Below are 259273 nucleotides of genomic sequence, written 5' to 3'. Positions count from 1 at the left end.
AACATAATTCTACAGATGGAGAATAGCTTCGTATTGCCAGGGGTTCAGATGGGGGAGGTGAGCGGAATGGGAGTAGCAATAAAGGAATAACCTGAGGGAAACTTTTGGAGATGGTAGAACTCAGTGTCTTGATTGCAGTGGTGGTTACACAAAGCTGCACATGTGATAGCTTTGCACAGAGCTCCCCCCGCCCCCCGACACACACACAAATGAGTGCATGTAAAACTGATGAAATCTGAATACAGTCTACGTATTGTACATTTCCTGATTTTAATTTTGTCCTAAGTTGTACAACTTCCTGTGACTCTATAATTATTTCAGAATTTAAAGTTTTTATATACTAACATAATATTGTGAATCACAAAATTCTTCAACTAAAAGAATTTTTTTCTAGTTAAAAAAAAGATTGTTTTCTAAAAACACCAGTTAGCATTTCTGACTTGCAACTTTGTTTTTTTTCTTTATGTACTCCCTCTCTTTTAAATACTGCTTCTTGCACCATGATTTGTGAGAACTTTGAGGCAATTAAAATATATCTAGAGGCTTCAAAGTGAAAGTGAAGTCGCTCAGTCATGTCCGACTCTTTGCGACCCTGTGGACTGTAGTCCACCAGGCTCCTCCGTCCATGGGATTCTCCAAGCAAGAATACTGGAGTGGGTTGCCATTTCCTTCTCCAGGGCCAGGGATCAAACCCAGGTCTCCTGCAATGCAGGCAGGCGCTTTAACCTCTGAGCCACCAGGGAAACCCAGAGGCTTCAAAGGTGCCTTTAAAGTTGTAATCCTTTTGTTATTGTTTCGTGGTGGTAACAGTGGAAGTCGATTTCTTTCTTTTTTTATTTCTTTTAGAGGCCCAACGCCAATCCCCTCCTTTCCTTTCTTGCTGGTTAGTGAAATCATTATCGCCTTCCTTCTTGGTAAGCTCTTCTGAAAATGTTGGCCGAAGTGTTTTCTGATGATCCTGGAAGATGATTAGAGAGTGTCCAGAGATGTAAATTAGTCAGTGACATACATGCTGAACTTTCCTTTTGTCACTTCCCCCAAAGGTTTATTGGACAATCATATTCTTCAATTAGCTTAACTTTAATAGCAGGCTGGGCTCCTTACTTGTGGTTAATTAACCATCACAAACTTCTGTTATTTCTTGACCTCATCACAAGGACAACTGGAGAACTGTCTTGTCCATTCAGGCCGCTGTAACAAAATACTCAGACTGAATATCTGAGACTGGGTGACTCAGAAACAACAGACATTGATTTCTCACAGTTCTGGGGGCTGGAAGTCCAAGATCAAGACGCTGGCAGATTCAGTGTTTGGTGAGAACCCATTTCCCAGTTCCTAGATGATCATCTGCTTCTGTGGCCTCATTTGACATGAGGGGCTTGGGAGCTCTCTGGGCTCTCCTTTATTATAAGGACACTAATCCCATTCACTGTGGCTCTGCCCTCATGACCTCATCACCTCCCAAAGGCCACACCTCCTAATTTCATCACCTTGGGAATTGGGATTTCAATATTAGGAAGAACATTTCTCCCAGGTCCTCCAGGGACTCCACAGGGGTTGGATGGTGAAGCAGAGAGAAAAGAAAGGCAAGTCCCCTCAGGGAAACTATTTCTTGAGAAAGATCTGGGAGTCTGTGTCTATAGGGGTGGTGTCAGGCCTCTTCTTGTTCTGCTTCCACGTTCCCTGCCGTTGGCCGTTGGGCCTTGGGTCTGCACTGCTTATATCTTCGCCATGCCCTTGGGGACCCAAGAGAAACCAGCTATCACAGTCCAGTTAACAAGTACCTTTGTCACTTCTGAGTCCCTCTTCTGTGCAAGACTCCTTGGCGGTGCTGACCATAGGGTTTATGCCACACAGGTTTTTTTTTTTAATATTTTTAAAAGTTTTTTTTTAATTTATTTATTTTTAATTGAAGGATAATTGCTTTACAGTGTTGGTTTCATTCCTGTTAAAGATCTTTTTTGACATGGACCATTTTTTAAGTCTTTATTGAATTTGTTATAATAATGCTTCTGTTTTATGTTTTGGTTTTTTTGGCCATGAGGCAGGTGGGATCTTAGTTCCCTGACCAAGGATCCAACCTGTACCTCCTGCATCAGAAGGCTTTACTACCGGACCACCAGGGAAGTCCTCGCACAGGATTTTGAACAAAGCCTTCCAACACACAACAAAGATGTGTTACATCCTCTGAGATCAAACCAGTAAAAGATCAGAAATATTTGGTCTTAATATACAGGGCGTCCATAAACTCTGGAAACAAAGATGCTTTTTTTTACCTGGTGATGTCCTGATGACATTCTATATTTTTGCCCCTGTCCATTCTGGATGACTACCCTGTATAGTTAGCTAGGGTGTGACTCAGTTACACCATGAATGGAGCTGTTTTCAGTCCGGCTATTTATAGTATCTCTGTGGGTTACCTGACTCCAAGCTACTCAGTTTCAGGACTTCTAACTTATAGATTCATTCATTAGGCAGACATTTTTGAGTACCATCTGTGTTTCCTGACAGCATTCCAGGGAGAAGGAAGAAAGCAATTCCCGTTGATTATCTACCCTGTGGGGGACACTGACCCCTGGACAAATTCTTTGTGTCTTATCAGCTCCATCAACATAATTAACATGTTCCTTCTTCTGAGAGGAGGGAATTGGTGAAACTGGAATCTCTCCGTCAGCTCAATGACTGTGTTGTTCTGACTGCCTTCATGTGTGTAATTGTTCAGCGTTGAGTCTACCAGCCTCATCATCATCAACAACAACAATCCTGTGAAAACTCAGCAAGAAAACGACTGCTCTGCTAAAGTCGTTTCGCAGGCAGAGTGCCCAGATTGTCTTTCTTTACTGAGTTCTTTAAGCCAGTCTCTGAAAAACACCTGTACTGTGTTCTATGTCTCCAGAAGGACCCAGTTCTTAGAAAGAGATCCTGGAGAAACATGATTTTAACTAAGAGCAGTGAATTGATAGCAACCGGAAGCTGTTTTTCCAATCAGTTCTGGAACATTGGCCCAGAGTTACTTCCCGGGTTCCACCAGAATGCTACCAGTAGCTAATGTTACCTTTATTCATTCAAGAGGCTCATGATTGTTATTACTTATTTTCCTTAATTGTAATCACAAAACTTCCAATCTAGCAAAGGGGGCCCACAAGTAAGATCCAAGAAGAAACTAATTCAGGTCTAGAAGCTGAGGTATAGGGACTTCCCTGGTGGTCCAGTGGCTAAGACTTTGCATTCCCAATGCAGGGGGCCTGGGTTCAATCCCTGGTTAGGGAACTAGATCCCACATGCTCTTTTTTTTTTTTTTTTTTCCACATGCTCTTAACTAAAGATCCCACATTCTGAAACTAAGACCCAGTGCTGCCAAATAAATATTTTTTAAAAAAAGAAAAGAAAAATGCATATCTTAAAAAAAATTTTTTTAAATAAAAGCTGAAGTATAAATGCTGGGGAGATTCTTGATGTTCCCTTGTGCTGAGCATGCAGAAGGATGAGTCAGCACATCCTCATGGGAGTAGACAGTAGTTTGGAACTGAAATTTTGGTGCACTTAGGAAACTGGGGCTTAATCTGGGTGCTAGTTATGTACTGTTATATAAAAGACACCCCAGGGACTTCCCTGGCAGTCCAGTGGTTAAGACTCTATTCTTCCAGTGCAGGAGGCATGGGTTCAATATCTGGTTGGGAGATTAAGATCCTGCATGCCACTCAGTGTGGCCAAAAATAAATAAATAAAATAACCCTATGGACCATAGTCTGCCAGGCTCCTCTGTCCATGGGATTCTCCAGGCAAGAATACCAGGGTGAGTTGCCATGCCCTCCTTCAGGGGATCTTCCCAACCCGGGGATCAAACCCTAGTCTCAGGCATCTCCTGCTTTGGCAGGCGGGTTCTTTACCACTAGCCACACAGTTGAGGGATGATAAAAAAGGCTCAGCTGTGCGGTGCTTCTTTGAGGTTCTCAGTTTGGTTGAAGTCAAATGGTGCACAAGGCTGGACTTATCTGAATCTTCTTCACTCTTGTCTGGCCCCTGGGTTGGAGTGGCTGGAAAGCAACTGTGGTCTTCCTTACAGCATGGCAGTCTCCAAGGACTTGCGCTTCTTGAAGCAAGCATGGCAGCCAAAGCACGTGTTCCAAGAGACCCAGGTGGTAGCTGCAAGACTCCTTAGAACCTAGCCTCAGAAGTCACACAGTGTCATTCCTCACTCTTCTGTTAGCCAAAAAACAAGTTCCAGAGTCAGTCAGGGTCCAGGAGCATGAATACCAGTCCTTTGTAGAACCATGGAGCAGGCATGAGGAGGTTTCAAACACCAGTATTAAAGCAGGACTTATATGTGAGTATGTGAGTGGTGGGATACACATGGTGCCTTGCATGCCTTTCCCAACACCAGGTACAGAACCCAAGCTCCCAGGCCATTCTGCAGGCCAGGACACTGGCAGACCCAAGCTTTCTTTACCTTCACCATTCTTTTTGCTCACCACTGTCTGTCACCATGCCAAGCAAGGTAATTCCACCTCAGACTATCTTTTTTCACTTTTGTCCTCCTTCACCTTTTCCCCAGAGCTTCTTTCCAACTAGTACATAGTTAGTTCAATAATCTCTCTGCCTCTTTTAATTCCGTGTACTAGCCCAAGCCCCACCTAACCATGGCTGATGTTAAACCAGGGAGCTTTTAGGGCTGTGGTTGTATTGAAAAAAGGCCATACATTGTGAACTAAAATTAGACCAAAAGTACCAATGACTTCAAGTCCTTAAACTCTTTGAAAGTATTCAAAAGTACCTATTTAAATCTTCCTAAAAGTTAATGGCTTCTTTTCTACTTTCTATTAAGTGTGTTTTGGTGTTTTTTTTTTTTAAGTACTAGTGATGTGGATGAATAAAACCTGTCTTATTTTCTGTTCTGAAATTGTTTTTCCTTTGTTTCTTTAAAAATTATTTTTGTAAAATGACAGTTTGTTTCTTACTAAGTTTTAATTATAAGATACGGGTATTTCAGCCATAATATAACATATATAGAATTTTGAGGTCTAGCCTAGAAATCTGACGACCATTTTAAACATTACTGTTTTCCTCTGGGAAAAAGCATTCCAAGCTTGAAACCACAAACTTCGGCATGGCATTTTGTGGACACGCCCCATTTGTTTCTGACTTCTGCCTATTCATCCTCTTCTTTCCATGGAGATATATCATGAACTTGGATTTGGTTGTATTACATTAAGAAACTGAAAAGCAAAGTCGATGGGGGAAGTTTCAAAATATTCTGTGTCTTCATGCCATGCTGTAACCATCTGTGGAAATCTTTAGCCTTACTGTAAAACCAGAGAAATGCAGGCATTTCCCTTTAGGAACAATTTTCCATTTAAACAAACTGCTGGAATCCAGTGGTTAAGACTCTGCGCTTCCACTGCAGGGAATGCGGGTTCCATTCCACATCCCACATGCCCCACAAGGCGGCCAAAAAACACCACCAAAAACTGATGGTTGACATTGCTGGCCAGTTTTACAACAGTACTGTCTGAGCTGGTGACTCTGGGGTCACTTTCCACATTTATCTGCTTTCCCTCAGCTGTGCCTTTCAAGCTGCTGGTACCGAAAGATTGAGAAGACAGTGGGAACAGTTGTAACAGCAGAACTAAAAGCAAAATCCTTCCAACGGGTCCTAACACAAAGTTCTTCATACATTAGTATTCTGGTAAACAGACTAATGACTTACAGCCCTCTAGCTAGACAAAAATGTGGATTTTCAACAAATGTTATTATTTCACAAAGAGAATCACCCTGGGCAATCCAAGAGAAATTAGAAATAGGATTTCAGCTAGCCACAATTTTCTGGAATCCCAGCATGTCTGTTCCATAAAATAAGAAATGCCTTTATGCAGATGTTTGTTAATTATGGATGGTTTTTTATTTAGACATGCTCATTTTTTCCCTTGAATTATTAAATTATCGGGGCATGCCAGAGGGACTTTGGGATAAGCCATAATTTGTTTATAATTTAAGTATTGTTGACTTACAATATTGTATTAGATTCAGGTATACAGCAAATACACAGAACTATACAAAAAGACCTTCACGACCCAGATAATCACGATGGTGTGATCACTCACCTAGAGCCAGACATCCTGGAATGTGAAGTCAGGTGGGCCTTAGAAAACATCACTGCGAACAAAGCTAGTGGAAGTGATGGAATTCCAGGTGAGCTATTTCAAATCCTGAAAGATGATGCTGTGAAAGTGCTGCACTCAATATGCCAGCACATTTGGAAAACTCAGCAGTGGCCACAGGACTGGAAAAGGTCAGTTTTCATTCCAACCCCAAAGAAAGGCAATGCCAAAGAATGCTCAAACTACTGCACAATTGCACTCATCTCACACGCTAGTAAAGTAATGCTCAAAATTCTCCAAGCCAGGCTTCAGCAATACTTGAACCGTGAACTCCCAGATGTTCAAGATGGTTTTAGAAGAGGCAGAGGAACCAGAGATCAAATTGCCAACATCTGCTGGATCATCGAAAAAGCAAGAGAGTTCCAGAAAAACATCTATTTCTGCTTTATTGACTATGACAGAGCCTTTGACTGTGTGGATCACAATAAACTGTGGGAAATTCTGAAAGAGATGGGAATATCAGACCACCTTACCTGCCTCCTGAGAAATCTGTATGCAGGTCAGGAAGCAACAGTTAGAACTGGACATGGAACAACAGACTGGTTCCAAATAGGAAAAGGAGTACGTCAAGGCTGTATATTGTCACCCTGCTTATTTTAACTTCTATGCAGAGTACATCGTGCAAAATGCTGGGCTGGATGAAGCACAAGCTGGAATTAAGAGTGCCAGGAGAAATATCAGTAACCTTAGATATGCAGATGACACCACCCTTATGGCAGAAATCGAAGAAGAACTAAAGAACCTCTTGATGAAAGTGAAAGAGGAGAGTGAAAAAGTTGGCTTAAAGCTCAACATTCAGAAAACTAAGATCATGGCATCTGGTCCCATCACTTCATGGGAAATAGATGGGGAAACAGTGGCTGACTTTATTTTTTGGGGCTCCAAAATCACTGCAGATGGTGACTGCAGCCATGAAATTAAAAGACGCTTACTCCTTGGAAGAATAGTTATAACCAACCTAGATAGCATATTGAAAAGCAGAGACATTACTTTGCCAACAAAGGTCCGTCTAGTCAAGGCTATGCTTTTTCCACTGGTCATATATGCATGTGAGAGTTGGACTGTGAAGAAAGCTGAGCGCTGAAGAATTGATGCTTTTGAAGTGTGGTGTTGGAGAAGACTCTTGAGAGTCCCTTGGATTGCAAGGAGATCCAACCAGTCCATTCTGAAGGAGATCAGCCCTGGGATTTCTTTGGAAGGAGTGATGCTAAAGCTGAAACTCCAATACTTTGGCCACCTCATGCGAAGAGTTGAGTCATTGGAAAAGACTCTGATGCTGGGAGGGATTGGGGGCAGGAGGAGAAGGGGAGGACAGAAGATGAGATGGCTGGATGGCATCACTAACTCGATGGACGTGAGTCTGAGTGAACTCTGGGAGTTCATGATGGACAGGGCGGCCTGGAGTACTGCGATTCATGGGGTCGCAAAGAGTCGGACACGACTGAGCAACTGAACTGAACTGAACCTATGTGTACGGGTTTATTTCTGGATAAGCCATAATTCTTAAACTTTAACAAGACATAGAAATTTTGACTTAAGCCAGGGATGAGAGGAGGGAATCTTTTTCTTTTATGGCCACACCAAGTGGCATGCGGGATCTTAGTTCCCCAACCAGGGATCGAATTCGTGCACCCTCCATTGGAAACTCAGAGTCCTAATCCCTGGAGCACCAGGGAGTAAGAGGAGGGAATCTTTTTAAAGAGACACCAAATATTTATTTGTCACCACTCAATCTCATGAACTCTAATCACTGCCTGAAAATTAATCTGTCACCATGTCAGGTCTCGTAAACAGGTAAAGAAAAGCAGAGTCATCTTCTATTGAATAGCACCTGTCAGAGAGTTGCCAAAACTCTGGAAAGACTTCTCAGGCAATGTTAACTGTGCAATCCACAGCTAGAGCACAGACCAGCTTCCACAAGAGATGCCAATATGACCTGAGATGTAATATTTCAAATTGCAAATATCCTCTTACTGTGGAAGAATAAATTGCAGTCAACCTTTATGGACAGCAGTTTTGTCAATATTAAAGTCCTTAAATAAAAGCATTTATACCCTTTCGTTTAGAAATTCCACTTCTAGAATTGCATTAAAATAAATCAAAAATGTATTTTGAAAATGTATGTAAGAAGATGTTTATCACAATATTATTTATAACAGCAAAGACAAGCAAAAGAAACCAATGTGAAAAAATAGGGCACCCAAAGGACTGAGTACTCTGAAGTCATTTAAGTCATTAAAGTTCTAGAAAAATCTTTAATGTCCATAATACTTTAAGTAGAAAGAAGCAGGTCATAAAGGAGCATCTTGTCCAGATTTTGAGGGATGTGTATACATTTTTTTGGCTGTGCTGAGTGGCTTGTGTGATCTTAGTTCCCTGACCAGGGATCGAACTGGGGCTCTTGGCAGTGAGAGCGTGGAGCTCCAATCACTGGACTGCCAGGGAATTCCCAAAAGTAATTTTAGAGTCTGTGTGCCCATCTTATTTTCCAATTTTACAGTGCACATATGAGTTACATATATAATATAATCAGGAATAAACATATTCTAACAAAATAGTGGTTCTGTAAGCCCCCTTTGTTCTCCTTCTCTGAACTTTTCATTTGTGTCCCAAACCCCCTTGCAAATCTGAGGAAAATTGTACATTTTCTCCCCAGAAGTGTAAATACCCATCATCAGACTTCACCAAACATTTCTGGGGATTTAGCACCTACAGGTTGATAGGTCCCAAGTTAAGAACTGTCCACCCAGAGTCTGAGTGGCTTCCACCTTGTGGATTTAGTCACTCCAGTGGTGCCGGGGTCTCCTTTGGCACTCCAAGAGCATGGACATGCCCATCAGCCTCTGTGGATTCATGGACCCAAGCAGGTCCTTTGAAGGTGCCCTAGCCTCTCAGGGCAACATCAACAACGGAGAGGTGTGAGTGGAGAAGATCACAGTGTTCAGGATCTCGCCTGTGAAACCAGGGTGCTAAGAGTACAGCACGCAGGCCACTCGTGTGGCTTCCTAATGAGCCCTGGTCACTTGATGGTCCTAGGCGACTGGGGACTATGTACTCCGATGACTGCTATTTACATGCAGCCAGCATGATCCTGAGTCTCTGAAAATTAATAGCAAGGTGTCATCGTTGAGAAACCTGACTCCATGAAAGAATAAAATGATGAGAGCAGAAAGTTATGACACTGGAAAAGCACAGTCACCGGGTTTCTGTCAGAAGTGAAGAGGGACATAGAGCTTCAAGCCACAATCTCACTGGACTTCAGAGGAAGATCACACACGTGGGCCTCACACACAGGCATAGGCTGAGGCTGAGGAAGCCTGTTAAGGCTGGTTTCTGCAGACTTGGAGTCAGAGCCCTTCGGAAAGCCTCCGAGGTGGCTAGCCTGCAATGATTCCATCCACCAAGACCACAAATACATGAGGCAGAGCTAAGTGGGAGGGCATAACGATGATGATGCCCTGCTGTGGGCTTGTTAATCTGAGGAGCCTGCAGGCATCCGAGTGGAAATGACCAGCGGGCATTAGGAAATAGGGAGCGGGAGCCACTGAGTAGCCAGATGACGTGGCTGCTAAAACAAGCATAGTATTAGGCTGCATTTATAGCTGCGTAGTATTTAGGCAGAGGCTGTTTGCCAGTCAGATCTTAGGTGGAGTGCGCCTCATTGTATCACTAGCAGTGGGGAGGGAGTGGGCATAGTTTCAGACTGACGTTAGTAACCCAGCTCAGAACAGGTCTGGGTGTGGTGGGGGATGGGGGGTGAGCAGGATGGTAGAACTGGAAGTTGTGGTATACACACTATGAAAAACTAGATGTCATTGCTTTCCGGAAAAGGAACTCTAGGTTGAATGCTTAGTGGGGTAACCGATATGAAAATGGAACCCTCTACAGAGACACCAAGTGACAGTAACTGTGAACTTACAGAGTGAGGTTCCAAATTGGCATATGTCATCATATACAGATTTACAAAAGAAATGGTTCCTGGACTCTGGGGGTCAAGGAAAGGAAAGGTCTGAGAGTGGGAAGTAGAAAATAGATGAAGAGATTTGAGGTAGAGGTAGATAGTAGTTGTCATGTCTGAGACCCCACCGACCCCCTAAAAATGAGAGTTTATATGGGGAAGGATGTATGTGGGAGGTGATGCCTTTTAACCCAAAGCCTAATAAGGTGTCCCTCTGAGCTGGTGTCCTCACTCCCTCTTGAAAGCAGAGCCTGAGAAAAGGGCTTTGCGTAGTTTTTTTGTGTGTGTGTATGTGGAATTGGCCCAAGGGCTTCCTTTGTAGCTCAGGTGGTAAAGAATCTACCTACAATGTAGGAGACCTGGGTTCGATCCCCGGGTCAAGAAAATCCCCTGGAGAAGGGCATGGCAACCCACTCCAGTGTTCTTGCCTGGAGAATCCCATGGACAGAGGAGCCTGGTGGGCTACAGCCCATGGTGTCACAAAGAGTCAGACACAACTGAGCCACTGACACTTCCCACTGCCCCAAGGAACAGGAATGAAGGACAGGGAAGAGTGAAACAGGGAAGAAGGGAACGCCAATCCAAGTTCATCATTATTGTAGGGAACTGGGGTCTCATATCACTGGGGACTTCCTGAGGAGCCACGTAAAAAGTGCCTCAGGAACGTCTGTCTGAGTGATGGAAAAAGACAGTATTTCTAAAATTTTTATTCAGGCTCCAAGCCTGAATAGATTGAGGGTTGCACTTAGGGTATTTGCACACATATAGAATGTCACGTGTAGAATGTTGGGTTCCCCCGGCCTCCACCCAGCCACAAAGAAGCCCAGGCCCCAGTGAGAGGTGCTAGTTCAGCAGGGGGACATGCTGCTGCCGGGGCCCCAGGAACTGTGTCAGCTCCATACCTGAGAAAGCTAAAGCAGGCTGGAGACTGGGGTCTCTTCCCACCCTGGACATCTAAAGGGCAAATGACAGGCTCACTGCCTCAGTGACTAAGACAGGAGAGCACTGCCATGTTGGATCAGCCTATACTGTGTTGGGAGAAAGGTTGTCTGGGTATTTCCTTGGCCCTGAAAGGAGACAGCGTCCTTACGGGATGTCTCAGACTACCCAAGAGGACTTCTGGGGTGGGGAGTAAGGAGACCTCTACTTAGAGAGAAGCTGGGAGGTACTGCCATTGCAATGCCCATGAACACTCTTGAGGAAGAGAGAATCAGTTCTAGATACCTGCCAGGCCCAGAGAGAGAACCAGATCAAGAGACACCACTCCTTCCCCTACTCCACCCTCCCCTGAGGAGCTGGAGGTGCGGAAGGGAAGGGGAAGTGCAAGATGGAGAAAGAGAAAGGGAAGTCAGTCACACAGACTTGCTGCTGGACAGTTTCAATTGGAAGCAGGCCTGAGCTGGGGGAGGGGAGAAGTTATGAAGAGTATCTTGGGCTGGATATTCTAATTATGGAAGAAGAGAGGCTGTATTTGTTACTTTGAAGGACTCAAAGGCTCTATGTTACCTGAGACTGAGCTGAAAAGTAATGGGGTCCATTGAAATATTTATCTAGTAATGGCATTTATTTATTCAGTGTGTTTGTCCGGATTCTCCAGAGGAACAGAACTGATAGGATGTGGGTATATATAGAGAGAGAAAGGGATTTATTATAAGGAATCAGCTCATGCTATTGTGGAGCCTGACAAGTCCCAAGGTCTTGAGTCGACAAGCTGGAGACCCATAGAGCTGATAACGTAGTCCAGGCCAAGTGACAGCAGTCTCAAGACCAAGGAAGAGCCGATGTTTCAGTTCCAGTCTGCAGGCAGGAAAAAAATAATGTACCAGTTCAAAGACAGTCAGGTGGGAGGCATTCAGGCCTTCAACTGATTGGAACAGGCCCACCCACATGCAGGAGGGCAATTTGCTTGGTCTACGGATTCAAATGTTAACCTCATTCCAAAACACCCTCACAGGGGATTTCCCTGGTGGTCCAATGGTTAGGATTTGGTGCTTTCACTCACAGGGCCCAGGTTCGATCCCTGGTTGGGGAACAAAGATCCTAGAAGCTGTGCAGCATGGCTGAAAAAACAAAAAATCCCAAAGCACCCTCAGACACACTCAGAGTAATGTTTGATCAAATATCTGGTCCCCTGTGGTCCAGTCAAGTTGACATATAAAATAAACCATCACATTCAGGAGATACAGTTTAAAATTGTATTTATTTGGCTCCAATGAGTCTTAGTTGCAGCACTCAGGATCTTCAACCTTCTTTGCAGCATGTAGACTCTTAGTTGCAGCATGTGGGATCTAATTCCCAGACCAGGGATATCAAACCCGGGCCCCCTGCATCGGGAGTTTGGAGTCTTAGCCGCTGTGTCAGCAGGGAAGTCCCCACTGAATGGGTTTTTTTAAGTGACTCAATAAAAGTAATGTTTTCATTATATGCAAGTCAAGCATAGACAGCATGCCAGTTACACCCTAGCTCAGGACTTCCTATGGGGCCTACTGAACCTGACTCTGATCCTTGGCTACCCTGCCCCCTTCAACCTTCCTCCTCTGTCTTGAGACATTGTTAGTAGCTTCCTGGCTTTCAGTTTTGGGCTCCATCCTCTGAACTGCAGGCAGCACCCCATAGTTATAACCCTAAGGAACTCACTGTTACATGTGGTCTTGTGCGTGAGTGCTCAGTCGTGGTGTGTGCTTAGTTGCTTCAGCCTGACTCTTTGCGACTCCATGGACTGTAACCCACCAGGCTCCTCTGTCCATGGGGATTCTCCAGGCAAGAATACTGGAGTGGGTTGCCACGCCCTCCTCCAGGGGATCTTCCCGACCCAGGGATCGAACCCAGGTCTCCCGCATTGCAGGCGGATTCTTTACCAGCTGAGCCACCAGGGAAGCCCAAGAATACTGGAGTGGGTAGCCTATCCCTTCTCCAGGGGATATTCCTGACCCAGGAATCGAACCAGGGTCTCTTGCATTGCAGGCGGATTCTTTACCAGCTGAGCTACCAGGGAAGCCCCTCCATTATGACAGATGGAAGCAAAGTAGAATGGGTTGAGAGGAGCGTGCCTGGGATGGCCCAGAAATGCACATTGTGTCTTGACTCTATTGCCATGAATTGGATTGAATGCTGGTGAGGCCACCCTGGGGGTGAGGGGACAGGCCAATACAGTAAATCCCCTACCTTCGAATGAGTTCTGTTTCAAGAGCCAGCTCGTAAGTCCAATTTGTTCATTAAGTCCAACAAAGTTAGCCTAGGCGCCCAACTAACACAATCAGCTATATATAGGACTGTACTGTAATAGGTTTATAATACTTTTCACACAAGTAATACATAAAATAAAACATTTTTTATTCTTACAGTGCAGTACCTTGAAAAGTACCGTAGTATGGTACAACAGCTGGCATATAGGTGCTGGCATCGAGTGAACAGGCAAGAAGAGTTACTGACTGGAGTAGGGAGAGGAGGTGGGAGATGGTAGAGCTGAAGAATCATCAGCAACAGGAGATGGAGGGCAAGCTGCAGTTTCACTCATGCCTGACATCATTGGACATGCAAATGCACATTGGCATCTTTGAAAGTTTGCAACTTGAAGGTTCATATGTAGGGACTTACTGTACCTCCTAGAAACAGTGGCTCTTCTTCAGCCAAGAGCCAGCCTAACTCCCACCCTTCCTTGTGCCTCTTGCTGGCTCGCTTCTCCCTTCTGGTGTGTGTTAGTTGCTCAGTCATATCCGACTCTTTTTAACCCCATGGACTGTACCCCGCCAGGCTCCTCTGTCCATGGGATTTCCCAGGCAAGAATACCAGAGTGGGTTGCCATTTCCTTCTCTAATCTGCAGAATTTTCTTCCTACAACCTCTCCACTCCTCATCATCCCAGCTTCTCTTTTCTTTCTCTCCTTTGCCAAGTAGCTGATAGCCTACCTGCAGGGAACTTGCTGTGGACCATCCTTGATCCATCTCCTCTTCCTGGTGGGTTCCCTGGATTCAGTTCTATGTTAAATGTGATGCGACAAGGAAGCCAGCTGGACATATCTATGCATATGTTTTCATTTTATTTATTTATTGCTAATACATTATTCATTTTATTGAGGTATAGTTGATTTATAATATATTAATTTCAGGTGTACAGCATAGCGATTCAGCATTTTCACAGATTATACTCCCTTGAAAGTTATTACAAGGTAATATTGAAACTTATCATTCTCTGTGCTATACAACATATCCTTGTTGCTTATCTATTTTATACATAGTAGTTTGTATCTCTCTCTTTTGCTGCACAGGGTTTTAGTCACAGCACGTGGGATCTAGTTCCCTGACCAGGGATCCAATCCAGGCCCCTCGCATTGGGAACTCAGAATCTTAGCCACTGGACCACAGAGAAAATTCCCAGTAGCTTGTATCTCTTAATCCCATATCCCTAATTTGTCCCTCCCATCCTTCCTCTCCTCTTTGATAACCACAAGTTTGTTTTTTATATCTATGAGTCTGTTTCTGTTTTGTTTTATGTTCATTTGTATTATTTTTAAAAGCTATGTGTAAGTGCTATAATATTTGTCTTTCTCTGTATGACTTATTTCACGAAGCATAATATTCTCTAGGTCCATCCATGTTGGTGCAAATGCAGGATTTCATTTTCATTTTAAAAGGCTGAAAATTTTTTTATGAAAAATGTCAACATATACACAAGCAGAGAAAATACGCTAATAAAATCCTTTGTACTCAATCACTCAGTTTTAAAAATTATCAGTTCACAGCCAATCTTATATCTTCCATAGTTTTGCATACTTCCCCACTCCCAGAACACTTTGAAGCAAATGCCAGACATCATATCATTTTATCTACAGATTTCTCAATATGTATCTCTAAGATCTAAGCAGTTTTATTTCCCCCCAAGCAGTTTTATAAAAGAATATAATTACAATTCAATGAATACTCCCCATAACAATAATTACTCCATTATTATCAATTATCTTATTCACATTTCCCCAATTGTCTTAATACGATTTTAATAGTTTGTTTGAATTGAGATGCAAATAAATCCATACATTTCATTTGGCTAGTATGTTTCTTAAGTCTGTTAATCTATAGGTTTACTCTCTATTCTTTTTTTTTCTCGTAATTTTTTGTTATTGTTGAAAAAAAAATAAGAGTTTCCCATAACCTGAACATTGCTTAGTGCATCCTTATGGTATGATTTCATGTGTTCCTCTGTCCTCTGTATTCCCTGTAAATTGGTAGTTAGAGCTAGGCCAGTGCTGTCCAATAGAATATTTTGCAGCTACAGAAAATTTCTATATCTGCATTATCCAATATGGTAGCCACTAGCCACATGCAAATTTTGAGTTCCTGAGATGTGGCCAGTGTGACTGAGGAACTGGATTTGTAGTTTTATGTAGTTTTATGTTCATTTAAATATAGATGGGGTTGCAGTGAATTGGAAGATTGAGATTGATACATATACATTACTATATATAAAATAGATAACTAATAAGGACTGTATAGCACAGGGCACTCAGTACTCTGTAATGGCCTACATGGGAAAATAAACTAAAAAAGAGTGGATATATGTATATGTATAACTAATTAACTTTGCTGTACACCTGAAACCAACAAGATTGTAAATCAACTATTGTTTTTCAGTTGCTAAGTCATGTCCAACTCTTTGTAACCTCATGGACTGTAGCATACCAGGCTCCTGTCCTCCACTATCTCCTAGAGTTTGCTCAGATTTATATCTATTGAGTCAGTGATGCTATCTAACCATCTTATCCTCTGCCTCCCCTTTCTCCTTTTGCCTTCAATCTTTTTCAGCATCAGGGTCTTTTCCAGTGAGTCAGCTCTTTGCATCATATGACTAAAATATTGGAGCTTCAGCTTCAGTAACAGTCCTTCCAATGAATATTCAGGGTTGATTTCCTTAGGATTGACTGGTTTGATCTCCTTGCTATCCAAGGGACTCTCAAGAGTCTTCTTCAGCACCGCAATTTGAAAACATCACTTCTTTAGCCCAATTAAAATATAGGTAGCCACATGTGGCTATTGACTACTCTAGTGGACAATGCAGATCTAGAGGCTTGATCAGAGTCAGTTTTATTATCAAAACTACTTCAAATACTTCCATCATCCACCACTGTATTTAGAACAAATTTATTTCTTTTTGTAGTCAGTCCACCCTAGCTGTGTCTAAGCCTTTTATGCATGTCCCAACAGTCCACAGTGTGGCACTGTGGGTCTGATCTCTTCTGAGGAGCCCACCAGCACCATGGACACAATTGGCTAGGACCCAGCTACACAGCAGTTTTTCCCTTCCTGTTTTGCTTGACTCTATTATGTTTCTTTTACAAAGCTTATAAAATCATGGAATTAGAATATTTCTTCATTTTACAGGTAAAGAAAATAGAACAGGGAGAGGAATAGGCTGCTTCTCAAAGCTGTGCTCCCCTCCTCAGTGAAGAGCCCTTCCTGAGAACCCCTTTGAAAGTGGGAGGGAGGGATGCAAAAGGTTATACAGCTAGTCAATGGCAGAACAGAGATAGCACTTAATTCTGTCTTCTGATGCCCACCCCAAGAGTTCTTTCAACACCAAATTCCATAATAGATTTGCTGATGCTGAACCATCCTTGCATTCCTGCAATAACTCCACTTGGCCATGTGTTTTAACATCTTATACACTGCTGATGAAAAGTTGGGAAGTCATAATAACACAAACAAGAGGTATATTATGTGCTAATCTGTAAAAGTGCTGCTGTGGAGAAGAACAGCAGGTGCCATTGGACATGGGGAGAGTTGGACTAGTTGGGAAAGCCAAGTAGGGACTAGCTAGGCATGGGGAACACAGAGATAGTTTCAGGCAAAGAACCTGGTAAAAGATTAAGGATATAGAAGGAGAGAGGGCACAGCTTCTGTATACAAACTAGGTTGGGGTGAGAGAGAGAATCAATGGTATTGACGATATTCTTTCATGGAAGAATATATTTATATATAAGAATACATTCTTGTGGAAACAACCCAAATACCATCAGTGGATAAATGGATAAACAAAAATGTGATATAGTCATATAATAGAATATCATTTAGCTTGGAACTTCCCTGATGGTCCAGTGGCTGAGACATCCTGCTCCCAATGCAGGGGGCCTGGGTTACATCCCTGGTCAGGGAAGTAGGTCCCACATGCTGCAACTAAAGAACCCATGTGCCACAACTGAGATCTGGTGCAGCCAAATAAAATAAATAAATAAAAATTCTTAAAAAGAATATCATTCAGCCTTAAAAAGGAAGGACATTCATACAACATGCATGAAACTTGAAGATGTCCTACTAAGTGAAATAAGCCAGGCACAAAAGGACAAATATTGTATGATTCCAATTATATGAGGTATCTAGAGTAGCCAGACTTATAAGACAGAAATTAGAAATGGTGGTTGCTAGGGGCTAGGGGAAAGAGGAAGTGGGGAGTTAGTGTTTTAAATGGTATAAAGTTTCAGCTTGGGAAGATGAAAAAGTTCTGGAAATGGATGGTGATGATGGTTGCACGACAATGTGAATGTACTTAATGCCTCTCAACTTTTAATATTTCATCAGTTCATTTCAGTTCAGTCACTCAGTCATGTCCAGCTCTTTGTGACCCCATGGCCTGCATGCAGCATGCCAGGCCTCCCTGTCCATCACCAAGTCCCGGAGTTTACTCAAACTCATGTCCATCGAGTCGGTGATGCCATCCAACCATCTCATCCTCTGTTGTCCCCTTCTCCTCCTGCTATTTCATACGTATACATTTTTAAATGTAACATATATTTTAGCACAATAAAAATTAAATAAAAACAAAATACATACATTCTTATATATGAGAATATATGTATATCTCCCGAGGAATATAAACCAGGGTGAGCAGGTGTTGTTTCTGGAGGGTGGCATGTGTTTTCAGTTACTCAGTCATGTCTGACTCTGCAATCCCATGGACTGTAATTCGCCAGGCTGCTCTGTCCATAGAATTCTCCAAGCAAGAATACTTGAATGGGTTGCCATTTCCTCCGCCAAAGGATCTTCCTGACCCAGGGATTGAACACGCATCTCCTGCATCTCCTATGTAGTGAATTCTTTACCACTGCTCCACTTGGGAAGCCGTCTGGAAGGTGGAAGCACAGAGAATATTCTATATTATATTGGGTTGGCCACAAAGTTCATTTGGGTTTTGTCATGCCATCTTATAGAAAAACCCAAATGAACTTTTTGGCTAACACAATATATTTTCATATTGTTTGAATGTCTTCCAAGGAGCATGTAATTTTTAATCACCAGATAATTAAAGATGAAAAAGCTCTAACAGAGGAGGACGTAATATGATGGATGACCATGAAAAGAGCATGTCACGGGACTCTGGCTGAAAGTCATCTCAGGAGAGGGTTTTCCTTTTTTGGAAGAGGGAGGGGTCCACTTTTGCTTAAATCCCTGTGAATGACTGGGAAAGAGGCACACAGACAAAAGGTTAGGGCTCTGGAGGAAGCTGACCTCCAGGAAGTCCTGCTTGAGCAAAAGGGACTTGTCAGCAGAGCAAATGCATACCCTCAACCTGGGCCCTGGCCAGGGGTCTGAGGTGGTTAAGTATATAGGAGCTGAGAGACCCACAAGCAGAGGCCCCAAGACCCGGGCATCTGGCTAGAGAGCCTAGGCCAGGCCTCAGGGGCTGCACAGCAGCCTCTCCACCCAGCAGAGACAGGCTCATACAGACATTCTCTGTGGCCAGCCTGCCCTGTGGGAGAAGCTGGCACAATCCAGGGGGCTGGGAGGGAACTGGCACTTGAAATGTTTGTTCCTCCGCTCTGCTCCCAGGTTGCTAGGGTGAAATTCATAAACACACTGACTGGCTTCGTTGCTGATTAATGAGCTTCAGCTTTATGTCTGACAATGCTTGGACTTGAACCAAGTGGCTCCCAGCTCCTTTTAACAGAAATTCCAAGCCTTGTTCTTCTCCCCCAGCCCCATGCTCCCCAGCATAGTCCAAAGGGATAACTGGTCCTTCCTTCTCCACCGAGGGCCGCAAACCCTCAACTCCTCTCTCATTTGCTTATTCAGTTCAGTCAGTTCAGTCGCTCAGTCGTGTCCGACTCTTTGAGACCCCATGGATTGCAGCACGCCAGGCTTCCCTGTCTATCACCAACTCCCAAAGCTTGCTCAAACTCATGTCCATCGACTTGGTGATACCATCCAACCATCTCATCATCTGTCATCCCCTTCTCCTCCTGCCTTCAATCTTTCCCAGCATCAGGGTCTTTCCCAGTGAGTCAGCTCTTCATACCAGGCGGCCAAAGTACTGGAGCTTCAGCTTCAACATCAGTCCTTCCAATAAATATTCAGGGTTGATTTCCTTTAGAATTGACTGGTTTGATCTCCTTGAGGTCCAAGGGACTCTTAAGAGTCTTCTCCAACACCACAGTTCAAAAGCATCAATTTGCGTATTAGGTCCCTCCTAATTCAGAGACTGGCTGAGTGGCCGTGCCCCCTCATGCGGCTGACAGAGCACTTGTGCCCTTGAACTCATCCTTCTCATCCATGTCTGAGACCTTTCATGATTTCCCTACTCTTATGTATTCTCTCTTGAACCAGATTTCATCTTCACAGGCTGTTCATGTGATTCATATTTCCCTTGTCCTTGAAAAAACAAAACCCAGTTGTGGCTTGTAGCACAGCCTCTGTCCCAGCCCATACCACATCTCTCTCCCCTCTCCTTCCAGCCTCCAAACCACTGCAAGCCATTGTCTAGGCCCAGGGCACCTCCTGTGTGTTTTGAATTCTTTTTTAAAAGACAGTTTTTATTAAAGTATCCTTTACATATAATCAAAGAACCAATTTTAGTGTATATTTTGATGAGTTTACAAATGTATACACATGTGTAACCACTATCACAATCAAGGTATAAAAGATTTTATTACCCTGAAAATTGTGTCCTTCTCAGGCAACTACTGGTCCTCTTTTCTGTCATTCTAGATTAGATTTGTGTTTCTAAACTTCCACATAATAAAAAAAATAACAAAAAAAAAAGAAAAAAAAATTAAACAAAAAATAAAAATAAACCAAAAAAAAGAAAAAAAAAATAAACTTCCACATAAGCGGAATCATACAGTATGTACCCTTTTGCATCTTGCTCTGTTTGCTCAGCATGTTTTTTGAGAGTCATCCATGTTGTTGCATGTCAGCAGTGAATTCCTTTTAATTGATGAGTAGTATTCCATTACATAGAAGTACCATAATTTGTTTATCCATGTAGATGTACCATAATTTGTTTATCCATTTACCTGTTGAAGGATATTTGTGCTAGCTCCAATCTTTTAAAAGATATTATGAATAGAGCTGCCATGAACTTGTATCCAAATCTTTTTTTTTTTTTTTAGTTGCAGCATGTGAAATGTGGGATCTAGTTCCCTGACCAGGGATGGAACCCAGGCCCCGTGCATTGGGAGCTTGGTTCCTTAACCACTGGACCACCAGGGACCTCCCTGTTTTCATTTATTTTGGGTAAATATCAAAGAGTAAAATGGCTGAGTCATATGGTAATTTTATGTTTATGTTGATAGTTGTTGTTTAGTAGCTAAGTTGTATCCGACTCTTCTGGGACCCCGTGGACTATAGCCTGCCAGGCTCCTCTGTCCATGGGATTTCCCAGGCAAGAATACTGGAGCGGGTTGCCATTTCTTTCTCTAGGGGATCTTCCCCACCCAGGGATAGAACTTGTGTCTCCTGTATTGCAGGTGGATTCTTTACCGCTGAGCCACCAGGGAGGCCCCCTTATGTTGATTAGGAAGTATCAAACATTTTCCAGAGTTTCTGTAGCATTTGACATTCCCACCAGCAGTGTATGAGAATTCCAGTTCCTCTACATCTTGGTCAGCACTTGGTATTGTCAATCTTTAATTTTAGCCATTCTAACCATTGTGTGATAGCACTCTGCTTTCTTTTAGATTTTTATCATGAAGTATTTTCAGCATTTGAAACATTAAGAGAGATTAATATAATGAATACCATCGACCCAGCACCTAGCTTTGTCAGACGTTAGCATTTTATCATAATTGCCTCTGATCTAATTTATTTTTATCCAGAGAATCTACTGAGAATTCCATGTACAGCACAATCACAGGTCTACATTATGTTTGAGGAGCGGAGAAGGCAATGGCACCCCACTCCAGTACTTTTGCTTGGAAAATCCGATGGATGGAGGAGCCTGGTAGGCTGCAGTCCATGGGGTCGCTAAGAGTCGGACACGACTGAGCGACTTCACTTTCACTTTTCACTTTCACGCATTGGAGAAGGAAATGGCAACCCACTCCAGTGTTCTTGCCTGGAGAATCCCAGGGATGGGGGAGCCTGGTGGGCTGCCGTCTATGGGGTCACACAGAGTCGGACACGACTGAAATGACTTAGCATAGCATAGCATGTTTGAGGAGAGAATTTAGTTTTGACCTTATAAATAGTTTTATTAAGCCAACCATTGACAACAAATTGCAGTAAATTTAATTGACTATCAATATCAATACTTGTTTTTAAATAATTATTTAATCTTGATAAACATTTTTCCAAATGAGCACTTTTTTTTAAAATCAGAAAGTTCAGTGTATAAAGCATGAAGTGGTGAAGCATCTTCTTTTTAAACAGCTTCCTTAAGATCTAATTTACATACAGACCAGTCACCAATTTTTAAAACCATTTTTAATAATTATATTCATTTATTTTGGCTGTACTGAATCTTCATTGCTGCATGGGCTTTTCTCTGGTTGCAGAGAACGGGGGCTATTCTAGTTGTGGTGTGTGGGCTTCTCACTGTGGTGACTTCTCTCGTTGTGGAGCACAGGCTCTAGGCCACGTGGGCTTCACTAGTTGTGGCACGTGGGCTCAGTGTTTGCAGCTCCTGGGCTCTGGAGCACAGGCTCAATAGTGGTGGTACACGGTCTTAGTTGCTCCGAGGCATGTGGGATCTTGCTGCAGCAGGAATCGAAGTGTATCTCCTGCATTGGCAGGCAGATTCTTTACCACTGAGCCACCAGGGAAGCCCTCATTTTTATTTTTTAACTTTTTTTTTTTTGGCTGCATCACACAGTTTTCGGGATCTTAGTTCCCCAACCAGGGATTGAACCCAGGCCCCTGGCAGTGGAAGCGTGGAATCCTAACCATTGGGCCACTAGGGAATTGCCTCACCCATTTAAAGTGTACAATTCAATGCTTTTTAGTATGTTTACAGAGAGGTGTAACTATGATCCCTCTGAGTTCTATTTTCATAAATTTGTTGAAAATTGGACACTTTAAATAAATAATATGACAACTATGGAAATCATAGTCTCCCCCATTCCAATGTTAGTTATTGTTGCTGCTGTTTATTCTTATTGTTTCTGAACTAATTCTGTAAAATGTATTCTTTTTTATGAGTGGCCGATGAAGTCTGCTCATCAGCTTAGTGGTCAGCTAGTGAATGGCCAGAGATGTCCTTAAGTGTCTGGAACCAATAAGTCTCTCAGTCACTGCTGGAGGGCTTTGTGTATATGTTGTTCAGTGCTCAGTCAGGCAGTTGACAACTCTGCCATAGCCTTCACTTCCTATTGGCACTGAGCCTCAAGCTCAGTCAGAACTGAGAGAAGAGGACTTTCTCAGGTCTCTCCTAGGCACGTGCACATCCCTATGCACGCAGGTGGCCTTCCAGATTCCCAGGTGTATGTTGGAACTTTTCAAAGGCCTCCTCTATGGACATCTCCTTCTCAGCTCCTCCTCCTCTGTCATCCCTCTCTGTTGGCAGGATCTCCAGTTTAATTAGGACTTTTTATATTATAGAAAACAGTTTTTCCTCAGGGAGGTCAACTGTAGGTCCCATGTGTGGAAACCAGGGATACAGGCCACAGGACCTCTTCAGGCCACTAAAGGCAGAAAGGAGCCAGGGCAGCAGAAGCCTGAGACTCTTCCAGGCCACCCTCTCATCACATATCCCAGGCTCTTGGGCAATCTGCTGTCTTCTCTCCCTGATGATCACATTCTCTGCTTACTCATTCATCCTTTCTGTTCCCTCATAACCTCTGCTGACTCAGGGCCTACCCACATCATGACCTTTTAGCTTCTGCTCCCACTATTATCCGATGAGTTCCTCAGCATGTCCTAGTTTTAATCACCAAGTGAGAGGAAATCTTGTCTGGGCTTGTGGATTTATTTGTCTCAGGTTAAGTGCTCACGCTCATCTGACTGGCCTTTGAAAGTGGGTGGAGTCAGGTGTTTCATTGAAAAACACCTTCCAGGGGGCCGTGGAACAGTCTCACTCAGAAGATGGTGAGGACTGGCAGACATCACAACTGACATCCTAGGACTCTCAAGTGCCAAGGCAGAGCGTAATGATTAAGAGCGCAGTGTCTGAAGCTAAGCTGCCTCAATTTGCATTCCAGCTCCTCCACTTCCCGGTTATGTGTCCTTAAGCAAGTTAACTTCTTGGAGCCTCAGTTTTCTTACCTGTAAAACGGGAATGGTGGTAATACTCATACCTAGTACAGGAGGATTAAATGAATTAGTGCGTGTAAAGCACTTAGAATAATGTCAGATGTATAATATGTACTCAATTAATGCTAGAAATCATTATCCAGCCACTAAATGAAGAAACTGCAGACTCACTTTTCCCTCTCTTTCTATCTCCCACTCCCAACATCACATTCTATCTGTTTTATAACCAGGTTCCCTTAAGGTTCCATCTGGACTGCCTCACTGTTTCTCTTTAAGAACCTGGCAGGCACCTCCCAAGTAGTGTCCTTGCTTTCGAATCTTCCCATTGTAGTTCCATCTTCTCACTGCCTCCAGAATTATTTTCTAAAAGACACAACTGGTCATGATACTTTCCTTCTTGAAAAAACTCCAGTAGCCTCTGATGCCTACAAATTACAATTTAAGTTCCTTAGCATTCCCAGGTTTGTCTCAACTGATCCCTCTCAGCAGGATGAAGTACTGAATTAGTCTTTTATATGCTCTTGGGCATGCCAGCCAGGCCTGTGTAGCTCCTTGCCTTAGGGCCTCTGAAGGGTCAAAACTGAGCTGCTCGCACTGTTTACAACAGCCAAGACATGGAAGTAAACTAAATGTTCATGGACTGATGAATGGATAAATAAGACGTGGTGTATATATATACAGTGGAATAGTACTCAGCCATCAAAATACTGAGATAATTCTATTTACAACAACATGGATGGACCTAGAGATTAACTAAGTGAACTAAGTCAGACAAATATATGATATAATACATGTGGAATCTAAAAAAATGCTACAAATGAACTTATTTACAAAACAGAAACAGACTCACAGGCATAGAAAACAAACTTATGGTTAACCAGAGGGGAAATGTACAGGGAGGGATAAATTAGGAGATTGGGATTAACATATACACACTGCTATATATAAAATACCGGAGATGGCAATGGCACCCCACTCCAGTACTCTTGCCTGGAAAATCCCATGGATGGAGGAGCCTGGTAGGCTGCAGTCCATGGGGTCGCTAGGAGTCGGACACGACTGAGCGACTTCACTTTCACTTCTCACTTTCATGCATTGGAGAAGGAAATGGCAACCCACTCCAGTGTTCTTGCCTGGAGAATCCCAGGGACAGGGGAGCCTGGTGGGCTGCCGTCTATGGGGTTGCACAGAGTCGGACACGACTGAAGCGACTTAGCAGCAGCAGCATATATAAAATACACAACAAGGTCCTAGTGCATAATACTATATTAAATACCCTGTGATAAACCATAATGGAAAAGAACATGAAAAAGAATATGTATATGTATAACTGAATCACTTTGGTTTTTTTTTTTGAATCACTTTGTTATACACCAGAAACTAACACAACATTGTAAACCAACTATACTTCAATCAAAACAAAATGAAGCAAAACAAAACAAAACTGAGCTGTTCAAGGCAAGTCCTCTTTACAGTCTTTGGAGAAAACCTGGGTTGATGGAAGAGGTCCTTCGGGCTGACAAGAGAGTAATAGGAGGGAGAAGCATTCATCCCAGTGGGCAGGAAGGGGCACTGGCAGCTAATGCTTAAGGAACTCAAACTCCCACATGGCTTTCAGGGAAGGGTTTTTAAAGTAACATTTGGGGTGAGGGTTGTAGCTTGTGAACTTCCTTCTAATTGGTTGGTGGTGAGGTAACAGGGTGGTGTTTCAGGACACTTTAAAAAAATTTTTATTGGATATAATTGATTTACAATGTTGTGTTAGTTTCAGGTGTACAGCAAACTGAATCAGTTATGCATATATCCATTCTTTTTTAGATTCTTTCCCCATGAAATTCCCAGGCAATTACAGAGTATCAAGTAGTGTTCAATAACAAGCATACAGGTCCTCGTTAGTTATCTATTTCACATATGGTAGCATGTATATGTCAATCCCAATCTTCCAATTTATCCCTCCCCCAGGTAACCATAAATTTATTTTCTACATCTGTAACTCTATTTCTGTTTTGTATATAAGTTCTTTTGCACCCTTTTTTTAGATTCCACATATAAGTGATGCCATATATTTGTCTTTTTCTAACTTACTTCACTCAGTATGACAATCTGTAGATCCATACATGTTGCCGCAATTGGCATTATTTCATTCTTTTTTATGGCTGAGCAATATTCAGTTGTATATATGTACCACATCTTCATCCACTCATCTGTTGATGGACATTTAGTTTGCTTCCATGTCTTGGCTATTGTAAATCGTGCTGCTATGAACATGGGGGTGCATGCACCTTTTTGAGTTAGAGTTTTCATCTTTTCCAGATATATGCCCAGGAGTGAGATTGCTGGATCATATAGTAGCTCTATTTTCAGTTTTTTAAGGAACCTCCATACCGTGTCAGGAGAAGGCAATGGCACCCCACTCCAGTACTTTTGCCTGGAAAATCCCATGGATGGAGGAGCCTGGTGGGCTACAGTCCGTGGGGTCGCTGAGAGTCCGACACGACTGAGCGACTTCACTTTCACTTTTCACTCTCATGCATTGGAGAAGGAAATGGCAACCCACTCCAGTGTTCTTGGCTGGAGAATCCCAGGGACGGGGGAGCCTGGTGGGAAGCCTCTATGGGGTCACACAGAGGCGGACACGACTGAAGTGACTTAGCAGCAGCAGCATACTGTGTCAGGAAATTTAATCATCAACCTTCTAGTTCCAACCAGTCTGGAGTCTACCTGCTTATGGTTGGCATGTGGTTGCCATCCTCTATCTGGGTGGGGGTCTTAGTTTCTATAGAACAACTAAAAGGTATGTGTCAGATTGTTATGTCTATTCTGAGAGGAGGAACCAGGACTCCGTTTCATTGCTCAGTTGTTTAAGCTATCATTACTTTTCTTGCTTAACTGCTTTCCCTTTGTTTCTGAGTTCCCTCAGTTCCCTAATTAGTAAGTGATTGAGTCTGCTCTTTGGAACTCACAGAAGGCCTAGGAGATTAAAGCTTTTTCTCTACAAACAAGAAATGGGAAATACGGAGGGGCTTCTGTACCTGGGAGGACCCTACAGGGTTCTGCTTGGTTTTACACCGATGTTTTCCCTGAGACTACCACTCTAGTGAACATGGCTGTGGCCCAGATTTCTCGGCAGAAAGCTCAGACCATTACCTCTTATGCAGAATGGAGGGTGGGGCTGGCTGCAAAAGGTGAGTGTTGATGTCTCCAAGCCCAGAGATCTCCCCTTCACAAAGCTTCCTCTATTGTCTCTGGGATTAGCTCTGCTTCTCAAGCCACACCACCTCGTTAGGGAGCAGCCAAGGCTGAGGTTTGTTCTAGAACCTGGGATCGCCCTGGGGGTGGAAAACTTGCTATGGCAGTAACCATACTTCTTGTCCTCCTTTGTAGCACCAGTGATTTTCAAGGTGAGCTTCTGGGCCCACCGGCAGCAGCAGGACCTGGGAACTTGTTAGAAATGCAAATTCAGAAACTCCGAGGGAGGGGCCCAGAACTCTGTGCTTTAATGAGCTCTCCAGGGTAATGGGATGCAGCTTGAGTGTGAGAACTTGCTAAACTCTTTTAAGTCTTTCCCGGGATTTGATTAGAGTGCATCTTTCCTCCCCACTAAGTAACTCAGCTGGGGTGGGTGTTGACCTGAGCAGCTTCTGCAGAGGCTGGAGGAGCCTCTGGGATCAACTCTTTTTGATTTGGGAGCATTGAGGGGTGAGGGACCTTAGGTAACTGGGTAGATGGAGACAGACTTATAAGCACCATAAAAAAATAAAGTTCTCCTGTGGCCCACCTGAATGTGAGATCACAAACACAGCTTTTTTGTTATCTTTTTTAACCTCAGGTGCAGAGGGTCAAATTAATAACACTCCTCTGTGGTATATCAACAACAACGATTGCATAAGACCTGTCGCGCGCGCACGCGCGTGTGTGTGTGTGTGTGTGTGTGTGTGTGTATGTATTTCCTTCCCCACTTCTATCCCCCATAGACAATCATTTTAATGTATATCTTTTCTTTTATATAGGCTCTCACAAAATGGGTACTGGTATTTTCCATGAATGTATTTTTGGTTTTAATGTAAATTGTATAGCCATGTAACAGACATATGGAAAACGCGCACATCATAAGTGCACAGCTGGATGAATGTCCATAAAATGAGTACAGCTGTGTAACTAGGTCCCAGCCCAAAAAAGACAACATGATGAGTGTTCCAGAAGCTCCTCTCCAAGGGCAATTTGTCCAGACTTCTAACAGCATCAATTAGGGTTCCTGTTTTTGCAATTGAGATGAATGGCACCTGTATGCATATATTTTGAAATTACATCAATGGTATTGTGTTCTATAATTCACCCTGTTTCTTTTTTCACTAAGTTTTTCAGAAGCGTTCCTGGTACTATGTGTACATATAATCCTTTGCTTCTAATCTCTGCATGCTAGCTCTTTGCCATCACCTCTAGAGCAGGTTTTAGGTTTTTCTGTGGGCGTGGTCCTCTTGTTTAGCTCCTCTTCACACCTGTGGTAACAGCCTCCAAGATGGCCTCCAGTGATCGCTGCTTCCTGGTGTTCATGCCTTTGTGTAAGCCCTCCTGTTGAGTGTGGGTTGGACTTAATGAGTAGAATAAGGCAGGAATGATGATGGGTGACCAGGAGAGTAGGTCATAAAAGGCAGGGTGGCTCATCTCTCAATCTCTCTCTCTCTTCCCCTCATCCCTCGGGCTGCGGGAACGCTTGTCCGGAGCAGCCCCATAGAGAGGCCCACGTGTCAAGGCACTGAGGCCTCTTGCCAACAGCCACATGAATGAGGTCAGAAGCAGATCCTGTAGGCCCAGTCAAGTCTTGGGAGACTACAGCCCTGGCTGCCAGCTTGACGGTAGCCTTCCCCATAAGCCCCCCTGAGCATCCAGATTCCTGACCCTCAGAAGACATGTGTGGAACTGTTCATTGTTTTAACCCGCCACGTTTGGGAGTAACTTGTTACACAGCCATTTATAACCATTATCTCTCCCATCACAGTGTCGTGGTTCACAGCTGAACTCTGAAACTAGGCTGTCTGGGCTTAACTCCTGGTTAGGCTACTTCAAGGCTGTGTGACTTTGAGCACGTGACTTAATCTTTCGGTGCCTCAGCTTCCTCAGTTATAAAAATGGGGGACACTACTGTTACCTGCTTCCTCGGGTCATGAGGATTAAATACATACATAAAAAGGGCTTAGCCAGGTGCCTGGCATGTAATTAGCAGTTGGTAAATGTTGATTGCTGCTGCTGTTATGATTCTGGCTGATGGGAGAAGGTTGCAGAGACTGAAGAGGAGTTGAGGGAAACACTACCACAGCACCACGATCATGACTTCCAGAGAAGTAAGGGTGGGATGAGTCTTTGCCAGTCCTCCTGAAACAGGTCCCTGTGGTTTTGCCTCCAGGCAGAGCATGGCCAAGCTCTGTATATTGCAGGTGGGACCATCCTGCCCAGGTGAGGAGAGGCAGCCCTTAGGATGGCTCCATGGATGCCCATTCTTGAGTGAAGCGGCCATGATTCTGAGCACGCATCCTTGGGTTTTAAAATCCCTGCTCCGGAAGATGAAGTCAGAGAATGCTTTAGAAAGGTTGGACTTTGACATATACACAGTATTATATATAAAATGGGCATCCCTCGTGGCTCAGTGGTAAAGAATCTGCCTGCCAATGCAGGAGACTCGAGTTCAATCCCTGGGTCGGGAAGATCCCCTGGAGAAGGGAATGGCAACCACTCCAGTATTCTTGCCTGGAAAATCCCATGGACAGAGGAGCCTGGCAGGCTACAGTCCATGGGGTTACAAAGAATCAGACGCTACTGAGCGTGCACACACACACACATATATAAAATAGATAGTAAGGACCTACTGTATAGCACAGGGAACTCTCCCCAGTACTCTGTAATGACCTACATGGGAAAACAACCTAAAAAAGAGCAGATATATGCATAACTGATTCACTTTGCTGTATACCTGAAACTAATACAATGTTATAAATATAGTCCAATAAAAAAAATTTTTTTTTAAGTTTGGACTGTGGCTGAAACTGGAAACACTGGGATTTCTAGTTTCCAGTATGCAGGAAGTATGAGTTTTCCTTTTCCCAAAGGAAAAACATTTGTTTCCATTTTATTTGTAAGCCTGACATAAGCTTTTTTCCCTCAACCGGAAGGTATTATGGACTGTGTACTAAAGGAGAGAAGGGTTAGGAAAATGTAAGCAGCAAACTTTTACCACAAAAGTAAGATGAATTACTAAGTGAGAGAAACCAATCCAAAAAGCCATATATACTGCACAATTCCAACTATATGATATTCTGGAAAACACAAAGCTACGGACACAGTGAGAGGATTAGCAGTTGCTGGAGGTGGGGGAGGGATGAGCAGGAGGAGCACAGAGGATTTTTAGGGCAGTGGCACTATCCTTTAGGGCTTTCCCGATGGCTCAAGCGGTAAAGAACTCGCCTGCCAATGCAGGAGACACAGGAGACTCGGGTTTGATCCCTTGGAGTAGGAATGGCAACCCACTTCAGTGTTCTTGCTTGGGAAATGCCACGGACAAAGGAGCTTGGCCGGCTACAGTCCCTGGGGTTGTAAAGAGTCGGACATGACTGAGCACACACTAGAACCCTAAAATGGTGGATACAGGTTATTATACGTTTATCTGAACCCACACAACACCAAGAGTGAACCGTAATGTAAACTCTGGACTTCGGGTGACGATGGTGTGTCAGTGCAGGTTCATCAGCTGGAACAAACAGCACTCTAGGGGAGATGTTGATAATGGAGGAGGCTCTGTGTCGGGGGGGAGGGCAGGAGTTAATATTAGAAATCGCTGCACCTTCCTCTCAATTTTGCTGAGAACCTAAAACTGCTCTAAAAAAAAAAAATTTAAGTAAAATGAGAAAGCTTGAATTTGAGGGCATTTTATTTAGAATTCTGAATACAAGTAACGGAAGTTTCAAGCTTCCTGAACCTCCGAAGGTGATAGGTCATAGGTGTCTGGTGAAATAGAAGACAAGATATTTTTGTTCTGGAAAATGAGAGAAGGCAGCAGTTGGGGCTCGGAAGGCAGCAGGGAGTTCAAGCAGAATTCCTGTGGCCTGTCCCTCTCTACGCCAGCATGTCTTTATATTCTCTCTCTTTTTCTCTCGCCCCGCCTCAGCCTTTTGTTCTTTCACACAGCTCCCCTCCTCAAGCTCACAGCCTCCCACAATCCCCTACTTACACAGAACGCTTTCTGGCTCTTCATAAACACTGTTTTCTTTTTCTCCACCCCAATCCTAAATTCCTGGGCAAGGGGACGCTGGTGGTCCAGTCCCTTGGGGCGGGTGTTTGCTCCCTGCCCCAGAAGCTCGACCCGCGGGCTGGGGGTGGGGGGCACCTTACAAAGGAAGCTGCCTGGAGCCCATCCCTGCAAAACAACAACGAATAAGGGTTCCCGGAGGTGTGCAGGGGCTGCGGACTTTTAGCTGGGCCGAGTTCTGTGACCTGTGACAGTCCTCTCCCCAGAAGCTGATCATGTTTGCTGCTGGCAGAACTCTGCCCCACTTTTTCCCTTTTGATTTAAGGCCGGTTCAGGGGCTCGGATTTGGAGCGACTCTTTACCGCCAGCTCGCCTTAATTCGTCCTTCTTATATAACCAAATGGCAACCGAGAGGATATTTGGATTCCGCTTGCTTTTTCTGTTGTTGTTGCAGTAGTTTATTTATTAGTGTGCAAAAAAAAAATTAAAAGGAAGAAATTAAATATCCCTGTTTATGTTCTAGTGCGCAGGTCTGTGTGCTTGTATGTTTGCAGCCTGGCAGGGGGAAGGGGGACGCAGGGCCCCCGGGGAGGGGGCTGGACGGAGGGTGTCAGCATCTTCCGCTGCGGAGGCGACGGGCCAATGCAATTCATTCCTCTTCCTCCCTCCCTCCCCCCACCGACTCTCCACCTTCCTCCCCCCTCCTCCGCGGGTTCCGGGCGTCTTTGGAAGGAAAGGGCTTGCTGAGAGAGTGGTTTCGAGGCTAGAGAATCGCCATCAGTCATTCTTTAAGGAAGCAGGGACGGGATCAACAGGGCGGTCGCAAGACGCCCCACCTCCCGGACTGCCGGGCGCCCAGCTGCGCTCCTTCACTTCGGGGCTGCCCGCAGGCGTTACAGTCTAGAATCTGAGCCCGGGGATGCCGGGGTTCCCGGAGAGCGTGAGTCAGAGGGGCAGAATCCTGGAGAGCTCCAGAGTGACCTTTAGCTCCAGGGTGGCTCGCCTGTCCCTTGCAAGGATGGAGGGCTGAAATTCAGGCTGGTCCGCCTTTTCCAGCCGCTTTCAGCCCCAGTCTCACCCTCCCCCGGAGCCCGAGCCCGTGCTGTCGAGCAGGGCAGGCGGGCCTGGGTACAGTCTTGACCTGATGCGACAGGAAGGAGGAAAGGAAGGCAGAGCGGGCTGCCGCAAGCCGAACTTCCTCATCGTCTACTCATACTCCGGGCTGCAGGGTTGGGGGCTCCTGCCCCGCTGAGTCCTGCTGCTGGGGCCCCAGCTGCCTTAGGAGCTGGTTTCTCATCCTTGGTGATCTCATGACACACCCAGAAATTTTATGTAATATCTCTATGACATTCAGGGGTGAACTGGAGAGTCAAAATGTGGCCTGCTGGGGGGAAAAGTGTATTTCGTTCTGTGTATTATGTAATCATGTAAAAAAAATTAAATGTGTTGAATATCAAGTATGCATATATATTTTAAGGGAACTCCCTGGCGATCCAGTGATTAAGACTCACCTCTTCCAAAGCAGGGGTGCTGGGAACTAAGAACCCACATGCCCAGTGATATAGCTAAAAAACAAAAATAGACATATACATTTAAAAAATATATTTATTTAGCTGCACTGGGTCTTAGTTGCAACATGTGGGATCTTTAATTGCGGCATTGGGGGTCTAGTTCCCTCACCAGGGATGGACCCCCGGCCCCCTGCATTGGTAGCATGGAATCTTAGCCACTGGAACACCAGAGAAGAGCCACATTTTTCCAATGAAATCTTTCCAACCCTCCCTTTTATTTTTTACTTTTTACTATGGAAAATTTCAAATATATACAAAAATAGATGAGTAGATAATGAATCCCCAGCTTCAGTAATTATCAAGGAAAGGCCAATTTTGTTTCCTCTCTACCCCCACCCACTTCCTCTGCCTATTATGGTTTTTCATTTTGTAATAATAAATTGAACTCCAGTTTTAATTACCTTTTCCTGTGTAATAAGCCACCCCAAGGGATAGTGGCCCAAAACAGTAATAGTTTATGATGTGTTATGATTGTGCTGGTTGGTTGGGTACTTCCTCTTGCCAGTTTTGACTGGACTCACTCAAGAGAGAGAATCAGCTGAGCTGGAAGATTCCAGATAGCCTGACTCAAATATCTGGCTATGGATTAGGGCTCCTCGGGTCTCCATGGCTTTTTATGTTCTAGTCGGCTAAGTGGACTCCGTTATATGGCAACCAGAACTTTCTGAGACAATCAAGGTAGAAGCCTCAAGCTTCCTGAACTGACTGTGGGAGTCACAAGTCACTTCCATCTACTGCTATTGGCCAAAGCAGGTTACAAGGCCAGTCCAGACTCTGGGGTAGGACGGTGAAGAAATAGACTCACCCTTGGATGGAAGGAATGCAGGGCAGGGATACACTGCAAAATGAATACTAGCATGCAAGGGATTGTAGCTGTTAACCAGTCTAGTACACAGTTTTTATCAACATATGAGGTTTTATGCTTGTACTGCATGCATGCTCAGTCACTAAGTCATGTCCGACTCTTTGTGACCCCATGGACTATACCCACCAGGCTCCTCAGTCCATGGGATTCTCCAGGCAAGAATCCTGGGGTAGGCAGCCATTTCCTCCTCTAGAAGGAAATTTTCTTCCCCGACCCAGCGATAGAACCCATGTCTCCTGCATCTCCTGCATTGGCAGGTGGCTTCTTTACCACTGAGTCACCAGAGAAGCCCATAGATATATATATACACGTATATAAGTATACATGACCTTTTCCATTATGGTTTATTACAGGATATTGAATATAGTTCTTCTCCAATTCACCACTGACACTCTCATTCATCACCTGTGGAAATGCAAAATGATACCGCCACTTTGGAAAATCATTTGGTGGTTTCTTAGAAAACTAAACATATACTTAGCATATGATCCACTACTTGTGCTTCTTGATATTTACCCAAAGGAATTGAAAACTTATGTCCACGCAAAAACATGCACACAGATGTTTATAGCTGCTTGATTCATACTTGCCAAAATTTGGAAGCAACCAAGATGTCCTTCAATAGGTGAATGGATAAACTCTGGTATATCTCAACAATGGAACGTGATTCAATACAGAAAAGAAGTGAGCTGTCAGAAAAAGTCATGGAGGAAGCTTAAATGTATATTAGTAAGTGACCGAAGCCCATCTGAAAAGGTACATACTGTTTGATTCCAACTATATGACACTCTGGAAAAGGCACAACCATGGAGACAGTAAAAAGGTCAGTGGTTGCCAGGAACTGGGGGAAAGGGGGATGAATACGAAGAGCACAGAGGATTTTTGAGGCAGTAAAAAGAAATGGTCTTGTAATAACTAAAATACTAAATGAATAAATGGTAGCATTAAAAAAAAAGTCTATTAAGAAACAGGGCTGAAAATGGATGTGGTGATGGTTGTACAACATGAATGTATTTTTTTTTTTTTGCCACACCATTCAGCATGTAAGAGTTTAGTTCTCTGAAAGTGAAAGTATTAGTCGCTCAGTCGTGTCTGACTCTCTCTGACCCCCATGGACTGTAGCATACCAGGTTCCTCTGTCCATGGGATTTCCCAGGCAAGAATATTGGAGTGAGCTGCCATTCCCTTTTCCAGGGGGTCTTCCAGACCCAGGGATTGAACCCAGATCTCCTGCATTGCAGGCAGATTCTTTACCATCTGAGTCACCAGGGAAGTTCCACAATATGAATGTATTTAATGCCACTGAACTGTACACCCCAAAATGGCTCAAATGGTCAATTTTATGCTGTGGATATTTTACCAAAATAAATTTTTTAAGTACATCTTTACCCCAATAATTTGAAATGCCATATACTTTGTCATATACTAAATTGCCAAATATATTTGAGTCTCTTTCTAGACTTTCTCTAATCTATTCCACTGGTTTCTTTTCTATTCATGTACCAATATTACATTGTTTTCATTCTAAAGGCTTCATAGTATTTTTAATATATGTTGGGAAAAAATCATGAAATTTATGCCAACAAATTTGACAACTTAGGTGAAATGGAAAAAGTCCTTGAAAGACATAAACTATTGAAGCTCAATAAGAAATAGGTAACCTGTTTAGCCTTACATTGATTAAAGATATTGAATTTATTGAAAATATTTCTACAAAGAAAATTCCAGGCCCAACTGGCTTCATGGGAGTATTCCAATAAATATTTAAAGACAAAATGAGTCAATTCTCCACAAACTCTTCCAGGAAATTAAAGAGGAGAGACTATTTTCCAAATCATTCATGAGGTGGTCAGCATTACTCTATACCAAAATCAAACAAAAATTTTTTATAAGAAAACTATATACCAATGTACTTCAGAAACACTAATGCAAAAGTTCTTAACAAAATTTGAGCAAATCAAATTCAATAATATATAATAAGAAAAATACATAATATCTGAGTGGGTTTTATCCTAGGAATGCAAGATTAGTTCAATATTCAAAAATTAATCAGTGTAATTCACTATATCAATGATGAGAAAAACCATATGATCATGAATATGAGATAAATATCTCTCACATCTTCTTTATATATAATAGATTACATCTCAGCCATACAAAAGATGAAATCTTGCCATTTACAAAACATGGATGGATCTTGAGGGTATTATGCTAAGTGAAATGTCAGAAGAAAGACAAATATTGTATGATTTCACTCATATGTGGAATATTAAAAAAATAAATGAACAAACCAAATGAAACAAAAAACAAATATATAGATACAGAGTGCAGAGTAGTGGCTATCTGTATGGCTGGTAGCATAACTGACGCCATCTTGGGCTCTTGCAATTTCTCCCATCTTTTCACTGACCCTACCCAGTCTGTACTATGTAGTGAATCACTTATCTGTCTTCAAGGGTTTTGTAGTTAATAGAGGTTGTTTCATAGTCATCAGGATCTGGTAGGCTCTATGCTTTCTTAGTCCCCAAACAATGATGAAAACCCTTTGTGACATATTCCCAGTGCCCACATGACTAGCTTGCTGCTGCTGCTGCTGCTAAATTGCTTCAGTTGTGTCTGACTCTGTGCGACCCCACAGACGGCAGCCCACCAGGCTCCCCCGTCCAGGCAAGAACACTGGAGTGGGTTGCCATTTCCTTCTCCAATGCATGAAAGTGAAAAGTGAAAGTGAAGTTGCTCAGTCGTGTCTGACTCTTAGCGACCCCATGGACTGCAGCCTACCAGGCTCCTCTGTCCATGGGATTTTCCAGGCAAGAGTGGGGTGCCATTGCCTTCTCTGCATGACTAGCTTACCCATTCGTAAATCTTAATTTAGGAATGCACGGCCTGTTTTCAAGTATCTGTACCCCTACCCTAGATTAACTATAAAATTGTCCCAATGCCCCTCACTGGTGCAAAGTGCAGCTGCCAACTTGATTATATGGAGCTGCTTGCCTAATCTTTTGGTCTCAAGATGACTTCTCAGTTTCATGGGCACTTTTTGTTCCCTCAGTCCCCCAATATTACCAGAGGAAGGGGGACAAGTTGGGTACAGGGGATCAACTGTATGTTGATGGATGAAAACTAAATTTTTGGTGGTGAGCATGTTCTAGTGTATAAAGAAGTAGAAATACGGGAATTCCCTGGTGGTCCAGTGGTTACGACTCCTCGCTTTCACTGTCAAGGGCCCAGGTTCAATCCCTGATAGGGCAACTAAGATCCTGCAAGCTGAAATAGAAATATAATGTTGTACACATGAAACTTATACAAAAGAATGTTACTTCAATTAAAAAAATTTTAGAAAAAGAAAAAAATGGCTGCCATTATTATCTTCTTTGTACTTGCATCCCTGTTCAATGCAGAGTAGCTGCTCCTATCAAGAACTGCAGCCCTTGAACCTGAGCTGGCCTTGGGACTTGCTCTGACCAATTGAATACAAAGTGTTATTCCTGGTCCAGGCCTATCTCAAAAGGCTGTGAGCATTTTTTTGCTGTTTCAGCTTACTCTTTTGCAACTCAGCTACCTCCCTGTGAACAAACCCAGGCTAGCCTTGGGAGATGTGAGACCGCACGGAAGAAAAACAATCTAACTAGCTGAGGCTATCTCAGACCAGCCTGTCCCCAGCCAACCTGGCAGTTGATGTCACAGACGTGGGCATGAGCCAAGTGCATCAGTGGGACTTAGCCCAGATTGCCAGTCTGCTAAATCCAGAGTTGGTACTTTAAGGTAGGGGTCCCCAACCTCTGGGATCTCATGCCAGATGATCTGAGGTGGAGCTGATGTAATAATAATAGAAATAAAGTGCACAATAAATGTAATGCACTTGAATCATCCTGAAACCACCTCTCCACCCCCTGGTCCATGAAAAAATTATTTTACATGAAACCCATCCCTCATACCATAAAGGCTAAGGACCACTGCCTTAAGGCACCAAGCTTTGTGGTTGGTTGGTTGGTTTGTAGCAAAAGCTCACTGACTCAGTATGACAAAGGACTTTTTTGATGAGGAGCCTAACCCTCTCGGATGCTGGCTTCCTTAAAGTTGGAGAGTTTGAGGGACACTGTTTGGTAAAGTAACCAAGCAGGACCCTATGGGGGCCTTCCCAGGACAGACACCTCCCCTGACCCATGTCCTCCACCTGCCTCTTGTCTGTAGGAAAACTTTAGCCTTCTAGCCCTTCCCTGGGTTCCAAAGAATGTAATCAGAGTTGTGAGAAAATGCAGAAAGACAACAGTCAAGCAGGACAAAATACTGATAGTTTAGCCCTTAAACAAAGTCAGGGACCTTTAGTTCCTCCTCAAAGGCTAGAGATAATATTCTGAGCCAAACCGTTTGAGCTGTTTTGCAGAGACCGAAACCCCCACCAGATGGAAGAAGTTAACTGTCTGCTGGCCACAAGCACATAGGCCCCAGACCAGGAGGAACCAGGTGGTTGATGATGTTGACTTTTGATTATCTCATCACCAATCCATCAGAAGAATGTCCACCAGCTGATCACATACCCAGCAACCCTCTCTCTCATCTTTAAAAACCTTCCTCTGAAAGCCGTCAGAGAGTTGGGTCTTTTGACCCTTAAGTACTGCCTAGGCTCCTCGCTGGAAGCCCTGAGACAGATGGTGCACTTTCTTTCCCTACAACCGGGTGTCAGTAGATGGGCTTTACTGTGCCAGAGAGTGGATCCAAGTTTGGTTCGGTAACCCTAAGGGTTAGGGGAAAACTTTTGGACATGGCCGTTCCCTTCAATAACGCTGAAGAAGTCTTCCCTGGTGGCTCAGTGGTAAAGAATCCTCCTGCCTAATGCAGGAAGCACTGGTTTGATCCCTGATCCAGGAAGATCCCACATGCTGCGGAGCAACAAAACCCATGCGCCGCAACTACTGAGCCTGTGCTGTAGAGCGCGGGAGCTGCAACTATTGAGCCCCAATATGCTAAAGCCCGTGCTCCACAGCAGAAGAAGCCACTGCAATGAGAAGCCCGCGTGGCAACAAAGACCCAGCACAGTCAAAAATAAAGAAAGAAAATTATATAAAATAATGCTGAAGAAACCTAGGCTTTCTTGGAGGTCATGTTTCCAGCCGTAATTGTTCTTGGACCTCAGACCCCAGTATGAAGGAGATATGGATGAATCAGCACCAGGCTGAGGATTTCAGTGTACTGATGGTGGGGCATAGGGAAAGGAAGGGGTGGAGAGCCACTGGCTCCCCCATGGGCCTCCAGAATCTTTTGCAGCCAGCCCTGCAAAAACAACTCCCTGCCCGCCCCCCTTCGCCCCTCCGCCCCAGGAAGGCTGGCAGGCCCACCCAGCTTCACCTGGTGGGAGGTTCACACAGGAGATTGTTATTCAGAGCTGGGTTTCACATCTTCTGGCATTCCATGCTAGCCTAGTTTTTAATAAAAACAACCCTATTTTGGTGCCTTAAACCTATTTTTCACCATCTGGCATACCCTTGTGCCTCTTATGTTTCTTCTTCTAGTACAGCCTGACAGGAAAAAACCAACAGTGGGACTAGAAGCTCTCCACCAAAGAGGATACATTGTTGTACATTCGAATGGATAAGGCACCTTTCTGTAAGTTGTAGCGGCTTAGTTCTGAGCAACAGACTTTCAAAAAAAAAAAAAAAATCCTCTTTCTACAGATGTCAATAGGACAAGATGAAAGAAGTTTACCTCATGAAACATTAAGGTAAAACATGAATGTTTTGTTTTGTTTTGCATAACAGATGATGACAATCCTAAAATACCCAAAAGACTAAGGAGGAAGAAAACTTACCCCTTCTGTCTGAGGGAATGGTGACAGAATGGCCCCAAGCTGTCCTCTGCAGTTTCTTTGGGGGATGACACTAAAGGAATGGAAGGCTCTGGGGGAACCAACAGCTAAAAGTAGCTTAATGAGTGAAAGTCATTCTCACTTGATCAAGCTTTTAGTAAGTCTGTGATTTTGTGATTCCCTGAATTTTCTAGAGTCAAAGTCAGCTGTTGGACTTAATGTTCACCAGCACCTTTTTACTGATAAGAGAGCTACTTCAAAGCACACAAATGTGTCTAGAAAACAGCTCATGTGCCTCTCTTTACTTAATGAGCCTATAGTTCCTGATTCTCAAGTATGTGATGAATGGTGTTGTGTGGGTGTTCATTTGAGGCAGCTCCAGGTTTTGTGAGTTATTGAAGATTATATAACTTGGTGGGGGGGATTAAAAAAGAACAGAAAATTAGGAATACAGAATTAGTTAGGAAAGGAATGTTCTTTAGAATCAGAAAGAATACACAATACATAACATTTTAAAAGCTGAGAAATACTTCAAATCTCACATAATTCAGAAAACTGACATAAAGTTTTGTTAACTGCCTGACAAACTCCTATAACACATTTTTCCCCCCTACAATTTTTGGCTGCAGATGCTTTGCCTGCCTTTTCATATGACAACAATCTTGTAATATCATTTTCTAGCAAGAGGATAGAAAAATAATTCATGCTGATTTTCTTTTAGTTTGGTAGATGGAAATTTGTTTTTCATTGATAGTTTAGAAGTTTCAGCTTTGCAATTTGTTATTAATGCTGTGTACATTTTTAGGACCACTGTCAAATTTCGGGAAACCTCTGTCAAGTTTCTTTCCTATAAAAGCTGTACATTTTCTGGGCAAATCAGGGTCTCATATTCAGAGACCCATCTTGCTCTGAAATGACAATACTCAGTCAACTTGATGTCAGTGTCTTGTAAAGATCTATTATGAGATTTGTGTTATTTTTGTCAGTGTCAGTATTTTGATCAAGTCGGCAAGAAACTTAATTTTCCTCCAGTGTGTTCATATACATCACTTCTTCTCATTAAGTATATTATTAATCTCCAAACCCATATATTGCCTCTATTCAAATTTTCTCTTTCTCTTTTGGTATGATCTGAAAAAAATTTGTTACAATTTACTTCTCCATGCCAGAATTGTTTCTGTTGGTTACATATGGACATATTTGAAAATATTTTATAGAGGGAGTTTGCAATTGTATTCACTGCATTATTGATGATAACTCGAAACAGGAAAAACTTCCGTTTTGAGCTGCTCATAAATTTAGGCATTTGATGATTGGAAGAATTTTCCAAATACCAGCTTCCGGCTCTGTACATTTCAAACCCTGTTTCTCCTCCTCCTCCTCCCACATCCCAGCTGCTCTAGTGCTCAGTGTCATGATGGCAGGTGGGCAGTGGGATTATTCCTGGAAGTCATTCCTACCCCAGGATGGCCAGTAATAACTATCTATGTAAACAGTTCCCATTAAGGCCACAGTAAAATGTACCCCCAACTCAACTTGCTCTCAGGCAGCTTCTAATGCTTCAGGACCCGAGGGGAAGTGTGACAGAGTCAGGGTGAGGAGAGAGCCATCTTTACCTATTACGATTCAATACAGATCTTAACTAATTTGCAGTTCATTCCTGCAAATGGTACCAACACATAGGACCAGGTGGATCCATTTCTGGCCGCGCCCCCAACCCCCACCCCTACCCCCTCCAAGAGTCCTCTGCTAATGAGGGGCTCTGCCGCTTAAGCTCTGTGTAGGTACCAGCCTGTGAGGGGTTTTTGTTGTTGCTTTGAATTGACAAAAGCGGCAGCAGAATACCAAAGGGCCGACTCCGGAAGCCTTGGATTTGTGTCTCTCTGTGACCTTGAACGGGTTGTTCCCCTCTCCGTCCGCCTCGGTTCCCCCATTTCCCAGCCTACCACGCGCGAAGGGCCTCCTTGCGCCCACCCGGTCCCGGTCCCCTGCCGTGTCAGCACGCGGCCGCTAGAGGGCACCATAGGCCCGTCTCAGAGCTGGGGAGGCCAGGCGACTGGGCCCGGTTGCCAAGGCGACGGCGGCGGCCGTCTAGCCCCTGCTGGCTCAGCTCCGCCTTCTTAGATGCTTTACGCAACCAATCACGAATCGTGCTCCATGGGAAACGTCGGCTCCCACGGAAAGCTGGTAAAGTGGGCAGGGCCTCGCGCAGACTCCGTTTGGCTTTGAATGGCCGCTCGCGATACGACAGGAGCTTTAGAGAATAGGCGGGTTCCGTGACGGGCAAAGTGCTGTGATCCCTGCCGTGGCCCTCCCTGCCACCAGGGGGCTTTGTCACCCCTCAGGCTCATTTCACTCACAGGACACTCCTTGATTTGAGGTGTCTGGGACGGGGAGGGGCTGATCTGTAAGAGATCTGTGACGGACTGGACCACCAATGAGAGAGCAAGGCTCCCGGCCTCCTAGGCGGCTGCTCTTCCGGCTCCGGTCCTGGAGGGCCTGTGTTGGTGGCACTGCCCTGGGCTAGGTGGTAGGGTCTGATGGCGTCCGCAGAGCCATTTGGAGGTCAGGTCATGCACCCGCAGAGGAGCCCATCCTGCCGTGTGGCCCTTTTGCAGGGTGATGGGCATTGCTCAACGAAAGGTCGCAAGAGATTTTGTCTTTCATCCCTGGGCCTGAGGCATGCGAGGGGGCTCTGAGCCCCCCTCCCATGTCTGGGTAGAAAGGGTCGGGGTGAGGAGGCAGAAGCAAAGGATGTAGGTGAGAAAATCGATCTGCCTAACACAACAGTTGTCTGTCCCCACGAGTGAACCCTGGGATAGCCCTGGTCCATGGTGATGTGGAATTCCTTTGTGGCTTAGTGCAGGGCTCAATTTAAATCGATACTTATTTATCGATTTAATAGAGGGGAGGGGGAGGATAGATGGCAGAAAGGGTCAGCCAAACAAAGAGGGTACAGGAGGTTGTGCAAGGAACCAGTGCATACCCAGCAGTGGGAGTAGGGGTGTGTGTAAGAGCTCCTTGTAACCACAAGGGGGTGGAGTGGAGGCGAAGCCTATGTAGTGTGTGTGTGTGTTAAAATACACATAACATAAAAGTCACCATTTTAACAATTTGGGTGGTGTTTTTTTTTTTTTTTGCCCACTCTCTATGGCTGCAGGATCTTAGTTCCCCAACTAGGGATTGAACCCTGGCCCTCAGCAGTGAATGTGCAGTCTTAACCACTGGACTGCCAGGGAATTCCCAACAATTTTTAAAGTATACAATTCAGTAGCATTTAATACATTCACAGTGTTGTGCAACTATCAACATTGTCTAGTTCCAAACATTTTCATCACCCCAAAAGGAAACCCTCACCCGTTAGCAGTCACTCCCTATCCCTTCCCAGCCCCTGGCAACTACTAATCTAATCTGTGAATTTGCCAGTGCTGGGCATTTCGTGTAGATGGAATCATACAATGTACGGTCTTAGCGTCTGGCTTCTTTGACTCAGCATGATATTTCCAAAGTTCATCTACGTTATAGCAGGTATTTAGTACTTAATTCCTTTTTATGGCCAAATAATATCCTGTTGTGCAGATAGACCACATTTTGTGAATCCATTTAGCTGTTGATGAGCACTTGCAGTTTTTGCCTTTTGGTGACTGGGAACGGAAGCACATGTACAATTACATCTGCGTCTTCCTGTCCTCTGTGGGCCTCTCTGGGTGCAGCTCTCTCTGAATGTTGGGCCGTGAGCAGGTCTTCTGGCATCTACCCCCCCTCCTCCCTGACCCCAGCCCAGGGAAACTGTGTGTGGTCTGGGGGAGCTTGGACTCGTCAGTCACCACCTCAAACAGAGAGGGTTCACTGGAGTTATTTTGTTTCCTCTCAGGGGCTAGGCCTTTACAACTCAGACACCAGAATCTGCTTCTTTTTCTGTTCTCTGCTAATATCAATACATCCATAAAGCAGAGAATAAGACTGGTCTGGTTGCTGCCACAATGAAAGGGTGGAAGAGCTAGGGACAAAGGAAAAATACTAAAAGGTGGGAGGACATGGGGTAACAAAGGAGTCAGTTCGAAAATACAACCCCGCATACTTTCATTTTTACTTACTCTCTTGATAACATGTACACGTGATTGGAGGGTGGGACATGGGGGTCACAGCCCAGGAAAATGCAGATGGGAAGTCAGGAGGGGCTCTCTTCTGCTGCAGCAGGGTCAGTGTGCCCAGACCCTGATATGAAGCAGGAAGAGGGGAGGCTGCATGTGTATGTGGAGCAGGGGGGCAACCCCACCTGGACAAGTAGAACCAGGGAGTCCTTTGCCAAGTGAGATGGGTAAATTGTGATCACCGGTCCTGGAAAAGGTTGCCAATGGGCCTCTGTAGGGGGACTCTCTCCCCAAATCCACAAAGTACACACGCAGAGAATCCTCCCTAGGCTTGTGAATCAGCAAACAAACCGTGTCAATCTAGGATTTTAATGGCCTAGGATCCTTTGATGTATCAGGTCCTCTTTTTTTTTTTTTTTAAAGTTGCTCAGTCTTATCCAACTCTTTTGCCACCCTATGGACTATAGCCACGAGGCTTCTCTGTCCATGGGATTTCCCAGGCAAGAATACCGGCGTGGGTTGCCATGCCCTCCTTCAGGGGATCTTCCTGTCCCAGGGATTAAACCTTATTTGTCAGGTGGGTTCTTTACCACAAGCACCACCTGGGTTTGCAAGATTCTGAATCAGCTGTTCCACTGAACACAAGCAGCCCCACTAACTCACTGCAGTTGGGATTCAGCGTTTACTGAGATGTCCTGGATGAGCTGCTCTCAGATTCCCAGGTTTCACTTATTTTTATTTTAAAGGAGACCAACATCCCATGGACAGAGGAGCCTGGCAGGCTACGGTCCACAGGATCAAAAAGAATTGGACAGGACTTGGCACACAGCACAACAGTGGTTTGCCAACTTTTTTTCTTCTTTAGATCCTTCTTTGTTGTCGTTTAAATGGAAGTAAGCACTTCTCTGGTGGTTCAGTGGTTAAGATTCCCTGTTTCCAATGTAGGAGGCATGTGTTCGATCCCTGGTTGGGGAACTAAGATCCCACATGCTGTGCAGCATGGTAAAAATTTTTTCAGTTAAAATATTAAAAAAAAAAAAAAACAAATAGAAGTATAGTTGATTTATAGTGTTGTTAGTTTCTGGTATAGTCTTCCCTGGTGGCTCAGACAGTAAACGCTCTGCCTGCAATGCAGGAGACCCAGGGTTTAATCCCTGGGTTGCGAAGATCCCCTGGAGAAGGAAATGGGAACTCGCGCCAGTATTCTTGCTTGGAGAATTCTATGGACAGAGGAGCCTGATAGGCTGTAGTTCATGGGGTCGCAAAGAGTCAGACACGACTGAGCACCTAACACTTCTTTTTGGTATATAGCAAAGTGATTCTGTTACATATATGTATATATGTATTTCTTTTTCAGATTCTTTTCCGTTATAATTCATTATAAGACACTATATATAGTTCCCTATGCTATATAGTAGGACCTTGTTGTTTATTTTATATATAATGGTGCATATATATTAATCCCAAAATTTCTAATTTATCCCTATTTCCTCATCCCCTCTTTGGTAACCATAAAGTTTGTTTTCGATGACTGTGGGTAGGTTTTGTAAATAAGTCCACGTGTATCATTTTTGAGAGTCCACATATAAGTGATATGTGGTATTTGTCTTTCTCTAACTTCCTTCACTTAGTTTGATCTCTAGGTCCATGCCTGTTGCTGCAAATGGCTTTATTTCATTCTTTTATATGCTGAGTAATATTCCATTGTATATATGAACCGTATCTTTATCTGTTCATCTGTCGATGGACATTCTGGTTGTTTTCGTGTCTTGGCTTTTGTAAATAGTGCTGTAATGAACATTGGGGTACATGAATCTTTTCAAATTAGTTTTCTCCAGATATTTGTGCAGGAGTGGGGTTGCTGGATCATATGGTAACTCTGTTTCTAGTTTTTTAGGGAACCTCTGTGTTTTCCATAGTGCCTGCACCAATTTATATTCCCACCAACGGTGTAGGAGGGTTCCCCTTTCTTCAAACCCTCTCCAGCATTTATTATTTCTAGACTGTTTAATGATGGCCATTCTGACCAGTGTGAGGTGATACCTCGTAGTTTTGATTTGCATTTCTCTCATTTGCACTTCTAATTAGAAGTGTTGATTAACATCTAATAAAAAACATGGTGAACATCTTTTCATATGCTTATAGGCCATCTGTATGTCTTCTCTGGAGAAAGAACGAGCCTTCTGCCCATTTTTTGTTTGAGATGTTTGTTTTTTTGTTATTAAGTTGTATGAGCTATTTGTATATTTTGAAAATTAAGCCCATGTTGCTCAAATTGTTTGCAAATATTTTCTCCTAGTCTGTCGGTTGCCTTTTTGTTTTTCTTATGGTTTCCTTTGCTGTGCAAAAGCTGATGAGTTTATGTAGGTCCCATTTGTTTATTTTTGCTTTTATTTCTATTATCTTGGGAGGAGACTGACCTAAGAAAACATCACTACAATTTATGTCAGGGAATGTTTTACCCATGTGCTCTTATATGAGTTTTATGGTGTTGTGTCTTATGTTTAAATCTTTAAGCTGTAAGTTATCTGCATATAATGACAATTTTACTCTTCCCTTTCAATTTAGACAACTTTTATTTCTTTTTCTTATCTGATACTGTGTCTAGGACTTGCGATACTATGTTGAATAGAAGAGATGAGAGTGGACATCCTTGTCTTGTTCCAGAATTTAGCAGTAAGGCCTTTAGCTTTTAACTGTTGAGTATTATGTTGGCTGTAGGTTTGTCATAAACAGCTTTTATTATGTTGAAATATATTCCCTCTATTCCCACTTTGATGAGACTTTTTCTCATGAATGGGTGTTGAATTTATCAAATGCTTTTTCTGCCTCATTGAGATGGTCATGTGGTTTTTGTCTTTCCTTCTGTTGATATGGTGTTTGACAAGATTGGGTTACATGTGTTGAAACATCCTTTTGACCCTGGGATGAATCCAACTTGATCATGGTGTATGATCTTTTCTGTATATTGTTGGATTTGATTTGCTAATATTTTGCTGAGAACTTTTGCATCTATATTTATCAAAGATATTGCCCTGTAGTTTTCTTTTTTGGTAGTGTCTGTCTAGTTTTGGTATCAGGGTGATGGTGGCTTCATAGAATAACTGGGAGTACTCTCTCCTCTTCAGTCTTTTGGAAGAATTTGAGAAGAATCAGTATAAGTTCCTCCTGTGTTTGGTAGAATTCCCTGATGAAGCCATCTATCTGGTCCTGGACTTTGTTTGCAGGGAGGTGTTTTTTTTTTTTTAATTAATACAAATTCTATTTCACATCTAGGGATCTGTTCAAATTTATCTAATTCTTCTTGATTCATTTTTGGTGGGCTGTCAGTTTCTAGAAACTTGTCCATTTCTCTAGGTTGTTGAATTTGTTGGCATATAATTGTTCATTGTATTCTATTTTTTTAAAATGTCTGCAGTATCTGTTATTATTTCTCCTCTTTTATTTCTTATTTTGTTTATTTGGTTCCTCTTTTCTACTTGGTGAGCCTGGCCAGAGATTTGTCAGTTTTGCTTACCCTTTCAAAAAATAGCTGTTAGTTTTATTGATGTTCTTTTTCTATTATTTTTGTAATTTCTATTTTATTTATTTTCTCTCTGCTCTTTATTATTTTCTTCCTTCTGCTGACTTTAGGTTTTGTTTGTTCTTTTTTTCCAATTCTTTTAGGTTGTAAGTAGGGAGTTTATCTGAGATTTTTCTTGTTCTTTGAGGAAGGCCTATATTGCTGTGAACCTCCCTCTTAAGACTGCTTTTGCTGCATCCCATGGATTTTGTATGATTCTGTTTTCATTGTCATTTGTTTCAAGATATAATTAAATTTTCTCTATGATTTCATTGTTGACCCATTGTTTTTTTAGAGCATGTTATTTAGTCTCAATGTAATCGTTTTTTCCTTCTTTCTATGGTTGATTTCTACTTTCATACTGTTGTAGGAAGGGGGAGGCCCCCCTACAGGGCCCCAAAAGCGGGCTCTTGTCTAACATTCGGAAAAGAATTGTCCGAGAAGACACGTGCTGACAAAGCAAGAGATTTATTGGGAAAGGGCACCGGGGTGGAGAGCAGTAGGGTAAGGGAACCCAGGAGAACAGCTCTGCTGCGTGGCTTGCAATGTCGGGTTTTATGGTGATGGGATTAGTTTCCGGGTGGTCTTTGACCAATCATTCTAATTCAGAGTCTTTCCTGGTGGCGCATGCATCTCTCAGCCAAGATGGATGCTAGCGAGATGGATTCTGGGAAGTGGACGGACACGTGGTGTCTCCTTTAGACCTTTCCCGAACTCTTCCGGTTGGTGGTGGCTTATTAGTTCTGTATTCCTTATCAGGATCTCCTGTCATAAAACAACTCATGCAAGTGGTTACTATGGTGCCTGGCCAGGGTGGGTGGTTTCAATCAGTGTGCTTCCCCTAACAATACCACTGTGATCAGAAAAGATCCCTGAAATAATTTCTATTCTCTTAAATTTGTTGATGCTTGTTTTGTGTCCTACTATTCTAAAGAATGTTCCATGTGTAATTGTAAAGAATGTGTATTCTGGTATTTTTGTTTTTTTCTGGCTTCATTCACTTTATTTTTCTCATATAAAATTATGTGGTGGCTACAGCTAGAGCCTGGGTCCTCTGCATAGAGACTCTGGTGTGGGTCTTTACAAAATGGTCAGTGAATTCCTGATACGGAGACTTGGTGAACGCTGTCTCTTTCCAGAGATCAGGGGTGAGATAACTGTAGGTCTTGGAAATGGCATCAAAAGTAGCCTTGGCGAAAATTCCAGGGTGGTGGTGCAGCCCCTGGCAGAGGTGTAACAATCATCAGTGCCAGCCATCATCAGGAGCTTCTTGGGCACAGGGGCTGAGATGATGCCAGTACCCCTGGGAGCAGGGATGAGGCACACCAGCACAGAGCCACACCGTCCAGTCACCTTGCAATGGGCGGTGTGGGACTTGCCAATCTTATTTTCCTAGTACGCTCGTCACATGGGGATGATAGCTTGGCCAGGATGATGGTCCCACGGATGGCAGTGGCTACTGCCTTAGAGCACTTGACATCCGAACCGACATGTCCGTTGTAATCCCTGATGGCAACAAATGCCTTGAACCTGGTCTGCTGACCAGCATGGTCTGTTTTTGCATGGGCATAATCTGGAGAAGGCAATGGCACCCCACTCCAGTACTCTTGCCTGGAAAATCCCATGGATGGGGGAGCCTGGTAGGCTGCAGTCCATGGGGTCGCTAAGAGTCAGACACGACTGAGCGACTCCACTTTCACTTTTCACTTTTCACTTTCATGCATCGGAGAAGGAAATGGCAACCCACTCCAGTGTTCTTGGCTGGAGAATCCCAGGGACGGGGGAGCCTGGTGGGCTGCCGTCTATGGGGTGACACAGAGTCGGACACGACTGAAGCGACTTAGCAGCAGCAGCAATCTTTAAAACCTCGTCCTTGAGGGACGCTCCCAGGAAAAAGTCAATGATGTCATATTCTTTGATGGGCAGAGAGAAGAGAGAGATTTCCTCCAGGGACTTGATCTTCATGTCCTTGACCAGGCAGCCCAGCTTGGTAACCGGGAGCCACACCTTGTCCTTGGCCTTGCCTCCGTGAGCTCTGTGGTCTCTGCCCTATCCCTGATCCCGGCTGTGACCCAAGCCCAGGACCCCCCTGCTGAAGCCACCTTGGAAGCCACCAGGGCCTCCCATTCCAGGGCCCCCGGGGCCTCTAGGCCTTCTCAAAGCACCAGCATCATCCGCCATTTGGTGTTCTTATGAAGAACCGTATTCTGGTATTTTGAGGCTGTAATGTCCTGAAAATATCAATTATGTCTCTCTATTTTATTGTGGAATTTAGGATCTCTGTTGCCTTACCATTTTGTTTTGTTTTGGTCTGAAAGATCTGTCAATGATGTCAGTGGGGTGTTAATGTTTCTTAGTATTATTGTATTCCTGTCGATTTCTCCCTTTATGTCTACTAGTAAGTTTTATGTATTTAGGTGTTCCTATATTGAGTTCTGGTAAAGACTGAGGGCACGAAGAGAGAGGGGTGACAGAGGATGAGATGGTTGTGTGGCATCACCGACTCAATGGACATGAGTTTGAGCAAACTCTGGGAGATAGTGAAGGACAGAGAAGCCTGGCGTGCTGCAGTCCATGGGGTCAAAAAGAGTCGGACACGACTGAGCACATGACTGAGCAACTGAACAACAGCAACAACCAATACTCAGTGCGTATATGTTAATGAGTATAGCATTCTCTTCTTGTACTCATCTTTTATCATTGTATAGTGTTCTTCTTTATCCTTCTTTATGGCCTTTTTTAAAAGTCTGTTTTGTCTGATATGAGTATTGTTACCCCTACTTTCTTGTCATTTCCATTTTCGTGAGATAGCCTTTTTCATCGCCTCACTTTCAATCTATGTGTGCCTTTTGCCCTAAAATGGGTCTCTTGTAGGCAACATATTGTAGGCTCTTGTTTTCTTACCCAGTCTGCCACTCTGTGTCTTTTTTTAAATTATTTTTTCTTGGAGTATTGTTGTTTTACAGTGTTGTATTAGTTTCTGCTATGCAGCACAGTGAATCAGTTATATGTACACAGATGAAAGTTTGCTGCTATGAGCCATGAATGACACCAGGATTCGTGGCCTCTGGAGGAGAGGAATTCAATCCAGGGCCAGAGACAAGGCTTGATCGCTCAGAGCTTTTTGTATAATAAAGTTTTATTGAAGTATAAAAGAGATAGAGAAAGCTGACACAGACATCAAAAGGGGACAGAAAGAGTGCCTCCTTGCTAGTTTTTAGCAAGGAGTTATATACCCATTCAGTTCAGTTCAGTCGCTCAGTCGTGTCCGACTCTTTCTGAACCCATGAATCACAGCACGCCAGGCCTCCCTGTCCGTCACCAACTCCTGGAGTTCACTCAGACTCACGTCCATCGAGTCAGTGATGCCATCCAGCCATCTCATCCTCTGTCGTCCCCTTCTCCTCCTGCCCCCAATCCCTCCCAGCATCAGAGTCTTTTCCAATGAGTCAACTCTTCGCATGAGGTGGCCAAAGTACTGGAGCTTCAGCTTTAGCATCATTCCCTCCAAAGAACACCCAGGGCTGATCTCCTTTAGAATGGACTGGTTGGATCTCCTTGCAGTCCAAGGGACTCTCAAGAGTCTTCTCCAACACCACACTTCAAAAGCATCAATTCTTCAGCGCTCAGCTTTCTTCACAGTCCAACTCTCACATCCATACATGACCACTGGAAAAACCATAGCCTTGACTAGACGGACCTTTGTTGGCAAAGTAATGTCTCTGCTTTTCAATATGCTATCTAGGTTGGTCATAACTTTTCTTCCAAGGAGTAAGCATCTTTTAATTTCATGGCTGCAGTCACCATCTGCAGTGATTTTGGAGCCCCCAAAAATAAAGTCTGACACTGTTTCCATCTATTTCCCATGAAGTGATGGGACCAGATGCCATGATCTTCATTTTCTGAATGTTGAGCTTTAAGCCAACTTTTTCACTCTCCTCTTTCACTTTCATCAAGAGGCTCTTTAGTTCTTCTTCACTTTCTGCCATAAGGGTGGTGTCATCTGCATATGTGAGGTTATTGAGATTTCTCCCGGCAGTCTTGATTCCAGCCTGTGTTTCTTCCAGTCCAGCATTTCTCATGATGTACTCTGCATATAAGTTAAATAAACAGTGTGACAATATACAGCCTTGACGAACTCCTTTTCCTATTTGGAACCAGTCTGTTGTTCCATGTCCAGTTCTAACTGTTGCTTCCTGACCTGCATATAGGTTTCTCAAGAGGCAGGTCAGGGGGTCTGGTATTCCCATCTCTCTCAGAATTTTCCAGTTTATTGTGATCCACACAGTCAAAGGCTTTGGCATCGTCAGTAAAGCAGAAATAGATGTTTTTCTGGAACTCTCTTGCTTTTTCCGTGATCCAGCTATTAGCAAGCTGCTAATTAGAGAAAGGAAATGCCTCAAAACTGAGAGAGTTGCACCAGGCCCCTCACCCACAACATGCATCTTGAGATAGCATTGGCACAAGGTAAGTCATCCTGGCCATAAAACAATTGACATGAATCTTGAAGAAAGGCAGATTTCCAAGCAAATACATAGTTCATTAACATACCTTAAAGATATTTCCATAAGAAAAACACAATGGTTAGCTCAAGGTTTGAGATTAGTTAACCAGGTGTCGCCATGACAACATAGGATTGGAAGTGAAAAGAAAAAAAAAGTCTGCCATTTGCTGCTTGGGGACCTCTGGCCTCCCTACCGAGGCTATTAACACTCTCACATATATCCACTCATTTTTAGATTGCCTTCCCATTTGCACTGTATGTCTTGATTGGTGCATTTAGTTCATTGACATTTAAGGTAATTATTGATTGATAATGTATTTATTGCCATTAAAACCTTTTTTTCCAGTTGACCTTATATTTCTTCTTCCTTTCTTTTTGTTTTTCCTTTTGTGGTTTGATGGTCTTCTTTTGTAGTTCTTTTTTGAGAATCTATTATGCTTGAGTTATCTTCTTTTTGGTTTTTGTGTATCTATCATGTTTTTGATTTGTTGTTGTTCAGTCGCTCAGTTGTGTCTGACTCTTTGTGACCCCATGGACGCCAGGCTTCCCTGTTCTTCACCATCTGCTGCAGCTTGCTCAAACTTTATGTCCATAGAGTTGGTGATGCCATCCAACCATCTCATCCTCTGTCATCTCCTCCTCCTCCTGCCTTCAATTTTTCCCAGCATCAGGGTCTTTTGTAATGAGTCGGCTCTTCATATCAGGTGGCCAGGGTGTTGGAGCTTTACCATCAGTCCTTCCAATGAATATTCAGGATAGATTTCATTTAGGATTGACTGGTTTGATCTCCTTGCAATCCAAGAGACTCTCAAGAGTCTTCTCCAATACCACACTTCAAAAGCATCAATTCTTCAGCACTCAGCCTTCTTCACAGTCCAACTCTCACATCCATACATGACTACTGGAAAAACCATAGCCTTGACTAGACTGACCTTTGTTGGCAAAGTAATGTCTCTGCTTTTCAATATGCTATCTAGGTTGGTCATAGCTTTTCTTTCAAGGAGCAAGCATCTTTTAATTTCATGGCTGCAGTCACCATCTGCAGTGATTTTGGAGCCCAGAAAAATAAAATCTGTCACTGTTTTGTTTCCTATCTATTTGAAATGAAGTGATAGGACCAGATGCCATGATCTTAGTTTTTTGAATATTGAGTTTTAAGCCAGCTTTTTCACTCTCCTCTTTCACCTTCATCAAGAGGCTCCTTAGTTCCTCTCCAATTTCTGCCATGAGTGTGGTGTCATCTGCATATCTGAGGTCATTGATATTTCTCCTGGCAATCTTGATTCCATCTTGTGCTTCATCCAGCCCCACATTTCCCATGATGTATTCTGCATATAGGTTAAATAAGCAGGGTGACAATATACAGCCTTGACATACTCCTTTCCCAGTTTGGAACCAGTCTGTTGTTCCATGTCCAGTTCTAACTGTTGCTTCTTGAACTGCATACAGTTTTCTCAGGAGGCTGGTAATGTTAGGGGATTGAAACCGCCCACCCTGGCCAGGCACCATAGTAACCATCTGCATGAGATGTTTTAGCACAGGAGGTCCTGGTAAGGAACAGGGAACTAATAAGTCTCTACCAACTGGAACAGTTCGGGAAAGGTCAAAAGGAGAAACCACATGTCCTACCACCTCCCAGCATCCTTCTCTCTGGCATCCATCTTGGCTGAACAAGGCGTGCACCACCGTGAAGGACTCTGAGTCAGAATGACTGGCTAAAGACAACCCAGGAACTAATCCCATCCCCATAAAACCCGAGACTGCGAGCCACATGGCAGAGCAGTTCTCCTGGGTTCCCTTACCCTACTGCTCTCCACCCGGGTGCCCTTTCCCAATAAAATCTCTTGCTTTGTCAGCACGTGTGTCTCCTCAAACAATTCATTTCCAAGTGTTATACAAGAGCCCAGTTTCGGGCCCTGGAAGAGGTCCCCCTTCCTGCAACAGTAAGGTGGTCTGGTATTACTATCTCTTTAAGAATTTTCCATAGTTTGTTGTGATCCACACAGTCATAGGCTTTAACATAGTCAGTGAAGCAGAAGTAGATGTTTTTTCTGAAATTCTCATTTTTTTTCTATGATCCAACGGATGTTGCCAATTTGATCTCTGGTTCCTCTGCCTTTTCTAAACCCACCTTGTGCGTCTGGGATTTCTTGGTTCACGTACTGTTGAAGCCTAGCCTGAAGAATTTTGAGCCTAGCTTGGAGAATTTTGATTTGTGGTTACCCTGATTTTCAAGTATGTTAACCCAGTACTGTATCTACATGCTTTAGACCGGTAGTCATATAGGCTGAAGCACATTCTTTAGAAAAAACTACAGAACTTGCCTGGTTAAGAATCTGTCTACCAATGCAGGGAACATGGATTCGATCCCTGGTCTGGGAAGATCCCACATGCGGAGGAGCAACAAAGCCAGCGTGCCACAACTACTGAAAGCCTGTGCTCTGCAACGAGAGAAGGCACTGAATGGGGATCCTGTGCAGCGTAACTAGAGAAAGCCTGCGAACAGCAGCAGAGACCCAGCGCAGCCAAATGAATTACGTACAAAAAAAATCTACAATTTTTTATTCCGCTTCCCCACATTTTATGATTTTGATGTCCTCTTTTACATCTTCATGTTCATCTTTTTGCTGTTCTTTGGAGTTATAATTGAATTCACAAAATCTTGGTTAGTGGAAACACTGAGTCCTAACCACTGGACCACCAGGGAATTCCCTGTACTCACTTATTTAAGTGATTTACTTTCCAATTGTTATTTTCTCTTACAGATTCTTGCTGCTTTTCTGTTTCGAGTAGACCTTTCAATATTTCTTTTAGGATTGGTTTAGTATTGCTGCAGTCTTTTAGTTTTTATTTCTCTGAGAAATTCTTTGTCTCTCCTTCCATTTTAAATGATTATCTTGCTGAGTAGAGTATCCTAGGTTGCAGGTTTTTCCCTTTCAGGATTTTGAATATTTCTTGCCACTCTTTTTTGGCTTGCCACTTTTCTGTAGAGAAATCAGCTGATAGCCTTATGGGGGTTCCCTTGTAACTAACTTTTTTTTTTTCTTACTGACTTTAGAATCCTCTCTTTAACTTTTGCCATTTTAATTACATCTTAGTGTAGGTCTGTTTGGGTTCATCTTGTTTGGGATCCTCTGTACTTCCTGTACCTGGGTGTCTATTTTCTTCTTTAGGAAATTTTCCACCATAATTTCTTCATATACATTTTGATCCCTATTTCTCTTTCTTCTCCTTCTGGGAACCCTGTTATGAGTGGGTAGGCTCACTTTATATAATCTGATAGGTCTCATATACATTGCTTTCATTTTCCTGTCCACTGTTCTGCTTGGGCAGTTTCTAGTATTCTATCTTCCAGATCATTTATTATTTTTCTGCATTATTAAAGTTGCTATTTATTGCCTTTAGCTCAGCTTTCATCTTAACACATGAGTTTTCTAATTTTTTTTTTAAACATTCTCCTTTTATTTATTTTTCTTTCAGCCGTGGCTTGTAGCATGTGGGATCTTAGTTCCCCAACTGAGGATCGAACCTGTGCCCCCTCCAATGGAAGCACAGAGTCTTAACCACTGGACTGCCAGGGAAGTCCTGAGTTTTCTAATTTTAATTGTCTCCTCTTTATACTTTCTAATTCCTTGTTATAGTGATCTGTACTTCTATTGATAGCCTTTTGTAATTCCTTCAGTATTTTTGTAACTTCTTTTTTGAACTGAAGATCTAGTAGACTGGAGAGGTTGGTTTCATTGTTTGTTCTTTCAGGGGATTTTTCTTACTCTTAATTGGGAGTGAGTGCTTCCTCTGCTTCTTGATTTTACTTATATTTGTCTGACTATGAATATAGGAGAAACAGTTATTTAGTGTCTTCTTGGAGGTGTTTGTCAACCTTGTGCTATACCATTTAGAGAATGAAACACACATACACACAAAGCCACCTCATCATATAAGGATGGAGATTTAAATTTCAAAGATCCATCTATATAAAATAGATAACTGACAAGGACCTACTCTGTAACACAGGGGACTATACTCAATATTTTGTAATAACCTATAATGGAAGAGAATGTAAAATATATATATATACTTCAATAAAAATTTAAATAATACTAAGAAAAGATCCAAAGATCCTATAATCTTATAGGGCAGTCTTTTATTTTTCATTTACTTATTTTTATAATTTTATTTACTTATTTTTGGCTGTGCTGGGTCTTTGTTGCTACCGAGGCTCTTCTCTGGTTGCAGTGCACAGCTTCTCATTTTGGTGGCTTCTCTTGTTACAGAGCACAGGCCCTAGAATGCACGGGCTTCCGTACTTGTGGTGCACGGATTTAGTTGCCTCATGGCATGTGGGATCTTCCAGACCAGGGATCGAACCTGAGTCTCCTATATGGACAGGCAGATTCTTGACCACTGAGCCACCGGGGAAGCTTATAAGGCAGTCTTTTAAATGAGACATCCAATGTTATGAAAATCTTACTATGTTGTACTTATTTCTCTCATTTTTCCTTAATTTGACCAGACAAATGTTCAGAATATGAGATTTGGGGACCAGTCCAGGGTTTAGGGCTTCCCTGGTAGCTCAGATGGTAAAGAATCCACCTGCAGTGCGGGAGACCTGGGTTCAGTCCCTGGGTGGGGAAGACCCCCTGGAGAGGGAAATGACAACCCACTCCAGTATTCTTGTCTGGAGAATTTCATGGACACAGGAGCCTGGCAGGCTGTAGTCCATGGAGTTGCAAAGAGTTGGACACAACTGAGCGACTAAACATTTTCACTAGGGTTTAGAAACTTATTCACTGCTCCCCTACCAGGGCCCCTGGAATCTTCTAATCTGGTTGTCTTGTTTCCTTCTTCAATTAGTATTCCCAATTTGGTTTTTAAGCTTATTTATTTATTTATTTTCATTTTATTGCCCTGGAGGAGGGCACGGCAACCCACTCCAATGTTCTTGCTTGGGAAATCCCATGGACAGAGGAGCCTGGTGGGTTACAGTCCGTGGGTTTGCAAAGAGCCGGACACGACTGAAGTCCATCAGTCCATGGGATTGCAGAGTCAGACATGATTTAGCGACTGAACAACAACTTCATATATATGAAGTTCATTTATAAACATTTATATGATTAAAAAATCATATATAAACTTCATTTATATATATGTTTCCCGGGTGGCGCTAGTGGTAAAGAACTCGCCTGCCAATGCAGATGCAGATGAGAGTTTGATTCCTGGGTCAGGAAGATCCCCTGGAGGGAGGGCACGGCAACCCACTCCAGTATTCTTGCTTGGAAAATCTCATGGACAGAGGAGCCTGGTGGGCTACAGTCCATGGGCTTGCAAAGAGCCGGACATGACTGAAGCGACTGAGCACAGCACAGCACGTAGTTTTATAATGTTGTGTTGGTTTCAGGTATATAGTGAAATGGTTCAGTTGTACATATATACAATATATATATGTATTCTTTTTCAGATTCTTTTCCCATATAGGTTATTACAGAACATTGAGTAGAGTTCCTTGTGCTCTGTAGTAGGTCCTTGTTGGTTATCTGTTTTATATATAGTAGTGTGTATATGTTAATCCCAGTCTCCTAATTGATGCCATGTTTCCCCTTTGGTTAACCATAAACTTATTTTTGAAGTCTGTAAGTCTGTTTCTGTTTTGTAAATAAGTTCATTTGTATCTTTTTTCTTAGATTCCATATAAGTGATACTATTTTTGTCTTTATCTGACTGACTTAGTATGAGAGTCTCTAGGTCCATCCATGTTGCTGCAAGTTGGCATCAGTTTGTTCATTTTTTTGTAGCTGAGTAATATTCTATTGTATATATGTACTATGTCTTTTTTTGTGGGGAGGGCTGCTCCCTCAGCAGTGAGAATGTGTTGTCCTAACCACTTGACCGCCAGGGAATTCCCTGTACCGTGTCTTTTTTTTTAAAATCAATTCCTATGTTGATGGATAGTCAAGTTGCTTCCATATCTTGACATTTATTGTAAATAGTGCTGTTATGAACATTGGGGTGCATGTATCTTTTCCGATTAGTTTTTTCTAGATATTTACCCAGGTGTGTGATTGCTGGATCATATGGTAGTTCTTTTTTTTTTATTTTTTAAAAATTGTATTAATTTTTTTTTTTTTGCTGTGCTTGATCCTCATTGCTGTGCAGGCTTTTCTCTAGTCACGGTGAGCTGGGGTTACTCTCTAGTTGCAGTGCACAGACTTTTCATTGCCATGGCTTCTCTTGTTGCTGAGCACAGGCACTAGGATATGAGGGTTCAGTACTTGTGGTTCCTGGGCTCTAGAGCACAGGCCCCATAGCTCTGGTGCATGGGCTTAGTTGCTTCTTGGAATGTGGTGTCTTCCCAGATCAGGGATCAAACCTGTGTCTCCTGCATTGGCAGGAGGACTCTTTACCACTGGGCCACCAGGGATGGCGCCGGTAGTTCTCGTTTTAGTTTTTAAAGGAACCTCCATGGTGTTCTCTATAGTAGCTTTGCCAATTTACATTCCCACCAACAGTGTTGGAGACTTCCCTTTTCTCCACACCCTCTCCAGCATTTATTGTTTGTAGATTTTTAAAGGATTGTCATTCTGACTGGTTTGAGGTGATACCCCATTACAGTTTTGATTCACGTTTCTCCAATAATTAGTGATGTTAAGCATCTTTTCGTGTGTATATTGGCCATCTCTATGTCTTCTTTGGAGAAATGTCTATTTAGATTGCCCACTTTTTGGGTTTTTTTTTTATATAGAGTTGTATGTTGCTATTTGTCTATATTGGAGATTAATCCCTTGTCAGTTGCTTCATTTACAAATATTTTTCTCTCATTTTGTGGGTTGTGTTTTAATTTTTTAAGATTTTCTTTGTTGTGCAAAAGCTTTTAAGTTTAATTAGGTCCCATTTGTTTATTTTCATTACTCTTAGAGGTGGATTCAAAAAGATGTTCCTGTGATTTATGTCACAAAGTGTTGTGCCTGTGTTTGCTTCTAAGACTTTTATAGTATCTAGTCTTACATTTAGGCCTTTAATCCATTTTGACTTTAGTTTTATATATGGTGTAGCGAATGTTCTAATTTCATTTTTTTACATGTAACTGTCTAGTTTTTCTAGCACCATTTATTGAAGAGACTGTCTTTCCTGCTTTGTATATTCTTGCCTCCTTTGTCATAGATTGACCATGGGTTCATGGGTGTATTTCTGGGCTTTCTATCCTGCTCTGTTGATCTATATTTCTGCTTTTGTTTCAGTACCGTACTCTTTTGATTACTGTAGCTTTGTAATATAGCCTGAAGTCAAGGAGCCTGATTCCTCCAGCTCCATTTTTCTTTCTTAGGATTTCTTCAGCTATTCAAGGTCTTTTGTGTTTCCATACAAATTAAAAAATGTTTTGTTCTCAGTTCAGTTCAGTCGCTCAGTCGTGTCCGACTCTTTGCGACCTCATGAACCGCAGCATGCCAAGCCTCCCTGTCCATCACCAACTCCTGGAGTCCACCCAAACCCATGTCCATTGAGTCGGTGATGCCATCCTCTGTCATCCCCTTCTCCTCCTGCCCTCAATCTTTCCCAGCATCAGTGTCTTTTCAAATGAGTCAGCTCTTTGCATCAGGTGGCCAAAGTATTGGAGTTTCAGCTTCAACATCCATCCTACCAATGAACACCCAGGACTGATCTCCTTTAGGATGGACTGGATGGATCTCCTTGCAGTCCAGGGGACTCTCAAGAGTCTTCTCCAACACCACAGTTCAAAAGCATCAATTCTTCAGCGCTCAGCTTTCTTTATAGTTCAACTTTCACATCCATACATGACCACTGGAAAAACCATAGCCTTGACTAGATGGGACCTTTGTTGACAAGGTAATGTCTGCTGTTTAATATGCTGTCTAGGTTGGTCATAACTGTCCTTCCAAGGAGGAAGCGTCTTTTCATTTCATGGCTGCAGTCACCATCTGCAGTGATTTTGGAGCCCAGAAAAATAAAGTCAGCTACTGTTTCCCCATCTATTTGCCATGAAGTGATGGGACCAGATACCATGATCTTAGTTTTGTTCTAGTTCTGTGAAAAATGCCATTGGTAATTTGATAGAGATTGCATTGAATCTGTACATTGCCTTGGTATTTCCAGTTTACTCTTTTTTTCAAATTGAAGTATGGATGATTTCTAGTTTGCTTAAACTGTATTGAGGAATAATTGCCAAATATAATTGTATGTATTTAAAGTGTACAACGGGGGACTTTCCTGGCAGTCCAGTGGTTAGGACTCTGCACTTCCACTGCAGGAGGCATATGTTCCATTTCTTGGTCTAGGAACTAAGATCCTGCAAGCCATGCGATGCAGCCAAAAGTTAAAAATAGAATAAAGTGTACAATGTGATTTATTGACATGCATACACATAGAATGATTACCAAGATCAAGATAATTAACACACCCATCACCTGACATAGTTAACATAGTTAACTCTGTGTGTGTGTGTGTGGAGAGAATGCTTACGATCTATTCTTGCCAACTTTCAAGTATCAAATACCTTTTTATTAACTACCGTCAGCATGCTATTCATTACAGCCTCAGAACTTATTCTTCTTGTAGATGCAAATTTGTACCCTTTGACCTATAGCACCCCATGCTAATTAGAAAGCATACTGCTCAAATCAGAACCTCTGATAGCTTCTAGAAGTGTATTAGTGGTGAGCAACCTTTATCCGCTCCCCCCAACCTCCCGCAGCCTTCCTCAAGAGACAATTTCAGGGAAAGAAAATGATGCTTATAGGCTGCCTGTATTTGCATTGCAAATGAAAATAGCTTTGAATCCTGTGGGGGAAATATGTATTTTCTTCCAGGGGAGCTTGCCTGTGCAATCAAGTAGATTTATTCTAATGAGCAACCGATGCCATTTGCCAGTTACTAAAATGTTAATATCGGCAGAATTGAAAACTAGTCACATAGAGGCAGTTTTCTAATTTTTTATCCTAAAATTAGTTGACAGGCTGAAGGTGGAGATAAATAGAAGAGCATAAAACCATTTATTACAAGCAGTAGGCTTCATCTCGCTCTCTTTGATACATCAGTTAGACTTGTTTTGATGCACTACAGGAAACCAGCTTATTAAGAATTCTGCTTGTTGGTAATACATTGCAAACTGTACATTTCAGTCAGAACTCAAATGGTTTCCAAGGTGCAGTCATAAAGGCTAGTGCTCAAAATAGCTGCTGCCCCCAGGGAGTGAGGGCTTCCTAAGAGGCCCTTAAGGGAGCCCAGAGTGAATTTACTGGAATCGCTGGTAAATTGGAGGCTTTAAATCGCTGGTAAATTTGGAGGCTTTAAAAAAATATTACAAATGTAAGTCCTTATGTGTTACCAGGCAGATCTTGACACACAGGTCCTAACTCAAAGTACTATGTGATTGACACTTGTATTTACTAAATCATTCGCGTCCTAGTTGATTAGAACTATGATAACAAAGAATTTGATTCCTTTGATGCTGAGGCTGCTGAGTTAACATCTGGAGTTGAAGGGCCCAGATTGGAACCCCTGAGAAAGCACTGTTATCTATTTAGCCATCACTCTGTTCTGGCCACTAGTGCAGAGAGACTTACAGAAAGGACCAGGGGCGGGTAAGGTGGTTAGCAAGATGGCACATACGGGCACTTAATGATACAGCAGAGGAGGAACAGACATAGGGTACAAAACTTGGAGAAATCACACGATCTGGGAGACGCTTCAAAATTCACTTCCTCATGTTCGTTGTTTTAGGCGAGAATGTTCCTTACCATAGCAAGACTAAATATATTGTCTGCCAGGCCTTAATTCTCAAATTGGTTTTCATTGTTAAAAAATGACGTAGAAAATGCTGAGTGGCATTCTCTCCGAAGTCTGCGGCATTGCAGAGCCCGTTTATTAGAAGCCATGAAAGCTACAGAAGTTCTCGTCTTATTTTCTGCATTTCTAGTTTTATGCAATTTCATTCGATTTTTCTGCCTTGGTAATAAATTTAGAAAGGAGAAGGAAAAGAACACAGTTACAAATACAATACTTACGGACTTTCCTGGTGGTCCGCTGGTTAAGAATCTGCCTGCCAATGCAGGCGACACAGGTTCGGTCATTGGTCTGATCCCACATGCCACGGAGCAACTAAGCCCATGCGCTACAACTACTGAAGCTCAGTGCCCTAGAGGCTGTGTTCCACAGCCAGAGAAGGCTGCATGCTGCAGCTAGAGAGTGGTCCCCACTCACAGCAACAAAGACCCAGCACAGGCAAAAATAAAAATATTAAAAATAGATACATAACACTTCTTACCATTTGAAAGTGAAAGGCACTCAGTCGTGTCTGATTCTTTGTGACCCCATGGGCTGTACAGTCCATGGAATTCTCCAGGCCAGAATACTGGAGTGGGTAGCTGTTCTCTTCTACAGGGATTTTCCCTGTATTTTCCAGGGATGGAACCTAGGTCTCCCTCATTGCAGGCAGATTCAGTTACAATGTGCTCGCTAATAATTAATAGTAACTTTAATCCCTGCAGTACAGCTTTTCTAATTGAAATACATTTGATGGGTAACATTATGCAAATTTAAAACAATTTTTTCCTTTGTTTCCTTTGAAGATAGTGTGACTTGTTTCTGGACAAAAACATCTTCAATATTCTCTCCTCTGGGAATGTAACATTAATCACGGGGTGGGGGGTAGAATTGATCAACAAATAGTATCAGGCACAGTCAGGAAGAGGAGAAGGGGCGACAGCAGATGAGATGGTTGGATGGCATCATTGACTCAATGGACATGAGTTTGAGCAAACTCAGGGAGAGACTGAAGGACAGGGAAGCCTGACGTGCTGCAGTCCATGGGGTCGCAAAGAGCTGGACACGACTTGGTGACTGAACAATAACAACAGGAAATGCTAGCTATCTCTTCAAAGAGATAAAACCATGTATTTTGGTTCCCAGTCCCACAGATGAAACATTTCATTATTAAATGCTGATGGAGTCCAGTCAAGTCACCACGCAGGAGCCCCAGCCATCAGCACCATCCATAACTGTGGGGTAGTTTTACAAAGCTACCTCCTGTTTGCTTTATTCATTTGACCAATAGTTTAATACAAAGAAAACAATTTCTCATTTTTCTCTGAGCAACCCCAGAAAAAGTCATTTAAGCTTTTTGAGCTGAAATTTCTTCCTCTATATGCATGATAACTCATATGATGCTGAGGATTAGGGCTGTCCTGCTTTCTGGGAATGAAATAATCCAATCTTTTCATGTTGTCCTATTCTGTAGAAAAAAGCAAATAAATATAATGTGATCTCGTGATAGCAAATCAATAAGGAAAAATCCCCACTGGGTTTTTCCAAAGCGAACACAGAGGAAAGCTAACCACTATTGGTCATTTATGAATATCGTCCCCCAAGCATTACCAGGAATCACTTGAACTACATGGGCCAATGTTCCAGAAGATCCTTTGTGCTAATTTCGGCAACAAAGCCAAATTTAAACAGAAAAGTACCCCCTCAACGTTGCCACACCCCTACATTTTCTTGCTTTTCTTTCAAAAGGAGGGGCGCCTGAGCAACAACAGAGTGCACTACATTTCTTTCTCTGAAGCAAATCACACGTTTCCAAAACATCTTGGCTAAAAATAAATTAAGTTGTGTTTCTTTCCGAGATGGAAATTGCTTTTGGCTGCTCACCCAGCCATACTTTTCTGCTAAACTCTGGGCTTTGTTTTTGATTTTCATGAAAGCAGGTTTATAAACACCAGAGGCAAAATGCAGCAACTAGAACAGATGGTTAAAGTGCTACTTCATTTGTCATTATCGGTTTGGGGAATACTGCAGAGTCGGGCTGCTGGGCTTACAGGCGTTCAGCTAGAGGAATTGTCTTGGGCAGAATCAAAGCCCCTTGTTGCAAAGCTGGGGCTCAGTATTTTCCTTTCCTGAAAGGAACAGGTGACAAACCATTCTCTTCTTGCCCATGGGGCTTTTCCCCCAGGTGAAGAAAAATGAGGTGGCTAGAAATCTTGTCTTTTCAAATGGGGGAAGGCAATGTTGATGAAAATAATCAATAAACAGTCTATAATGGGAATAGGAAAGAGTTTTATTTGAGCCAAACTGAAGATTATAGTGTGAGAGACAGCCTCTCAGATGACTCTGAGAAAGTGCTCTAGAGAAGCTTGGTTTTCAGCGCAGTTATATTAATATAGCTCATCAGAACGAAGAACATTAAACAAGTCAGGGATACATTCCTGCAGGGTCTGAAAATACAGATCAGCACATACAGAGCGAGTCAGTATGGCCTTGGCATCTGAGAAGGGAGTCTTATTGAAGGAGCACCACCATCGGTGTCCCAGGAAGGGGAGCATTTAATCTTTATATTATTATTTTTATCTTACTTAATTTTTACTTTTTGTCTGCCACACAGCATGTGGGATCTTGGTTCCCCTACCAGGGATCGAACCCGGGCCCCCTGCATTGGAAGCATGGAGTCTTAACCATTGGACATCCCAGGAAGTCCATAATCTTTATTTTTTAACATGAACTTTCTTACTTCTGGTCAATGCACCCTTTTCTTCAATAATTAAAGCAGATATACAATATATGTTTCATAGGCCACACACAGGCTGTTTACTTAGCATGAAATTCGAGTTAGATTATGTCTAAGCCAGAACGACTAGATTATGTCTAAGCCAGAATGACTTCTCCATACCTCAATACCTGAAACCCTCTTCCATCAGCAGTCATGTCATATCCCACGGCCTTACAGTTGGTGGGTAAAACCATTTCTAACCCAGAATCCCTTTGCCACTTTTGACCTTTGACACCTTTGCCTACAAGATACTACACTACGGTTGTTTTGTTCACACACTGCATTGTCAACGTTCCTGAATTTACTAAATCCGTTTTTTTTTTCCTTGGGGTTCTTTAGGGAAGATTCTCCCTGCTCCTTCTCTAGAGAAACCCAGTGAGGTGCCCGGGGGTGAGTTGCTGTGGCTCCTGCATGGGCCGCCTGGCAGCAGACTGGGCACCACCACAAACAGTGCCCGAGGGACACTCGCTGAGTCCAGACCACGATGGCTTCCAAAATGGAGGAGGGGGACGGGGCTGAGGATGGGGTGGGGGGACTCGGGGGCTTTATTGGAACACTTGATGTTTTTAATGAAAATAATACTTGAAGCAAATATACCAGTAATAGGTACCTGGGTGTGTGTCTACTTGTCTATAGTTTTAAAGTTTGGCAACCTCCCTCCCTTTTTTTTTTTTTTTTAAAGACCAACAGTGCACTCTGGAAATGGTTTTCAAACCTGACTGCAGTTATATGTGGAACTTTAAAAAATGTTTCAGATTCCTGGGCCTGCTATGCCTATACTCAGTTTTCAGGGGTGGGACCCAGAAATGAGGGTCCTTTAAAAAGCTCCCCAGATGTTTCTCATTCAGCCAGTCCAGCATTGGCCCTTAGACCAGCTTTGAAGCACCACTACCTTGCAAAGGTCATTCAGTTGATACTTATAAGTATTATAATACTTACATGCATGTGTTAGGTCTTTTCAGCTGTGTCCAACTCTTTGTGACCCTATGGACTGCAGCCCACCAGGCCCCTCTGTTCATAGGATTCTCCAGGCAAGAATACTGGAGTGGGTTTGCTTGCCCTCCTCCAGGGGATCTTCCTGACCCAGGGATCAAACGTGCATCTCTTAGTCTCCTGCACTGGCAGGAAGGTTCTTTACCGCTAGCGCCGCCTGGGAAACCCACAGTACTTATAATCCTATGTATAACCCCAAATTGTGTTAACTTACGCTACGGGGTGGTTGTTTTTTAGTGTGTATCTATCATTGGGTCCTTTTAATCTAACTGTAATAACCTAAATTGTTGGTCTTGCTGGAGTAACAAAAGGGTCTCTTTTTAGTCTCTTTGTGAAAACTAGGTCAAAACTCATTTGATGACACACAGATCCTTGTGCAGTTTTAAAGCCAAACTTTTAAACTTTAATAGGTTAGATTTTAGATTACAACACGGTCTATAAATGGCCTTTCAATATACATGAAATTTCCTTTTCAATCTGGAACTTTAATTCTGCCAGGTTTAGGGCAGTTCAGCTTGACAATAGCATCTTTCCCCCAGTATGATTGGATATTATAGAATTGTATACAACATTTCTTTTGCTTGTCCTCGTGTTTAGCTTTAAGTTTCTTTTCCCAGGCTCACTCAGAAATTTTTTAGTTTTATTAATTAATTTTTATTTATTTATTTTTTGGCTGCAGATAGTGAGACCTTAGTTCCCTGACTAGGGATCGAACCCAGGCCTTCAGTCATGGAAGCATGGAATTCTGACCACTGGACTACTAGGGAATTCTGCCATGTTCACTCAAAATGATTGTTTTAAAGGTAACGAGTTTAAGTCCACATATGTGGACTCACATTTACATGTGCACAAAGTCACTTGTTGACACTTTTGCCCCAGTGGCACACGTGACATCCCTCCCTTTTGCTCAGTCTGTGCTCAGCGGCTCAGTCTTGTCCGACTTTTGTGACCCTGTGGACTGTAGCCCGCCAGGCTCCTCTGTCCAGGGGGATTCTCCAGGCAAGAATACTGGAGTGGGTTGCCGTTTCCTCTTCTAGGGGATCTTCCCAACCCAAGGATCGAACCCAAGTCTCTTGCGTCTCCTGCATTGGCAGGCAGATTCTCCACCACTACGCCACCTTCACCACTATCCCCATCCTCCATGAGGAACAAAACAAGGAAGTGCAATTCAATAGCTCTCTCTGCTATTTGGCAGCAGCTTGGTCGAGGTGGCTAAACCTAATAAATCAAAACCAGGACAATTCTATAACTATGTGTGGCTTGCTAGCAAGCATATTTTATGGTTTGTTTTCTTCACAACAGCTAAGACTAGGCTGGGTTTTTCTCTTTTCTTTAAAAAATTTAAGATTGATCCTCTAACAGGTGAGAAGCACTTCCATGTTTGAAGGGCCTCCAGCCCTGGCTGTCCAGAATGTGTTTGGGACTGTGAGTGTGAGGCTGGCCCGCTTTGGGCTGGGCGGGTTCTTAGCCCAACCTTGCAGGGATCATCGTGTATTTCTTCAGCACCTGTCATGATCGTGTCCTACATCCATATTCCTGGGATACCTGTCATGTGTCCAACAACATCTTACATACATTTCAGTAGGTAGCGAAAACTGAGAAGATTCCCTTCTTCTCAGTGTAAAATTCTCCTATTCTCTGACTTGTTTGCAACTTCACTGGTGTGGACAGGCTTATTATAAGAGCAGAACTGGAGACCTAGTGACCAGCTGTGCTCATGTGAGGTGTCCCTGCTCGTTTTGTCTGGCTCCAGACCTTTCCTAGGGGCCACTGCAGCCCTTGCTGGTTCCTTGATTTCATAACATTGGAAAAAGGGAAGCAAGTTCAAGTCTACAGGAACATTAGAACAGCAGAGAGTTTTTGTTTGTTTGTTGGACTGTACCATGTGGCATGTGGGATCTTAGTTCCCCTGCAGTAGAAGTGCAGTCTTAATCATTGGACCATCAGGGAAGTCCCTTGATCATTTTCAGTGCAAACTAATTCAAGCAAATACAAAGAAATAAGGGCTTCCCAGGTGGCGCTAGTGGTAAGGAACCTGCCTGCCAATGCAGGAGATGTAAGAGATGCGGGTTTGATCCCTGGGTTGGGAAGAGCCCCTGGAGGAGGGCATGGCAGCCCACTCCAGTTTTCTTGCCTGGAGAATCACCATGGATGGGGGTCTGGCGGGCTACAGTCCATGGGGTCACAAAGAGTCAAACAGGACTGAAGTGACTTAGCAGGCAGTGACAAAGAAAGTGGCCAGAGTTGGACAACATAATATTCCTTAAATGTGTGTATGTTCAAAATCTGAATATTAAAGGAAAAGTAAATATGAACAAGCAACTCAAAAGCCAACAATGTAAACAAACCACTTTGGGCTGTGTCCACCTATCCAGGTAACCAAGCTCAACGTAGGATTTTATTTACAGGAATCCTAAACTTAGTTTTTCGATTTTAATGCAAAACTGAAAGGTTTGACTGGTTGCCTTTCTTTAAACTTGAAGGTTGCAATGACTATAAAGAAAGCTGGCTTTTCTTATAAAAGGCACAAGCAAGTACATCTGAAAACCCCAGCAAGGACATGCTGACCCTAGCATTTCTCTGGAGAGAATGCAAATGACTTTATACTCAAGATTAATGACTGCATTTGATGACCAGAGACCACAGCTTATGAGGGATGTAAGGCTTGTCAAAGTATAAGGTTTTTCAACACTCACTACATTCTACTCTGGCCTGCACTCCTTCCAAAACAGTATATTGGAAGCTTTTCCCTGTAAGAATGGAGTGTCTGCTCATCTCAGTGTAAGAAGCCTACTTCAAGTGTCTGATGCTGAGTGGATCAGTGCTAAACAAAAACCCAACATCTGATTTATCTACCACTTACGTTACTAGTTACAGTTAACTAATCCAAGCTTCAGTAAATCAGAAAGGCAAATCTGTTCATATTTTACTGCAAATCTGAAGTTTTTTTTAAAATGGATTTGGCTGTGCTGGGTCTCTGTTGCTCCGCGGGCTTTGTTCTAGTTGCCGCGAGTGGGGGCTACTCTCTATTGGGGTGTGTGGGGCTCTCATTATGGTGGCTTCTCTTCTTGTTGAGGAGTATGGGCTCTAGAGCACAGGTTCAGTAATTGTGCTGCGTGGACTTTTTGTGGTCTCCAGGCATGTGGAATCTTCTTGGACCAGGGATCAAACCCGTGTCTCCTACACTGGCAGGCAGGTTATTTTACCAGTGAGCCACCAGGGAAGCCCGCAAATCTCAATTTTTGGTTTTTGGCTTTTAATTAAAAATCTCAACCTTGGGGCAATAGAGAAGGCTAACTACAACCCAAGAGCTTGGGATTTACATCTGACTCAGTAACTTTAGCTTTTAAATCTCTTTAGTGTAATACATTCATGGTCTTAGCCTCTGACCTAGTCAGACTTCCTAAGGAAGATATGGTTAACAGCCTTGTAGGAATCCACATTAGGGCCATTTTACTAAGAAAGGATTTATACTAAGTGCTTAAGACATTCTGAAAGTAGATGACTGGAAGAACTACTAGACTACTGATGAATAGTTTTCAGTAGTAATAACCTTCTAGACACGCAGCCTGAAAAAGCTGTTTCCCTATTCACCCAACAGAACACACTAATTTACATCAAGAACCCTTCAGGGGCACATCCTATACATAGAGACCTTTGGGAAAAGGATTACGAAGGGTTAACCTCTATTTCCTTGGTGCCCGGAGACACTATTCCTTGTGCATAGTAAGACACTGCCAGCCTTCACAATGTTAACACTTCCTTCTCAGTCCCACTTAAGTGCACCAGATTATCTACTTCTGGATTCCAAAGAAGATGCACCCAGTGTTTTAATGGGTGGGGAAGAACTAGACGGCAACTCAAAGAATACACATCGAATCCTCATGTGAGCCCCCCGCCCCCAGGACTTGCGGAAAAACATTCCAGTGTCCAAAGCATCTGTTTTGAATAGTTTTACATCTATACAATTGAAAAGAAATAGGAAATGAGTAGACTTCAATTTTGTAGGGTGGTCCCCACTGGGCTCCCTCTGGGGCAGGACGTGGTGAAGGGAAGGTGAGGCTGGGGCAGCTGGTGTTTGACTGTCATTTATGTGGAAAAAGCCCACCACAATGAAAAACTTCTATTTTTAGATAAATGCTGATGGAGCAAAATGAGACGACCTTGTTTTCAGATGACAAAGCATTCCCATTTTACTCTTGAGCTGTGTACATTTCAGTGGAATGTCTTTAAAAATCAACTGATTTTATGTGGGTCTGTAATTTGTTTTGTGGAGGAAAGTTTTTAGTATAGTTTAAGAACATTTCCCTTGAGAATTTAGGTCCTAAAGCAAATGAATTATTAATAAAGCCTTTGCTATCACCCTAACTTTAAACTTTGAGGTAGAAATACTATCCATTTTCTACCTACCTGTAAATCATCAGATTATAATGAAGCAGTTCAAAATATTGGTGGCCATATACATTTTCATCGTTAGATGTGTTCATGTGTCTAAAAATACTTAAAAGTCAAACGGCTTAATCCAACTAGTTTTCCAAACTGCAGAATACTAGATTTATTCATCTTCTGGTTCTCATTTTTAAAAAACAAAGTTTGATGAAAATTAGGGCTATGTCTCTTTCTTTAGCAGTAATGCTTGCAGAAACTCAATTTAAGGGAAGTACCAACAGGTTTCTATGGAAGTCATATTTCTTTGGAACATGGCAACAAAGAATTGCTTTTCAGATACTAGAAAGCAGAGCAGATGGAATTTGTTAGACAACTGAATTTTCACTTCTATTAACACATCATGAGAAACGCTGGGCTGGAAAAAGCACAAGCTGGAAATCATGATTGACGGGAGAAATATCAATAACCTCAGATATGCAGATGACACCACCCTTATGGCAGAAAGTGAAGAGGAACTAAAAAGCCTCCTGATGAAAGTGAGAGTGAAAAGTTGGCTTAAAGCTCAACATTCAGGAAAACTAAGATTATGGCATCTGGTCCCATCACTTCATAGGAAATATATGGGCAAACAGTGGAAACAGTGTCAGACTTTATTTTTTGGGGCTCCAAAATCACTGCAGATGGTGATTGCAGCCATGAAATAAAAAGACACTTACTCCTCGGAAGGAAAGTTATGACCAACCTAGATAGCATATTCAAAAGCACAGACATTACTTTGCCAACAAAGGTCTGTCTAGTCAAGGCTATGGTTTTTCCTGTGGTCATGTATGGATGTGAGAGTTGGACTGTGAAGAAGGCTGAGCGCCGAAGAATTGATGCTTTTGAACTGTGGTGTTGGAGAAGACTCTTGAGAGTCCCTTGGACTGCGAGGAGATCCAAACAGTTTATCCTAAAGGAGATCAGTCCTTGGGTGTTCACTGGAAGGACTGATGCTGAAGCTGAAACTCCAGTACTTTGGCCACCTCATGCGAAGAGCTGACTCATTGGAAAACACCCTGATGCTGGGAGGGATTGGGGGCAGGAGAAGGGGACGACAGGGGATGAGATGGCTGGATGGCATCACCGACTTGATGGACATGAGTTTGGGTGAACTCCAGGAGTTGGTGATGGACAGGGAGGCCTGGTGTGCTGCGATTCATGGGGTCGCAGAGAGTCGGACATGACTGAACACCCCTCAAATATGTGACCTGCTTTATTGCTGATTTAAGTGAACTTTGAAACCAAGTGTTTGACCAATCTTGGTTTTAGAATGAAGGGTTGTCAATAGACCACAATCTCGTTTGAAAGGCTTAGATGTGAAGATACAAATTAAGGGCTGCATCCCTCTACTTACAAACATTTTCCTTTTAAAGTTCCCTTCAGATCAATTACACCTCTAATTTACCTTCCATTTAGAAAATCTTATTTTAATAAATAAAAGGGGAAACCGAAATTTAATTTATAAAGTTTTATTTTTGTATATGTGCTAAATCTTAGGAACTGTGGACAATCTTCAGTCTGTTGGCTTGTAAAAGGCTGAGAAGTATGTGATCTGGGTGGTGAGATTTCCTTTTAGGAATCTGGATTTCAAAATGCAAAAAAATTTTTTCACTCATTTGCAAGTTTAAAACATGGTGCACCTTTCCCCCTTTTTTCTTAGACCTATAAATTCGGAGGAAAAGTGCTACATTTCTGCAGACGTAAAATAATCTAAAATAATCGTAAATACAATCGGCAGCAAGTTAATACATTTAGCACTTCTGTAGTGATTTACCACACCCAAAACCTTATTTTCAAACACTAAACACTCACATAGGCGCAGGCCCTATTTTAGTTGAGCCCCACTAGGAAACCAGTACTGAACGTTTGTTTTAAAATCAGTAACACAAAAACTGGAGGGGAGAGGAGCAGTGTTTACTTTCTCGGCAGTATGTAATACCTTCAAACTAGAGACCAAAATTGGGCACTTACGAAAAGGCAATTTTTAAAAATCCAGTTATAATTCTAAATAAGGCAGGATATATCCACCAAAATTAACCACAAGATTCAGCAAAGTAAGAATTCCAGCTGGAAAAATAAGAAAAAATGGAACTATTTTGGAGTAGTCATCTGAGTATTCACAGACTTGCTTTCATTTATAAATGTAATTCAAATAAAAAAGGCTCCTCATCTTTTTAACCCACTACTAGGGTTAAATACTTAAATTGTTATCATTCACTAATAAAAGTTAATCATGAAAAAAATATAAAACATTTTCATAATTCTAAATTTGTACACATAACAGCTGAAAGACAAGGCTGGGAAATTATCATTGAGAGAAAAATCAATGAAGACAAAAATCCCAAATACGAGGATGTTCTTATTTCTGCCTCGACAATGCTGAACATGAAAATTTGGTTGGTAGAGGGCTTAGAAACAGCAGCAGTATGGTTTTCGCCAAGTTGTGCACTGAAATACTTAGATCCAATAGGGCAAAGCCCTTGTTCACAGAGATTAACGATGCAAATAGCTTCAGTCTTTATGTTAACAGATTCTACTGTCTCCTAAAAAGTAACCATGCCATTTAGAATTTTCGGGGGTACTTCTCTGAAAGGAAGACTAGTGATTCTGCAACAAACATTTAAAGTGGGAAATATATATATGGCTCAAGAAATCAGTTGAGGGAGAATTAAATAATCTGTAGGCACTTTGAAGACTTGAAGTTTAAAATGTGCCATTTGTGTTCAGAAAAAGACCTCAAAATCACTGCTATGTTGCTCTTACAATAACATGCATCTTAAAATTTTCAGTTATACATTAATGCTTGCTTAAGAGTTAGAGAAAATAATTTGCACAAACAAACAAAAGTAACTCTTTCCATTCACTTTCCCTAGATCCTGATCACAGCACAGACCACTCTTCCTCAAGTGGAGGGGGAAAGGATTCACAAGCCCTCAAAGCAGCCAAGGTGGGATCTCCCTCCAAGGAGAAAAATTCACAGCCTTTTAAAATGTCAAGTTTTCACATCTAGAAGTCATTCGTTTTTAAATTAAGTATATTACATACTTTTGTTAAGGACCAGAACACACACAAATCAGCTCAGATGGTGTAATTTATGATAGCAAGTTGTTCAAATAAATTTAACCTGTTTTTGCTCACTGTTAAGGAGACTTGGAATTGAGGAACTTCTAAATTCAGGTTACCAATTGGAACTGCAGATGGTGTGTATGACTTTGGCTCACACTTAAACTCATATGTAATATACTTAAGGTAAAAACAGGCTCTATCCGGTGTCAATTTTCCTAATGTTACAGAAAACCTAGAAGCACAGGTTGACTACAGAGTACTTACTGCAAATAAGATATCCAAAGCTTTATCTTAAATACCTGCCCCCTTTAATCACAAAATAACAAATTCTCAATTTTGTTTCTGCTTTGTTCAATTCCAACTATAGCCTTTTTGACAAAACATTTGCCTATTAACTGAATTGTAAAAAATACAACCAAGCTTGTGCTCATTAAATATACATGTATATAAAAAACATACAAAAAGTACAAGATTGATTATGTTAGGAAACTTTTACAGTGTCAACATCCTGTTTTTGTCTTAAATCTTCAGTCAAGGGCCAAAGGTCAAATCTTTCTGTGCACAAAAACTCAATGTGACTGAACTCCTGAATTCAGGGTCATGTCTAGGTGTGCTATGCACAGAATTAACCTTAATATGCAGTCCTTAAAAAAAAAAAAAGTAACAACAACAAAAAACCCCCAAACACACCACAGGACAAAAAGTTCTTCTTAAATCAAATTCTATTTGTGAATTCAGCAAAATAATTTCTATAAAATAAAACAGCAAAATATTTAAATAGAATAGGGTGGACTGTATCTGTTTGCAGGGGTATTTGGTTTTTAGACAGGTTCCAAAAAATTACACACATTCAAGTTACCAATTCTCTTTTAAATACAGTATTAACTGATGAATTTATCATCTTAAATGTTTATTCTGATATTGATACCTCAATTATATTAACCAGTTTTCTTTTCAATTAGACCCTGCTTCAAACATGAAAATTTTTGGAATAATGGAGAAGGAGCTAGGACAACTCTTGCTTTCAAGTGAACTGTGACTGAGCGGCAGCTCAGCCAACATCTTGGTGCAATGGTATTCCAAGTACTGTGGGTTTCTGATGACCTCCGCTTCACTGGGATCCAGCAGAAGGCAAGTTTTAGAAGGTTCTCCTAGTAAGCTCTACAAAAGAAACAAAACAAGCACACCAAATACAGTCTTCTATTATGCTCCGAGCATCCTGGCATAGCAAATTTTTGCATATTTGTTTTAATCTTTTAAAATTCCCATTACTGACACTTAAAGTTTCTTTATCCCACCCAGAGATTGAATTGTCAAACATTAAGATGTAAGCAACATATGTGTAACTGAAATCCACCTGTTTATCACACTTCTCCCCGTTTTTATATTTTATATTCTAGGTGTAAGGAAAAGCTCTGAGCAATACAGCTGTCACACTGGGACAACTGCTGTCATTATGGTAATTTTTTCCTCATTGGCTACACTAACCTGGTGTGAAGCCATGCTAAATGTTACAGCATAACTATAGCTTCAAAGTGATTAACCTAACATCAGAATAAAAAGGCAATGAAAAAGACCTAGAAACAATGTTACATCACCAATTTTCCACATCAACCAAATAATTTAAAGGTTACCAGCCTTACATTGCTCATAATAAAACTGACTCCAGTGGCCAAGAATGAACATGAAACTATTGGTGTGGCTGACATGGACGGGCTCTGGTTTGTTGCTGTTGGTTTATTTTTTGTTTTTGTAAAGGAGTTGATCCAACTGCCGTCAGGCAGGCAACACTGGTTGAGAGTGCAATGGGTATAACAAGAAAATTAATTTTTGTAGGTTTTGTAGATCTGTGAGTCTCATCAAGAAAAAAGTCTTGCTTAAGAATTAACAGTCAGACATTAATATACTATATACACCTTTGCCATTTACACATTAGCATCAGGCCATTTATTACAAAACACTATACACTTTCCACTGCAGGCGAGTTATATATTGACAGCAAATTTCTGCAGATAAGACAGTGAATAAACTTTCCACTCCATATTGATTAGGAATAGTTTTTTCTAGTTTTAAATATTAGCCAGACACAGAAAAAGGTTGGACTGTAAGGCCTGGGTGCAGTCTTGATGGAACCAGCTAGTCGTGTGCATTTCACTGATCCTTCGTCTGGGGCGGGGACACTTCTTCACTGCCTTCGTAATTTTCTTGTGCTCGCTGGCCAGTTCTCTGAGGGTTGTTCATGTGATGTGCTGCTGGGCCTGTATACGGCTGTCCATGCACATGGTTATTCTGGGCGGGGAGACAAGATCTGCATGTTAAACTTAATATAGTGAACTTCAACTTTAAAGACCACAGGCTGAAGCTTGTGGAAATGTAAACATTTCTTTTTATTCCTGGGACTTAACAAGTAAATATGCTTGGGCTAATGATGAAAAACACTGGTTTGAAACAAAAAAAGATAGCCTCAAAGCCCCAAGTAAGAGCAGCGTAGGTGTAATTCTTCGGCCAAGGCGATTTAAAGTGCCCCAAATTATTCACATTCAAGTCTGACAAATAAGGGATAACAGCCCATTATTGGTTGCCGTTAAAAAAAAAAAAAAAAATCACAAAAGTGCCAGAACACATCCACTCTCACTCTAAGCACCTTGAAACTTCTATACGAGAAATCTGACTAAATGGTCATATGAGATCTGCGTAAGCAACAACCTTCAACACAGAATGATGATAATGAAAACAAAACAACATTGAAGATAATGGATTAATCAGACATGATTAAGCATGAGCTGTCTCAGGGCTGAGGGAAGTAATTCTTCTCCTGCTGGATTTGGGTCCTTAATGTTTTAAACTCCTGAACTCTCATTTTTCTGTACATTCCCACCACCCAAGCCAAGAAGATTTTAGCTTTCACTTTCTGTAATTTCTATTAGGAAAATAAATATCTTGAATGTGCATTTTCTAATTAGCCAGCATGCTTCCACCTCTACTATGAACTGTAAGAATGCTTAAACAATGGTTCTGAAAGCATGGTTCCTAGACCAGCAGCAGCATCCCCTGGGAATTCTTAGAAAAGTAGATTTTTCTGCTCCCACCTCCTAGACCTATCGAATCAGAAACTCTGGGGTGCCCCCTCCCTCAACAGCCCACCAGGGGATTCCAATGCTTGTTCCAGAATCACTGCCACAAAAGATCAAAATGCGTCACACCTGGGACTTAGACACGTTCTCATTTAGGAAGTTTCTTCATCTAAATTTAGTTATTGATCTTCTAAAAAAATTCATGGAAATCTGTCAAATCCCTGACTTTTTTCCAATAAGTTTTTACTGTCATTGAAGTCTTGATTATGCTATGTAAGCAAACAGTTCTTCTTTCATTGCTATATCCAGGGTCTTCCTTCACTGCCATATTTCATGTCTCTACTCGTAGACCTGGCCTATTAGGAAATGTCATCTTAATCCATTATAGTAAATATTATCATTTTATATTGATACAAATAATCATAGTTTTTACTAACTTCATCTACTAAGTACAAGAGGGGTGCATATATTTGACCAGGAAACACCACAGGGGAAGCTCAAACATATCACACTGTGACCCCATGCCAACCATTCCTCTTGATCATGCCCCCAAAGCTGGTCTAGATTATCCCCCTGTTACTTTACAGTGGCAACAGAAAACTTAGCCATCCTATAAATAATGCGTAAAAATTCTAGGGGATAAAAACACAAACTAAGCCTGATACCTGCTGATACTGAGATCCAGGTGAGTGGGGGTATAACGGGGCATCTTCAGGTGGAGGTGACTCATGCTCATCTGGGGCATCTTGGTCATCTGGTTCCTGATTTTAAATATTTACAAATAAAGAATTATGTAGGCAAATTCCATTTTTTTTGGTTTGAAATAAAATCTTTAAAAAACCAACCCACTGACAAATTTTATTATAGATAAAATAACTGAAAGAAACCTGATTTGGCTTCTCTCAGAAATACTAGATTCAGGCAATCTCCCCAAAATTTCTTTAAAAGATTCCCTCATTAAGACCACATATAGTATACATATTAATGCAAACAAAATTCCACATAATTCTTCCCCCATTATCATTAATAAACACTGGCCCTATAAAGTAAAAAATTACTTTGCTTTCTTCCATTTCTATCTGCTGCACACTGGTGGCTTTTTTTACCTCCTCTGGACAGAGTTCACAAGCTTTTGCAAGTGTCATCCTAGCACTATGTGATCTCTCCAAGAAATAACCATTTGATGTTTCATTGCTTTGCACTGGAGGAGACCAATTGTTGTAAGTGTATTGAGGATTGCCAGTGTATGGTCGTCTTTCAAGTTCATCCCCAAGCCATTCCACTGCCCAGGTCCACTTCCTTTTAAGATCTCCATTTCCCTTCAAAAGAAAATAAAGCTATGTATGTAAAAAGGTTTTGCAATGTTTTTCAAAGTTAACTTGAAATGACAACTCCAAATTCTTGTAATTCTCATCTTTTAAAACAGAATCCTTAGATTCAGGTTTCTATGCAATTATACACACACAGAGGTTTCTACACAATCATACACACACACACACACACACACAGAGAAAAAACCCTCACCTGTAGAATCTGGTAAGCAACAGGACAATTGCTAAAGAGCGCTACCATACATTTTATACACTGGTATGCTCTTTTTTGATAGTGATTCTTAGAGCGCTGGATTGTGTCAAACAGCCCATCTCGGTCATCTGGGATTCCTTTAAGTGCGTTGTGAATTCTGAAAGGGAACGACATAAATTAAAACTTCTAAAATCAAATAGCAGCTAACATTTACTAAGTGCCTACTATGGGCCATTCAATAAAGGTCTTTGATGTAGTCATGTGATCTATTATTTGAACATGTAAGAAAAAAAGAGGTTAAAAGGCTTGCACCCAAGGTCATATGGCTGCCTAGAACCAACTTATTTCTGATCCAAAACGACAAATATTGTATGATTTCTTATACGAGGAATTATTGTATGATTACTTATACGAGGTATTCAAAATAGGCAAAAGTTAGAGAAAGCAAGAATGGGTACAGAGTTTCAGTTTGGGATGATGAAAAAGTTCTGGGGATGGACAGCAGTGATGGTAACACAACACTGTACACTTAAAAATGGTTAAAACAGTAAATCTTGTTATGAATACTTCCAGTTTTTCAAAAGATATTTTAAAAATTACCTGCCTACAAGTCTACTCTGAGCTATATATAAAAAGAGAATTGAAAAACAGGTGTTTTTTTGAAAATACAAAATGTGTACATGAATGTTCACAACAGAATTATTCACAACAGCCAAAAGGTGGAAACCCAAATATCCACCAACAAGTGAACAAATATAGAAAATGTAATGTATCCATACAACAGAATATTATTCAGTCATGAAGAGGGATGAATTATAGATATGTACTCTAACATGGATGCATTTGAAAACTATGCTAAGTGAAAGAAGCCAGATACAAAAGAACATATTGTATGATTCCGATCACATGAGATGAACGGAATATCCAAGTCCTGGGTATTTGCCCATGGATAGACAAATCTAGAGAGACAGAAGCAGACGAGTGGGTGTCGGGGGTGGGGGCAGGAGGACTAGGAAGTGACTGCTTAAGTGGGTTTGGATTTTCCTTCCACAGTGATGAAAATGAATGGAATTAGACAGTGGTAATGGTTGCACAGCACTAAATATACTAAAAGTCACTGAACTCCATATTTCAAAATGGTTAAAATAGTGAATTAAAAAACAAATAGTGAATTTTATCTCAATAAAGAAATCAAACATGTAAAATATCATGTATGAAACGAGATGCCAGTCCAGGTTCGATGCACAATACTGGATGCTTGGGGCTAGTGCACTGGGACGACCCAGAGGGATGGTATGGGGAGGGAGGAGGGAGGAGGGTTCAGGATGGGGAACACATGTATACCTGTGGCGGATTCAGTTTGATATTTGGCAAAACTAATACAATTATGTAAAGTTTAAAAATAAAATTAATTAAAAAAAAGTTTTGCAAGATTGGAAAAAATAAAATAAAATGAATTCATAATTAAGTATTAAAAAAAATAAAATAAATCTTACCTGTATAGTCAGTAATTTAAAAAAACCTTTTATACACTGTACATTTTACTTAATAGAATGTTTCAAATCAAAAGGCAAGTTTTGTTTTTTTGTATTACATGCATTCATAAAACTTATTTTGTTTGGAAATAACTTTGTAATTTTGCAAAGTTAAACAATCTCAGGCCACACAGTCAACCATGTAGAGGCTTCCTGCTATTTAACTGGAAACACTGCAGTGTATTTTCTGTTTTTACCTTCAGTTTTTTCAAGTGATAATGAATCAACTGCTTTAAAAAATACCATTTTTATCAATATTACCTTTGCCTCCCTTGTTCCTCAATGCCTAACAGTGCCAAGCCCATGGGAGATGCTCCATAGATACACAGTTTACCGAAAGACTAAAAGCCCACTATGAGAAATTTATTTTCAAGCTTGCTGCCAGGGAATCATAACAACAATCTTATTACACAAAAAAACAAATTCCCATGTTTAAACCAGCACATGTGCCTATAGTGTTATTACTGATTCTAATTAGGGCTAAGATATGGCTAACTGGTTTAAAGCTATACATGTTTATAGTATTTTCAAAAGAAAATAGTGAAAACTTAAGATTCCATTTCAACTGACTCATAAGTTTTAACTCCTCTGGTCATACTGAGAAGGGTACTGGTAGTGTTCAAAATAAACGGCTACAGTTTTGGAACTATTAAATTTTGTGTTTAATGGAAAACTGATTTCTGGTTTAATTCAATTTTTATAATATTAACTGTTTGAAATCTATGATTGTTAATTTTGGTGAATAATTTGAAAATATTATTTCATGATTTCTGGCATTTGCAATCCGCACTAACACTCAAGACTTTAATTTCTCTTTAAGCATTTTGTTGTTACAGAACTTGTTTTCAGGTTTGTTTTAGTTATAGTGACAGAGAGGAAGCAGTCTACTATACAAAATCTTAATTGTTTCCCAACAAATTCTTCAATATATATTAAACAAGATTTCTTTAAACAGAACACATTTTAAAAAAGGTTATGTATTGATTGGTTGAAAAAAAATGTGCCCAGAGGCTTGCACGAGCCTAACTGCGTATCCCCCGGGGAGCAACGGCCTAGTAGCACTTGCTCAGTGCTCACACCGACTTTCAGATCATTAACTACAACGAATACTGGGACCCGCCTATACTTCTTTACCGAAGGGACTCTCACATAATTCTAAAACTAACGTAATCCAATCCTAAAATAACTCTAGAGCATCACTGATGAAATGGAAACATTTACCAAAAAATTCCTCCAAATATAAAACAACGCCAACTGAAAGAAAAAGGTTAGTATATTAAGTATGCAACTTGGGCAATGAGAGGAAAAAAAAAAATGAAGTTGTGAGGGAACCATTTTATTCATCCTTAAGTTTTACAATAAAACATTTATTAGACTTCCAAGAGGTTAAAAATAATAAATGTGCTGTTAATTTCACTTACTCTAAGAACTGGGCAAGAAACAAAAAAAGGGTAGCTACCTGTGAGTCTGCCAGGAGTCCTCAATCAGCAAGATCTGCAGAAGCAGATCCAAGTAGGGCCGGAGTTCATAAGTGTAGGAATATGCCACCTAAGAACAGGTAAAACGTGGTAAAGAACTTATTTAAAGCAGCAACACTGGTGATCACTTTGTAATGTGTAATGTATAAAAACATCAAACCACTATGTTGCACACCTAAAACTAGTATACTTGTATACTTACAAAGATAATAAAAATAAAATAACAAGTTATAGAGACGTATGAATGTATATTTTCCTTTAACCTGCCAGAGAAGTTCACTGAGGACAGTAGATGAGAACTGAGGATTCTCCCAGCAGCAAAAACGAAGCAATTTGACGGTTTCCTCTGAGTTGCTGCAGTCCTCAATGATTTTCTTCACATAACTTGTCCTCACAAATAAAATGTCTGCCACGTTCTGCTGAATTGGCATTATAGGTTGTGATAAATTAGGATCACCAAAAGGATTGGGAAGAGGAGGGTTACCTAGAATACAGATTTGTCATCAATGAAAAACTAATCAGCTTCTCCACAAGAATATCCAGCTTTCACTACAGAAAATAGCTTTATCATTTTTTTTTAAAGAAAAAAATAATATAGATCATTTCCCAAGTACAAAGAAAGTAATATGAAGCATTATAATGATCAGATATATCAAGATGATAAAACATAAAAGTTAAATACCAATACTGGTATTTTCTTATTTAAAAGTTAGTTCTTAAACTACTTCATAAACAAGATGCCAACCTCAGCAGCAAGTAGATAGAAAGATTCCCTTAAGCATGTGAAAACCATGCAGGACTCAAAATATAAAATATTCCAAAGCATGGACTTTCACAGATTCTTGTTTTATACTGAAACTTCTTCAGAATCACTTTAAATATTTATGGTCAGTAGTACTTTAAAACCAATGTAAAGAATGGAGTATTTGACTTTACCATTGATTGAAGACTGCATTCTTGATGAGACATTGCAACAGCGGATTAGCTGTGACACTACCGAGTATAATTTGCCTAATTCAGCATACTGATACTTGATTGGAGGACCCGGACCTTCGTCTAAAGACACAAGCATAAAGGTAGCAGGTACACTCAATTTCAGAAGCTGTGTCTTCTCTGCCACACCTACAGTACAGAAGGGAGAAGCAGGAAGAGAGGGGAAGAATTATATGAAAGAACTGGGATGGAAGGGCTTCATAATAAAGTAGTTATTTTTTCTACAACCTTTATGATCAGAAGATTACTTTTACTTGGCATTCAGAGTATTATTAAAAAATAATAATACAAAAAATAATTATTAAAACAATTAAAAGAACCAAAAATCTAATTGGAGTTAAATATTAAATGGTTAAACAGTGACTATGACATTGCAATCCTCGGGACACTTCTATGGCCTGGGGAGTCTCAGGGACCAGCCTAGACGGCAATCCTAAATGAACGCCGAAAATGGAGAAATCAGAATTCTCTTATAAATTGCCTTTCTTCTTTCTTCTAAGCCAAGCTTCTTGAAAGACGCCTAACCTCGTTCCCTCTACTTTCTCGTTGGCCTGCTCTTCAACCCATGCTTACCTGGCTTCTGCCCCTCTTTCTGGTTTAAAGTTAAGGGAATAGTTCTCAAATTGTAACTATTTCACCCTTTCTTGGGTTCCTCTCATTTTCTTTCTACCTCTTCTTGTTCTTATTTGAGTCCTCCTCCTGTCTCTTAAAAAGTGATGGTCCTCCAAGTTCCCATGTCAGGCTATCTCCTTACACTGTATGCCTTCCCTGGATGATCAAACCCATTCTAATGGCTTCAAGTTCCAGCTATTTTTATTCAGCTGATTCAAAAATATTTCCAAATAGATCCTGTTCTACCAGACACCTCTATTTGGGTGTCACAAAGACTCAAATTCCCTGTCCATGTTCTTCCTGTGTCTGCCCTGCTCAGTACATGGCACTACTACCTGGTCAGTTTAGCAAGCTGGAATTCTGGGCATCATTCTTAACATCTCTCCCACATTACCCTTCCCTGAATATCCAATCACCAAATCCTACTGGCCTTACATCTAATGAAAAGCACCAGAATTTGTCTACTTGTATTCCCCTCACTGTCAATTTCTCAGTATAAGCCACATTTCTGTCAACAGGTGGTCTAGGATTAAAAAATCCTCTAGTCTTACTTTCCCTGTAATCCATTTCACACTGCAGCCAGGATGATCTTTCTAGAAGCCACGTCTATTCAAAATTCTATAATGGATCATCAATGCCCTCAGGATAAAGTCCAGAATCTCTCAAGGCTTGACAGAATAGCACAATTAGAGAATTCTGCTCACCGCTCCTGCCATCCCCATATTACATCAATTCTAGTCAGATTGAATAACCTTTCATTTCTTCCATGAGCCGTGCTGAATTTACTTCCAAGTCTCTGCACCCACTGTTCACTCTGCATGGAAAAATTCAACCAATTCCTACAATCACTTTCTCCATTAAGTCCCACACACTCCCCAAATCTGGTCAGGTACCCCTACTGATGTACTTCTACAGCATGCTGTATTTTCCTCATTATTGTCACATATTTTATGGCAAGTACCCTTTGATTTGCTTCTATACCCCATTAGAAAGTAACAGTCTTATTTACTGCCATGTTCCAAGAAGTATAATAAATACAAGTCCACAATCCCTATTTGAAATCCCTAGATTCAAACAGCTCTTTTCATCAATATAAACAAGTTCACTCATAAAATGTGTTTGAAAATCTGGCCTGAACTGACAAGAGCTATTACAGTCTTCCATCCAAGCCCTCTCAATGTGAATATTCATATGTATGATTACAAAGTGCTGTCCTGGACACTGCTCCAGGGATGTTACATAATTCATGGCATATGCACTATTTTACCTTTCTTAAACCCGAACACTTCTGAACCCCAAAGCCTATTGGTCCTAAGGATTTTGCATTAAAGTTTATAGACCTGTATTTGCTTTCAGCAGAGAAACTTTAGATTTCATTATGGGCAAATGATGAATGCTTTTTTAGACAGGGAATACCTAAAAAAGGGAGTTGAACAGAGTATAATTTTTATAAATACCTAAGATTTGGCACATCTAAATGTGAAGTACAGATTCCCCTTATGCTTGTTTGTGTAATAAATATTCTTTTCAACTGCAAATATGCAAGTATCTTTAGTATGGGGAGGTAAGGGAAAAGACGACAAATACAAAGTAGAATGCTGCTGTGTTAAAGGGTTATGGATCATTGGTGGGTTAGTAAGTGACACACATAAAACCTGGAATGACAGTCATGTTTGGGTTTAGAATTTAACATAAATAACAGGCAATTTAAGTGAATATTTATATTATCCTCAACTTTTAATTTCATTTACTTCAACAAAACTTAAGTATAGACTAAATCCTTCACCCAACCATGGTGAATATTACACAATCATCTGGGACCTTTTGAAAATGTGGATTCCTTGTGTTAGTTCTGAGAATTCTTATTCCGTTGGTTTGGGATGGGGCCTAGGAATCAGTATTTTCAAAAAACCAGGTCTAGCACCACTGCTTTAGGAGATAAAAATATGATTAAGATACAGATTCTGACCTGTGTCTGAGCAGAGATAAGACACATGCATAAATAAAGTACAAGGTAAAAAGTGTAGCAAAAAGTTTCAGATAAAATTCATAGTAGGTTTTATGAAACACTTTCTGTTTTAGACCAGGTTATATTTCATCACTTGACTTCAATGATTTCATTGCTTAATACGTTAAAGCAGAATTATGAAAACTTAAATTCTTACCTAAATTGGCATACATTACGAACAGGTTGAAATACTGCTGTAAATGACGCCCATGCTCTGAAACTTCTCTTCTCAGCAGATTTAATACTGCTCTTAGTAAGTGATCACTCAGGCTTAAGTTGTCATAAGCCTGTAAAAGATGAAAACATTGGTTGTTTTCCAGCAACAAGATGCAGGTACGATATAATTCTCTTTGCATAAAAACGGAAGACGCACATAGACATGTTAAATATAGGCAGAAATTTCTGGAAGGACTGATCACACAAGGAACTATTAAAAAGGGTTGCTTTTTTAGGAAAGGGGATGAATTAAAACTCATGTATAACAGTAAGTGTATAACTAAGCCACTGAATGTAACTGAATTAACAGAAAATTCTGTTAAGTTTTAAAGAGCCAATAGTCACTATTCATTGCTGGGAAGTACTTTTTAATGGAACTCATAGACATTGAGGCATCAGATCACATGGTTATTACATGCTCATGCACATTTATTAGGTAAACATCTCAAACAGATGCACATATGTGTGGCTTCAGCTTCCAGGAAACAGAATTCATGTGTAAGCATTTAATCATTAGAAGTAAACTGGGCAATTACCTGACTAGAAGGTCCTGGAGATGCAAAAGGCGATGGACATGGCCCATCTTGCAAGGAAAAATGTGCAATAAAAACTATCAGTTTTGCAAATGCACCTCTCACTTCTGCACTAGGGCACTCCAGAAGGTATTCAGAGAAGCGATTTGAAACATTAAAAAGGACATTATGAGCAAACCAAAATCGTACATTCTTGCTGTGACGAAGGAGAATACATAATGCATCATACCTAAGACAAAACAAACAAAATCCTAGGTTCAATGACAAAAACGATAACCCCCATTCTCTTAACATCTTACTATTAGAATAGTTAAGTAAATATTGTTAAATCAAGGTATGATATAAATGGTCTCTAAACTTCCGCAATTAGAAACAAATTCCGCAATTAGAAACAAATTCATTTTAAGTTTCTACCTTTTTAACCTATGGCTGAATGTAATCTAGGGAAGCTAAAATGTAATCATTTTGTGATTAGATAACCTTTAAGTATCATCCTGTAATGTTTTGTACACAAAAGTCAAAGATATGATACACTATAACAGAAGCCAGCTCCTGAGTAATAAAGGGCCACATTTAATCTCAGCAATTACTTAAATATGATTTCTTTCACTATTGCTACCAAGATTTTTTAAATTCTGCATTCCAAATCTGAAACAAGATTATTAGGGCTTGGAAAAAATAAAGCAGTATATTAAAGAACCAAACTAAATGCCAGTAATAATAGGAATGAAAATCCAAAACAATGTACCAATCACTGGCGGAGCCACGGACTATTTTCTTGGTGTGAAATCCTGTGGTAAAGAGGAACCTAGCGGCAAGCTGAATACTAATCATTGTGATTTCTTCTGCTTCAGGCAACAGGTGATCTTGCCCTATAAATAAAGTGCAGATTAAAAAATAGTCAAATTTGTATGCCCAAGCCCCGTTTTCATACAAATCTGCATTACCTACAATTTTCCAAGCCCCAACTATGTTAAAACCCCTGAGGCTGCTTATGAAATAATTCTGTTCATTAAAGCAAACTTCAACTAGTGCTTGAGTAAATAAACACAAATTGTTATAACAAACAAAAGCTCCTCTGTCTCTAAATACCCAGATAATATATAATGCTCAAAGGTAACAGTCATCTGAAACAGGACTTGAAAACAATCAGAAAGAAAGAAAACAAGCATGTTGATGCCTGCCAAGAAATCCTGCAAGAAGAGGTATGCTTTGTTACTAAGAAGCTAAATTCTTGATGCTTACCTGGAGGAGGATTTAAGTAAACACCATTACATGTAAGCAGTTTTTTCATAAACTGAAAATATTCCATACTGTATTGCATTCGGTTATGCATGAATTGCACGTTCTGTTTCCGTACACTTCTCTCAATGGCTGATGGCATAATAATCTGATGGGGTCTTGCGGTGATAGCAAGCTCTGATATGTATCGTATCAATTCATCACCCTGGTCTATTGTGTCCAATCGTTCATAAAAAAGTATATAAGCATTCCACCACCTTTTCTGGCGCCTGTATGACATGCGCTTCATCATGTGATCGAATACTTCTCCCATGTACTCTCCACCGAAACACTGGTTTTTCATTTCTTCATCGTCATCCATTTTACATTCAGTTACATCTCCATCATCAAATTTGTACCAACGGTTTCTCTCACCATCTCCTCCATTCCTTTGAATGATGTAAGAATAGTAATGTCCTCCGCTTGCTTGACCGCTGTGTACAAGCACCCCGACAAGTCTGTATTTCGTGCTTCCTGCTGTCTCACTGTCAGACTGCTCATTCTGTTGTATCAACTGACTCTCTGGGTTTACATTATCTCCTTCCAGCTTTGCAACACCTGCAACTGTGTACGGTTCCATGTCCAGCTCACGAGGAAATTCAAAATAATCATTAAACTTGATTGCACATTCTCTTTCCCAATCATAGTCGAATCGTTTTAGTTGGATAGCAAGAACAGGAGGCAATTTTTTAATAAGCAAGCGCTTTACAGTATCAACCTAAAATGAACAGAACAAATTACTAGATGTTCTTATAATCCACTGCAAAAAAACACCAAACTTTAAAACTCTATTATTAAATTCTCAACACTCATCTGAAATTTTAAGTGTTAACATAACGTGATAGTGAACATAATCAGAGCAGTTCTGTCAGTTTATAGTTTATGTTAACTGAAACAAGTCATACAGAAGGTACTCTGATGCCACTTGCTACCAACTGCAAAAATTAGTGATTTACTCGCTGCCTGATTTCTATGTTGGCAGTATTACCTAACCATTATTAACCTGTTTGCTATTGTTATTTTAATGAAGGTGTAATTTGCTGTGAGCCAACTACAGAAATATAATAATAGCAGCCAATATTTATTGGGCAGTTAGGTGCCACATTATATGCTAAATGCTGCCCCAGTAGTAACATGTATAATCCTCACAACCCTCTCAAGCAGGTACTACTGAACCTTAAGCATGAGAATGAGGAGCAGTTGAGAGATTTAAGTAACCTGCCTCAAGGCTTAGAGCTTGAGTGGCAGGGGTATGACTTTACAGATCATCTCAATCTCTAGATTTTAAAACCTCTCCAAGTGTTATGTGAAGTCAAAATAATACAGGTGACTTAGAGGTAAGAGGGCTTGGGAGCCCAGAAAGATACTATTAAATGCCCACAGACAAAAACCAATACCAGGTGAGTCACAAAAAAATTGATCCAAGTGGTTTTAAAAAACAGGTGGTAGAAGAAATCTTATGTGGCTACATAAAGCAATTAACAGTTAGGTTTCAGCGAACTTCTCGGTCTTGGCTAGTAACTCTGGATGTGAGAGGAGCAATGTTTTCCTCTATGAGCTCTGTAGCTTTGCGGAGCTCAAGCAGTCTGGTCAGATATGGATGAAAGGTGCCTGTGTACGTCAGACAAGAGATTGTGGTATTAAGCTATTGCGACCTCTAAAGTGATTCACTCTTATCTTTACCTGCTTCCCCTAGCCCTTTCTGGTACTAGCTTCTCTTTACCTGACAAACCCTTTAAGTCCGTTATCTTAACTACCTCTCTGTTACCACTGTTAACAAAGCAGGGCAGGGAATAAAGAGGGCAAATTTTGAGAACAAATGAAAACAATCATTCTTCCAAACCCATTATATGTAACCATCATTATTTTAAACAAAACTGGGCAATCCATACCTTTTTATTGCATTTTTCACAATGATAAGCATTTGCACCTTCTAATAAATCTCCTTTGACATATTGTTCCAAAGAATCAAGAAGATTTTGGTGATTTCTAATGTCTACATTCAAAGTCGTAAAAGATTCTTCACACTCGTATCTAAAGATATTATTTAAGAAATGATCAAAGAGAATTTATTCCTTAATTTTCTAAACATCTTAATTATGGGCTCAATGTAAACCACTTTTGCAATATTTATAATAGAACACAAAAGCCATCAAGTTAAAAAATGTACTCATAAATGACAGTTACCATTTACAGGCCATTTATCCTCTGCTGGCCACTACATTAGATTGTTTACACACTATACATAACAGGTTCTTTGTCTTCACAACAAATATTTTCTATGACCATCTCCGCATCAGAGATGAGGGAAGTGGGGTTCAGAATGTGAAGATTACCAGGAAAAATGGTGTTCTGAAGCTAGATCTGTCTGGCTTCACAGCTCCATCTCTATATAGTCTACCATGCTCCTTCCGCCATCATCTGTTTAGATTATAATGAGCTAAATTTCTAAATGTTTCTCCTCTTCTATAATGGAAACATTACTAAAGCACAAGTTGAACATACAAATGAACATGGGCTAAGCAATCTGAATAGGAGCCAGAATCCCACCTTTTGGCAATATTCTACCAAAGGAATTTTCAGATTTGTGAAGAGACATATTTATAAATTTAGAACATAGGATGTGAGAACTTCACTCTCAACCATTAAATTAATTCACTGAACAAATATATGCTGTGCCTACCATGTATAAAACACTGTGGGATAGTCAGTGTTTAAGATGGTCCCTCGTATTAAGGGCTTTTCAATTTAGTTAATGAAAAAGGCATTTATAAGTGACATGAATGGAATATGAAGTATTAAGCAAATTGTTATGATAACTAGGGAAGAGCCCATGGATGAGAAAAAAGAAGTCCAATTTTATGATTTCAGGTAAAAAATTGGTCATTCGAAAAATGAGAAGTCAGCAAAGTTTCTCTGTATGTGAAAGGCCAGAGAGTAAATATCACCAGTTTTTTGGGGCCTTGAGGTCCTTATAGCAACTACTCAACTCTGTTGTTACAGTGAGAGCAGTCAGACAGTTGGTAAAGGAGGGGGTATGTGCCAATAAAACTTTACAAAAACAGATGCAGGGCTGGACTTGACCTATGGTCCACAGTTTGTTAACTGTTATTCTAGATAAATACCCTAAAACAGACTGTCACAGGACTCTCATTTATGTAACCTTCTAGCATGGAACAGGACTAGTTTAGTTGTGGAGTAGGTATTTGAACTTCAGGAATTTTACTTAAGATTATATGTTCTCTGGACATTTTCACTTAGCAAAGAAAACCAGTAATTTCCCAATAATTTTGAAAACTGTCTATAAGAAACCAAGAAAAACTGACCAAAACAGCCAGAAAAAATTTTTTAAATCAGTATAAAATCAAGAGGTTAAAACGACAATTTTATGGTCTACCTAATAATGCACAAAGTCTTTCAAAAGAAGCAAAAGTTGCCCCCTCTGTGTAAACAATTTTATGGCCTCATTCAGAATGAATAGCTTAACATTTATATATAATATTACCACTCCCTCAATCATTTCCAAAATGAAATGATTCTAAAATGGTTCAAAAATGAAGCACCCCCCACTAACTATATACACACAACCTATGACTATACATAATGCTCTTTTGTTCCTGTTGTTCAGTTGCTAAGTTGTGTCCTTGTAGAAAATACTGCCTTACTGTGATATTTTGGTGAGAAGGGACTTCAATAACTAACATTAATTAATTGATGACATATAAGAGAAGTTCCAAAGTAAAACTTCCATAAAGTAGTCATAAATGTGTATCTATCAGTAGTAAACTTTAATAGTTATTTTAACTATTTTCAATAAGAGTTCTTAATCAACTTCCCTTTTAAGAAAAAAAAAAAACCCCAAACAAATGTTTATATTTTTTGCTATAAATGCTTTGTGTGGGAAACATACCTTAAAGACAATGACAGTAATCAATGCTATTTTCAAAGAGTCAGCATTTCATTTGTATAGGAAATAGTGCCCCACACTTGTCATCTTCTAAACTTAACATATTTACAATATTATTAACTATTTTAAGATAAAGGAAAAATTCATTAGTAATACCTGTATATGCAAAATGCCATGTATTTTCTTAGGCATGATCATACATAAGGACATATAAGAGTATAAAATAGTAAGAGCTTAGGTGGAGTTAAAGGAACCAAGTATTATTTGACAAAACCAAACAAACAGATCCACAAAGTTCATGTAACTTTTCTGTTGTTAAACTTCATTGTAATAAAATGAGAAGACAAACAATCAACCTCCTCCAATAGTAAGGTACGCACAATATATAATTCATCCCATCTCATGTATTTAATTAAGTGGTAGCATTACCACTTCACTTTTTTACGTAATTAATAATAAACAGTACAACATACATATAAAGTATGCAATTAGTACTCACCTATGTGGGCAGCCTTGGCAAATCTTCTGATCCGCAAAGGAACCTCCTAAGACTTTACTTAGCATAGCTGGATGTCCTAAGGCTTTCAAAGCTTCATCTAAACTATCCACCAATGAATTAAAAAATTCTAAAGCATCATGTTGTTCACGAAGATTAACAGGCTCACCCCAAAGCCTAAGAAATGAATGGAGTAAAATATGTAACGTGTGACAGTCCCAGAACAATAAATACAATATATTTTTCAGGGAAAAAGCAATACAACCTAAAAAACACATATAAACTGAGATTTTACTCCTCAATTACATGAGGAAGTAGGAAAAAAACAAATGCTCTTTATGTATTGATTGTTGAGTAGGAGAAAGTAAGATTCACAGGAAAAGTGGTACTTTACTAGGAAAGAAATACCACAAAACTACAAAGAAAAACTACATGGTGATGTTACTATATGCTTCTCATTGCACTGCATTCAGAGGTATTTCTTCTTGCCAACAAAGTTTAACCTGAATCTAATCATGGGGAAAAAATTACACAAATCAATAAAGCACCATACATCATGACAAATTAGGGAGATTAATTTAGAGATGACTGAAGAGCTAATAACCAAATTCTTGTGATTCTTTCTAGGATACCAGTCTGAAATTGGGGGGAAAAAATTACAAAGACTATTTTGGGGAAATTGGAATATATACTGATGACATTACTGAATACTGTATTTCATGCATATGATAATTGTATTAAATATTATGTAGGCAAATGTCCTTATTCTTAGAGGATACACTTTGAGGCATATGAGGGGGACCAAGAGTAATACCTCCAACTATCAACTAGTTTAGAAAAAACAAAAACCAAAACTCAAGTACACCCACAAGCAAATATGGCAAAATGTTAACAACTGGTAAATCAGGGTGAAGAATATGCATCATAAAGGTGATTCCTATACTACTTTACCTTTTCTGCTGCTGTGAAATTTTTCAACATAAAAAATTAGGGGTGCGAAATGTGGTTAACTCACCCACATGTACTTAAGAGTACATCACAGGTCTAAAGTGTAGATAATCCAAAAGTGCTAGTCTAGACAAATTGAGAGCTCCACTAACAGGGAACAATGAACTCAGAAGCCAAAAAAAGCAAATGTATTACAAGAAGAGTGAGAATTATAACCAAACAACACATTTTAAGACAAAAGTTCAAAAAGTTTAAGAGTAATAATCTGGAAGAGAAAGAACAGAAATGCTAAAAGCCTTATGGCAGAGATGGGACAAGCTAGAGAAAGAAAGAAAACTTGGAATAGTCAGAGGAAGGTGCGAGTTCTGCCAGGTGATGGGACTGCAAGAGTGAAAGCGGAGCTGGGAAAGGGTGGGGGGTGTGCAAGCCAGTAAGTGTGGATTAAATAGGGGGCCTAGTTAGAGCAATCGGTGGAATTTATATGGTGAGTCATACAGAGATCATTGTATTAGAAAGCAGTGGTTTCAAAAGAAATCTAAGTAGTATCCTGGGAGGGAAAAGGGCAGCCACTATGACTGAAGCAGAGAAGGCGGACCAGAGAGGCAGCGTCAGGTGACCCTGGCTCCCCGCTCTCAGCTGTCTGGGAGATACCCTGAAGGGATTCTAAGGAGTAGTATTTAAGGGAATACCCTGCTGGTCCAGTGGTTAGGACCCCATGCTTTCACTGCCAAGGGTCTGGGTTCAATACCTGGTTGGGAAACTAAGATCCTACAAGCTGTCTGGTACAGCCAAAAAAAAGAGAAAGGAGTACTATTTAAAAACAAAAACACTATTATGAAGGATTAGGGTGTTTTCATACATAGTACTACATAGTACAGATACATAGTTGTATAACACTACAGTATTTTAGTACAGTGCATGACACAGAGGTAATAAAAAAAAAGGTGAAATAAATGAGGCCAGAGAAATAAGATCAAGACATAACTGAACAACAACAAATTCCACCCCCCCCCCCAGGTATTTATCACACCTTTCCTATAAAATTGTACATTAGACTAGCCAAAAAGTTGCTATGGGGACGTTTCCTTTACAGATCTACTCTGGCTATTAAATGAAAGAATGATAAACTAGGATGTGACCATTTTGTAGTACTGATTAAACGCTGCATTTAGGCAATGATAATCAATGGGTGTTATCCTAGGAGGCAGACAGACATTATATACTTCTCCTCACTGAGCTCACTGTTATCACCTATGAGGTAGGCCTTGTCTATCCACTCCAAGAAAAAAATAACAGCGGAACCTGATCGAGCCTCTAGCTCTCTCTACCTATTTATATGACATGTAGGGAACTGAGGAAAACAAAGCACCACAGGGATCTCAATAAAATCCAAATGGGAAAATGTATGGAGTGAACTACTTACTTGTTTTTTATCCCCAACAAGTAACTACAAGGGTGAAAAAAGAAGAGACTACAGAGACATATCAACACCTGCAGCATATGGACTTCATTTGGGTCATGATTTCAAAAAATTAAGTAAAAAAAAAAATTATGAGGTCATTGGGTAAAACCAAACATTGACAAGGATATTAAGGAATTTTTAAAGGACACGATAATAGTATCATGGTCACATTAAAAAAAGACATTAGAGATACACACTGAAATATTTATGGGTGAAATTATGCATCTGCTTCTAAAAAGAAGTAGATGGGAATGCAGATTAAACGGCAACGAGTTGACAATTATTGAAGTTGAGTGATGAATACATAAGGGTTCATACTCTTCTCCCTACGTATGTAAATATTATAAGCTTTCAAAATAAAAAATCGTTAACATCTTAAGAGACTAAAGAATGCTGCCTCTTACTAAGACATTTTCTACCTCCTTTGGGGATAATGAGAAAACAAACCCAACTATGAAATAAAGTTTGACTATTACTACTGCTTAAATATTAAACATAAAAGTACTTTCCAGTATAGGTTTTAGAAGTTTAATGTTAGTGTCATGAGACGGTCATAAAGGTTTAAACAATATCCCAATTACTGCTGCTGCTGCTAAGTCGCTTCAGTCATGTCCGACTCTGTGCGACCCCATAGACGGAAGCCCACCAGGCTCCCCTGTCCCTGGGATTCTCCAGGCAGCCATCCATAATTTACCTGAACTGTTTCCAAAATCCTCTGGGCACATAGTACTGTAGTCGAGAAGCAGCTAAATGACCAAAGATGACCTGAAGGTGTCTCAAAACACCAATATTGTACTCTTTTCTGTCTTCTGTTTTACTTAATGCTGGTTTGTCTTCAAATTGTTGAGGGTATCCAAATACATCATCTCTGGGATCAACATTGCTCTGGAAAGCAAAACATATCACTAATGAGCTAATCGAACTTCAAAGTATAGTAAAAATTATGTTGAGACAAATGCTGAATGATCAGTGAACAAATCACTTGTATTTCTATTCATTTCCAAAGCACGTAACGTTCAATTTATAAATTTTAATTTACAGTATCAGAGTTTATCCCCACCCATTTCACGTAAGAGTTGTCATAAGGAATAACTATGTATTTCAGAGGTAGGTGATAGAGCAAAGGACAGTGAGGTAATTAACTCAGGCTGTACTGGTCACAAACGCAGGCTTTGCTACTTATAAGGCTAAGTGACTTTGAGCAATTAAGTGCCTCGTGTAAATGGGTGAACACACTCTTCATGTAGGTGTTCTGAGGAGGATATGAGATAATGTATGCAAACTGCTTAGACTTGTAAACATTCAACACAATGTATATGTTAAGAGAGTAGTACTCTTCAACAAATGGTGCTGGAAAAACTAGATATCCATATGCAAAGGAATGAAGTTGGACTTTCCCCTAATACTATACACAAAAGGTTATTCAATGTGGATCAAAGATTTGCTAAAACTACAAAACTCTTAAAACATAGAGCAAAACCTTCAAGACATTAGATTTGACACTGATTTACTTGATATGATACCAAAAGCACATGCAACGAAAGAACAGAGACATATTGGACCTCAGAAAAATGAAAGAGCTCTGTGCAAAGAAACTGGAATCCTAGGACGCTATTGGTGGAAAATGTAAAATGGTGTAGCCACTGTAGAAAACAGTTCCTAAAGAAAAATAAAACTATCAAATGATCCAGCAATTCCATGCCTGGGTTCAACAACCAAAGAACTGCAAGAAAGATCTTAGAAGAGATATTTGTATACCCATGTTCAGAGCAGCATTATTTGCCAAAAGGTGGAAGCAGGGACTTCCCTGGCGATCCAGTAGTTAAGATACCAAGCTCCCAATGCAGGGGCACAGGTTCCATCCCTGGTTGGGGGACCAAGATCTACAAGCTGAGTGGCAAAAAAAAAAAAAAAAGAAAAGAAAAAAGTAGAAGCAACCCAAGTTCCCACTGATGAATAAATGGATAAACAAAATGTGGTACATACATTCAAAGGAATATTATTCAGCCTTTAAAAGAAAGGAAATTCTGAGACATGCTGTGAAATGGATATTACATTAAGTCAAACAAGCCAGTCACAGAAAAATAAACATGGTACGGATCTACTTTGGTGAGGTACCTAGAACGGTCAAATTCATAGAGATGGAAAGACAATGCTGGCTGTGGAACTGTGTGTGAGACCTAGATGTAGAAATAGAAATGGCCAGTCCCTGCTCAAGAAAAACTTAGTTTAGCAAAGGAAAAAAGCACACAGGCAAAGAAAGCAAACCTGGGGAAGAGTTGAGGCAAGTGTATGTTTCAGAAGCCCTCCCTGTGATTCAACTACTCAAGAGCAAAGAGTTTGGTGACTGAAGAGATGGAATGAGAAAAGAACCATTTAAGACATTTGCTACAGACAGAGCACACTCTGGCTTGTCTCCTCGGCTCTCACCAACACCATGAATGGGAAAAGGTCAAATAAAAACAAAGAGATACAGGGTGAACACAAACATGACCACAGTCTCTTCTTTAAAGAACTATGCCATAGTTAGGTCAACTCTGATCCACCACTATCTAATTTATTCACAGCTTTATTTCTGCATTGGATACTTGGCAGGAGCCTAAATTTTGTCCGAAGTAGAGAGAAGCTTGTTTCCTAAGTAAAACGAGTTATGATCTGGGAGAAAGGCAAAAGCAATCAAAAAGAAAGCATAGGTAATGAAACTGGTATAGTATATAACAGCATAAATGGAGATACATAATTAAAATATCAAACAGGAAAGTAAAAGTGTAATTAAACTATTAAAGATGAAGGTTTTTATCATCATACAAACTCTAAATTAAACCAAACCTCCAAAAGTTAGTACATTAACTGTTGCTTTAAAAATATTAACTATCATAAAAATCAGCTGTAGCTGAAAGTCTCATAGGCAGTGAACACTATGTCGAGGCAGCAGTCTACACTGGGAGGCTCTAGCTTTATTTTCAAATATATGCCAACAGGTCCAACGAAAGTAGCTCTCTAAGAGAGAACAACAGTTATCTAGAATCAGAACTTCGAACACAGAAGACAAAAATGCTAAATAAAATTTACCTCATTGTCCTGCTTCTCATCCCCAGACAAATCATCGTCTACATCACTACCTGTGCCTTCAATTGCAAGAATACCATTCCTAATGGACGGAATCATGTAGAGCTGCTGAATCACAGAGTTCATGTAACAAGTAGCACCAGCGTTTTTCAGCCCGACAAATCCTTTTGGTGGGCGGGGTCCAACAGGTGGTAGATATTCCCACTCGGTAAGTGCTTCACAAGCTGAGAGAAGACAAAAGATTCTTGTAGCGTGAATACAAATATTTTGCCCACTTTATACTTTACCAAGTTGATAAGTTAACATCACCAACAATTCCACTACTTTTACGGCGACCTGAAACAGTGCTCTAAGCACACATTTCAGTCTCAACAAACCTAAGATGTATGGCAACACGCACCTCTGTATACATTCTTACCCAGGGTCTGTGAACTAGAGTTTTAGCTGAGGTTGCTTCTATGGCAGTTTCAGTAGTCTCACAAGACGGCACAAGGCAAAATATTTTCTACATGTTTACTTTTAACTTTATTATAGTTTAGTCATTATGAACTTTAACTTTTTCTACTTTTGTATGTTTTTTTAAAGCACCTTCAAACTCATTCTGGCATGAAGTGTTATATAAAATATATAAATACATTATAGTTTACTCAGTTTTAAATAATCCTAAGATATTACGTGTTCATGGGGTTCTCAAGGCAAGAATACTGAAGTGGTTTGCCATTCCCTTCTCCAGTGGACCACATTCTGTCAGACCTCTCCACCATGCCCGCCCATCTTGGGTGGCCCCACAGGGCATGGCCTGGCGTGCTGCGATTCATGGGGTCGCAAACAGTCGGGCACGACTGAGCGACTGAACTGAACTGAAGATATTACCTGGGTTGATAGCTAGGTTCTGATACCTACCAACTCTTTCATCTTCAGCTAAGCCTCCGTTTCCTTCCTAAGAAGTGTCGTAATAAGAGTAACACTTGCCTTGCCTATAACTACAATGTTATTTTGAGGAGCAAGAGACAGTGGATTTGAGTTCTGTGTGAATTGTAAATCAACGAACATCTCCTTCTACCTAGTATAAACCTGAAAACAATGCAAATATCATCACTGCCTATAAGACCAGTTAAAGAAATTATAGTACACTGAACTGAAAGATATATAGCTAATAAGTGGATTTAGGTAAATATTTATGTGTTGATAGGAAATAGTCAGATATATTAAGGGGAGAACAAAGAACACTGTGCACTACATCACAATGTGTGGTTAAAAAACTAAACAGAACAACATTTTGTGTGCAGATTCTGCATACAGAGATGCTGGGAGGACAGACAGGGACTGAAGATGGTGGTTACAGCTGTTAAAGGGGACTACGGGACTGGAATGGGCAGGAAACAGTTTGCAGAACATACCGTTGTTTGGTACTTGAAATTTTTACTGTGCAAATGAACTCCTTAAAAACAAGTGGCCTTTCTCTTTCTGCCATGTTGCAGCCTATGGAGGAGTGCTGGGAACAGGACTTCTAGAACAAATAGGTCTGGAAGGCTATGATCCAAGGCTCCACTTTTGGTGGCTCTAAGCAGGGTACTGTGAAACCAGAGGGAGCACTTGGATCCTCTTCTGAAAACTGGAGGTGTTTATGCCCAAGATGAAACCGAAATTTGGGCAAGAGATGTGTTCACGTGTACAAAGCAAAGAACAGTGACTCCTGGCACTAAACTGAACAAAACTGTAAGAATCTGGGGAAAAGATAACTTGTGTCTATGGAAATAGTGGCTTGGTTCCTGTGGAATTCTGCTGTATCTCTTGAGGGTTTAAACTTATTGAAAACTAAAGTGTGGAATTATTTAAAAAAACGAAAACAAAAAACCCCCATCCTATTGTATATAGATTTTGATAGGATAACTATCTAATCTTTTAAGCAGTTTAATCAGAATCTCCTACAATATTATTAAAAACATCTTGAAATTCTAAAATACAAGATATCAGAAAATAATGTGACATGTTCTTGAAGACTGCCCATAATCAATTATATTCTTAAGTTTTGGTTTTCTTCTAAAACAGAACAGCCTCCATTGTGGTTTGCTTTCTTATGTCTGTTGTGTCAGTCATTTTGTGTGTGTGTGTGTGTGTGTGTGTGTGTCAGTCATTTTAATATCGTCCTCATCCCCTGAGCTTCAGTTCTGTATCAGTGAGATCTGGAGTCTACAGTCTGTTCCATGGGTTTCATGTGAGCATTAACTGAGGATCAAGGGCACTAGAATGTTATCTTCTCACATCCTAGTCTTTAAAACCAGATTTCTCAGAATTCATTTGAAAATAACATTAAAGAGCTTCTAAGTGAGGGCCTGAAAGGTTTTTCAATGCATGTAATTTGAATTTTTACATTGTTGAACTCTGAAATCTATTGACTATTTATTTCCTCCTGGAAAAGGAAATGGCAACCCACTTTAGTATTCTTGCCTGGAAAATCCCATGGATACAGCAGCCTGGCAGGCTACAGTCCATGGGGTCGCAAAAGTCAGACACGACTTAGCGACTAAACCACCATTTATTACTCTGGAGTCTGGATTTTAGTCCAGATTTGACTGAAGTCAAGTTTTGTTGCTAAATACTTGTACCACTCACAGGAAGACATTTTACAAACATCTGAAAACTTTTCTACATTAAGACTCACTTGTAATGGTGTTAAACTAGTTGCTGAAAGAAAGGAAAACATTGAATTGAAGATATTTACTAAAAGGAAAAGAATTTGAACACATTAGAGAATTACCTGTCATCAGAACTTTGTATTTTAAAATACTTACTAGTTATTGCTGTGCCAATGTAGTACATTTCAGTCAAAGAATCTACTATCTGTTTGAGGTTCCTCACACAGCCAACAGCTAATGCTACAAGTAACTCAAAGCCCGCATTAATGGTAGCTGGTGAACCACAGACTGGAATAGCCTGTTCGGCTGGCAGTTCTCCATTTCTCATATACTGCAGGTAAACATTGGACGCAGGGAAGATGAAATCATCAATTAATTCCTACAAAGTTGAAAAAAGATTATGTATTAGCAATGGTATGTATTTATATTAAAAAATATAGTTATTTATGTGTGCATGTGTTTCTTAAGAAAGAAATCTCTTGGCAGGAAATATTGTTAAATTACTTGTCAGAACACAAGATCTCATTACATTTCCGCTAACTTACTTGGATTTTCTAATAAAAAGATCCCTGCTTCAAAACACTTTCCTACAATTAACAAACAAATCTAATTTGTCAGGCTAAAAACTACGTTAAGTATCGAGAACAAGCTGACTGTAGCACTTCCAATTCACATTAAGTAAATTTACTCTCTTAATCACATGTATACCAAAACTCATTTTGAATTAGAAGAAAATGTCCGAAAGTGGTACTTTTTGTTTCCTTGCATTACCACGTATGTGAAAACACTCATTATAGAAATATGCAGTCTTGGGACTTTCCTGGTGGTCCAGTGGCTAAGACTCCACACTCCAAATACTGGGGGCCAGGTTCTGATCCTTGGTCAGGGAACTAGATCCCACACACCGCCACTAAATACCCTGCCTGCCACAGCTAAGACCCAGTGCAGCCAAATAAATATTAAAAAAGGAAAGAAATATGCACAGCCTTACATAACAGAGGTCTGTCTCATTTTACATAGTCTGATGAAGTGAAAAGTTCAGATTTTCTAAATAGAAAAATTAAATAGTGCTTACTTACACGTACTGAAATTTACGTAAAAATTTTAGAAACGGTACTTAAAACATTACTGTAACCTCTATATTCTTTAAAAGGAGAAAAGAGAAAAGGACAAGATAATACACCAAAGACTAATGATACCATAAATTAACCAGACAGATTTACTAATAAACATTCAGAAGGTTATGATATCCAGCCAAGATGACATAACTTACTTTAATGAGATTAGCACCTCCTTTTTCACAACCAATATGATACTTTTTCTCAGGGGTTTGAAAAGCCAGTAATTCTTTTGTTACCCCAAGATGACCTTCCAAGATCGTCTCTTCAATACCCGTTTCACCTGTTCTCTTAACATCATCCTGCCAAAGAAAAATATCAAATGCCTAAATTATGAAAGGGTGGTAAAGAGGGAAGGAGAAGTCAGAATGAGAGAGAGCTGGACAGAGACAATTCCCTTAAAACTTTTCTATTCTAAGCAATTTTTTTCTCTCCAGAACTTTCAGAAGTAGGCTTCCCAAACTAGGAAGAAATGTTAATCTGAAGAAATATTAATCCGAAGGCTATTAACTACCAATCTCTTTAGAAATAAATTCTTCTACAACTAAGTATCAGATGTTAATAAAGTTAAATGAAGTGCTGGCCTATCACTGATTTTTTGATGAAAACAATTCAAGAATACTTTTCAAAAGATGAAAATTTGCAAATGGGCCTAAGATTCTAAAATAGAAGAAGCTGCATGTCAGTGTTTTGAGTCTTATGTGAAACAAAGCATTTGACAAAACTAGTTATGCATTCATTCAGTGAATCATGAGTTAGGAATATCCAATAACACAGAGTACATTCTTTGGTTCTTTAACCAAAGTGCTCAAAGACTATAAACTATCTAATAATAAAACATTCTATTTATTGATACGATAAACACAGTACTAAATGCAACTTACCCTGATTCTCTTAAGCCAATCAATTTCGTTATTGAGAAGAACTTCTGCATTGGGTATGTTAATATTACTATTGTAGGCATAATTAAGAAGGTGCCTTAAAAGAGTAAAGTAGTCGCCTGAATGTTTAGCTCTCTCTCTGGCTGTGCTCTGAAACAATAAAGTTGAATAATATTAATTTACAAGTCCATCCTCAGAATCCACTTTTTAAAAACCCAGAGTTAACTAGAGTAGATGACTAAGATAGTATGGGCAATTACTAATATTTATTAAATAAATATAGACTGCTCTAACTTTAATATAAGCTAACACCATAAATTCTTGACTGTTCCTTGTGTAAGAATGAATCACAATGATAAGCATATTTTTAAAATGTCTCACCCCCAAAACGGTGAAGAGCAGAGTAATGAAGAAAAGTAGAGGCCTGTGTCCCATGCAACATCTGGTGCACATTAAAAAGAACTGCTCCTGTGCCACCTGGCGAACAGTTCTGAAATAAAAATTTTTCACATTCAATATATTATCTTCATGAAAAAAAGGAAAAAAAAAACAAAAAAACAAAAAAAAAACTTCCAACACTGTCTCTTGGGACGGGGGACGGTGTTAAGGGGTTGGTAAATTCAAAGTAAAAATACAAGAAAGAATATGTAACACCCCTTTAAGCAGCAACATTTCATAGATGAACTTAGGCTGTGTCAAGAACTAAAATGTCAAAATGTCACCAAGGGAGTTTGAGGGATACCCTCTCACACCCTCTTTCTTGGAACAGGCTGGAAATGTTCCTCTAGATACAAGAGTTGTATGGTAAGCCTTATGCATCTTCTGGGCATTCCACAGAATTTTTATCTCAAAGCATATTACCCAGATCAGCAGCATCTGAGAACTTGCTATGTGGTTTCTTAGTTCCCAGCAACCTGTGTTTTAATAAACCCTTCAGGTGATTCTAACATGTGCTAAAGACTGAGGATAACTGTATTACACAATGTTCTATGATTACTCATGGGAAAAACTTCTCTGGTCCCAGTACTGGGAATTTTACCTAAGCACCATGGATCTCTTAAAAAATATGTATCCTATACAGCTATCACTAGAATAAATGCTTTAAGAGGGCAAAGACATCATCCATTTAGTTTACTTCTGTGCCTCCAGAATGAAGAATCATGTCTGGCATGTAACAAGTGCTAAGAACTAGTTACCAGATGTTTAAGTACTGTTGGTTTACAAGATGGAGGTCTGTCTCCATTAGATAGTAAGCTCTTTCAAGGGCAGGGCTTTGCTTCTTTGTTACATGAGTTCCTGGCACTTAAAGCAACTTCTGACATAAGGAAGATGCTCAAAAAGTATCTCCTGACAAAACACTTGTGCATTTCAGACATTACCAACTACATTTTGTGAATAACTGTTTCTGTCAATGTGCTAGCTGATAGACAGCTTAGAACCAGTTTTTTAATTCAATATAAGAAGCTGAAAGTATACATTCTGTGTACTAACCTCCCTCCTGGATATTTTTAAGGTTTCTGAACTCGTACATGGTCCTATAAACCAGAGGGACCTTTAGAAGCTTTGTTGGTTGAGTCTGGTGAAACTCAAATAAATTAACACCCAGAGTACTTAGTTTTGGGGGTAGAGGGTCTTTAACTTTTACAAAGTAAGTGTCATTCATACTGTCCCAGTTTATTTATCTTTTTTGAAGTTAGGTATGCAGCCCAAAGAGCATGAGGGTCTATAAAGAGTTGATGCTTGCCAGTTCCTAATGAACCCTCCCTCACACATGTAGACTTCAGTAACTCATCAAAAGAAACATGTCTTTAATAGGATTTTAAAATAAAATCTGGTTGTCTGTATCCTCACAATTTATTCAATCTGATTATTTCTCACATCTACTATTGCTGTACTTCCAGAGTCTCTCATCTTTTATTTGGACTAATGAAGTAGTCCAAGTGCATTTCCTGCCACTCTGTAACTTATTCTCAACAAAGCAACCAGAATAAACTTAAATGTTAACCCAGGGCACATCATTCCTCTGCTCAAAACCCTTCAATAGGGGCCTTCCCTCACGGTCCAGGTGTTAAGACTCTGTGCTCCCAATGCCGGGGGCACAGGTTTTAATCTCTAGTCAGGGAACTAAGATCCCACACGCCCAGCGGACTGGCCAAAAACAAAATAAAACAAAACAACCCAACCAACCCAAATGGAAAACAAACCCTCCAATGGATACCCATCGCAGGTAAAAGTTAATGTCTTTACAATGATCTATAAAATCCTCACAGGCTGCTTGTTGCCTCTCTGGCCTCACCTCCTATGACTCCCCTGCCTCTGCTGTTCCAGTAATCCTCGTCTCCTCCATATTGTTCCTGCCTTGGGATATTTGCATCTGTTGTTTCTTTCTGCTTAAAGCACACTTCCCCCAAGGCAGGAGGGGGAGGGATAAACATGGAATTTGGGATTAACAGACTACTAAATATATATATATAAAGGACCTACTATATAGCACAGGAAACTATATCCAGTAGCTTGTAATAACCTATGATGGAAAAGAATCTGAAAAAATATATGTATATAACTCAATCACTTTGCTATACATCTGAAAACACTGAAAAGCAGCTATACCTTAATTAAAAAGCAAACATTAAAAAAATATATATTTGGCCACATAACCAAAATATATTTTTCACATAAAACAAAATTTTAAATAAGATATGATGGAGGTGTTAGCTAACCTAAGGCTATGGTGGTAACCATATTGCAAGATACGAGTGTATCAAACCAATACTTTGTACACCTTAAACTTACAGTTATGTTGACATCTCAATAAAGCCAAAGAAAATAAAAAAAATACAATTCAAAATGAAAAACAAAACACAAAAAAATCCCACCCAAAAATCCAACACACTTCCTCCATAGATCACTATGTCACTCTTTTCAGAGCTCTGTTTAAAAGGTCTCCTTCTCAGGGAAGCCTTCTCTGACTATCCTACATAAAACTGAACTCCATTGACCGCACCCCCGCCCTTTATCCCTAATTCCTGCTTTCTCTCAATAGCATTTATTATTATAACATACCATATATTTTCCCATGTCTTCCCTCCACACTCCTCACCTCCCTTTTAGTACAGACTCCAAGAAGGCTGGCATTTTGCCTGTTTTATTTGCTGCTATATCCCTAGTAGCTAAGTTACATATGACAGTAATACTGATTAGAGCTCAAGTTTAAAAAGTTACCTTATGAAGGTCAAGATTAGACTGACATAAGAGGATGGAAAACTGACATTTTCTACAAATTTCATTGACTTGCACAAAAAGAAGCCCAAAGCACAGTCAATGTCATTGATTAAATGCTCTTAAAATGAAAAGCTAGGACTTTATAATTGGTCTTTATTCTTGGTGTATAATGTTAAAGTTCTTACCATAACCACACCTTGTGAATTTCGTACTGACTTAACAACTTCACTAAAAAAACACTTGCCTTCTAGGTATGCAAGAAAGGAAGCCAATGTCGTATTTACTTAAATCCTGTAAACCACATTTTTAAAATGGACTAAAATACATACCTCTTAGGTGAAATTAAATTCTGAAATTATAGAAAAAGTAATTTTACTTTTGAGAATAATGTTGACATTGTGTAGACAAAACCGAACAAATTCAGATCTAAGCAAAAACACAGTTTAATAAAAATTTCCTCAATATTAATGTGCTATAGAGACAATAAACATTTGATTTCCGGGATAAATTCTGCCAACATAAATTAATTCATTTCTGCTTTAAAAATTAAGATCAAATCTCTTACAATTAAAAAGATACTTACTTGCTGTGACAGTGCAATAGTAAATCAATAATGAATGTCTGCCAAGCCTTTTCTTTACTAAGAGTATCTAAGGCTGTTGGAATCAAGGCAAAACATAATGTCATCACTTCCATTGCTTCACAGCAAACCTGTTCATCCTCCAAATCTGGCTCATTGCCTGCATTGGTCTGTAAAATTATAGTCAGGGACAAATTACCTAGAGATGCATTTAAGAAAAATCTCAAACAAGTTCAAGTTAATGCTTAATACATACCTACTCACTTAAACCACCTGGCCTCAGCCTCTTTACCTACAACTCCTAAGACCCTTTTGGAATAGTACAGAAATGGCTATAAATAAGAGGATGAAGTCTAATTCTATTCTTCTGCTACATCCCAAGGAGGGCCGCAGGAGTACACTGAGCATACTACCTGCTTCTTTGCCCTTCAGGCTCCTGGAGACCTTCTGCGTTGTGTACTTCTGCACCAACAACTGTTCTCAAGAATCATTCTGGCACTGCAACCAGACCACTCAACTGACTAGTTCCATCATGCAGCCTGCCTAAAGTGCTATTTTATTCAAAAGTAGTGGTCTCAGACCACTGTTCAGGAAGGATTCGAAGGTTTTCTAAACTAAAATATGCTTCAGTAGGTAGCTAATAAATTCTAACCTGAATTTATCAATAAGCAGTATTTCTAATACATGCTGGCAAAAGAATAGGCATTCAAATATTTGCTAAATGAATAAACACCACCACACCAGACATACTATAGGACGTCAAAACATATCCCAGGCAAATCAGGGTTATGTTGACCATAAAAGGGAAGCTCCTACAATTTAATTTCCCCTTCTATATATGTGGCAGTGGTTATCAAGGGCAGGTATATATAACAGAAAGTCAGAGTCAGGCTCTCTTCTTTAAATAACTTGATTAATCTAATGGGAGATCAAGGATGATACCTAACTGGCTGATATTCTTGACTGCTTTAAAAGAATCAAAAATACTTAATGCCATGGTATCCCAACTGACAGTCACCTAAACTAAAATTTACACAAGACATAAAGATAATGAAAGAAGAATAAAGAGAATAGGAGAAAGCAAATTCAGTATGAAACAATCATATCTGACCATAGTGAGAAGTACAAAAAGATAGTTTAAGAAAAAGCCTTGTGGCACAAATTCGAAGTACTTTATTTTCAAAGTAAAATTTTACTATATCCTCACCTTAACTATAGCTATCAGTTTATTTTCAACCATTAAAATGCAACTGGTTTTACTTTTAAAGATGGCAGATATAATAATTCAACCTCATGTACAATTAAACAGCATTTACTTTAAAGTATTACATTTCTGTGGTAATTCTTACCTTCTCATAAATTTTAGTGATTTCTTCATTTGGGCTAAATACTAGCTGTAATGCCCCACATCCTGATGCCCAGATGATTTTTTGGATAGCTCTAATTACACAAATATCAGGCATATATCTTGAAGCCTGCAAGACAATGAGTAATTAGAACAGTTGATAAAGCATTGGAACGAAATAATCCCTAGAAAAGCAAAAATGCTTCTCTGTAGAGGAAACAGAAATGGCTATGAAGCAGCACCACTGACTTTAGGTTCCCACATTGCCTTTGTCCCATTATTTCGTTTAACAGCAATACCATGAAGTCTGCTATTATTACCTGGCTCTACACTACTTCCAGAAGAATCTGAAAAAGACTACAGACGTGACCTAACCATTCCACTCCTAGTTTTTCACCCAGGAGAAATAAAAACTTAGGTCCACGCAATCACTTGTACAGAATGTTCACAGGAGCTTTATTCAGAGCTAAGAAAGAGACACAATCCAAATGTCCTTCGCCAAGTATGTGGATAAACACCATGTGGAATATTCATAATGGGATATAATACTCAGCAATAAAAAGGAACGGACTAATGATCCACACCACTCAGATAATGCTCAAAGCCATTACTCTGAGTGAAAGAAGCTAGACATAAAAGAACACAAACTGTAAGATTCCACTTGTGTAAAATTCTAGAAAGTGCAAACTACTATACAGTAAGAAAAGATCAGTGGTTATCTGAGGCCAGAGGAAGAAGTGACTGCAAAGGGGCATATAGAGAGAGGGACAGAGATGTTTTGTGTCTTGACTACAGTGGAGGTGAGACACAAACATGTATTTGTTAGATTGTACTTTAAAAGGGTGCTGCTATTCATTGTATATCATGAATTATGTGTGTTCAGTTGCTCAGTTGTGGCCAACTCTTTGGGACCCCATGGACTGTAGCCAACCAGGCTCCTCTATCCGTGGGATTTCCCAGACAAGAACACTGGAGTGGGTTGCCATTTCCTCCTCCAGGGGATCTTCCCAGCCTCGGGATCAAACCCACATCTCTTACATCTCTTGCATTTGCAGGTGGATTTCTTTATTATTATTTTTTTTTTTACCACTGAGCCACCTGGGAAGCCCCTTATTGTACATAAAGGCGATTAAAACCAAAAAGTACCAATATTAACATTAGACACAATTCATGTTAAGGGAACTTTATCTAGACTAACTTGGTGATTTGAGTGGGTGGGTCTAGGAAAAGGAAGCCCCAAAATGTGATAAGGGTTATTTCTACATTAACAGAGGGTCAAAAATGAAAGAAATGAACCTTCCGGAATTTGAGAGCCTTACAAGTTTAACACTAACCTCATCAGATATTTGCTGAGCAAGACGAATTGACACATTTCTAAGCATGCATTCAGACGATGGATTGGGAATGCTCTGAAGGGCACTTTGTAGCACCACTGCTTGATCATGAGTCACTTGGTTGACCTGAAAAAAGTCAAACATTTTAATACTATGTACATACCCAGACTCAATCATTTGCCCCTCATTCATCCCCACTCCCCCAGGATGACATGCCCTCTGTAAATATACTGTAGAACCTATGTGGCTTACACAAAGAGTTCTTTGCATTACCAACAACGTGGGCTTTCTCTTTCCCTTGTGCAGTGGAGGGCCACGTATCCCTCTGCAAATCCCTTTTAGATCAATCTGACTTGTGTCTCTACAACTGCATTCAGCATAACTTAGAGAGGTGAATGAGTGATCAACCCACTGACTCATTCCAATTCTATCTAGAAACTCAGTAAAGTACTCCACATGCGTGCTCCTACGCAGACCCTGCTCCCCATTCACCTGGTCATCAAATTCTTCTTAGAAAAGGAGAAAAACTAAGGAATATCAGTAATAGAATAGAAGCATTAATGTATAAAAGGCACCAGAGCGTCACACTTAAGTTCATAAAGAAAAAATGTTCAAGTCACTAGCCAGGCAATTCTGACTGTTTTACAAGTTCTACCTCCTCTTTATGCTCCAAGTATTTCTACAACAGTATTTAAGACAAGTCTGTTTTACTAATTTTGCCTTTAGTGTCCTGATGACTGTGAGCTCCTTGAGATTAGAAGCTATTATGTACCTTTGTATCCACAGTAGCACATTCTCCGAATAAAAGAGAAAAGTGAAAGAGGGAAACATTTATATTTTGTTTACCTCATTAATAAGCTCCTGTGTCAGGGATTACAATAAAAATGTTTTTATCTTAAGAAGAACACCACTGTTTAAAAATCCTAGTAAGTATGCTACTTTTAATACAGAACAATTTAAGACTTAGGCCACTTTTTTTCATTAGCTTTTTAAATGAAAATTTCTAACATATATGACAATGAAGAGAACAGTATTATCCACTGTGCTGCTTTAACAATTATGAACAAAAGGACCAAAATTATCTTAGCTAACCACTCCCTCTCACTTTCCATCCTCTTCCTACCCCAGGATTATTTTGAAGCAAATCCTAAATACTATATAATATCATTTGTAAATGGCAATTATTTTTGAGAAGGTTCTTTCTTTTAAACATAATCATAAGTATCATTATCACACCTATTATGTTATTATCTCAATTACATGTGATTATTATAACATCACATATATAATCAATATTCTAATCTCCCTAAGACCTAAGCCATTCCTAAAACAGAAAATTTGTATTCCTGAACCTTATGTCTTCTATTGTTAACTTAGAAAACCATCACTTATGAGGCATGTAAAAGAACTCAAATGCATAATTTTAACTTCTCATAAACAGACATTGAATTCTGGCATGTCTTGAGAACCTTTGCTAAAATGGATTAAGAATGCCATCAAGACGAAAATGAGATCAGAATTGGAGGTTAAGCCTGTTAAGGTAGGGAGAGAGGCTGGCAACAAGGTAAATCAGTTACAGGTGACCCCTGAACAGCATGGGTGTTAAGACAGACATTCCATGCAGTTGAAAATCTGCACATAGCTTTACAGTTGGCCCTGGGTATCTGTGGTTCCAATCAATTTAGGATGGTGTAGTACTGCAGTGCTTATCGAACAATCCATGTATAAGCAGACTCGAGCAGTTCAAACCTGTGTTGTACGTGGTCAACTGTACATCTTTTTTATTACCACCTGTGTCTATATGAGGTAGTAAGAGATTCATATGGAGTGTTTCATAGGTTGAAAATAATTGAAAGAGCGACTTCCCTGGTGTCCAGTGGTCAGGACTTTGCCTTTTCACTGTTGAGAGTCCGGGTTCATTCTCTGGTTGGGAAACTAAGATCCCACAAGCTGCTCAGCAAGGCCAAAATAAATAAAATAACTGAAAGACTATCTGGGGTTTCTAGTGGTTCCATACCAATTTTAGGATTATTTGTTCTAGTTCTGTGAAGAACGTCACAAGTATTTTGATAGCAATTGCATTAAATCTGTAGATTGCTTTGGGTATGAACATTTTAACAATATTAATTCTTCCAATCCATGAACACAGCATAACTTTCCATTTCTTCATATCGTATTACAACTTCCTTTTATCAATGTCTTATAATCTTCAGAGTATAGGTCTTTCATTTTCTCGGTTAAATTTATTGCTACATATTTTTTTTTCCCATGTGATTCCTTTCTCGATTTCTCTGATAGTTTCTTATTAGCATATAGAAATGCAACAGATTTCTGTATATCAATCTTGTATCTCACAACTTTACTGAATTCACTTATTCTACTATTTTTTTTTTGGTGGGGCTTTTAAAGTTTTCTAAAAATAGTATCATGTCATCTGCAAACAGGGATTCAACAATTCCAGTCCTGGGTATATACTTGAAGAAAATGAAAACCCTAATTTGGACAGACACATGCACCTCAATGTTCATAATAGCATTATTCACAATTACCAAGATACGGAAGGAAGCAACCCAAGTGTCCATCAACAGATGAATGGATAAAGAAGACGTGGGGTGTTCGGCCATAAAAAGAATGAATGTTTGCCATTTGTGACTACATGGGACGATCATGAGGGTATTATGCTAATAGAGTAAGTTAGAGAAAGACAAATACCGTATATTTTTATGTATATGTGGGATCTGAAAGATAAAACAAACAAGTATAGCTAAACAGAAATAGAACCACAGATACAGAAAACAAACTAGTGGTTACCAGAGTGGAAAGGGGTTGGTTGGAGAAGGGCAAAAAAGGTGAAGGGGATAAGAGGTACAAACTACTAGGTACAGAGTGAGTGAGTTATAAGGGTGTAAGGTATAGCACAGGGATATAGCCAATATTTTATAACCACATGAAGTATGATCTATAAAAACATCAAATCACTATGCTGCACACCTGAAACTAACCTAACAGTGTAAGTCAACTACGTGTCGATAAACATTAACTGAAAGTCAACAGGACTTAAGGGGGCTGGGAAGAACTCTCCGCTCAGAGTACAGTCAGTGAAAAGCATTTGTAATTTTAATACAAATATAATTTAATAGAAGGAAACCAATAAAATGAGGCACTACTGGAAAGGAACTGAAAGCACTTTGAATCAACTCTGAACTCTATACTTAAGAGTTGCTAAGAAGTTTAAATTTAAAAACTGCCATCTATTATTATAAAAAGATTTTTTAAAAGTCTGTATTACCGATGCCATCGGATTCACGCCTTCCACACCCGGCTGACAAGCTTCTGCCACGGCTCGAACGTGACCATAGCCAATGGCAGTTAGCAACAGCTTGGCTATTTTAAGAGCATTGAGGTAGGCACCCCTTCGAGTTTCCATATCTGCATTTGGTAAGAAGTTATTTCTGGTTAGCATGCTCAAGACAAGGGGGAGGCCACCACTTTTCAAGAAGTGAAATTGAAAATCAGAGGAATCATCAGCCAGAAGTGCACCAGCAGGCATTAACAAGGCATAGACTACCTGGAAAAAAGAAAAACTGTATTAAAAGATTTAAAAAAGACAACTTATTTGCCTCATCATCATTAGTTTAAAATTTTCCTGTATTTTTAAATTCTTTCAAAAATACTTCACAAGTTTTCCATGTTCTTCACACTATCATATAAAAGGTCAAATTTAAAGAACATGGGATAAATTCAAAAAGTAAAACAAACCTCTGTTAGGTATAGTACTTGTGAGGCTGAAGGACCAAAGAAAAGTGAGTCAAGAGATGGACTAAGGCTGCTGTCTCCAAGTTTGGCATGGTCTAAACAAATAGCTCTTAATTTTTCTATTGTTGTGCTATCTGTAAGAAAAAAAAAAGAGACATAGTCTAAAATAAAACATAATTCATGCATTCATATTTCATTTTGGATATTCTAAAGACTACTTTAGTATGGAACAGAAATCAATTGAGTTACAGACTCAAACTTCACAAGACATAACGAGATCTGCATTGATTTAAAACAAAGAAAAAGTCACAATCAACCAGGGCTCTTTTATCACTCAACCCAGGTATGAGGGAAGCAGTCTCCTCCTACTCAGAGATCTGAAATCAACATGTCTTCCTCAGACACTAGAGACTGAAAATGGAGAAGGAAATGGCAACCCTCTCCATTATTTTTGCCTAGGAAATCCTATGGACAGAGCCTGGCAGGCTACAATCCATGGAGTCACAAAGAGTGGGACACGACTGAGTGACTGAGCACACAGCAACGGAGACTAAAAAATACAACACATTTCAAAAGTAGCTGAAAATAACAAAATGAAAGTATGACAAGCTCTTCTCTCCAACTTTTCTAATGTTAGCCTCCATGACACCACACATTAACTGGTTTGTTATAATGCAAGAAACTTGGTGGTACCATTAGAAACTGTACCTTAAAAAGTAAACATTAAAAAAAAAAAAAGGGAACAGTACCTCAAAGAAAAAATATTTTTGGGATAATATTAAAAGATGCACTTCACTTAAATCACAGTGAAAAGATACCGTAGAAAAAAATCCCATTATTAGCTACCAAACACTCAAACTTACTTCAGAAAGTAGAAGTACTTTAATTTGCAAGGTAAATGCCCTATGATTTAAATACACTTGGATAAATAAGATTTTCTTTTTTCAGTAAAAGCTTTTTTTTTTTGAAAAGTAAAGATAACTGAAGATTACTATAATTTCCATAGGCTAAACTAATTTTTAGTGGCCCAGAAATATCTTATCAAAAAAATTCAAATTAGTGTCGAAATTGTTGGTTTTCCCTATTCTGAAGAGGGAGTAACATGTAACTAAATGAAATATTGTTTTAATAATATAACATTTGTGAATATCTTCTCCTGTCATTAAATATTCACCCTCTACATCATTTTTAAAGATTAAAATGATACTCTAACAATGGGTATTTTAGGTTTTCTCAAAAAACTTTTTTTAGACAATAAAGATCCAAATTATTCTCTACAAAGAAACCAATTCATACACTATATCTGAAAATATCTTGCTTAGTTTTATAAGTATTCTGAGTGAAGGGCAAAGGGAATAGGAGAAAAGAAACACGGGCTATAAGAAAAGGATGCACTGAATTTTAAGTAAATCATTTAATGTTGGATTATAGTTTATTCATTTGAGGGATCTGAACCAAATCACTAGTGGCCATTTCACCTTTAGCATCTATGAACCTAAATAACTTTAGGTCTTCGATTATGTACATGCTCATTTAACAAAATATGGAAAATAAGAGAAAAATTTAAACTGCCCATAATCCTGGATTTTAGTTTATTTCTTTCTAGTCCTTTGAAGAGATACCTAAGCCTAATTAATTACATGATATAGCAGCATGCTATTAAAAAGTCTAGAAAAATGATGAGCAGTAACACATGGGTTAAGAGTACAAAGTTTAGAGCCCAACTGCATGCATTATCTTAGAACTTCCTCTAAGCTGTGTGTCTCTGGCTAAAAGCAGCAGCGGCAGCAGCATCAACAACAACAACAACAACAACAAAAATCACCCCGTGCCTCAGTTTCCCCATCTTTAAAATACAAATAAAAATAATAATTCCCTCCATAGGAATGTTGTGAGGTTAAGTAACTTAACAAGTGTGAAGATATTAGTTAGACCAAACTCCTGGGAAAAAGAAAGCTCTGAAGAGGAAAAGCAACTCCTCTGCTGATAAAGCAATATACATTTTAACTTCTCTGTATCAGGCAAGAACCTGGTTTCCTGATGTGCATGGGTCACAAGAACTTCTGAGTTTACCTACAGAGGACTGTGTAAGTTCTAAGGTTTAACAGCAAATTATAACGGAGGCGCTTGACTTTAGGCAAAGACTCAGAATAAATAGAAGTCAATTACTAGGAAAAAGCTTCTAATTCCACCTTGGTTTTGTTCCTCCTTTTAAAATATGTGCAAGTGTGCACAAACACTAAATGATTCCTCAAATGTTAGAATGTATAACTACTTCCTCTTCTTTGAGCTCCTGCTTCCTTTCTTAAAGAATGTGTTCATGCACGTGCCCATGTGTGTAACAACCACAGTGACAGAGACTAGGTTAACACTTGCTGAATAATGCTTAAATACCAGTCACTAGGCTAGGGTTTTCCATATACGATCTCATTTAATTCATACAGTTGTATGAAATCATTATTATTGGTCCAGTAAAACTAAGAAAACTTATGGCTAAGGCCATGGAGTAGCAACTTGAAGAAGCAGGATCTGAACTCAAGTCCATTTGAGTCCAAAGCCTATGATTTGTCTACTGTCATACAACCATTACTGGCATTTTCAAAGCTGGCTATTTCTAATTTAGGTACGATACTTGGATTACATAAAATATGACAAAAGCACCCTCCTAAGTTTTCTGCTTGAGCTGCCTGGCAAGAGCTCCCTCTCACCACCTGGTGGCAGTATGCTCCAACCACAAGATCAGGGATTATGAGATGGCCCTTTCAAATATTAAAGTTGAATTTGCATATATCAAGCAACAACTGTGACTCGAATACTAGGTAAGTAAAATAAATTCTAAGCAATACAACAGATAAAGATCAAATTAAATCAAGTCATTAAGAAAAGCTTTATTTAAGAATCTAATTAACATCTGAATTGATTCTATACCATATAACTCAGGATGGGGTAAGAAAGGTCAACATGGTGTCTACTTTAGAAAAAGGAGACAATGGAAACACAAGACAGTTTTAAAATTTATCTAGGCCAATTACTGAACTGCATTTATCAGCAATAAACTTCACTAAAATGAGAATAAATTAAAATACATGAACTCAGAAAGAATAAAGACACTGAAAGGAGTGGAAAGAACGTTAGAGATGTCGGCAAATTATTGAAGGTGTAGAGGGGATGGAAGATATTAATAGCTGGCTTAGCTGAACCCAAGAAGTGCTTTTTGGGGAGAAAGAAAAAGGGTACCTATAAATTAGCACCCCACCAAATTCTAGGAAAGTTAAGGATATGAAAGCAAAACATACTTAGCAGATACAGACAGAGTGACTGAAGTCTGCAAAAGAAGCAACTTTCTACTCTATCTCCCTCCCCAACACACTGATAAAGCTGGGAAGCAGATGTCTCACTAATGCAGAGAATAGAGACAAATATGGAATACAGAAAAACTAAAAAGCAGGATTAGTCAGTATGAGTCCATGTTGGTTTTCTGATATAAATGTGTGTGTATTTAAGTGTGTATTACTTCCTCAGATCAAAGAAAAGGCCTAGGTGACAAGAACACCGCAGTAGTTACGAGCACAATTTAGCTGTTGCATTCTGGTTTCTAGCAGAGTACCCTCCCCCTTGCTAAAAGGAGAAATGCCCGATTCTAGGGCTGGAATAGAGAAAGCACTACCATGAACTTTAAATATCTCGTGCCAGAAAGTAAAAAGTACTTGAAAGATGATAAAACTATATCTAAGCTACATCTAAAAAAGCATTGGGTTCATATAAAAACACAGTGCGTACATCCACTGATCGTGACTGGGACAACTGAGTATCAAAATAAATAATGATTGTAATGGCTATTATGGATAAGGTGGTTAGATAGCATCACCGACTCAATGGACATGAACTTGAGCAAACTCTGGGCGACAGTGGAGGACAGGGAAGCCTGGAGCGCCTGCAGTCTATGGGGTCACAGAGAGTCGGATATGACTCAGCAACTGAGCAACAACAACGTAATGGCTATAACCCGATGGAGAAAATAAGAATCTATGAGTAAATAGTGATCACACATTAATTTACAGGGGAGAAGCAAGGCTCTACTCTATCGTTCTTGGAGTTCTTGAATTGTACTTACAACTTTTCTGTAAGGTAGTAAATGTTTCCAAAAAGTTTTTTTAAACTTTTTAAAGTTGTATAGAATTGAATGATCTGGTCCAATTCTCTCCACCGACTCTTATTTTCAGCTCATAACTGTGTAGAACATTAGGTTTTAGACGAAAACATCTATTAGCGCACAAACACTGAAATGTGTTCATGAAAAACAAAATCCTATGGAAAGGATTCCTTGGAGGAAGATCTTAAAATTTTAACACTAGAACATCTGGGGTCAAGAAGTTAACAGAAGAGCTAGAAAAAGTTAAGGATGCCACCACAAAGCTGAACTACTAATCAAATGTGAACTATTATTCAGATTAGTATTGTTTTGGAAACAAACAAACCAAACCACCTCCCATGTACCCCTTCTGAAATAAATGCATGAAGGTGTGCCTCAGAAAGATAACAGAGTCCCTCAAGAAAGGCTCAAGACATAGGAGCTGATGAACATGAATCTACCATAGGAAGGCTGAAGAAAGAAGTCCCAAAATGGTAACTGCATAACAAACAGCAACCAGATGAGAGGAGGCAAAAGAAAAATTCCAGGACAACAGTGGAGCTGACATATAATACCCATGATAATGGAAAATTATTTTGAGAGATTATTAGAGAATACATGGGAAGAATTAGTGATAGGTGTATAGAAAACCAAGAAAATGAAAAGGGAAAATTAAGCCCTGAAAAAAAAAAGCTGCCATTAATCTAGCAAACTACTTTTCACATACTCTTAAAAACATAAATGCTGAATATGATTTTAAGAAAATACTGGAGGAGGGATTTCCCTACAGGGCCGGTGGTTAAGACTCTGCCCTTTCACTGCAGGGGGCTCGGGTTAGATCAGGGAACTAAGATCCTGCATGTCATGTGGCACAAAAAAAGGAAGAAGGAAAAATGGGAAGAATGTGGAAATAACTTTTCATTTACACAATGGAAAATCAGTAGGTAGGTAGGTAAAACTGACAGTTGCGTGAGGGTATTATTTACAGATAACACACACAGATAATAAAAGCTACAAATTGAAAATGGCTGTTTCCCAGGAATAAAAAAGAAACAATGCTATAGATGACACATGACCCAGAACACAGTCCAAGGGTCAGAAAATGTTTTCTGTCAAGGGCCAGATAGTAAATATTTAAGGCTTTGCAGGCCATATGGTCTCTCCCATAACTGCTGCTATGCTATGACAAAAGCAGTTACAGACAGCATGTACATGAATGAGCAGAGCTTGTACACCAATACCTTTGTTTATGGATATAAAAATTTTAATGTAATATAATTTTCGTAAGTCACAAAATATTCTTTTTGATTCTTTTCTTTAGCAATTAGAACATGTAAAAACCATCCTTAACTCTTGGACTGTTCAAAAAGCAGGCAGTGGGCTGGATTTAGCCAGTGAGCTGAAGTTTGCCAACTCCCATTATTTTCCATCTAGGAACAGAATTTGTTAACAAACCCATTCCTGTCCAACATGTACTTTATCAACACCATAATTATTTACGAAGGAAATTCTTACCTGGTGGCATAAGTTTCATAAGTACTCTTGCTCCATCTCTAAGAGGTGGCATATTTAAGCTGCTACCCAAGTCTGCGACTTGCCAAAGGAAAGAGATGTATCTGGGATTCAGTGACATTATCTAGAATACAAAATACACGGAATGTTATCTGTAAATTACACCTCCACAAAGGGAGAGTCCCCAAATAAATGTGTTTGTTAATCTCCATACTGTTGCTTCTGTCATTTCTATCCTGAAATGGTCGGCCTACACATCTTCTCACCTTTACAAATCCTTCGTAATGTAGACTGAATATATTATCCAAGCCACCTCTAGTACTTTGTGTCTGACAGCTTTTTTACTATTTTGTTAAACTATTCTTATTATTCATACAAGTCAGATTCTGTATAAACAAACGGCTGCCATGCCCCACTAACAGTTAAATTCCTAATCCAACTGATTGAGAGAGCCAACTCTTCTGACACTAGAGCGGCTGGTATTATTAAAATTTTTGTGGGGAGGTAAGGGAGGGAGAAGTTACTTTCTTTAGAAACAAAATTACGTTACTGGCGATCTGAGAAAGACTGTGGGTATTTTCCTACAGAAACAGTTCTGAAGAATTCATTTTTTGTGGCACAAATACAAAATACAGTGCTATTTTTCTCAGTGAACTTACAAATTATAATTGAGTTGTATAATAGGCTAGTTTTATATAAATATAATGGCACTCTATCTATATAAAATGTGGTTTTTAAAATTTCAACCAAGTTACAATCACCTTTCAAAGGATCTATTTGAAAGTTGATGGTTAACAACTATACAGTTATGTACAGTTATTTGATATTTTGCCACAATAAATTTTAAGCTCAAAAAAAAAAAAAAAAAAAAAAAAGAACTATTCTATACACGTTCTTAAATAATCTAGCATAATGCCTTGCATACGATAGTTCAAAACTATCTACTCACCACCCCAGGCAAACAGCTTTCCACTTCTGGATTGGGACCATCACTGTAATGATTACCATGGTTTCCAGGAGACCCAGTTGAGGAATCAGAAGAGCTATCAGGGCTTGAAGGCATATTGGAACTGATCTGTGTAAGTTTGGCTGTAATTAGCTAAAAAATGATATATAAGTTAGTATCAAAGACAAGGAAAAATACACAAAACAGTAGTGATATATACCAATCAAAACAAAAAACTACATGCTATCTTTTCAGAAATATAATTTATAACTATTGTCTAACCTAATCACTTAAATTGTTTTGTTTTTAGAAATCTTTTCCTCTGCTATATTGTAGGTACCATTATGACTGTCTCAGTGTTACAGTAATTCAAACACCTAATACAGTCACACATATAACGGATGCTTCATTAATATTTATTGATTGAAATGCTGACTACTAAATTGAGAGTCCCAGGCTTGATTTTCTTGAAAAATTTGGTAATTATAGATACTTACCGACTTATCTTTTAAGTTTAATTGTCCGATCAATTTTCTATCATCTGCAGGATCTATCAGTTCACCACCCACAAAGAGCTCAATTTTTGTATGAGCTACATTGGCTTTGATACGATTGAGAATACATCGTCGTACTGAACCGATTGTATCATTTGTATGAGACCATACATCCAAGTCATCAACCTGTCTGCCTTGGTTTGGAAATCGAACTATAAAAGAGAGATGTTTACCACGGAAAGCTCTGGGGAAATAAAAAAAGGGAAAACATCATCGTATTCAGCAGACTTTCAATCTTCTTGCTAAGAAAATAAAGCTAGGAATTTAAAATGGAATATTTTCTTACTAAACAAGGAAAAATGAGTTAAAGACATATCATTTTTGTGTGCTATGCTTAGTTGCTCACTCATGTCCGACTCTTTGCAACCCAATGGACTGTAACGTGCCAGGCTCCTCGGTTCGTGGGGATTCTCTAGGAAAGAATACTGGAGTGGGCTGCCATGCTCTCCTCCAGGGGATCTTCCCAACCCAGGGATCAAACCCAGGTCTCCCATGTTGCATGAGGATTCTTTACCATCTGAGCCACGAGGGAAGCCCATATTATTTTTAGGATCTTAAAAACAAGTATTTACTGCTCCTTTTAATTCCAAATATTATAAGTAATCTTCAAAACCCAACAATCATAGTTGTTACTCTTGTACTCAGTTTGTAGGTATCTAGTTATAAGACATTATAAGAGACATGAGTAATATATCACTTATTTTTATGCTATAAAAGCCCAACTAATACCCAAACTCATCCCCTCAATGATACTTATGTTGGCATATTATTTTCTGCAGGTAAGAAGCAAAAAAATAAAAAACATATTCAAGGAGCAATTTAAATAATTTCATGGTTAAAAATAGAACTCTTAAATACTAATGGCTCATATTCAATAAATATTTCTAAATTATACATATTATTTGAAATTACTAAATGGTAAAACCTTAAGAGAAATATTAATAGACCCAAATATGAGTGAATTAGGTAAGGGAAATTTTAAGAGGCACAAATTCTCAGTTACAAAGTAAGAGTCACGGGACAGGTGGTAACTAGGCTTATCATGGTGATCTGTAATGAAATATTCAACCACTATGTTGTATACCAGGAATTAGCATAGTATTGTAGGTCAATTATACCTCAAAATCAAACAAACTCATAGAAAAAGAGATCAGACTTATGATCAGCAGGCAGAGGGAAGGACAGGGAGTGAGGAATTGAATAAAGGTGATTAAAAGGTACAAACTTCCAGTTATAACTAAGTAGTAGAGATGTAATGTTCAACATGATTAACAAAATGCTGTTATATATGAAAGCTGTTAAGAGAATAAATCCTGACACTTCTTAGCACAAAGGAAGAGTCATTTCTTTTCTTTTCTATCTATATGAGATGATGAATGTTCACTAAACTTATTGCAGTAATTTCATGATGTACTAAATTATTATAAACTTATAAAGGCTGTATGTCTATTATATCTCAATAAAATTGGGTGAAAAAAGAAATGTTAGTAATCATTTGAAAATATTTCTTACTGTATTGGCTATCTGTCAAAGCAGCCTATTTTAAGAGTTCTTTCCAATTAACTCTGCAATCAGACTATACTATTATTTTCAAAAGTGGAAACGAATGGTGTCAAAACACCTCAACAGCAAAATATCCCTGGCAACATTTAATGGGCAATAAAATCAATGGCAAAAACAAAAACAAAACACCAAACAAACCCCCCCCCCAGAATAAAAAGAAACTAGACTTAATTTGAATGCCCTAAACAAAAAGCAACAAAAAACAGATCCAGGAAACAAAACAAAAAAGGTCTACTATTAAAAAAAGATTCTGTAAGATACAAACACTGTTCTTAAGCAAGATGCTAAGAACATTTTTTCAAAAATGAAAAACTTCCTTTCCTTCTTCCCGTACATCATCACTTTAAAATCCAATGGCTAGGAGACTGTCAATTAAGTAGCAGCACAGTAGATCAGTTACAAACCTTGACATAGGCAGAATTGTTCTTTCCTCATGATAATCACTATCACATTCATTTATATATTCCCTTAATACAGTTAATACTCGAACCATTCGAACAGCTTCCTGTCTCGCACAATTAATACTGTCTTTGTCACCATCCAAAACACATAAAGTGTCATAGGAGGCTTTCAAACGATCAAAGCAAGACTGAATGAAGTCTTCATGGATCACCACCTACAAATAATGGGCCAAATACAGACAGTTCAAGCTTTATATAATTAAAGATGGGAACAATTAACTTAAAGGTAGATCTCATTTAACCATAATCATATTTAACAAGAGTTTATACTGATAATAAAACACACTGTGGTTGCCAAAGTGGGGAGAGAGGTTAGGGGAGGGAAGGATTGGGATTAGCAGAAATAAACTATTATATATGGAATAGATAAACAACAAAGCCCTACTGTATAGCACAGTAGCATAGCATATTCAATATCCTGTGATAAACCATAATGGAAAAGAATATGAAAAAGACATATTGTATATATGTATAACTGAGTCACTTTGCTGCACAGCAGAAATTAACAAAACATTGTAAATTAACTACACTTCAATAAAACAAAAACAACAACAACAAACACTCATTATGTTTTATCAAAGAAAGCTAAGGTTATTTAAAAGTTAACAAGTATAATCTAGACACACAAAAACTGAATTTCAGGATGAGGTGTTAAAATTGAAAGAAATTCAGCTGAAATCTCCTACTATAATTATACTCAAAATAATCACTTCAAGATAATTTTCAAAACGAGACTCATTTAGACAGCATTTTGTATGAGAGAAATGTGGACTAAATATTTTAGGTATATTTTTATAATATGAGTTAAAATAAAAATTTTCTAGTTGATTCTGAATTAAAGAAAAAATTCTCATTAACAAGAGTTCTTCAATCAGAATTCAAACTTGTGAAAATTTTAATACATGTTAATCCTCACCTGATTGACCTGTAGCCTTGGACCAAGGTTTGTGTATATCTCTTTAAGGAGATCTATAGCTCTGCTGGCAATATCATCATTACTCTGAATCACCACCTAGATTAAAAAAGATTGAAGTGTAAATATCTTTCAAGAAATATTTTAGTTGGCCATTTCCATTCAAACCATACCTTCAGGATTTTTAATACAGCATTCAATAATTTAAAAAGCAAACCTCAAGTCTTTGTATAAATCAAGTTAAGAAAGGAAGACACATTTCACTAAGAATAAAATATGCTGTCATTAGTATCATTTACTCCTGCAATTCAACACCTTGGTAACCAAGCAGTGGGCTTCCCTGGTGCTGGGTTTACTTGCTCAGTTGTGTCTGACCCTTTATGAAACCATGGACTGTAGCCCTCCAGGCTCCTCTATCCATAGGGATTCTCCAGGCAAGAATACTGGAGAGGGTTGCCATGCCTTTCTCCAGGGGATCCTCCCAATGCAGGGATCGAACCCAAGTCACCCGCATTGCAGGCAGATTCTTTACCATCTGAGCCACCAGGGCAGCCCAAGAACACTGGAGTGGGGAGCCTATCCCTTTCTCCAGGGTATCTTCCCAACCCAGGAATTGAACTGGGGTCTCCTGTATTGGCAGGTGAGCCACCAGGGAAGCCCCGCCTGCCAATGCAGGAGACGCAAGTTGGATCCCTGAGTCACAAAGATCCTCTGGAGAAGGAAATGCTAATCCACTCCAGTATTCTTACCTGGGAAATCCCATGGACAGAGGAGCCTAGAGGGCTATGGTCCATGGGGTTGCAAAAGAGTTGGACACGACTCAGTGACTAAACAACAATAACCAAGTAGTGAGATATTAAAGTAGGAATTTAAATTAGTTAAAGGAAATCAAGATAACATGAAATACAGCTTAGCATAAAAGGCTACCCACCCCATCTTTATCATCTAATCATATCAATGGTTTTCAAACTATGTATAGACTCTGTGATGAAGAGTTTTAGGGATGAACCCTATAAAAGGCATGGGAGGGGGAAGGAAGTAAAGCACAGGGAGACTGAGTCGCAAGAAAAAAACACCAACCAGGCTTTCTTTTCTCACTTCAACTAGTTTTACATTTTGAAGTTTTACGTAAACTTTGATTTTAAAAAGCAGTTTCTGCTGTTTAAAAATGTTGAAAACCACTTAAAGTGTGAATAATCAAATACTAAAATAAACAATTCAGTCTGCCTATGGTTTGCAGAAACACATTTCATATCCAGAAAACAATATAAACTGCTGCGAACAGGTCAGATTTTTAAAGATATTTAAAGATAGGACTAATATATTAATAACTACAACATGGATGGAACCTCAGGGCATTATGCTAAGTGAAATAAGTCAGAGAGAGAAGTACTGTATGATCTCACTTATATATAGAATCTAAAAATCAAAGAAACACAAACAAAAAATTGAACTCATAGATAACAAAGAATAGATTGCTGTTTGCCAAATGAGTGAAGGGGCTCAAAGTAACATATAGCGTGGTGCTATATTTAATAATACTGTATTGCATATTTGAAAGAGTGAATGCTAAGGCAATACATTTTTCTTTTTGACCATGCCACACAGCTTGTGGGATCTTAATTCCCTGCCCAGGGACTGAATCCAGGCCATGGCAGTGAAAGCAGAGCTCTAGCCACTGGACCACCAGGGAAGTCCCAAGTAAATCTTAAAAGTTCTCACTACAAGGGAAAAAAAAAAAAACTGTAACAATAGATTGTGATCATTCTGCAATATGTACACATCAAATCATTATGTTGTACACCTGTAACTAACATGGTGTTGTATGTCAGTTATAACTCAACTAAAAAATATATATAATATTGTAAGTTAAAACAGTGCTGATAAAGTATACATTCATAAGCCTTTCTAAATAAAGTCTTCTTTTCTCCTATATTAGCATTAAGTGTATAATAAGCTAAATTAATACTGAAAAGAAATAGAGGTCTACATTAAATTAAAAAGGGGAAGAAAATAATTTTCATGGAGAGGCATGAAAGATTTCTATGGTTAGTGCACTTACATTCTAAACACATCGGGGGCAGACAGATTCTAAGCCAAGAGAAAAGGAGTATCAGTGGCAGAAGGAGGGGAGGTGGAGGGAGAGAGAGATGAAAAAGTCCAAAGACAGATGACATAGTAAGATAAAGATGAACTATCTCTAGCTCCTAGGACAAGCATCAGAGCAGCATATATACATATAATTTATATGTAAAATTGTGATTTCTTACCTATTTGAAAAAACTATATCACATACACAGTTTATCAAGTTCCCACTTCTCACTTACCCTCCAAAGGTAGTCTAATCCAATTAGTTCCAAATCATCCATCATATATGCTCTCCTTTTGGCTACCAGTTTTCCTTCCCGACAATTCACAGCTTTGAAGAATCGTTCAAAACATTTCATCCCATTTTCAGTCAACAAGGATGGATCAAGCTGAAGTACATTGCTTTCAAAGAAGTCCTTATTAATATCAGGATCCAAGTCTGGTTCATCCCCCATCAACTTGGAATACCACTTAAAACAGGCTTCACGATCACAAAGGTAAACTGCATTCTCTGCTAAGCATTTCCATATTTGTTTTGCCTGAGGAGCGCATAGCCACAGTTGGCCATCCTTTAATAAAAATCTTGAAAAACATAAAATTAGCAGTTAGATCTACATAATTTTTATCCTGAAAGGCAATCTATCTGTATATATGGGAAATAATCCACTTATCACAACTATATTTTAACTACAGGTAAAAGGATGTCAGTTCTTATCAGCATCTTAAAATAATTTATTTCGTAATTTTTATCTATTACTAAAAAATACTAGGTATTCATTCATTCAGCAAGCACATATTAAGCATCTACAATGTACCAAGAACTCTGCTACATCACTGGACCTAAACTAGGGGGAAAAAAAAAACAAAACAAAACCAAAACAAACCTTTGTTCTCTGTACACCTGAAAACACCGTAAATCAACTATATTTCAATAAAAACAAAAGGATATACAGTGGGAGAAAAAAAAGATTTGTTCCCTGATTTGATCTCTGAAACCAGACAATTTTGAAAGTATGTTTAATAGGCTATCTGAGTTTTAGCATTCTGCTTATATGGTATCACCGGAGAAAGAGGTATTCTACTTATGTAACTTTCACAGATAAATCATAACACTGAAGAGTTAAAATTCCTTAAATTTTAATATCTGCTGATGATCTGATCTAATAGTCATCACTCAGCACTTGGCCACATTGAACTGAGTAACATACATATGTCTTAAACTTTTTAATGTCAAAATTCAACGGGATGCTTATCAATTATTCAGTGGCATTCTCAGGGGTCTTTCTAGTTTGAGGACTATAGGTTTAGTTAAAGACAATAATGGTGAACTCTGTTTCACCTAGTTTCTTCAGTTAGCTTTCTTTTTCTTTTAGCATTCATCCACCCACCCTGTCTGGCGCGTCTCCGAATGACAGAATGAACATCTCGTTTTATTCTGAAAAACTTCACACAATTTTTAGCTAATCTAAGGGTGCCTCTTTACCCAATTACAGAGTAAGGTGAATGTATTTAAGGTTCCCTTTTCATTTCAAAGCATTTTGAGTTATTAATTCCAGTGTCTTTGACATTTTCATAAGACTGTTAAGCTTAAAGAGGGCTTTCTAGCAGCTGTCCTACCTAACCCTGTCACCCTGTCTAATTTACAGACAGGAAACTGAGGTCCAATGTGATAAAATACAACTGTTTTCATTTTGGGGTTGTGTGTGTGTCTTCTTTTTCTTTTTTTTTTGCTTTCTTTAAGCAAAAATTCCATTTGGAAGGGCACTGTATAAAAAATAAAAGCAGAGCCGCTCCAACTGTTGGGAAGAGGAGGAAAGAAGTGAGAAAGGGGGATAAAACTTCCACTGCTCGTCCAGAAATCTTGGAAGAAGCTCCTCAGAAGCCCTAAGGCTCCAAAGTAGGTTTGAAAAAATCACTTGTCTAATAGAAAGAGCAAAGACTGAAGCTGGATACACCTAGTTGAGTAGTGTAACCAACTATATACCGGGGCTGCATGATTTCAAACATAGCTTTAAGCCATGTGAATCTCAGTTTCCTTATTAATCAAATGGGGATAATACCTATCTCCCTGTGCTGCTATTAGGTTAAAATATAAAGTGAGTAAAGCTCAGTTCCTGTGCCTTCAGAGAACTGATGTAGGTCATACAGATAAGTACTAATAGAGCAGGGACTAAAACAGCTTCTCTGATCCCAAACTTTAATTTAGCAAAAAAGTTTATAACAACTCTTCTGTTCTAGGCAATCTAAAGGATACAACACACACCAATCAATAACAATGTCTTACTATGGCAATGATTCTCAATCTGGGGAGGAAGGTTCTTTCATTCAGATAATTGAAAAACCACACCCACACCCCAACCCCTCTACAACTCACAGAACCATTTTGCTTTAAACAAAGGCCAAATTTCTTTAACTCTGGTGTCTAGACTTTGCCCTCAAGTTAAAATCTGAATGTAACTACTTATGCAAATATTTCCAAGTAAGCACATAATTCAATAACCATAAGCCTATAATTAATGCAGTCCAGGAGAAAATTCCCCAATGTATCAAAATAATACATGCAATAGATTTTCTGAAGCACTGATAATTTGGGCATTTCCCTTAGGGTGCTTATGATCTGAAAATATATGATGGGGGTTTCTGAATTGCAAGAAACCTCTCATCATCAAAAATTTTAAACAATTTTAAATCTATAAGTGTATAATCATTAAAAGCTAATCACTGGAGACGTCGCAGACCCGGGACCCGGAGCAGCTCAGAGGCGGTGAATAATAGCTCTTCAAGTCTGCAATAAAAAATGGCCTCCAATAAAACTACATTGCAAAAAATGGGAAAGAAGCAAAATGGAAAGAGTAAAAAAGTTGAAGAGGCAGAACCTGAAGAATTTGTAGTAGAAAGAGTGCTAGACCGCCGTGTAGTGAACGGGAAAGTGGAGTATTACCTGAAGTGGAAGGGATTTACAGATGCAGACAATACTTGGGAACCTGAAGAAAATTTAGATTGTCCAGAGTTAATTGAAGCATTTCTTAATTCTCAAAAAGCTGGTAAAGAAAAAGATGGAACAAAAAGAAAATCTTTGTCTGACAGTGAATCTGATGATAGCAAATCAAAGAAGAAAAGAGATGCTGCTGAGATGCTGCTGATAAACCGAGAGGTTTTGCCAGAGGTCTTGATCCAGAACGAATAACTGGTGCCACAGACAGCAGTGGAGAATTAATGTTCCTCATGAAATGCAAAGATTCCGATGAGGCAGACTTGGTACTGGCAGAAGAGGCAAATATGAAGTGTCCTCAAATTATAATTGCTTTTTATGAAGAGAGACTAACTTGGCATTCTTGTCCAGAAGATGAGGCTCAACAATTGTTTGCATTGCCTTTTATATATATTTTTATATATATATATAAAATGTGGGTCTTGGTTTTTTGATTTATTAGTGTGAAGAAATAACTACATTCTAATGAAAATCAGGTTTGATTTGTTTGTTTTGAAGTAATATTGGGAAAGTTACATTGGGTTTTTTGGTTTTTTTTTTTTTTTCCATCTGTAGCACTGGTTACTTTGAACAAATAAAAGCTTTCTGTTGACTCCTTCAGTAGGAAATAATTTGATACCATGGTATATTATTTCCTCAGCATTAGAGAACAGTTTTTCTAAATGTTGGAGGAAATCTCCATAATCATTACTCAATCAGAATTTAGAATTTGCATTTAACTTATATATGCCTGAGGACCATTCTAAGTTTTTTATATGTGTATACATAAAAGACATATGTAAATGGTTTGGGAGTTAATTTTTTTATTTTGGTAAATATATTTAAACCACAGCCTTTCATAACCATGGATAAGCCCATGTTCTGGAATTACATCATTTTGAGCAATATAAGAAATAACTTCAACTTAGATTAAAAATTTAAGTCTTAACCTTTCAAATTAAATAATTTTGTAATTAGACACATTAAGGAATTTAAATTCGGTAATTTTTTTAAAGCATCCCTATCAGAATCTGCATATAAATGCAGTTTTATATGCAGAAAACCTGGAAGGAAAATTTTTATCACTATCAACCACCTTCCCAATCAAATGAAAAAAGTAGAAAAATTCTGGTATGTTTTAATATAGCAAAGCAAAACTTAATTAAATGGACACTTGATGATTCCTTTTGGTGAACCATTGTTTTATAAGAAATTGAAGTCTCTGTGCTATATTTAGGAAAGGTTGTGATACATGGGATGTCTCAGATTTGTTTCATGGAAACCTAATCAGATAGTTTTTAAATATTGGCAGTTTACGATCTACAGGAATAAATGAGTGAACAAACTTTTCTAATCTACGCTTGACCTACATGTATTTTCAGACTTGACTCCAATCCATTCCTTACATGAAGGCTCAATTTTCTCAGTATTTTGGGTTACTAGTTCAGCAGAAGCCAAGAAAAACAATAACTTTGTAGTAATCAGAATATTATTCAGCTGTATATTGTTTACTTTATTATAAATACTGGTGAACAGTGGTCAATAAATAGTTTTATATTCCTTAAAAAAAAAAAAAAAAAAAAGCTAATCACTGAGTGTATCAAGCCCTGGACTACATTTAGCTTTGGCTTACAGGAATAAGGGGCTTCTCTGGGGCTCAGCTGGTAAAGCATCTGCCTGCAATGTGGAAGACCTGGATTCAATCCCTGGGTTGGGAAGATCCCCTGGAGAAGGGAGCGGCAACCTACTCCAGCATTATGGCCTGGAGAATTCCATGGAGTTGCAAAGAGTGAGACACAACTGAGCGACTTTCACGCCCTCACTCACTCACTATGGGAATAAATCTCCTTTCTCTATCCCCAACAGAATGTTATTAACACATAATCTCAGGCTGCTTTTGTCAGCCGCTGTTAGCATAAACAAAGCACCAGAGAACTCAAACCACTCTTTTAGGGTACTGGTCCAACAAGACTTTTGTCCCCATTTCCTTAATATGGTTCTCCAGCCGGCTGTGTCAAATATGGAAATTTGTTCTTTAAAGACTAAATATATTCCTAATATAAACAAATATGAAGACCAGAAGTCTATACAAAAGGTTTAAATATGTTCTTTTCAAATACTGCAAAGAAGAAAAGTTGACACTCAGTCAATAATTTAATATTTAATCATGAACACAAAGGGAAATGTCCTGTGACTTTCATATAAGGATTTCCAGATGGGAAAAATCAAAGGTGACAAGAGCCACCTAACAAAGACCTAGCCATACAGCATATCAACTTGACATTCTTTATCTGTGTCTTAGAGCAACACTAATTGTTTAAAACAAACCTAAGGAAGTTAAGCCGTTCTTGAACTTCTTGAACATGACTGTATCTACTTCCCAGCCTCACAGTTTGTGGGTCATAGTCTTCATGGTCTGCAAATTAAGAAAAATTGTGCATTATACACATGGTTACCCATATCATTGCTGACTTTAATCGAAGGAAAACAAGTCGTTAAAAGATCATTAATTCTTTATCATTAAAGGCAATTTGAAATTTACTTATTAGTCATAATTTCTATCCATCTTTTTACCCAACCAAAATAATCGTCCCTTTTTTCTAACCAAAAGAAAATGGTCTGTTAAATGTGTCATCAAAAATAATTCTTCATACAACCCTCTGTCCAATTTTCATATATAATGAAGTAATGTCTGATTACAGCATAAGATTGACCTGAATGGTCTATGAACTGACCACCAAGACAAACTTTTTTCTCTAATTTCCTTTCTGTTACATTGAAATGTCTTCATGGGAAAAAAAAATGTAGTTATAAAAAATTATATTATTAACTTTTATCTACTTTTATCTGGACATTAGAGTAACACAAGATGCTCCTCTATATAATGAAGTTATCATACCGTAATTATCACCACCATGTTGTTATGAAAGAAAGTCTTAGATAAATCTAAGAAAATCTACCCTTCTATCATGAGTATGAGTAGGTACTGGTCACAAGGTCTAGCCTAAATTGGAAATTCTTAAACAAAAAAGTTAAAAGCCAGTAAACCCTTTGATTTTACTTTCATTAGAGTATATCATACAACGGGGGGGGGGGGGGGAAAGAGCCTCGGTGTTTGCAATGGAAGAGCAGAGCAAAAAAAAAAAAAAAAAAAATCATCTTTAAAAGCACCTCCAGTCCTAAAAACATCTTGGAGAGTGTTTTCTGTTTTTGTTTTTTTAATTTATTAGAAAAAGTCATATGATCTGGAAATGTTCAGGTTGATTTGTGACTTAGAGCAGAAGAAAGCTGAAGCAAATGTTCTGAACAAGTGCTGTCAACCTCTCAGGAACAGTGGCATTTCTCCCAGAAAGCTGATGAAAGTTATGGAGGAATAAGAAACTGTGTAATTTCCCCTTAGCATTAATTATTGGTGTTTTCATAGCCTGAACCTTAAGGTACATGTGTGCTGGTGCCAACGAGTTCTAAATGAGTGAGACCCTTAAGAAATAGTAACGGTAATCAATGTCTTCAAAAATAGTGAGGTTTTTTCTCTGAACAAAATCTTGTTCAGAGAAGAAACATTTAAAGATGGAAACATTTACGATGTTTAGAAACATCTTTTGATGCTTTGGTGAAGAAAAGCAGCCCAATGTATTACGACTACCTGCTTTCTACATCTATATATACTGCAATCTACCCAAAGTCCTAAACACATAGTCTACTCCCCCAAAATTCAATTTCATCAGTGCTCAAAGCACTAATTCTCAAGAGGTCTTCTCAAGAAACTGAACAGAATTCTCTTCCACTATGTCAGCAATTTTCTTTTTCAGAGCATCAAAGGATCTGAATAAACAATGGACTACCTCCACCCCCACCAAGGAGTTTACTCACAGCTTTGTTTACTTTGCAGGTTCTTTTTTAGTGGAAGTTTTAATAATTTCAAAATTGAGCTTAAAAAATATTAGAAACCCTCATCACCTTTACCCATATCACCAGCTGTTTACATTTTGCCCTATTTGCTTGATTAGTCATTACATACATGCATGCATGTGTATAATTTTTCTAAACCATTTGAGAGTGAGCTGACAAGTCCCTAAATCCTGCAATGAGTATTTCCGAATAACAAAGACATTATCTTACATAACCACACAATTATCAAATTAACACTGATAAAATAATATTATCTAATCCAAGCCTTCTCAACAGCACATTATTGACATTTGGAGTGGATAATTCTTTGCTGCGGCACTGCCCTGGGAAGTGCAGTGTATCTAGCACTATCCCAGGCCTCTATCTACTAAATTCCAGTGGCGTCCTTGCCCAATCTCCCCCCACCCCAAATTAAGATAACCAAAAAATAACTCCAATTATAATTTTACCAATAATTCCCATTTATGCCTTCTTTTCTCCAAATCCAAGATCGAACACACTGCATTTAGTTGTCGTGCCTTTTAACTCTTCTTTAATCTGGAGAATTCAACATCCTTTCTATTTCTTGACCTTTTATAAAACTATGAGCCAATTTTGTTGCCTGTTGCTTAATGTAGGCTTCTCTGATGCTTTTTTATGATCAGATTCAAGCTAGGTATTTGGCAGAGTACCACAGAAATGACCCTCTGGCCACCTCAAAGAATCACCATCGGGGGAACAGTGTGTGTCACTCTATGGCAGTATTCACATCAACTATGATCACCTGGTGAATGTGGTTTCCACCAGGTTTCTCCACTGTAAAGTTACTATTTTTCTTTTTAATGAATTCGTGGGGAGACACTTTCAGACTATGCAAATAACTAGTCTATCAAATTTACCCACCAGTTTCAGCCTTCTCTCCCTTCTATTTAGGTGGCAGCACTTGAAGAGCCAGGACCCTGAACATATAGAAGAGCTTTGAAAACACCCAGTGAAAGCCAAACAATAATAACAAAACGTCAAGAAGTAAAAAGATCCCTCTCTGCTAAATAGGAATAGAGAGGCCTTCCACTTTGCTACAGATGAGCTTCTGGGCTTATAAAACATAAACAGGATGTCTGTGATTCTCCCTCTAAACATGTAATACTTAAGTATTGGAGAAGGCAATGGCACCCCACTCCAGTACTCTTTTGCCTGGAAAATCCCATGGGTGGAGGAGCCTGGTAGGCTGCAGTCCATGGGGTCGCTAAGAGTCGGACACGACTGAGCGACTTCACTTTCACTTTCATGCACTGGAGAAGGAAATGGCAACGCACTCCAGTGTTCTTGCCTGGAGAATCCCAGGGACGGGGGAGCCTGGTGGGCTGCCGTCTACGGGGTCGCACAGAGTCAGACACGACTGAAGCGACTTAGCAGCAGCAGGAGCCTGATATTATGCTACTGAATAATGTCTCATACCTAATGAGATCCATGCAACACTTTATAGAGGCTAAAAGAAATTTATTTTAGAATTATAGACTTGAAAATTGGTGACTGATGGTATCATCAACCACCAATTTCTAAATGCTGTGAAAAGTCTGTTTTAATAGGAGAATTTTACTAGCTGGAGACTGTTCAGTATTAATCAGAAGAAGTACTATAATAGAGGAAGAAAAGGTATATCAAAGGTTAGGACAAACAGAAGGTATGGTTCCAATAAACTCAGGGGAACATAGCAACAAAAATTCAAGGGCTTACTATGTGCCAGGGATTATTCTAGCATAAATAACTTGTTCAAGGTCATACACCTAATACGTTAGGTCATGTTTCAAATCTAGGCAATCTGTGCAGATTCACAGCTCTTATTTTATGAAGATACAGATAATATAAGAAGGGGAAACTAAAGCCTGAAGATGTTAAGTCCATGCAATTGAGATGAAGCAAAGACTCATGTAGAATTTGACTAAAAGGAGCAGAAAATTCGAGTGAGGCTGAATTGCATGTGTATCATCTCCTGATAGCCTCTACAGTAGGTGTCTCAACCTGTGCCAACGAAATTAAATGAAATACCATATGCAAATAAAGTATGTAAAAATTAGCAATGGAGTCATGTGATTTATATTAAGGCTTCATGGGGGGGGGGGGGGCGCGGGCGGGCAGGAAAGGCCTGCATTAGCTTCTGTTGAGGGCACTGTACCAGAAAGAGGAGGTGACATCATAATGAAGAATCAATTACATTAAACTAAGCTTATACCTCTCTCAGATTTTGTTTGACACATGCAAACATGTCCAAAATGTTGGCTGCATTCATATATTGCCATGATTCTTCTAGCATGCTACTTAGAAGGAACTAAGAAATGAAACAATAAAAGATCACTGCCCGGTGCCTATCAGTTGCCTGATGCTTAGATTGCTTATGCTCAGAGTGGTAAATGGAAGACAGTCAACAAAATCAGCTCAGGTATCTGAGAGCTGCTTCATTTTTCAATTATGTTTACCTGAATTTTATATGGGAATGTATGTATGTACCTGAAGTGTTAAGGAAAATTATCCTTGCAATGTGTAAGAGCCTTTGTTGGAATTTTATTCAACAATGCCAACAATCTAAATCTTCAAATAATAGAGGTATGAGAAATATCCTCATTTTTAATACATATATTGGCTTCTGCAGACTCTTAATATGTTAAAGGAGAGGTATGTTCAATATCCATTATGTTAATTCTACCTCTCTGGTAATATAAAGTTTTCTTTCTGTGGCTATGGGGACCAACTTCAACCTACAAGAAAGTTTGGGGGTTTATTTTGGAGCCTATGAATTTGGTGTAAGACAGAGGAATATGTACCAACAACCCATCTGCACTCTAGCACACACATTCAGACACAACTGTCGTCTGAATTGAAACAGAGCTCCATATATGGCAGGCGCTTAAAAACTGCCTGTTGACACCACAGAAATCACCTGAACACGTTAAAACAAATTCACACTTTGAAATCCAATGTAAAATGTGGACTCTAGTAGTCTCGGATCTCATAAACTTTCAATTAATAAAGTCTGAAGAACTTATGAGAGACAGACTTAGGATTACAAAAGAACTATGGTATTTGGAAGAATAGACTTTAAAAAGATAAAGGTGGTGGTAGGAAGGAAACACAGGATGGAACCAAGTCAGGTACATACCTAGAAAGGTAACAAACAATTGTAGTAGAGGCGGCAGAGCTCCCAGGCAGGGAAGAAAAAGAAATCAATTTAAGAAGGAGAGTAAGAAAGGCAAGCGCTTACTAAAGAGCCTTGAACTGCTGGCCTGGAGTTTAGGGTGTGTAAGATTCAGAAGTAAAAGAAGGTCACAAGCTCATAAAGGAACACAATTTATAAAACCAACTACCTTGCATCTTTAAAAATATATCTGTTGTCACTTCTACGGTAACTGATTAAAAAAAAGCTGGGAAGGGAAACTGCTGTGATTTCCCATAGCTCATGTTAGCTTACAATACATACCTCTAGCATACAGCCTCATGCTTTCCATGTAAGTTGCAAGGTTTTCTGCTACCAAAGTAACTAGGGCATGATTGTGCTGAAGTTGATTGATTAAGTCATGGCGATAGAATACATGGGGACTTCGCTGAGTTTGACTGAAACGAGAAGAACTTAACAATATAATTAGGCAATTAAATGCTGCTGTAATCAAAAGAGCTTATATAATCTAAATTCTTAGCTCCTAATTTAAAAACTTAAAATGGTTTCCTTCGTAACAGAATTAACTTGGCCATTTACTTTAATGATAATATTAAGCAATTTAAAAGAAAACAATCAATGCCTCAAAAATAAGACATTAATTCCATTATTCTTACTTTATACAAAAACTATGCATTAATATTTTCCAATTCACACCATGGGAAAAATCAATGATTGATGTCTTCTTCTATACTATATATAGTAGTACCTAGGTGCTTCTAACTTTACATGATTATCAGAGTTATAAAACAGAAACATTTCTTGTAACATTAGCACTACGAAGATTTATGTTGTAATTGTAGTGGAGATTTAATCAAAGAAAGGGCTTTCATTAAAATTTTATTAGCCAAAGTACAGAATTCTCTCTTATTTCTAGCAAGTATGCCAATGTACTTTCAGTGGCGTGTTTTCTGTCTATTAATGTCATTCCTCATTTCATTTTGTCCCTCTTGCTTTGTTTGCCTTTTCACCAGTATCTATGCTAATCCATTAATTTTTCTTTCTTACAGATGTTATCTTTCCATGATCGGTTCACTCTGAAATAGTTAATGTTTTATTGACTTTGAAATGTCATACTATGTAAGTCTTCACAGTAAAATAAATCTACTGGTTTTTTAAATAGTTAATTTTTAAAGTTAATTTCAAATATTAGATTGCATGTATGTTTAAATGATGAAAGATGACAAGGTACAGTTTGAAAATACTTTTTTTCTGATTTATTTTAGCTAAATTTCTGTTAAATAGCCAACTTTAAATATCTTACATGCCAAACTTTAGTTACTGAAATAATTTGTTCTTGGACTTTCTGGTTATATGAACTGAATAGACAACATGAAGGCGGTATTATCACCTCTATTCTGATACTTATCACTAAATTCTGTCTTCTTCGTCAGTAAAATCAAAGAAGTGGATGTGATAAAGGAATCCTCTTTTGTTTGAATTTAGTGTGTAAGCTTCCTGTCACCCTACTCTAGTTTTCTTAAAACCTGGTTTCACCAAACAATGTTTCTTTTCAGTAAAATATGTAATTAAAAATATTGAAATTTTCTGTTAAGTCTTACCTCAAATTCTGAGGTGCTTCACCAAACAAACTACAAATTTCTCTAATTTGTTTCAGTGCAGGAATCACCCATTTGTCATTTGTACGAAGCTCTTCTATAAAGCGATCTATCCACTGTATCTTCTGTGTGTCACGGTCCTTAAGAAACAATTGCAGTTTTTTATATAGGTCAATACTCAGAAGAATTCTACCTCCAAATTAGTTTGAGAATTACCAAATACAGCTCTTCTTGTAATACCAGCATCATTGCAGTAAAGAATTTAATAATAAAAAAAGCTGCTTTAAACATGCTTTTATTCCACATATACTACCAAAGCTCCTAAATACTATTATAAAAACTCAACATGACATGGATTCAGATATATCTACTGAAAGGTATTAAGCACCCTGACAGAAAGTTTGATTTTAAAAGTTGCCAGGAGGTAGGCATTTAAGCTTTATCCAATGTTTTAAGAGATTCTACCATATAATAAAAATCCAGCAAACATGTAACTCCAATTGCTACTCTGTATGGATTTGTTTTTACCATTGTTAAGAACACAGAAAATTTGTATTTTACCAAGGAAACAATGGTACAGCAACTGAATGAAAAAAATTCACCGAAAATAAAAATAAGGACATCTCCACATACACACAAGGAGAGAGATAGAAACAGTGATAAGCAATTAAAAACTAATGTTATAAAATAAAAACTATCTCCAAATATTTTTACTTCTCATACTTTATTTACTTTACTCCTTCCCTGAGTCCATAGTAATCAGAAATACAGGTTTGTGTACCTAAAAATTTAATAAAATGACTTTTGTGTTTGTGTGTTTAATGAAATAATTTAAACTCGAGGTTCTTATTATTTGATATGCCAAATACTTAATGAACTATCACAAGTATAGTTAAAAAACACCTACACCTGCTTGAACTCTTGGTTTTTCTCTAAATTTCAGTTCATCAGTACAGCAAATAGTTTTAACAAGCAGGAAAATTAGTTTTTCAGGAATATTCGTTTTATCATGAATTAAAAGATACACATGCTACAAGTTAAAATGCAGGGAAGTTGTATGACTTACTTATAGGGAAGGCACTACATGTTTTAGAGTTTAGGAAATTCTATTAATTTTTCTTAACTTCCCTAAGAAGCAAAGAAAACCTAACTTCTCTTACCTCTAAAGGCCATAATTAGCTTTAGTATCTTATGATCTACTTGAAACTGGTATTTAGCACCATACACCTGACATTACCACGACTTTGTAACTTATTTACACTGTCTTTCTACCAAGAAGACTAAAATGTTTTCAGATGATGCAGAAAATTTAAGACATAAGAGACAGAGGAAGGCAGACTTATATGAACCAAGTATGTCAATTCTTAAAGATCACTTCAAAAATAATGTCAGAAAAACCTAGAACTATTCTATATCTAAAAGCCATCCTCATCGTGAAAGAGAAAGGTCACAAAAAGTGAGCAAGACCGCACACCCTTACCTGGGAACAACTATAATCTAGTATTTTTATGTGGGCGCTGAGAGCCAGGTCCATGATGTCTACAGGCACATCATCACTATGGGCCAGATTCCAGAGGAGGTTCAACACTTTGTGTGCCATCACACCATCTTTGTCATCTTCTGCAAGACGACGTATCAGCTCAAGTAACTTTTCTCGCTGCTTTTTACTTGCATTTGTCCAACTGGCCTAGAAAATAAATTTTAAACGATATGGCAACAACACCTATTTATTCATCACTGCTTAAAAGTGTCACTAGATAAACAATATTCATCAGAGAAACAACACAGCTGAGCACAGAATTATTCAACTGGTATTTGAGCAATAAGATGACAGATATAAACTCCAAGAAAAATCAAAAAAATCTCCATTTACAGTTAAATACCATAGATCAGGGTTTCTCAGTCTTGGTATTACCAACATTTTGGACTAGCAAAACTGTTGTGGGGGGCTGTCCTGTGCACTCTAGGAAGTTTAACAGCACCCCTGGCCTCTACCCCACTAGAAGCCAGTAGCAACTCCTGCTTTTATCTGTGACAACCAAAAATACCTTCACCTATTGCCAAGTATCTCTGGGAAGCAGAAGAGCCTCCGGCTGAAAACTAATGCCTTAGATTCAGTCTGTCATTTGTACCTTTAAAATTATATTAAAAGATGTTAAAGACAACTTGATATACAAAAATATTCATAATAAATCAAAAAGCAATGTGCACTGCACACATTAAAAAAAAAAGTCTATAACAAAGTCTGTTATTATCTAAAAAGTTTCTAACTTACAGACATGATACAATGCTATTTCAATTTAGTAGAAGACTGGCCACTCATTTAAAAGTTCTAAAATAGAAAAGAAACAAAACAACCAAAAAACCCTCCCTAAAATACTACTTTTTAAACACCCGGTTTATATAATGGTGTGTGTGTGTGTGTCTGTGTGTATGCTCTAGTGGCACGTAGTGGGTAGAAACCAGGGACGCTGCTAAATAATATGAGGAAAGGTATATGTATAAAGTTGGTAATTGGTGGTTTATTGGAAAATAAACTGAAAGCAACCAAATGGCAAACAGCAGGATAATTAAGTAATTACAGAGGATTCTTTCAATGGAATTATTACACAGACATTAACAATGTGATAAATACAGGATATCTTGAAGTCAACTGGAATGCATACTTCTAATTCCTCCAAACCCCTTAAAATTATGAAAGGAATATGAGAAAGCTGCTAAGAATATGACTAAAATATTAGATTATATTACAATTAAGAATATTTTAAAGAGACCAGCAAGCATAATGTGCCTCCTAAAGGAAGAGCACACCACCACCTATGATATATACAGACTCCCAGGTCCTAGCAACTCAGAATTAATTGGTCTTGGATGGAAGCTAGTAATTGGTATTATTTTTTCTTCAACTGTGAAATACACATCAAGAAAGGTACAAACACACACACTGTAGTACAAATATAAACACCTATGTAACTATTACCCAGGATGAAAATAACAAATGGTAAGCAGCACTCCAGAAGCTAGCTGGGTCTATTTCTGAAGTTTATGTTCTATAAAGGTTTATGAATTCTTGTGTGTCTTCATTCCTTTCTTCAACCTTCTGTTCATTAGACTCATCCTTGTGGTTGAGTTGGTCATTCTCATTGTTATGTTTCATTACATGAACATTCCACCATTTATCCAACTTACATAGCAATTTTTTGCTAATACAAATAATTCTGCTGCAAATGTTGAATGTGTATACTGGTGCACATATGCATCAGTTCCTCTAGAGTATATATTCAGAAGTCAAACTGTCATGAAAATCTTAACCGTTTTCCAGAAACACCAAACTATTTTCCTAAGTGGCTGCAGGAACTTATGTTCCTATCAGCAGTCAGTATAACCTATTTTTAACAAGATACCTTCATGATCTTAGACCAGTTATTAACAGAATACCCCTTTGTGAACACTGCCATAGCGTCTTGTCTTCTTAATCCACAAATTCACTCATCACTTGGCTTTTAAAAACCCAATACTAGTAACTGGAGAGACCACTATACAATATGGCCTTAAAAAGTACATGACAGCACTAATGCAGATATGACAACAGGAGCTCTTGGGCTACACCGTATGAATTACAATTCCACAAAGTCCATGAATTACATTTCCAGCTGGCCTGTGCATATCACCCTAGACTACCAGGACTACCCACAGCAGGTAGTCCTTGCTGTTGACGATGTTTCATTGTAACCAATTATCTTTCCCTTCAGTCCTACAGAACCTATAATAAAAACACAAACTGCGAGGTTTGGAAAGGAATCCAAATTGATCACCTGAGTTTAAAAAAAAAAACAAAAAAAAAAGGTTCTTTATTTATAAGGGCTATTATTATAAAAAGTGCTCATTGAAAGAGAAAACAATGGTAAATTCTGTTACACCAGAAATCATTTAATAATTTCTATTTAAGTATTTACTGGGTAAGAATCATTCATAGATCTAATGAATTAATTCTATTAAAAATGAAACTGTACTACTAAACTACATTAATTATTACCTTAAAGCAATCAAAAAGATGATCAAGTTGCTCAGGAGAAAAATCCCATGCCAATTTCGCCAGTAGATCATGTACATTCTTCACAATGGCTTCATGCTTCCCTGCCTATGGAAAAAACAAACAAAATCAGAGCACACTAAAATCTAAACAGCAATAAGCAGGATATACTGTCTGTGAACACTATTAATTAATACAGTGTTCCCATCTCCATCTAACTGTGTAACCTAAGAAAATTCCTAATGTTTTAAATGTTTTACAACAGCCATCTAAAACCTGCCCACTTGATTTCCTGATATACACGGTTAATGTAGACTTTGCAAACACATGTTCACTTTTAGTACAGTTTACTGAATTTAACATGCCAATTTTAACAATGCAAATAGGAAAATAGTAAGGCACACCAGCGGTATTGTTTCAAAACTGGAACCAAAGTCAAAATTGAATGTTTTCTCAGCTTCTAAAGACTCAATAAGGGCTTCCCTGGTAGGCTCAGTGGTAAAGAATCAGCCTGAAATGCAGTAGACGTGAGTTCAATTCCTGTGTTGGGAAGATGCCCTGGAGAAGGAAATGGCAACCCACTCAAGTATTCTTGCCTGGGAAATCCCATGCAAAGAGGAGCCTGGTGGGCTACAAGTCCATGGGGCTGCAAAAGAGTCGGACACAACTGAGCGACTAAACAACAACAACAAACTCAATAAACAAAGCTTTGTAGTGTAGAACTCATCAATACTTCTCAAGTGCTCCATAAATAGAAAACATGTCATTAAGATAACCAAAGGAATCACACAGTTCCTATTTCTGAAACCAAAGATTACTTACCCTTCTAAAAACTATTAATCCTTTGTATTACAGGTTTTTATAAATAATCTAGTGATTTAACTCTCCTGACACTAGAGTTCTTTAAGTATATGAAGAAATCAATTATAGATGTCTTATACTCTTTCCATAGACATTTCTCATTATTTTACTGTTTGTCTCTTATTTAAAACCTACAAATTGCTGACCTTTACCAAATATATACAGTAGATGACGGACTATTTTTATTTTAAAAATATTACTGGCTATTTCCAAAAGATTCTTGACAGGACTTTCAAACAATGTTAAGTCTTCATTCCATTTCACTACAACTACTTCATTTTCTTTAGTTTTTAGCATGTTTCTTTTTACAAATCAAATAACCACCATCTTAAAGTCCTTACCTGTGCTGCCCAGATATTATCAAGATCTTGTAAGGTCAGGGCTTTTTCTTTGATGACAAAACGAAGAATCTTCTCTAGCTTTTCCACATACTGTGGTTGATGAAGACTATCTCGCAAGACTATGGACAAAATATTGTTCTGCTGTATCCATTCCTAAAAAGAATTCAAAAACTTGTCTCAAAGCTTTCAAAAATATATACATAAAGTATTGCTCACACTTGTAAGCATTAGTAGGAATTTAAAAACTCACAAAATATAATGTACTAATGTTAACACATTTATGTGTTTTGATACAAAATTATGAAAAAAAAAAATCACAACTTCATGGAACTTAATTTTGCACAAACAGAAATGCTTCCATGAATTAAAAATAGTGAATTCATTAAAAAATTTTACTCTAGCATTTACTCAGAAAATTATTGCTTAAATGTAGCAATCACCAATGGTTTAAGTATGGTAGGTATAAGACCCATTTTAGGATTTACATTTTTTATACCAGTTTTTATTTGGATAAAAGGTACTTTTTTATTTTGCTCTTATTTATTATCCAACTACAATATTATTGTTTATCTATTAGCTTGTTTAATCTTAACAATCCTAATGAGGGCTATACTGCCCTATTACAGAAAAATAAACAGGCTCAGTAGTGTTGGAACCAGAAACTGAATCAAGGCTATAGGCTTCCTAAGTCTGAACACTATGCTATATTGCTTGACAGGCATTTATTTAATATTTAAGCCAATAAAAGAAAACTAACTCATGATATAATACAAAATCATAGCCCACACTATATGATTTTATAGTATTCAACTTAATGAGAATAAAAACTATATAGCCCCAAAACATGTTAGAGAAAGAAGTACACTTCTCAGCTAGTAAAGGTCCATTTTTACTTCTAATCTGTTATAGGCATGTATTTTTGAAGAACACAATGAAAATGTGGCAATATCAATTTGCTACAGAAGTTCGTAAACACTTAATGCCATTTTCTGTATTCATCTAGGCTTTGTAGCAGCTCAAGGACCAGAATAAGACCTCAGACCACACTGAGTAGCTCTGTGCTAGACCTCCCACAAGGCGATCAGACAAATAACATACCCCAAACCAGAAGGCTACCACCTGACCCCCTAACACAGGGCCAATATCAAGGCATCCTCCACATACCATACCTTTTCTCACATTCTAATCATTATCTTCTTTTACAGTTCTTTTACAGATGTCTCCTCAGTACTCAGACAGTATGCACTGAGGTTATGCAACCAATATTTAAGGGGCATTCTTATTCATTTTTAAACTGTAAGTATGCAAGCATCTATGGTAAATAAAATTTCCTAAACTTTCAACATCAAAATAATAGAAACGCAAGTACATAAGTGAAGTCCTTACAATTATGATAAAACATTAACTCATGTGTTTCTTATTCCAGTAATTTTACTTCCTAGTTTAAAATCTTTAAGTGGAATTCATCAAACGAATAGGTCACTTCATTCAATAGGTACCAGATACTACCCAATCACCTTTCTTTACTCAATTTCAACTCCTACCCAGCTAATAATTACTTCAGAACGCCTACATTCAGCAGTAAGTTTATCAAAGATGTGCTAAGCTACCCATTATCATCAAATAATTATATATCACCAAAAATACCAAATAATAAACCACGTTACTTACAAAAAGTTCTCAGGATTAACAGTTACAAATTGATCCAAACATCTCCCAAATGCAAAATTTTCTTTAAAATGCTAATATTACTAACTTTAAGTAGAGCTATGGTTTTTGCCTTAGACAGATTCTTATTCATGAAATTAGAATCAAAGGACTTACTGCCATTCGTTCAGCTGTGAGCCATTCTTCCTCCTCAGGGTTACCATGCCGATGGGTGTAGTATGATACACTAGATATCACCTTATTAACCTCATTAAGTGCATTCATTTTTCCATTGAAAGAAGAAATTTGCAATAATCTATAAGAGAATTTAAGTGTTAAATATGATTCTAAAATTCACATAAATTATTTCAAGAGGTAAATATCTTACCTAAGTATCATTTTTAACCTAAATATTTCTAAGTTTTTTACAGTTTCTTCTTGTCCTGGAACTCTTGAAGCTAAATTTTTCAAAGATTTAATAATCATTGAAAGAGCATCATTTTTGGCTTCATTCTTTGCTTCTTTTTTCAGTTCTTCATCAGTTAAGTTTTCTAAAAACTGTGGAACCATTTCTATTACTGGAAGAAAGTACTTTTTCACCGTATGAAGAGTGAGAAACTCATAGCATTGTCCAAATGGTCTGAAACAAGACAGACAGAAATTTCTTTCAATATACAATTTCTTACAATCAACTAGGACTGAACTCAGACTATTTGTTTTTTTTAATCCAAGTTACCAGCTAAAGAAACCATATTTAAAAAAGGAAACTCAATTTTTACTAAGCAATTAAGTAGCAATTTCTAGAATGCACTGAAGATTCATTTTAAAACATAACTTACTTAATAAGGGCTGCAATTATTTGAACATTTAATGCTGATCCATTAATAAAACGATCATGCAAAATCTGGAATCCATTTAAAGTGCCGAATTTGTTGAGAAGATCCACTAGCCAACCCTGTAATACAGTTAATAAAAAAGTTAACTTCCTACTTTTGGAGAGAAAATGCTATCTGAAGTAATTTCTTAAACACGTTGAAAACAGGAAATGCAATAAAGGAAAATAATTATGTAAAATCATCTTTGAAAAAAAGACACAAAATATTGCATGTTGTTCACAGTAATCCTGCCTATGAGAGAAAAGCATAATTGGTAGTACAGATTAGACCATTAGGGCACAGCTGTTTGTTTGTCTCAATATAACTGGTGAACTGGAATTAGAAGCCATGCTTCCATCTCAAAGATCCCATCATGAGAAAACCTTATTATCTGAAGGTCTATTTTTAAAAATTTAAGAGGGTAAAAAGACTTTAAAAAAAGAAAGATTATTTGGTAACCTAAGATACCGTTTGAAATTTATTTTTTGTTGTAGCTGTGAATAACCATAAATACCCTTGAAACACAATAATCTTAAAGCCCAAGAGTGACCTATCCATTAAAAATGAATTCCTGGTATTCTGTTTGTTGCTCTTAATTAGAACATGCTGGATGATGCTTTGTTCTGACTTGTGAATATCCCCAGTTCTCATGTTAGAGGTACCACAATGCAATATAGTATCAATTACCTTTCAACCTCTTCCCTAAGAGACAACAAGTACAATGTAGCTGGGATAGGCAACAGTTTGTGTAGTTAAAAGCACGCCTATAGGTAAAATTCGGAGAAGGCAATGGCATCCCACTCCAGTACCCTTGCCTGGAAAATCCCATGGATGGAGGAGCCTGGTAGGCTGCAGTCCATGGGGTCGCTAAGAGTCGGACACAACTGAGCGACTTCACTTTCACTTTTCACTTTCATGCATTGGAGAAGGAAATGGCAACCCACTCCAGTGTTCTTGCCTGGAGAATCCCAGGGACGGGGGAGCCTGGTGGGCTGCCGTCTATGGGGTCGCACAGAGTCGGACACGACTGAAGCGACTTAGCATAGCATAGCATAGGTAAAATTAAAAACAAGTCAATAGCTTATATAGATAAAAGAATCAAGTGTATTTAAAAAAGAATCAAGTGTATTTAGAACAGCTTTCTATTCCTTGCCTTCTAAAAGGCTACATTTTGGAAGTCCCTAAGGGAAGAAAAACAAAGGGGGGTGGGGGTGGGGAGGAAGGGGCACTTTCTATATTAGGTCTTAAGCAAAAGTCATTTCTACAACTATTTAAAAACAAAAAACAATGTTCAGGACACAGGAAAAATGCCAAGTATTAGATAATGCTTTAAAGAAACACTATGGCAGTTTTGATATGATTTTTATGAGACTCTAAATCAATTAAATTCTCAAATAAATCAACTACCATATTTCTATGTAAGTTCATTATAATATTTTCCTTTTTATTTGGCCTTAAAAGGCTAAATGAAAACAATGAAAAATCTGAGCGTTTAATTCACCAGGTCCCTTCTGGCATTCAGCAATTCAAAGAAAGTACATACTTATTATGTAATGTATTTTTATTTCTCCAGTAACCAGAATGGGACTATTAGGCTGATATACTCAACAGTTATTAAATATATATAGCATATTATATATATGTGCACAAAGTAAAAATCAGTCTAAAGTTAATCTCATATGTTTTTAGTTGCAATGTAGATTTAAGCAATTAGAAATACTCAAAAACTAGTAATACTCAAAAAAAGCTAGGCTTCAAAGAAAGATACATAAAAAAATCTTCAACTCGAAGCCATCCTAAATCAAGTTGTCCCCTCTGAGACTCTTGCAGATTATTGTTGACTATAGAGCAAAAAATTAATTAAAAAAAAAAATACAGGTATATTTTGGAGATTGTCATTATTTAAATACTGATTTACTCAAAAACAAGCCTGAAGCGGCAACAATATGAATCTCAGGACAAATCAGAAAATCTTAGCTCAATATAATCAATATACTTTGATGACTTCCACTTTCAACAGAATAAACCAAATATTTTAAATTCAAATTTTCCTGTTTAAAAAAAAAAATAAGGTCAAATTTAAAAAATGTCTTAAATTCTAAAATTTAAAAACTGTATATGGTTAATTATTTAATATTTATTAGAATATAGTTAGGCACTCATTTTTAAACGTACATTATATTTATGCTGGTATAGAAAATTTACACTGGAGGACTTTTACATTTTTAATTGATATTTGTCAGCTTTGCTATTTTGCTTTCATTTGTATTTTATATTGTTTTATGACACATTAGACAGGCCTCAAAGAAATAATCTACTCCACCCTTACTGAAAAGGAAAAACATGTTCTGTTCCATACTAACCCAAATTATGACTATTTCCCAAGAGACTGGGCAAAAGACAATTGGACTAACTATACAGAGAAAGCCAAAAATATTTTTATATTAAAAAATAATAATAACAATGCAAAAGCTATATGAAATAACTCTACCCCATGCTACCAGGAGGTTAAGATCATTTAAAGTTCTGTAGCAGAGCAGAACAACTGTAACATTTAACTTTGAAAACAACAAATCAACACACTTTTGGCGATCGAGGGTCTGGAGAACGAGCAAAGAGTTCATCTTCAGGCAACTGAACATTTGAGGAAACGGATTCACATGGACGTGTACCATTGTAGATATGGAATTTGCAATGAGGATTTAAGGCCATGGAGAGAAGTTCTAGAAGTGGAAACCAATCTTGGGACAACTTGGCCACACATAGTTCCACCAGGCGATGAGTATTGTTGATAATACACCTCTGTTATATAAAAGGAAGGTAATTAATGAGATAAAGAATTCCGAACAGAAATATCTTCCAATCTTAATTAATTATATTTTAATAATTATCCTTCAGTTGTTCGATACTGATCATCTGAGTTATGTTTATCTTTACTAATATTGGGATCAAATTGATATATCAAAAAAGAAATTAGGGAGGTGAGAGAGAGGTTCAAGAGGGAGGGGACATGTGTACCTATGGCAGAAACCAACACAATATTGTAAAGCAATTATCCTTCAATTAAAAATAAATTTAAAAAAGCAATTAGCATTTACTTTATAAATTATATAGTATCTACTTTCAAGAACCATTTGCAATGGCTTACAAAATGAAGTAGGCACTGCTCTGTGTCCCCAGACAAGATGCACATTACCACTGCTTCCTCCCTGTAATTTTTAAACTGGAGGCAACAACTCTAAAATCTAAGCAATGTAGAAATATCCAAGATGGAGTAGGTTTGCTATCTAAACCTCAATGCAAAAGTCTGGTACTACTCCCAAAGCTTCCATTTCATACTCAAAAACTCACAATTTGTGACCATATTTCCCTATAATAAACAAAAAACAGAAACTTGTAGTAATTACGGTACTTCAATCTAAAAATGCACATTTTTTTTCACTTTTTAAGATCTCTGGAATTTGGTTGTATCATATAATCATACATCATATAAACCTGAGACCACTACTGAATATTGGCTTGTGGTTTAAAATTTCAAGAGATTTTCTCCCCCTCCACCAGGCGCCAAAGTTGAAATGCGCAGGTTTCTTTGGTGTCTCTTTTTGTACGTAAAGTTTACTTCTCTGCATTGACCCTTTGTGTGCCAGATAATAGGTTCCCCATCTTGGGCGTTTTCCTTCCTTAGTGGTACATAAAAGGAGTAAATGGTGCATTTCACAACATGTCATATTTTCAATGAAATATGGTGGCATCTCAAAAATCACAAGGCACTCGAGAAATAAGGAAACAGATTAAACCTATGTTTTCTAACTTGAAAACTCACGTTCTAAATGATCATGCTTCTTCAACAGAAATTATAAAATTTCTCATTTTAAAAAATCCTTTAATTCAAGTAATGATCAAATATGTAACCAAATATATATATATATAAATCATGACTATGTAAGTCAGATTTTTAAAATAAAAGACTCACATGAATCTCAAACTTCCAGCCACTCACTGCCTCGTCTGTAAGGATTTTCGTGAAAGATATTGTTAGCCCATCTCGAAAAAATCGCTGACATGCTTCACTTTTAACATCAAGGCCTAAGAGGAGAGAAAAATTAATGTAAACAAATTATTTCTCTAATTGTCTTACAATGTCCAATTACATGATAAAAAGTAGTAACTGTAAAATATTCAGTAACAGCTAACAATTGCAGACTAGTTTCAGAAAAAAATTCAAAGCATTATCTAAGAGGTCAAAAAAGTAACAGATTGAAAAATAAAAACCACCATCAATGAATTTCAAAAATACTTAACAGTATAAAAGTACATTAAGCCAAGTAATACTAAGATGAACTGAAAATATTTCTAATTATGACAGTGGCCCAACATTAAAAACAAAATGGTTATGAGAACAATGTGATAGGAGATTTAAATACTTTACAGTATTTTATTGACAATAAACTTTAAAACAAAAAAAACAAAAAATGATGTTTCTCAACTATTTTTAAAATCTCATTCTGGTTGTAAATTATCCATTTGACAAATACTATTATATTATTCTAAAGAAGAGCTTCATCAATTAAAGATAAATTTTCATCTTCATTATTAGTCTCTTTTACTGGCTCAACATCTGTTTATGTCTTTAATTCCATCTGATTTCAGAAAGGCAATAGTGCTACATGTCCCCAGTCACACACACAAAATCTTTAACTCTCGACGACAAAATGAAAACCCATTCAATTTGTATATAAAGTATCTGATTTTGGTTGTACAAAAGACATGACATTTAAACCTAGTACTATACTTTAAAAAAATCTGAACCTTGTCTAAAATTAAAATAAACCATGGGTCCTAAAAAAATATGGGGGGGGTGGGAGGGGTAGAGACTGCATGTCCCGTGAATGGCAATGATATTAAATGAAATAACCATTGTGTGTTTTTGCCTATCACTGTACAGTTAGGACTTAAAACATGCCTAAGACAGAAGTCTTCAAAAAATTTGCTGAACGGATGAATAAATGTGTAAATGAACAAAAGAAATTTGAGTAGTAGAAAAACAATGGTAATCTGATAATGCATTTTCATAACTCATTAGATTGGTTTTATAAGATTAATACGGTGTAAAGACACATTCTTTAAATGAAGGCGGGTAATTAAGACAAAGGAAATTTTACCCTTGCTTGGAATGAGACAGACTTAAGTACCAAAGACAATTTTTGTAATAATTAATTTCAACTGATAATGAGAACATATCCATGGCTACCCAATTTCAGAAACTAAAATGTTACTGCTGTTTACTTTAATCTCTAAGCCTTAAAAATATGTACATATTACAATAGTAGCCCTTTGCTAAGAAAATTCAGTTGCACCTTAAGAACCAATCATTGAAAAAAATTAATTCCAAAGTTAAGCTTTTACTTCTAGACAAGAATAAAAACATAGTTTAAAAAAAAACGGGTTATTAAGGAAAAAACCAGTATCTCATCTTTCAAGTCTTTTTTTCTTTTAGAGGAAATTCAAACCTTTCTATGTATTAAAAAATAACACATAAGCTGGACAGTTTAAACATGAATATATACAAATTTCATGTATAACTTCTGAGAGTTCACAAACATCCTTGAAGGTTGTCCAAAGGATATGAACCCTTGCTCCAGGTATAAATCTTAAGCATAGCAAGAAAACTTAGCTAAATGTTCTTATCTAAGAATATACAGAAAAAGTATTCAGGCATGAAGTGAAACTATTTTCTAGTAGGATACATTATATGCAAAGCCTAATACCATTTAAACTTACCTTTTTTACTAAGGTCAATAGCAGCTTCTAAAAGCACTTCTAATTCCCCTTTTGGCAAAACTGGAACCACCCATCGAGGCCTAAGAGTTTTAATAATATAAAAAGATGTTTATTGGTTGAACACTGAAAGAGGCACTATAAATGAGTTACTAATTACAGTTACTTACCTCACCATGAAAATATTAAAATGACACTAAAATATTAAAACCACAAAGTTGGCAGACTATCTGCTTTGTTTGACTAAGTGTCATCTGTTGTCTCTACAAACAAAAAAATTTTTAAGGAACTATCAAGAAAAAAATATAGCAATGAGAGAAGGGGGAATAAATTATTTTAATAACTTAGATATAAAACTACTATAATAATCATATATCACTTAAATGGATATCTACTGTTAGAGTTCATATGAAAGTGCTCATTTACATAAAAAACAAGCATTTTATGTTTCTCTTCCCCACCAGATTTGCTAACATGCAATTTTGTCCTTGAGTGAGCAACCACCAGACAAAAATTGAATAGCAAAATACAACTTTTTGCTATTGTACCTCTGTTATAGAGAATGGTCAGGGACATTACAACTTTATACAATTGTTTGTTTGCTTGACTAATTCATTATATACATTTAATGTGTTCTTTCAAATATATCTCTAAAACCAATGAATTAAATACATATTAATAGGAAAATTAAGATAAATGAAATGAGGAAAACATTTCAGTAATATAGTAAGAATTCCATTATTTCTAGAGAAAGCAGTGCTTATGATAATAAACACAAAGATAACCTGGAAAAATGAAAACCTTATTGCTAGTGGTTAAGTTTTGGTTGGGAGGTGTGTACCTAACAAGGAAATTATAGTGAACCTTACTGACATAATATATTTCTATGTTTAACAATGTGTACTTACATTATATTAGTTATATAATCAGAATGTTTTTAAAAAGTACATTTAGTAAAGCAAGTAAGTCCCTATAAGTGTGTGTCTTCCTTTTCTTTTGAGGGGATGTGTCACACCTCCCTAGGACTCACTTGTTGAGCTTACAGCCTGGTGTAAGACCACAGACCAGTGGGGGTGGGGGGGAGGGTCCCTAACACACTCTTCCCTTATCTTCTTTTTACATATTTTCCTTCCCGTACACACAAGCTTAAACTTTCACTCTCTGAGTCTTATTCCAAATAAAGCGTGGGGGTGGGTGGGGGGTGGAGGTGAATGTTTGTATTATGAATATGAAAAAATGTATATGCTGAACTACTCTTTAGAGATGAAGATCAGGAGAAACAAATGGGTGAGATGCTTAAATGCCTCCAGCTAATCAGTTGACAAGGGGCAGGCTCTGAGGAATTCAATCTCCTTATGACCTGGTTTACCTTAGGGCCATGCAAAAAGTATTCAAGTCATCCAGTAACCCATTCACCAATAAGAAAAAAGGGAAATCACACATATGGTTCTACTTCAGTAATACACCAGCTAGAGTGATCATCATTAATCTTAACACTTTATTGACACTGTTACTTCCTTTCATTTTTAAATCCATTAAGAACCACAGGTTGCAAAATACTTGGCAATGACTAAGATGTTAAGGGTCTTTAAAGAGGCAACATGGTTAACTGTGATATTCTATCCACTCTTGCTCTTTTCTTAGTACTAATCACTATGCTGATTAGTACTATGAAAATATACTATATTTTCATAATATGAAAATACAGTATGAAAATCTTGTTTTCCCTGTGTATGACATACATCAAAAAAACAAGACAAAATCAACTCACCTATTGATCATGTCATCCAACTTTGCCAGGTCAGTATGTGGAAATGCAGGCTCCTCATCTTCAAGCTGTGATGGGGCATCACCTTGACCTTGCTCATCTGGAGGAGTTGCCGGGGAATTTTCATTGGAGGAATCAGGCGATGAGGTCTTAAAGATTAGATATTCCAGATTTAAGTTTCTATAACAAACGTACATCTAATAATTCAAACACCAAAACAGATTGGGGGCAATAATTTAAATTTTTAAAGATATGGTCATTGTAAGTTTATGATGTATCAGGCAGTCTGTGTGCTACTACACATGAACATAAATTCATTTAATCCTCAACAGCCTAAGGAAGTATTCTTCCACTTAATAGATTAAAAAAACAAAACCTCGGACAATACGTAATTAGCCCAAGGTCACACAGCTCCAATTCTGTGGTCAGGATTCAAATCCAGGTCTAATTCTAAAGTCTGAGTTCTTATCTACCATGTGTACTGCTTCTCCACTTACATTTCCCATATATGAGCCGTTCATGATACAAATTACTGCACACATTTTACAGATTAAAAAGTCTCTGACTTCATCTTCAACTAATAAGGCTAACTTTACTCTTCACTGTTGGTGCTTCTTTTTTTCCCCCCTCCATACTTTAGTTGTGCACAGTATTTCTACAACTAAGTGAATGAACTTTTATAACCCTTATTAATTTTGAAAGCAGATAGTATTTTTCTCCTAATTGAAACTAGTCTAAATTTTGAGCTGATTTTTGTGTGTTTGTGTGGAATTTTCTACCCACTGTAGGTTGATGGCCCTTTTAGAGAAGGTCCCATTCCTTATCATTTTATTAGCACTCACTGAACAGATGCGTAAATAAATGCTTGTACTGAAGACAGGTGGATGTACTATATTCTAGTTACAAACTTTATACATGAACTCATAGAGCCAATTTGCAAGAAAACAGCAAATCTTTACTTAAGATGATGAACACTATGTAGGTGCTAAAGGGCTAGTTTCAAGGCAAAAAAACTACACAACAGAATTCAAGTTTTAGAAGCCCAACAGAAATATTTGCATTTTAAGTATGTAACTTAGGAAGTCTGCTTCATTAATTTTTAAAAAGCCTCCCCCATTTCCTCTGGTATATATGTATTATAGATATGCTCACAGAAATTGTAAAGACAAAAATAACAATTAAGATACCCATAATAGTACACCAAAGCACCAGAGACATTTTCAATTATTTCCTGAAATTTTTGTTCTGTGACCCCCACAAATCCTGTCCATATATATGTATAAATTTTCACTAAAATTAGGATAATACTTGCTTGAGTTTGTGTCTTTTTCCATTTAAGTATTTTCCCACATCACTAATAATCTTTTTTAAAGAGCTGATTAATGGCCATATGGACATTGCATTCAATCAATTAAACAAAATTAAGGGACATTTAGCATTCTGCAATTTTTACTGCTAACATAAAATTATACTTTTATATATAAATCTTTTACATAAAAATTTTCAATTTTTCCTTAGGACAGGACCCTGGGAATATAATTAGTACAACAACGGTAAAAATTATTTCTTTTAGGGCTGCTGACATATATATTACCAAATTCCATTCCAGAAAGTCTGCACCCTCCCATAAATATCTCCCAAGAGTGTTCATCTCACAGGGCCTTTCCCAAGGCTGCTTCATTTATCACTGAGCTTTAGTAGAGCTTAAAATTCTCTCCTGTGGGAACCCTTTTAAAAATTACTATATATTAAGTGAAAAATCTGATTGATTTTAGAAATTCCCTTTATGCCATATGAAAAAAATATATTCAAGGTAAGCCATAAGGTGGGCAGTGATTAGTGCTATGGTTGCTTCTTCCAGGTCCATTAAGTGCTAAACCTTTTGAAATAACTAGAATCCTAACATTAAAAAGCAGAGGATAAGAAAGCGAAAAAGGGATACTACAGACGGTTATGAATATATTTGTGGGAATTCCCTGGCGATCCAGTGGTCAGGACTCCGTGCTCTCACTGCCAAGGGCCCAGGTTCAATCCCTGGTTGGGGAACTAAGATCCCACAAGCCACGAGGCCAAAAAAAGGGAAGAATGCAATTTGTTTGTTCCTTTTTAAATTATCATCTCCAAAAATGTAAAGAGCTATTTAAAGTAAGAGGACATAAGGCAGATGCATAATATTAAGTTGAAGATCACAAACCCAAGAGCTCTTAGTATATACCTTAAGATAAGAGTAAGATTTAATTTCTACCTAAAGCCATGCAAACCACAAACACTGGCGAATGATTTAGGAGTCTGTGCATGGTGCAGGTATGAAACAGAAAAGAGAGGGCAATAGACACTGGAAATCCACCCACAAGCTCCTGGTTTAAAAATATAAATCTCTGGCATCTACCACAAACTGACTATGTTTAAAGAAACACGAGTACTGACTAACAAATTTATGACATAGGAAAGACTTAACTGTGTCCAAGACCTGTGACCATATACTTAAGTATTACATGTCCTAAAAGTGGGAACTGGAGAGGAAAAGGAATAAAATTGACATTTATTAAAACCTGACTTGCTCACTTCTCTAAAATGACAGAGGGAGAGGATGAAAGTGGGGGAAGGAGGGAGGGAAAGAGGACGCGCATGAGCGCGCGCACACACGTGCGACTCTTTCCTATCATTCTTGTCAATAGAGAGAATAACCTATAATAGCTAGACAATAAAAAGTTATCCTCAAATGACAGATATAAGTACTCTACAGTAACTTTTGCCTAACACTAACCCATACAGAATTCTACAGAAACATGCACCAACTGTAAGCAAGTTTGTGATTCACGTGCATGCCCCGCAGTGACAAGTTCACCTCTAAGCTCTGTCTGAGCTGCGTTACAAGTTTTAATGTTTGTCTTATTCAGTTTAATATTTCCTGGTATAAAAGTATGTACAATAGAAAGCTGAAAATTAATTCTTTAAACTCCCATTTCAAGAAGTGAGAAAAAGAACGGCAATTCAAATGCAAAAGAAGTAAAAGGGAACATGAAATAAGGGTTAAAAGCATACAAGTAGGAAGGGGGGAGATAGTTAAAGCCAAAAATTGGTTTGAGGGAAGGTTTGATGAAATTGGTAAATCCTTTAGGAAAGGGTAATCAGAAGAGAGAACACAAATTAGCAGTATCAGGGATGAAAAAGGAGATGTTACTACAGATTCTAAGACATTAAAAAGATAAAAAAGGATATTATAAACAGTCTTGCTTCAATAAATTTGACAATCTAGATGCAGTGGACAAATTCCTTGAGAAAATATATTACCAAAAGTCACACACACACACAAATCAGAAAATCCCCCTATTAAAAAAAAATTGGATCTGCAGTTATATCCTTTCCACAAATAAAGCCCCAGGCCAAATTGTTTCAATTTTACTGGTGAAATTATTAATGCAGAAATAACTGAAATCTTACACAAATTCATCCATAGAACAGAAAAAGAATATTACCCTCTGAGTTTTGAGGTCAGCATAAACTCTTGATACCCAAATCTATTTTAAGCTCTAAGAAAATATTATTTCATTTGATCCTATTAATGATCCCATGAAGTAGTTACAGTATTATCTTTTTACAGCAGAAAAACTGAGGCTTAAAAGGTCATATAATTTACCCAGAGTCATAAAGCTAGCATCGCATGGTGCAAAGCTCAAATGTGAACACAAGCAACATGACTTGAGCCCATACGCTCACCACAGGCTACATCAAATGATTTAATGCTTTGTTCTGGAACCGACAAAGGGCTTAACTTTAATGATTACTGATAGAATAAGACACCAGAGGGAAAAAAGGGGCTACATACCCAAGCATCACCACCTATACAGCATTTGAGATTCTTGTTACTGTGTAAGACACACGTTTATTTTTCTTAATAACAGCTTTATGTAACTTCACAAATTATTCAGAATATGCTACTAATTATTCAGAACATGGGATATTTAGTTATTTAGAACATGGGATATCTGTACCCGTAACAGATACACCAACATAGCTTTAACTATTAAACTTCCTACCTGATTCTGTTGGAGGGCGGGCTGAGACTGTCCATCAGGAGCCTGGCCCTGGCTGTCATTCCCTCCTACTGGAGAGCCACGAGTCGTGGCTGTCATACTCGACACAGGGCAGATCTTTGCAATTTTGTCTGCTTATGTAGTTGTCTTGAAAAAAGAAATTATAGTCCACTTATAGAAGGTGAAGTACCAGCATTTGTCAGTCTTAAAAAGCTCCAATTCAAGAATAAACCATCTTGCAGAGACCATTGCATAACCTACAAGTAAAAGAAAAAAAAGCACATTTGTTTTAGACATAAAAAACATTAAGGAATTGTTCAAATTCAGTATTACCAGTGAATCTAGTCAGAAGGTGGCTATATAAAAGAGAGGACAAAGTGAAAAGTTAGTTTCATTAATACTATATTTAAATAAACTGATAATAGTACATCAGTAGTTACATCAAGAAAACATACAAGTACAGCTTCATAATATTTCAGTTTCCTCCTGGGATTCCAAAGACATTATCAAGGTTATTTATTTGGCTGTTATTTCAATTCAATTATGGAGTGGCAAAAACTGTCTTCAATTTGCTAATGCCTTGAATATACACAATCTCACAAACATATTTAAGATATAAACCAAGTAATAAAATCTGATTATTAAAAATATTTCAGGAAGAACTGCACAACTAACATTTATCACTGGTACATGGGTATTAAAATGGTTTCTAAACAAATGTACAAGTGGTTTCAACAGAAACTTTAAAACTTTGGGGGACTTTTTCTTTGGAGAGGATTCAAACTGTATCCTACTCCTCCAATACAACCTGTTTTGTCAAATGACCTTGACGTTTCCCTTTTGGTAAGGTTTTGGCCACAGGCACCCCCAGAGCCACAGCAGGGCTCCAGACCCGAACTGTTTAACAATGGAATTCTTTGCTACCTGAGCAGCAAAGCTGTATACAGGAAGACCACCAAACCCTCAATTCTGTATTCTTGGCTGCAGAGTAAAATCATCCGAGGTGCTTTTAAAAACACTGATGTCTAAACCCCTCTTCAGAATGAATAAATTACAATACTTTGGAGTTAAGCCTAGGCATCAGTACTTTTAAAAATACCTCCCCCATAACTGATTCTAACATGCCCCAAGAATGAGAGCCTCAACTGACTGATTTACAGGTAATTTAGTTTTAAGGAAACCACATTTCCATTTACTCCATGTTTGCCTCAAGCTTAAATATAATCACTTAACCCAGAGATGGGGTTCTAAGAAGATTTCCTTTCACTTATCAAACTGGAATAATAAAAAGTTTAAGACTGATAATATCGAGCACTGGTGAGGCTAAAAACGGAAAAATCTTTAATACGTAAAGTGGAAAAACAAAGGTAACATGGTTGAACAGCCTCTCTCTCACTTTTGCTTTCCTTTTTTATCAACCTACATTACAAAAAAGTTTTATGTGAAGTAGACAATTAAAACGGAGAAGGCAATGGCACCCCACTCCAGTACTCTTGCCTGGAAAATCCCATGGGCGGAGGAGCCTGGTGGGTTGCAGTCCATGGGGTCGCTAAGAGTCGGACACGACTGAGCAACTTCACTTTCACTTTTCACTTTCATGCATTGGAGAAGGAAATGGCAACCCACTCCAGTGTTCTTGCCTGGAGAATCCCAGGGATGGGGGAGCCTGGTGACTGCCGTCTATGGGGTCACAGAGTCGGACACGACTAAAGTGACTTAGCAGCAGCAGCAGCAGACAATTTAAAAAACCCACCTACCATTTTCTTCAGCCATTTTGGGTTGGCTGGCAAATTGTTTAACTATTCTTTTTCTTACCACTCAAAACATCAGCTAACCGATTCAACTTCAATCTTCTCTACTTCAACCCTGCTCCAATCTCTTCCTTTTGATCCCATTACTCACGATCCCCAATGAATAATATCTCAATTGTCACCCCCCTCAATCTTTTCCTGGATGTCTCTTAGCCTATAAATGTGCTTCAATCTTCATTACCAAGATGAAAATTCACCAACTTCCGTCCTTCCCTTTCCCCCCAAATCTTAAAAAGAAGGCCTCTGCTTCCCCCTTCCTTTCTTCCATTGTCTCTCTCATCATCTAGTTGTATCTAAGCTATCAAGACTGTTTTAAGTCTTAGACCTCAGTTGAGGTCTACGGACAGGTTTGAGGATTAACTCCCCCCAAATTACATGCAAATCTTTATAAATACGTACTTTGGAGGGGAAAGAAGGTCTGGTTCACTGATCCATGCTCTACTAATTGACAGCTGATAGTCAAATGACTGTTGCTGTTCACCCTGTCTGTTCTCTTCTCAGAATTAGCCACAACTGGCTGCAACTACTCCCACGTCCATTCCTGAACCTGAGGTTCCTTGGCGTTTACAATCCTGAACTTCGATTTCCTTTCCACTTCTTTTCAAAGGGGAGGGGAGACAATAGTAAGTAGATAGTAGTCACATTAGTGACAAGTACACTTTTTGACGCTGAAACAACAGTGAAAACATCCACTAAACAGTTGACTCTAGGTCAGGAACTGAAGGAAAACTTGGGGGTGGGGGTCTTGAAGAGAATGTTCACAAAAGAGTGCAAGATGGATTCATTAGCGTCAGATGGGTTGTTGTTCAGTCGCTAAGCCATGTCCAACTCTGTGATGCCATGAACTGAAGCGAACTAGGCTTCTCTGTCCTTCACTATCTCCCTGAGTTTGCTCAAAATCGTGTCCACTGAGTCGGTGATGCCATCCAACCATCTCTTTATGTTGCCCCATTCTCCTCTTGCCCTCAATTTTCCCCAGCATCAGGGTCTTTTCCAATGAGTTGGCTCTTTGCAAAAGACAGCTGATGTACTGGAGCTTCAGCTTCAGCATCAGTCCTTCCAATGAATATTCAGGGTTATTTCCTTTAGGATTGACTGGTTTGATCTCCTTGCAGTTCAAGGGACTCTCTAGAGTCTTCTCCAGCACCACAGTTCCAAAGTGTCAATTCTTTGGTGCTCAGCCTTCTTTATGGTCCAACTCTCACATCCATACATGACTACTGGAAAAACCATAGCTTTGACTATATGGACTTTTGCCAGCAAAGTGATGTCTCTGCTTTTTAATATACTGTCTAGATTTGTCATTGCTATTCTTCCAAGGAGCAAGTGTCTTTTAATTTTGTGGCTGCAGTCACCATCCACATTGACTTTGGAACCCAAGAAAATGAAATCTGACACTGTTTCCCCATTTTCCCCTTCTATCATCATACGGTATCCCCCACAAATAAACACCTCCTTCTGAAAGTGAGGAGTCACAATCTTGGGGGGTGGGAAGAAGTCTATTATTTATTCCCAAATGTAGGGCAAGTTGGAAAGGGGGAAACAAATCCTGAGGCACAACAAAATTAAAATGATATTTTTAAGGTACATCCTTACAGTTTACATAGAATGTGGTATTTTCCTGTAAACTAGAAAACCATGGCTCTAAGAAGTGACTTGAACAAAACACAGATAAGTTAATAACTCTAAAGTGAATTTTATTACTTCGTCCATTAAACCAATGCCATCACTCTTCAAAAGGTATTTCCAGGAAGCAAACCCAAGGGTGGATGGATAAACATTTGGTATACACACACAATGGAATAGTATTTAGCGTTAACAAGGAAGAAAATTCTGACTTGGATGTACCTAGAGGACGTAATGCTAAATGAAACAAATCAGTCACAAAGGGGCAAGCGGTCCATGACTCTACTTATATGACGTAACTACACTCAGAGAAGGAAAGTAGAAAGGTGGTTACCAGGGGTTGGAAAAGTGGGGTGACGGGCAATTATTGATCAAGAGGTACAGAGTTGCAGTTTGGGAGACTGAAAAGTTGTGGAGATGGTTGGTGGTGATGGCTGCACAATGTTAATGCACTTAATGCCACTGAACTGTATTCTTAATAATGGTTAAAATCGATTATGAATTTTTCCCACAATAATATATTATATATATATATATATATATATATATATATATATATATATATATATATAAAACGGCTCTCTTGCTTTGTACTCCTTTAACATTAGGACATTAACTTAAAACATCTTAGAATTATATTCTCATGTTGTTTGTTTATGCTCAACATCGTTCCATTCATATGCATCTCAGTAACTCTCCATCTACAGACAAATCAAAAATATCTGGCAAAAAGTCAGAGGACAAATTATTCTAGATAAAAGCATTCTGTGGATAACTAAGGGACTATCCTTTTCAACAAAATAACACTAAGGTAAATGGAAAAGGCAGCAGTCTGAGACCTCTCCCCAAATAAAACACCTTTCTCTCAGACCACGGAACTAAATCATCTTCTCCACATTTCTGTGCTGGGCAGGCACAGTAGGTGTCAGCACAGCATATACTCTGCTCTATTCTGCTATTTTTAACAGTCATCTCTCTACCACCACATAAGAATTGGATACTTTTCCCTTAGTGTGCTAGGTTGAGAGATTAAGAACAGGACACAGGAATGGAACAATTAAAAGTAATTTCTGGATTCAAACATAACTCTTGCTCAAAACCCCACCTCTGCCACTTACAAGCTGCCCTATCTTAAAGTCCAGTAACAAGTACTGTCACTACTTTTCCAGGTCTTTAAAGCAGACAGTGCTACCCACAAAAATGCCATGAAGGGGCTTTCCTCGTGGTCCTGTGGTTAAGACTGCATGCTCCCAAGGCAGGGGACAGAGGTTTGATGCTTGGTTGGGGAACTAAAATCTCACATGCCATGTAGCACAGCAAAAAGAGAAAAAACTCATGAGAATTATTTTGATAAAAGTGTTTCATAAATACCAAACACAGTAATTCTCAAAAATTTTAATTTTCTCTTCCTTTTCTATAGTGTACTGTGTAGAGTTATTGAATATTTGAGCTAAGAATTTGAAAATAATGTATTGAAATATAATGTGGAAAGTCTGAATGGAGGGGGAAAAAAAATCAAAGATATACTACAACTATGTTACCCAAGAATAACACCACTATTTTTTTCCTCCTTTTTCTTTCCTTTTTTTTTGGGGGGGGGCGGTGCTACACCACAGGGCTTTCAAGACTTTAGTTTCCCCACAGGGATCGAACCTGGGTCACTGGCAGTGAGAGTGCCGAGTCCTAACCACTGACAGCCAGGGAATTTCCAACACTGGTAACTTTCTTACCTTTTTTTTTTTTTTAAGTGAAATGTTAGTTGCTCAGTCATGTCCAATTCTTTGCCACCTCATGGACTATAACCCGCCAGGCTCCTCTGTCCATGGGATTTCCCAGGCAAGAATACTGGAATGGCTAGGGGATCTTCCTGACACATGGATCGAACCAGGGTCTCCTGCACTGCAGACAGATTCTTTACCATTCGAACCATCAGGGAATCCCCTGGAACATTGGTACCTTTCTTAATAAATCCCATTCAATTCAAGTGGATGGGATATGAATTGCTATCACACTCCTTTACTTGATTACAAGAAGTACTCTCAAGGTTCTAAAGGAGCTTATCTTCCAAGTCACAGATATTTAGGCATTCATAGCTGAGTTAGACGGAGAAGGCAACGGCACCCCACTCCAGTACTCTTGCCTGGAAAATCCCATGGGCGGAGGAGCCCGGTAGGCTGCATCCATGGGGTCGCTAGAGTTGGACATGACTGAGCGACTTCACTTTCACTTTTCACTTTCCTGCATTGGAGAAGGAAATGGCAACCCACTCCAGTGTTCTTGCCTGGAGAATCCCAGGGACGGGGGAGCCTGGTGGGCTGCCGTCTATGGGGTCGCAGAGTTGGACACGACTGAAGCGACTTAGCAGCAGCAGCAGCAGCAGCTGAGTTAGAACAAACTTTCTACCAAGTCAAAGTCAAAGTATCCTACACAGAACTGAGCAACTCAATAATCATTCAAATCATTTAAAATCTGACACAATAGCCACCACTTCTTGTAGGAGCACTAAAAGTCGACAAATCACAATGCGAAAATTTACTGTACAAAGTAAAGTTTGAAGCTTAACATTTTATTTTAGAAAAACAAGAGTACTGCAAGGGTCATTGTTCTCCCTCCCTTTCATACGAATTTTACCAGAATGCATCTTGGATTTTCAGCAATACAAAATGGCAATATTAGGTGTTTTATCTGGGGAGAGGTCTCAGACTGCTGCCTTTTCCATTTACCTTAGTGTTATTTTGCTGAAAAGGATAGTCCCTTTAGAACCTATAGTATTTTTATATTCAAACTTAGCATCTTCCAAGATGGGAATAGCATCACATTTACCTGGATAAAGCTTAGTTATCCATTATACTAAATAACCTAGAATTCCATAAACATCAACCATTTGTATTTATTTTAAACTTTGTAGGACTCAATTTCTTTTTTTTTTTAATTTTATTTTTAAACTTTACAATATTGTATTAGTTTTGCCATATATCAAAATGAATCCGCCACAGGTATACCTGTGTTCCCCATCCTGAACCTTCCTCCCTCCTCCCTCCTCCCACCCCATACCCTCCCTCTGGGTCGTCCCAGTGCACCAGCCCCAAGCATCCAGTATCGTGCATCGAACCTGGACTGGCGACTCGTTTCATACATGATATTATACATGTTTCAATGCCATTCTCCCAAATCTCCCCACCCTCTCCCTCTCCCACAGCAGCTTTCAAATGGAAGGGCCTTAATACCACAGAAACCCTTAAGACAAAGAATGGTCCTTCTCTACAGGACCTTCTCTACATTCTCCCATCTCTGCTCAAACTTTCCCTACATTCCAGTATCTCTTTTATACAGCACACTGCAAGTCTCTACAATTCCACATATATGATACTACTATACTTAAAGAGTCTTTTCTCTTTCTAAATTTTTCTCTTTTCATCCAAAATATAAAGGACGTTAAAATAAAAACTCAAAGCTTAGTCATTTAAGAAATATATGCTGAGTATCTACAGTGGGCCACATATTGTTTTAAGCATAAAGGAATAAATACATGGCATTACACAGCTGGCAAATCTCTCTGCTCTTGTGGAACTAACATTACACAATGTGTTGAGAGACAAACAAGCAACAATGGCAAGTCCAACAAATTATTTACTGATCACCAAAATGAGTTCATTAGAAACTAATTTGATAGATCATCCTTATATACATCCACGAAATTATCTTGAGAACTTAACCTATTCTGGTTTTATGTATCAAAACCAAAGGGGAAAATTATTCAATTATCTTTCTTCATCTAGTGACTTTCCATGTTTAATTGGCATCTATTACCCTTGTTTTCCTCTTAAAATACTTGACTCAAGCGGTGAGAGACATACCTGTGAAACACAAGCTATACATACCTAGCACTAGACCTTCCTCCTCTGACCGATCACTACAAAATGAAGACCGTAATTACAACTAACTAGACAAACTATTATTTTGCAATTAATACTCTAGTACATAACAGAAAGAAAGAACTTACACGTTGGTTTAAAATTTAACTGCAAAATGTGTAAGTCGTCTCATCTTTATTATAAATCAATATGAAACATCTTTTAAGTACTAAGCTTTATTTCAAAATAACCACTATTTTAGTGTATTGGCTTATTTTAAGCCCAGAGTACTTAGATATTTTTGAATCTTAAACTGGAATTTCTATTGCTATGATAGATTCAACATGTTTAAAAACAAATTTTTTATGCATTGTAGTCTGGAAGAAAAAATATCTTTCTCTACATAGCAGTTCTTCTACAGCATAAGAAATGACACACATGGGGTATTACAGGTTTGACACACGTCCATGGACAGAGAAAAACTGCCAAAACCCTCAAAGTATATGAAACAGAACACAAAATTAAAATAAACAAACGATCAAAAACAAGTATGTACTTTTAATTATCTGTGCAATACCTGGACTTCTGCTTTTTAAAAAATCCCTTCTAAGATAACATTGAAATGTTAAGTGAAAATTATTGGGGGATAATCCCGACTAATTTTTAGATAAACTCATTTGCAAACATTGTCACTGTATTTGTTTTAACTAATTATTTAACTACCTATTATTATTATTTGTGACACACCTCACAATCAATTATATCAATACACCATGATCCATAGCCACTCTAAGTGGGTAAGGCAAAACACGTTTCAGTATTTATACTATCCAAGGATTTTTTATTTTGTGGAGTTGTTGGTTCTATTCCATTCAAAGTTTCTCTGTGGCTCTACAATTCTGTATCCCATTATTTACAATGGGTGTTTTTTTGCCCTACACCAATTATCGATACCAGCTGGATGTCCTACAATTCAACTCAATTCTGACACTATCTCCCGAAAGACAGCTCAAGATTTACTCTCCCCCCACTTCACATATCAGCCATAAATCCAAGTTGTCACCTGTGCTTCTGACCAACAGGCTACAGAATGGAGGCTCCAAAGACTCCCTCCTTGGGTTAATTTGCTAGAGCAGCTCACAGAAATCAAAGAAACATTTTACTTACTACATTATTGGTTTATTTATTGTAAAAGGATATAAGTTAAGGAACAGCCAGATGGTATAGGGCAAGGTATGGAGAAAAGGCATGGAATTTCCATGTCCTCTTTGGGCTCACCACTTGGCCCATATTTCCACGGGTTCACCAAACTGGAAGCTCTCTGAAACCCATCCTTTTGGGGTTTTAGGAAGGCTTCATTACCTAGGCACAACTGATTAAATCACTGGCCATTAAGGACCTCTAAGCCTTTCTCCCCTTCCTTCAGGAAGGGAGAGAGAACACTATTCATAGGGTTGGCTTCCCTGGCAACCAGCCCCCATCCTCAGCGATCTAGGGGCTTTTCAAGTCACTTCATTAACCTAACAACAGACACCTTCCAGATCCTCACCACTTAGAAAATGCCAAGTTCTAAAAGCTCAGTCGCCAGTAACTGGGATAAAGACCATTTCTTATTATCAATCATAGTATCACAGGTCCCCTTCCAGTTCCATCTTAATTTGTACATTACTCTAGACAAGTTATGAGCACTTATGTACGGGGCACAATAGTAGGTCCTTTATTTATGTAACCTCACTTAATCACCAGGATCCCTATTCCATGATTATCAGTCCAATTTAACAAACAGAAGCAGAAGCTAAGAGATTAAGTAACTTCAGTTTGTCCAAGATGGCATTAACATCTTTTTAGATTCTCAAAGCCGTTGGCTCTTCCATTATATACCATGAAGATTCTCTACAGCCCCCAAGATAAAGATATTCTTTTCATATTTGAAGAGGGAGAACTAAGAGCGGGGTGGGGTGGGGCAAGGATGAGACTGATTTTTCTCTTAAAAGTATGGTTACTGTCAGGCCTGTCTGTGCCAATTATGTTTCTCTTTTTCTGGCATTAAAAATGATCACTACTGAATTTTATTAAAATGCAAACCCTAAAATATCATGGCCCTGCTTAAAAAACCCTCAAAGACCCAATGAAGACCAAAATACTTCTCTAATGGTTTAGTATGCTCTAGAACACCCAACTTTGGGCTCATCTTGCAACTACTCTACCCAAAGCTGGTTCTAACTCCAATTCGCCTTCTTGTTGTTCCTTCAAAATGTACTTTCTCATGCTGACTGTGGAGCCTTTGCAAAAGTGGTCTTAGTCTGGCCCACCAAATACTGATTCACCAATCCTCAACTCTCCTCACTCAGAATCCATCAAGTACTCCTCCCAGAGGCTCTCAGAGGAAACTGCATTCTTCTTTCACAGCACCTGTGTATGATCTCGCTCCCTACCAGAACAGAAAAGCTCCACAAGCGGCAATTCCCCGAGGTGAGTGGTTAGGGCTCTGAAAGTCCACTGTAGGGGGCACGGGTTTGATCCCTGGTAGGGGAACGAAGATCCCACATGCCTCAAGGAACAGTTAAAAAAAAAAAACAAAACAAGTCTAAGGGCAGAAGCTGCATGCGCTTTGCTCATCATTGAATTCCAAGAATTCATTGGACCACAATAGGTAAACACTCAAAACAAAAAAAAGAGGGGGTGGTGGTGGTGAACTACAAGTCAAACCCTCTCCCTTTTCAGTTCTAGTAATTCCTTTATGACGTGTCCAACATTATTTTTTCCACTCCCACTCACACCACTCTAGGCTAGACTCCAATTTTAACATCCTGGATGGTCTCCACACTACCAATCTTTTTAGTATATTATTGCTAAATTAATGTCAACATTTTCAGTCTCTGAAACCTTTAGTTTTCAGAGGAAAAAACCTCTCTACTTTTTACATAATACTGTTCAAGATCAATCACAATCAGCCCTAACTTATTTTTCCAAGTCCATCTCTCATTCCTCAATTTCAATACCATCACAGTCAGGTTGACAAGCCTCAGAAAGTGAGGCAGAGTGAAGAGGCAGTCAAGTGGAAGAGCCAGAATTCTAACTGAGGGAGTACAAGTTCCAGGGTGACAGTCTTAACTTCCAGGCCACGCATGAATAATGCTTGAAAATAGGGAGAAAACTACCATTAATCTCACCATATCCACACCTCCAAGATACAGTATCAAAATATTTATGATGCAGAAGCACATTTTATAAAACCGGATTTTTCACCTAATTTATAATTTCCTCATGCTAAGTATTCTTCTATATTCACCTTTAATGGCAGCTGCTGCTAAGTCGCTTCAGTCATGTCCGACTCTGTGCGACCCCATAGACGGCAGGCCACCAGGCTCCCCTGCCCCTGGGATTCTCCAGGCAAGAACACTGGAGTGGGTTGCCATTCCTTCTCCAATGCATGAAAAGTGAAAAGTGAAAGCGAAGTCGCTCAGTCGTGTCCGACTCTTAGCGACCCCATGGACTGCAGCCCACCAGGCTCCTCTGCCCATGGGACTTTCCAGGCAAGAGTACTGGAGTGGGGTGCCATTGCCTTCTCCACTTTAATGGCTACATATCACAAAATATTTTCTTCTAAATCACAACAGCTGTACTCCTAAGAAACATGGCATAATCAAAAATGATGTTATAAAAACAATAGTTCAATGGGAAAATGCCATTTCATGTCCATAACTATAAACCTAAATATCCCTTGGCAATTTTAAAATGCAGCCTTCACTCAAGAGTAAAGGCCTTTCTTTCTGTAGTTCCACCAGCACTGCCATTATCATTATAACAGGACTCATCATTCTTATCACACATTATGATAAAATTATACACAAAACCAGTCAAGGCAGCTATATTAAAGAGTCCCCACCCCTCCAGTGTGATGCTAGTTTTAGATAGCTTCAAATTCGATCAATAACTCAAGCTAATGCAAATGAAGATGTCTAATTAATCTCTGTTAAATCTAAAAACATTACTTAAGCTAAATGTCCGTATTCTATTATCATCACTATTAAACACACACACCATTAATTTTTGTCACTAAATCACCATGTACATCCACTCGTACTTCCTAGAAGTCATCACAACAGAACTGCATCCTTCATTCTAAACTCTGTGGCAACAGAAATTTATTCATTTACAAGTGCTCAGTAAATGGTCCTTTTTATTCAAAACTTCTCCATACTGTATCTGTCAAGCCATATGTACACAATTAGGGTACCAGAGGTTTTTATATAAAAGCTTCAATAAATTCTAGCATCCTTCCGAAAGCATTCTCAAATGTGAATTTTTTAGTGGCTGTAGGCAATGAGTAATAAATTAAAAATGACTTATGGGGGACTTCCCTGGCAGTTCAGTGGTTAAACACCCCCCCATCCTCCTCAACACAGGGGAGACTGACTGGATCCCCGGTTTGGGGACTAAGATCCTTGTATGCTGTAAGTGTGGCAAAAAAAAAAAAAAAAGACTTGTGGAATGATGGCATCAGAAGTTCTGTGGACACTCTCGCCAGTGAAACAACTGTAACTGGTAAAAACCATTAAAAAACTTCTGTAGTCTCTAGAAATGACCCTAAGGGTACACAGCAAATGAATACTAAAGAAAATCTACTCAGTAAAAACAGAGAGTCTGGCATTTTGAGCCAGCTCAGCAGGACAGAAGCCCCATTCCAGGTGGGTACAGAGAGGAACACAGGCTCTCACCCCCAAACTCCCAGTCAACTCCTGCCCCCGCCCACCCCTCCCTCCCCTTAAGAGGAGGAAGATAGCAAGCATTTCTCATCATCCTCAACTCTCAGCTGCAGAGGCTCCCACTGCAGGGAAGAGCTGGGTGGGGAGCCTTTCTTCCATCCAGGTCCCACTTGCAGAGCAGAAGCTCTGACCCCAGGTTCAGCAGGCCAAGAATAACGCGGTCCTAATGACCCTCACTCCATCTCACTCACATGACTGAGGTTCCACACCAGGAGCCTAGAGGCTGCTGCTGCCACTCAACACTACTCATGAAGCAGGGGTACCACTGGCAAGCACCCCGTGAGGCAGGGCCACTGCCCCACCCCGATTCTGAAGCAATGGTGTAAAGGTTTTGTTCAAGGGGAGGAGGAGGCCATAAGGGAGCTCTGAAGTTCTTGCCAAGTGAGCTGACTTTACTTGGAACAGAGTAAAGGCAAGTTCGTGCCCGAAGCACTTGAACACAATGGAGGCTGAGATAATAAGCAATTAAGGGGCTGGCTGTCTGAGGAGGGCAACAAGCTCAACTTTACCAGAGAGAACAAAGGGAAAAAAACAGCAAAGAAGAGCCTCCCTGAGGTCAGAAATAAAAGCATTACGACTACTCACAATCACTGATTTTTAAAACTGTCCAGCCCTACAAACAACAGGTATTCAAACATATACACCCAAAACATTAATGAAAACTTAGGAAGTATTGGAAACATTAATAGTCATAAGTACAATCTATATTTAACTATTTCAAATCAATGATACGAAGAGATGGGGAGGAAAGCGAGAAATTAGGAAAACAGTATGGAATTGGCGTAGAAAAAGAATGAACCAAAAAGGAAATAAGGGAAGCAATGGGGCAGGAGTGACAGTTAACATCTACTGAGCAGATACCGCGCGTCAGGTATCATTGAAAAGTTTTAACCTATTAACCCATTTAATATTCAATCTCAAGAATTAAGTACTCATTATTATCATTTTACAGATGTAAAAAAATGAGGCACATAAAGGTAACCTGACTAAAATGAAATAACTAATGGGGGACAAAGCTAGCAAATTAAATTTCAAATCTAGATACCCTGGTATCAACAGTTTTGCTCATCTCCCCGCTATGCTACAACTGCTATTTCAATTTCAGTGCTGGAGGAGAAAAGACCATAGAGGGGATAAATAGAAGGACTTCACCAATTCTTCCCTGGTGGCTCAGGTGGTAAAGCGTCTGCCTGCAATGCAGGAGACCCAGGTTCGATCCCTGGGTAGGGAAGATCCCCTGGAGGAGGAGATGGCAACCCACTCCAGTACTCTTGCTTGGAAAATTCCATGGACAGAGGAGCTTCGTAGGATACAGTCCATGGGGTCGCAGAGTCGGACACGACTGAGCGACTTCACTTCAATTCTAGCAAGTGTGTTAGTCAACCACTTTTGTTAAAGATCTCAAACTTATTTTGCCAGAAGCAGTGTGGTATACAAAAGCAATTCTCTGGCCAGAAATATATGAACTTAAATTTCTACTCTGGTCCTTAACTGTGTGATCTTGGGCAAAATTCCCAAACCTCTTTGGGACTTAGTCTCCTCACCTGAGGAGGACACAAGGCTATGGTTGTGAGGATTAAATGAGGTAATGATTACCTTTAAATGTCAGAGCTGTCCAGTTAAGCATTAGTTTCCTTTCCTCTCAAGTAACATTTCATTGGAGGGGGGACACTTCAAAGACAACTATTTTGTTAACTAAGTACTGCGGATGGAACATGTCTGAGGGTTTGGGAGTGAAAAACACTTGGTAAATATGAAGTCTGGGGGAAAAAAAAATGATGTGTTCTGTTACAAAACAAGTACAGGCATACCTTGGAGATACAGTGGGTTCAGTTCCAGATCACCACATTAAAACAAATATCACAAAGCAAGTCACATGAATTTTTTGGTTTCCCAGTACACATAAAAATTGTGTTTACAGTATATTGTAGAGCAAATGCCGTTGGAAAAATGGCACCAACAGACTTGCTCGATGGCAGGGTTGCCACAAACCTTCAATTTGCAAAAAAACACATCTGTCAAGAGCATTAAGCAAAACACAATGTAAGGTAGTTTTGAGATTTACCTCACTAGCAAATACCAGTAAACACATCTGAAAATCATATTAGCTCATAAGCAACTTTCCCCTCAATATGCTAATATTTTGTACTAAGTAACGGCAGCTGAATGCAGCCTGAGGATGGGATAAAGGTCTGGACTGGAAAGCCGTCACCCTACATTTTTCTTGGCTCAGTCTAGCCATATGCTGCTCTGTCCTGGAAGTACACATACTGTTCCCTCTAGTCTCTGTGCATTTTAATTTTATTTCAGTCTTGTCCCTAACTCGGTAACCTCCCCATTCCCTATATAGAAGGGTTACCTTAAAAAAAAAAAAAAAAAAACTATATTTACTATACTTTGTCAGGAATTTAGAATCTTTTAAACTGTGCTGTTTATTTTATTGAAATTTTTATAGTTTTTGTTCTAACTACAAAATTATATAGCTTCTGAGTGATCAGTTTGCTCTCAATCCTGCTTTCCCCAGAAGTCGTGTTACTTTGTAGTGCCTGATTTTGCAGAGCATGAGGTTTCTCAGCAATTTCAACATAATAGATACACATGGAACAGATCATATTTAACCTCCAAGCATCTTTTTCTCTCTCAAGGTGGCCAAGACCTTTAGAGATTCCCGAAAAACTTTAATGGAAGAATGAATTTGAAGTGCCATGCAAAGAAGGCACCCAATAAATAGTAATGTTTTAACAAACACTGGTTATTTCTCCCTTGAAATGCTAGTTCGATTATTACGCACACTTGACAATTATGAACCTTCCTGGGCTCCCTATGAATATGATCTCTAGATCAGTCCAGAGGAAAAGTATTCTCCCAACTGTTAACTACCAGGATTCTGTGTTCCTGATATACATATCATAACTGTGCAGGTTGAACTTAATAAAATGAACAGCATCAAAAATGTTAAAGTAGTTGCTTTTATTATTCTGTTAACATTAACACAGAAATCCCATATTTCAAAAATTTGCCCTATTTTTTGAAATGTCTCAAATCAAATCTTACCATCTGTAAGAGAATTCATAGCACAGCATTCCTATGAGAACTTGTGCTGGCTCTAAAGAATATGTTACAATAGGAAAACTAAAGAAACCAGTAACAAGACATCGAAATTATTCAGTGTTACACAGTAAGTAACCTATCTTTTGAGTAAAATAATGAACATGAACTGCCCTTTTAGGTATAAATATATTTTTCACTTATTAAATAGGGAAATAACCTGGTAAATATGGAATTGGAGCTCCAGTTCCAGTCATGTGACGCCAAGCATCAGAGTTCCATCAACAATATACTAAGCTGCCTCAAGTTTGCCAAATTTGGTTCTACCTTAACAGTATTTTAAAAAACTAAATTACTTTCTACTTTAATGCTGCTTAAGTATGTGCATAAATGAAATTAGAATTCAACTCCTTATGCTTACTGCTCTGCTACAAAACAAGTTCACAAACTAAATACAAACAAAACTATTACTGTTACTAATACGTGGCAGATGGCAGCACACCGCTGGCTGTTAGGGCAGAGGCTCCTTTGGGTTTTGCACGCCATCCTACCACCATCGCGCACCATGTGCGAGATACAGCTTTCCCACTTAAATGACTCCATCACTCTGTCTGTGTACATGATTTGCCATGACATCATTCTTCCTTCACATCAACACATCATTTGCGTGTTACGTCTGCTTCTGTTGCTCTCATCTGACAAACCCTACAGTTGAACATTAATACATTAAAAACACAAAGCTAACGCAAGTGCTGAAATGGTGTGGCAGTTCTGGACTATCCATCCAGGTACCCAAAAACACATACACTCATATTTAAGATCATAAAAATGAAAAAGACGTGTTTTAAAAAGAAAATAATTGTTCTAAATTGAGCACAAAAAGGGCACCAAAGAGATACATGTTTTTAAGGTTAGAACCTTGCAGGCCATCAGGGAGAGGTGCTCAAAGACTACTGGGATTTGGAAACTGCTCCAATTGTAGGAAATTCTACCTTTACATTTTCCCTTTAAAGTTCTCAGTTATAACACTGTAAAGCTCACTGCTCTCAGCAAGGTCTCTTTTTTATTGAGTCTAAAGTCTATTTCCCTTGTCACTGACACCTATTGCTTACAGTTATGCCCACTGAAACAAAAGTTAATAATAATCACCACTTTCTAAATTATAATCCTTCAAAATACTGAGATTTATACTGTACATAAACTCAAATCACTTCTCAAAAACAGATACACTTTTCCTTAAATATTCCTTTATTAAACCCTTAAAAAGAGTGCGAGGTCTCAATAAATTTTAGTCCCTAAACAAATCAATCTACTCATAAAAAGCAAGTGAACATCACTGACTTAAAATATTAGACACGGTAACATATCAAATATCACAGAACATATGCCTACTTACCAGTCCACTCTTTGTTAAAAGACAGGTTAAGATAAACAACTCAGAGTTATTCATTAACAGCTCTTACCAATCTTTATCAAAATTAGTTAACACTTTCTTCCCTGGCGGCTCAGACGGTAAAGAATTTGCCTGCAATGCCGGAGACCCAGGTTTGATCCGAGTAGGAAAGGTCCCCTGGGGAAGGAAATGGCTACCTACTCCAGTACTCTGGTGCAGGAAATTGCAGGGACAAAGGAGACTTGTGGGATCTCAAAGAGTCGCCACAACTTGAGGGAGTGACACTTTCACTTAGAAGTTACTAATCCAAGCATGAACATGCTGATCCAACAAATTGAAAAGAGACTTCATTTCATTTAGTCATTTTATACACGGCAGATAAGATTGCCCAAAATTAGCATTTTCAATGTGCATCCAGTAGGTAAGTACTCGTTTTGCCTGAACCTTCACAAGACTAAATCACAAATGTAAAGAATCTGAAAAACCAAGAATTTGAAATTCCTTGTAGTCAATGAGATTATCTTCACTATGTCTGAAGTTATATATAATAAATTTTAAATAAGTCTTAAGATATAATTCAACTGTATTTATTCAGAGTTGTACAGCTATCATCAAAATCAATTTTAGAATATTTATCACCCCAAAAATAAACCCCATACTATTAGTGGCAATCACCCCCATTCCCTCCTGCTTCACCCCTAGCCCCAAGTTAATTGATATTTTTTGTCTTTATAGATGTGCCGGTTCTGAATACCTCTTATAAATGGTGCCATACAACATGGAGTCTTGTGACTGGCTTCCTTCACTCACCATGACTGTTTTCAGGCTCATCCAAGTTTTACCACATATCATTTCTCTTTGCTGTTGAAAAATACTCCATTGTATGGTACACATTTTATTGATGTATTCATTAGTTGGACACTGCATTATTCTGTAATATGGTTTTATACATGTAGACTCCGCTGAGAGATAGAAGAAAAAAGCTATCCTTTCAAGTCTGCATGACTGTGTACAATTAATCCTAAAGGTTCAAAATAACATCCTGCAGTATGCCATGAAGGCTAATATTCAAATCAAAAGAGGAACTTATATAAAGTCACTGAACACGAAAACAACATTAAAAACTTTAAAACATTCTAATTCAATTATGGCCCCTCCCCCACTTAGTGTACTGAGACCTTAAAAAAAAAAAAAAGAGAGGCCAGAGGTTAGCAATATTTTTGACAGATCGCAAATGAAATAAGAAGCAGAAGTGCTAAAAGCAAGGGAACCTCATCTTTAAAATGAGAGGCTGCATGCTAAGGGCCCTTTAGCTACATTTTATGCCTCCATGCTGTGGCAAAAGAAGGCCAAATTAATAACAAGGGGAATGCTAATGGAACTCATTTAGTCAGACATTATACAGTGCAGTGGTTAAAAATATAGAATGAAGACAAACTGCCTCAGTTACTTACTCGGAGTCCAAACTGGACAAGTTCCTTCACATCTGTATCTTGGTTTCCTTATATATAAAATGAGGACAATAGTGCTATGTTTTCAAGTTGCTGTAAGAATATATAGAAATTTTATGCACATATATAGGTGCTACGTGTGTGTGCTCAGTCATGTTCGACTCTGTGTGACCCCATGGACTGTAGCCCGCCAGGATTCTCTGTCCACGGAATTTTCCAGGCAAGAATACTGGAGTGGGTTGCCATCTCCTCCTCCAGGGGATCTAACCAATCCAGTGATCGAACCCTCATCTCCTGTACTGGCAGAAACTGGCAGGCGGACTCTTTACTGCTGAGCCACCAGGGAAGCCCAAGGATGAGTAGCAGGTCAACCCAATAAACGTGTGCGGGACAGAGGAACCTAAGGCAGTCAATGTGACAGCAGTTCAGAGTCACAGAAGACCAGCACCAATTACCAACTAAGGCTGATGGCATGCATAACTGGGCAGCATCCACAACCCTGGTTCTCCCCGTCATCAGATGTAATACAGATGTATTTTTTGGCCATGCCACAGCATGCAGGATTTTAGTTTCCCTGACCAGGGATCAAATCTGTGCCCCGTGCAGTGGAAGCACAGAGTCTTAACCACCAGACCTCCAGGGAAGTCCCTAGATGCAAATTTATAACAAAGAAAATTTGGCCTATACAAAAAGTTCACTGGTGGTAAAACATGCACTCTTATTAAAACAAATCAGTAGTTTTAAGAGTATGCAAGAGTTATCTCTATCCTTGCCTATTCCTTAATGTATGTTTATATAGGTGAAATCTGGTTAAATAAAGGCAGGGTGAAATAAAATATCTATGAAAAAGATAATTTATCTTGGTGATATTACTGAATGTCATTACTCTGTGCCAGACCCTGAAAAGATAGACTAATAAACAGTTTCTGCCCTTAAGGAATTCACTAGTCTAGCTCCCTCCCCGCTAAAGGAACAGACAGCAAGCAAATTCTTTAAAATGTATTTCATAACTGAATTTCACACACACACACACACACAAAAACAATAGCCAACCTGGGCTTCCCTGGTGGCTCAGTGGTAAAGAACCCACCTGCAATGCAGGAGGCTCAGGAGATGCAGGTTTGATCCCTGGGTCCAGAAGATCCCCTGGAGAAGGATATGGCAACCCCACTCCAGTATTGTTGCCTGGGAAATCCCACGGACAGAGGAGCCTGGCGGGCTACAGCCCATGGGGTGGCAAAGAGTCGGCCACGACTGAAGCAACTGTGCACGCACACAAGCTTAGAGACATTTATTGGGATGCACTAAAAATAAAAGTCCTGGACAGTCCTGAACAAACTGAGAATGGAATAAGCTTCCTGGTTTATATCTTTTATGATAACATACTATTTTTTTTTTTTTACATTTTGCCCCCTCTTCGCCCATTTCTCCCATCCTACTCCCTACCTCTAGTAGTCACCAATCTGTTCCCAATACCAGTGAGCTTCAATTCGTTTAAGATTCCACATACAAGATAAATTATAAGTTTTTTGCCTTTCTGACTTATTTCACTTAGCATGTTGCCCACAAAGTCCATCTGTGTTGTCACAAATGACAAAATTCCATTCTTCTTTATGGCCAAGTAGAATCCCATGGCCAGAGGAGCCTGGTGGGCTGCAGTCCATGGGGTCGCTAAGAGTCGGACACGACTGAGCGACTTCACTTTCACTTTTCCCTTTCATGCATTGGAGAATCCCAGGGACGGGGGAGCGTGGTGGCTGCCGTCTATGGGGTCGCAGAGTCGGACACGACAGGCGACTTGACAGCAGCAGCAGTATATACAAACATACCACAATTTCTTTATCCATTTATCTATCAATGGACACTTAAGTTGCTTCCATATTTTGGCTATTGGAAATAACGCTGCGATAAACATGGGGGTGTATACGTCTTTTCAAGCTAGTGTTTCCATATTCTTAGGCAAAATACCAGAAGTAGAACTGATGTATCATGTTGTAGTTCCTATTTGTAATCTGAGGAACCTCCATACCATTTTCCACAGCGGCCGCACCAATGTACACCCCACCAACACTGCACAAACGCTGCCTTTTCTCCACAGCCTCACTAACACTTGTTATTTCTTGTCTTCTCAGTTTATTTCTAAAGTTTATTTTAATTGGAAGTATTCAGTCTCTCAAGTGCAAACATATTTCCAGACATATTCTAAAGCCATAAAATGCACAATTATTTTTTAAATTATCACAGGAATGTTAATCCTCTTTGTCACTACCAGATCAATTACTAGTGTATCTTAAAGAATCTCTTATTTCAGGGAATTCACTGAGCTAGTGACTTTGAGCAGCAAGACCCTTGGCTGTGCTGTATCTTCATTGCTGCGGAGGCTTTCTCTAGTTGTGGTGCACGGGCTTCTCATTGTTGTGGCTTCTCTTGTCGTGGAGTATGGGCTCTAGCGGGTGTGCACTTCAGGAGTTGTGGCTCCTGGGCTCGAGAGCACAAGCTCAATAGTTGTGGTGCACGGGGCTTAGTTACTCCGTGGCATGTGAGATCTTCCCAGGCCAGGGATCGAAGGCATGTCACCTGCATTAGCAGGCAGACTACTTTACTAGTGAGCCATCAGGGAAGCCCTTGCAAGAGACTTAAGTCATTTACTGGCCAAACTTCAATTTTATAGGTAAGAAAGAGTTAAATGGACCAATAAATAGAGTTTAAAAGACCAACAGGCATATGGAAAAAGTTCTAACATCATTAAACACAGGCAAATAGATACCGAAGCCACAATTAGATATTCCTAAATCTCCACCCAAATGGCCAAACTTAAAGGACCAACAATACTAAGTGCTAAGGAAGAGCAGCAACTACACTCATGGTAGGGTTCGAAACTAGTACAAATACTTGAGAAATCTGTTTGGCAGTATTTACTAAAGTTAAACACACATATACCCTACAAGCCAGCAATTTCACTTCTGGGTGTATACCATAGAGACCATCAAAAGACACAGACTGGACTTCCCAGGCGGTCCAATGGTTAAGACCCTGTGCTGCCAATGCAGAGGACACAGGTTTGATCCCTGGTGAGGGAACTAAGATCCCAGATGCTGCGCCACAAGGCCCAAAAATAAAAAGTAAAGCTATATAGCAGGTAAGCCACTCCAAAGATAATATCAAACTTCCCTTGGGAGTCTAAGGCACTGGTTTTCAAAGTGTGGTCCACTAAGAGCCTTTCAGTAGACTGAACAGATCAAAATTGTTTTCACAAATAATATGACATTATTTGCCATTTTCACTGTCGTTCTCTCTGGAGTATACAGTGGAGTTCTTCCAGTCTATATAATGTACAAATTGAAGAAAGTAGTGGACAGAGACTCCATCTTTTTTCTTTTATTAAGTCAGATATGAAATTTTGCAAAAACATTTTTAAAATGTCACTTTTAACTTCTGTTTTGGAAGTTATTTTACATAGAAGTATTATTTATATTAACATGCAATGAGTTTGATTTTCAAACACACAAAAAGTTTTTAAATGTCTCTGTTTTAGTTTCTAATATACTAAGTATCAATGGACAGAACCCCACATAAATAAAAGCTCCTTGGGGTCCTCAATAATTATAAATGGGTCCTGAGACCAGTAAGTTTAAGAATGACTGGCCTACTGATAAACAATAAAAACGATAAGCTTCTTTTGCTACTTAAAAGTGATGAAAAAAACACCAAGGTTTTCAACATTTTCTCTGAAACCATCTGTGCCAGACAAAAATCATTGCTACTATATTTATCTGCATACTTTCTTAAAGCTTAATCTGGACTTCAGATGCAGAGAAGGCAATGGCACCCCACTCCAGTACTCTTGCCTGGAAAATCCCATGGATGGAGGGAGCCTGGTGGGCTGCAGTCCATGGGGTCACTAAGAGTCGGACACGACTGAGCGACTTCACTTTCACTTTTCCTTTTCATGCATTGGAGAAGGAAATGGCAACCCACTCCAGTGTTCTTGCCTGGAGAATCGCAGGGACGGGGGAGCCTGGTGGGCTGCCGTCTATGGGGTCGCACAGAGTCGGACACGACTGAGCGACTTAGCAGCAGCAAGTCTGTAATCCCTAAATTTACAGTACAAGCTGTTGGGCAAGCACAATTAACCCACAGGATACTAAATAAAATAAACCCCTCCACACACACACGGACAACCAAAAACAAGGGAGAGGAAAAATTCAAATTACATTATCTCTCCCTACTTGGGCTTAGGACTATTAACTTTAAAAAAAAAAAAACAAAAAAAAAACCTTTTCCAATGTTCCTTTACTTGAAAATGTCTCTTCTTTAAGACTCCAGTTTTTTCCACATCTCTAGGCATACAGATAAAACTTACTAACTTAAAAAATAAAGTTCCTTAAGTCATCTCTTATCCAACACCTTGGTTTTACAGATAAGTGTAGTGAGGACTCAGAAGGTTAGTTAATTGATTTAACATATGGAGGGGGATACTGGAACTACAACAGCCCTTCTGACTACAAATCCAGTACATTTTCACTGACTACATCATTTTCATTTCAAATATGAAAAGTTTTTTTTAAAACAAAAAACTCTCCAAAATAGGAGTCAGTGGGGTTACTGCAACTATTTAAACAATGACATTATTCATCCATTTTGTGTATCAATCTATTTAAAAAGCTGTAAAATATCACCTATACAAACCATGGAGAGCCTATAGTTAACACTTAACTGGATGCCAGCCAGATTCTAGTCCCCTACATGTTGAGGGAAAGGGTTGCTTTTATATATACATACATATATATGTATATATAAAATACATATTTTATACACATGCATATATGTGTATATATAAAATACACACATATTTTATACATATGTATATATATGAATACATATACATATATAAAATATACATATATATGTGTATACATATATATACATATATAGAGAGGCATGTGCTTTGAGAATCCACTGTTTAAGTAGTAGAGCCACATTGAGAAATAGTCATTCTATAACACAGATTCCTTTCTCCTGATGACCATTCAATAGATCTGAACAGAAAGAAGCTCTCAGTGGAGAGTCGGGGGAAAGAGTTTAAAGGGAAGGTAATAAAGGTTTTTAGCTAAGTACTGTTTTTTAAAGGCTTTCCAGGTGGCGCTAGTGGTAAAGAACCTGTCTCCCAATGCAGGAGAAATAAGAGACACGGGATCAATCCCTGGGTTGGGAAGATCCCCCTGGTGGAGGAAATGGCAACCCACTCCAGTATTCCTGCCTGGAAAATTCCACGGACAGATGAGCCTGGCAGGCTACAGTCCACAGAGCAGCAGAGTCAGACACAACTGAAGCGACTTATCATGCACTCCATTCAGTGATATGGAAGCCAAAGCATCATCTTCATATAAGTGAAGTCTCAGGTACCTCCTTCCTTTACTCCACTCCCCCCAAACCATGCGTGTGTACATGCATGCTCAGTCACTCAGTTGTGTCTGACTCTCTGTGACTCCATGGATTGTAGCCCGCCGGGCTCCTCGGTCCATGGGATTCTCCAGGCAAAAATACTGGAGTGGGTTGCCATTTCCTTCTCCAGGAGATCTTCCTGACCCAGGGATCGAATCCAGGTCTCCTGCATTGCAGGCAAATTCTTTACCGACTGAGCTACGAGGGAGAAAATAAAGACCACTTCCTACTATAGAGAATCAGAAAAAAGTTCATGAAGATGGCTTGTGAGCTAGGTGGCAGGCTAGCCACAAAGGGGAGATAGAGTTCCAAAAGTAAAGCCATGGGTAAAAAGCAAAGACTAGCGCATCCACATCAACTATGGATAGTTTGATTCGGTGGGAGAACAAGAAGTAACCTCGGAAAAGTAGATGGCAATTACATCCAAATGACCTATTTGGGTAAAGCTGACATGGTAAGAGTTTTGAGCTGTATTTGGGAAGAGAGAAGGAAGAGAAATGGAGGTACTTGAAGAACCTCATTTTTGTGGCTGTGTAGATGAACAGAGGGCTCCCCAGGTGGCGCAGTGGTAAAGAATCTGCCTGCCAATGACACAAGAGAAGATCCCTAGATTGGGAAGCTCCCCTGGAGTAGGAAATGGTAACCCACTCCAGTATTCTTGCCTGGAGAATCCCATGGACAGAGGAGCCTGGCGGGCTACAGTCTCTAGGGCTGCAAAGAGTCGGTCATGACTGAGCGACTAAACAGCAACGAGAGATGAACAGAAGCCAAAGAATCTTTCCATTAGTCTCCTTTCACTGACGTGATTCTTCTTCCCACGATGCACTAAGGTAATCCTCGTGTACTGTGCGTGTGTGTTCAGTTGTGTCTGACTCTCTGCGATCCTGCCAAGCTCCTCTGTCCATGGGATTTTCCAGTAGAAGCAATTCAAGATAGCTGACAGGGAGCTCTGATAATGACATTCATTATGAGACAGAGACTCCACTGGGCTTCTCCAAACCTCAGCCCAGACTCACAGTCTCTCTCAGCCCAGTTCAGCATACTTCAAGTTAAAAATTCTCAAGATTTTTGGATAACTATATTGTACACTTAATACTAATACTGTATGTCAATTATATTCAACAACAACAACAAAAATATTTTTGGTAACTGATTGATATCTACGTACAGAGAACACAGTAAACATATATACGTAGGCAGGTTAAATATAAGAAAATGAGACTTTCTGTAGTCATTTCCAAGAGAGTCTGGGCAAACGCTGTATATAGTCAGTACCCTTTCATACATAATGCATTCCCGAAAATGTGACAGAAGTCAAATATTTCAAAGCCAAACAACAGATTCATTCACATGTTTATAGGGGTTTTTCCAACTCTCAGTCAGAGTAAAGGAAAGTATTATAAAATCCCTAATTACACTTCACCTTTCACATATAAGCTTTATTACATACTTGCCGTACTTAATTTCCTATTTTGTTCTCATTATTTCACTCACCACTGAACAAAGTCAACCAACATAACCAATGAGCAGAACCTAATCCAGTAAGGTTAAAGATTCATGTCCCCAGTCAGTTCCTTGCCTCAAAGACATTAGGTTTCAGCCCTCAAGCTGATGCACTTTTGTTTTCCTACTCATTTTATAAAAGGACAAAATACAGTTGAACTTGCAAATTAACACACAAGACAGTGCTGTACAAATATAGCATTAACTGCCGAAATAGAACTGTTCTCAGACAGGCACTACCACCATGCAATAAAAAGACGTTTGCTTCATTTCGGCTAATGGACAGAAGTCTGACTTAAAGAAGGGAGGTTACTTCCCTGGTGGTCCAGTGGTTAAGAATCTATCTTCCAATGCAGGGGGTGGGGGTTCAACCCCTGATCAGCTAATTAAGATTTCACGTAACTCGGGGCAACCAAGCCCACGCACCACAACCAGAGATGCCCTTGTAGCACTAGGAAGAGTCCATGTACCACAGCAAAGACCCGGCGCAGCTCCCCCGCCAAAAAAGAACAAAGAGAAGGGAGGTTAATACATAGTGTATTAAAGTACTGAGTATACAAAAATCTTATGCATCACAGTTAAAGACTAACATGTTTCAATGGTAAAAAGTACAGAAACAGGAAGCAGAGCTCAAAGTTCTTGTACGAAATCCACACTCTATATACATATACATATATACACAATTAGACTACTAACTCTTACCTCCTTTCCCACTCAATAAGATTGAAACCAGGACTGACAACAGTGAAAATAAACATTGAGAAAGTGAGATAGCTTAAGAAAAAAAAAAAAAAACCTTAATTCAAAACAGTCTGGCACCTTTTTAGTGTATATGTGAACCATCCTTAAACTTCAATAGCCACCAAAGAAGAAAAGCAAGAAATACATAAAATAAAACAGGTCAAAAATAGTTAAATTATACTCCTGATGTTACTCCCACTAGCAAAGAACAGAAGGCCCCTAAAAGAGGGATTGAAGAAAAGGCAAGAGAAGTGGGGACGCACACAAAGTGTACCAAGAATCTGGAGTCAGATGAACAGAGGACAGGGGAAAAAAAAGTTTTAAACAGCAGGAAAGTTGGAAAATCATATTAAAATCAATTTCATGATTTTTGAGCAATATTTACCAAAGCAATATCTAAAAAAGGAGCAGCAGCGTGAGGAGGGACCCAAAACAGCGTCTTCTAGGATGAACAAACAGCACACTCTGAAGTCCTGAGGCAGAAGTGGAGGCAGAGGACAGGAGGAAACACGACTTAGTCAGCTGATCATCTGATGAGAACCTTTAAACACACAGCTAATAATAAGGTTGCTTCCACATGACGGAATTATCAGGGGGTGGAGTCTGTGTGTTTTGCTCCTTGCTTTCATTCTCTTATGCTACCCAAACTTTTTAACAGAATAGATAACAGTCGTTTCATAATTAGAAAATTTTAAAAAAGCATATAACATCTTTAGAAAGCTTTCCATCAAATAATAAATTGGTTTTAAGTATTTAAAAGCAAGTTTTGGTGTTCTGAAAAATTCATTTAAACAGAATATTATCCCCTAAGAAATCAAATTAATGAATATTTTGATAACGAACCTTTCCAATTTAGCTTTCCTTTAACATGAGTATCAAACACCACTGTACTGCTTTTAAAATGGTGCTCTTTGTCCCCAGACTCCAGTTCTAAAGGGTTTGTGGAAATTAATTTTTAAACTCCCTCCAACCAGTATGTATAATGGGGACAACTCTGTTTTGTTCACCTTGTGCATCTGTTACCTGGTATATTACGCAACAGGCATTTAACGTGTAATCATTGAATTTAAAGTACAAAGTAAAACAAAATTAAAAATATTCAAAAAGATTAGATAAAGCGATTAACTCGAGGAAAAGTAGGATATGCTCGATTTCACCTCTAAACCAGTTAATTCTCCAAGACTAGTTCCATGCTTGGGAGTTGTTTGAGAATGCATGTTCTCGGGCCCCATTCCATACTTACGGAATTAAACTCTGGAGGCAGGACCCAGCATTGTTTTAACAAGCCCTCCAGGTTTGAGAACCAATGCTCCATACCAGGGCTGCCAAACTACAATCACAGATCAAATCTAGCCTCCTGTTTTTGTACAGCCCACAAACTTTAGAATGGATTTCACACAGGGTCATTATAATTACAATCAACTTGATGGCAGAGCATTCGAACTTTAAACTCCAAATAGGCAAAATACTGTATTGTTAGTCCTCCCCCCCATTCTATGCCTCTTATTAGACCAGAATTACAATTAATTGAACTCAATTATCATTATAGTTTAAATTTTATCAACAAAAAATTTACCTAATAGCTTTAATTTTGCCTCTTAGAATGCAAAGACTACCGTCTATAATATTTACAATCTGGCCCTTTACAAGAAACAGCTTGCTGATCCCTGCTCTGAACTCAGGCAGTGTTATTAAGGAGAGGCCAAATCTTTCTACACTACCTAGGCAGAACATGGGTCCAATACCATATAATTTCTTTATCCAAGTTAAACAGGGTAGACTTACTTAGAAGTTCTAAGTAGCTAGCTGAAAGAAAAGACTAGAACAGAGCGGAAACCAACTACCTAAACTAACAATTCTTAATAATCACCAAAGTCAGTAGGAATGAAATGGACATTAATAAATTGACAGGAAAAAGAGGTTTCCCCTGCTCCTTTTCTTTCTGTTTTCTTCTCTTCCCACTTCATAGGCTCTGTAGCAGAGGATCAGATCCAAGACAACCAGCTCAAAACTGTCCCAAGGAAAACAATTCTTCGGTAACGGTTGGCCAATTAGTCTAAAGTGTTCAAAGTGTACATGATTGATCAGTTACAGAAAAGATAACCAGAAAGGGGCCATAATACAATGATACATCAATTTTGTACAGGCCATTCTAGACATCAGGAGTCAAACATTCCCCCAAATGTTGCCATTCAGGCAGTCAAAGTGATTGTTTACAATTTTGGAGAGAGGTTTCTTTTTGTTTTGGGGGGTTTGTTTGTTCTTGGCCACAAGGTGAGCCATGTGGGATCTTATAGTTCCCCAACGGGACGGAACCCATGCCCCCTGCAGTGGAAGCAGAGTTTTAACCACAGGACCACTAAGGAAGTCCCGGTAAATAATGTTACTCTATGTGTTCTGTAACACACAAAGGTAAAGGACAGAATCTCTGACCTTTTTTATCCATTATTAAGAAAAGATTTTAAGTGTGAATTTTGAATCACTACAAAGGTCACGGAATCCAAAGAATTCAGTAATTAACGTGACTTGTTAGATATGGAAATAGCTTCACATAGAAGCTAGTCTATGCACACTATCTTAGTGAAGTTACTTAGTTTGTTGAGCCATGTGCCACACCTGAAAAACAAGGAGTTTGACTAGGTTGTTCCAGGACTTTCAGGACTGCTCATCATAAAAGGATTATCTGGTCAAGTTAAGTGACTCCAAGTAATAAAGGGGGGGGGGGGGGGGGGCGCCGCAAAGAAATAGAGGAATCATATTAAGAAAATGAACTAAACGTCCAACAAATAATTATTGAAAGTCTATGTGCCAGGCATATGTCAATGACTTAGGACCTTGAATCTGATCAGATAGATGCCACCAACCTAAAAAGAATTTGAACTAATAAAATTAATCAAAGCATCTGAACAAAATAAGTAAGACAAACAAAAAACATACAAGCAGTGCAGAGGTAACTGACAGAGTATCAATACAGAAAAGGAATGGTAAAATAACGGTTGACACCAGAGTTATGTAGTAGTTACTGGCCCAAAATTAAAAGCATCCTAAGTACGGCTATTTCTAAAACCAATACTAAAAGAATACATGTCTGCTGTACTTGACATCTGGGCTCACTGGAGAAGGCTGGCATTCATAGGGAAATTCTATTTAATTTACTTAAAGAGGATAAAAGGTAAAAGGCAAGTTCCACTGGCTTAAACCATAACTAAGCATATTTCTTGCATGCGTGCATGCTCAGTTGCTTCAGTTGTGTCTGACTTTATGTGAACCCATGGACTGCAGCCTGCCAGGCTCCTCTGTTCACGGGATTTCCCATGCAAGAATATGGAGTGGCTTACCATGCCCGCCTCCAGGGGATCTGACCCAGGGATCGAACTCATGTCTCCTGCACTGCAGGCGAATTCTTTACCGCTGAGCCACCAGAGAAGCCCCAGCATATTTCTTATAACAACTTAATTAAGGCCCCTTCTATAAAGCACAATAAGGAATAACAAAATTAGAGCTAGGAAGGACCTTAGAGACCAGCTAGTCCAATGGCCCTCACTTCATATAACAAAAGCTTCCAGACAACAGTAATCTCTAGAACAGTGCCTGGCACATGGTAGATGCCAAATAAATATTTGATGAAAAGAAAACTAATGCCTTAACAGGTATTAATACTGTTAGTATTAAAGCTGAAACTCTAAGACGATGCTCAGTAAGAGATAATGAATAAATATGTGTGTTAACTCAGAATCTCATCTTCCCTTTTTCTAAAAAACATTGCCAAAAAATAACCTAGCTGCTCATCAGAATCATATTCTTAGTTTTTAAATGCCATTTGCTACCTCAAATCTACTCAATTATAATCTCTAGAGAGTAAGACCCAAGCAAATACATTTTGAAAAAGCTGCACAGGTGATTCTGATACACAGCTCAACTAGAAAACTGTTAAGACAGTGACTGTAGAACTGGAAACCCACTAGCTATGAAATGCATATAGAGAGAGTGTGCGTGTGCTGAGGCCCAAAAGACTAGCATAGGCACATTTTAAGAAAAAAATTTATGTAACACATCTCATCTTAACAGTATGCCTTTTCACACCATATTCCTTAAAAGCATATTACATTGATCATTACTTTATATGCAATAGTAATAACTGAACGATAAATTCAAACTCCAATATCAGACCTTTCCTGATATCTTTTTTCCTTATGATGGACCCTACAGCATAGAAAATAGGAAAACCGTGATCATTAATATAACAGATCTGTGACAAATCATGTGACACCTTAAGGATGCTCACAGACTCTGTATTAGCAGCCTTCTCATATAGAATTTAGCACAATGGACCAAGGGAATTAACAGAAACACCAAATAAAGGTGTAATTGCTATTTCATTCATCCCATAAAATTATCAACCAATACTGCAAAAAAAACAAAATAAAACCTTTCATTTTGAAATTTTTGTGAAAATTACACTGATTTTAAACCAAGCTAAATAAAACTCAAGAGTTCTCAAATTGAGATAACAGAAATTCACATGATACTAAATGTTCACTTATGGGATGATTTAAATAAATTGCTGAGAGAGAAATGTCTGATGTTGCATCTTTTAGGAATCTTAAGTTGCCTTACGTTATTTTAGTCATAAACAGATCCACCAACTAAACTATCAACCTGAACGTGTTGGGAAACATATGGAAGGGGAAGGAAGAACCTATTTGCAGCAGAGTTTTAGCATTTCCCTTAGTCAATCAAGATATTTCCCAAATTGCAGACCATTATATTTTTATTAAAATTTTAATCTAAAGCCTCTCTGGTACAGGAAACAAAAGTCCCATTAAAAAAAAAAAAATTGGTGTCATTTTACTAACAAGGCAGAGTAGTCGAAGCACCACTACTTGAACCGGACAGACCTTAGTCCTTTGTTTAATGCAAATAATATTTAAGATCCACATATGGTGTCAAACCAAGTGTTTAACATAGCGCTGGCACATAATTCAACAAATGACAATTGTTGTGATAATAGGAAACAGTTAAGGAAGAAAAAACTTTCTTATTTATCCACTAGAAAGTTCAATAGGAACATGCTACCAGCAATAACAGTGGTTTTTCAACCCTGACAACGTGACAATCACCCACAATCCTTTTAAAAGACACCTCTGCCCAGGGCCCATATCAGACCGATTAATAAGTCTTTGGGAGCGGGACCCAGGCATTAGTTTTTGCTTTCTTTTTAAAAACAGAAAACTTACCTAAGTGATTCTAATGTACAGTCAGGGTTGAGGTCCAACGCATTAAACCTTTGTTAAACATTGTTAGATTCCATGTTAAAATTAGAAGAGAATTTAGCAATAAATACAATACCTTTCAAAGATACAGCTCCTCAAAGAACTACATAGAAACTAAAACCCCATTTTCCAAATTTTGGGGGAAAATATTTCAGGATTCAGAAAACATACCACCACTAAGAAAAATATAATGCAGGCTATCATAAAAGCATTACACTGTTTAAAATTAAAAAAAAAACACACAAAAACACCAACTAGCTCCACAACCACAGAATAAAATTCCCCTACTCCTTTGTAATTGTCCAAAACATTTATGAGAACTAATCTTTAAAACAATTTTTTTAACCTGATATAAAAATTCTGAAAGTACAAAAATTGTTACTTTTAAAATTCTTATGAAACAAACAATAAGCTTATGAAACAATGAGCTAAAAGAAAGAATGCTTGCTGTGCCCAACTAATCAAGAACTTGAGGACCAGGAAATTCATGAGAAAAATCCATTTTCAAAAACGAAGCAGCATTATTAACATCATATCAGAAGAATTATCTTTAAGGAGGTACTCATAAAATATCTCGTCTTCTTGAGAGGTCAGAAAATTTATTTCAAAAGCCTGGGTTAAAAAAAAAAGATTCAAAGTAAATCCTCCTGAAGCATTTTCATTGATAAAACAAGAAAACTATGTAACACCAAGGGATTCCAGTAATTTGATGAAAGGTAACATCTGCCCTTCAAAGCTACTTTCTAAAGAATTTAGATTCTCAGATTCTAGATTCATAGATTCTTGTACGGTTTTTGCTGTTATTTAATCCCTCCAAAAATTTTCTCTCTCAGAAACTACCAAGGTCAGCAAACAAAAGAAACGGCAAGAGAACATTAAGATAACAAGTTAAGAGTTACAAACTGTGTTCTTGCAAAAAATAGAGGGAACAGGGTAGAGGAAAAAAAAAAACACGTATAGTTCAAAAGGATCATTTTTAAATGAGAGAAAACAAAACATAATAGGCAATCAGAAACATTATGAGTCCGCCCTTGGTGTATTAATTCCAAATGTTTCTTTCTCACTCTAATCCAAGCGCTGTTACAAGTATGACAAAGCACATGGGTTATCAAATTGAGAATGTTGACATCTTTGTACATTTAATGCATAAATCTTTCAGAACTATGAAGGCATTTGCTAAAACCAAAATGGCAGCCCACCGAATCAGTACACCAGTAAGATCTAAAGAAGAGTTTGTAGTCTCTATTTTTAAGTTCAAGTGTACGGATTAACAAAGCCAAGCGAGTCACGGTTAAGGAGTCCTTACCATATAATCACTAAGAATGGATAATGCGCTCCAAAAGAGATTAAGTAACTGCTGAAAAGTTTCTTTTAATCAAAGACTCCCGAATTCTTCCTCAAAAGTTACGGTTTACCAATGTTATGCAGATTCAGGGGGACTCGAGGGTTTCCAGGTCAGAGAACGCTGCAAGTCTTTCCCTCTCCTCGAAATGAAGCGTGACTATTTAACCAAGAACGCGCTCAGTTACATTCAAAGACAATCTGGAGAAATTAAACACACCTGTAAACTGCACGACGGAAAACCCAATTAACATTTTAAGTATGGAACTTCCAAATAATAACAAGTTTAATTTAAGCAGATTCTGTTGAAGAGTTTAAAAATCCCCGGGTAAGTTCCAGTCACCCCAGAAGTCCATACAAATACTGCAAAACACGTATACACCTGTTCCATAACTCTTGAATATTTCACAATGAATGAAAAATATACCATTTCTCAAATCCGAAGCCTCACGTCACAAGAATCCGAAGGTTTTATCATTATCCAACTTACACATGCTAGTACTTTTTTTTTTTGCACAAACCGTTAAAAATATAAAGGTGGTGGGTCCAAGCTCGCTGGGAAGCGACTTCTGCATCAAAACATCTTCCGCAGCTTTGGCCCTCCGTAAATGAAGGGGGGCGAGGGAGATGGAGGAGGCCGATAACCCGGCTCCGGCTCCCAGACCCCAAGGCCCAGGAGAAGCTGCGGGTTATCGCGGGAGGGTGGGGGAGAGGTGGACAAGTCGGCGGGCCCGATAGCCAGGCGTAGCCGAGGCCTAGCTCTACGGCTCCAAATCACTCCACCTCAGTAATGGCGTTTGGTGTCAAGTGGAACGAGACCGGGAAGGAGAACGATTGCGAGCCCGCCGAGGGCCGGGCTGCAAGCCCCGAGGTCAGGGGGCGACGAGCCCCCGGCGCCGACCCGGCCGTGGGCTGCGAATGCGGGGGTTGCACGCCGCGCCCGGAGATTCCATCCTCCGACTCGGCCCCAGACAGGACGGGAAGGGGAGGAGGGGGAGGGACGGAGCCGTCAGCCATTTTCCCTTACAGTCCAAAACACACAGACACGCTCCCGGGACGCCGGCTCGGCGTGGAACAGAGCCCCGCGCCCCCACCCGCGCCGCGCGCGCCCGCCCCGCCCGAGGCCCAGGGCCGAGAGCCGGGAAGCCCCCGGCCCGGCCTCCGGCCGCGGCGAGAGGAACCGCGCACACGCACACCCCCTCGCCCTCCTCCCCTCCCCTCCCCTCGATCCAGCTGTTGGCCCCGGAAAAGCGCGTCGTCCTGGCGCTGCTGGCTACTCACCGCACGACACAGGCGTCTTCTCTTAAGAAGCAAGACACGCGGAGGCGACAACCAAGGCTCAGTCCCGGGACAAGGCCGACCCTGGGTGCATCCCAGGCCCAAGGGTGACGGGCGACAAAGTGTGTCGAGAGATCGTAGGCGTAGGGACCGGGGAGCTGCACAGAGGCACCGAAATTCGCTGCTCGCCGCGCCCGCCTTGCAGCAGAGGTGGCCGCGGCCGCCTCCTCCCCCCCCACTCCTCAGCCGGCGGCGGCCCTCTTCCCCCTTCTCGCCTCGGGCTGAGGCTCTTTCTGAGCGCAGACGGGCTCCGGGCTGTGCGTTTCTCCTGCGTCACCTCCTCCTGCTCCTCCTCCCGCAGTGGCGGCTTCACCTTCCACTGGTCGCCGCCTCTGTCCCCGCTCCGGGCCTGCTCGCTCTGCTGCGGCTTGCTCCTAGCACCCGGCGCCCAGCGAAGCACCGGGCGCAGAAGCAGCCGCCTCCCGCTAGGCCTGTGAGCTGAGCGATACGGGGAGGGGCTCCGCGCGGCAGAGGCCCGAATGGGCCGGGTGCAGGGAGGTTGCGGCTCCGGCGGCGGCGGAGACTAGCTTCCGCAGCCGCGGATGCCCGTCCTCTTCAATATGGCGGATCCGGCAAACCAAAAAAAAAAAAAAAAAAAACCGCTCGGCCAGTGGCGGCGGCGGTAGCGGTGGCAGCAGCAGTGGCGGCGGTGGAGGCAGCAGCGCGACGGCGCAGACTCCTACAAGCTCCAGCACCGCCCAGACCCGAGGTTCCCCGCCCCCGCCAAGCCCCGCCCCTCACGGGGCCAGCCCCAGAGCCCTCCTCCTCCTTCTGGCTCAGCTGCTCCTTCTGCTCTCCCTTTTCTCCCCCGTCCAGCCGGGGCGGTCTTCCGCCGGGGAAGAATGGCTCCTGCCTCTGGGAAAGCCGGGCCAGGCGAGAGACGCTTGGAATTCGGGGAGACGGGGTGGGGGAAGGGAGGAAAATGCGGTCAAGATTTTTCAAACAGTACTGTTTCTCCAGGGTTGCACTACGGCCAGGAACTGTTCCATGCCCCTCGCCTCCGGGGCGGTGTGAGGGCAGGACGGGCAGAAGCGGGGGCGGGGCGGCCCGAAAGGATCTGGCATGCCGGAGAAGGAACTGGGATGTCGGGATTGGCAGGGTGCGTGGCCAGGACAGAGTTAACCGTGCAAGCCACAGTCGCGTCGCTCAGAGTTCGACTTGGGCCGCTTGTTTTTGTTCCATTGTGAACCGAGGCCCCGCCGCCGAGTGCCCGGATGATGACGTCACCACCCCCCTTTTCCGGGATTGTGGGGGGAGGGGTAGCGGACCCAGAGACCGCGCGCTGGGCGATCGCCCTCACAGTGGTTGTGGGGGGTGGATCCCAGTGGCACAGCTGACCCTCGTCACGTGTTTCGTGAGCCGGCCAAGCCCACGGGGCGGGTACCTTGCGGGGGCCGTGGTGCGAGGTGCCAAGGGCCAGCCACCTGCTCCTTGCCGATAGGGAGAAGGTGTGGCTATCTCCTGCGGCGGCAGGGGGGAGTTGGGAGTGGGGGCCCTCTCACCAATCTTGGAAGCAGGTGCTCTGAGAAGTTCATTCAGGTGATCGTGCAGCACCTATGCCAGAAAGCATTTGGGCTCCTTCACTGCCTGACCGTGACCTGCCACCCTTTGGAGCCTTAAAACATCAAAGAGAACAGTTAGGTGCCACTGATGGCATAGCGAATGTACCAAGATTAGCCTCATACCAAATCATCAGCACAATTCAGTGTTAGAACCCGGAAGGGCCTTGCGAACCTAAGACATCCATGTCATGGGTTATTTTCTACGTGTTTATATTCCAACGTGAAGCCTATCAGGCTAATCTCAAATAAATGGAGTGCAAGGAAAATACAGCCTGTCTTGAATGCCCAGATGAAGAGAAAAGACATGCAGCTCCTAATTTAAGCAGATACTCTTTGGACGTAAAAAAATGCTGTGGACACCAAATTGTATGCGAAATTATAGCAAAACCCTAAAAAATAAAATTATATTTTGTGTAGAACAGGGTTGGATTTTGTGGCTACAATTAAGTTGCTTTTTAATAAACGGTTGTTAAAATGGAGTCCAAACTAGGATGACACCAGGAGAGCATAATGTTATTAGTACATTAAATTTTGAGGGCTTCCCTGGTGGTCCAGTGGTTAAGAATCTGTCTCCCAATGCAGTGGACACGGGTCCAAGCCCTGATCCGAGAAGACGCCACGTGCTAGGAGGCAACTAAGCCGTAGCCACAACTACTGAGCCTGAGTGCCCTAGAGCCTGTGCTCACTCCAATGAGAAGCCCAGGCAGGGCAACTAGAGAGTAGCCCCCATTTTCTGCTAGTAGAGAAAACCCATGCCCAGCAATGAAGACCTAGTGCAGCGAAAAATAAATATTAAAAATAAGTTTAAACCATTTCCATATACAGTAGTAAACTATAAGTTTTCACTATGAAAATCATCCAATAAGGTGTCCAAGACACAAAATTCATGGGCCTAATAGTTGAAACCACATTTAATCTTATTTTTATAATTATTCCATGAATGGATTGTCTTCCACTAGTGTATGAGCTCCTAAAGAGTAGACTACCATCCACATACACTCTGAAGTGAATGGTTTATTTAATCCTCAGAACCCCATGAGATAGCCAGAAAATTTATTACTATTGATGTTAGATAACAGAAAGGATAAGTGATTTTCACAAGGTCACCAGACAGGATTGGTAAATGTTGAACATAGGTCTTTTACCCCTATCAAAACAGCACCTTTAGGGACTTCCCTGATGACTAAGACTCTGAGCTCACAATGCATGGGGTCTGAGTTTGATCTCTGGTCAGGGAACTAGATCCCACATGTTGCAACTAAGAGTTCGAAAGTTACCACTAAGACCCAGCACAGCCAACTAAATACTTACTTAAAATAAAAAAATTTTTAAATGCACCTTTAAAAGGATGTCACTGATTCTATTCAACATTGTACATGTGGCTCAAACCAGGGAAAGAAAAAGAACTACAAGGCATTCAGGTAAGAAAGGAACAATGTAACTACTATTTGCGGATGACATAATCTTGTATGTAGAAAATCCTGGTGAATCCACTATAAAAAATTATTAAAGGGACTTCCCTGGTGGTCCAGAGGTTAAGAATCCTCTTGCCAATGCAGGGGACATGGGTTCAATCCTTGGTCCAGGGAAGATCTCATGTGCCCCGGAGCAACTAAGTCCATGCGCCATAGCTACTGAGCAAACACTCTAGTGCCTACGAGCTGTAACTGAAGCCCACGCATCCTAGAGCCCATGCGCCGCAACAACAAAGTCACTGCAATGAGAAACCCATACACCACGACTAGAGCAGCCCCCGTTTGCCAAAATCAGAGAGAGCTTGGGTGCAGCAATGAAGACCCGGTGCGGCAAAAAATAAGAGAGCTAATAAATGAGTTTAGCAAAATTGCAGTATATAAGGTCAACATTTTAAAACTCAATTATATTTTTATATGCCAACAATCAACAGTCTGAAAATGAAATTAAGAAAATTCTACTTCCAATAGTATCAAAAAGAATAAAATACTAATGAATGAATTTAAGTAAAGGACAAGATTGGTATACTGAAAACTACAAAACATCATTGAAAAATTAAAGACCAAAGGAAATGGAAAAACAGCCAGTGTTCAACAATTAGAAGATTTAATTGTTAAGATAGGAGTACTCCCCAAATATATCTACAGAGTCAGCCCACTCCTTACCAAAATCCCAGCTGGCTTTTTTGCAATATGCACAATGAAAAGATGCTTAACATCAACTAGACATTAGGGAAATGCAAATCAAAACCATGAGAAGAAGCCATTTCACACCCATTAGGATGACTGTTATCAAAAAGTGGAAAATAACAAGTGTTGGCAAGGATGTGGAGAACTTGGAACTCTTGTACACTGCTGGTGGACAATGTAAAATGACGCAGCCAACATTTGGCAATTTGGAAAAACAGTTTGGCAGTTCCTCAAAGAGCTAAACTTAAATCATATGATCCTGCAATTCCACTCCGAAGTATATGCCCACAAGAATTGAAAGCAGGGACTCAAACAAATACCTGTTCACCCATATTCACATCAGTATTGTTCACAATAGCCAAAATGTGGACACGATTCAGATGTTCATCAACAGATGAGTGGAAAAACAAAATGTGGTATAAACATATAACGGACTACTAGTCAGACTTAAAAAGGAATGACATTTCAATATATGCTACAAATGGATGGACCTTGAAAACATTGTGCTCAGTGAAAGAAGTCAGACATAAAAGATCACATATCATATGATTCCACTTAATGAGGTACCTATAATAAACAAATTCAGAGACAACAGGGCTTCCCTGGTGGCTCAGAAGGTAAAGAATCCATCTACAATGCAGGTTTGCTGCCTGGGTTGGGAAGATCCCCTGGAGAAGGGAATGGCAACCCACTCCAGTATTCTTGCTGAGAGAACTCCCGTGAACAAGAGGAGCCTGGCAAGCTACAGTCCATGGGGTGGCAAAAAGTCGGACACAACTGAGCAACTAAGCACACACATATAGACAACAAGTAGGATAGAGGTTACCTGGGTTGGGGGAAGGAGAGAATGAACAGTAATTGTTTAACAGGTACAGTGTTTGTTTGCAGTGATAAAAAAAGTTCTGGAAATGGAAAGTGGTGGAAGTTGCACAGCACTGTGAATGCACATTAAGCCAATGAATGGTACACATTTTAAAATTTTATGTTATATACATTTTACCAATTTTTTCCTACTTGCAGTGTTGTGCAAGTAGGAAAAAATCAATGTCATATGCTTTAGCCTGAACTACATCCCCATCAGTAGTTCTAGGGGGACTTAGTCCCCCAAGTCAGCAGCAACTCATTCCTTTCTCTGCTCTTTGGAGCTACCCAGTGCACCGTGGCTCCCAGGGTGAGTGTGGCCCGTAAGACTGCCCCCTTTTAACATCTTCCACTTGATTCCCTCGAAGCTCAGTTGGTAAAGAATCTACCTGCAATTCAGGAGACCCAGGTTCGATCCCTGGATTGGGAAGATCCCCTGCAGGGGGAAATGGCAACCCACTCCAGTATTCTTGCCTGGAGAATCTCATGGACAGAGGAGCCTGGCAGGCTACAGTCCATGGGGTCACAAAGAGTCCAATAGGACTGAATGACTGAGCACATCACAAGTTTAAAGAATAGGTTGAATGTCACAGTGCAGCTCCTTAAAGTCCATATTGTCCAGGGCTTCCTTCTTAGGTCTTTTATTTTGGTTTCTCTTTTCTAACACCTGTCCTTTAGGTTTAAAACTAATTTTTTACTTCCTAGTTCTGCCTTTGTAGAGCAAAGCCTTATTATATCACATTTCCTCATAAAATTTCCCAATATACTCTTATTTCCATGATCCCCCAGAAAAGCTTGATAAGTTTACTCATTACTTCCTAGTACACTTTACTTAAAGACTAGACAGAATTTCCTGAACAAATTGTTATTATTTAATATTTTCAGAGCTACACATTTCAAAGTTCTATAGGCAAAGTGTTAAATGCTTCATTCCTGCAGAAGTGTCTTCTAGGTTAATGGCCGAGCTAATATAAAAAAGGAGGGATCTTTGATAATATGTCCCCTGGAGAAGGCTTTGTGATTTGAATGGAATGAAGAAAATCCACAGTGACTGAGTATTTTAACATAAAAATATGAGAACTAAGAATCTGAGGACATGGCCCCATTTCATCTTCCTTCATGACATCAAGCAGAGAATGAAGCCAGGGAGAAAAGGTACAACATCAAAGATCACAGACGATAATATGCTAGTGCTCAAGGATATTCAATTGAATTTTAGACACCAGTGCCTAGAACAGACATGCTTAAAAATAGTCCGTCCATCCTGCTCTGAGAGGATCTCTCTGAAATGGACTTATTCCCAGTCAAGCACTTGGTTACAGTCCAGGTTATTATTTGACTCATTTTACTCTAGAAGTTTTGGTTCTCTTGGGTTTTACTTAAGTTTTGCAGGGTTCTATTTCCTATATTTCACGTAAACCACAGTGCAAAATAATCTGATCCTTTAAATGTGTTTTTACTAGCACAGTCTTGCTATTTCATCTAAGCAAAGAAATACATATTTTCCCACTTGGAGAGTAACAACTGCGTGTCTAGAGAAGCCTGAGTCTTCCTTTCACCAGTTTGTGGCATGGGTGAGCTGCTTGAGCATGACTTCCGGCTGCTAATTAGGCCTCCCTCCTGCCCTTATGCTAGCTCTAATAAACTCAGAGCACCCCAACAGTGGTATAGCAAGGCTCCGTCCACATATCTGTTCAGAAGATTCCAAGTCTTACTTAGCCAAAATATATGCCTCATGATTTAAATGTGGACGTGCCAAGTCAATCTGATCTTCTCAACCATTTTCACAATCAAAATAGCACTGCAGTTACCCTGCCCCCAAGATGCTACTATTTAGTGGCTGTGTGTGCGTGCGTGCTAAGTCACTTCAGTCATGTCTGACTTTTTGCAACCCTATAGACTGTAGTCGACCAGGTTCCTCTGTCCATGGGATTCTTTAGGCAAGAATACTGTAGTAGGTTGCCATGCCCTATTCCAGGGGATCGTCCCAACCCAGGGATTGAACCCATTTCTCTTATGTCACCTGCATTGGCAGGCTGGTTCTGAGGGCCCTGAGAAGCCCTCATTTAGCTGCTACAGGATGCCAAATCATAGTGGAAAGTTCCAAGGCAGGAGAAGCTATTTGCACTCTGCATAGGGGTCAGGCTGAAACCAAGAAGCTGTAGATTGGAAGTCTGGGCCTTAAAACACATTTTTCTGGATAAATGTTATTGATTTTATAATTAGAGCCAAAGGCCAATCCGCAGTCATCCATTAAACCTTTGAGATGCCCAAATGTTAACCAGGTACCCAGAGTATTATGGCCTGCAGGAGTATTTGAGGCCAAGTACCTCCTTGTAGCTCAGTTCGTAAAGAATCTGCCTGCAATGCAGGAGACCTGGGTTCGATTCCTGGGTTGGGAAGATCCCATGGAGAAGGAAATGGCAACCCATTTCAGTATTCTTGCCTGGAGAATCCCATAGACAGAGGAGCCTGGCAGGCTACAGTCCATGGGGCCGCAAGAGTCAGACACGACTTAGCAACTCAACTACCACAGTCTCAAAAATGACAGAATGATCTCTGTTCATTTCCAAGGCAAACCATTCAATATCAAGGTAATCCAAATCTATGCCCCGACCAGTAATGCTGAAGAAGCTGAAGTTGAAGAATTCTATGAAGATCTACAAGACCTTCTAGAACTATCACCCAAAAAAGATGTCCTTCTCATTATAGGGGGCTAGAATGCACAAGTAGGAAGTCAAGAAATACCTGAGTAACAGACAAATTTGGCCTTGGAGTACAGAATGAAGCAGGGCAAAGGCTAACAGAGTTTTGCCAAGAGAATGCACTGGTCATAGCAAACACCCTCTTCCAACAACAAAAGAGAAGACTCTACACATGGATATCACCAGATGGTCAATACCTAAATCAGATGGATTATATTCTTTGCAGCCAAAGATGGAGAAGCTCTATCCGGTCAGCAAAAACAAGACCGGGAGCTGACTGTGGCTCAGATCATGAACTCGTTATTGCCAAATTCAGACTTAAATTGAAGAAAGTAGGGAAAGCCACTAGACCATTCAGGTATGACCTAAATCAAATCCCTTGTGACTAGCAGTGCAAGTGACAAATAAATTCAAGGGATTAGATCTGATAGAGTGCCTGAAGAACTATGGACGGAGGTTTGTGACATTGTACAGGAGGCAGTGATCAAGAGCATCCCCAAGAAAATGAAATGCAAAAGGCAAAATGGTTGTCTGAGGAGGCCTTACAAATAGCTGAGAAAAGAAGAGAAGTGAAAGGCAATGGAGAAAAGAAAAAATATACCCATTTGAATGCAGAGTTCCAAAAAACAGCAAGGAGAGATAAGAAAGCCTTCCTCAGTGATCAATGCAAAGAAATAGAGGAAAACAATAGAATGGGAGAGACTAGAGATCTCTTCAAGAAAATTAGAGATACCAAGGGAACTTTTCATGCAAAAATGGGCACAATAAAGGACAGAAATGGTATGGACCTAACAGAAGCAGAAGATATTAAGAAGAGGTGGCAAGAATACACAGAAGAACTGTACAAAAAAGAGCTTCACGACCCAGATAATCATTATAGTGTGATCACTGACCTAGAGCCAGACATCCTGGAATTCGAAGTCAAGTGGGCCTTAGGAAGCATCACTGCGAACAAAGCTAGTGGAGGTGATGGAATTCCAGTTGAGCTATTTCAAATCCTAAAAGATGATACTGTGAAAGTGCTGCACTCAATATGCCAGGAAATTTGGAAAACTCAGCAGTGGCCACAGGACTGGAAAAGGTCAGTTTTCATTCCTATCCCAAAGAAAGGCAATGCCAAAGAATGCTCAAACTACCGCACAATTGCACTCATCTCACAGGCTACCAACGTAATGCTCAAAATTCTCCAAGCCAGGCTTCAACAGTACATGAACTATGAACTTACAGATGTTCAAGCTGGATTTAGAAGAGGCAGAGGAACCAGAGATCAAATTGCCAACATCTGTTGGATCATAGAAAAAGCAACAGAGTTCCAGAAAAACATCTATTTCTGCTTTATTGACTATGCCAAAGCCTTTGACTGTGTGGATCACAATAAACTGTGGAAAATTCTTAAAGAAATGAGAATACCAGACCTGAGAAATACCTGAGTGATACCAGACCTGAGAAATACCTGAGAAATACCAGACCTGAATACCTCCTGAGAAATCTGTATGCAGGTCAAGAAGCAACAGTTAGAACTGGACATGGAACAACAGCTGCTAAGTCACTTCAGTCGTGTCCGACTCTGTGTGATTCCATAGACAGCAGCCCACCAGGCTCCCCCATCCCTGGGATTCTCCAGGCAAGAACACTGGAGTGGGTTGCCATTTCCCTCCCTGGCCCACCTTCTAAATGTGATTGCTATAATTTTGGTGTATTTTCCACTAATCTCTTAAAATTATATTTTCTGTATTAATTAGTAGTTGTATACACATACCCCCTTTTTAAAAAAAAATAACACTCACTTCAAAGAACATTCAGCAAATATTATTATTCTATTTATTCTATTTATTTTCTGCACCATGCATTTTTCACTTCAAATGTCTGGTAATCTTTCCATATCAAGACTTCTAGAGCTACCTCTGTTTTTTGACTGTATAGTATTCCATTAGGTGGATGCAGCATAATTTGGATGAAAGTGAAAGTCACTCAGTCATGTCTGACTGTTTGCGACCCCATGAACTATACAGTTCATGGAATTCTCCAGGCCAGAATACTGGAGTGGGTAGCCTTTCCCTTCTCCAGGGGCTCTTCCCCACCCAGGAATCGAACCAGGGTCTCCTGCATTGCAGGCGAATTCTTTACCAGCTGAGCTACCAAGGAAGGATAGCCAGTCATTTATCGATGCATCCATTTGGTATGTTTTTAATCTTTTGCTATTATAAGAAAATGCTGAGTTACGGTTTCCCATCCAGCATGTAAGGAGCTTGGAATTCATCACTTCTATCCTCACAAGAAGAAAGGTAAATAGATTGAAAATCAACAACTCCTTTTAAATCTTTACATCAGAAAATTGAGATCTCACAGTTAACTGCCCCTCAAACGGGAGAGACAGGCAATTACAGAAAATTACAGTTTACTAGAGCAGAAGCCTTGGAACCGAAGCCTGCAGCTGGAGCCATTACCTGGATAGGAAAACTTAAATTGTAATCGATAAATCACTGGAGATTCAGTGTGCAAAAATTAGAGAGCTAAAAACGCGAGGTTGGGGGTGGGGGTGTCCCGTCTTAGGAGAGCCCCCATAATTTTCTATGTTTTACCTCTAGGAGTTCCACCATATTTTGTGCAGACTGAAGAAAAATCCCCTCCTACTTCTCAGCAGGGAGAGGGAAAAATAACCTTTGCGAAATATGCCCAGAGTATTCTGTTCTCCTCAACAAAGACCTGCCTTCAAGGGAAACTTTTTTTTTGGTTGTGCTGGGTCTTCTTTGCTGCGCGAACTTTCTCCAGTTGCAGAGTGAGGTGACTGTCTAGTTGTGGTACTTGGGTTTCTCACTGGGGTGACTTTTGTTGTGCAGCACAGGCTCTAGGTGGGTGAGCTCACTGGTTGTGGCACGCAGGCTTAGTTGCCTCACAGCATGAGGAAACTTTCTGGACCAGGAATTGAACCCACGTCCCCTGCATTGGCAGGCAGATTCTTATCCACTGGACCACCAGGGAAGTCCCAAGGGAAACTTCGTAACATTGCTGAACTATTTTGGCTATCCCTAGAGCCTAAAAGATGTGGGCTGGGATGTTGGTCCCTGTAGCCTTTTACAAACAGTAAGAGAAATACTCAACTCCAGTCCCCACTAGCCTTCCTGTTTCACCTACCATGAGAAAGGGGGAAAGGATGAGAAGTACCTGTGAAGGTCATGGTTCAAGGACCCAGGCCCGCAAAAAGACTACGACCTAATCATAAACTATAGAATGCTTCCCCTTCCCCACACATTACCACCACATCACTAAATGGCCATTTACTACAGTTTCCTTTTCCCAGTACATCATGTCCGACTTTTGACCAAAAATTACAAGGCATACCAAAAGACAAAAAGTTTCAAGAGACAGCAAGTATCAGAACTAAACTCAGATACAGAAAAGATGTTAGAATTATCATACAAGGAATTTTTTAAAAATCTGTGATTAATATCCTAAAACTTCTGGTGGGAACAAGGGACAACATGTATGAACAGACAAAGAACGTAAGCAAAGAGTTGGAAACTCTAAGAAAGAATTTAAAAGAATTTCTAGAAATAAAAAACACTATAACAGAAATGAGTGCCTTTGGTGGCTTCATCAGTACAAAGAATAAGTGAGTTGGAATATATGTTAATGGGAACTTCTAAAATTGAAATGTAAAGAGGAAAAAAAGAATGAAAAAGACAGGATAGAATATCCAAGAACTGGAAGAGGAGGCACAATTATAAATGGTATAATGTATACATAATGGGAATAATAAAAGGTGAAGAAAGAGAAAAAGGAAATGAATAAATATTTGAACTAACAATTGCTGAGTATTTTCCAATATTAATGACATCAAACACCAGACATCAAACCACAGATACAGGGAGCTCAGAGAATACCAACCAGGATAAATACCAAAAAATCTATACCTAGGCATAGCATACTGAAACTGTGGAAAGCCAAGGACAAAGAGAAAATCTTAAAAGAAGCCCGAGGAGATAAAGAAACCTTACCTATAGAGGAGCAAAAATAATAATTACATTGGAATTTCCTTCAGAAACCAAGCAAACAAGAAGACAGAAGGTTTGAGTGAAACATTTCTAGTGTTGAAAGAAAAAAAACACCAACCTAGAACTCGGTATCTAGTCAATTATCTTTCAAATGAAGGAGAAATGAACACGTTCTCACACAAAGAAAAATTAAGAGGATTTGTTGCCAGTAGATCTGCTTTTCAAGAAATGTTAAAATAAGTTCTTCAGAAAGAAGAAAAACAATGATACAATTTAGAAACTTGGATCAAAAGAAAGAAAGGACATTAGAAAAGGAATAAGTGGGGGCTTTCCTGGCAGTCCAGTGGTTAGGACTCCAAGCTCTCACTGACATGGGCCTCAGTTTGATCCCTGGTCAGGGAACTAAGATCCCACAAGCCATATGGTATGGCCAAAAAAAAAAAAAAGATAAAAGGAATAAATGAAGATAAAATAAGGTATTAATTTTTCTTATTCTTAATTGATTTAACAGATAAGTTTGTTCAAAATAATAATAGCAACAATGTCAGCAATAATAGCAATACTTAATAAGTGCAATAGCTAATACATAACTGAAATGAATGACAGGAGGTTATAAGGAACAGGAGGGAGGAATCGAAAATACTCCATTATAAGGTATTAGCACTACTCATGAAGTGGTATAGTGTTATTTGAAAGTGAACTGAACTAGTTGTAAATATATATGGCAAACTCCAGGGGAACCACTAAAAATATATATAACCAATATGCTAAGACAGGAGAGAAAATGGAGTCATATACAAAATGTTCAGTTAAAACCAGAGAAGGCAGCACCCTCCATGTTCATTGCAGCATGATTTACAATAGCCAAGACATGGAGACAACCTAAGCGTCCATCAACAGATGAATAAAGAAAATGTGAGATATATACAATGGATAATTCAGCCGTAAAAAAAGGATGATATCTTGGCATCTGCAAAAACATGGATGCCCTTGAGGGCATTATGCTAAGTGAAATAAGTCAGACAGACACAGACAAATACTGTATGCCCTCACTTCTATGTGAAATCTTTAAAAAATAAAATGAAAGCATGCTCATAGATACAGGAACAGATTGGTGGTTGCTAGAGATGGAGGGGGCAGGTGGGCAAAACTGGCGAAGTGCATCAAAAGGTACAAACTTCCAGTTATAAAATAAATAAGTCACGGGGATGAAATGTACAGTATGGTGACTATAGTTTATAATACTGTATTGTAATATTTGAAGGTTGCTGGGAGGGTAGATAGGAAAAGTCCTTATCACAAGAAAAAGATTTTTGCTGTAACCATGTCTGGTGACAGGTGTTAACTAGACTTATTGCAGTGATCATTTTGCAATACATACACATAACAAATCATGTTGAACACCTGAAGCTAATATAATGTGATATACAGTTATATCTCATAAAAAGACAAAAGGCAGAAAAAGAGAAGGCAAACACATACACACAAAACACACACACACACAAACAAGGACAATGATTAGAAAACAGGAATATTAATCCAACTATATCAGTAATCACTTTAAACATCAGTGTTCTGAGTACATCAAATAAAAGACAAAAACTGTCAGAGTAGATTACAAAAAAACAAGCCCCAATCATTGTTGTCTACAAGAAACCCACTTTAAATATAGAGACAAATAAATTGAAACGATAAATTAAAAGTAAAGGGCTAGAGGACTTCCAGTGATTAAGACTCCGCCTTCCAGTGTGGGGGACATAGGTTTGATTCCTGGTTCAGAAATGGAAATCCTACTTGCTGTGTGGTGCGCCAAAAAAAAAAAAAAAAAGGAAGGGATAGAGAAAGATACACCAAGGTAACTCTAGTAAAAAGAAAGCTGGAATAACTGTATTAATTTCCAACAAAATACTTCAGTGAATATCATTGTACACATATTTTTTTCTTATTTAGAAAACAGATTATCTCTTTCTCTAAACTTTTTTGTTTGGTTTGTTTTCCTCTTATACTTAGACATAAAACATATACGGTAACTTGGATAAAAGGCACTAAAGCGTATAGCTTGATGAATTTTTTGCATACATGTATTTTTCATAGGTTCAACAATAATATTATCAAATAGTAATGCACTTCAGCACTGTTCTAAGTGCTTTACATGTATCGATTCCTTTCATTCTCTTACCAAACCTATAACTTAGGTACTGTGCCTGCTAAGTCACTTCAGTCGTGTCCAACTCTTTCTGACCCTATGGAACGTAGCCCACCAGGCTCCTCTGTCCAAGGGATTCCCTAGGCATAGATACTGGAGTGGGTTGCCTTGCTCACTTTACCACTAGCGCCATCTGGGAAGCCCAACTTAGGTACTATTATCATCCTATTTTAGAGATGAGGAAACCATGGCACAGGTGGATTAAGCATTTGGCCTCCCACACAGTCAGGCCACAATGTCTATGCTCTGAATATTTCCATACTATAAAGATAATCACGGAAGTGGCTTAGCACACTGTGTGATGCACAATATTAAGTGCTCTAAATATTATCATCAGGGCTTCCCTGGTGGAAAGTGAAAGTGTTAGTCGCTCAGTTGTGTCCAACGCTTTGCGACTCCAGGGACTGTTGCCCCCCAGGCTCCTCTGTCCATGGAATTCTCCAGGCAAGAATACAGGAGTAGGTTGCCCTTCCTTTCACCAGGAGATCTTCCTGACCCAGGGATCAAAACCAAATCTCCCACATTGCAGGCAGATTCTTTACCATCTGAGCCACCAGTGGTTTAGAATCCGTGTTGCAATGCAGGGGACACCAGTTCGATCCCTGGTCCAGGGAAATCGCACATGCCTCAAGGCAACTAACCCTGTGTGCCACGACTACTGAGCCCATGCTTTAGAGCCTGTGATCTGCAACAAGAGAAGCCACCACTTCAGAGTAGCCCCCTTTCACCTAACCAGAGAAAGCCTGTGAGCATCAACAAAGACCCAGTGCAGCCAAAAAAAAAATTTTTTTTTAATATTATCATTGTTTTTACAACCATTAATAAATACAGTTTCACTGAATCTGAGGTGCTACCAATTGTAAGATACATCATTATTTTAAGTACTACCACCAAGGAAAGATAACACCATCAGTCAAACTGAGTGTTTTGACATACATTCCAATCTCAAAAAGGTGAAAAAATGGACTTTATGGAATGAATGAAATTTGTGCAGTATTATTTGTACATACAGTGCTGCCATTAGTGTTGTCCAATGGCTTTAGATACCATCTAGGGCCTGAGGGCCCTCCTTTGAACTGTAAAACCTGCATATCCAACTGCCTTTTTAATGTCTCCACATGGAAGCTTCACAGGCACCCGAAAGATCACATTGGTCAAAACTGAGTTCTCAATAGTCTTTTACAGTCAATCTATTCTTCCAAATTATTCAAGCCCCAAACCTTGGCATCAACAATTCTGATGTCTCTGCTGCTGCTGCTGCTGCTGCTGCTAAGTCGCTGCAGTCGTGTCCGACTCTGTGCAACCCCATAGACGGCAGCCCACCAGGCTCCCCCATCCCTGGGATTCTCCAGGCAAGAACACTGGAGTGGGTTGCCATTTCCTTCTCCAATGAATGAAAGTGAAAAGTGAAAATGAAGTCGCTCAGTCGTGTCCGACTCTTAGCAACCCCATGGACTGCAGCCTACAAGGCTCCTCCCTCCATGGGATTCTCCAGGCAAGAATACTGGAGTGGGTTGCCATTGCCTTCTCCTCTGATGTCTCTAGCTTCAATATAAACCCAGAATTCAGCCACTTCTCACAACCCTCACACTGCAAATGCACTGTTCCACAGCACCCCTTGACAGAGATGGATAGCTGCTTACCTAATCCAGGTTTTCTGTGTCTTCTTGGGGACGCATTTCCCGAGCCTCTTTTGCGGTTAGGTATGGCCAGGCAATGAAATGATAGCAAAGGAATGTGAGAACAAACTGCATGTGCCACTTTCAGCCTGCCCTTATAAAGAACCTCCCAAGCATACTCCTACATGTTTTTGCCTTGCTACAAGGCAAGCTTGTAGCTTTCCAGTTTGCTACAACGTTTCCAGCTTGCTACAACATTTCCAGCTTGCTACAACGTTTCAGGCTTGCTACAACAGAGGTGGCTCTGTACCTTACGATATGGATGACCTTGGTTGCAGCTGCTGCTGCTAAGTTGCTTCAGATGTGTCCAACTCTGACCTACAAGACCTTTTAGAACTAACATCCCAAAAAGATGTCCTTTTCATTATAGGGGGCTGGAATGCAAAAGTAGGAAGTCAAGAAACACCTGGAGTAACAGGCAAATTTGGCCTTGGAGTACAGAATGAAGCAGGGCAAAGGCTAATAGTTTTGCCAAGAGAACGCACTGGTCATAGCAAATACCCTCTTCCAACAACACAAGAGAAGACTCTACACGTGGACATCACCAGATGGTCAACAGATTGATTATATTCTCTGCAGCCAAAGATGGCGAAGCTCTATACAATCAGCAAAAACAAGACCGGGAGCTGACTGTGGCTCAGATCATGAACTCCTTATTGCCAAATTCAGACTTAAATTGAAGAAAGTGGGGAAAACCACTAGACCGTTCACGTATGACCTAAATTAAATCCCTTATGATTACAGCGGAAGTGAGAAATAGATTTGAGGGTCTAGATCTGATAGATAGAGTGCCTGAGGAACTATGGACGGAGGTTCGTGACATTGTACAGGAAACAAGGATCAAGACCATCCCCATGGAAAAGAAATGCAAAACAGCAAAATGGCTGTCTGAGGTGGCCTTACAAATAGCTGTGAAAAGAAGAGAAGTGAAAAGCAAAGGAGAAAAAGAAAGATATAAGCCTCTGAATGTAGAGTTCCAAAGAATAGCGAGGAGAGGTAAGAAAGCTTGCCTCGGCAATCAATGCAAAGAAATAGAGGAAAACAACAGAATGGGAAAGACTAGAGATCTTTTCAAGAAAATTAGAGATACCAAGGGAACATTTCATGCAAAGATGGGCTCGATAAAGGACAGAAATAGTATGGACCTAACAGAAGCAGAAGATATTAAGAAGAGGTGGCAAGAATACACAGAAGAACTGTACAAAAAAGAGCTTCACAGCCCAGATAATCACGATGGTGTGATCACTCACCTAGAGCCAGACATCCTGGAATGCGAAGTCAAGTGGGCCTTAGGAAGCATCACTGCGAACAAAGCTAGTGGAGGTGATGGAATTCCAGTTGAGCTATTTCACATCCTAAAAGATGATACTGTGAAAGTGCTGCACTCAATATGCCAGGAAATTTGGAAAACTCAGCAGTGGCCACAGGACTAGAAAAGGTCAGTTTTCATTCCTATCCCAAAGAAAGGCAATGCCAAAGAACGCTCAAACTACCTCACAATTGCACTCATCTCACAGGCTACCAACGTAATGCTCAAAATTCCCCAAGCCAGGCTTCAACAGTACATGAACCATAAACTTACAGATGTTCAAGCTGGATTTAGAAAAGGCAGAGGAACCAGAGATCAAATTGCCAACATCCGCTGGATCATTGAAAAGGCAAGAGAGTTCCAGAAAAACATCTATTTCTGCTTTATTGACTATGCCAAAGCCTTTGACTGTGTGGATCACAATAAACTGTGTAAAATTCTGAAAGAGTTGGGAATATCATACCACCTGACCTGCCTCTTGAGAAACCTATATGCAGGTCTGGAAGCAACAGTTAGAACTGGACATGGAACAACAGACTGGTTCCAAATAGGAAAAGGAGCCCGTCAAGGCTGTATATTGTCACCCTGCTTATTTAACTTTTATGCAGAGTACATCATGAGAAACGCTGGGCTGGAAGAAGCACAAGCTGGAATCAAGATTGCCGGGAGAAATATCAATAACCTCAGATATGCAGATGACACCACCCTTATGGCAGAAAGTGAAGAGGAACTCAAAAACCTCTTGAAGAAAGTGAAAGTGGAGAGTGAAAAAGTTGGCTTAAAGCTCAACATTCAGAAAACTAAGATCATGGCATCTGGACCCACCACTTCATGGCAGATAAATGGGGAAACAGTGGAAACAGTGGCAGAATTTATTTTGGGGGGCTCCAAAACCACTGCAGATGATGACTGCAGCCATGAAATTAAAAGACGCTTACTCCTTGGAAGGAAAGTTATGACCAACCTAGACAGCATATTGAAAAATAGAGATATTACTTTGCCAATAAAGGTCCGTCTAGTCAAGGCTATGGTTTTTCCAGTGATCATGTATGGATGTGAGAGTTGGACTGTGAAGAAAGCTGAGTGCCGAAGAATTGATGCTTTTGAACTGTGGTGTTGGAGAAGACTCTTGAGAGTCCCTTGGACTGCAAGGAGATCCAACTGGTCCATCCTAAAGGAGATCAGTCCTGGGTGTTCATTGGAAGGGCTGATGCTGAAGCTGAAACTCCAGTACTTTGGCCACCTCATGCAAAGAGTTGACTCATTGGAAAAGACCCTGATGCTGGGAGGGATTGGAGGCAGGAGGAGAAGGGGACGACAGAGGATGAGATGGCTGGATGGCATCACTGACTTGATGGACATGAGTTTGAGTGAACTCCGGGAGTTGGTGATGGACAGGGAGGCCTGGCATGCTGTGATTCATGGAGTCACAAAGAGTGATTCATGGGGTTGCAAAGAGTCGGACATGACTGAGCCAGTGAACTGAACTGAACTGAATTATACTCCTACATGTTTTTGCCTTGCTACAAGGCAAGCTTGTAGCTTTCCAGCTTGCTACCTTTCCAGCTTGCTACAATGTTTCCAGCTTGCTACAACATTTCCAGCTTGCTACAACATTTCCAGCTTGCTACAACAGAGATGGATGACTCTGTACCTTACTCTATGGATGACCTTGGTTGCAGCTGCTGCTGCTAAGTGGTTTCAGTCGTGTCCAACTCTGTGCGACCCCATAGATAGCAGCCCACCAGGCTCCCCCTTCCCTGGGATTCTCCAGGCAAGAACACTGGAGTGGGTTGCCATTTCCTTCTCCAATGAGTGAAAGTGAAAAGTGAAGATGAAGTCGCTGAGTCATGTCTGACTGGTAGCGACCCCATGGACTGCAACCTACCAGGCTCCTCCGTCCATGGGATTTTCCAGGCAAGAGTACTGGAGTGGGGTGCCATTGCCTTCTGCAATGGAAAGATGGAGAGTTTTACTAAATGGTATGAAAGGCTTGATTAAGGTAACACCTGTATTAAAAAGACGTCAGGGGATATCTCTGGTGGTCCAGTGGTTAAGATTCCAAGCTCCCAATGCAGGAAGCCCAGGTTCAATCTCTGGTCAGGGAAGTAGATTCTGCGTGCCACCTAAAGATCCCACGTGCCGCAACTAAGAGCTGACATGCCACGATGATGATTCTACACGTGACTGAGCCAATGGCTTTAGGGAAAGAGGATAGAAGGAAGTGTTCATAGTGTGTATTGATGGTTACCTGGTGTGTTTAACAAGGTATTTTTCCAAGAAAATGAAAAGCTCAGGCCAGAATTGGCAGATTTAATGACAAAAAGGAAAAGAGGGAAAAAATTGGGGAACACAGGGTTAGAAAAGCTGCCTGCTTTTGAATCCCCAACGACAAGAGAGAAGACTGAAAGAGGCTTTGTGCAACAGAGTGTAAGGGACAAGCTGTATCAGGACACGCTGGTGGCCTTGCACATCTCCATATAGGTCACAGAAGCAGGGCTTGTCGGTAGTCTGACCAGACTTGGCAGAAGGCTCTGTGATTCCTCCTGGAACAAAGGGAGATAAGGACAGGGAGCTGCTGCAAGGCAGTTTCCCCTCACTATCTTGTGGCACACTGCCACAAGGCCATTTCTCACCCATCTCCCTGGTTCTGGGGAGGGCAACCCTTTCTACCCACCCCACTACCCGCCAGGCTACAGCTGCCAACTTCCATGGCTATCTAGAAAACTGCTTGACTGTAGTTTAGAATTGGCCTCCCCCTAGCAAAACGACTTAGCACACTGGTGTTCAGTCATTTGGCTCCTCTTGTTCAGTATGATGCTGTGGGACGAGGGACGTGGGGAGCGGAGACCATGCTGATCTTGCCTGTGTGTCTGTAATATATAATCTATAATGCATTTGGCCTCATTATCTCTCCCCAGCCTAACAGCTGCAATCATGTCAGCCACCAGGCCCCAGCTTAGGGACTGCTTAAGCACTTGACACAAGGCACATTAAGACTCCTCAGGTTAAAAAAAAAGAAAAGACTCCTCAGTTAAACAGAGGGACTCTGCCCTGGAGCAAAAATCAGACTGAGTATGAAATAGATAACCAGCAAGGACCTACTGTATTGCACAGGGAACTATAGTCAATGTTTTATAATAACCTATATGGGAAAGGAGCTTCCCTGGTGGTTCAGTGGTAAAGAATCCACCTGTCAGTGTAGGAGATGAGGGTTCATTCCCCAGGTTGGGAAGATCCCCTGGGGCAGGAAATGGCAACCCACTCCAGTATTCTTAATTGGAAAATCCCCTGGACAGAGGAGCCTGGAGGGCTACAGTCCATGGGGTAGCAAAGAGTCAGACATGACTGAGCACATTCGCATAAGGGAAAAGAATCTGAATATATATATATATATGTGTGTGTGTGTGTGTGTGTGTGTGTGTGTATGTTTAATTGAATCACTTTTCTGTATACCTGAAACTAACACAACATTGTAAATCAACCATACTTCAATAGTAAAAAAAAAAAGAAAAAAAATCAGATTGAGGGTGGTGGTTGGTGTCCATCCTTCTTATCTGAGCCTGTTTTCTGTGACGGCATCAAGGTAGCCACCATTCACTTGAAAAAGGAAAAGCATGGGAAGAAGGAGGTAAAAACACAAAGCAGACTTAACTATATCTAGGAAAGAACTTTGAATATGGTTACAAAACTCAAAACTGCCTAGAAGCAAAAAGATCAGAGGCCTATTCAGGTTTGAGGGAATTGAATCGCCAAAGAAACCAAGAGCCCAGTCTGGAAAAGCCTGGAGGTTTAAAACAACCCTTGGGCAGGAGTGAGCTGGAAAATTGATGTAGTCGCCAATCCCCATCATTGCCTCTGACTCTGTATCCTACTTGTCCTCCTCACTCTGTATTCCAACCAGCTCTGGACCGTTCCTTCAACACGATAAGTATGTCCTCACTTCAGATCCTAGGACTTTGTGTTTCCTCTGCCTGAAAAATATTTTTACAAATATTGACATGGCCAAGTACACCGTGGATCCCAATCCCAGGTATGCTTAGGGATAACTGAAAGAAACCAACTAGCCTTTCTCATGCAGATGCCACTAACATTGAACCCGATGCCCATGGACCTGATGCCACTCCCACAGGCACTGGGTCCAGTGTTAGTTGCATAAAAGAAAGGCTATGGTAAGCTACTCACTCTGCCCCAGGGTCAGGCAAGGACTTCAGTTTAGTTAAGTTCAGTCGCTCAGTCGTGCTCGACTCTTTGCTACCCCATGAACCGCAGCACGCCAGGCCTCCCTGTCCATCACCAACTCCCGGAGTTCACCCAGACTCACGTCCATCGAGTCAGTGATGCCATCCAGCCATCTCATCCTCTGTCGTCCCCTTCTCCTCCTGCCCCCAATCCCTCCCAGCATCAGAGTCTTTTCCAATGAGTCAACTCTTTGCATGAGGTGGCCGAAGTACAACTACCGTAAGTCTCCTACATATGAAACTTTAAGTTTCAAATTTTCACAGATACGAACATTTGTTTGCATGTCAGGGGCTTCACTGGTAGCTCAAACAGTAAAGAATCTGCCCGCAATGCGGGAGACCTGGGTTCAGTTCCTGGGTCAGGAAGATCCCCTCGAGAAGGGCATGGCAACCTACTCCAGTATTTTTGCCTGGAGAAGCCCATGGACAGAGGTGCCTGGCAGACTCTAGTCCATGGTGTTACAAAGAGTCAGACACTACTGAGCAACTAACACTTCTTCGAATGTCAATCATGTAAGTTAGTTCAAGTGTCTGGCGTACATTGTCATATATGTGCATCCTGTACAAGTAGTTGTACTTTTGTGCACTTTATTGCACAGTACTGTAGCCTGGTGGGCTGCCGTCTATGGGGTCACACAGAGTCGGACACGACTGAAGCGACTTAGCAGCAGCAGCAGCAGTATAGAGTACAGTAGTGTGTGCCTTGCTCAGTCACTCAGTCATGTCCAACTCTTTGCAATCCCATGGACTATAGCCCACCAGGCTCCTCTGTCCATGGGATCCTCCAGGCAAGAAGACTGGAGTAGGTTGCCATTCCCTTCTCCAGGGGATCTTTCTGACCCACAGATTAAACCCACATCTTCGGCATCTCCTGCATTGGCAGGCAGGTTCTTTACTTGCTGAGCCACCAATACTGTACTGCAAGATTAAAAATGTTTTATTTTTTGTGTTTGTTTATATATTATTTCATGCAATTATAAGACACTTCCTCCTTGGAAGAAAAGCTATGACCAACCTAGATACCATATTAAAAAGCAGAGACATAAGTTTGCCAACAAAGGTCTGTCTAGTCAAAGCTATGGTTTTTCCAGTAGTCATGTATGGATGTGAGAGTTGGACTATAAAGAAAGCTGAGCACCGAAGAACTGATGCTTTTGAACTGTGGTGTTGGAGAAGACTCTTGAGAGTCCCTTGGACTGCAAGGAGATCAAGCCAGTCCATCCTAAAGGAAATCAGTCCTGAATATTCATTGGAAGGACTGATGCTGAAGCCGAAACTCCAATATTTGGCCATCTGATGTGAAGAAGTGTGTCACTGGAAAAGACCCTGATGCTGGGAAAGATTGAAGGCAGAAGGAGAAGGGGACAACAGAGAATGAGATGGTTGGAGGGCATCATTGACTCAATGGACATGAGTTTGAGTAAGCTCCGGGAGTTGGTGATAGACAGGGAAGCCTGGCATGCTGCAGTCCGTGGAGTGGCAGAGTCGGACACGACTGAGCGACTGAACTGAAGTGATATATCATTTGTGTGAAAAGTATTATAAATCTATTACAGTACAGTACTATATAGCCGATCGTGTTAGTTGAGTACCTAGGCAAAGTTTGTTGGACTTCCCGAACAAATTGGACCTAATGAACGCACTCTCTGAATGGAACTCATTCATATGTAATTACTGTAATTATTTCCAGGAGTTGCTAAGGACTGTCACAGAGGCCCAGGAACAAGCCCATTCCAACAATCTCTATGAGACTCTGTTCTCAGGGGACACCACAGACATTGCTGCCAGCCTGAAGACTCCCCTTTGGTGTCTCTGTGACATTCAAGTTAATCCTGTCCTGGTGGCCCCGTGGACAGTAGAATGCAGACAATGTAGGGTGGCTTGTGGATGGTTGGGGTGAACAGCTAGCTCTCTCTCTCCACTGGGTTATCCTCTACTAAGGGGGCCCAGAGCAGTGCCAGATGGGAAATGAAGGCTAAGACAGCTATAGTGAATCCTATAGTAAGAAGAACATTGGCACCTTCCTAGTACCCTGTCTTTTAGGTGTTCTGAGATCCAATTTTCAATGTATGTTGGGGGCAGGGAGGTTTCCCCAAACAAGCAATTCTCAGACACCAGCAGGGTGTCCAAGAATTCAGCTCAGGTCATATCAATTCTGATACCGTCTACCCAGAGACAGCATCAGATTCCATAGGTTGAAAGTTCAACCTACAAGACTGCCCTCTACCTCACCCCCATTTCAGATGCCAGTCACAAGTCCAGGCTGTGACCCATTCTTCTGACAAACTGGCTATAGATCAGAGATTCCTACCATGTCTTCCTCGGTAACTCAATTCAGACACCAGTCCCAAGTCCAGGTTGTGACCTGTACTTTGGAGCAGTTGGCTTTGTTCTAACAACCCACTCCTTAGGTTCAATTAATTTGCTAGAGCAGCTCAAAGAACTCAAACATTTTACTCACTAGATCACTGGTTCATTATAAAAGGCTACAACTCAGGAAGCCAGAGGGAAGAGATTCATAGAGCAAGGTGGGGGGACAGGACTCCCCTGGGCTCATGCTTCCATGCCCTCCCTGGGCTCACCACTCTTCCCACATCTCCACGTGTTCACCAGCCTGGAAGCTCTCTGAACTCTGTACTTTTAGGTGTTTATGTAGGCTTTGTTACACAGGCAAGATTGACTAAGTCATTGGCCACGGGTGATAGATTCAACTTACATACAGCTCCCCTCTACTCCTCCGATGTGAGGTAGGACTAGAAGTTCCAACCTTCTAATCAACAAGTTGGTCCCCCTGGCAACCAACCCCATTCTAAGGAACAGTCCAAAAGCCACTTCGTTAGCATAACAAAAGACACCTTTGTTGCTCTCTTCACTACGGAAATTCCAAGGATTATCCTTTAGTAACTGCCACAATCGGGGACCAAAGATATATATTTCTTATTATAAGTCAAAATATCCCAGTTCACTCCCTGATCTTCAAATATGGATCCCTTACAGCAAAATAGTCCTAAAAGTCAAAAGATACCGGCCCATGACTAGAATCCCACTCAGTCATTAATAAGTTTCCAACCCAGCATCAGATCCTATGAAAATGTCTCCCAGGGCCAGGTCCACTCAGGTTGTAAGCTTCAATTTGATCTTGTCAGGTTCTAAAAGCAGGAGTGGGGTCAGCAACATGCGGCTTCACCCTTTCAGGTATCTTGCTTTGAGCCTCTTGGGAGATGTTAACATAATATTGGATGTCCCTCATTACCCAACCAATTTATTTATTCATTCCTATTTACCCTCGGCTACCATTTTCCCTTTTCTTTGTCTATATCCAAATTTTCCTACCTTTGGGAGGGACTTTAGGTTCGGCCTTGGCGCTGGTCTAGATGGCAGGCAGCAATACTAGTTAAGCAAGCGCCTCCCCCTGAGTGCTCCTCTAGTCAGATAAGGTTACAGACTCAGAACTAGCAGGCTATCTTTACCTCCAGGCAATATCGCTGCTTTCGCTGTTGATCCCAATTTTGTTACATGCGTGAAGGCACATCCTGCCCCATCAGGCTCTTAGGAATTATGACACAAAGGCTAAAAACACAGTTACAGTTACTTGCTCAGGAACCATCCCTGTTTCCAGCCCTGGTCTTGTGACCCCTGTATCAAGTAGGAAGGAAAAAAAAGCCAAAGTGATGTGGGGAAGAAAAAAATACCAATGCCTTTCACTCCCCCTTTCCCTCAGATCCACCAGAGAAACAGAGAAATCTACCCAGCAAGGAAACCCTTTAGCCCCACTCATATGAGTGTTGAAGGCATGGAAGCTGGCCCTTCATGCTTCTATCCCCTGTTATAGACAACCATTGTTCTAACTGCCCCTTCAGATTCCATCACACTCTGAAGAGGATATATTGCTGTCCATCCTTGGAGATTCCCATGGACAGAGGAGCCTGGCAGGCTACAGTCCGTGGGGTTGCAAAGAGTTGGACATTAACTGAGTGACTTAGCACAAACATACATCCTTCGACATTATGAGCTGGTGAAGTGTGTTCCTTAGTCTGAAGAAATGATGATCAGATGTTCAAATTGGTGCCCTCTCCTGTGTTCAGGTCCTTTCCTAACACCCTGAGAACTGGCATCGACCACCGGGCAAGTAAAGCCCAGGCTGGGCTCAACATTGCTCCTGTCAGGACCCAGGATCCATTTGGAGCCCTGAGCCTCCAGCCTTGGCCTCACTTGGCAGCTACAGTCAAGGTCTTCCCACCAGAATCTGCCACACAGCCCACCGCACCTCCGTCTGTCTCGCTGACAAAACAGCTCTTATTTGGCATCTTGCGTCTCAGAGGGAACAAGAAGACCACGTCCGGATCAGTCCCATCTCTGCAATGCTGCAGCACCCCCATATCCACTCGCTTCATGGGCCTAGGTGGCCACCTCCAGCAAGCGTGGGGATGGATATCTGCTTGTTGATTCCAGTCACCTCCCAAAGCCGGAAGGGGGTTCTCCCAAAGAGCATTGACACATCCTACCTTCATGCCCCCTCCTCAAATTCCCATAGTGATTTCCAAACGGGCATCCCTTTAATAAGCCAGGTTTCCCTTGCCCTCTGCCTGACCATGTGGCCAATGGCCGCTGCCCATGAGTCAGTAAAAACTCAGACACAGGGGCTTTACCACTAATCAATTCTTTCATCACTGCTAGGCAAACACCATGCAACTCAGCCCACTGAGCTAATTTGTTTTCACCTTCTTCGATCGGGGGTGTTCATTTACTGTGGAACTGCTGTCCACAAACCAAGCGGCCCTTTCTCTGTCGGTAGAGAGCTGTTTACAGGGCACTGTTCAAATGACGGTAGAATCCAGCCGCTACTCACACAGTTCTGGAGTCAGTCCTAGGAGAAAAGAGGCTTCCTGCTCCTGACTGTCTCCTTGCTTTCTTCCTCCCAATAACAAAATCCTGTATAACCCATTCCCATATTGTTATGGAACTGTTCTGGGCCCTGCCATTCCCATTAGGGCATTTCTCCAACGTTGTCCTTGACATTATAACCATTTCAGATTTAAGAGCACTTTAAGTCCTTCAGTCATAAGGGTAGCTTCAGTTAATAACGTACAATAACAAGGTAGCAAATAGCCCTCAAATGGGAATTCTCTAGTTACAAGTCCCAGTTGTCACGGGGAGTGCTAACAGGCTCCTGCCCTAAGTCCAAGCTACATTCTATGTCAGGCTATGGCCCAGAGACTTTGTCCCTACTGGTACTCCAGCTTCTATTCCACTGTGTGGACTTAGGCGGTCTTACTGGGTCCCATTTAGCAAGTCCCATTAATGTTGCTTGAGGGGTGGAGTCACGTGTCCTCTGTTTTACAATCCTCAGTGGGAGAAACATTCCCCGGTCAGATAGTATGTCCGTCCCCATGACAGTCAGGTAAGAGAGACACCACCACTTCACAGTAAGCCTATTCCAACATACGGCTTCTCCCACAAAACTTTACCTTAGTACCACCCATTACGGTACTAACTGTAGCCTCCCTTAGGATTTCATCCACAGGTTTGGATTTTACAGCACTAGGTAGGGGAGGTGTTCCCCAGCCAAACATAACAGCCATTCCCACAAAACATTCCGGTAATACCAACACAACTTTTCTACAAAATCCCTGCTTAGACATTTCAACTTTCATGATTCTATCAACCATTCCATTTTTACTTTCTCTCGATTTAGTTGTAACCTAAGTAAGGGCTTCACCAATGGGTTCATGTGATTCTCCTATCAGTGAGTACTGGCAACTTCTCTTCTTCACCCCCTACGCATTTTATCCACTCTAGTGTAAAAGGCTTTAGGTCTTCAGCGAGGGGTCAAGCCTAGGGACCCCAACCCTTTTATCAATCTGTTTTGATTAACAGGCCTAAGCATGACCCCAAGCAATTACTATACTGGTCATGTTTCTCATCGCAAAGTTTGCTTTCCAGCTTTTAATTTCTCCACTAGGGTAAATAGAGCGGACTTGTTTGGGGTCCTTTAATATTGGGAGTCAACCAGGGGTCCTTGTGCCCACCCATCCTTAGGATCCCTTTGTTTTGGTGAGTTGCCTGGCGGTCTACTGGACAGGACTTTTTCACTGCTGTAGCCCAGGCTGAATCCCTGGTCAGAGAATTCCCCCAAACCGCACAGCGTGGCCAAAAGAAATTATTTTAAAAAGGAAACCTTTGTTTTAACCCCACCAATGTCCCATTTTTACTTCATCCTATTTCTTAACAACCATCTAAAGATTTCCACCCTACTGGTACAAGTCCCCAGGGCTCTCTCCATATTCTTCTTTGTTTCATTCCAGTCAATATTCATGTTATCTACCTTATGCCTTAAAAACAGTTTAAAAAGTTCCACCTAGTGGGGAAGAAGAGTTGCCTCTCAGGGTCTTCTCATTGTCTTGTTAATTAACCTGATGTTTTTAATTAGCATCTGTAAGACCCTTGAGGGGAAGCAGAATAGCAAATTATGTTAAGACTTCCTAAACTAGTTTAAAATTTTGTAATAAGGTTATATGTACCTCCCCATCCCCATTCATCCTTTCCCTTCCTAAACTACAAGTTTCTTTGAGCCTGGGCCGTTCTAGCAAATCCCATTTCACTGACACCAACTCTTGAGTTCCCAAACCCAATTTGAACGTGTAGGGTTTTTTTGGTGGGAGCGGAGGTGCTTCCCATACAACACCAATTTTCAGACACCAGTTGGGTGTCCAAGAATTCAACTCAATCCTGACATTATACTTCTGACCAACTGGCTAAGTTCCAAAGATCCCCTCCTGGGATTCAGTTAGTTTGCTAAAACGGCTCAAAGAACTCAGAGAAACGATTTACTTACTAGATCATCGGTTTATTATAAAAGGATATAACTCAGGAACAGCCAGACCGAAAGGATTCTTAGGACAAGGTGTGGGGAAAGGATGAGTCGCGTCCATGTCCTCTCCAGTAGTCCCATTTCCCCCCAGATAAGCACGAGTTCACCAATCCAGAGACTCTCTGAATCCTATAGGTTTGGGTTTTTAAGGAGGCTTCATTACTTAGTCAAGATTGATTCAATCATTGGCCATTGGTGACTCTGGTGACAACCTCCAGCTCTCCTCCCATCCCCTCCCCCGAGGTTAGAAGGTGAGACCGAAAGTTGCAACCCTCTAATCTCAACGTTGATTCCCCTGGCAACCAGCCCCCATCCTTAGGTGCAGCTGGGGAATCACCTTATTCACATCACAAAGACACCTTTGTTGCTCTCTTCGCTTAGGAAATTCCAAGGGTTTTAGGAACTCTGCCAGAAATGAGGATGAAGACCAACTACAGTATGTCTCCTACATAGGAACGTTCAAGTTGTGAACTATCAAAGATGCAAACGTGCGTTTGCACATCCAATCACATAATTGTCATGCACGTGCATCCTCTACAAGTGGTTGTGCTTTTGTGTACCTTACTGTACAGTACTGTATAGAGTCCAGTAGTACAGTATTTTTATTTCAAGCTCAGGATGCCCGGAAGCAAGCGTGAAAGCTGTACTTTGTACTGCTATCAGCCCCTGTATGCCAGCTACTGTACTATAGTACTGTACTTTTCAAGGCACTATACTGTAAGATTAAAAACGTTTTCCTTATTTTTTGTGTTTGTTTTTTATGTATTATTTGTGTAAAAAGTATTACAAACATATTACTGTACAGTAGTATATAGCTTATTGTGTTAGTTGGGTACCTAGGCTAACTTTGTTGGACTTACAAACGATTGGACTTACAAATGCGCTCTTGGAATGGAACTCATTTGTATGTAGGGGATTTACTATATATATTTCTTATTATAAGCTGCAATATCACAGCTTGTACATTAGAACCACATTTTAGAAGACATATTTTTAACATCTAATGCACATTTAAAACTGACCCAGCATTTCTATTGCTCTGTATCTAACCTGGAAAAACACTCCTAAACTGGTACAAAGACACACAGACATGGATATTAATCATAGAATTTTGTTAATTGTGAACATAGATCACAAGCAAAATAAACAATGGCATATGGACATTAGGGAATATTATGCAGCAGTTAAAAAGAAATAGGTGGATCTATGTGTCATAATATGGAATGAATTCCTAGACAAATTGTTTTGTAAATAAAGCAAATTGCAAGAAGACATGTATACGCTGAAATAAAAACCAAAACCTACAAAATAATGCCGTGTATGTTTTATATACATATATATGTAGAAAAACACATGTAAATGATAACTGATAACAGTGATTACCTCTAGGGAGGAAGGAAGCAAAGGGAATCTAGATGGGGAATGGTGACTGAGAGGACTTTTGCCTTATGCTTAATGACTAAGAGTCTTTCAAAGATAATGAATGCTTGTGTAATGAGAAATTAATTTTTCATAAAGAGCATTAGGCTGTGTAGGAAACATTGTCACACCCTGCCCTTGTTCCCTCTCCCTTATCACTTTAGTACGCACTGGCCCAACTTCCAAAGCCAGCTCCTACAGTACTTTGCCTGAGTGTTGTCTCTTGCCACCGGAGCCTGCCCTGCTGCAGGTGTCGACTTTACCTCCCCGTGACTGATCGTAAATGCTGGGTAACGAACCTCCCTGGAAGCAGCCTTCAACCAATGACTGATGGGTGTACCTTTCAGTCAGGGCCCAGTCAGGAGGCAGAAGCCACATTAGTTATTTGAATGGGCAGAATTTCATGTAAAAAGCGTGAAGTAGTCATAAAGTTGTTAAGTATCAATAGATTAACTCAAATGGTGCAGAGAACTGTAAGATATCTTGGAGTAGGAGACAGAAAACTGCTACCACCCCCGCCCCAGGGCTTGAGTACCAGGGAAAGAGAATGGAATTATTACAACTTAGAAGCTTAGAGGAAGGGCTCCGTGGGCTGGGACCCAGACCTCTGAGGAGGGGCTGCTGCTCACCTCATGCTGGTGTTTCTGATGTGGGTTTGACGAGGCTCATTCTGTGAATGTTGGAAAACTGCAAACTGCGATCAGCTGTTGACATGAATGGCGCTGCTGGTTCAGGGGTGAAGAAATGCTCCTGGGTGGGGAGATGCTGAGGGAGGCAGGAAGCTGGCAGGAAGCAACAGGAAGAACAGAAAGGAGTTTAAATTCCTTTATCCTCCTCCAGCCCTGCAGTCTCCCTCTATCAACCCGCTATGGTCAGAATCTGATGGGGAACAGTTGGCAAAGCAGAAATGTGGATGGTCAAATTCCATCCCCAGAATCACAAGGTATAGAAGGGTGAATTGAAGCTCAATAACTGAAGAGCTTCTTAACATACACAAAAATAAAGAAACAAGTTTAACAAGCCCCAGTTTATCTATCATTCAGCTTCAACAGTTATTACCCTTGTGGCTTTCTTGAGTCATTTATTCCTCTCCGTATTTCTCCCCAACAATATTTTAAAGCAAATCGTATAATTTCACCCATAAATACTTAACTATCTACTAGGATACAGACTTTAAGAACACAATACTACCATCACATCTAATAAAATGAACACTAATTCCTTAATATCATCTGTGTTCAAATGATTCTGATAGTCTCAAAAATGGCTTTTTATAGTTGGTTCGTTTCAATCAAGACCCAAACAATGTCCAGATACTGTTTTGATTAATATGTCTCTTAAGTCTCTTTTGGGCTTCCCTTGTAGCTCAGTCAGTAAAGAATCTGCCTGCAGTGCAGGAGACCGGGGTTCAATCCCTGGGTTGGGAATATCCCCTGGAGAAGGAAATGGTGACCCACTCCAGTATCCTTGCCTGGAAAATCTCATGGATACAGGAGCCTGGTGGGCTGCAGTCCATGACTAACATTTAAGTCTCTTTCAATCTATGACTCATCCTTTCCCCTTCCCTTTCCTTTTTATATCATGAATTCACTGAAGAAGTCACATCATTTGTCCTGTGCACAGATGCATATTCAGTCACTCAGTCATGTCTAACTCTTGGCTACTCCATGGACATATATTCTATGAAAGTGAAAAGTGAAAGTCGCTCAGTCATGTCGGACTCTTTGCAACCCCATGGACTATATAGTCCATGGAATTCTCCAGGCCAGAATCCTGGAGTGGGTAGCCTTTCCCTTCTCCAGGGGATCTTCCCAACCCAGGTCTCCCGCATTGCAGGCAGATTCTTTACCAGCTGAGCCACCAGGGAAGCCCCATTTGTTCTATAGAACGTCCCATATTCTCCATTTGTCTGGTTGTACCCTGTTGGTATCATTTAACATGTTCCTCTGTTCTCTTTATTTTTTGTGAGCTGGTAGTTATTTTTTGTGAGCTGGCGGAGAAGGCAATGGCACCCCACTCCAGTACTCTTGCCTGGAAAGTCCCATGGACGGAGGAGCCTGATGGGCTGCAGTCCATGGAGTCGCTGGGAGTCGGACACGACTGAGCGACTTCACTTTCACTTTTCACTTTCATGCACTGGAGAGGGAAATGGCAACCTACTCCAGTGTTCTTGCCTGGAGAATCCCAGGGACAGGGGAACCTGGTGGGCTGCTGTCTATGGGGTCGCACAGAGTCGAACACAACTGAAGCGACTTAGCAGCAGCAGCAGCAGTTATACATGGAGCCGTGTTTAGATTCAAGTTCAATTTCTTGGCAAGGATATTTCATAGGGTGCTGTGTACTTCCTATTACACTACATGGGAAGACATAATGGGAACTTTTTTAAAATTAAGGTAAAATTATTAAATTGAAGTATACTTGCAATAAAATGCATAAAAATTAAATGGATAGCTGGAAAAATATTTATATATGATCCAGTCATGTAGCTACCACTTAGATCAAGATATTAAAGCATTTTCATAACCAAAACTATTCCTTCATGAAATGGTGATTTTCCAATTCTGACATTCTTTCAGAGCTTGAATTATAAGCTGAAAAACTTTCCCATTAATTCTGGATGCTCTGAAACACAGCCGGGCAGAAAAAAAATGTTTAAATTTTTTCCTTTGTCAATTTTATGATTAATAAGTTGGTGTCCAAGCAACCTCCAAAAAGTGAACATTGAGGTTTTACTTATATTTTAGTATCATTGGTGCCTCAGATGGTAAAGAATCTGCCTGCAGTGCAGGAAACCTAGATTCGATCCCTGGGTGGGGAAGACCCTCTGGAGAAGGGCATGGCAACCCACTCCAGTATTCTTACCTGGAGAATTCCATGGACAGAGGTGCCTGGTGGGCTACAGTCCATGGGGTCACATAGAGTTGGACACAATTGAGCCACTAACACACACATTGTTATGAACTCACGGAGTTTTAAAGTATTTGGTGTATAAAAACATATACACTTTTTGGATGCTCAAAGTATCCTATCTTGGGCCAGTGAGAGCCCCTCAAAAAGTTGGCTCCTTAGTCCTTTAATTTGACTCTGGTAGCTCTTAATTTCTAGTAACACAGAACATTCGAGGTTCATCTTTTCTATTTCCAGTCTCAGAATTGAAATTAGCCATTTTCCTAAGGAATTCTGCATGTTTGTTTTAACTTATATTTAGTCATTACAATCTGGGTGGGTATTTATTGCTACTATGTTGTTATTTCTTTTAGGTCTTTCAGTGCACAGAGCTAGAAAGACATATTTTTGGAGAAAGAAAAATAATGAATCTATACCACTATTTCCAATCCAAATTAAAGAGCAAAGAATTTTTACTTCTTTGATTTTGTGTTTGTGTCTCTTTTCTGACTCATATAAAATCTTGGTTCTTAGTGATGTTAACATAATGACTTCTTTGCTTTACTTCTATATAGATAGAATAGTATCAGGGCAGCAATACCAATGTCATTGCTTACAATTAAACAACTGAATGTCATTTAAGATTTATTTGCAGTTCTTTTTGTCCTTAGGATCTAGCACATTAGGGATGTACAGTAAAAAGTACCGTTTGCAAGTCACTTGAAGTAATTATTGTCTGTGTAGTTTTGCCACTGGCTTGATAGTTCATAGTTGATATTTGTTTCCCTTTGTCTTGAATTTTTAAGGACTGCTTTTTTTTTCTTTTTATTTATATTCAGGTTTTTAATTATTTAAATCAATTTTATGGCGCCAACGTGTATTCATGATGTACTGCTGCCTAACAAATTAGACCAAACTTAACAATTCAAAATAACAAATGTTCATTATCTCACAGTTTTGGAAGGTCAGAAACCTAGGATGGCTTAGCTGGATGGTTCTAGCTCAGGGTCTCTCATGAAAAACAGTCTAGATGTCAGCCAGGGCTGCAGTCACTTCAAGGCTAAACTGGGGCTAAATGATCTGCTTCCAAGATGGTTGGTTCACCCATGTGACTGTTGGCAGACCTCAGACCCTCACCCTGTGGGAGTGACCGCTCAACAGGGCAACTGCCTTCCCCCAGAACAAGTGATGCAAAAGAAAAGAAAGAATAAAACGGAAGCTACATTGTCTTTTAGGAACCTAATCTTGGAAGTCACATCATCATTTCTGCCAAATTCTTTTGGCCACACAGACCAATCCTGGCACAATATTAAGGGAACTTTACAAGGATGTGAATACCAGCAGGTGGGGATTTTTGGAGGCCATCTTTTACAAGCTTCCATCTTTGTGCTTTCCACATTCCTTTCCTTTTACTTTACAAAACCACTTTAATTATATCAGTTTTTGTTTTATCTTTCCATTGCTCTGTTTTAAAAAATATCAGGAACTATGTACCTATATTCATACTCTCAAAACATATTCCCTACTATTCAGCTTTTTTGCATCTTGCTTATTTTCATTAGCGTCATCTCCTACTGAATCAGCTAATAGCAACACACAGGGATCTTCATTACTCCATTTTATAGTTTCATTAAACTCCATTATAGGAACTTCACTGGTGGTGCAGGGCTAAAGACTCCATCCACACTCCCAATGCAGGGTGCACAGATTTGATCCCTGGTTGGGAAACTAAGATTCAGGATGTTGCTTTGTGTGGCCTAAAAACAACATCAATAACAACAAAAACTCCATTATATAGATATCTTACTGGTTTCATCATTCATTAATTCTTCTCCAACTTTTGGACATCTAAATTGCTTATAATTTTCATCACTACAGACAATGCTGGAATGGATATCTTTGTGTATACAGGTTTTTCGAGATGTAGGATTATTATATTCAGTTCAGTTCAGTCGCTCAGTCGTGTCCGACTCTTTGCGACCTCATGAATCGCAGCACGCCAGGCCTCCCTGTCCATCACCAACTCCCAGAGTTCACTCAGACTCACGTCCATCGAGTCAGTGATGCCATCCAGCCATCTCATCCTCTGTCGTCCCCTTCTCCTCCTGCTCTCAATCCCTCCCAGCATCAGAGTCTTTTCCAATGAGCCAACTCTCTTCCAAAGAATAACAAGAAGAATTATTATATTAGACTACTACAGATACATATTTATTAAATCAAAAGTATGAACAGTTCTTATGCTCTATTTATGTATTACTAAATTGGTTCAGAAAAGAACTACACTATATTACATTTTCTCTATATTCTAATCTGAATTGAGTAGTCTAATTGTTTTTAATCTATACTATTTTGACAATTGTATCTAGGTATAAATTGCCAACATCCACTGGATCATGGAAAAAGCAAGAGAGTTCCAGAAAAGCATCTATTTCTGCTTTATTGACTATGCCAAACCCTTTGACTGTGTGGATCACAATAAACTGTGGAAAATTCTGAAAGAGATGGAAATACCAGACTATCTGATCTGCCTCTTGAGAAATTTGTATGCAGGTCAGGAAGCAACAGTTAGAACTGGACATGGAACAACAGACTGGTTCCAAATAGGAAAAGGAGTTCGTCAAGGCTGTATATTGTCACCCTGCTTATTTTACTTATATGCAGAGTACATCATGAGAAACGCTGGACTGGAAGAAACACAAGCTGGAATCAAGATTGCTGGGAGAAATATCAATAACCTCAGCTATGCAGATGACACCACCCTTATGGCAGAAAGTGAAGAGGAACTCAAAAGCCTCTTGATGAAAGTGAAAGTGGAGAGTGAAAAAGTTGGCTTAAAGCTCAACGTTCAGAAAACTAAGATCATGGCATCTGGACCCATCACTTCATGGGAAATAGATGGGGAAACAGTGGAAACAGTGTCAGACTTTATTTTTCTGGGCTCCAAAAACACTACAGATGGTGACTGCAGCCATGAAATTAAAAGACGCTTACTCCTTGGAAGGAAACTTATGACCAACCTAGATAGCATATTCAAAAGCAGAGACATTACTTTGCCAACAAAGGTTCGTCTAGTCAAGGCTATGGTTTTTCCTGTGGTCATGTATGGATGTGAGAGTTGGACTGTGAAGAAGGCTGAGTGCCGAAGAATTGATGCTTTTGAGCTGTGGTGTTGGAGAAGACTCTTGAGAGTCCCTTGGACTGCAAGGAGATCCAACCAGTCCATTCTGAAGGTGATCAGCCCTGGGTGTTCTTTGGAAGGAATGATGCTAAAGCTGAAACACCAGTACTTTGGCCACCTCATGCAAAGAGTTGACTCATTGGAAAAGACTCTGATGCTGGGAGGGATTGGGGGCAGGAGGAGAAGGGGACGACAGAGGATGAGATGGCTGGATGGCATCACTGACTCGATGGACATGAGTCTGGGTGAACTCTGGGAGTTGGTGATGGACAGGGAGGCCTGGCGTGCTGCAATTCATGGGATCTCAAAGAGTCGGACACGACTGAGCGACTGATCCAATCCGATATTCTTGTAGTGGCCATGTAATTTCACATCATGCTTTAGTACTGTTAGTTTATTACTTTATATTTCAGGCATAACTCTTATTAATTTACAAACTATAAATATATCAAATATCTTTTTGACTGCTTAAATTTACATTTCTATATCTTTTAAGTGCATGTGGACTTAATATTTTTCTGAGCCAGTAAATACTTAGTACTTACATGCAAGACTATAATGTGTGCAAAAATTATAAAATGCAGCAATGATTATACAAAAGTCATATAAAATGCAATAAAAATTATTCTAGCAATTTTAGTATGATATTCATATATTTAGAGATATTACAATATTCATGTGATTTTTTTTCAGATTTATAGCACTATGGTTTTATTTTTGCTCTAATAATAACTGTTAACCCTTTTTCACTAAGAAAATACAATCTGGAGTTAGAGATCTATTATTCATGAACTAAATATTCAGTAAATGTTTTTAAAACAGCACTGCCATGTTTCCCAATAAGATAGCTATGGCATATGTTTCTAAATTCACAAGTCAATCCTCACTGGAGGAATTAGCAAAATTATTTTTTTCTCCTTTTACCTTGCTGAGTGATATCTTAAAAATCAATTTATAGGTTATACAAATATTCATATGTGTAGTTCTACTGCTGCCACAGTGAATACTATGAATAATTATGAACATATATTTAGGTATTTGTAACACCTAGCCATTTTCCAGAAATGTAACCAGACAATAAGCCCTCTGGGGGTGGAGGCGGGGATGGGTAACATCAAGACCACCTGCAAATCATCAGCCTCACTGTTATTGATAAACAATGTTAGCAAACTGGGTCAAAATGCCCTGAAATTCCTTGGGCCCCAGGTTAAAAGGAAACTGTTAATCACTGTATTTCATGTCTTGACCAGCAAAACAACTCAGTCCAGCTGGAATTAACCCCTAGAGCATGACAATGAAACCCTGATTATATCTCCTTATTTTCCAGAAAGCTACAGTCCAAAGCACATTTTTGTTTTTTAGACCACAGTGAAAACATTAGCAGAAATGGTTAATAAAAATCAAAGCAAAATGCAAATCAAAACTAGGTACTTTAAAAATTCATTTATTTATTTATTTTTCATTGTGCTGGGTCTTCGTTGCTGGGAGGGCTTTTCTCTAGTTGCAGAATCCGGGGCTACTCTCTAGTTGCAATGCGTGGGCTTCTCATTGCAGTGGCTTCTTTTGTTGTGGAGCATGGACTCCAGCTGCATGGATTTCAGTAGTTGCAGCACATGGGCTCAGCAGTTGCGGTTCCCAGGCTCTAGAGAGTGGGCTTGACAGTTGTGGCCCCTGGGTTTAGGTGCTCTGCGGCTGTAGGATATTCCTGGGCCAGGAATCGAACCCATGTCTCCTCCATTGGCAGGTGGATTCTTTGCCACTGAGCCACTGGGAAAGCCCAAACTGGGTACTTTTTAAAGAGTATAAAACTGGGAAAATTAATGAGGATGTTAATATCCAGGGTCAGTAAGGACAGGCTTCTTCATTCACTGCTCAAGTACAATATAAATTTGTTGAGCCTTTCTAGGGTACATCTTGGCAATCTGCATCAAACATTTTTTGAAGGTACATTCCTTCTGCCTAGCAATTACATATACAGCATTTCGTCCTGAAGAAATAAATGAGGATATGGGCAGGGAAAAATTACAAAGACATTTATTATACTACAGTAAAAGTGTTAGTTGCTCAGTCATGTCCAACTCTGCAACCCCATGGACTGTAGCCTGCCAGGCTCCTCTGTCCAAGGGATTCTCCAGGCAAGAAGACTGGAGTGGGTAGCCATTCCCTTTACCAGAGGAATCTTCCTGACCCAGGAATCAAAACTAGGTCTCCTGCATTATAGGCGAATTCTTTACTGTCTGAGCCACCAAGGGAGCCCTATACTACCGTGGATAATCGCAAAAAGCTGGAAACAACCAAATGTCCAGGGAGATCATTTCAATAAGTTATATCTATATGCAATTATTCCAAAATAATTTTGTAGGGGTCTATTTGTGGCAGGCCTTGTTCCTTTTGGGTCTAATATCCTTTCCCCTTCTCTTCTCTGCTAACAGAACCCAGAGATGGTCAGTTAGCAATGAACGTTCACTGCTCGAGGCACAGAATCCTGACAATCCTGTTCCCACTTTTCCATCTTCCCTTGCCCCTAGGGATGGACCTGTGATCCAGTTCTGGCCAATTGAATAGAAGGGGAAGTTTTCTGGGGACTTCTGAGAAATAATGTTGCTTTCCTGATAAAAAGGGCAGATACTATTGATGCCAGCACTCACCTGCTGCAGACGTTCTGTTAAGTCAGACCGACTCCTGTTTATTTAGCAAGGGTCGGTCAGGTTTTCTGCTATTCAGAGTCAAAAGCGTCCATAACCGTGGTGGACCCTGTGATGTGCTGCACAGATACCTCTTCAGGAAGCCCAACTATTGGAAGTACTACAGGCTGACGGCCTCCATCTGTCATCTATCTTGAGGAAGTCAGCTACCTTGCCCAGTGTCACGCCCTCTTCCCAGGGTGGGGGCAGCCCACATCTAACAGCCCAGGAATATCAAGTCCTAGACTTCTTTCTTCCGGAGAAGGCAATGGCACCCCACTCCAGTACTCTTGCTTGGCAAATCCCATGGATGGAGGAGCCTGGAGGGCTGCAGTCCATGGGGTCGCTAAGAGTCGGGCACGACTGAGCGGCTTCACTTTCACTTTTCACTTTAATGCATTGGAGAAGGAAATGGCAACCCACTCCAGTGTTCTTGCCTGGAGAATCCCAGGGACGGGGGAGCCTGGTGGGCTGCTGTCTATGGGGTTGCATAGAGTCGGACATGACTGAAGTGACTTAGTAGTAGTAGCCTTCTTTCTTCAATTAGAGACAGCTTTACGGGCCTTTTAAGCTCCAAAGTTGGAGCCCTTGTTACTCCTGGGCCATTACCTAGCTTGCCCTCCTGTCTGATCCTATGTCACTCCCTTCCCCCGTACATATTGAACCTGAAAGCCCTGCCTAATAAACTTCGTGCACACAAATCTCTGTCTCTGGGTCTGTTTCCTGGGAAACCCCACCCACAACATTACGGACACATTTATTCATATGAAAAGATGTTCAAAATCTATTGCTAAATGACAAAACCACAGGCTGTACAACACTATGCATGATGTCATCTTGTTTTCTTATTATCCAGACTATAAATATGCAGAGAAAAAAAATATCTGGAAAACTTTTTAGGAGATTATATAAGAGAATATCTTGATGATCTTGTAATAGCAGAAAATTTCTCAAGACAAAACATGAAGAAAGGCTTATACATTTGAATGGGCTTCCCTGGTGGCTCAGGTGGTAAAGAATCTGCTTGTAGTGTATAAGACCAGGGCTCGATCCCTGGATTGGGAAGATCCCTAGAAGAAGGGAATGGCTATCCATTCCGGTACTCTTGCCTGGAGAATTCCATGGACGGAGGAGCCTGGTGGGCTCTAGTCCATGGATCGAAAAGAGTTGGACACGACTGACCGACTAATACACTTAAAACTTGTTAATAGAAGGACACTATAAAGAAAGTGAAACCATGATCCACACACTAGGAGATTTATATTTTCAGCATGATAACTGACAAAGGAATAGATCCAGAATATATAAAGAATCAATTAGAAGGAGCGAAACCTAATAGAGAAGAGGACAAAGAATATGAAAAGGCAAGTTACAAAAGAAAAACAATACATGGCCAATAAAAGACTGACTCAGAAACTCACCAACTCTCAGGAAAATGGAAAACATTTTTCACCCATTGGACAGACAAAAGTGAAAAAGACTGATAATGTTCAGTGTTGGCAACAGTGTGGGGAATCAGGCATTGATACAAATATTTAAAAAAACCCAGCCCTATTATACTTGATTTGGCCCAGCTGCTTTGGAGAGGTTTATTTTTTCAACAGCAAAAAAGTCAGTAACATTTGTGCTGATGTAGAATGATCTCCAAGACAAAGTATCAAGTGAATAAAGCAGATTACTCAATGTGTGACTAGTACAATCCATCCCCTTTGTGTTTTAAAAAGATCACTATATATTTCAACCTTTACATTTATGCAAATTCAAAGAAAAAGGATTCACAATAATATCTACCAAACTGTTAATAATAGTGGTTACTTCTGGAAAAGGGCAAAGGTTGAGGTGGAGAAAGGGGGATTTTTACTTTTTACAACATGCTTTTCTGTATTATTTTAATTATTTTCTCAGCATTTTAATACTAAAATTTCAAACATACAGCAAAATTGAATTTTATAGTGAACACTGATATACCCCATCTTGATTTTACCATTAACCTTTTACTAAATTGTTTTATCATACATTTCTTGATCCATCCCTCTATCCATTAATCTATCTCATTTTTAATGTACTTTAAATTGTGGACATCGGTACATGTCCCTCCAAATACTTCAGCAGGCAGATAATTAATTAGAATAGAACATTTGTTTATAGTTTTTTTATATAAAATCTACGTATAATGAGACACAAATTTTAAGAAGACATTGACCGTATTTTGCCAAATGACTAGTGACCTAAACCCCTACCTACCAAGATATAGAGCACTTCCATCATTCATGAAAGTGGAACAGAGAACAAACTGGACTTCATATTGGGTCTATTCCTTTAGCTCTAATCCTTATGCTCTGTTGCCTGTGCTTAGTCACGTTGGCTCTGCACCTTTGCAAAAGAATGAGAGGCAAATCTCATACCTTTAAAGGTATAATACTTCTCCTTTCATGTAACAACAAAAAGTTGCAGAACCAAAATAACCTCCCGAGGGGAGTTTATAGCAACATTGTGACCAGATCTATATGGACAGCTGCTAGAACAAAAGATTCCAACACCAAGAAGTTTTCAAAAACAACCATACTCCCTCCCTTTTTAATATAAAAGAAGTCTGAGTTCTAACTCGGATAAGATAGTTGTTTGGGACAGTTGAGTATCTTCTCAGGCTGCTAGCTTTCCAAATAAAGTTGCTATTTTTTGTCCCAACAACTAATGTCTGAATTTATTGGCCTGTGTACTGCAAGGAGTACAGCACTATGAACTTGGATTCAGTAACAAAAGTTTCCTTATGTTCTTTCCTATCATTCCCCAGCCCTATCTGCCAGAGGCAAACAATGTTTTGACTTTTTCCACTGCAGATGACTTTTGCTCATTCTAAAATTTCATATAAATGAAATCATACAGTATGCATTCTTTTTGTAAGGCTTCTTTCACTCCGTGTCATGCTTTTGAGATTCTTCATGTTGTTGCATGTTCATTCCATCTGAGTAGTATTCCAGTATAAGACTATAGGAAAGCTTGTTTATCCATTCTCCCAGAATCATTGACTGTCCTATTGATATTTCCTCATCTTGGTTGGAGAAGGCAATGGCACCCCACTCCAGTGTTCTTGCCTGGAGAATCCCAGGGACGGGGGAGCCTGGTGGGCTGCTGTCTATGGGGTCGCACAGAGTCGGACACGACTGAAGTGACTTAGCAGCATCTTGGTTATGAATAAAGCTGCTATGAACATTCATATACAAATCTTTGTGTAAGCATATGTTTTCATTTCTTTTGTGTAACTAGCAATGTAATCACTGGTTTTCAGGGTACTAAACATTTGGTTTTATAAGAAACTGCCAGATCTTTTTCTGAAATCATTACACAATTTTGCATTCTCACCAACAGAGCTTGAGAGTTGGAGTTTCTCTACATCCTCATCAACCTTTGGGGTTGTCAGTCATTTTAATTTAACCGCTATAATAGGTGTATAGTGGTATTTCATTGTGACTCTAATTTATATTTAATTGTTAGTGATCTTGATCACTTTTTAGTGTGATAATTGGCCATTTGTTTATTTTCTTTTGAGAAGTAAGTGTTCAAATTTTTTGTCCATTTTAAGTCTAGTTGTTTGTCTTTTTATTACTGAAGTTACAGAGTTCTTTTCATTTTTTGCATAACAATCATTTGCCAGATGTATGTTCTCTCCATATTTCTTTCCCCAGTCTGTAGATTGCATTTCAATATTCCTAATGGTGTCTTTTTAATTTTTTTTTTCCTGGCCACGCTACACGGCTTGAGGGATCTTAGTTCCCTGACTAGGGCTTGAATCCAGGCCCTTGGCAGTGAGCATGTGGAATACTAACCACTGGTCTGTGAGGGAATTCTCTTTAATAGTGTCTTTTGATAGGCAGAGTTTTTGTTTTTTCATTCAATACAAATTTATTTATTCAGTACTTATTTTACAACAGGAACTGTCTAGATAGAGTTTTTTATTTTGATGAAATCTAACTTATCAGTGTTTTCTTTTATGGTATTGATATCTGTGATCTGCTCGCCAACTTAACCTATCCCAAATCATCAAGATATTCTTCTAAGGTTTTCTTTTTAAAATATATGTTTTATATTTTTTAAACACTTCTTGACCTTTTCGTTAAGATCAAGTGTAAAATATTTGTTTTTTGTTTGTTTTTTGGGGGGCCATGTCATGTGGCATGCGGGATTGTAGTTCTCTGACAAGGGATATAACCCAAGCCCCCTGCAGTGGGATGGGAGTCTTAACCACTGCACCACCAGGGAAGTCCTCCTAAAATATACAGTGTTACTACTTACATTTAGGTGTATGACCCATTTCAAATTAATTTTTGTATATGGTGTGACATTCATACCTTTGCATATGGATAGCCAGTTATTATAGCATCATTTGTGACATAAACTTTCCTTTCCCTATTGTGTTGCCTTAGTGTTTTTGTAAAAAAATCAAACAACCATGTAAGTGTGGGTCTATCTCTAGCTCTCTATTCTATTTGTTAATTTATGAGCTATACTCTCTAGATTACTGTAGGTTTACAATAAGGCTTAAAGTTGTGTGGTGTAAGTTCTCAAACTTTGTTCTTCTTTTTCAAATTCTTTGCATCTTCTTGGTCCTTTATATTTCCATACAAAGTTTAGAACTAAGATTTTCAGTATCTACAAAAATAACTGCTAGTGTTTGGATACAGATTGCATTGACTCTTTTGACCAATTCAGGGAGAACTGACAGATTAACAATATTGTCTTCCAATTCATGAACATAATCTATCTCCCCATTTACTTAGTTTTTCTTTAATTTCTCTCAAAATTATTACATAGTGTAGAGACTTTGATATATTAAATTTATTCCTAAGAATTTTGTTTATGATGTTATTATACATGAAATTGGAGAAGGAAATGGCAACCCACTCCAGTATTCTTGCCTTGAGAATTCCGTGGACAGAGGAGCATGGTGGGCTGCTGTCCATGGGGTCTCACAGAGTCGGACACGACTGAAACGGCTTAGCATGCATGCATGTATTGGAGAAGGAAATGGCAACCCATTCCAGTGTTCTTGCCTGGAGAATCCCAGGGATTCCCAGCGACTTAGCAGCAGCAACATACATGAAATTCATTTTAGTTTTAGTTTACAATTGTTTGTTGTTGCTGCTGCTGCTAAGTTGCTTCAGTCGTGTCCGACTCTGTGCGATCCCATAGACGGCAGCCCACCAGGCTCCCGCGTCCCTGGGATTCTCCAGGCAAGAACACTGGAGTGGGTTGCCATTTCCTTCTCCAATATGCATGAAAGTGAAAAGTGAAAGTGAAGTCGCTCAGTTGCGTCCGATTCTTAGCGACCCCATGGACTGCAGCCTACCAGGCTCCTCCGTCCATGGGATTTTCCAGGCCAAGAGTACTGGAGTGGGGTGCCATCGCCTTCTCCAAATTGTTTGTTAGTAGCATATTAAAATACAATTGAGTTTTAAAAAATTAATGTTGTCATCTGTGAATTTAAAAATTAGGTAGTAGTTGTGTATATTCCTTAAGGTTTTCTAAATAAACAATTCTGTCAATTGCAAACAGACATCGCTATGCCTTTTATTTTTCTTCCCTGTTGCACTGGTTGAGGCTTCTAGGATCATGTTGAATAGAAGTGATGAGAATGGAATTCTTACTTTGCCCCTGCTTTTAAGGAGAAAATGTTCAATATTTTACTATAAACTCTAATGTTAGCTATAGGTTTTTTGGTAGGTGCCCTTTATAATTTTGGAGGAGAACAAAAATAGTGAATTTGTAGACATAGTAATCAAAACTATTTAAATTTTTTAAAAATTAAAAAAGCATAAGTGAGATATTTGATCACTTTAAGAGGTCTGGTATGTGATAATTGTGCCCCTGAAAAGGGAGAAGGACAGAAAAAAGTATTTGAAGAAATACTGGACAAAACATTCTAGACTTCATGGAAATTATAAACCCACAGATCCTAGAAATTCAACAAACACAAGACATGAGAAAAAAACTAGTATTCTATACCTGGGGAAAATATCCTTCATAATGTAAAGCAATAAAATGTCATTTTCAGTCACTTGAATGCTGAAAGAATTCATCACCAGCACACAAGCAGTACAAGAAATGTTAAAGGACGTCTGTCAGGCAGAAGGAAAGTGATACCAGATGGAAATCTGGATCTACACAAAGGAATGAAGAGCACCACAGAAAGTCAACTACATAGATAAATATATAAGACTTTTTCTTATTATGTAAATCTCTTTAAAGGACAATTGACTAAACAAAAATAATCAGACTGTATTATGGGATTTGTGACGGATGTGAAAGTTAAGGTTAAGCAACAATTGCTATGGAATATGGAAGAAAAGCTATGACCAACTTAGATAGCATATTAAAAAGCAGAGACCAAAAAAAAAAAAAAAGCAGAGACATTACTTTGCCAACAAAGGTCCGTCTAGTCAAATGGACTAGTCCATCTAGCTATGGTTTTTCCAGTAGTCATGTATGGTTGTGACAGTTGGACTATAAAGAAAGCTAAGCGTGAAGAATTGATGCTTTTAAACTGTGGTGTTGGAGAAGACTTTTGAGAGTCCCTTGGACTGCAAGGAGATCCAACCAGTCCATCCTAAAGGAAATCAACCCTGAATATTCATTGGAAGGACTGATGCTGAAGCTGAAGCTCCAATACTTTGACCACCTGATGTGAAGAGACTCATTAGAAATAAGACCCTGATGCTAGGAAAGATTGAAGGCAGGAGAAGGGGATGACAGAGAATGAGCTGTTTGGATGGCATCACTGACTTGATGGACATGAGTTTGAGCAAGCTCTGGGAGTTGGTGATGGACAGGGAAACCTGGCGTGCTGCAGTCCATGGGGTGACAAAGAGTCAGATACGACTGAACTGAACTGAACGACAGCTTAAAGGCCAAGAGAGAGAAATAGAAGGATCCTATTGTAAGGTTTCTTATACTATAAATGAAGTGTTAAAATGTCACTTAGATGTAGACTGATAAGTTAGATATGTGCACTATAAACCCTAAGACAGCTACTAAAATTTAAAAATATCTGTGATTTATTATCTATTGCTGTATAACAAAGTATCACAAATTTGGCAGCTTAAGACAACATCTGTTGATTAGCTCATAGTTATATAGGTCAGAAGCCAGGCACAGCGTGGCTTAGTTCTCTGATGAGGGTGTCAGAGGCGGAAATCAAATTGTTGGCCAGATAGAGCTCTTGTCTGTCAGTTCTATGGGGAAAAATGCACTTCCAAGTTCTTTTGCTGTTACACTTCAGTTCCCTGTTCGTGTTGAACTGAGGTCTATATTTCCTTGCCAGTTGTCTGCTAGCTGTCCCAGCTCCTGGAGCTTGCCCACCATCTTTGACACATGGCCCCCTCCATCTTGAAGGCAGCAACAACACAATTAAATCTTCTTGGGTTTTGATTCTTTGACTTCCTCTTCTGCTATTAGCTAACAGAGGTGGTAAACCTTTATTATACAAAATACTCAATTAAGATTAAAAAAAAAAAGTTAGTGAAAGAGAAAAAAGCGAACAAAGAGCATGTGGGGTAGACAGAAAACAAATAGCAAGATGTTAGACTCACACCTAATCATCTAAAAAATTACATTACATGTAAATGGTTAAACACCTCGATTAACAGGCAAAACTAGAAGTACTCAGGAAGCTCTTGCCTCAGTAACGGGGAATAATTAGTCCTAGACTGCTCCAGACCAACCTAACAAATATCAGGAAAGCAAGAGTCAAAAGGATAAATCTATATCCACATAGTTGAACTGCATCCCAGACAAAGGTTAAAAATATTTATAGGTATACAGAAATATCTGGCACCTTACAAGGTAAGATTTACAATGTTTAGCATTGAATCAAAGATGACCAGGCTGGGGGGTGGTGTGTAAAAGAAAAAAAAAAAAGATTGCCAGGCATGTAAAGAGGCAGGAAAACGTGCCCTGGGACTAGGTAAAGGCTTTTTAAATACAACACCAAAAGTGCCATTGCTCCCTAAGTGATAAATTGAACTTTATTGAAATGAAAAACTTTTGTCCTTGGAATGACACAAGAGAATGAAAAGACAAGCCACGAACTGGGAAACATATTTATAAAAGATATTTAAGATTTTTTAGTTGTGGCAATTTTTATATATAAAAATTCACCATCTTAACCATTTTAAGTGTACCGTTTAATCAGTGTTAAGTATATTCATGAAATTGTACAACCAATCTCCAGAACTCTATCTTGTAAAACTAAACCTCTATACCCATTAAACTCCCATTCTTCCCTCCTCCAGTCCCTAGTGATCACCATCCTACTTTCTGTCTCTGTGGGTTTGACTACTCTAGGCACTTAATCATATAAGTAGAATCATACAGTACTCATCATTTTGTGACTGGCTTATTCTATGTAGTATAATGTCTTTAAGATTCATCTATGTTGTAGCAACTGTCAGAATTCCCTTCCTTTCTAAAGCTGAATATGTTCCTTTGTATGGATATATCAAATTTTACTGATCTGTTATCTATTGAAGGACACTTGAGTTGCTTTCATCTTTCAGCTACTGTGAATAATGCTGCTGTGAACATAGGTGCACAAATGATCTCTTTAAGTCCCTGCTTTCAATTCTGGAGAGTCTAGACCTAGAAATGGAATTGCTGGGTTATACGGTAATTCTATTTTTAAATACAAAGCATATATTTTATAAGGGATTTGTGTTTAAGAGGTATAAAGAACTCTCAAAACTCAATAGTAAGGAAACAAACAACACAATAAACTTTTAGTAAGTGATTTGAATAGATACTTCACTAAAAAAGATATATGGATGGGAAAATAGCACTTGAAAAGATGCTCAATGTCCGTATTCCCTTTAGGGAAAAGTAAATTAGAACCACAAGAAAACACCACATACTTATTAGAATGGCAAAAGTTAAAAAGACTGACTATACCATGTATTGGCAAGGATGCAGAGGAACTGGGAGTTTCTTAAATTGCTGGTACAAATGTAAAATGGTACAACCACTTTGTAAAATGCCTGGCAGTTTCTTAAGAGTTAAACATACCTATTTTATGATCCAGCTATTCTATCCCTATGTATTTACCTAAGAGAAAAGAAAGAAAAGAAAGCATATATCTATACAAAGACTTGTACACAAATGTTCATAGCAGCTTTATTTGTAATAGCTCCAAATTGCAAACAAACCAGATGTCTATCAACAGGTGTATGGATAAACAAATTGTGATGCAGCTGTAGAATGGAATACTACTCAATAAAACTAAGCAAGGTGAAAAGACAACCTTCAGAATGGGAGAAAATAATAGCAAATGAAACAACTGACAAAGGATTAATTCCAAAATATACAAGCAGCTCATACAACTCAATACCAGAAAAACAAACAACACAATCAAAAAGTGGGGAAAAGACCTAAACAGACATTTCTCCAAAGAAGACATACAGATGGCTAACAAACACATGAAAAGATGCTCAATATCATTCATTGTTAAATAAATGAAAATCAAAACTGCAATGAGATATCACCTCACATGGGTCAGAATGGCTGTCATCAAAGTCTACAAACAATAAATGCTGGAGAGGGTATGGAGAAAAGGGAACCCTTTTACACTGTTGGTGGGAATGTAACTTGATACAGCCACTATGGAAGACAGTATGGAGATTCCTCAAAAAACTAGGAATAAAACCATCATATGACCCAGCAATCCCACTCCAAGGCATATACCCTGAGGAAACCAAAATTGAAAAAGACCCACGTACCCCAGTGTTCATTTCAGCACTACTTACAATAGCTAGAACATGGAAGCAACGTAGATGTCCATCGACAGAAAAATGGATAAAGAGGTTGTGGTACATATACACAATGGAATATTACTCAGCCATAAAAAGGAACACATTTGAGTCAGTTCTAATGAGGTGGATGAACCTAGAGCCTATTATACAGAGTGAAGTAAGTCAGAAAGAGAAAGGTAAATATTGTATACTAACGCATATATATGGAATCTAGAAAGATGGTACCAAAGAATTTATTTGCAGGGCAGCAATGGAGAAACAGACATAGAGAACAGACTTATGGACAAGGGGAGAGGGGAGGAGAGGGTGAGATGTATGGAGAGAGTAACATGGAAACTTACATTAACATATGTAAAATAGACAGCCAATGGGAATTTCCTGTATGTCTCAGGGAACTCAAACAGGAGCTCTGTATCAACCTAGAGGGGTGGGATGGGGAGGAAGATGGGAGGGAGGTTCAAGAGGGAGGGGACATATGTATAGCTATGGCTGATTCATGTTGAGGTTTGACAGAAAACAACAAAATTCTGTAAAGCAATTATCCTTCAGTTAAAAAATAACTAAATTTTTAAAAAAGGGACAAGTTACTGATACATGCAACAACATGGGTGAATTGCAACCTAATTATGTTGTGTGAAAGAAACCAGACAATAATGAGACTATACTGTATATATTCCATTTATATAAAATTCTAAAAAAATGCAAAATAACCTACAGTGACTTAAAGCAGATCAGTGGTCGCTTAGAGCAGCAGTGGATTGGGGAGGGGCTGGAAGGAAGAATTACGAGGGAGCACCAGGAAAATTCTGAGAGTGATAGGTATGTTCACTATATTTCAGTGATCATTTCATGGAGATATAAACACACAGATATATATATATAACTATATATATTTATATTATATATAGAACTATATATATAGTTTTCAAATTGTATAGTTTAAATGTGTATAGGTACAGATTTTTGTGTATCAATTACACCTCAATAAAGACTTGCAAAGAAAAAAAAAAAAAAAAAAAGACTTGCAAAGAAACTCCCGGCCTTGGGTTCACCACTCCCCCAACAACGGATCATTGTTATCTTACATAATCTTGACAGCAGGGAGACAGAAAAATTTTGGCAAGTGCTTGCTTTTTCAAGTTTTTTTTTTAATCCAATATTTCATTTTTTAAGACTGTTCCCCATTCACACATGGATTCTCACATAGTAGAAAGAACCCACCAAATCCACACACAGAGCAGTGGTACAATCATATACTGGCTATGGCTTAACACCAAAAGGCAACCTTTGAGGCTTCTACTTCTGGGAATATGGAGTAAATGTACTTTTCTCTAGACTTTGTATGTACAATAAGCATTGTTGGTGTTGTTGTTTAGTCGCTAAGTCATATCAGACTCTTTGTGACCCCATGGACTGTAGCCCACCAGCTCCTATGTCCGTGGAATTTTCCAGGCAAGACTACTGGAGTGGGTTGCCATTTCCTTCTCCATGGGATCTTTCTGACCCAGGGCTTAAGACCCGTGTCTCCTGCTTTGGCAGGACGTATTCTTTACCACGGAGCCGCCAGGGAAGCCCTAGAGCATGGGAAGACTCTAAGAGGTGGAGAGAAAAAGGCAGACTGGTTAGGAACCTCAGAACCCAAGCAACAGCATGGTGGTAAATTCCTAGAGTTTTCTTTTTGTCTCATCTCCTTGACTGGGTGCTGGAGAAGACCACAGATCAAAAAAAGAAAAAGGATTCTACGAAAAGCCTGCCCTTTCTAGCCAAAAGACTAGGAAAAGGACAACCTAGCGAAACTTTTAGACATTAATCTCTCTACCTCAGGCAAACCCCACAGAACAAAAACTGGGGTCCTACTCTGCCAGCAAAGACCAAGTGGGGACCTCCATCTTTGCCGTACTGTGAGGAAGTGCCCTCAGACCATCCCTTCCCCCCCACCCAAGTGGTATCAGGGAAGGCTGAATGGGAAGGTGGGACTTCTATCCCTTGTTGGGTAGTAAGGAGCCCTGTACCCCTTGACGCCAATGGAAGCCACCAGGAAGCCTGAGCTTTCACAGCTCCGTCACCCTGCAGTAACAAGGTACCCCTCCCCCGCTCTTGGGGGTGGTTTCAAAGGAGATCCAATGCAGGATCAAGACTTTCACCAAGATTCAGAGGTTATGAGGCCACCCCCCCACCACAGCGTCAGTGACGGCAGTCATGAAGCACCTTTACGCTTCCCAGGAAGGGTGGGATCAGTAGAGGCCTATGGAGAGCCTGAACTCCCGTCTCTGTCCAGCAGTAACAAGGAGCACACCCCCACACTTGTCAACAAAGGAGCAACTGGACTTTCACCCTCATCTGGCTGGGCAGTGTCCTCACTTCCTCTGCCTGAGCCACTTCAGAAAAGGTCAGCTAACATACAAGATTTAGATAACATTTGAACTCTTATAACACTGTGCTGCCCTAGATGTGCCGGTTCCAATCAAAAATCGCTGATCATACCAAGAACCAGGAAGGTCTCAATCTGCATGAGAAAAGATAACCAAGATGACAGAATTGTTAGAATGATCTGACAAGGGTTTTAAAGCCGCTGCCAGAAAAATGTTTCAGTGAACAATTGCAAAGAGGCTTGAAAGAAATTTTTAAAAAATCTCAGGGAAGAAATTCAAGATATAAGGAAGAACCAAATGGAAATTTTAGATCTAAGAATTGCAATAACTGAAATGAAAAAATCAATGTATAGACTCAACAGCAGAATATAAAGAACAGAGGAAAGAGAGAATTTGAGGATAGAATAGAAATTACCCAATCTGAACAAAAGAGAGAAAACAGACTAAAAAATAAAAGAAAGAAAAGAAAAAACAAGAACAACACTTCAGTAACATATAAGACTATAAGAAAAAACTAATATTCAGATCATGGGCGTCTCAGAAGGAGAGGAGTAAGAAGGTGGAGCTGAAATAGCATTTGAAGAAATAATGGAAAATTCCCCCAAATTTGGCAAAAGATATAAACCTACAGGGGGGCTTTCCAGTTGGCACTAGTGGTAAAGAACCTGCCTCCCAATGCAGGAGACATAAGGGACACAGGTTTGATCCCTGGGTTGGGACAATCTCCTGGAGGATGTCATGGCAACGTACTCCAGTATTTTTGCCTGGAGAACCCCATAGAACCCTGGCAGGCTACTGTCCATAGGCTCCCAACAGAGTTGGACACGACTAAGTGACTTAGCACTCATGCATGCATAAACCTACAGATTCAAGATACTGAAGCAAACCTCAAACAGGATAAAACTCAAGAAATGCACGCTGCTGCTGAGTCACTTCAGTCGTGTCCGACTCTGTGTGACCCCATAGACGGCAGCCCACCAGGCTCCCCCGTCCCTGGGATTCTCCAGGCAAGAACACTGGAGTGGGTTGCCATTTCCTTCTCCAATGCATGAAAGTGAAAAGTGAAAGTGAAGTCGCTCAGTCATGTCCAACCTTCACGACCCCATGGACTGCAGCCTACCAGGCTCCTCCGTCCATGGGATTTGCCAGGCAAGAGTACTGGAGTGGGGTGCCATTGCCTTCTCCAGAAATGCATGCTAAGGCTCACCATAGTCAAACTTCTGAAAACTAAGACAAAGAAAAGATCTTGAAAGTAGCCAGGAGAAAGGACACTACCTACAGGGGAAAACAGTTTGCGTGATGGATTTCTTCTCATCCAAAACCGTGAAGGATGGAAGAAAATGGCACATTTTTCAAGTGCTGAAAGAAGAGAACTTTCAATGCAGAATTGTATAGCTAGCAAATATATTCTTAGAGAGTGAAGGGGAAATCAAGACATTCTCCGATGACAAAAAAACTAAGAGAATTTGCACTCTTGTGAACGGCTAACAGAAATTCTCTAAATTGAAAGAAAATGATAAAAGAGGAAATCTTGGCCCACCAGAAAGGAAGAACAGCAGAGCAAAATATGGGTAAATACAATAGACTTTCATTCTCTTTATTGAGTTTTTTAAATTATGTTTCATGGTTGAAACAAAAATTATAACACTGGCTTGTGTAGTTCTCTGTGTATATGTGTGCATGTGTGCTAGGTCGCTTCAGTCGTGTCCAACTCCATGTGGCCCTATGGACAACAGCCTGCAAGGCTCCTCTGTCAGTGGGATTCTCCAAGCAAGAGTACTGGAGTGGGTTGCTGCGCCCTGCTCCTCAATGTATGTAGAGGAAAATAATTAAGACAATTATATTATGAATGGGGGAGGGTAAAGAGTCTTAAAAGGAAGTAAAATTTCTGCACTTTTACTCCAACTGGGAAAATGCTGACATCAGTAGACTGGTAAATTATGTATGTATAAAACAGCACAGCCACTAAAAATGCTGTACAAAGAGATACAGCCAGGACATTCCTGGTAGTCCAATGGGTAAGAATCCGCCAGCCAATGCAGGTGACACAGGTTCAATCCCTGCTCCGGGAAGATCTCACAAGCTGTGGAGCAACTAAACCCGTGAAGGTTATGAGGCTCACAACTCCCAAGCCATGCTCTGCAACCAGAAAAGCCACCACAATGAGAAGCCCATGAACTGCAGCTAGAGAGTAGCCCCTGCTTGCTGCAACTGGAGAAAACCCTTGAGCAACAATGACTCAGCACAGCCAAAAAAAAAAAGATGCACCCAAAGAACACTAGAGGTAAATCAAAATGGAATTATAAAAAATGATCAAGCAGCCCACAGGAAGGCAGGAGCAAGGTCATTCTGGTGGCACATGAGAGGCTTCGAGGGTGAGGAGGCTGGGTGCAGAAGTGGTGGTATCTCTGCCTCTACTGTCAGGGTTATTCCAGAACTAACCCAGATTCTTTTGCACAAAGATTGCTAGTCCATCCTACTGCTTTGCAGTGCACTGGAGGTGGGGACAGGGAAAAGAACCTGCCAAGTTCTTCCATGGAGCTTTGCCTTGGGTGTTCCAATTGGTTAGTAAACTGTTTATAGTGGTACTTAAGGAAGGTTCTTTTCCAGGCCAGCAGGCCAAGCTGCCATCACACAAGAAGGGGCTCCTTGCCAAGGCTTGGGCTCAGCTAACCTTCATCACCATAGCGGTTCCCTCCTGGAGCAGGATGATACCTTTGTGTACTGATGGCAAAAGCCAAAAGCATCACTTTGTGGGTGACCTATGCTGCTGGAAAAATGAAATTAAGATATCTTTGAAAAGGGCCTGATGCAACTTTGGCAAGGAGGAGAAACAAACTCTATACATTTGGAGCTCTGCCCTAAATGCTTAAGCAATATTTGGGTTCAAAATCAGCCAACCTTGGCAAACTTTCCCTGGCAGAATATAAAGGCCTATTTGAACAGGCATTTTTAGTCTTTGAACAATTAGAAAGAAAATGAAGACTGAGTTCCAAAGCAGTTCAACTTGCCTTTCATTTTACTGAGGATGTTCTGTATCCTTCCAGGTAGGTGGTAAGGCTCCAAGTCTTGAGGTAGATCATGTCTTAGGACCCTCTGGCCTTGTGTTTCTGGTCTCCCAACTCTGAGTCTTCCAGAAGAATGCCTCTGCAGACTTTCCATTATATAATATATAAATATATTTCCAGATATACCTATAAATATATATTTTATATATAAATATATATATATAGTTGTTTATACTTTTTATACTTAAAAAAAAGTGTTGGGGGCTATTTGTACATTACTCATCATTCATTATTCCAAATGTCATTTTAATCATTTCAACATGAAACCATCTTAATATTCTCAATCACAGAAATGGTAACTTTATTTAAAAAATTTTAAAAATTGAAGTATAGTTGATTTACAATAATATATTAGTGTCAGCTGTACAACATAGTGATTCAGTCTTTTTATAGCAAGAGAATTTCAGAAAAACAGCGGCCTCTGCTTCACTGACTACACTAAAGCCTTTGACTGTGTAAATCACAACAAACTGTGGAAAATTCTTAAAGAGATGGGAATACCAGACTACCTGACCTGCCTCCTGAGAAACCTGGAATGCAGGTCAGGAAGGTCAGGAAGGAACAGTTAGAACCGGACATGGAATGAAGACTGGTTCCAAGTTGGGAAAGGAGTACATCAAGGCTGTATATTGTCACCCTGATTATTTAACTTACACGCAGAGTACATCATGCAAAATGCTGGGCTGGATGAAGCACAAGTTGGAATCAAGATTGCCAGGAGAAATATCAATAACCTCAGATATGTAGATGACACCACACTTATGGTGGAAAGCAAAGAGGAACTAAAGTAACTGAACTGAACTGGCTAGCTTATTCTTTTTTCCTAATGTTAGTTTTAATATTTAAAGTTAACAGTGCTGATAAGAAACAAGGATATAATGCATAACATAGGGAAATATAGCCATTGTTTTGTAATAACTTTAACTTGTTGTTGTTCAGTCGCTCAGTCGTGTCCAACTCTCTGCCACCCCATGGACTGCAGTATACCAGGCTTCCCTGTCCATCACCAACTCCTGGAGCTTGCTCAAACTCATGTCCTTTGAGTCGGTGATGCCATCTGCCTTGAATCCAGTCCCATCACTTCATGGCAAATAGATGGGGAAATAATGGAAACATTGACAGACTTTATTTTCTTGGGCTCCAAAATCGCTGCAGATGATGACTGCAGCCATGAAATTAAAAGATGCTTGCTCCTTGGAAGAAAAGCTATGATCCACCTAGACGGCATATTAAAAATCAGACATCACTTTGCTGACAAAGGTCCGTCTAGTCAAAGCTGTGGTTTTTCCAGTAGTCATGTATGGATTTGAGAGTTGGACCATAAAAAAGGCTGAGTGCTAAAGAATTGATGCTTTTGAACTGTGGTGTTGGAGAAGACTCTTGAGAGTCCCTTGGACTGCAAGGAGATCCAACCAGTCCATTCTAAAGAAAACCAGTCCTGAATATTCATTGGAAGGACTGATGCTGAAGCTGAAACTCCAATACTTTGGCCACCTGATGTGAAGAGCCAACTCATTTGAAAAGACCCTGATGCTGGGAAAGATTGAAGGCAGGAGGAGGAGGGGACGACAGAGGATGAAATGGTTGAATGGCATCACTGACTCAAAGGACATGAGTTTGAGCAAGCTCCAGGAGTTGGTGATGGACAGGGAAGCCTGGTATACTGCAGTCCATGGGGTGGCAGAGAGTTGGACACGACTGAGCGACTGAACAACAACAAGTTAAAGTTATTACAAAACAATGGCTATATTTCCCTATGTTATGCATTATATCCTTGTTTCTTATCAGCACTGTTAACTTTAAATATTAAAACTAACATTAGGAAAAAAGAATAAGCTAGCCAGTTCAGTTCAGTTGCTTTAGTTCCTCTGCTTTCCACTATAAGGGTGGTGTCATCTACATATCTGAGGATATTTATACTTCTCCTGGCAATCTTGATTCCAACTTGTGCTTCATCCAGCCCAGCATTTTGCATGATGTACTACGCATGTAAGTTAAATAAGCAGGGTGACAATAGACAGCCTTGATGTACTCTTTTCCCAATTTGGAACCAGTCTATTGTTTCATGTCCATTTCTAACTGTTGCTTCTTGACCTGCATACAGATTTCTCAGGAGGCTGGTGAGGTGGGTCTGTTATTCCCATCTCTTTAAGAATTTTCCACAGTTTGTTGTGATCCACACAGACAGAGGCTTTAGCGTAGTCAATAAAGCTAGCCAGTGTGCCCTTATGAACAATACATAGGTGCTTAAGTTTAGCTGATTTGTGGAAAATTGCTATCTTCACAATATTAAGTCTTCCAATCTAGGTTTCCATGCATTTCTGTTAACAATATTGGTGGTTTAGTCACTAAGTCATGTTCGACTCTTGAGATCCCATGGACTGTAGCCCGCCAGGCTCCTCTGTCCATGGAATTCTCCAACAAGAATACTGGAGTGGGTTGCCATTTCCTTCTCCAGGGGATCTTCCCAATCCAGAAATTGAACCCGGGTTTCCTGCATTGCAGGGAGATTTTTTACCGACTGAGCTATGAGGGAAGTCCGTCAACAATATTAATAGTATTTTATAACTTTCTCTATAGAGTTCTTGCACAACTCTGATAGATTTACATGTTTAGTGTTTTTGATGCTAATATAAATTATTCCTATTAAGGTGTCATTTCCTAATTACACTTTTTTAAAAGATTTTTTTGATGTGGAGTCTTTATTGAATTTGTTACAATATTGCTTCTGTTTTATGTTTTGGTTTCTTGGCCTCACGGCATGTGGGATCTTAGCTCCCTGACCAGGGATCAAAGCTGCACCCTCTGTACTGGAAGGCGAATCTGAACCACGGGACCGCCAGGGATGTCCCCTAATTATGCTTTTAATGTCATATAAAAACTTGATTGTGTGTTTTGACAATTTCTGCTGCACCTTGCTGACCTTCCAACACACACAACTTTCCATGTACACAATCATGCTACTAACAAATAAGATTGTTTATTTCTATTTGCTAGACACAATGCGCTGGTGGTATAAAGAACCTGTCTGCCAGTGCAGGAGACGTAAGAGACGTGGGTTAGATCCTTGGGTCAGGAAGATCCCCTGGAGGAGGGCACGGCACGACACTCAAGTATTCTTGCCTGGAGAATCCCATGGACAGAGGAGCCTGATGGGCTATAGCCCATTGGGTCGCAAAGAGTCGGACTCGAATGAAACGACGTAAGCACACAGACATGATGCATTCTTATTTATTCTTTTTTGCCTTATTGTCCTAGCTACATTACGATGGCTGTTAAATAGAGTGGACATCCTTGTCTTGTTCCAATTTCGAAGCCTTCAGTATTTCATCACTGTATGATGCTTGCTGTAGGGTTTTAGGAGGTGTCACTTTAAGGAAGCCCATTTCTATTTGGAGTTTTCCAAGAATTTTTTTTTATCATGAATCAATGTTATATTAAATGCTTCTAATGTATTTTGAAATAGTCATGATCTTGCTCCTTTATTTTGTTAATATAGTGAGTAGCATTTACTTTCAAATTGCACACCAATCCTGCATTTCTGAAATAAACATATCCCTTTTCATAAAAATAAAAGGCAACCTTGCCAGCTCTACCCAGACTGCGTCATGATGACTCATAGTGGCAGCCCTCTGGAGCTTTGAATATTTTTGATGTTATGTGCTGGAATTTTGTGGAAAATTCATTCTCTAAGAGGTAATAACCAAATGGGGAAAATCTTTAAAAATATTTACTGGTTTGTTTCTTGTATGTGCGTGTTTGTCTCTCTTTGTTTCTGTGTTTGCTTTAAAACCAGATTCCTAATTATCCATCCCTTTCTTACTAAGGTAAGTTTACCTATTTTGGTAAGGCATTGCTGATTAACAAAATGCTCCAAACTTACTGGCAAAAAAACAACTAGTATTTTATTATAGATGGATCAGGAATTCACAAAGGAAGTGGTGGGGTCCGTTTGTCTCTGTTGTATAAAGTCTGGGGCCTCAGCTGGGAGACTGAAATGTCTGGGGATGAGCTGAACAGCTGGATCAAAGCATGACCGGGAAGACTTCCTTTATGGTGTCTGGTGCCTGGGATAAGATACTCTGGCGTCTGGGCTCAGCTCGGATTGTCTGCCAGAGTGCTTACGTTTGGTTCTCCTTATGGCTTGGGTGCCGACTGCAGGGTAGCTCCAGGTGGCTGGACTGATGACATGGCAGCTCAGGGCTCAGAGAGTATTGTAGTGAGCAAGGTGGAAACTGCATGGCATTGGATGGCTTAGCTCAGGGGTTAGCAAAATTTTCTGTAAAGGGTCGGATAGTAAATAGTTTAGGTGTGTAGGTCGTAAATTCTCTCTTGCCCCTGCTGTTGTAGCATGAAATTGCGATAGACGGTACATAAACAAATAGGCATGGTTGTATTAGAAAAGAGAATCAACTGCATTTATTTCAACCAGTAGCAGTGAAGTTGCTCAGTTGTGTCCAACTCTTTGCGATCCCATGGACTGTAGCCTACCAGGCTCCTCCATCCATGGAATTTTCCAGGCAAGAGTACTGGAGTGGGTTGCCATTTCCTTCTCCAGGGGATCTTCCTGACCCTGGGATCGAACCCAGGTCTCCTGCATTGCAGGTAGACGCTTTACCGTCTGAGCAACCAGGGAAGCCCTAATTTATTTAGGGACACTGAAATTTATTTAGGGACACTGAAATTTGAATTCCATATAATGTTCACATGCTTCTTTTGAGTTTTCTCAACGCTCTAAGAAAAATGTACATTTGTCACTTACTGACTGTACAAAAATTGACAGTGGACCAGATTTGACCCATGGGGGTGAAGTTTGTCAACCTTTAACATAGAGTATTTGTAGCCTTTCATAAAGTTCCCCTGGTCGTCTTTTCAGTCAATGTTAACCTTCACTCATAGTTCCAGGCAACCATCAGCCTGTTCTCTATCAGTATAGATTAGTTTTGCTCATTCTAGAATTTCATGGGAATGGAATCATACAGTATGTCTGGCTTATATTTCTCATCACAATGTTTTGAGATTTATTGGTGTTGTGTGTATAAATTGTTTGTTTTTTAAATTGCTGAATAATATTCCTTCATATGGATATACCATAATATGTCTAACCATTTTTCTATTGATTTTCATATTGTTCCCATTTTTTGGCTACTATGAACAAAGTTGCTATGCACATTTGTGCACAAATCTTTGCATGTTTTCATTTCTTTTGGATTGTATAGTAAGTATATGTTTAACTTTGAATCTTCAAAATTGTTCCCCAAAGCAGCTGTAGCATTTTTATTCCCAATAGCAACGTATGGGAATTATAGTTGCTTCATATTCTTGTCAACTCTTAGCAGTGTTAACCTTTTTAATTTTACCAATCTAGTTGGTGGTATTTTTTTTTTAAGTGGGTGGTTTTAAATTACGTTTTTTCATTACCTAATGATCTTGAACATCTTTTCATGTATTTATCAGCCATGTCTTCTTTCCTAAAGTATCTGTTTAAATTTTTTCCTATATATTGGGGATTTTCTTATTGTTTTTGTTTGTTTGTTTGTTTTTTCAAGAAAAACATTTATTATGCTTATGTTTTGACTTGTTCTGTAGATTCTTTTTTTTTCTTTTTTAATTTTATTTTATTTTTAAACTTTACATAATTGTATTAGTTTTGCCAAATATCAAAATGAATTTTTTTTTTTAATTTATTTATTTATGGCTGGGTCTTTGCTGCTCTGTGTGGGCTTTCTCTAGTTGTGATGAGCAGGGGCTACTTGTTGCAGTGGCATCTCTTGTGTAGAGCACAGGCTCTAAGCTTGGGCTCAGTATTTGTAGCCATGGGCTTAGTTGCCGAAAGGCACGTGGGATCTTCCCACACCAGGAATGGAACCCTTGTCACTTGCATCGGCAGGCGGATTCGTTACCTCTGGACCATCAGGGAAGTCCCTGTCTTATTGTTTTAAGAGTTTTTTATGCATACGAATCTTTCATCAGATATATATATATATATGGAATATTTTCTCTCAGCCAGTCGACTTGTTTTTTAATTTTCATATTATTGATTATCAGTGAACAGTAGTTTTAAATTTTGATGAGGTTCAATGTATTAATTTCTTCTTATCTAGTTCACATTTCTTGGGTCCTATCTAAGAAATTTCTTCTTACACCAAGACCACAAAAATTTTCTCTTATGTTTTCTTATAAAAGTTTTTTATTTTGGGTTTTATATTTAGAACTAAGATCTATTTTGAGCTTATATTTGTGTATGGTGTAAGGCAAGGTAAAGCTACATTTTTTTTTTTTTTTCCAATGTGGATATCCTTTACTAAGTCTTGAAATCAGGTTATATAAATCCTCCAACATTGTTCTTCTTTTTCAAAATTGTTTAGTCTAATCTAGTTATTTTACATTTCCACATAAATTTAGAAGTAGCTTGTCAATTTCTTAAAAAAGAAAACAACACTGGTAGGATTTTTATTTGGATTGCATTGAATCTATTAAATTTGGGGAGAACAGATATCTTAATAATTTTGAATCTTCCAATCTATGAATATGCTATATGTCTCCATTTATTTAGTCTTCTTCAATTTCCTTATGTAGTATTTTGAAGTTTTCAATGTCTAAGTCTTGGATATATTTTTTTTTTAATTTATTTCATGTATTTGGATGGTATCATTGATGATATTTTTAAAATTTCAATTTCCCACTCTTCTTTACTTGTAGATAGACATATAGTTAATTTTTGTATTTTTGTCTCATATGTCTTGAAGACTTGCTAATCTCACCTATTAGTTCTAGTGCTTTTTTTAGATTCCTTAGAATGTTTTATGTACATGATCATGTCATATAAGTTCAGTTTTACCTTTTAATTTCCAATCTGTATGCCATTTATTTCTTTTCCCTGATTTATTGCACTGGCTAGTACAATATTAAGTGTAAATAGTGAAGATCAGTGTTTTGGCCCCATTCCTTGTCTTACTGGGAAAACATTTATTCTTTAACATTAAATATGATGTTAGCTGTAGGTTTCGCATAGACATTCTTTATCAGATTAAGAAAACTGTCTTTTATTCCTAATGTTCTGAATGATTTTATTATGAATGAGTGTTGGATATTGTCAAATGTGGGGGGGTTGTATTGATATGATCATATAATTTTTGGGGGGCTGGACTATGCAGCTTGCTGTATCTTAGTCGCCACCTCAGGGATCCAATCCAGGCCCTGGCAGTGAAGGCACTGAATCCTAACCATTGGACTGGCTGGAAATTCCTATTCAGTTTTTTTTTAGCCTGTTAATATGGTCATTTTATTGGTTGATTTGCAAATGATAAACCAACCTATATTCCTTAGATAAATACCACTTGGTCAAGTGTAGTATCTTTTATATGTTGCTGGATTTGAGTTGCTATTTTATTCAGAATTTTTGTGTCTATGTTTATGAGGAATACTGGTCTGTAGTTTTATTTTCTTTGTTTTGTTTTGGGGGGGCACGTGGGACTTTTGAACTTCGCCGCAGCATGTGGAATCTTTAGTTGTGGCATGTGAACTGCTAGGTGTGGTGTGTGGGATCTCGTTCCCGGACCAAGGATGGAACCCAGGGCCCTGCACTGGGAGTGAGGAGCCTTAGCTGTTGGACCACCAGGGAAGTCCCTGTAGTTTTGTTTTCTTATATCAGGATAATGTTAGTCTCATACAATGAGTTGTAAAGTGTTCCTTTCTCTTCTATTTTCTGAAAAGAGTATAGTTGAATTAGTATTATATCTTTCTTATGTGTTTGGCTGAATTCAGTAAAGCCATTGGGGCCTAGAATATTCTTTCTGGAATGGTTATTTGTGAATTCAGGTTTTGTAATTGACATAGGATTTTTCTTCTTTTCTATTTCTTGTTGACTCCATTTTGGTAATTTTTGTCTTTCAAGGAATTTGTTCATTTCATGTAGTTGTTAAACTTATGGTGTTAAGTCATTATATATAGTCTCCATGATCCATATGATATGTCCTCTTTTATCTCTGATTTTGATAATTTGTGTCTTCTTTCTCTCCTTGATCAGTCTAGCTAGAGGTTTATCAACTTCACTGACATTTTCAAAAAACCAACTTTTTGTTCCATTGATTTTCTTTATTGTTTGTCCATTTTCTAGTTTATTGATTTCTGTTCCTATCTTTACTTTTCCCTTTCTTGCAATCTCTTCAGGTCTAATAAGTTCTTTTTCTAGCTTCCTTTTTAAAAATTGATTATAGTTGATTTTTTTGTTCTAGCTTCTTAAGGTAGAAGCTTAGATCATTAGTTTTAGACATTTCTTCTTTTATAATATAAATATTTAAAGTTATAAAAATTTCCTCGTGATTTCTTTCACTTATGTGTTTTATAGAAGTGTGTGGTTTAATTTCCAAATATTTGGACATTTCCAGATCTTATTGGTTTAATTTAATTCTGTTGTGGTTAAACAGCATGCTCTGTATGATTATAATCTTAAATTTATTGATTTATGGCTCCCCATATGGTCTATTTTGGTGAATGAACCATACACACTTGAAAAGAACATATATTCTGTAGCTGTATGAAGTATTTTAATTTTAATTTAAATATTAAATCTAAATTTAATTAGGTCAAGTTGAATGATTATGTTGTGTTCCTTACTCCTATCAATTTCCTGTCTGCTTTTCTATTTATTTCTATGGGAATTGTTTCCAATAATAAATTTGGCTTTCTCTCCTGTTTTTGCTTCTTGTAGACAGCATACCGGTAGGTCTCACATTTTTATTTTCTTAAACCCTGCCTGCTAATTTTTCTTTTGAATTGAAGCATTTGGACCATTTACATTTAATGTATCAGTATGATTAAATCTAACATTTGCTCTTTGTTTCATATCTTATTCGTCTCTTCTTCACTTTCTTTCCCCTCTTTTCCTGTCTTCTTTTGGATTGGTTGAGTACTTTTGTGTTCCTTTTCATCTCCACTGTTGGCTTACTTTCCATTCTTCTTTGTTTTGAGGTATTTGCTCTAGAGTTTACAAAATGCTTGTTTATCCTATCACAATTTGTTTTCAGATACTATATCATTTCACATATGGTATAAGAACCCTACAACAGTGTTTCCTTTCTCCTCTCCTGGCCTTTGTGTTAATTTCTACATATGTTATAAACCCTACAGTACATCATAATTATTTTTGCTTTATTTATTAATTTTTTTGTACCTAAATGTTTGTGGGCAAGAATTCCTTAGAAGAAATGGAGTAGCCCTCATAGTCAAAAAGGAGTCCAAAATGCAGTACATGGATGCAACCTCAAAAACAACAGAATGATCTCTGTTCATTTCCAAGGCAAACCATTCAATGTCAAGGTAATCCAAGTCTATGCCCCAACCAGTAATGCCAAAGAAGCTGAAGTTGAAGAGTTCTATGAAGACCTACAAGACCTTCTAGAACTAACACCAACAAAAAATGTCCTTTTCATCATAGGGAACTGGAATGCAAAAGTAGGAAGTCAAGAGATATTTGGAATAACAGGCAAATTTGGCCTTGGAGTACAAAATGAAGCAGGGCAAAGGCTAATAGAGCTTTGCCAAGAGAATGCAGTGGTCATAGCAAACACTCTTTTTCAACAACACAAGAGAAGACTCCACAATGGACATCACCAGATGGTCAACACCAAAATCAGATTGATTATATTCTTTGCAGCCAAAGATGGAGAAGCTTTATACAGTCGGAAAAACAAGACTGGGGGCTGACTGTGGCTCAGATCATGAAGTCCTTATTGCAAAATTCAGACTTAAATTGAAGAAAGTAGGGTAAAGCAATAGACTACTCAGATATGACCTAAATAAAATCCCTTATGATTATGCAGTGGAAGTGACAAACAGATTCAACGGATTAGATCTGATAGACAGAGTGCCCAAAGAACTATGGACAGAGGTTTGTGATATTGTACAGGAGGCAGTGATCAGACTATCCCCAAGAAAAAGAAACGCAAAAAGGTAAAATGGTTGTCTGAGGAGGCCTTACAAATAACTGAGAAAAGAAGAGAAGTGAAAGGCAAAGGAGAAAAGGAAAGATATACTCATTTGAATGCAGAGTTCCGAAGAATAGCAAGGAAAGATAAGAAAGCCTTCCTCAGTGATCAATGTAAAGAAATTGAGGAAAACAACAGAATGGGAAAGACTAGAGATCTCTTCAAGAAAATTAGAGATACCAAGGGAACACTTCACGCAAAGATGGACTCAATAAAGGACAGAAATAGTACGGACCTAACAGAAGCAGAAGATATTAAGAAGAGGTGGCAAGAATACACAGAAGAACTGTACAAAAAAGAGCTTCATGACCCAGATAATCATGATGGTGTGATCACTCACCTAGAGCCAGATATCCTGGAATGCGAAGTCAAGTGGGCCTTAAAAAGCATCACTATGAACAAAGCTAGTGGAGGTGATGGAATTCCAGTGGAGCTATTTCAAACCCTAAAAGCTGATGCTGTGAAAGTGCTGCACTCAATATGCCAGCAAATTTGGAAAACTCAGCAGTGGCCACAGGACTGAAAAAGGGCAGTTTTCATTCCAATCCCAAAGAAAGGCAATGCCAAAGAATGCTCAAACTACCGCACAATCTCATCTCACACACTAGCAAAGTAATGCTCAAAATTCTCCAAGCCAGGCTTCAACAATACGTGAACCGTGAACTTTCAAATCTTCAAGCTGGATTTTGAAAAGGCAGAGGAACCAGAGATCAAATTGCCAACATCTGTTGGATCATCTAAAAAGCAAGAGAGTTCTAGAAAAACATCTATTTCTGCTTTATTGATTATCCCAAAGCCTTTGTGTGGATCACAACAAACTGTGGAAAATTCTTCAAGAGATGGGAATACCAGACCACCTGACCCGCCTCCTGAGAAATCTATATGCAGGTCAAGAAGCAACAGTTAGAACTGGACATGGAACAACAGACTGGTTCCAAATTAGGAAAGGAGTACATCAAGGCTACATATTGTTACCCTGGTTATATAACTTATATGCAGAGTACATCGTGCAAAATGCTGGACTGGATGAAGCACAAGCTAGAATTAAGACTGCCAGGAGAAATATCAGTAACCTCAGATATGCAGATGACAGCACCCTTATGGTAGAAAGTGAAGAGGAACTAAAGAGCCTCTTGATGAAAGTGAAAGAGGAGAGTGAAAAAGTTGGCTTAAAGTTCAGCATTCAGAAAACTAAGATCATGGCACCTGGTTGCATCACTTCATGGCAAATAGATGGGGAAACAGTGGAAACATTGACAGACTTTATTTTCTTGGGCTCCAAAATAACTGCAGATGGTGACTGAAGCCATGAAATTAAAAGATGCTTGCTCCTTGGAAGAAAAGCTATGACCAACCTCGACACCATATTGAAAAGCAGAGACGTTACTTTTCCAACAAAGGTCCCTCTAGTCAAAGCTATGGTTTTTCCTGTAGTCATGTATGGATGTGAAAATTGGACCTTAAAGAAGGCTGAGTGCTGATGAATTGATGCTTTTGAAGTGTGGTGTTGGAGAAGACTCTTGAGAGTCCCTTTTACTGCAAGGAGATCCCACCAGTCCATCCTAAAGGAAATCAGTCCTGAATATTCATTAGAAGGACTGATGCTGAAGCTGAAACTCCAATACTTTGGCCACCTGATGTGAAGAGCCAACTCATTAGAAAAGACCCTGATGCTGGGAAAGATTGAAGGCAGGAGGAGAAGGGGACGACAGAGGATGAGATGGTTGAATTGCATCACCGACTTGATGGGCATGAGTTTTAGTAAGCTCTGGGAGTTCATGTTGGACAGGGAAGCCTGGCATGCTGCAATCCAAGTGGTCCCAAAGAGTTGGACACGACTGAGCGACTGAACTGAACTGAAATGTTTAATTTTTTTTAAAAACTTTTTATTTTCTTTTGGTGTATAGGCAATTAATAATATTGTGATAGTTTCAGGTGAACAGTGAAGGGACTCAGTCATACATATATATATACATGTATTCATTCTCTGACAAACCCCCTTCCCATCTAGGCTGCCACATAAAATTGAGTAGAGTTCCATGTGCTATACAGTAGGTTCTGGCTGGTCAAAATATAGTGGTGTGTACATGTCCATCCCCACCTCTTTATCCCTTCCCCTTTTCCTTCCCCCTGGCAATTGTGCTTGTCCTCTGTGAGTCTCTTACTGTTTTGTAAGTAAGTTCATTTGTATCATTCCTTTTTTAGATTCCACATGTAAGAGATGTCATACAGTATTTCTCCTTCTCTGTCTGACTTACTTCAGTCAGTATGACAATCTCTAGACCCATTCATGTTGTATTTTTGCTTTAAATAGTTATTAAGATAATTGGAAAATTAAGAAAAGAACTTGTAATATATTTAACCCCATATATACCATTTCAGCACTCTTCATTCCTTTGTGTAGATCTAAGTTTCTTTCTGGTGTTATATGCTTGGAAGAACTTTTAACATTTCTTGTAATGCATGTGTGCTGGTGCCAAATCCTCTCAGATTTTGTTTGTCTGAAAACTCTTTCATTTACTTTCTTGTTTTTTTTTCACTTTCATTTTTGAAGGAGATATATTTTCTGAGTAGAGAATTCTAAGTCAACATATCTTTTTTATTTTTTAGCTCTGTAAAGATCTTCTATGCCTTTCATAGTTTCTAAAGAAAGGTCTACAGTGATTTTTACATTTGTACATCTGTACATAATGTGCCTTTCTTCTCTGGCTGCTTTTTTTTTTTTAATATAAATTTATTTTAATTGGAGGCTAATTACTTTGGTGTCTGGCTGCTTTTAAGATTCTCTCTGTGTCTAATTTTGAATGATAGAAACAACTTGATTTAACACTTTATGACATTTCCCTGGTGGTTCAGTGGTTAAGAACCTGCCTTGCAATGTAAGAGATGTGAGTTCAATCCCTGACTGGGGAACTAAGATCCCACATGCCAAGGAGCAACTGAGCCCGCATGCTCCTTCTAGAGAATTAGTGTGCCCCAAGGGAAGATTTCGTGTGCCACCACTAAGACCTGATGCGGCCAAAAGAAAAGTTCTTGAAGTGGACAGCTGCCAAGATTTTCTCTTGATCTTTGTTTTCTAAGTTTGATTTGGATGTGTCTTCATGTAGTTTTCTTTGTGTTTATCATGTTTGGGGCTCCTTAAGTATATAGATATGTTTGTTTATAGGATTTTTTTAAGAAAAGAATATTACTTTTAAAAAGATCTTTTTAAGAGCAGTTTTAGGTTAACACTAAAATTGAGAAGAAGATACACAGATTTCCCATATGCCCTCTGTTCCCATGTATGCATAGCCTCTCCCATTATCAACATCATTCATGGGAATGGTACACCTTTTTTTTTTTTAAATGAAGATGAGCATACACTGATTTATTACAATCATCCAAAGTCCATAGTTTACATTAGAGTTCACTCCTGGTGGTGTATATTCAGTGGCTTTGGATACATGTATAATGACATATAGCCACCATTATAATAAATACAAAATATTTTCACTGTCCTAAAAATCTTCTGTGCTCTGTGCTATTCATCCCCATCTCCACTCCGACCCCAGCCCCTGCCTGACAACCATTGATCTTTTCACTATCTCCATGGTATTACCTTTTCCAGAATGTCATATAGTTGTTGTTGCTGTTGTTTAGTCACTAAGTTGTGTCTGTCTCTTTTGCAACCCCATGGACTGTAGCCTGCCAGTCTCCTCTGTCCATGGGATTTCACAGGCAAGAATACTGGAGTGGGTTGCCATTTCCTTCTTCAGGGGATCTTCCTGACCCAGGGATCGAACCAGTGTCTCCTGCTTGGCATGCGGATTCTTTACAACTGGGCCACCAGGGAAGCCCTGCCATATAGTTAGAATCAGGCAATATGTAGCATTCTCAGATTTAACTTAGCAATGCACACTTAAGGTTCCTCCATATCTTCTCATGGGTCGATAACTCATTTCTTCTTAGTATTGAATAATACTGTAGTCCTTTGTCCGGATGTACCACAATTTATTTATTTATTCACCTACTAAAGTTTATCAGATTTTAAAAATCAATTTTGGAAAAAGGTTGGCCCTTACTTCTTCAAATATTTTCATGTTCTTTTTCTTTCTCTTCTCCTGGGATTTCAGTTGTGTATGTGTTAAACTGCTTAATATTTTCCTATAGATCATTGAGGCTCTGTGGGTTGTTTCTTAGCCATTTCCTCTTTATCTGCATTTTGATAGTTTCTATTGCTATGTCTTTAAATCCTCCGGTCTTCTGTGTTGTCTAATCTGCTGTTAATCTCATCTAGTGGAATTGTAAATTTAAGTATTGTGTTTTTCATATCTAGAGTTTCCATTTATCTTCCATTTCTATTTCATTCTGTTTATATTTTCTTTTACTATACTTCCTATTTTTACTTTACTATATGGGGAATACTTACAATAGCTGTTTTATCACTGTTGTCCATTAGCCCTATCATTCTGTAATTCCTCTTTCTGTTTCTATTGACTAATTTTTTCCTTATGGGTCATGTTTTCTATTTCTTTGCATGCTAAGTAATTTCTCATTGGATTTCAGGCATTATGAATTTTACATCGTTGAGTCTTAGAATTTGCCATATTACTTTAGATACTATTGGACTTGTTTTGGCAGATAGTTATTTCATTTGTAGATCAGCTTGATCCCTTCAAGACTTTCTTTTAAGAATTTTTAAGGTTGGGCTAGAATAGCCTTTTCTTTAGGGCTAGATTAGCTATACTCCTAAGGTATGATATTTCTGGGATCAAAGTTTCTCTACTCAGACTGGTAAGAACTTGAAGATCCCTGATCCTGTGTAAACTCTGGAAATTGACTGAATACAACTTTTGGAAGTTCCTTCATCCGAAGTTGTTCTTTGCCCAGCCATATATTGAATAGCATTTCATTCTATATGCTTGGGATATCAATTCAGATTTCTGCAACTCTTAGAAGAATTCTGTCTACTGTATCATGGTACATAACCACAAATCTTATTTTGCAGCTTGGTGTCCTGAACAACATTGAGAATGAAATTGCATATATGTTCTAAATTATTAAGCTCTATTCCAATGGTTTATCCAGTAATAAAGCATTCTGTTTGTTTTGCAGTTTCATTGAAGTCTAATATTCTAAGTATTACTAGACCTAGTTACATAGTATGATGAAAATATGAACACACACATGTAATTGATATCACAATAGATCACTTTATCGGGAAAACTACCTTGAATAATTCAGAATCTCCATTTCACCAATGAGGACACTTGTTAAATTTGTTACTTATGCCCCTTGTTGGAATGGAACAAAGTTTGCAAATACCTAGAGAGCCTGCCTATCTATAGTTCACTGGTGTGTCACGAGCATTTCTCTTTGCCTTCTAAGCTAACTAGCTTTTCAGTCTAAATGATTATGATGCTTTTATTGTAAAGTAAAGAAAAAACGCTGTGGCAGAGGCAGAACCATTTCTTAGTGGCAAGGATGAGGAAGTCAGTTGAAATTACACATTATAAGATATATTGTATATCAATAGATAAGAGATTATCTTAAAGCAAGTGATAATTATATTTTTTTCACATTATCTGTGTAGATGACTCTTTTGGTCACATGTCAGTAAAATTTAGTGATACGTTAAAGATTTTTGCTCTGCATTATGATAATACCATACCTCTGGCACTTTTTTAGGGGAAGGAATTGTAGTTGACTATTTCTAGTCTTGTAATTGATAGAATAAGTACCTGGCTAGACTCATGATTATAAGTGTAAGGACAATTGCTGACTTGTTTGCATGTCTTACTTCAAATTTTACAAATGCATATAGATTCCACTGTGAGGAATGTAGAAAAGATCCCATGGAACATTTTCGGTTCAACAGAATCATTGCTAATGAAATTATAGCTTTGCATTAAACTGTTAAAAATTCAACTAGAAACAATTTAAATTACTTGCTATTTTGCTGAGTGGAGTAGAGGCTTCTCTGAAGTGCATTGTTGATGATTACTATCCCTGGATACTATACCAGATGCTCAATAAATACTTTTCTTCTAAGTTGAAAATAATTAAAACTCTTGAGGAAACATGTTTAATGGTTAATAGCATTAGAGAATATCAGGCTGCTGAAAAAATAGATGTTGCCAAAAAATCAGATCAGTATATTTAATAGCATGAAATCACAATGATCCTTCTGAAATTATGATGTTTTGCTTTAGATTTGAAGTTTGTGTTGTATTTTTTGTTTGTTTTCACCAAAAAGACTGCAGTGATGTAGTGATGATTCTGGAGTAAAAATACCTGGGTTCAAAATTCTGATTCCACTACGTATTATCTATGGGACCTTGAGCAAGTCACATAATCCCTCTATATTTCAGTTTTCTCATCTTAACCTCTATACCTGCACCAGCAGCGTTAACCATCACTTGGGAACTTTTAAAAAGTGCAAATTCTTGGCCCCAGCCTAGGCATACCGCATACCAAATCAGAACATCAGGAAGTGGGGCCCGGCACTCCGCTTTAATGAGCTCTCCCTTCTGATAAACACTAAAGTTTGAGAAGCAGTGTTCTAAGCCCTGTAATACCTTCCGTGGTTTCTACTAATCTCTTGTGATGGTGAGTGATTATAGTTAATCTGTTTCTTGGCATTGTCCTTAAAAGTTGAAATCTTAAGCCTCCATTAAATGTGTCTATTGCCAATGAAAAACTGAGGGATTAGAGATATTTAAACAAAACTTCAATCAGACTAAATTTCAGAGGAAGCACAGAAGACCCTCCAGTAAGGGTCACTTTTTTAACAGTGTAGTTGCTTCAGTGTCCAGCTTGTCTGGTGTTGAGCAATGAGATGAGACAGACCGGGAGGGGACAGGCTGAACCTTGGCCCTTGTATCCTAGTTCCAGGCGCAAAGACAAAATTCGTTCCAGCAGGTCTACCACAGCACGGAAGTCATAATGGTACATTTTATTTGTTGTCCCTGTCAGTCTCTTTAGTATTATTACCATTCTTAGAGTCTGACAGGGAAAAACAAATAAAATGGTAAGCATGGGAGGACCAAACATGGGAACAGAGGAATGAGGTTTCTCAACCAGAGGGCAGAACTTGGTGACCAAGGCTCTAGAGGAAGGCAGTGTTCTGAGACTGAGGCAGGCAGGCCAACAGGGAGTCTATTTAAGGGATATCTGCTAGCAGATGCAAAGGCTTCAGTTCCTGGAACTGGTACTGACAAAAGCCTGGCAGGATGCAGTCCTATGGAGAGCATATTATCAACAGTGAGGGTTGGATATCCAGGATAAGGAAGGTGACCACATGTCGGGAACATGTGCATTCCCTTACTGGTCCTCATGTAAGAGTCAAATAACAGTTGGGTCAACTTGGTGCTGGGGTCTTTTGCCACTTTTTTTTTTTTTGCCACGCTGTGCGGCATGCGGAACTTCCCTGACCAGGGATCCAACCTGTGGTATCTTGCGGTGGAGCCCCGAGCCTTTTAGACCACCAGGGGCATCCTTCTATCACCTCCTTATCCAAGGGGGATGTTTGGTCCTAGGGCTGCAGTCAGTCTGAGCCTGTGTATGGGTCAAAGTGGATGGAGCTGTGGGAAGAGGTGGGCTATCAGCTGGGTCACACATAACAGAGAAGTGACTCTGGTGAAGAAATTTTCCAGCCATCAAGAAGCAAAAGGGTGGCAACATGGCCAAATGGTCAGACTCCACTATCTATAGGCAACTGTGCTTTAAAAGGAAATAGACAAGTACAGATGTATATATTGTCTTTTCAAATATTTAAACATTTTGAATAAGTATTAGATTCACATGGTTCTGCATTTAAAGTGTAAAAGGATCCCTAATGAAAAGTCTTTTTCACATCTCTGCACTCCCCAGACATCTAGCTTTCCTCTCCACAACAATATTTTTTGCTTTTTGTGTGTATATATATCTCTATTTATAATATAGATATATATTTATTTATGTTTACATATTTTCTCTTTGGTGTTTGAATTTGTATATATAATGTTCCCCTTTTCTCTAAGTGGTAGCATACTCTATTCTTCTGTTCCCTACTTTTTTCCATTAACAATATATCTTGAATATATTTCCAAATCACTACAAAGAAGGCTTCCTCATTTGTTTTCACAGATGCATGGTATTCCATAGATGTACTGTAATTTATGTAACTTAGCCTCCCACTGATGGGTATTTAGGTTGTTTTTAAGCCTTGCTCTTTGAAATAATCTTGTACATACATTGTTTTGCATGTGTAAATATTTCTGTAGGATGAATCTCTAGAACTAGAATTGATGGATCAAAAGATGTATGCATTTGTAATTTTGATAAATTTTACAAAATTAACCTCTAGGGTTATACCAGTTTACATTTCCATTAGCAATTTAAGAGAATAACTAGCAGTTATTTGCACTGTGGAAAAAGTTGATGCTATGACTACACAAAAATATTTCATGGAAATAGTTCCTACAAGCATAGGTCCCCAGGTATGGCAGAGTCAAGCTGATTATTCCTTCCATGAAACTGTGGAAAGCTGCCACTTTATTTAGGGAGATTCATTAAGGAAGTAATGTTCATTATTCGAAATGTTAGGCTTCCTGTCTTTTGTAAAGCTGAAATGTGAAACATAATCCCACTACAATAACCAAAATAAAGATGATGCTTTATAGTTTATGAAGTGTTTTTCCACAGTTTTTAAAATGTTCTCTGAACCCAAAATCTAGATTTAAAGTGATATACTAAATTTTAAGAATTTTGCCTCAGAAATACTACAAAAGTCAAAAGAGAACTAGAGCAAGAAGTCACTTGTCAAATTGATACATGCTCCTCATGTCCACAGGCCCAGTTCTGGACTTTAAATAAAATGGTTAGTTTTCTCTCTAGCAGTGTTTGGAACTCTGGGTGGCTCTTGAGTACAAGCCCGTGTATTAAAAATGAATGACAACACAATATTATCATGGCTGATTCCTGCTTTAATCATTCCTGTAAAACCTTTTTGCATTCCAAGACAATGAAAAATGCAAAAAGCTGTTATAAGCAGCTGAGTCAAGATCTAATTCTCCAGTGTGTTTATTTTTATTGAGTAAATTCTACATAACCCATTGGCAAAGGAGATGGGATAACACATTCTGGCAGAAATGAAAATTACTGACAAACAGCTACATGGTGCTAGTTACGAAGGCACGACAAGAATCTTTCTAGGGAATCTTTTATCCACCCAGATAGTGAGCGTAGGTCACATGACCATCTTTGCAGCTTGTGGGAGAGGGACAGAATTTGCTTGTGCACTGCAGCAAGCCTTGAAGAGGTTTATTTTATC

The 259273-nt window shown here is 39.5% G+C and overlaps 1 protein-coding gene, 1 non-coding gene and 2 pseudogenes across 6 annotated transcripts; 2 read left to right on the top strand and 2 right to left on the bottom strand.

The window, feature by feature from the left end:
* Window positions 1-47623: 47623 nt before the first annotated feature.
* LOC113887857 lies at window positions 47624-49209 on the bottom strand (annotated as a pseudogene).
* A 21430-nt stretch (window positions 49210-70639) lies between these two features.
* On the bottom strand, window positions 70640-187570 carry USP9X (ubiquitin specific peptidase 9 X-linked). 5 transcript variants are annotated; one of them, XM_027533634.1, is made up of 45 exons: window positions 186941-187570; window positions 153408-153661; window positions 149371-149516; window positions 147603-147682; window positions 145795-145907; window positions 144405-144623; window positions 141786-141901; window positions 141335-141586; window positions 141124-141262; window positions 139300-139452; window positions 138101-138205; window positions 135545-135751; window positions 134068-134204; window positions 132770-132918; window positions 127732-127819; window positions 122672-123014; window positions 120348-120443; window positions 119375-119586; window positions 117351-117591; window positions 116857-117006; window positions 115911-116031; window positions 110267-110397; window positions 109797-110075; window positions 106508-106633; window positions 105178-105303; window positions 103832-103998; window positions 100408-100516; window positions 100030-100176; window positions 99301-99447; window positions 98184-98406; window positions 95392-95612; window positions 93014-93204; window positions 89913-90086; window positions 87399-87540; window positions 85471-86224; window positions 84974-85097; window positions 84229-84454; window positions 83634-83763; window positions 80800-80985; window positions 80127-80347; window positions 79845-79933; window positions 76851-77007; window positions 76385-76645; window positions 75992-76087; window positions 70640-74541 (listed from the first exon to the last, which is right to left on the bottom strand). In XM_027533634.1, the coding sequence occupies exons 2-45, from the start codon at window positions 153501-153503 to the stop codon at window positions 74404-74406; spliced, it is 7728 nt and encodes a 2575-aa protein (XP_027389435.1). In that variant the 5' UTR covers window positions 153504-153661; window positions 186941-187570; the 3' UTR covers window positions 70640-74403. The 5 variants fall into 5 exon arrangements, with proteins under 5 accessions (XP_027389435.1, XP_027389438.1, XP_027389439.1 ...); XM_027533637.1 differs by having other exon boundaries at window positions 76433-76645; XM_027533638.1 differs by having other exon boundaries at window positions 76433-76645; window positions 132770-132903.
* LOC113886933 lies at window positions 124862-126944 on the top strand (annotated as a pseudogene).
* Window positions 166624-166695, top strand: TRNAC-GCA. Its single transcript has one exon. It is a non-coding gene; the product is annotated as a tRNA-Cys (tRNA).
* Window positions 187571-259273: the final 71703 nt, after the last annotated feature.

This window comes from Bos indicus x Bos taurus, chromosome X (assembly GCF_003369695.1).
Source record: "Bos indicus x Bos taurus breed Angus x Brahman F1 hybrid chromosome X, Bos_hybrid_MaternalHap_v2.0, whole genome shotgun sequence".
Taxonomy (NCBI): Eukaryota; Metazoa; Chordata; class Mammalia; order Artiodactyla; family Bovidae; genus Bos; species Bos indicus x Bos taurus.
The sequence above is the reverse complement of the archived record's forward strand: the minus strand, read 5'-3'. Positions and strand labels throughout refer to the sequence as shown.

Excerpts from the sequence above, each read along its gene's own strand:
- USP9X (XM_027533634.1), bottom strand. The coding sequence starts at position 153,503 with ATGACAGCCACGACTCGTGGCTCTCCAGTAGGAGGGAATGACAGCCAG. Across the intron at positions 80,348-80,799 it reads AATGCAGTCTTCAATCAATG|GTAACCCTCCTCTTCCCAAT; the intron begins GTAAAGTCAAAT and ends TCTGTATTCTAG. Across the intron at positions 79,934-80,126 it reads TCAGTGAACTTCTCTGGCAG|GTGGCATATTCCTACACTTA; the intron begins GTTAAAGGAAAA and ends ACCTGTTCTTAG.